The sequence below is a fragment of the Lepidochelys olivacea genome (assembly GCF_965140295.1).
Source record: "Lepidochelys olivacea isolate rLepOli2 genome assembly, chromosome: 1".
NCBI classification, from domain to species: Eukaryota; Metazoa; Chordata; order Testudines; family Cheloniidae; genus Lepidochelys; species Lepidochelys olivacea.
The window spans coordinates 43,435,647-43,679,439 of record NC_140411.1 but is presented as its reverse complement, the minus strand read 5'-3'; the positions used below and the strand labels follow the sequence as shown (position 1 = coordinate 43,679,439).

Below are 243,793 nucleotides of genomic sequence, written 5' to 3'. Positions count from 1 at the left end.
TAGGTTTCCCCTTCCCAGGTGAGTGCTCGAACTGCTGGGCTAACAGTTATAAGGCACTGGGACATGTGGGGGCCTGACCTGGTAGGCATGCACCAAGTGCACCTAACAGGTCTGTTCCCATTCAAAATCTATCGTCCTCTGTTTCATGAATCACTCCGGGGTGTAGGCAGGAGATAGGTGTCCAGACACTTAGATGGAGGCAGCAGTGCTCATGCCCAGATGCAGAAACATAGGCACCTAGGGAACTTTCACTCTGGAAAACTTAGGTGCTGTGAGAGTTTAGATGCCTACAGGGTTTGGTGGGGGTTGCGTGGCTCCCAGTGGACCCAAAATTTAGGTGCCTAAAACAGTGACTCAGTGCTTGAGTATTTTCGTGAAATCCCTTCCCTAATTCCTGTTGACATCAATGGGAGTTAGCCTCAAAGGTATTTAGGTGCCTCTGTGCCTAAGACCCTATAAGGCCATTAAGTCCCAAATTTGCTAATCCAGATGGTTGCAAATGGTTCATTACTGACGGCTCTTCACAGAGTAAGGGGTCTGCGTTTAGGTGACTCGTGGGCTTCAGGAAGAGGAATTTTTTCTACCTATCAAATAGCATCATGTATTTGAGAAAGCTGGAACCATCTTTAAGATTTCTTTTCTTTTCATAGTCCAGCTGGCATATAGCCAAGAGTAGCACAAATTTCCCAGTTCCAATTACAATCACACTAAAAAAGGCTTTCAAGTGAGTATCCTGGTCTATGCAGTACAAGGAGCTATTGTTGGAGTGGGATATACGAACATATTTCACTTTTGTACAGTTAACAACTCTGATGACAAAGAATGTTATAAATCAGTAATCTTGGAGATTTCGCATTAATTATTGTGATTTCTTTCATGAATCCCAGTAATAAGCAAATCTACATACACTTTGCCAGTGTAGAAACAAAGGATTTTATCAGTTTAACACATTTTGCACAGGACTCATACAAAAAGCACAGCTTTCGTGGTTTGTGTTATTGCAAGAACAAAATTGCATAGACTCTTTGCTGGCACTACCTGAATTCACCAAACAATGCTTTTGTCTTATCAAATAGTTCAAGTAATTCCTTAAACTGAATTTCACAAACTAATGCAATTTGCACTGCTAGCAAATGTTTACATGTATTAAGAGAAAATCATAGAGCTAGGAAATATTAACAATTACATAATCAACTGACTGAATAACAGTTCAGTGGTGCAAACAAATCCTTTTGATTTTTTTTAACTCACTATATGGCTGACTTCCAAATGTCATTTCCAGAACATTTAGATTAGTTCAAACACTTCTGTTGAAGTTAAAATTTTAATTGTGCTCTTTTGCTTTTTTCCTTACAATCTAGAATTCTGGATGCAAACTTGTTTCCCAGTTTACAGTGATTGTTTTTAAAATCTTGGAAACTGCTACAAAACAATATAAAATTCAGTGAGACTAGCCAGAGAAAATGTGGCATAGTTAGGTACTTTATTGACAGACATGACTGTATTCCTGGCAAGTTGAATACCGACCAGCTGCTGAAAAGTAAAGCTTTCCATCTGGACAAACACAGATCTCGTAGAGTTCCTGAGACCTATCAGACCCACCTCTTGTCCCTTCAGGCAATTTGGGCAGCCGCACAGTTTCAGCATCAAGCAAAAGCTGTATGGGAGAAAACAGGACAAATGGTTTTGTTAGAGGTAGCAGTAACAGAGTTTAAGGGGTTAAGTTTTCAGAAGCATCTAAATGACTTAGGCTATTAAGAATCATTTTCAAAACTGACTTAGGCACTTAGACCCAGATCCTCAAAGATATTTAGGTATCTAAATCCTCTTGACAGTGGGAGATAGGCACTGAGGCCCAGATGCACAAAGGTACTTAGGCACCTAAATCTGGGGTTAGGGGCCTAAGTCCCAGTTTTAGGCTCCCCTGCAATTCACTGAACCCTGTGTACACCTAACCTCACTCGGTACCTATATTCTTGTAATCAGAGTTCCCTCAGCATCTATGTTCCTGTCTCTGGGCATATGTACTGCTGCCTCAGTCTAAGCATCCAGGCACCTGCTTGCTGACCAATTCCTAGAGAGCAATTCACAAACCAGGGAAGATAGACATTTGCTCACCTAACTCACATGTGGGGCCCAATCTGATAGGCATACTCAGAGGCTGTCTACCAGATCGGGTCTCTCAGGTAAATTCACACAAAACAGCTGGCTCGGGGCATGGGGAAAGGAAGAAGGAAAAGGACTCCTAGCAACTTTTAGCCCAGTGGTTAGGTTTCTCACCTGGGATGTGGGAGAGCCTCAATCCAACTCCCCTTTCTACCTGATGAAAAGAAAGGATTTGAACAGGGATCAACCAATTTTTAGGTGAATGCTCTCATCACTGGGCTATGGGATATTCTGATGAGGTGTTTTCTCAATCTCTCCTGTTTAAATTTCACTGTGGATAACTAGTTAAAGGGTTATTGGGGGAGGAGAACAGAGTGAGAGAGAAAATGTAAGTGTGAGAGTGACTCTATAGCCTGATGGTTAGGGCACTCACACCCAATGTGGGAGTCCCAGAATCCAGTCCCCCTGCTCCAAAAGAGAAGATTACTCACCCTGTGCAGGAACGTCGAGGTGGTGTCCCTATGGGTACTCCGCTCCAGGTGTGCTTGTGCTCCATGCATCTCAGATTGGGAAATTTTAGGAAGCAGCATCTATCTTGCCTGCACATGCACCCCCTGCAGTCTTGTGCCCTGCACCCAGGCTATATAGAGCTGTGTCGGCAAACCATCCTCAGTTTCTTTTCTACCACAGAGCCTGTTGTAAAGAACTCCAAAGTAGAGGAGAGGAGGGCGCATGGTGCAGCACCAATAGGGACACACATCTCACAGAACCACAGTTACTGCACAGGATGAGTAACCTCTTCTTCTTCGAGTAGTGTCCCTATGGGTGCTCCACACTAAGTGACTTTTGAGCAGTACTGTCTACAGAGGGGTGGGGTTTCGGCGTTGAGTCTAAGACCAAAGACAGATCAGGAGAGCCAAATATGGCAACAGAAGCTTAGGCATGAGTAACTGCATAGTTCAGCAAATGTATGAATGGAGGTCCAAGTCACGGCTCTACGTATTTCCATGGTGGGAACATTCTTAAGACAGGCTACTGAAGTAGAGCAGGATCTTGTGGAGTAAGTTAATACTCTAGAGGCAGGTTGAAGATCCTGAGACTGATAGCAGTAGGTAATTCAGCCAGATACCCATTTAGGGAGTCTTTGCTTGGAAATCGGCGATCCCTTAGTTCTCTCCACAATGGAGAGAAATAGTCTGGGAGATTTCCTAAATGGCTTGGTCCTGTTTAGTTAAAAGGCTAATGCCCTCCCGACATCAATGTAATGTCACATCTCCTTTATCCAGGGGTGGCTTAGGGTGGAAAACTTGAAGGTGGATAGGTTGATTTATGTGGAAGTCCGAAATCCTTATTCTTAAAGGAGACTGTGAAGGGGGGGGGGTATGCCATCAGAGCCCCTCTCTTACCCACTCTTTGAGCAGAAGTAATGGTTACTAGAAATGCAGGTTTTATAGACAGGTGTAGAAGGGAGCAGGTGGCCACAGGTTCAAAGGGAGGCCTCATAAGACATCTGAGTACCAAGTTGAGGTCCCGTGCCAGTTTAGGGCACCTGATTTGTGGGAAGAAGTTGTCCAATCCCTTGAGAAACCTCCTTATAGGATGAGTGAAGACCTAAAATCCCTCTACTGTATGATAGAAGACCGTAATAGCTGCCAAACACATTTTTATGGAGTTTAAAGTTAATCCTGTCATTTTTAGCTCTAAAATGTAATCTAGTACAAATGATAATAGGGAGGATGGAAGTGAAAAATATTTTAGGTCACACCATTGTTTTAATTTAATCTACGTTTAGGTATATGTGTCACAAGTAGATTGTTTCCTGCTATGTAACAGCACTCTCTTCACATCCTCAGAACAGGTTGTTTCTAACCCCATGAATTGTGCCTTGAGTCAAAGAACCCCAAGGGTTGAGGTGATGGATCTGACTGCCATCATGAGCAAGGAGATGGGAGACAGTCCAGAAAGTGATCAGTTGACAAATAGTGACCTGAGCAAACTAAGGAAACCATGTTTGTCTTGGCCACGTTGGAACTACAAGAATAACTTTGTCTTTGTCTTTCCTTATCTTAAACAGCACCTTGGATATCAAGGAGTTTGGGAAAATGCAAACAGAAGAACTAGACTACAATGAAGCAGAAAGGCATCTTCCAGGAAGTGGTGACCCAGACTGCCTTTCAAGCAGAACTGGGAGGAATTCTTTTACTTGGCTGTGGCGAACAGGTCTATCTATGGGATGCCCCAAAACTGAAATATGTGGTGGAGTACAGTGGGATCTGTCTCCCATTCATGACATTGAGGGACACGCCTGATGACGGCATCCACTGTGTTTTGTACACCTGGAGGGTAAGCTGCTGACATGCTGATCTGGTTTCATATGCACCAGTTCCAAAGCCTCTCTACTTTGATGCAGAGGGAAGGCAATCTCACTCCCCCTTGACAGCTTATATAAACCTCACTGATCAGAAGGAGGAAATGGATTCAGGCATTTCTGATTGCCCTGAGTTCCAGCAAGTTAATGTGTAGGGTGCACTCAAGAGGAGACCACCTGCCTTGAATAGTATGAGGGTCTAAGCGAGCTCCCCATCCCAGTACAGATTTATCTGTTGTTATTACTGATGTTGGGGATGGCTGAGTGAAGGGGAACCCTGCGCAAACATTGTGAGGGTTCTTCCACCTAGTCAAAGGATATTTTTTACTACCCAAGGCATGGAGAGTAGTTTGTTTAAACTCTGTTTGCTTGGCAAATAAACAGTTCTGTTCCACCCTTGGAGGCAGCACATGTGAAGTCTCACACGATTTATTTCAATAGTGCCAACCTCCATATATCCCAATAGCTGAAGATAGTTTCTGGCAGATGTTTGAGGGCTGACTTGTACTGTAGTGACTAAATTGATTAGAGTTATGAACGAGTGCGAAGGGAGGAATGCTTTGGCTGTTACTGCATTGAGATAAACTGCTATGAACTCCAGAATCTGCACCAGGGTTAAGGTGGACTTTCAGGTGTTTAATTGTAGTCCCAGCCTGAGAAATAGGTCTACAGCCCTCTGAGTGGCCACTGAAACTTCACTGAGGGACCACTTTTTGGCAAGCAATCATCATATTATGGGAAAATCAGTGATCCTTGTCTGCAAACATGAGCCGCTACCAGGGAAAGAACTTTTGAGGACACTGAGGGTGCAGACAAGAGACTGAACTGGAGCACCGTGTATTGAAAGTGCTCTTGACCCAGAGTGAATTGTAGGAATCTTCTCTTATATGGAAGTAAGAATCTTGAAGGTTGAGGGCCAAAACCCAATCCCCTTGGTCCAATGATGCAATTATTGCTGCAAGAGTTATCATATTAAATACCTGAATCTTTATGAATCTTTTGAATAATCTAAGATCTAGAATAAGTCTCCCACTACCATTCTTTTTTGTAACCAGGAAGTACTTGGAATAAAATCCCTTCCCTCTGTGTTGTGTGGGAACAGGTTATATAGCACCCAGATTCAGGAGAGAGTTGATTTCCTGCCGCAAAATGTGTTCATCAGAGAGGTCCCTGAGGAGGGATGGGGAAGCAGGGGGTAGGCTCAGGGGAGGGAGGTAAAGTGGATGGAATATCTTGTAGAAATGATCTCCAACACCCATTTGTCCATAGTGATATGTTGCCAATTCTGCCAGAAATGAGAAAGGTGGTCACCAAAGCAAGGAACACATGGAGATTATTGCAGCAGGTAAGAGTGGGGATGGCAACTCAGCACCTTAACCAGCCCATCAAAATTGGTTGTGGGTAGTGAGGTTGATACCTAAGAAATAGCTGATCTCTTCTTCTGGGACTGTTGTCTCTTATGCTGGGGTACATAATGTCTCTGGGAGGCAGGAAACTGGGTTGGATGAGATCTCCGTGCTATCTGGGCCTTACTGAACTTTCTTTTTTGTGCAGGGGTGTAAATTCCCAGAGAGTGCAAAGTGGCTCTATAGTCTTTTAAGTTATGAAGAGATTCATCAGTTTTTTCCACAAACAACTTCAATCCATCAAAAGGAAGGTCCTCAATTGTATTTTGGACTTCCCTCAGAAAACCTAGGTGCTGAAGCCAGGAGGCCCTCCTTGTGACTACTGCCATGGAGACAGAAAGAACGGCTGTGTCAGTGGCATCCAGAGATGCCTGCAGAGATGTTCTTGCAAGCAGGTGGCCCTCTGCAAAGATCACCTGGAATTGGTCCCTCTGGTCTGTTGAAAGATGCTAAATAAAAGCATTCAACTTGGAATAGTTAGTTTGGATGTATTTCGCCATGATAACTTGATAATTGGCAATCCTAAATTGTAAGGTAGCCAATGAGTATGACTTATGGCCAAATAAATCAAGATATTTTAGGTCTCTATCATATGGAGCTGATTTAGTGTGGTGCTATCTCCCATGTTCATTCACAGCATCAGCCACGAGAGAGTTGGGGGATGGATGCAAAATAAAAATGCAGATCCCTTTGAGGGAATGTACTGTTTTTTGTCCACTCTCTTACAGGTAGGTGGTGTTGTGACTGTGGTATGCCAAATTATTTTTGCAGGGTCTAACAAGGTCTCATTAATAGATAGCATGATTCAGGCAGATAAAGAAGTGCACAGAATGTCAAGTAATTTATTCTAGGACTCCTTACCTCTTCCAGTGGAATTTGCAAGGAGTCAGCTATCCTTTTAATGAGGTCCTGGAACTGTTTAAAATCATTAGCCAAGGACAGTGGAGGAGGCAAGACAATTTCATCTGGGGAGGAGGAAGAGATATTACTTGTAGGGGTAGAGAGTTGCAGGTTGTAGAGATTTCTTGGTCCAATCTCACTGCCTGCTCCTCAAAGGTCTCTTGTGGATCAGGAAGATTCTCATTCTTACAATGCCTACAGAGAAAGGCTGGTGGGGATTGTCTGTTCTTCTCCCGGCAAGAAGCATTAGAGGACATGGAGAATTGTTAGCGGTAAGTCATCCAAGGATCCCGATACAGCCACTGAGGTGGTACATAAGACATGGGAGGAGGCAACCAAGGGTATCCATACCAGCGGGTGGAGTGTGTCTCTCACAAAGATAGTCTGACTTTTTAGAGGTCTCGGGATAGAACATTCCTTGATAATGGAAGGGAGAGCCTTGGACAGTAATGTGGGCATCGTCCGCCTTCTTGTCACTTGGTAGAGGTGGAGCACTCATAGAGATAAGGCTGAGAGGTGCTCAGTACCGAGAATGGGTCAGTGCCGAACGGGGGAGATTCAGGTGTTTCTGTTATTGCCAAGTCTGAGGAAATCAAAACTCTTGCAGTACTGTAACAGTGGATGGTACTGATGAGGTAAGTTGGGCAGAGGTAACTGTGGCAGAAGGCACCGATGGTGCTGAAAATCTCATGCGCTCTGATGCATGGCCAGTAAGTGTTGGTCTGGTCCTTTGCGAAGCTGAAGTGCTGGGTACCGAGGTCCTAGTGTCTGTCCGTACCAATTTAGTAGAGCTGGTCTTCTTCTTTCTGCTGCTCCAATCACTCGATGATACTGATCTTCCAGAGCTAGAACCCTGGTCACAGTACCTGAAGAATCTACAGCCTGGTGGGTACCAAGCTGGAAATTGGTAGGTGCTGAACCAGTTGTCTGAATTGGAGACTGTCTCTTTGCGGTAGATTCTCTACCCAGAGGACTTAAAGACCACTTTCTAAGTCTTTTTAACAGGAGTCCAGAGATTTCCTCTTCAGTGCTGTAGGGCAGTGCTGTGCTGAGGAGGTTGAAGTGGTTGACCTGTTCAGAGACCATTGTATGGGGGAGGAGGTCCTCCTGGCTGGGGCCAGAAGCTGGTCAGAGTGAGCTCTCCATTATGAGGAGACATAGTTTAAGTTCCTAGTTCTTTCTGGCCCTTGATTTTAACTGCAGACACAAATTACACTTTTGGAGAACATGTGACTCTCCAAGGCAGCAGACACACCAGGAGTGTCTGTCTCTGACTGGGATAGCCTCTCGACATGAAAAGCTGCATTTAAACCTAGGAGAACCAGGCATACCCTCCCAAGGTTGAAGTCCCCTGAGGGGAAAAACAAAAAAACAAAAAGCAAAAAATAGGTGAAAGGACAACAGTCCTTATCCTAAAAGTATAAGTAAAATCTTTTAAAAGTTTTTTTTTAAAGCTATAAAAAATATTACAGCTAACTAACATGAAGGAAATTTTAAGAACTAACACTAACTAGTAAGAATGAGATAAAAATACAGTTGAGGTAAGTTCAACTTGGACGCTGTTGAGGTTCCATCTCAGGCCAAGGCAGTTGAGAAGGAATGGTACAAGGCATAAGGCTGCAGTGGGCATATGTGTGGGCTGAACAGACACTGCTACCTAAATCTCTGATCTGAGGTGCATGGGGTGCAAGCACATCTAAAGTGGAACACCCATAGGGATGCTACTAGAAAAAGAACTCTTTAGTTCTCCACAGTGCAGCAGCTTCAACAGGAGAGACTGAGGGAGACCCATGGTCGGATTATCCCATAGCTCAGTGGTTTGAGTTCTCATGTGGAAGTTGGCAGATGTGCATTGAAATCCCTTCTCCTTCTCATGTGGAGGGGGACTTGAACTGGGAGTCTCTTGCATCTCACGTGAGTACCCTAACAACTGGGCTGAAAGTCATGAGGCAGCACCTTCTCCTTGTCAGCACAAAAATGCCTTAGGTGCCTATCTTGAAGAGAGGGTTCACAGCTGAGAATCACTAACAGAGCTAGGTGCCTAAGTCCAAGCTACAGTGAGGTGTTTCTCTCCAGGAGTGGCAGGGCTTAGCACACACCCCTCTTGTTAGCATCTCCCATTGGCTAGTTTAGGCAACTTCCCACTTAGGCCATGTATACATTACCACTTATGTTGGTAAAACTTTTGTCACTCAGGGGTGTGAAGAAAGCACAACCCCCCTCCCCCCGCCCCCCGAGTGACATAAATTTCACCAGCATAGGTGGTAGCGTGCAGAGCTGTGTCAGTGGGAGAGCATCTCCTGCCAACACAGCTACTGCTGCTCACTGGGGGTGGTTTAATTATTTCGATGGGTGAGCTCTCTCCTGTCAGCATAGAGCAGCTGCACGAGAGATCTTACAGTGGTGCAACTGCATTGGTACAGCTGTGCCGCTGTAAGCTCTCTAGTGTAGACATAGGATTAGGATACTGGCTTTTGTGAGTTACAGTCTAAGATACCTGTCTCTCCTCATTCATGGTAGATGGAGCCTAAGCACCTAACACAGACTTTGTGGATCACAGTGCTGTTCCTGTGATTTTCTAAATGCCTAAAAGTTAGGTGGAGTGACGCTCAACATCACAACACTTAAATACCTTAGTGAATCCAAGCCTAAGTGCTTTGGAAAATCTCACAAAGGTGCCTATCTGTAGGCACCTAAATACCTTCAAAAATCTATCCCTTAGATCTCATTGAAAGTCAGTAGGATTTAGGCTTCTAGGGGGCAAGATCCACAAAGGGACTTAGGTATCTACCTGCCACTTTAGGCACCTAAATCTAATATTTAGAAAACACTGAGATCCTCTAAACACCCACTCAGCTGCCTCTGAAGCCTGTTCCCCAGGTGCCTAAGTTTTTCCCAGTGGGTATGCGCAAAACCACCTAAGCCCTAACACCACCTGCTCAGTGCCCTAGCTCCTGCTTTTAAGCCCCAGCAGGATACTCAAACTAGGCATTCCCTGGCCTGTCTTGCCTACTATTGGATAGCACACCTACTAGATCAGGCCTGCATAAAATTCACTGGGGATACCAAGATAAGGAACTTTTCAGGCTAAGGCATATGTGTGTTCCTGAATACCCGACAGCCAGGTAGTCACCTGAGATGTGGAGATTGTTTTCAAATCCTTGCTCTGCCTCATTTGAAGCAGGGACTGGAACATAGGTCTCCCGTATCATAAATGAGGTCCCTAATCACCAGACTGTAGGATATTCTGTGCTGTAGAAACTGTTCCACTATGTACAAATACTTTAATACTCATTGGGCCAGAGAGAGGAAGCATGAGGATGAATGTTTAGGGCTCTCACCTAGGAGACTGGTGTTCCAGTCCCTGCTCCAATGAATATATATTTTATCAGTGCTTAATTTGTGGCTGGAGCACCTCTAGGGTTGGCAGTTCATCACCCCAGCACCTATGGGCTTGCTGCATCAGTTATTAAAGTAAAAAAAATTGCTTGAGCCCTGGCACCTAATTCCTTGATCCCTGGCACCTCTTTCATTACAAATTAAGCACTGTAATTTATACATAGAGGATCTGGTTAAACAAGAGAGATTGCAAAAACCCCACCCCTGACAGTCTGGTGGTTAAGGCATTCACCTAAGAGATAGGAGACCTGGGTTTAAGTTGCAAATCAGGAAATCACACCTATGTTTTTCCACGTCCCAGGTGAGTGCCCCCACCAGTGGTCTACTGAGTATGAAGGCGGACATGACCACCCCTTTAGTCTTTCACTAGAAAGGACTGACCTGGCTTAGGCACTTATCTCCTTTAAGATTTTTCTCCTAGAGTCTTTTCTTGCTTCCACTGAAATCAATGGCTAAAGTCCACTAACTTCAATGGGAGCTGGAGCTGGACATCTGTCCTCTCTTGCATTTCATTATGTATAAGGTTATCACACTACCTCTCATGTTCCTGAATTACAGAAACTGAATGGACCAAAGCAGAGCACTCACTTCATTTAAAAAAACGTGATGTGCTAGGATAGAAGTGACTTCTTAGCATTTTTAAAACTCTTTCAACACCATGTCATTTTATATTATTATTTAATCCTTGCCCTGTAAACAGATGTATTATTATGGCACCATTATCTGGAACTATCAGCATATTTGCTAAACCCTGAACAATTATAATACTTTAAAATGACAATGACATTGATGGCAATATCAAACAGCATCAATATAAACCACAATAATAACAACATGATTTATCATATTCACCACTCCATCACTGCTATGCAATTTGATATCCATCTGAGAGAGAGCTTCAATATTGCCAGCTTGTGCTTTAATATTAATCCCTTTTGGTGCATCCATGCTCAAAGACCGAGTTGGTGATTCCAATCTGAAAGCAAGTAGAGGAAATCTGGCTGTAGCATATTCTTAAAAAGTTATTTTGTAAAATAATTAAAAAAACTTTTGAACTTATAAAACATTCTGAGACAGTGATGTGAGGAATTCTATAAAAGATGATAGGTTCCTATTTCTTTATGCAGACTTGAAACAGTGGGTAGTTGTTTCAAAACCAACAGAGTATCCCATATGACAGTGCAGAAAGAATTCTAGATCATACTATATGGTGCTTTAGGTACAAACACTGCAGTTTACGTTTCTAAGTTATAGTTTTCAGTGAGACCATAATTGTTCTGATACAAATATTCATATTTGAAAATGCATTTTTATAATCTTTATTTTCACTTGAAATAAACCAAAACATTCTAAACACAGTTGGTGAAATGCTAATCCATTTAAGTTTTGACATTGTCTTAAATGGGGCCAGGATTTCAGGATTTCACTCAGTACATTTATATGCATGCTATAAGTAGCCTAACATTTGAGAGCTATGATCACTAGCCTTGCCTGGAAAATACTTGAAATTAATCTGCAGAAAATACTCAGAAATAGCTAAAAGTAATAAAGTTAAAGTCTAACATACACCGAACATATTATATTAACAGTACCTTTGCAAACACAGTTGTGCCACAAGGTGGCAGAAAGGGACCATGTTAGCTGAATGATTGCTTCATTGTCTCAGCTACATGGAATTAATGGGGTTCTGTTTGTAAAAGAGATCAGGATATTTCCCACTTTGGATATTTGGCATTATTTACAAAATTAAACAAGAAGATCAGAAACAATAATTAGGTTTGGTTTCAAGCAATGAGTTCCACATACTCATTAAAAATCCAAATCAAAACCCACTGCAATAAGATATGTATGAATTTTGCTTCTCTCTGTGATTGCCTAGTTAGGACCAGGTCATGTGAGAGCATTAGTACCTTTCAAGATCACACCCTTGTGTACCTTTTACACCTGCACTATTAGCTAGTTCTGCTTGATGATAACAGACCCAATGTTAGGCCCTCAGCCGTAGTTACACTGCATGATACTGAACACAACTCTTCCTGCCTGTGTCCTTTAAAAAATAGTCAGTTTTAAAGAAAATAAATAATATAATGGCTCTGATATTTTCTTAACTAATTTATTCCCTTAAGTTTGTAAACAGGAAAAAGAATTGAAATCTTGTTCTTATTTGCACTGTACCTTTTTTTCCCCCCAAACAAATTATTTTAATAATAAAGGCCTCTCACCTTCCTGATGGGGAGCAAAGTGTTCACCCTCCACCTAATATGCTTGTTGTGGCAGCAATGGTCCAAAGATCTAAGGCAGATCTCTTACACCTCCTACTCCTGCTTCCAAAATGGGTTGGGGAACATATCTCAACAAATTTTTCATTCATAGTCTTTTGGAACCACCAAAATGTGTTAGAACTGAGAGGTATTCATCTGGCTCTCAAATCCTTCCTCCTACAAGTGCAAGTCAGTAGTTCAAGTACCCACAGACACTATGTCAGTGATGCATTATGTAAACAAACAGGAAGGAGCTTATTTGTCTCAGCTCTGCAAGGAGGTGTGGGACTGATATAGCCTACACAACATTTATCCAGTTGGTTCACATGTAGTGTGAAACCACAGCGAAATTGCAGATCTCCTGAGTGGAGATTCCTCACCGATGCATGAATGGTCTCTAAAAGATTTTGTGATTCAGGACATTTTCAATCTTTGGGGCTTCCTGGACTGTTTGCCACCAGATTCAATACCAAGTGTTCCTGTTTTTGTTTAAGAGCATGCTCAGACAGTCAATGACAGATACGTTCCTCCTTGATTCGGGAAGGGGTATAATTTATGCATTTCCTTATTCCTCATTTATGCATTTCCACTAAAGTTAAAGAAAGTAAAAAAAATAAGACAGGACTCGGCCAATATGATCCTAATTGCTCCAGTGTGGCCAAGACATCAATGGTTCACCAATTTACTCCTATCCCAAGGGAATAAAGATGCTTCTGGTGACAATGTACCTACTGTCCAGCAGGGAGGGAAAGTCTTTCAACCAGATCCACACTCATTGCATCTAACAGCTGGGGAAATAGGACTTTGATAGATTTAGAAAAGTCTTGTTCTATTACTGAGGTAAAACATATTTTAATTTACTCCGGGAAGCAGACCACTAGAAAATGTACTTGAAGTTAAATTGATTTGCTATATGGGTGTCTAATAAAAGCATTACCCAGTCTCTGCTCCTACTCAGTATACCTTGGACTATTTATTCCCCTTAAAGCTATGGATTTGTCTAGCTCTTTGCTTAAAGTCCATTTAGCAGCAATAGCAGCTTTTCATATATTTATTATAGTAAATCTATTTTCTCACACAGCTGCGTTAAAAGATTTTTAAAGGGTTTATTGAATTTGTATCCACCAATACGAAATCCAGTTCCTATGGGATTTAAACTTAGTGTTAACACAGTTTATGTCTGTTCCATCTGAACCTTTCTCAGAATGTTCTTTATTTTATTTTTCTATAAAGACAGCTTCCATAATAGCAATCACATCTGTTAGAAGAACTAGTGAACTACATGCTCTAATGGCTGACCTTCCTTATACCTCTTTTTATAAGTCCAAGGTGATTCTTAGACCTCACCCCAGATTCCTTCCTCAAGTCATTTCAGACTTTCATGTTAGTCAGTATCTTAATTTACCAGTATTCTTTCACAAACCCCACACACATAATGGTGAATCCAGACTGCATTCTTTAGATGCAAAAGGAGCACTATCTTATCACCTGCACAGAACTGAACACCCTCTCCTGAGTTGTTTATATTGTATGCTGGTCACTGTAAAGGACAAGCTATTTCTGCCCAGTCTTTGTCTAGATGGATCAGACAGTATATAGAAGAAAATTATAAGAATTCTTCCCTCTCTACTCCTGACAGTCTTAGAGCTCAATGTACTAGGGCAGTTACTGTGTTTGTACCATGTGCTAGACATATTCTTCTTATTGAAATATGTAAAGCTGGCCCTTTGGAGTTCAATTCAAACTTTCAGTAAATATTATGCATTAGATTTGGCAGCCAGCTCTGACACACAGTTTGGCTGAGTGGTGCTTTAGTCATTATTTAATGAGGACTCTGCGTCCCTCCATCCATCCTTGGAATAGCGCTTGCCAAATTATCCCAAGACTGGGAATATGCAGAGGACGCTTGAAGAAGAAATGAAGGTTATTTACTTGTAACCAGAGTTCTTTGAGATGGACTCCACATTTTCACACTTCCTTCCCACTTTCCCCTCTTCTGCAGGTTCCTAATTGAAAAATACCCCTGGAGTCTTCATTAGTGGTGGAAGGAACTGAGGTGACAAGTAGCACCTTGCTCCCTTTTATAGTCATGTCCTCAGAACATGTTCAAAGGTTGAGAGTTATGGCAGGAAGTGCACGTGTGCACTCTAGTAGGCATTACTATGAGAAGGATCTGTTAGGATATAGATATTCAGGCCTGTCTGCAAAGGCCTGTACTCTAAGAATTTAGGTGTATTCTTATCACTTGGCTAGTGATAGAGGTATAAAAGAAAGAATCAAGATCACTGTCTGCTGGTGTAAGGGCCTTCTCTTACTGTGACAGTCTGAGGCCCTGTTCTTAGGCTAAGGCCTTTGGCTAAGCAGCAGAGGCAGCCATAAGCTGGGAAGCGAACGGTCACATCCTCACATTCCAAACTAGTCACATTGAAATAAGGTGCTATTGGGCTGTTAGGCACTATCAGGACAGGATTGTATTCCTATCACCTCCAGAGAAAGGGAAGTGCCTAGAAAATGTAAAAGGAAACTTAGTTTGATAGCATCCTGTCTGGCAAGAACTCACTTATCAATAGCTGGGATGTGAAATCCTCACTTCTGTATTGTTTTGTCATTATAGTTCCCACTTGGCTGTTGTTTGTCTGTATAATCTCTGTCTGGTTCTGTGATTGTTCCTGTCTGCTGTATAATTAATTTTGCTGGGTGTAAACTAATTGAGGTGGTGGGATATAATTGGTTACATAATCATGTTACAATATGTTAGGATTGGTTAGTTAAATTTCAGGAAAATGATTGGTTAAGGTATAGCTAAGCAGAACTCAAGTTTTACTATATAATCTGTAGTCAATGAGGAAGTGACAGGGTGTGGGTGGGGGTGGGCATGTGGGTGTGTGAGATGGGAACAGGGAATGGGGGTAAGAAAATTGGAATCATGTTTTGCTAAAGGGGGAAATGGGAACAGGGAATGGGAGTAAGGAAGTTGGAATCATGTTTGGCTAAGGGTAGGAATGGGAACAGGGACACAGGTGTAAGGCTCTGTGGTGTCAGAGCTGGGAAGGAGGATACTAAGGAAGGAAACTGGAATCATGCTTGCTGGAAGTTCACCCCAATAAACATCGAATTGTTTGCACCTTTGGACTTCGGGTATTGTTGCTCTCTGTTCATGCGAGAAGGACCAGGGAAGTAAGTGGGTGAAGGAATAAGCCCCCATAACAGGATCCACCTTCCAAGCTGCACCAGTTGGAGCATCCCAAGAGTGTGAATGTGCCGAGTATATCTAGTAGAACTCCAATTACAAGTAAGTAACCTTCATTTCTTGCATTTAATATTTATACATTCCTCTTTACTCATTCATGACAGAGTGCATAAGTGGCAGACCTCCCAAACAGGTGGGTCCCACTTCTAACTTATCTGCTTTGTAATTACGGTGCAGGGAGAAGATAAGCAGGGTTCACACCCACACTGTGGTGGGATAAGGGAATTAAAACATTTAGCTCCCTTCTCACTGAAAGAGCATCTGGCTTGGAAGAGGCAACAGGTGATGAGAAGAGGCTGCTCAACAGGATACCAGGTGATTGGCTACCTATCTGAGCCAGTAAGTGCCACTTGTAAAAAACCTAGGAGGTGAATTTAAATTTTACGTTTGACTGAAGGAAAGATTCTGAATGGAGATGATGAAAGAGAATAGAAGGAAACTATACAAGGGACACTATGCTATATGCCTCCAGCACTGGTGCTGGTATTCCCTAGCCAATCAGGACCAGGACTAGTACAAGAGATCCTGTTGTCTTCTTTTCTGAGGACATCTAGATCCACAAAATAAAAACACCAGGATGAATAGTTTTTCTGCCCCCTCCTGTGTCTCAGGCTATAATAGCCACACAAGACAACAGACTAATGGTTGCACCTATTCCCCAGATTGGTGTCGCAGCTTGAAGTCACAATAGCATGGGGACATGTGTCTCCACCCTGAGGAGCTTGCAGGAGTCCAGAGTGACCTAGACAAATTGGAGGATTGGGCCAAAAGAAATCTGACTAGGTTCAACAAGGACAAGTGCAGAGTCCTGCACTTAGGAAAGAAGAATCCCATGCACCGCTACAGGCTGGGGACTGACTGGCTAAGCAGCAGTTCTGCAGAAAAGGACCTGGGGATTACAGTGGATGAGAAGCTGGATATGAGTCAGCAGTGCACCCTCGTTGCCAAGAAAGCCAATGGCATATTGGGCTATATTAGTAGGAGCATTGCCAGCAGATTGAGAGAAGTGATTATTCCCTTCTATTCAGCACTGGTGAGGCCACACTTAGAGTATTGCATACAGTTTTGGTCCCCCCTCTACAGAAGGGATGTGAACAAATTGGAAAGAGTCCAGCAGAGGGCAACAAAAATGATTAGGGGGCTGGGGCACATGACTTATGAGGAGAGGCTGAGGGAACTGGGCTAATTTAGTCTGTAGAAGAGAAGAGTGAAGGGGGATTTGATAGCAGCCTTCAATGACTTGAAGGGGGGGTTCCAAAGAGGATGGAGCTGGGCTGTTCTCAGTGGTGGCAGATGACAGAACAAGAAGCAATGGTCTCAAGTCGCAGTGGGGGAGGTCTAGGTTGGCTATTAGGAAATGCTATTTCACTAGGTGGGTGTTGAAGCACTGGAATGGGTTAGGGATATGGTGGAATCTCCATACTTAGAGGTTTTTAAGGGCCGGCTTGACAAAACCTTGGCAGGCCCCAGTGGCCTAATGGATGAGGCATTGGCTTCCTAAGCCAGAGATTGTGGGTTCAAGTCCTATCTGGGGTGAAAAACTCCTTGACAAAACCTTGGCTAGGTTGATTTAGTTGGTCACTACATGCATCCAACAAAGTGGGTATTCACCCACAAAAGCTTATGCTCCAATACATCTGTTAGTCTATAAGGTGCCACAGGAATCTTTGCCGCTTTTACAGATCCAGACTAACACGGCTACCCCTCTGATGCTTAGTTGGTGTTGGTGTCCTGCTTTGAGCAGGGGATTGGACTAGATGACCTCCTGAGGTCTCTTCCAACCCTAATATTCTATGATAGACAGACAACACACATGAAACACATAACACACTGGGAAATTCAAGACAAAGGTTCTCTTTTTTATGGAGTTTTTGTCGTAGTTTATAAGGAGAGGGGGAGATAATAGCATTTTTACTGATACAGATTAGCATTTGCTGTCTTTTAGGAGGAAGTGATTTATGAGAAGGGATTTGAAAGTAGAAATGATTGGTATTTGGAACATTGGAATTATAGAGAAGATCCCTGACTTAGACAGCAGAATGGAAGAAGACACAAAGCCACAGAAAGAAAGTAATGCACAACTCACTGGTGGAGTCAAAAGAACAACTGTGGGAAATAAAAAATGTTAGCAGAAACGTAAGCAGGGTAGAGTTGGGCACAGTCAAGAATGTGAGGATTGAAAAGAAGCCTGCATTTGATGCAGAAGGTAAGAAGAAGCAAATGGAGGATTTTGAAGAAGGAAATAATTTAAAGAGTGGCTGGACTGACAGAGGGAATCAGGACCATTTTCTGAATACAGTCTGAAAGTCCATAATGAATACAGGGCCACTTCAGTTATTGCTCAGAAGGAGACCTTATCTGGATGAAAAGTCCTACTGAACGAGTTCTCATCTCAGGTAGGCACTGTGCATACTGCAACCACAGTAGATAGCATTTTGAAGCCCATTCCTCATGGGAGTTTAGCTCTGAACTACCATCAAACCAGAGAAGCTTGGAGGCTGTATGCTTACCCTGATGCAATATGCGAGACTCTTATGTGCTTCCACCTGAGGGCCAGAAAGGATTCTCATCCGCCATACTGACAAGAAATGGTGGTGGGATGGGATTAAATTATAGAATGAAGTACCAGTGCACTAACTGGTGCCTGGATCTGACAAACGCAGGTACCGATTAAATTAAGTTCTGCCAATACAGTAAAGCATCTGTGAGCTAAATGGAGTGCAGCTAAGATATAGTCTCAGCAGGGTGTCAGTAAATTAAAGGAGTTTGATGCTGACAGCTACAGGAGCCAGTGTGCTTACCAGGGGTCTAGGGGACCAGCACCATCAACTCTGGGCTCTAATGTGCCAACCCAGCAGTGCACTGATTCACCGTAGAAGTTTGGCACCAATAGTTCCAAGTGCTATTGCACTGATTCAGCAGGACACTCGTGCACTGTAGGGTTCCATGCTTACAAGCCTCTAAAGGCAGTCAAATGCACAGATACAACACAGTGGTAATCCTGTCAGTTTGATAACAGTGGTGCTATTGGCTGGTTCTTTAAGTATGTGGAGGCTTGACTTCTCATAGCACTCATGGATGTTAGCCTTGGAATCAATAATTCAACCACAGGGTTATGGGATAGGGTTGTTTTCTGTATGACTTGTACTCAAAGCTGGAGATCCAGAAGTGGAAATTCTGCACTGATATTACTTTTAGAGAAGTGTTCAGAGGAGAATTACATGACTTATTGGACAAAATACTAATATATAAGAAAGGAAAAACAAACAAGGGTAACCAAAGACACATGACCTTTATCTATTCTAATGTTGTCTTATATTCTTTGACTAAAGAGTGGAACTGATGAAACTTCAGATTTATACAAGTTTTAAAGCTCATGGCATAACATCTTTAGAAAGTTTCATTGTGGGGATTTTATCAAAATTATTACTTTAAAAAGAAATCTAAATAGTTGTGAGGGGATGGGGGAATTGTTATTGTTGTTTGTTTGTATTATCGTAGCACCTAGGAGCCATAGTCATGGCTACAGCACAGCAGAGCCAATAAAGTGTTTTTTCCACTAGTCTTTTCCACTATTTTTCATTGTGTCAGCTTGAATATTGCAGAATGCCATGTGACTATCTGGAAGATATTGTTTTCATGGGAATTATTACTTGAATACCTATATATTAAGATATTTACACAGTTTCCCAGTTGAATGGGATTTGGACAGACAAACTGCTAGTTTGTTGCAATCTGTGTATATTGATTAGAATTTAATTGCAATGATTTGTTACCTAAAAATAAAAATGATTTTGCAAGATGCCAAATAACTGCTGCAAAACATTATTAAAGAAAATGCCAAAAGCAGTCTTCTCACTTCTGTATCAAATTAAAACTCCCAAATTTGTAATCTGCTAAAATTAAAGGTCTATATGTGAACTGTGGAGTGATTAGGAGAAACCACAGCAAATATTATCACTAGTGATTTGTAATTTTGGGCACCTGAATTTTGTGGTGCTCAACTGGAGACAGCTTAAAAGGCTCTCATTTTCAGAAAATGTTAAGTACGCGCCATTTGAAAATCAAGTCCCTTGATAGTGTCTCTGATTAGGCACTCAAAAACAGAGGCATCCAAAATCACTAGTCACGTTTGAAAATATTTGCCTTTTTGTATACTTTACATTCAAGAACTTCAATGTAAAAAAGTGCAATTATAGGACCTGATTATATTCTTGAATATACCAGAAGATCTACTGTAAAGGAATATTATACTATTGCAATGGAGTAAGAAATAATACAAACTCATAATATCCGATAAATTCCTTAACACTGTTTGATTAGATCATGATGCTGCTAGTAAATGACAAGATCTTAATGTAATCAGTGAAGATTTTAAGATTTAGAGTCTATTTCTCTCTTTGCTACATGTGGGATATGTTTGTAAACCTCTATTGAGAAAAGTTAGAAATTTGTTTCAAGAATTTTAGTTAATATATTGCATGATGATGTCAGAATTCAGGTCCTACTTGAATTATTGTCAAATAATTGCAGCTGAGTTGTGACAAGATATGGAAAATGGTGGAAAAGTAATAATGGACTTTTATTATTTGCAGTAATTTGGAAAAGCTGATAGTGGGAGTCCCGCCATGAATGGTGCTGACAGCAGGAGCTCCTGCTGCCTGGGGGAGCCATGGGCTGACAGCTGGGGCTTTTGCTGTTTGCCGCTTGGGGCTGACAGCAGGGGCTCCTGTTGCCGGCTGCCCAGGTCTCCCACTGTCAGCCCGTGCACGGCACGACTCTCGCTGTCAAAACTGCAATGGAAGCCCAATATTGGGAGCTGCAATTTCTGCAATATCGTGAATTGTGTAGGACCTTAGCCATAATGTAACAAGTCTCTATTATGTGGCTCCATCACATGATGAAACACAGATAGAGACACAACACAGAATAAATCAGAAGAAAGTTTAAACCAGCAAGGCTTTTTCTTTGGATTTTTCCAAAAATAATTTATGACAATAAGACACTAAACTGTATGAACATTATTAAGCCAGTGCAGCCCCTTAGATCCTCTAATGCCACTGCTAGGTCAGTGCTGAATCAGGAAGCCATAACTAACTCCCATCCTGTCTCTATACCATTCCTATGCTGAGGGGAGCTCAGGTTGCAGGGGAGAATGGAGCCTCATACATGTATGCATCGGTTCTCAATTTGACTATCATTTTGTGTACAATCAATCTGGAGAATATATAAAAAGCCAGTTATTTGTTTGGCATATGGAACAAGGGACCTTTAATCTTCTAAATATAGAACCATATAGAGGTCTATTTGTTAGACTGACCATATTTCTCAGCAACATAGATCTTGAGATGTCTCCCCCACAACACAATTGTATAGGGAGGTCCACCTTGCTAGTATACAAGAAATAAGATTAATTTATATTACCTAACTCATAGACAAACACAGTCCTCAGACGTCTTAGCAAATCATCAATCACTGGCATATAGATCTAAATATTCTAATATATTTTACTGTTTATAAATTCTTTTTAATAGGGTTGCTCCAGTGTATGTAAATAAGGGCTAAAAGCATTCCAATATTTAAAATATTTATGATGTAAATTACATTTATCTTATATCTTAGAAACTTAGTAAACAAAAAATATAACCAGGTTATTTCAGCTTGCAAATAATGAAAATCAAATATATATTTTTGATGAATGGGACCATTACAATTATATTTTAGTATAATTACATATACATTTTAAGTAGATTATTCAATTTATAACTCAGATGTATGATGCATATTCTTAAGAATAAAATTATTTGTCCACTTGCTAAGGTTGCTAGAAGTACATCAACAAATATTTTCTACTTTGCATCACTATCACTCTGTAATAGAGTGAAAATTCAAATGTGAAATATTAATAAAATTGCCACACAAGGTTCACTTATAGTTTTGAAATGATGAATTTTATAATTAGGACGAATCTCAGAAAATTTTTCAGAATGAGAGGGCTCCAGCCTCCACTTAGATTTATTTTCTTTACCCCATTCTGGAGAAGGACAATGGTGGTGTGGTCTGACCTTAGATTGTTCCTCGGATCTACCTTGTCTGGTAAGCTTCAGTCCTGGGTGCCACACAGATGATGTCCTGAGGATCTTGAGGCCTGTTCTCAAGAGCTGGAACTGAGTGAGTGGAATCTCTACTTACTGTAGCACTGAGGGAATTAAATTTCTGGCTCAGGGGATTGTTTTGAATCAAGGGAAGGCCTGTCAGGATCTGAGGTACACCTCATTTATTGCTCTAACAGGAACAATTTTAGGTGAGATTCCATTGACTTTCTGGTTGTAGTATAAAAGGAGCTGCAGACTGAAGAATGATCAGGGATATGAGATTCCCCTGAGCAGAAAAGGCACCTGCTGTGGCCGTCAGTTAAAGGAAGGGCCTGTTGCAGGAAGGGCAGAACTTAAACCCAGAGGACATAGTGGCTATCATACTCATGATAAGGCACAAACACCTAAGGAGATTCTCTGGGATAAAAGGAGGAATGGAAAGCTGCCAATGGGCAGAAAAGCTATTAATTAACTAATTATAAACTAATAATCTAAATCTATATAAAATATTTATAAAAAACTAACTAGTTACTAATGAGACGCAGGGATGACATCACAGTTCCAAATCACTACCATGGGTAGTAAGAGGAAACTGAGGGTCAGTGGGGTTTGTGTGCCCTTTATGGCCTTGGCAGTAAGGGGAGCAAGGACAGGCAGGGTGTAGGCATGGCCCCAAACCCGTGTGTGCTTGCTAGAAAGTTCCAAATTCAAGCACAGGGTGCATATGCACCGAAAGTGAGATTGATGTAAAAAATTACTTGAAAAAATTATTTTGCTAAAGCTAAAAAATAATTTTTGAGATCTTGTCTCACAGTAAAGAACTCCCCTCCTGGCCTAATCTACTATGCCACCACCACCTTCAAGTTTTTAGAACAGGCCTCTTTGATGAAGTCTATAAGCCCTAGACCTTGTAGACCTCGCTGGAATCTTAGGCATGAATAAAAGTATGAACCAAAGAAGGTGAACCAAAGTTGGCATGGCCTTGGCAGAATAGTAACACTACAGGCATTAGCTGAACAAGTAAGCACATTCCTGATGAGAGAATGGTACAGAAACACATCAAGTAACTACATAAACACATACCTAAGAGATGGTACAAGAACTCACTGACCCTTTGTAAAGATAAAGAGGAGATGACAGGATAATGGATGAGATTGTTTTGTTCAAATTAGCACGTATAAAGCACAGGATAATGACAAAAAGCATATAGAATGTAATATGTAATGTGTTTGTACCAATGTTTAAAAGGAGACATCATAGGAGGGTCATCTTTGTATTGGCCTGTTATGTTGACTGAGCTTTTACCTTGTCATGGGCATACATATGTTAGTGTCCCTGTGACCTGTTGGACAGGGCTTTGCTGAAAATAAACCTCACCGAGTGCCTTCGCCACTGAACCAAGCATGCTGTGGTCTTTTTTTTATGACTAACATTGAGGTCTGCTGAATCAGCAAGCTGCACTGTCTGCTGGTGCCAAGTACAGGGGAGCTCCCAAAACCAGCAACACTCTGCAATACTAACAGATCTCACTACAATGAGTTACACGCTGAGTTTGATAATGAATATACTCTTAGCACACTCATTTTTATTCGATAGAAAAATCTTGAATTATAAGAGAGCTATTCTCAAATTTCTTTTTATTGAAAAAGCTGTTAGAGTCAATGATTATTGTTTCATACGATAAACACTATTGATTTGTACTCAACTATGGCAATATTTTAGGTGACTTTAAAACAAAACAAAACAAATAAAAAACCTAAAAGCAACAAACTAACAAAAAACGCCAAACAAAACTATGAATGCTTTACTAAGGGCAATTCTTTTCACTTGTGCTCAGTGTTTCAGATGACCCATGCCACTTTCAGTTATAGCATTTTATCTCCATGACGTAATTCCATTGAAATGTAATTGTTCACATATAAAACTGAGGCTGTTCTCCATATCATAGCTATTCTTTGACCTTTTCACTGTTGTACTTTCAAATCCTCCACATTCATGATTCAGTTCTCTGTTTACTAAAGGTAAATTGTCATAACAAGAAACACTTCCAGTTGAACTGATTATACTATGATTAACTAGCAAGGTATTTGAATAAGTCAATATTATTTGCATACTCTTATGTTTAGCACTAACTATTTATTTCTCTTTCACATCCTACTCTATTCAGATTTGAACCCTGCAACATGTATTTGCATGATGAATTACCCAATAATTTCTTATTGTCTTCTATTTTAATTTGCCATAAAACAACTCCATCAACTTCAGAAGCCAAATTCACTGCTGATGTAAGCAGTAAGGATGTAAGAGGCCATATTTTTAAAGTTAAGTACACACAATTGTATATGTACTTTTGCATGTGCCTAACATATATGCAAAAACTAGATATGCACAGGCAAACACAGCTATTTGTGTGCCTAATTGATTAATAGGTTTACAGACTTTAAGGCCAGAAAAGACTATTATGATTATCTAGTCTGACGTCCTGAACAAAAATTTCACTCAGTAATTCTTTCATCAAGCCCTTAACTTCTGTTTGAGCAATGCATATTTTTAGAAAGATAGTGTGTCACCTGAATGCACAAATGCTTGATTTGTGCCTTCAATAATATAAAATTGGACATGCTTAACTTTAAAATTCTGACTCTAAATTTCAAAAATATTTTTATTTTAGAAAATATGGTCTACTTAGATGTCATTTTGTGTTGACTTCAATTATACTTGAAAACCATTTTACACAGGGTTTACTCATCCCTCTCAGTGCTATAGTGTGCTATTTGCCCCTGTGCACCCACACATATTTCTGAATGGGATATTTGTCTTGAAGACCCACAAAATTCTATACTCATATCAGTCTACACATTCTCTTCTCTTCCTTTTAATCTGTGGGCATACTTCCTTCCTTTTGTCTTTTTGTATATTGCTTGATACTGGAATGATGTATGAACCAGTATGGATAAAATAACGTCACCCATCAGAAGAATGGGTCGGTCTTAAGAGTGTCCCTTAAAATACGTAAGTATGGCAAGAACTATCTTAAGTCTGTGTGCTTAAGAGAAGAATGACACAATAAAGGGTTTTCTGAGTAATGAACCTGCAGCTTGTGCATTCTTTTATTTGAGAGTCCATTTGAGTTCTAAATAAAAGTAACAAAAAGGGTTTCAGATAGTTCAGATAGAGCTTATCTGTGGTGCTCAGGGGTCAGAGGGAATGGTGCAGCACAGTCAGCTGATTCCCCCATGGTACTGATGAATAGGAAAGAGTTGATCCACAGGCAGACAGGTCTGGGGAATGCACATTTTCCAAGTGAGGTTTGTATGGCAGAACATTGACATGATTGAGCTTCAAGGATTATGGTTAACTGAATTATACTTTATGTAAGTAATGCAACTAAAACATTCAGAGTCCTGGGGCAACTACATTTACAAGATCTTCTCGATTCTAAAACAGCATTGAGTTCTAATGACACCTTCAAAGGCTGTAAAGCAATTTTAAACAACGTTAATCAGCTAGTCAAAAGGTACCAGTTATGATCATAATAGCCTGGTGATTGGTTTGCTACTTTTCCACCCATCTTAAATACAGAGGTATTTTCCATCTATTTCGCCACTGTCACTCAATGTAGTAGTGTTACAAAGGGTGAGGAATAAAGATCAGGACCCAGATACGATTAAAATGAAACCTTCAGCTTCTCTTAAGCAGACAGTTGTGGTAAAGAGTGATAAGCAAAGCTATTTCAAAAGAGGTTTCTGTGATGACCTCAATTTTCCAATGTGCTGACTCTCAAAGTAATTAAAAAAGACAGAGGCCCCAGTGAATGTGATTGAATCTGGCATTTCACAGATGCTTCCAGCATAGCTTTTGAATGACTTTAATTGTACTATAATGCAACATATTCTGTCATAAAGGTTTACTCTCTATTAAAGGTACTATTTGCACTACTATAGTTAAAAGTTCTATTAGTATTTCCATTCTGAACCTTTATTTTCAGAAGTTTATAATTCTGTTGTAAATATTCACTCCCAGTTTAAATTTTTCATGCATTTTTTTACTATGTAAGCACATTTTTCTTTACTGAATAGAAGACATTTAAATTTTGAACATTATAAGTTATACAAACTTACTTATAAAACCTCTGAAAGTTAGTTGTTTGTGCACTGTGTGTGTGTGTGTGTATGTGTGTGAGAGAGAGACAGAGAGAGTGAGAAGTGCTAGCTAAAAGGCATAGGATCATAGAGTCCTAAAAATGTTTCTATATTATGATTACAAATGTATACTTATGTCATAACCTGTAAATCAACCAAGACTAACCAAAACTTCATACAAAGTAACAAAAACAAAAATAAAGACATTTACTCTCAGGCATGAAAGAAAAACTTGACCTATGTTAGCCAATACATATATGTTAGGCGTAATATACACCACATTAATGGGCATTATGCAAAAAGTTACATTATGCATGAATGGTATGTCCTAGCACAGACTGGGATATACCTCTACATCCAGCTGGTTTGGAATGTGGTATCCAAAGCAGAGATAAGGAAAGTATAGAACTGGTGGGTTAGATTTTAGTGTTGAGTAAAGAGTTTTGTAGCTTGTAAAATCATACTATAAATACTACTAGCTGAAATGCATATCTTTGAAACATACCTTCTATGGACAGTAAACATGCTGTGTGATAAGATTCGCTTCCTGGAACGAGAGTATGTATGTCTCCTTTTTGTATTTTACTGCTTTGTCTTTAGACAATAAATTTGGCTAAGTCCAGTTATTTGGTCTCAAACATTTTTAAGAATGAACTCTGAATGTAATCAAACAATTGACTCTACCTTTTAGTCAATAACTACTATATTTGTTAATTTATATTTAAGATGATACAGACTGCAATTCTTAATAAAGAGCCTATTAGACAGAGCTATGCAGGTAGTTTATAGTTGTCAAAAATAGGCATAAGTAGCTCAAAGTGACTGCCCCCCCAACACATAAGATAATTTGAAAACTAAAAAAAAATTAATAAAGGTCTCTAAAATAAGAGAGAAATAAGATTTAATTCCTCACTGGAAAGGGAGTCTGAGATTGGATCACAGATTCCATGGCAGCAGAATTTCAGGACATATATCAAGGGGACAGTGCTTTGAGACATTTGTCCCTGGGATTGGCAGCTCTAGACTAACTCCATGTCTCTACTGGATCAAACACAACTCTGCAGTAAGATATGCTACTCAAGGAAAATCAGTGAATATGCCTGTTTTGTCCTATGTTGTTCTCCTTCTATCATGACAATGATGGACCACAAAAAAATCTTACCTATATGAAATGAATGTTTAATATTCACCCACTTTACCAAATGCTCTGAATACCTCTCAAGAAATAAAAATAAACAGCATTAAAATAGGACCTAGTCAAGCATGTGTGAGACAGTGTTTAAAAATATATTCCAAGAGACTCTGAAAAGGTGTTGGGAATATAAAAGCTTCCTGATGAGACGAAATATTAGAAATGAGATGAAGAATAGGAATGAAACTAGAAAACTCAACCCCACTTAATAAGTCAGTGTTTTACTATTATAATTACATTAGTCTAAAAAAAAAAGCTGCATAACTTGTAGGCCATAACAGAACAAAAGTAGTATACCTGGAAAAATTCCTTTCACATTAGAACTCAAAATATTTTCAAATATAATCAACGTGCAGAAGTATGTAAATTGGTACCCAGCTTCTAACAGAGACAAATTGAGGTATTTCTTAATTACATGGCCAGAAATGGTGTCCCTGGAAAGATAGAAGATACTAACTATTTTTAAAAAAAAAAAAAAAAAAAAAAAAAAAAGGAGTACTTGTGGCACCTTAGAGACTAACCAATTTATTTGAGCATGAGCTTTCGTGAGCTACAGCTCACTTCATCGGATGCATGCCGTGGAAACTGCAGCAGACTTTATTTATACACAGAGAATATGAAAAAATACCTCCTCCCACCCCACTGTCCTGCTGGTAATAGCTTATCTAAAGTGATCATCAGGTGGGCCATTTCCAGCCTAGATTTGTGCTGGAAATGGCCCACCTGATGATCACTTTAGATAAGCTATTACCAGCAGGACAGTGGGGTGGGAGGAGGTATTTTTTCATATTCTCTGTGTATAAATAAAGTCTGCTGCAGTTTCCACGGCATGCATCCGATGAAGTGAGCTGTAGCTCACGAAAGCTCATGCTCAAATAAATTGGTTAGTCTCTAAGGTGCCACAAATACTCCTTTTCTTTTTGCGAATACAGACTAACACGGCTGTTACTCTGAAACCTAACTATTTTAACTAGCTCTTTTCATGGATTTTATTAGTGCACTAACTGAAGAGAACAGAATAATTCAAACTGCAATAATGAAGTACTTCATGTTTTTTTTAACCAACCTGAGAATGAAAGAGTACATAAGCATGAATATACACCAAGCAAATTAATGCCAGTGTTTATAAAAATTATACTTCAATGGAATTGTCTCACAATTAGAGAACAGAAATGCTATACAGCTACTGAGACACAACTGTAGAATTACTTTTCAGTTATGTAATTCATTCCACTGTGATTGGCTGGTGTTTCTAATTTGCATTATGACAGCAAATACTAATCCCTGCACTTTGATTAGTTGAGAGCCATTATTAGGCAGTTAGCAGGTAGGCATTTGTATTACTGCAATAATCAAACAATGATTTTACAAATCACTCTCTCTGGTTAGCCACTATACAGCTCTCTATGTGTTTCCGTCAGAATTCTTATCTATATGTCCATAAGAAACATGACTACTTCAGTTTCTGACCCTATCCCCACCCTATTACCCATTTAACTCATACAAGCATATAATTGGATTACAAAACAAAGTCATTTTACTGGGTGGGAAAGGGGCTAAGCCTTCATCATTGGGAAGGAAATACTAAGAAGAGTCCTGTGGGAGCCATATTTGTTGTGAACATTTACATGGAGAGTTCTGATAGCAGCAGCCAATCACAGCAGATAGATTTACAGTAACTAAATACAATGGGAGGGGTGATAAAATACTTCAGCATAATCATATCCTCAAGTTACTATAAAGTGTACAATTACTACATCTTAGGCTAATAAACATCTATTCCCTTGGTGCCTTTTAGCTTTAGATACAGACATTTTCTCAAAACAGGGAGCATCCTCAAGTTGTCATTTAAAGATTCAGAGGAATGTCCAACACAATATCTCTTGTTAAAAACAGGGCTAGAATTTGTCTGGGGAAATATTGAAACCTCTTCAGAATATCCTGAAGGCCATTAAGAATTCATAATCTGGAAAAATAACTCAATGGTTAATTTTATAGGAATTTCTCAGATAACTTGATAACATTTTATGTGTTCAATATACGTATAATAACACTTTGACAAAGGTTCAACTCTCTGGAATATTGAGAACATTATTATTACAGTTAATAATTATGGTGATATTAAAATCTAAGAAAAGCGTGGAGCTGTGTAGGTCATATGTTCTCAGCTCACTTGTGAGCGTCGATATAAAAGTCTTGGACAAAGTACTGGCAGAATGCCCAGAACTGATTGCACTAAAAGTGATTCACTCTGACCAATAGGATTTATGCTCAGAAGGTCTACTTGTATGGCTCTAAGACATCTATTTAAAGGCCAATATCAGATGAAAATTAGTTCTGACCTTAGATGTTAGGTAACTATCTTATTGCTGCCCAGAAGGTTGGATAAGCAGACACACAGATAAACTATACAGCAGGGAGAACATACAGAGTAGACAACCGTTATCCTAAAAACTGAAGCATCTCACACTCTAAAAATGCAAATGCCTAGTTCCGACGAATTATGTTGAGGTTTATAAAGGATTTGTATATCTAAATGTAAAAGGTGAAAAACTGTCTAAATATTACTTTAGTAGTAGAAAACTAAAAATAATTTATATCATAGGAAGTGAACAATATGCCTTACAATGACAACCTCTAAACATGAGCTGTATGTTATTTAGGGATATAACGTATAAAAGAAGTAGAACACCAAAGTATTATAAATTATAAAAGAAAAAAAGTATTGGCATCACAATGGAGAGAATGTTTGAATTCTGACTCTAACTTTAGGAAAACTAGGGCATCTGTTTCCATCTCAAGGTAGAATTTCTCTCTCTCAGCATTTGAAAGGCTAGAACTAACTACTTAAATGAAGAAGATTTTTGGTCTGTGTTATTGCAGCTTTTATCAGCTTTTGTCTAATTTGAAAGGTGGGATTAAAAACAGGTGATGTGCACTGTAACTCTCTACCACTTGTCCTTCTTACTAGGGGTATAAAAAAAGTGAACCCACACCTCTTTTTCCTTCTGAGTGAGACTTATGAATGCAGCTACTTAATCTGGAAAGGACTCCATTTGTATTGCTTCACATTCTAAAGCAAATGGGATAATGAAAAGACAGACACCAAGGCAAGAGTAATGGCACTGCCCTGTCTCCATTATTTATCAACAAGAAGATATGGTCTAACAAACTTGTCACTTCTTATCGAATAAATCAGTCTCTTTTGAAATTCAACACTAGGGTTACAAATCCAGGAGACTATGTAATTGAGAAAGACATTTGTGTCAATATTGTTTGCTTTGATGCACTAAACCCTAATGACATACACAGAGAACAATGAAGGAGGTCTCAATGCATATGCTATAAATTGAAGGGTATGAACATTAAGTGCTTTGCAGTTAAAACACCCTTGACACACAGGGCCCAAAATACATTTGAGGCTGATGGTTTTTATTCAAGTCTCAGTACCTCTAGTACTACTTGCTACACCCTTAACCATTTAATATCACATTAGCCTGTGAGACAGCCTGCAGAATATAATCATTTGACCAGAAGAACCACCAGGGGGTTGAAGAGCAGAATATTAAATTAGACTCTAAAAAGGCATTGTGATATTTGAGGTGAGGGAGTAAGTGATATAGCTTGGTCCCTATGAAGCTAATCTGATCAGGAGGTACAGATTTAAATTTGGAATAACTTGATGCCAAAACAATGAACAACAGAATTTATAAACTCAATCTATTATTATATAATTATAAAATTAATTATTTTAAATAAATAGACTTTGGAACAGTTTCTGATCCCACTAACTCAATATATTGAACATGGACAACTAGTTGGGATTTTAGTCATTCCACTTGAGCACTGGCAACTCAAGAGCTGAACCTGTGCTTTTAGTTGGCATGGCCAACTCACTAAACAGATACTGCGAAGGGTATGCTTATCCACGAAGGTCAGCTTTTCAGTACACTTCAAGTATCCTGAAGGCTTTTCTTCAAATGTAACTATCCAGTTTGGAAGTTCAGCCAGTGACATGAAGAAAGGCCCATGAACCTTAAACATTTTCTCTTTTTTCCCCCACACCCAAAATAGTGATCAGGGTAAAGAAGGAGCCCAGGGAATAAAACCACAGAAGAGGGAGTCCCTCCTAAAGCAGCAGACTGGAAGTGAGTGAATGAGAGAGCTAGTGTGGGTTGGGGAGTTGTCTCTTTCCCTCTTACCCTGATCTTTGACATAGCTATTTAAAAATTAAATATAAGACTATCTATCACATGCTGAATGTAGAGTGAATTTATCTCTTCACCACAATCCAAACACGATTTACTTTGGCTAAAATACCCTAAAATTCAGAGCACTGTGTGTGAAAGAACAATATCCCAGGATTAGGGAGATCTGGAACATGACAGGTGCAGAATACATTTAAAGTAATTTTCTCGCCAGAAAATACTCCTTAATGCTACAGAGCTGGACTTTTTTATGTTTAAGTGGCTAGTCATCCTTTCCTTGGGTTGTGTGGCTTGACTGAGAACCACCACATACATCCTTCAAAGTCTGCATTTCTGCAGAGGTTTTCTATTGGCTTGTGCCAGATACCACTGTGGAGGCCATTTTTCCCCTAGTACAAGATTTGTCCAAAAAAAATCTTAACTACATACCTATTAGTCAGTGATGAAGTATTTTTTTAACTTAATGCAGATAAACGACTTCTACTATACCGTAATAAAGAAAAATGTAAATGTTACTTTAAGTGTTCCAAATAAAGTCAAGTATAAGTTTAGATGAGGGAAATTAAAAGCTTTAAAGCACTATAGTACATTACTTTAATGATCATGAATATACTCATCATGAATATATACCAATGATCAATCTCAAAAATTCATCTCTATGTGAATCCTCAAAATAGAACATAAATAAGTCACAAAATAGGACGAAAAGGGAATAATATTACCAGCAATTACTGTAAATATTGTTGGGATGCCCTAATGGTCACATTTATGTTTACCTAAAAGAAAATGTGAATATCTGTAGATAATTATATTTTACATAAAAGACATATATATTTTTTATGCAGAAGTTCTTACCTAAGTGGTTTAAAAGCCTCTGCTCTGACAAGTGGTGTCTCTACAGAATGTTCAAAGAGGGCCCCTTCTGGCCCTGAAAGACAGGAAAATATATAATGGAAAATGTAAGAAAATTGTACACTGATTTGCGCGCCATTGCAGTATCATAAATTAGATTTCTATACATTAACATCAAGGCAGATATATTAACAATATGTTTAAAGTTCTGAGGCCAATACCAGAAGAAGAAGAAAAAGGCAAAGTGAAGAGTGCAAATACAAATCACCAAAATGAATACAAAATCCTCTTGAAATGTACAAATAAATTGTTGAGATAGTTACTACAGTGACCCCTTCATATTCAAACAGTTGGGTAAATGTGAGATTTGCATTAAAATTAATAGCAGCTGCATAACTGAAACCCCACAAGTCTTTTGAAAATATTTAAGTCTTGAACAATACCACAAATACAAAGATATTCAGAGTTTGGACTGAAATTTCTTCTCAGGTATTGCATCATACTGTATGGTAACATCACCAATTATTTAGACTTCCCTGTCTTTAGAGTAAATTGGTGAGTAAAGCACACACTTTCAAGTTGCAGTGGGGGAGGCTTAGATTGGATATTAGGAAAAACTTTTTCACTAAGAGGGTGGTGAAACACTGGATTGCGTTACCTAGGGAGGTGGTAGAATCTCCTTCCTTAGAGGTTTTTAAGGTCAGGCTTGACAAAGCCCTGGCTGGGATGATTTAACTGGGAATTGGTCCTGCTTCGAGCAGGGGGTTGGACTAGATGACCTTCTGGGGTCCCTTCCAACCCTGATATTCTATGATTCTATGACTTTCAGCATTAAGAAAAAAAAGACAGGGAAACACCAATTTTGACCACAAAATGAACAATTTAAACCTTAGTGACAGACATTTATTATAACTTGTGAATGATAATCATAAAAGAATCATAACATGAGTTCAAGACAGTAATCCCTGAATATTAATCTCATATTTCTGCATTGCTCTAACAAAAACAATCTGGTAGCAGAGACAAAAAGGAAAGGTTACTCACCTTGTGTAGTAATTGGAGTTCTTAGAGATGTGTGTCCTTGTGGGTCACACTTTAGGTGGCAGTGGGTCCCGGTGCCGTTGATCGGAGATTTATGGAAGCAGTGTCCGCGCGGGTCGCATGTGTGCAGTAGGCATCTCATGGTGTCGTTGGTGCCATGTGTAGCACACGCAGAACCCGAGCCCTCCAGTTCCTTTTCTAGTCCGCAGAATCCTCACTGCGAACTCTGAAGTAGAAGGGAGGAGGGCGGATAGTGGAGCACCCACAGGGACACACATCTCAAAGAACTCCAGTTACTGCACAAGGACATGCCTTATCTATGCGAGAGATAATGGAGAGAGCATGCTTAAAGGTTAAGACAAAACTGGCTTAATAATGCTCTTTGGCTACAATTTGGTATAGCGCTGTATTATACTATTCTACAAATTCAGGTCAAAAATATATCCACAGTACTGCCACAGTCCACCTGAGATCAACAGATGCAGATGTCTGAACTGAAGGCCAAAGGCCATGCTGTGAAGAGATTACGTGATGCCAACAGACCCCAGTTGTCAGCTGGTGGAATTGAACCTGGGGCCTCTAGAGCTAAATGCATGAGCCTCTACTGCAGGAGCTAAAAGCCATAAGCCCATAGAGCAGATACATTCATCTCTCTCTACTTAGTCTTGGTGCCACTAGACGGGATGGAACACCACACCCAGGAGGTGTGTGGGTTACATACTTCCCCTAGCTGAGGAAGTGCATCCCGCGCTTTAGAGACTTCCCTTTTTAAATGCTGGATGAGCCCCTACTTGTAACGCTAACACACCCCGGTTGTCAGCAGGTGGGATTGAACCTCGGGCTTCTGGAGCTTAGTGCATGAGCCTCTACTGCAGGAGCTAAAAGCCATATGGCTGTTAGCTAAGGCTGTAGAGCAGACTCATCAATCTCTCTCTCTAAGTGGTCTCGGCATCTCTAGCTGGGACAGAACCCCACACCAAGGAGATGTGTGGGTCCATAAAAGAAAAGTAACAGCCCTTAATGCTTAATAGACTACAAAAGTTATGACATCACACTCCAAGCGGGTAACTATGAGGAAGGGGATTACTTTCCAAACAACTGGTATAGGGTTATAACGATGTAAAAGGTCATTTTGTTTCCATGTAAATGTAACTAACTGTTTTAATAGGTAAGTGAGTGTATGTTACTAATCATTGAACCTTTGAGCAGTGAAAAGATGTGTTGGGATGGCTGCAATGTGGTTTAAATCGCCAACCATGTGGTGTGTCAGCCAGCCTTAACGCTATAATGCTTCCTGTCAGGAGCACAGTAAGTACATAACAATATTCAAATGCGCCATGGCAGAAAGAGGAAAAAGAAAACCCTCAGGAGCTGAGTATCATAAACAAAAGGCTGAGAAGGAAAAGGACCAGCAAAACAGCAGGTATCCTTTCTGAAATATCTTCTCTTTAATCCAAATAAAAATGGAAGCAGTTCACAGCATCCAGATGAAGGAATTTTACTTGGAGAGGAGGTTAGCTCACATCTGCATGGAAGCAGTTTGGAACATCAAGATGAAGGTATATTACTTTGAGATGAGGTTAGCTCACATCCACAAAAAAGCAGTTTGGAAACTCAAGATGATGGAAACCTATTTCTAGATGAAGGCAGCTCACAGCATCAGACTGATATGGAAGTGGAGAAAATGTATTCACCTTCAGAGACACATGCAGAAATTGAAGTAAATGAAGTAGAAGAAAGAAATGATGAGGAAATTACAAACAAGTTACAGTATAACCCATCCTCATGGCCCAGATGTGATGACAGTGTGCGGGAAAATTCTCATGGAACGTGGACACGAACAAGTTCATGAATTTCCCTTCCCTAAGGATGGAAAATTCTCTGCTCATCATTACAAGAGGAAACTCATTAATGGGGAAGAAATTCATCAAAACTGGTTACAATATTCAGTGTCGAAGGACTCTGTGTTTTGCTTTTGCTGCAAGTTGTTTCGAAATTAAGCAATTGGTACATCACTTACTGAAAATGGTTCCAAGGACTGGAAACACATATCTTTAATTCTCTCTTCACATGAAAGAAGTAGAACATTTGGAATGTTTTCAAAATTGGAAAGAACTTGAATTACAATTGAAAAAAGGAAAAACTATTGATGAAGAAAATTTATGTGTGATGAAGGAAAAAGAAGACTATTGGCAACAAATATTAGAGCATCTGATTGCTTTAGTGAGAGTTCTCGGTGGGCAAAATTTAGCATTCCACGGCCACGGTAGAAATGAAAAATTATATGCTTCAGGTAATAGAAACTTTTTAAAATTTGTTGAATACCTAGCTTTGTTTGATCCAGTCATGAAGGAGTATCTACATAAAATAACTGATCATGAAACACAGGTTCATTACATAGGAAAAATATGCAGAATGAACTAATTCAAATCCTTGCAAATGCCATTAAAAAGAAAGTTGTAGAAGCTGCCCATGCTGCAAAATACTTTTCGATAATACTGGACTGTACGCCAGATATAAGTCATGTTGAATAAATGACGATGATCTGTTTTGTGGATATGGAAAAGTCTGCATATGAAGATAATGCTGAAGTGCTCATAAAGGAACATTTTTTGGGTTTCGTACCACTGAAGGAGGCAACTGGAGCATTTATGATTGAAATTATTCTACAAGAGCTTGAAACAATGTCATTATCTGTTGAAAACTTACATGGCCAAGGCTATGATAATGGGAGTAATAGGAAGGGTAAAGACAATGGTGTGCAAAGGAGAATGATGGAAATCAGTCCTAGGGCGTTCTCTGAATTTGATTGTCAATGATGCTGCTAGATGCTGTTTGGAGGCAAGCAATTTCTTTGACCTGGTACAACATGTTTGTGTGTTTTTCCTCAGGCTCAACATGCTGTTGGGAGATTCTGACTCGTCATGTAAATTCTCTAACTGTGAAACCACTTAGTCAGATAAGATGGGAGAGTCGCATTGATGCTTTGAAGCCTCTTCGCTATGAACTTGGAAACATTTATGATGCCCTAATTGAAATTTCTGATACTACCTTTACGAGATCATCTGGCAATACAGCACGTTCAGATGCAGAAGCTCTTGCAAATGGCCTTTCCAAGTTCAAATTTGTGACTTCATTCATTTTGTGGTATAATTCCTTTTCAAGATTAACCTTACTAGTAAGCAGCTTCAGGAAAAGAACTTGAACATACATTCTGCTATTCAAAAACTGCAGCAAACTAAAAATATTCTGGAGGAATTCAGAAGCGATGAAGGGTTTGAAAGAACACCGGTAGATTCTCTCGAGCTTGCTGAAGAAATAGCCTTTCTAACAGAATTTGAACTGGAGCCAGTTTGCATTCGGCAAAAGAAACAGCAATTTTCGTATGAAGGATGAAACACCCATTCAGAACCCAAAAGAAAGGTCAAATTTCTACTTTGCAGTCCTTGATACTGCTATTCATTCGCTTGACGAAAGATTTCAACAGATGCAGCAGCTAGAGTCAGTATTTGGCTTTCTATGTGATATCCACAGCTTGCAAAAGAAAACAGCAAAACAGATAAGAGAATTTTGTATAAAACTGGAGTCGGCATTGACTCATGAAAATTCAAAAGACATTGATGCCTCAGATTTGTGTAGTGAGCTTCAGGCTTTTTCAAGATGACTTAAGAAACATTCCACTCCTGAAGAAGTACTAAAGTTTGTTTGTGAAAATAAACAGACAGTTTTCCAAACATTTTTATTTCGCTACACATTCTCTTAACTTTGCCAGTTTCCATAGCTAGTGGGGAATGTAGCTTCTCAAAGTTAAAATTGATAAAAGCATATCTGCATTCAACAATGGTGCAAGAGCAACGTGTTGGTCTTGCCACAATGTCAATAGAGCATGAAATAGCTGGTAAACTGGATCTAAAAGAAATAGTGACTGAATTTTCAAAACTTAAAACAAAAGAAGTCATGTTTTAAGAACACAGAGTGTTTTTTATTTGGAGTGTTTTGTAAATACAGGTTAAAGTTAAAGAGCTTTCTTATTTCTTTCTATATTGGATGTAGTGGTAAAGGCAGTTAAAGCAGGTTAGTGTAATAGATGATTTTGGATTTGTAATAAAAATTAACATTTTTAATGCATTTTTCTTTGAAATTGGACTGAAATATCATCTAACTGTCATGCACAAATCTATTCTGAAAATTTTGTGTCTCTATTTTATTTGATCTCAGAAACATTGGCTGGACAGACGGACGGACAAACCGAATAATTAAGCCTCTGTTTAAAAAAAAACACTTAAAAAATTAAAAGGAAAAAAGGGACAAAATGTTTCCCAGTTTACCAAAAACCTCAGCCTAGATCTGTCCTTGGGACTTGGGGATGGGGGGCACCGATTGCGTGGTTCGCCTAGGGTGCCAGTTGCTGGCAGCTAGTCTTGGGCCACCCCTGCTTAGCTGCATTCCTTATCCACTATCATATCCCAATATCCATATTTGGAATCAAGTACTGAGACTATTTTTGCTGTTGCCAGGTCAGGACATTTCTGCGCTTACAGGTTGATAGCAGTGAGCCTTTTTTAGTGCTTTGTTTAGGTTGCCAGCGTCTATGCAAATGCATCACTTTCCTGACTTCTCAACAGCTACTACACTGATTATCCAACTTGTTGACCCTCTGACTTTAGCGAAGTCTTTTTTTCCATATGTTTTCTATTTTTAGCCTTCTTTTTCCATTTGTTTTATTACTCCCATTATTTGTTTCTCTTAATGCAATGGCAGAGGAAGTGAGGCAGAAACATCATGGCAATCTTTTAACAGCTTTGCTCTTGGGTTGTCACAGAGGATTATCTGCTCTGGACATGTTTTTTGTTTTGCTTGTGTGTCTATTGTATGAATCACAGAGTCATAGAGTTTAGAGCCAGAAGGCATCATCAAATAATCTAATCTGACTTCCTGTATGTCACAGGCCACCAACACCTCCCAGCATCTACACACTAAACCCAATAACTGAAATTAGACCAAAGTATTAGAGCCCATAGGAAACTAGACTATTATGTGTCACATGGAGAAATTAGGATGGACTAAGGTGCACCAACATCTGAGGTCCCTGCAATGGCAGGGAAATTATTAAGTAAAATTATACTCCAATAATCCTGCCAAGTGACCCCCAGCCACCGACTGCAAAAAAAAAAAATATCCAAGGTCACTGCCAATCTGACCTGAGGGAAAATTCTTTTCCAATCCCATATACAGTGATCAGTTAGACTCTGAGCACACAAGCAAGAACAGCTAGCCAATCACCTAAAATAAAAGATCCTCAGTACCACCTCAGAGCACTAGTCCACCCTGTCCAGTCTCCCATTTCCATCCATGGCAATCTCTGATGCTTCAGAGGAAGGAGACCAAACCACACCCACCAGAATACACGGGGGGATACCTTCTTGACCCCTTCAGGTGGCTGACTGAATTCCTGTAGCATGAATAAATAATTTATCCTAGAGTTAGTGTCACTAGGTTCATGCATGAATTCACTTGTTTTAGCTGTAAGTAGTGACTTCTGTGTTATCTGTACTACCTTAAATTTAGCTTATATACTTTGTCTTGGTATTCTGCTTGCAATTTACATTATCCTGGTGGGATTATGATCATGACATCGTATAATTATAATGTAGTTTTAGTTGGTTGCAATTTTGCTTCCTTCTCTTGCATAATAATGAGGAAGTCTTTGTTACCCAGCACATTCACTGATGCCCCACTATCTATTTGGCATTCAATTTCCTGTTTGTTTATGTGCTCCTACCTTGTCTTTGCATCTGGTGAGAGTTTGAGCATTACAAACCATTTACTTCTGCTATTTTGCATTACATTAATGTCATATACATGCAAAGGTTCATCCTGTAAGCCACTGCTTGCTTCCTCAATATGGTGCATTCTTCTTTTCTTTTCTGTTTGCAAGCAAGAACATGTTTCCTCTTGCCACAATTATTGCCATATGGAGGGCATTTTCCATTATTATATTTTTCTCCATAGTATCTACAGGTCTTCCTTTGCATTTTTTCTGTCTTCCCTGCTTTGTATTGGTGCATTTGTTTCTGCATTAATGTTGGTGTGTTTTTCCTTGCATTTTCATGCTTTCCCTGTGCTACTTGGTAACTTATCTCTGTGTCTGCTCCACTTATACTCTGCATTTGGATGTAAGCTTGTTCACTCTGAAAAATAGCTCTTTTTGGTGATGCTAAATGTTGTCTGATTATCAGCTAGAACCACAGCCAACATTAGACAAAACTTTTAAGAGGTATTGCTGACTATCACCTTTCAGCATGGATATTGGCACTCTTTTCAAACCAAAAAACCCCAAACTGAGCAAAGCTGAAATGAAGGTTTTAGTATGTATCATTAATTTAAGAGGAAAATATGTAACTGAGAACTATGGTTTAACACACACACACACACACCCATCTGAAAGCCAGGAAATTAAAATGTAAGGTTACATTTCAAATACAAAAAACAAACTATTAACAGAAAACTATTCACCTCTCCATGCACTATCTATAACACTTATGCATTATTGCCTTGGAAACTCTATTGTGACATTGCATATTTATATGAGATTACAAGTATGTTTCATAAAGGGAAAAATGTTGGTGTAATATTCTTAGACGCCTGGAAGGCATTTGCTTGGTATTGCATGGTATTTTGATTAAGAAACTAGTACCATACAGTCAACATGACACACATTAAATGGATTAAAAACTGGCAAACTGATAAGTCTCAAAATGTGATTGTAAACAGGGAATAATCATTGAGTGGGGCTACTTCTAGTGGGGTCCCACGAGGATTGATTCTTGGCCCTATGTTATTTAACATTTTTAGTAAGAACCTGGAAAAAACAAAATCATTAATGATAAAGTTTGCCAGTGATACAAAGATCAGAAGAGTGGTATGAGGAATCATGGGCCTTGAACATGGGGTCACAGATCTCCAGGTAGTGCTCAGACTCTGGCCGCCACTCCATGGCTCACTCTAAACTACTATGGCAGGTATTTCTCCTTCTGTACATTGCTCCCTAAACTGCAGCACTGGGATGTAAGGGTGCAGCATGATCAAGAGAGGTCAGAAAGCACACTTTCTATAGTCCTGCATCCCAACCAGATTTTAGAGGGACTCCTAGGGATTCCACTGCAACCTCACCCCTCGAGTCATGGCAGCTCAAAAGCATTATTAGCAATACAACCACTGGTTTACTGCCCCAAGGTATGCACTATTGTTCCAGAGAGGGGAGTCTCCTGTGCCGATTCTTCAAGGCTCATTTACACCAATGCAAAGGTGAGCACAAAGTGAGTGTAAAACCTATTTACACTTACTTTGCACTGGTATAAATGATTACACAAAGTGCAGGATAACAGAAGATCAGACCCAGAGAGCAAACTATTTGGATTCAGTATTGTCTCAGGCCAATTATCTGTCAAGCTCTGGAGTGGAGGTGAAACCTTCTGCATAGCTATATTTCTACCTGCACAGGGATCCACCTGTTTTTTTTCTCTGCATATTTGCTCCCCTCTGTAGCACAGAAGTGGGGGTCATTTGGACCTTAGTTTTGTTTTTTTGATCACCATGAGAATTGTCTGGCACTGTAACTCTGACAGTACTAGGTCAAACATCTCAAGCTTGATGAGAAAAAGGTGATTTCAGGAGTTAGGCTGCTCAGTGAACTCTCAGAATAAGCATGTGGTTTTCTGAAATATAATTTTACTATAATTTACAAATGATTTTTTATCCTCTGCTATGCTGTATTTTAGTTGCAAGACAGTCAGCTTTCCTAATGAGTGATTAATGAGTTGTGGGTCTGGGGACAGAATAGGCCCACTGCTCCTCCTGCATGTCATAAGAGGCAACTAAAAGGGGGCTGCCTGGACAGGGATGGGCTTGGTCAGGTTAGAAATTTGCACAAGACACACCATATGATGAGCAAGTCAACGATGTCCGTACCAGTTTGATTGCAGCCCGGGTTAATAATGACCGTGCCATCTGTCTCCCACCAGGGCAGACGCGACAAGTATACTACTGGTGTAACTCCAACAAAGAGGATCCTGGGAAGAGATATCACCACCATAGCCACATGGAATGTAAGGACATTGAGACAAACAGGGAGGTTGAAAGAACTCACGTAAAAAATGGAACAATACACCTGACACCTCCTAGGAATCTGTGATGCTAGATGGAAGAACTTTGAAGAAGTATAACAGAAGAAGGCCATGTACTCTATTACAGTGGAGAGGACAAACATGTCAATGGCATAGGATTTCTTGTGCATAAAGATATCAAGAATTCAGTATTAGGATGCCACCCAGGGACCAGCAGGCTTATTTCTATCCGTCTAAAGGCAGTACCATTTAATATCACAGTGGTACAAGTCTACTCCCCTACAACAGACTATGACAATGAGCAAATTGAAGATTTTTACAATCAGCTCCATGACATCATCAATAAGGTACACAAGAAAGATATCCTGATTGTACAAGGATATTGGAATGCTAAAGTGGGTACTGATGCACAGGCAGATTGGTGAGATTATTGTGGTCCTTTCTGTAATGCGGTAACCAATGAGATGGGATTGAGACTTTTGGAGTTTGCCAGCTATAACAATCTGGTTCTTGCAAACACATTAGGAGCGCATAAAGCATTCAGATGATCAATCTGGCTGTGATGTAGACCATTAGGTGTCTGCCATGTTGATCACATCATGGTGCAAAACCGATTTTGTTCTGGGATTAACCAACCTAAAACAAGGAGCATCCCTGGTGCTGATACTGGAAGTAATCACAACCTTGTGATACTAAATTTTTGGCTATGGCTAAGAAAAATTGTCAGGCCAAAGTTCACCAGAACCAAGTTTGACTTAGAAAGACTCAGAGACTAAAACATTGCAGTCATTCAAAGCAATGATTGGCAGAAAATTTGGCTCGCTGCTTGCTCTAGAGAAAGATGTAGAAACAATGACCAACAATTTCAACGCTGTAAGGAATGAGGCAGCAATGGACATCCTTGGGAAACATCGTAAGAAGACAAAACCATAGGTCAGAAACTAAATACTATAAATGTGTGCCATCAGAAGAGAATTTAAAGAGAGACAAGAACAGCACTGAGGGAGCTGATAAATACAAAGTGAAGGGCAGAAAGATCAAGAAAGGAATGAAGGTGGCCAAGGAGATATGGACTGAAAAACAATGCTCAAAAATTGAAGAGTGTATCAATAATAAAAATAGCAAACGAGCCTTCCAGGTTGTAAAAGATCTAACAAAGGAAAGATGGACTAAAGCTAATGCAATTCAAGACAAAGAAGGGAACAATCTTACAGAAGAAAGGGACATCATCAATAGGTGGACAAACTACTGCTCTGATCTATACAACCACCAGACAAATGGAGATCCTAGTGTCTTAGACAGCCCAGATTCAACAGAGGAGGATAACTTTCCAACACTACATGAAGTGGAGACACCTGTGAAATCACTCAAGAATGGAAAGGCTACAGATATTGACAACATCCCAGATGAATTGATGAAATTCAGAGGAGAAATAGTAATAGATGTACTCACCAAGATCTACAACAAGATCTGGTAGACTGATGAGTGGCCCTCCACGTGGACTGTCACTAATCATCACTCTGCCAAAGAAAGACAACCTACAATTGTGTCCAAAATTAACGGACCATAAGCTTAATTAGCTATTCCAGCAAAGTGATGTTGAAAGTGTTATTGAACAGATTGAAGCCAAACAGACAATATCATCGCTGAAGAACAGGCTGGCTTTTGTGCTGGAAGAAGTACCACAGAACAGATTTTCAACCTTTGTGTTCTATGTGAGAAGTACTTACAACACCAGCAGGACATCTACCACTTCTTTGTTGACTTCAAGAAGGCGTTTCACAGAGTATGGCAAGAAGTTCTCTGGGAAACCGTGAAGAAGTACAATGTTGGTCATAAGCTTATTCTTACCATTAAACAACTGTATGCCAAGGCCAGCAGTGCAGTTCTTGACAATGGCACAATAGGAGAGTGGTTTTGCACCACTGTTGGAGTCCACAAGGCTGCCTTCTTTCACCCACACTGTTCAACATCTGCTTGGAGTGCATAATGACTGATGCTCTAGAAGATCACATATGCACAGTCAGCACTGGGGGACGGGAGGGTGGAGTGCGAACAATCTCAAATCTTCGCTTCGCTGAAGACATTGATGGCCTGGCAGTCAGCAAAGATGAATTGCCAACCTTGTGAAATGACTGGATGAAACCTCCATAAAAAATGGCACGGAAATCAGTGCAGAGAAAACCAAGCTGATGACAAACAAAGGTGATGGGATCAGCTCACATACCACTGTCAGTGGACAAGAGCTGGAGACAGTGAAACAGTTCAAGTATTTGGGGGCAATAATCACTGATGAAGGATCCAAGGCAGAAATTCCGGCAAGAACTAAGCAAAGCTAAAGCCAATTTGGAGGAATAAGAACATCTCCCTGGAATCTACACTGAAACTGCTGCACACATTGGTCATCTCCATTTTTCTGTATGTGTGCAAGACACGGACCCTTACAGCAGAACTTGAACAGAAAATACAGGTAATAGAGATGAGATGCTTCCGTAAAATCCTGGGCATCTCCTACTTTGACCATGTCACTAATGAAGAGGTCTGCAACATCACCCAATGCGCTGGGTCATATGAAGACCTCCTGATGACCGTAAAGAAGCGCAAGCTGAAGTGATATAGCCATGTAACAAGATCATCTGGCCTATCCAAGATCATCCTCCAAGGGACAATACAGGGGAAGAGAAGAAGAGGTAGACAAAAGAAGAGATGGATTGACAACATAAAAGAGTGGACAGGAATGGACTTCACAGAGACACAGTTGTCAGGGGTGGAGACAATTGGCTGATTGCTCAACAACGATAGTGCCCCAACGACCAATGTGGTTATGGGAGTGATGATGATGATGATGAATAAGGTATATAAGAGATGAAAAGAGAAGTGAAGATGCGTCACTATATTGTATATAAAGATAAAGAATTGCAAAATATTCTTGATGTGTTTTTGAAGCCTGCATATATCATGTGTCCACAGCTTACTCAACATTTTATACAAAACTAATAACATTGTCTTTAATGAACAAGTAATACTTTAAAAGAGCTTATTTTAAAAATTGTTATAGTGGGCTTGATTGTCCTCTCACTTATAAAGCTTTTATACTGGAACAATTTAATTGACTTTAATGGATTTGCTCCTGATTTTCAGTGATGTGAAAGGGAATCAAGCCTTATACTGTATGTCTACATACTAGCTATGAAACTGCATAGTTATCTTTGCCAACTAGAAGATTAAAAGAGGAGTAGAATACATATTTTAACATCACTATTTCAATGAATGTATGATTTTGACTTTGTGCACAGATAGTCCTTTTCAAAATCAACTAACAATTGTCCAGTCTTTCATATCTTTGCTAAACATGCTAACCATGCTTTTTTGTTAAAATTTGGTGTCCCGTGGGCATATAATAATCATTTGAGGTGGTTTCCTGGTTAAATAAAGTTGTAATTTCAATTAAGTTAAAAAGCAAAAAATCTTAAGATATAACCCTGAGGAATAAACATAATTTATGAACACATATATTTTAACTTAAATTTGTTTTAGAAGTGCTAATTGTACACTAACTACTACTGTTATATTTTTATACAGTGAAATAACTTGCCTTGATCTATTAAAATTAAGACCTCAAGTTTTTAGAGTACTAATAATGAAAGCAAGTTAAATATGGCAGTTGTAATTAGGTTCTAAAATATGGAAACTGAAATTGAACGTAAGTTATGTGGCAATGTCAGTATTTTCTTTGATGAATTATTCCAATTTAAATCCAGAGCAACTGAACTTTAATATGTACATTTTAAAGCAATTTAGACCTGGAAAATGTTGTTAGTGGCTACAGGTCATGTAAGTACTAGTTTACAATGGAGCAGAGTAAAATGTCTTTATGTATGCTATCAAATGAAAGCATAGTAACTACTGTTCTGAATTAATGTTAATGTGCAGAACTATTCAGACATGATCTGATAACGTCCAAGGCAAATTTGTCTTTTGGTAAGTGACATTTTAAATGCACTATACTTAATAAAGTGCTATGGTGTAAATATCAAAGGCAAGGGGAAATAAGAGCATGTTGTCACTTTAAAAGAAGGTATAAAAAAAAATCACTGTTTTACAGCAGAACTGGGCAAAAGTTCCATGTAGAATTCTCAATCCAAATGGTTACACAAATAAGACCATGCAGGATTCCCTCAGTCTTAGTTTATCAGTTACCATGTGTACTTAAAATAAGAAATGGATGAGAAAAACAGCTCAGGCACAACGTCTGCTACCCACAAGAGTTAGTTTAGGGTGAAGTTTATGCAAACCCCATTATAATGCTAATGACATTCCTAACCCAGCAATTAAATTTATTGATAAAGGTCAGAACATTTTCAAATTTTCCCTTTCCTAATGAGGTAAAGATAGAACTTGTGTTTACAGGCACATGGTTTAATGTAAATGTTATTTTAGATGAACTGTGTGTGGTTTTGCTTTAGTTATATGTGGAAACGCATTTTTCAGGCATTTCTTAAATGTCTGTTACGAACCTGTGATTCGAAGTTTATCTGTACCAACTAAAACTTCATTTTCATCCACTGTAAAAAGTGGCTTGCCATCTACGGAGTTGATCTGAAACTGTTGACCATGGACTTCTACCATTTTAGGACCTGAAAAGCATATTTGACAAGATAAATGATTATTAAGTGACCTTTCATAATGATTCCTTTCTTGCATTCTATACATAAATAATCAGCCATGTAACACCAGGTTATTCAAAATCCACTCTTATCAACTTTGTGAGTCATCTAAAGGCATTTAGGAATTGTGAAGATACTATGGTAATGGCAGACATATGAAGGATCTTTGATCATTATAAATGTAATATCGCTTCCTTAATTAACAAAAATACTGACGACATTGATATGTTTGCAACATCCTCATTATTAGGGAGAATAAGCTCTTCATAAAACAATCCCTTAGCTGTTTACACATCAAGTGCAGTTCTGGCTCCACATTTTACAAATGCTGCCTATCATGTTCTTCTTAAACCACATAAAATTAATTGAAAAATATTTTCAGACTTCGAATGCCAAAAAAATCATCCAGTGGACTGGCCATCCTATCAACACATTAAAATGAGTCAAAGCAGAGGGTTTGTCTGGCACTGTCTGGTCTGAAATGTAGATTGCCAGTTGTGAATCTATTTGGAGTTGGCTGATTGTTGAAGAGAATGACTCCTGTCAAGATCAAAGGGGGGTTGTGTTTTTCTTCTTCAAAATGGCAACTACCCTTCTTAACAGACTCACAGATTCCTAAATCACTAAAACATATTTTATTTTGGTCTCCAAGAGTTGCTTTGTGGGCAAGCCTGTAACAGCCTAGACAATTTCCATCCCTATCCCCATTCAGGCCAATTCTTTATCATTCCCATTTCATAGACTCATAGAAATGTAAGGCTGGAAGGGACCTAGAGAGGTCATCTAGTCCACCACCTACATGGGACCAAGTATATCAAGACTATACTTAACAGATGTTTGTCTAACCTGTTCTTAAAAGCCTCCACTGATGGAGAGTCCACAACTTCCATTGATAACTTCTTTTAGTACTGTGACAAAGCTCTGTCCTTCTCTCCATGGGTTCCAGCTTTCCTGGCGGATTTCACTAGCCTCAGAGGCTCACTGTGACCCTCCATGTACCCCTTCTCTCTCTAGAGACAAGGGTCACAGTCTACTGAGCCATTTTCATCATAAGCCAGTGAGAGAGGTGAGGAGAAGCTATCCTCCCTTGCACAGTCTCTGTTGTCTCCCAGTCTTAGTGATTAATCGGGGGGCGGGGGTGGGGGGGCAAAGGGGGAAGCCCAGGCCCGCCCTCTACTTCCGGCTCCAGCCCAGGGACCCTAATAGTATCAGCTATGGTAGCTGACCTTTTAGAAACATGACATGTACAATTCCCTGGGCTACTTTCCCACAGCAGCCCCCACTTCCTCAAGCTGCTCTTCACCCTTAACTCAGGGCCTCCTTCCTTGTGCCTGTTATGGTGTATTCTGCTCAGACTCTCCAACAGCACAACTTCCTCCCACAGCTCCTGACATCCACACCCACCTGACTAACTGGGAGGCTTTTAACTAGTTTCAGCCAGTCCCTGATTGGCTTCAGATGTCCCAATCAACCTAGCGTTCTCCCTGCCTTCTGGAAAGTTCTTAATTGGCCCCAGGTGTCTTAATTGACCTGGAGCAGCTGCCATTTAACTTGTCCTGGTACTAGGGATTTGTTTAGCCTGGAGCTAATATATCTATCTCCCACTACTTTTCTATAGCCATCTGGCCTTGCCCCATCACAGTACTTAATTATCCTTACATTTGGAAAGCTTTTCCCAACATCTAGCATAAATCTCCCTTGCTGCAGATTAAGCTTATTACTTCTTGTCCTAAACTCGATAGCCATGAAGAAGAATTGATTACCATCCTTTTGATAATAGTGTTATCAGTCTTTTCTCAAGATTAAACATGCCCATTTCTTTCAACTTTTTCTTGGCCCATGTTTTTTAAATCTTTTATCATTTTTGTTGCTTTACTCTGGACTTTCTCCAATTTCTCTTTCTTAAAGTGTGGTGCCCCAAACTGGACACACTACTCGAGCTGAGACCTCACCAGTGCTGAGTAGAGTGGAACAATTACCTCATGTGTCTTACATATGACACTCTGTTAATACATTTCACAATGATATTAGCCTTTTATGCAACTGCATCACATGTTGGCTCTTATTCAACTTGTGATCCACTGTAACCTCCAGATCCTTTTCAGATGTACCACTGCTTAGCCAATTATTCCCCATTTTGTAGTTGTGCACTGATTTTTAACTTCCTAAGTGTAGTACTTTGCACTTGTCTTTACATAATTTCATCTGGTGATTACAGACCAATTCTCAATTTATCAAGGTCAATTTGAATTCTAATTTTGTCCTCCAAAGTGCTTGCAACCCCTCCCAATCTGATGTCATCCACAAAATTTATAAGCATAATCTCCAATCAATTAACCAAGTCATTACTGAAAATACTGAAAAGCACTCGTCCCAGGACAGACTTGTGCAGCACTCCACTAGATACTTCCTCCCAGTTTCACAGTGATAACTACTCTTTGAGTGCGTTTTTTTAAGCAGTTGTGCACCAACCTCATTGTAATTTCATCTAGACCACATTTCTTATGTGGAGCTGTGTCAAAAGCCTTACTAAAATCAAGATTTATCACATCTACCGCTTCTCCCACTCCCTCCATTCACTAGGCCAGTGGTTCTCAAACTTTAGCAACCCATTTCGGGCAGGGCCGCTCAGTCCCAGGCCCTGTCCCAAATCCACCTCTTCCCCCAGGCCCCACCCCACCTCTTCCCACCCCCTGCTCACTCCATCCTCCCTCCCTCCATTGCTTGCTCTCCCCCACCCTCACTCACTTTCACCAGGCTAGGGCAGTGGGTTGGGGTGCAGGAGGGGGTGCAGGATGCGGACTCTGGGAGGCAGTTTAGGTGCAGGAGAGAGTTTGTGTGCAGGCTCTGGGCTGGGGGTTGGGGTGTGGGCTCTGACCAGGTGGCGCTTACCTCGGGTGGCTCCCAAAAGCAACTGGCACATCTCTCTGACAGCGGCTCCTAGGTGGGGGGGCGGGGGGAAAGGGCAGTCTCTATGCGCTGCCCCTGCGCACAGGCAGAGCACCTGTAACTCCCATTGCCTGCGCCCCCACCCCCCTAGGTTGCAAGGATGTGCCGGCCGCTTCCAGGAGTGGTGAGGAGACAGGGCAGGTAGGGAGCCTGCCTTAGCCCCGCTACACCACCAGACTTTTAGCACCTAAAATCTCCTGGTTTGGCTTCAGTAGCCTCCAGGAGATAGAGGGAGGGGGAGGAGTCGATCAGTGGGGCCCACAGGCCCCCTGAAATACCATCCGGGACCCCCACGGGTTCATGGACCCCAGTTTGAGAAAATATGCTAATGAGTGTGAATATAATGTAATTGGAATATGCTTCATGCAAAAAGTCTCTTGTAAGGTATCATTACAAAGCTTATAATCTACTGAGTGTGGTCATCCTATTTGTATAAATGTATCATTCTTGTATTTGAAATTAGAAATATGAAATATAACTCTCAGGTTCTATTGTAATTATGCAAAGTGTGGGCCATTAATAGCGGTTTGGAATCTTGATAACTCCCATTAACCTGGACAATTGACTGTAGATGGCTCTGTTTACTTGCAAGCCTTCCCGTGAGTCAGGCCAGGAAGAATGAAGGCTTGGGGTCTCACAGAACATATGACCATGTCACCTGGTACTGGAATCCATCTTAAACCTGGGGCTTTTCCATTTAGAAGGAGGGGTGGGACAAAAGAGAGACAAAAGATTCCCACCTTGTGCCAAAGCTATATAAGGAGGTGGAACAGAACAAAGGAGGTTCCAGTGATGAGAAATCCCCTAGTTACCACCTGAGCTGGAGCCAACAAGAACTGTAGCAGGGGAAAGGATTGGGCCCAGACTAGGAAGGAGTCCAGTCTGTGAAAGAAGCTTATTGGAACATCTCTGAGGGTGAGATTTTATCTGTAATCAGTTTCCTACTGTATTAGGCTTAGACTTGCACGTTTTATTTTATTTTGCTTGGTAACTTACTTTGTTCTGTCTGCTATTACTTGAAACCACTTAAATCCTACTTTTTATATTTAATAAAATCACTTTTGGCTTATACACTAACCCAGAGTAAGTAATTAATTCCTGGGGGAGCAAACAGATATGCATATCTCTCTATCAATGTTATAGAGAGTGGACAATTTATGAGTTTACCCCATATAAGCTTTATACAGAGTAAAACAGATTTATTTGGGGTTTGGACCCCATTTGGAACTGGGTATCTGGGTGCTAGAGACAGGAGCACTTTCTAAGCCGTTTTCAGTTAGGTCTGCAGCTTCTGGGGGACATGATTCATACCTGGGTCTGTGTTTGCAGCAGGCTAGCATGTCTATCTCAGCAAGACAGGGTACTGAAGTCCCAAGCTGGCAGGGAAAATGGGCTCAGAGGTAGTCTTAGCACATCAGGTGGAAGTCCCATGGAGGTCTCTGTGATCCAACTGTCACACCTTCAATCTATGAAAATGACAGTCAACTGTCATTCTGCACCTGCTGAGCCTGTAGTTGAATCTTTCCTTGGTGCTGTTGAGGTGGCTGGTGTACAGCTTCATTAGTCAGGAGCAAGGGGTAGGCTGGGTCTACCTGGGTCACTACTGGCATTTTAACATTGATTTATGTTTTGAAACCCCATAGTTTCATTGCCACTAATCATTTCAACATTGCCAGTAATCAAGCACATAAATCACATTTTGGACGCAGATCAAAATATGCAATTAGTACAGAGATACTTATGGTCACACATTGTCACAAATTCCTTACCTTCCTCTCTTCCCAGCCTGTGAGAGAAATAACTGATTTTCTTGGGGGTGGGGAAGTTGAGAAAGTGTGTGTAATGTCTGTATGTGGGAATGTTTGCAGTATTGTTTTAGCCATGTTGGTCCCAGGATATGAGAGAGACAAAATGAGTAACTTTTATAGGACCAACTTCTGCGAGTAAAAGTGAAAGGGACAAGCTTTCAAGCTTCACAGAGCTCTTCTTCAGGTCTGTAGAAGGAAACTAGAGTGTTCATGCTAAATACAAGGTGGGACAGATTGTTAAGCATAAGGAGTTCACACATGTTGTACGAGACCATTTAAAATTAATTAATTAACACCTCTGAAGTTGTAAGACAATGTGGTTTAGTAGGCAGATGGGTGTGTTACAAGTTGTTGTAATGGTCTCTAAGGTGCCACAAGTACTCCTTTTCCTTTTACGAATACAGACTAACACAGCTGCTACTCTGAAACCTGTGGTTGGAGAGTATCTACCATCGTAGCAGTGGAGATATGTCTTCAGATTTTGCATTTGTTGTTTTGACAGTGTCTGCTGCTGCTTTGAATTGGTGTGACCTACCCTGTGGGGAACTTGCTTGTGATGATGACCTTGTTGAAGCTGAGGGGTTGTTTGAAGGCCAGTGTTTTTTTTCCCCGTATTGAAGACGGTTTCCCTGTGGTATGTGGGTGCCTCTTTCCATGATGAGATCTACTTCCTTCGTAGAGTATCCTTGTTCGGTGAAGTCAGTTTTAAGTGTTTTAAGACATGTATTCTGGACTTTCTTTTCAGAGCATTTTCTGTGGTATCTGAGATCCTGGATGTAGATAACAGATTTCTTGGTGTGTCTTGGGTGGTTACTGGATCTGTGAAGGTAGGTGTGGTGATCTGTGGGTTTCTTGTATATAGTTGTCTGTAGGGTTCCATTGTTGAAGCTGATAGTGGTGTCCAAGAAGTTGAAGTGGGAGGGTCCCAGAGCTCAGGCTGCAGCCAAGTCCGAGCCTCTTTATCACAGTTAAACAGACCCTTAGACTGAACAAGCTGGCAAGAGACAGCCGCATGTGTCCAGAGCTGGATTAACCTTAGGCTCTCCTAGTTTTAGGACCTACTGGTCAGGCAGGGGGCACGGCTGGGTCTGGGTGAGAGGGAGCGAGCTTGTTCACACAGCCCTGTTGGAGCACTTCTGTCAGCAGGAAAGGCAAAGCAGCCCCCTGTGGCTTGGAAGAAGATCAGCCGGCAGCCTGTTGCTTTTCCTCCCTCTCGTCTCCCTGTGCTGTAGGAACACACTGCTAGGTATCCGGTTAACACTGGTAACTGGACTCTAAAAATCTGCTTACCACAGGAACCTGTGCCAGCTGTGGGTGTAGTTTGAGCAGGCAATATCCCACCCCCAATTCCTCCAGAGGTCTGCTTAGCTGTCAGGGAGGGAAGAAGCTCCCTCCGTCCCTCTCCTCAGCTGAGGCTAGCAGACAGCTCCAGGACGCTGACTCCTGGGTCCTAGTGCCCATCACTGTCATCTTCTATGTGTGCTGGGTCCCATTTCTGGACAACTGGTGAGTGCCTGGGGGGAGGGGAGGTCGGGGTCAGGGCCAGGGGGTGGTGCAGGAAAGAGGCAGTACCAGAGCAGTAGGGAAGCTTGCACAGAACCTGCACACACTCTATCCAGATCCAGCCAGAACTAATGCCGCTCCCATGTATAAGGAACAAATTCCCACACATTTGTAGGAAAAACAAAACAAAACATCCCATTTGGTATACCAGTACTTTAACTTTTATAGGACCTTCCATTGAGGGGCTTCAGATTTATGGTGCACTGTATTCAATACTGTATTGAACTATACGAAAAATCAAAGAAATCCAATTTTTTTCCTTGATGTATTTTTCTGTACTGGGATGCTCAGGCAACCAAGTTCTTTCCTTATGCTCAGCGTAGTTCCACAGGCCAACACATTGTTGTGCTTTTAAGGGGTTGCAAAAGCACTGGAGGAAGCTCAACCCACAATGTTGCAAGTTTCTCCATCCCCTCTCCCTCGAGGATTTTAAATCCACTTCTTAGCAGGCTATGATAAAAAGACTGGCTGAATAGGCTAAAGGCAGGTTCTGTCCATTTGCTGATTCTCCAGCAGTTCAATCCATCATAAAAGTACCACACATTTCATTTCTTTTGAGTTTCATTCAAAAACTGTAAAGCTAAATAAACCTTAAGCTACTCCTCATTTTTCTGCCCCAATTCAAACTAACTTCTTTCCCAAGTGGAAAATATTGGGTAAGAATGGAATGTGTGTGATTCGAGAAGGGAATGAGAACACAGGCCAATTCCTGCTGACAGTTACACCTGTGTAACCTTATTGACTTCAGAGAGAACAGATTTTTTCACAAGAATAGATTTTGGTCCTTCTGCTTTTCCACACCTGGTATAACCAGAATCTCATTCACTTTCCTCCCCTAAACTCTGAGCACTTTAAAGGAAAAAATAAGCAAGGTCTGCTTGATTTACACATGCAAACGAAACAGGAAGCTCTCCCTTCATTCTACACCAGCCTTAAACAAACACCAGACCTGATGTAACAAGGCTGTCACTACAGCAGCCTTGGTTGGACTGTTCTTTTGAAAGATCCTTAATGGTTCTTTTAAGATGCAGATTTTCAGTGAAATCTTTTTGTTTGGGGGCGGGGCAGAGAACACAACAGGGAATAGTTCTGTTTTGCTAGCTCCTCGTCATTCAAAAGCTGAAAGTTTGTTTAATGTTTGTACAGTGATTTTGAAGAGCTAACATAGTACAGAAGTGGTAAGCATTAGCACTGTGCAACCATCTGAAGATCTGTGTCACTTCTAGCTGTTATCTTTTTCTTTTAGAAAGCTTAAAACAAACAAATGCAAACCATATGGCGATGGTGCACATAGAACCTCATGTCAGAGCTACTGATCACACATTCTAGAATAGATAATACTTAGTCCTGCCATGAGTGCAGGGGACTGAACTAGATGACCTCTCAAGGTCCCTTCCAGTCCTGTGATTCTATTCTATGATTCTAATTGTGGAAGAGCTTAGTGACAGAATGGCTTGATGTGGTGAATCACTGTAGATTAACTACACAAACTGGGTGTCATCCCATAAATAATATTTGGGTTCAATGTGGAAACAGTAATTATCTTCAGCCAGTACAACACTGGGAGGCAGCTTTCAGAGCAAGACAGCCTAAAATATAATGCCACCCAATGTAATTTTCCCACTACTACTTCCTCCACTTCAGTGGATTTTACACCTGAGTGGTTTTCTTTTACATAATAAAAGCTGGCTGCCTCCCAGACTGCAGTCAGAGTGAGATAGAGTAAGTGGTGTAGAGCCCATAGCTTGGGGAAAACACCTGCAGGGCTTGGCTTTGCACTGTGTCATGTGGAGAGCTGAGGATAGAAGCACAAGGTTGAAAGATTTCAGAGTAACAGCCATGTTAGTCTGTATTCGCAAAAAGAAAAGGAGTACTTGTGGCACCTTAGAGACTAACCAATTTATTTGAGCATGAGCTTTCGTGAGCTACAGCTCACTTCATTGGATGCATACCGTGGAAACTGCAGCAGACTTTATATATACACAGAGAATATGAAACAATACCTCCTCCCACCCCACTGTCCTGCTGGTAATAGCTTATCTAAAGTGATCATCAGGTTGGGCCATTTCCAGCACAAATCCAGGTTTTCTCACCCTCCACCCCCCCACACAAATTCACTCTCCTGCTGGTGATAGCCCATCCAAAGTGACAACTCTTTACACAATGTGCATGATAATCAAGTTGGGCCATTTCCTGCACAAATCCAGGTTCTCTCACCCCCTCACCCCCCTCCCAAAAACCACACACACAAACTCACTATCCTGTTGGTAATAGCTCATCCAAAGTGACCATTCTCCCTACAATGTGCATGATAATTAAGGTGGGCCATTTCCAGCACAAATCCAGGTTTTCTCACATCCCCCCCACCCCCATACACACACAAACTCACTCTCCTGCTGGTAATAGCTCATCCAAACTGACCACTCTCAAAGTTTAAATCCAAGTTAAACCAGAACATCTGGGGGGGGGGGTAGGAAAAAACAAGAGGAAATAGGCTACCTTGCATAATGCCTTAGCCACTCCCAGTCTCTATTTAAGCCTAAATTAATAGTATCCAATTTGCAAATGAATTCCAATTCAGCAGTTTCTCGCTGGAGTCTGGATTTGAAGTTTTTTTGTTTTAAGATAGCGACCTTCATGTCTGTGATTGCGTGACCACAGAGATTGAAGTGTTCTCCGACTGGTTTATGAATGTTATAATTCTTGACATCTGATTTGTGTCCATTTATTCTTTTACGTAGAGACTGTCCAGTTTGACCAATGTACATGGCAGAGGGGCATTGCTGGCACATGATGGCATATATCACATTGGTGGATGTGCAGGTGAACGAGCCTCTGATAGTGTGGCTGATGTTATTAGGTCCTGTGATGGTGTCCCCTGAATAGATATGTGGACACAATTGGTAACGGGCTTTGTTGCAAGGATAAGTTCCTGGGTTAGTGGTTCTGTTGTGTGGTATGTGGTTGTTGGTGAGTATTTGCTTCAGGTTGCGGGGCTGTCTGTAGGCAAGGACTGGCCTGTCTCCCAAGATTTGTGAGAGTGTTGGGTCATCCTTCAGGATAGGTTGTAGATCCTTAATAATGCGTTGGAGGGGTTTTAGTTGGGGGCTGAAGGTGACGGCTAGTGGCGTTCTGTTATTTTCTTTGTTGGGCCTGTCCTGTAATAGGTAACTTCTGGGAACTCTTCTGGCTCTATCAATCTGTTTCTTTACTTCTGCAGGTGGCTATTGTAGTTGTAAGAAAGCTTGACAGAGATCTTGTAGGTGTTTGTCTCTGTCTGAGGGGTTGGAGCAAATGCGGTTGTATCGCAGAGCTTGGCTGTAGACGATGGATCGTGTGGTGTGGTCAGGGTGAAAGCTGGAGGCATGCAGGTAGGAATAGCGGTCAGTAGGTTTCCGGTATAGGGTGGTGGTTATGTGACCATTGTTTATTAGCACTGTAGTGTCCAGGAAGTGGATCTCTTGTGTGGACTGGACCAGGCTGAGGTTGGTGGTGGGATGGAAATTGTTGAAATCATGGTGGAATTCCTCAAGGGCTTCTTTTCCAGGGGTCCAGATGATGAAGATGTCATCAATATAGCGCAAGTAGAGTAGGGGCTTTAGGGGACGAGAGCTGAGGAAGCGTTGTTCTAAATCAGCCATAAAAATGTTGGCATACTGTGGGGCCATGCGGGTACCCATAGCAGTGCCGCTGATCTGAAGGTATACATTGTCCCCAAATGTGAAATAGTTATGGGTAAGGACAAAGTCACAAAGTTCAGCCACCAGGTTAGCCGTGACATTATCGGGGATAGTGTTCCTGACGGTTTGTAGTCCATCTTTGTGTGGAATGTTGGTGTAGAGGGCTTCTACATCCATAGTGGCCAGGATGGTGTTATCAGGAAGATCACCGATGAATTGAAGTTTCCTCAGGAAGTCAGTGGTGTCTCGAAGGTAGCTGGGAGTGCTGGTAGCGTAGGGCCTGAGGAGGGAGTCTACATAGCCAGACAATCCTGCTGTCAGGGTGCCAATGCCTGAGATGATGGGGCGCCCAGGATTTCCAGGTTTATGGATCTTGGGTAGTAGATAGAATATCCCAGGTCGGGGTTCCAGGGGTGTGTCTGTGCGGATTTGATCTTGTGCTTTTTCAGGAAGTTTCTTGAGCAAATGCTGTAGTTGCTTTTGGTAACTCTCAGTGGGATCATAGGGTAATGGCTTGTAGAAACTCGTTTTGGAGAGCTGCCGAGCAGCCTCTTGTTCATATTCCGACCTATTCATGATGACAACAGCACCTCCTAAGAGGTGAGCAGGATGGGGAATGTTGCAGTCTTCTTCCTCATAGAGATGAGCACTCCACCACCTAGAAGGAAGGAGGCCTAAAAGAAGGACAGCGTAGCATCCCTTGTGCTACCTCTTACTCAGAACTATCTGTTTGAAGAATTGAGTGTAGCGAAAGGGTTAGATAGTAGTGAGAGAGTAAAATAAACTTGTTAATTTGTAAGTAGATAAATGTTTGATGACTTCATAATTTTTGTAATATGTAATTCATACTTAGCCCTTCCCTCCTATTAGCCTTAGGCCACTCATAACCTTAATTCAGCCCTGCACATGTCTAATTGTAGTGTAGACATATGCTAAGAAAGAGGATTCTCTGTGCAACTGCAGAGTATTGGTATCCATGCCCAGCTGGTGTCCCATCTCCAGCTGTGGCTAATCCCTGATTTTTCAGAGAAAGGAGACAAAAACAAGCAAACAAATATACTTCTGGCCAATTGTGCATTGAGGGTGGGGGAAAAGAGAGGAGGAGGAGGATCGCTTCCTAACTGTTGCAAGCAACTGGCTGAAGCCCTGAAGCATGCGATTTTATTATAATAATTTTCATACTGCAGAATTGCAAGTGTTATGAGCAGGTTGAGAGCAATGCAAAGCTTCCTGTTTTCTCCATGGCACATGAAAGAAGGGAATGAACAGGTGGCTTCACAAATTTATAGACTCCTAGCCCCGAGCGCACCATCATGCCTTTCCAGACCAAACCAGTGCACAAAAAGGTCACAGAATTTGAAGTCAATATGCTTCAGTGCTTTCCTGAAATTGGACAATGTAAAATATTTCTTGTGTACTGAGAAAGATCAATATGAAAATGATATACAGTGACAGTCCAAAACTCTTCCATTGAGTGATACCTTAATTTGCAAGTGTTCCACTGATGTCAGTAGGACTTTCTTGCACAGTAAGATGCTTACTACTCAATGGGAGTCTGGATATCAGAATCTTGCCCATAATGACTAGTTTAATTTTTTCGGAGTTAATTTGCATTTGATTATGTTTAATTAACTTTAATCTCAAATGCATTGCTACTGACATTATTTTTCTTTATTTTCTCCTGTATTTCAATTTTTATTGTTTATATCTTAAAAAGGTTTCACTATTCTGTACATCCAAGTACACTATGGTATCACAGAAGACTAATAGTTACACAAGTTTAATACACACCTGCCATGCATCAAAACAAGAGGAAACAGGGAAAGAAGGATCAATTAAAAAGTCTGCACAGTGCTTTATTGGCAGCCTCCTGTCGTTCTCTAAATGGTGGCTAATCTGAGTAAACTGAAGCTTACTGTTAAATAAAACAAGAAGTTATGCCTTGAAATTATGAAATCTATCGAGTCACTAAAATTTAAATACCCCTTTTACTTTACTGGGATCAAAACTCTACTTTTCCTCCTGGAATGGACAGTGTAAGTTCTCCTTTTTAGGAACAAAAAGAAAAGGAGTACTTGTGGCACCTTAGAGACTAACCAATTTATTTCTTTTTGCGAATACAGACTAACACGGCTGTTACTCTGAAACCTTTTTAGGAACACTGATTCACCTCTAAAATTCTTCAATGAGGTTTGTAATTTTTCTTTCTATTAATTACTCTTGTATCATATCTTTGCTTCTCACAATCCAGCTGGACATTGATTAAAGTCATGCAAGTAATAATTTTTCTGCAGTATAGAGATCTTGATGAAATACATTTTGGCTCCTATCTTAAAAATAAGAAAGAAAGAAAAAATGAAGTTTTTAATGAAAGCCTTCTGGGAAAAGTAAAGAAGGGAAAACTAATGATTTTATGATGTTATTAATTAAGTCAAGTTTATAAAACTGGCTTCAGGGTTTTCCCTGTAAAAACATTATCAAACTCTTATGTACAACATGCTTCATTAACACTGTTCTCTGCCTATTATGTCTTTAATGAAAAAATATCATTACTTGAAAATGAAATGTCACAACACCGATAAGAAAAATAAAAATGATCTGACACTCTAGTGCAGCAATTTATAGAAGACAATTAATACTAATGAAGTAATATATTAAGTATTGACACTGTTTTATCTGTATTGTTATAACTTTGTTCCCATTTGTTACAAAAAAATTCATAGCACAAACATTGTTCTTACTTTAGCAGCTACCTCAAACTACAGTGATGGACACAGGAGATAGTCAACACTATGCCTAGAAACTATAATATTGCTTTCAAACTGCATAAATCATTTTGATTGTTACCATATTTCCATGCTTTATTGGTTGGTGTAGAGAATTTCACAGATTTTGCATTTCAAAGCATCCCGATTTTATAGTTATCGAAGTGGATTGTCACTAACTTTAGAATACTTAAAATGAACATCCAAACAAAGACCACAGTGATGTTATAGCTAATGTAAATATAATGTAATATAACGTAAATGACAAGGAGGAAGGCAAAGGTGAATTGAGCCCAAGGAGCTCACTGTGCTCGGATCTGTTAGCACAGACACTGCATGGCTTTGAGGCCTGTTCTGCTAGTGTGTTTTCCTCCACAGAATGACTTGATACATGTGGAACCTAGGATTCTCATGCTGTTGGTCCCTTGCATGATGTTGCAAAAGCAGATTGTAGTGGGGCAGTTACCCCGCTCCTGTGAAAGACTAGGCTGATTGGGGAAGCAGCCACAGCTGGGGCCATGCCCCAATCAGGCCACAGCTGGCCCTATAAAAGGGCTGTGAGCCAGGAGCTGAGTCAGTCTCTCTCTAGCTGTAGAGAGAGAAGGACTGGACTGCCTGGGAGATCAGGGTACCAGGAGTACAGTAGGGTTGGGGAAAGGAAAGAGGAGCTGGGGAGCTCCAGCCTGGCAAATCCCCAGGCTGTGCGCCTTGATAAAAGCCAAAACAGGTACCAGGGTTGCAGAGGCGCAGCCTAGGGTTAGGCAGAGGCAAAGTCTGATCCCCTTGCCAGTGATGAGTGGTTTACAGACTGCAGTCTGCCTCAGTGAGTGGGGGGGCTAGATGATGACTGGCAATAGCCACTGAGGCAAGGTGGGGATAGAGGGCTGGGAGTTCCCCTGGGAGGGGAGACCCAGAGTGGGGGTACTGCTGGGGGCAGAACCCTGAGGTGCAGGGGCACTGGGGTCTGGGAGGGACATGGGGGGTGAGGGGGGCAGCGGCAGGTGAGACCCTGGCTAGCAGAGGGCGCTCTGTATGCTGGAGAGCTAATTCCTGAGACAACCAGCAGGAGGCACCATGCCAGCAAGTCATCGCATTGCTACACAGATGGATTCAAGATGTGATTCTGGTCTTCTAAAGACAAAAGGCAATAGTCTCTTCATGAAGATTCTCCAGAAACTGTGGTACAATCCTAACTATTACAGATCACCAACTGAAGATTCATTGGGGGCACACACTTATTATGCTAGAACACCCCTGGGAGGAGGGATAATTTAAAAAAAAACCAATGAGAATTCATATAATTACAAAAGTTTGATAAATGTTGACAATTAAACTAATTATTTTATTACAACTCAGATTATAAAGACACAAACCAAAGGTCATAACCATTTCTTTGATTTTTAAAACTGAAGTTGCAGTTTAAGACTGAAGTTTGATTTTAAGACTGAACACTAATTTAAAGACTTCCTCTTTGACCTGAGGGAGAAAAGACTCAGGAAAGAAAGACTTTCCTTTCCATTTATCCAGGTCTTGGAGGCTTCAGTTAATAAATCAAAGTGGGTTTCATTTGTTGCACTCCTTGATCAGCTTATCAAAGAAAGTTCCAGCCTTTTCAAATGTTAAGGCCGAAGAGCAAGATGCAGCTACTGGGTACTGAATGATATCTTTTGAAACTGGATCCAGGAATTTTTAAAAAGGGATTATATTACTGAAATTAATCAAACGCTGCTCACATTTTTCCTATGGTTCCCCTCACTCTCTATTCTCCTTACAATCCTCTCTCCTTACTACATTCTAAATCCCCACTCACTCTTAGCACTGCATCTTCACTCATGGTGTGTCCATGCTTAGATCCATTTCCTGGTGGTCAAGCTTCCTGTCTTGCTTTCAATTTCCTTTCAACCACAGTTCTTCCAGGAATCCTCCCTATTCAATAATCTCCACTTTCCCTTACCTGAACTGTTGTCTCATGTCTAGTCTTGTCTGAGTTAGATTTTATGGCCATCTCATTGAGTTAGGGGATGCATTTTAGTCTATGAGGCTAAGTGATTTGTAATAACAAGTAATGCCTGGGTTCAGTGTCAAATCAATGTTTGTCAGTCGGAGGGATATTAGGGACAAAGAAAGGTAAAGGCAAAGTTGCTTGTTCTTCAGTTATACCACTCATTTCTTGACATTAATTCCCCTGCGCCCCTCTCCCCCAAAACATATAACTCTACTTGACTCTACTTGGCAGCACAATTACAGGAAGTAGTCCAAAATATAACTATATGTACAACTACAGTACACATTGTCTTACCATGACCACATAACTGTATCATACAAATGTTCACATAGTGGTCCACCTCAGTTAACCTGACAGGCATCTAACCAGTTTCCAGTGGTTTTAAAATGTTATGTAGGAGCTACTGTCCTGGAAGGAGAAAGGGTCTGTGGCCAGGGAAGAAGGCTGAGGTGCCTCCTAATTGGGAACCACTTCCTCCTTCACTTGGCAGCATCTGAGCCTTGCCACATCTCCTCATACTGCTGGTGCTACCCTGTCATCATGGGAAGAAATAGAAAACAGCTAGCCAATGATGTAGAAGTTGGCAGGGTTGAGGCAAGAAGAGGAACTTTGTAATGCACATGCGGATGAGTAGGAGGCTCGGACAACTTGGTGGGAGGGAGGGAGCCAGGCAAGGCTACAACAAAAGGGAGCAGGGTAAAAAGAGATCTTAGTTCTTGTCTCTCCTTAAATAAGGACAAATAAGGATATCAGGGTTAAATTTTTGGACCTATTTTCAACAGGAGGGTCAAGCACATGTACCTATGTCTTAAGCACACAAATAAAATGAATTTAAGAAAACACAGAAAGGTTATCCCTTTCTGACCCAAGTGGTTAGCCAAAATTAGGTGTTCTGAGTGCAGTTTAAGACATATTTTACAGTGTACAGTGAGAGCTCCCAACATCAAGAATATTAACATTTCTGATACAGACAATGCAGGAGTATACCTACTCGACTGTCATTTGCTGTAATAATCACAGTCCTTTGCATTTATACTTCAGAGTCATTCATACCAAGATTTCAAAATCTTTAGAAACATTAAATGACACACCACTTCTTTGAGGTTCTGTCAGCAAATATTTTACACACAGGTAGACTAAGGCACATAATTTTAGTGTCACAGTCAAGATCATGTGCAGAATCAGGAACATAATCAGAAGTCCTGATTCAATCCCCTACTCTCATCACATGATATGAACAGACGTATTTTTATGTAAGCAGTGTCAGGATGAGCTCCACCCTGACATCTGGTGGTGAGGTGTGGCAAGTTGTGGAAAAGAACTTCAGGGGCCGATCTCATTTGCATAGGCACACCCACCACGCCTAGAATGAGACCATAGCTGCCCAAATGGTCACTTTGGCTGCTGTGGGATCCCCAGTGTCTCTGTTATTGGGGCAGGAAGAATAAATTGTTATTACCCTGATTATGGGAACTGTGCTTGGAACTGTACGTGGCCTTTTGTTACGATGGAGGGATTCACCATCATCTAAGTAGCACTCGCTAGGCAAGGGTCATGGGTTCCAAAACTGTGTGAATGGAGAGAGGCTGGGGACAAGTATTAATACTTGGTGGCATGGGCCCCTTGGTGAGGGCCTTACATGCTAATTGCACTTCCTCCTCTCTCCACTGTGGAATATCAGAGCTAATTTTGATTTCATTAGAAGTCTAGTTATAGGCTGCTGAGCTCACTTTGGGCTGACAGTGCACCAGCACTGGGGCTCCCCTATTATAAGCTGAATTCACCTAAGCGCTGAAATCACTGAGTGTTGTGTTAAGTAGTGGGGGAGCCTGAAGATATATTGTGGAGCAGTTTGCGGGACGGCTGGCGAAGCAGTTCGACACGGAGCAGTGTGTGGATGGCAGGAGTTGCTTGTGGGCCGTGGAGCTGAGCGAAGGAGTTCGTGGGGCGGCTGGCGGAGCGGAGCGCAGCTGAGCGAAGGAGTTCGTGGGGCGGCTGGCGGAGCGGAGCGCAGCTGAGCGAAGGAGTTCGTGGGGCGGCTGGCGGAGCGGAGCGCAGCTGAGCGAAGGAGTTCGTGGGGCGGCTGGTGGAGCGGAGTGCAGCTGCGCGAAGGAGTTTTGTGGGGCGGCTGGCGGAGCGGAGCGGAGCGCCGCTATGGAGCTATGGGGCGGTCAGCTTCAGATCACGTAAGGTGCCTCTTACCCCCGTCCCATTTCCACCCAGGTTGGGAGGTAAAGCTCCGCCGATAAACTTTCGAACTCTGGGGCTGCCCTGACCAGGGACAGAGACTTTTGGGGCATTGGACTTTTGGGGTTGCTGGACTCAAGAACCAAAGGGAAAAGGGCATGCCCCAATTTGCCTGGGGTGGGGTTGTTTTTGCTCATGGGTTGTGTTATGAATCCGGTTGGTGGTGTTTCCCCAACATAATGCCACATTGTTTCTCTCTGTTATTAAAAGACTTTTGCTACACTCAGACTATGTGCTTGCGAGAGGGGAAGTATTGCCTCTTGGAGGCGCCCAGCGGGGGTGGTATATATTTGTCCCAGATCACTGGGTGGGGGCTCGAGCCGGTTTGCATTGTGTTATTGGAATGGAACCCCTAGATATTGAACCCGGCCCTTGTTGCTGCCAACTCTGACGGGCAGAAGGGTTACATTTATAAATAAACAATTGAGAACGTCTGACTTGTATCTCTACCAGTTAACCTCAATTAGCTCTATAAACTACTTTCAGGCCAATCTTTCAAAACAAAGCTTTAAAGTAGTTAAGGCTTTCCTGCTTCACTCTGCTTCTGCAAGTGAAGAGGCACTTACGCTCAGGTATCTCTGTGTGCATGATCAGAAATAAGTAGTGCCACTTTTACAGTATGTTCTGGGTTTTCCCCTGCCAGCCAACAACAAATATGTCTCATCAAAAGAAGGGGCCACAGGCTGAATGGAAGTACGATGGCACAGAACAGGGGGCTGATATACTCCACTAAAATCTCTCCCTCAATCACACCTGTGGGTAACCTTTCTTTAGATGAAATCTGCAGTAAACAACACTGTCCCCTACATCAGTGGTTCTCAAAGTCGGTCTGCCACTTGTTCAGGAAAAGCCCCTGGCGCACCAGACCGGTTTGTTTACATGCAGCGTCCACAGATTCGGCCGATCGCGGCTCCCACTGGCTGCAGTTCGCCGCTCCAGGCCAATGGAGGCTGTGGGAAGAGGCAAGGGCCAAGGGACGTGCTGGCAGCCCTTCCTGCAGCCCCCATTGGCCTGGAGCGGTGAACCGCGGCCAGTGGGAGCTGCGATCGGCCGAACCTGCGGACGCCGCAGGTAAACAAACTGGTCCGGCACACCAGGGGCTTTCCCTGAACAAGCGGCAGACCGGCTTTGAGAACCACTGCCCTACATCACACAACTGTTGTGCCCCACCCATGATAGTGTGTTCCTGGAACAACCAACTGGATGCCAGGCTATAATCATGTAGATATGGCTCCTACAAGAGTTAGGTTATTGAGGGGCTGCAATGAACTGGTGAGTTGGGAAATGTGCAGTAGCATTAATGACAAGGAACCTTATGGTGGAAGTGCTTCGCCTTTAGTGAACTCGGGGAGGATCTATGGTTTATGGGGGGAGCTCTAGTTCATTTATGAGAAGTGGATAGCTGCTGCTCCCAACTGGAAAATTCCACAGAAACTCAGCCAGTAAGACACAGTTTCCATTCCCCTACGTGGATAATTCTTAAGGTAAAATAGATATCTAAATCAGTCTTAAACACTTATTCTAAGATTCTAACATTTGATTTTGAATCACTTTCTACTGTAGGCACAACTGATTATAATTCTTTTGTTGAAATATAATTTAATAACCTGACAAGACCATATCCCTGGACTGATCCCAAACTTATTCTCATAAATGTTCCACAACTGCAATTACTTATGTTTATAAACTGGATGGAATGCTGAGAAATGGTTCAAGCACTCTGGCTAATGTACAAGGCATTAATTCTTCAGCAAGGCCCTGTTCATACCAACTGAAACTGGACCACTCATTAAAAAAATCCACATGACTATGTTTTTCAAACTTATAATAGCAACACTGTGACAAATCAGGGTCAAGACACCCCCAAGAGGAGAACAGGGAGTTTGACCCCAAAAGAATAAAAGTATACAATGTTATTCTGCTATAAAAATATGTTAAGGTCTTTTATGAAACTTTGTAATGTTCTGAACTTCATGGTCATTATGAGCTAGGTATACAGACCGTGGTTATGAATATATGTATTTGTGTATATATAAAAGCTTGCTCATAATTTGTGCTGTAACATTCAGCTCCACTTCACAGCAGGATGGTGAGGAATCAGAGGGAAGGGCTGCCGCCCCAACAACAGGAGACTAGCTCCAAGCACCTAGCATTGTACAAACCAGGAAAAGACAAATGATGGGCCATTTGTTTAATGGAAAAACAATGAGACATCCAGGCTATCACCTCAGGAGGGACTTTTCCCAACTCTGAATAACTATGGGTTACCATGCCGGGGGAGGGGGGGCAGAAGGGGTGGGGAAGAGAGAGAGAGAGAGAGAGAGAGAGATTGGGGGGTGGGGGTGAGATGCAGGGAGCCTTTTAAAAAGGAGGTTTGAAACTGAAGTTTTCATCCAGAAACTGAGGGACAGTCACTTGGCGGGTGCTGTCCACGAGATGCAGGATCCCCTCTACGGCAGGGGTTACATTGGGAAACTGTTCAGGTAATTTGAATCAGAAAAAGGAGTTTATTTAATTTGGAAGTGTAAAGCCTGAAGTTTCATCTTACTCCAAGCAGGTCTTTGGTGTGTAAACTGTCTGGAGTGTGAGTGCAAAAGTAAACTGGTGACTGGGGAACTGGTTTCATATCTTTTGGGGGTGATGAACTAGAGGAGAAAAGTCTGAGTGTCTGGTACTTAACAACTTGGGATGGATGGATTTGGAGAGACTCAGGACTGGAAGGGCTGTTGGTGTCACCCTGCAAGGACTAAATAGGCTGGCGGAAGGGAGGGATAGCTCAGTGGTTTGAGCATTGGCCTGCTAAACCCATAGTTATAAGTTCAATCCTTGAGGGGGCCATTTAGGGATCTGGGGCAAAAATTGGAGATTGGTCCTGTTTTGAGCAGGGGGTTGGACTAGATGACCTTCTGAGGTCCCTTCCAACCCTATGTTCTTAGAAGTCAGGATGAGACCTTGTGCTTTTGGGTTGGCTACAGGTGTCAGGGCTCTGAACCAAAGCTGCACAGCATAAAGGCACCAAGGTTATGAGGCAGGAGGTAAGAGAACTCCTTACTGGTATGGGTGATCACCAAAATATCATAACAGCAACATCATTCCCAGGATGTAATGACTGAGGATAATAGGTCTTAGCAGTAAACCTTTTCTAACTGCTTATTTAATCCCTCAGTCATTATTGTTTAAGCATGTCTCATGATTATCAGTCATGGAAGTATCATGCAAATAGTTAATATTTGTTTATGGTAATTCTTACTATGGCACAGATACTGTAATTTAACAGAACACTAGTTAGAACAGAAGACCAATATGCTATGAATAGAATAAATAATATTGGCATTCAAAAAGAGCAAATAGGAATCACTTAATAAGCAACTAAATTTTGTACTTCTTTTTGCTAACCCTAATCTTAAAACAAATTCATGCCTAACTCCCATTGAAATCAAGTGAAGTTAGACACCGAATCTGCTTAGGCACTAATGAAAAGCCCATTAGGCACCCATCTGAATTTTTAGGTGCCTAAATAACTTTGAAAATCTGGCCCCATGTTTTTCTAGATTTTATAATTGGTAGATCTCATCTTTTGCCACTTGGCTTTTATTCACAGACTGGCAGAGGAAAATGAGCTTCCCTGATTTTTCAGCTTCCACGTGGTTTCTCAACTTTGAATGAACTAACCCAAATGAAGAAAATATTCTCTTTGAACCAGCTAGTTAAACTGAAACAAAAAGTAATTAAGTCAAAAGCTTTTCTGCACAATACAGACTGAAAGTACTTAGCTTTGGAAAAATGCAAACATCAGCATTCGATCCACTGTAAAGTTTGAAAATAATATGGCTACTTACTTCATGTATTACATGACATTGTGAGACATTTATAATGCTTAAGTTAACCTCAGGTGTTAAAGATTTTTTCCATCTTATTCTGCATATAATTTAAAAAAGGAGCATCCTTTAATACATCAAAATTTGAGGAGGTCTCATAGATGCAGCATTATTAAAATTAATTGAAATAGATTATAATAAGTTTTGGTCTTAACATAGGTTTTCATAATTTCAAATTTAATTTTAAACAAGTTTATTTTTTAAAAGAAAAATGCATTTAATTTAAATTTTTTAAATGTGATTTTATTATTTAAAAATTTGATTTTTATTCACAGTAGACTATAAAATGTTTAGTCAAATATAAAAGCAGCTGCTGTTAGAAGGCTGAGTTTGATTTGATTCTAAGAGGCAAAGCATGCCAAAATAAAGATTTAGGAGCCTAAAATTAGGCAAGCTGGTTTGGGTATTGCCAAAATGGGGTAGCAGAACAGGTTTTACAATGTGGGTCATAAAATACATACATTTCCCAATCTTTTCCAACAAACAAGCCCATACAAGTTTCAGAGTAACAGCCGTGTTAGTCTGTATTCGCAAAAAGAAAAGGAGTACTTGTGGCACCTTAGAGACTAACCAATTTATTTGAGCATAAGCTTTCATGAGCTACAGCTCACTTCATTGGATGCATACCGATATACAAGGATATGAAATAATTTAAATCAAATTGTGGTATTTTTTATAGACTACTTTTTATTTATCGTCTTAAAAAAAATTAGATTCAAAGATGATGTTTTACCACTTCAGAAGATCAGGTTTTGGGGCATTATCTGTTTTTCAAATCTAGACAACTTGTTCTAACTTAAGTATTAGATGTATAATATTTTTTTTACCTGTGGTTGTTTGGAAATGCCAGATTATTGTTACTTGTAGTCAGTTATTTAGTGGAAATACCAATCATTTAATAGATAATTTTTAAAAAATCTCTTCCCTTTTCTAGTTGATGTTTATTTAGTGGACATGCCTATATTTTTATGCATTTTGGAACTTCCAGGAATATTATGTAAATTTTGGTTTCTATTATGTAATCTAATTGATGTTATTGTTAAAGGCTATTAATAAGAAAACATACTATAAAATATTTATTAGGTAATATAATAAATTTTAAACTAGGCAAAGAAACAAAATGCATTGTGCTATCTTATCATTGCTTTTTTCATTGTGGTCATTTTCTTACTTTGCTAATTCACAAAATGCAGCCATTCTTAGTCACTCTCAGTCAGTAGTAAACATTTGTTATGTTTTGCAGTACTAATTATTTATTTCTTCAAATGTATAAAAATCTCTATAGATGTCCATCTGATAAATTAAAACACACAATCTAACATAGCATAAATGTCTGCCCATACATAAATATCGATTACGCTCCTTTACTGCAACCCCAAAAGTCTGTTTTATATTGTGATGATGAAGATTTGGTCTTAAGCAGTAGATTTCCTTTTTAATCAAGAAATAAGTTGATATAGATGTGTTTAATACAATAATTTGACTTTATTTTTAATCAGGTTTGCATTTCTGTTGTTAACATTTTGAATAGAAATGGTGAGTTAGACAACACAAGCAGAATTCCTTCACTCCTTAAAGCTTCACACCCTATAAGTTGTTTTAGGGAATGATTTAAATCTGCTTTCCGTAATTTTGTATTGTCATAAATATAAAGGGAAGGGTAAACCCCTTTAAAATCCCTCCTGGCCAGAGAAAAAAATCCTCTCACCTGTAAAGGGTTAAGAAGCTAAAGGTAACCTCACTGGCACCTGACCAAAATGACCAATGAGGAGTCAAGATACTTTCAAAAGCTGGGAGGAGAGAGAGAAACAAAGGGTCTGGTCTGTCTGTCTATATGCTGCTTTGCCGGGGATAGACCAGGAATGGAGTCTTAGAACTTTTAGTAAGTAATCTAGCTAGGTATGCGTTAGATTATGATTTCTTTAAATGGCTGAGAAAAGAATTGTGCTGAATAGAATAACTATTTCTGTCTGTGTATCTTTTTATAACTTAAGGTTTTGCCTAGAGGGGTTCTCTATGTTTTGAATCTAATTACCTTGTAAGGTATCTACCATCCTGATGTTACAGGGGGGATTTCTTTACTTCTATTTACTTCTATCTCTATTAAAAGTCTTCTTGTAAGAAAACTGAATGCTTTTTCATTGTTCTCAGATCCAAGGGTTTGGGTCTGTGGTCACCTATGCAAATTGGTGAGGCTTTTTATCCAACATTCCCAAGGAAAGGGGGGGGTGCAAGTGTTGGGAGGATTATTCATTGTTCTTAAGATCCAAGGGTCTGGGTCTGTAGTCACCTAGGCAAATTGGTGAGGCTTTTTACCAAACCTTGTCCAGGAAGTGGGATGCAAGATTTTGGGAAGTATTTTGGGGGGAAAGACATTTCCAAACAGCTCTTCCCCAGTAACCAGTATTTGTTTGGTGGTGGTAGCGGCCAATCCAAGGACAAAGGGTGGAATATTTTGTACCTTGGGGAAGTTTTGACCTAAGCTGGTAAAGATAAGCTTAGGAGGTTTTTCATGCAGGTCCCCACATCTGTACCCTAGCGTTCAGAGTGGGGAAGGAACCTTGACATGTATCAAATCTATTTATTTTCTAATTTTTCCCTGAGTGTTTATGGTTGATAATCATACTCCTAATTATTGCCTTATATGTTTAGCATTCCATTCATTTCTTATTTTGAAACTACAACCTACAAGGTGTATGTATTGATGTTTTAAAGACAATGAGTGTACATCTACACAGCTCACAGAAACAAACATTCCAGCCCAGTCAACAGACTTGGGCTAGCAAGGCTCATGCTAGTGCTGGAAACCTAGCTGGGCAGTCAGCACTTTCAAGTTGTGGCTCAGGCTGGAGCTCGATCAGAGCCCGAGCTCAAAGCACTTTACAAACACTTTCACAATAGCTTGCAAGATTAGGTGAACATTATCTCCATTTACAAACAATCTTGTATCATGTTGCAGAAATGAATATCAGCCTCCAGAATATCTGCATGGAAAATGACAAATAATGACTAGGTGACATTGTGCAAATTGTGGTGTTGAATTTGTGCTGAAGCAGATAGGCCTTTGCTGTGGTGGAGTTTAGCACTGTCCACATAAATTCTACCTTTTGGATAGGTAGTAATACCAACTTTTTTATTTCGGATTCAAAGTCCTAGAAAGGAAAAAAATTGGAGTATTTGGTGAATAGATTCGGTCACCTGTTGTGGAGATGTCCCTTGAATGAGCCGGTCATCCCAGTAGGAGTAAATTTGGACTCTCTGTTTTCCCAGGTAAGCTTCCACTACCAGTAGTTATTTGATAAATACCATCAGTGCTGTTGATAGCCCTAAGGGCAGAACTCTATTGATAATAGGAATTGCCCACCTGAACCTTAGGTATTTTCTGTGAGCAGGATCAATTGCTATATGAAAACAGGGCTTCGGGAGGTCAGAGCTGTGTACCAGTCCTGTGGATCTAAGGATGGAATTATAGAAGCCACAGTTACCACCCTGAATTGAATCTGCAGATGAAGGTGTTTCAAATCCATAATAGGGTGCCAGTCTCACTTTTGCTTTGGAATTAGAAAGTAACCTTCCCCTGCATTCTTGAGGCACTTCTTCCACTATTCTGAGACTTGGAGATGATTGCACTTCTTGATGTAACAAACTCTTATGGTAGGGGCCCATGAAAAGGGACAGAGAGATCTGCAATTGTATGGAATACCCCATCTCTATGATCTCTAGAAACTCTGTAGCACTGATACTCAGACCTCAGTGGTTCAGGAGACAAATTAGTAACCAGCATTACCCCAAAAAAGCCACAGTAGTGTAAATTCATTGTTACATTTACTATAGTACAATATATATTCATATTTAAACAGTATGACGGGGAGATTACATATAATTCTCACAGCAAAATGACTGACCAAGCATTATTATTTTATCAACTACAATTGGTTAGTAACATAGTAAAAGCATCCTGATTGGTTAATAACTTAGATTGGTTAATATTTAAATCATAGTGTTTTAATATCATGTGCTGCAAAGAGCTGCAGGAGACACATTAAAGAGCCACTTGCTCGCAAGCCTCAGTCTGAATATCACTGATCTATAGTGATAAGGTTCCAGGCCCCACAAAAATAAAACTAATGGTTCCCAAAGAGGGGATGAGGGGTGGGTAGGTAGGTAATGGAAGAATAATGGAGAAGATGTACAATAAAAGTCAAATAAGAGTACCAATAAGAATCAAATTCATTTCCTTGATGTCAATGCAGCAGGATGAACGGACAGCAAAGTGGAGGCTGATGGCCTCCTCCTCTAAGTCCTCTGTCTTTTCTTAGGAATTTCTAATGGTCTCTGTTGTGAGTAATAGGTTTGTCTCAAATATGGTTGTGGCCTGACTTGCTTACTTCTCAATGTTGGTGTGTAAACATCTAAAGAGCTCAGTATTGCTTGAGAATCTTTTAATGAACGTAAGGCTTCATCAGTCTTTATATTAAGCAAATCATATCACAAAAGTGGTGATTCCAAGAGAGTCAGATCACCCAGTATCGAGTAAGCTGTTGGTACCAAGAATGTCACTACCAAAGAAGGGGTGGACAGAAGCTATCAGTACCCTAGTGATGGGTACCAATGTTGCCAGAGCCAAGAGCCTTGGTGCAGAAGGATCTGAAGGGAGGTGCATAGACCTCCCCAGTAAAAATAGCCTGAGGTGAGCCTCTCTTACCTTTGTGTTCTCTTAGAGAATGACCTTCATATGACACACTTGTCAGGAATGTATCCTTTACTCAGGCACAATAGGTCCACGATTAAGCAGCATTACCATACCACAAGATGGGCAGTTTTTAAGCCTAGGAGACTTTTTTTCATCCATAAGGGCGGGACCTGGTACTGGGAAAGTCTCGTTAGGAAAACTAATGGAAAACAATATGGACTTTTTTTAAAAGGGAGAATAAAAGACTAAAACTATTACTAACTGTTAACTAACGATCTAAAACTACAACTATCATGAACTATTTACACTAGAAAGTATAAATCACACAGTGAATGAAAGGGTTGGATACTGCCAAAGTTTTTATTCATAGCAATAGGCGGTAAGAAAGAACTGGGGGAGAGTTGGGGTCATGCCACCCTTTATGCTCTTGGGTAGGGGAGTACTAGGCCATGTAGGGTGCAGGTACAGCCCCAACAGCCATTGCTGGCCAAAAGAATCCAAACTTGAATGCATGGGATGAATGTGCACAAAAAGTGAAATACATATGGACAAGCACTCAAAGAAGAATGCTTGTCTTTTTAAAGAGTTCTGGATTCCTCAACGTAAGGTGATAATTCTTTTTTAAAAATATATTCAAAAAGAGTAAAAAAAATTATTGAACCAACACTTCAAAGAGGAAGACAATATTAGAGTTTTTTGTAGTGTAGATAATCCAGCAGTCACCAGAATTTGAAGAAATAGACATAATTCAGGCACTTTACCTAATTTGCTCTAGAACACTTTGAAGGAGGAGGTTTACTTTAGACATCTCTGTTAGTTGCCTCAGGCATGATACACCATTGTAGTGAATGTAAAGGCAAGCACTCAAGACCATATCAAATTTGAATTTACCACACTCAGATTCCAGCTGATACCCCCCTCTGGACAGAGAGAGAAAATGAAAGCACAAATACGCTATGGTTTCAATGAACTGCAACAGCATATATATTACTTCCTCCAGTCGGTTGTACCCCTAAAGTGCCTAATTTAAACAAGTACAACCATATATATCAAAGAGTGTGAAAGAAAAACAGAAAGTAGAACCATTTAAACAATTTTGAAAAAAGCTAATGACAGTGAGACAAAAACAGACCAAACCTTTGGTTTTCCTGTCAAAACCTGCAGGAAACAAATGTTTTATATATTTATGGAGTTACCAATTAATTGGTGAATGAGAAATATAATCTTAGTACATATTGTGTGGCAGGTGGGCTATTCAAATGGGGTTATCATAATGAACAATTAGCATGTATACAGACCTTTATATATTCAAAGCTCTTTACAAATATTCATTATAATCCATACAAAATGCTAAACAAAGGAAAATAATTTAGACTTACCCACGTTTAATCTGCCTGTGACTTCACCATCTGAATTGCGAGCATTCACAGTCACATTATGAGTAGACTGTAAAAGTAGTGATGAGTCCTACAGTATCAAGAAAGATTTGCAGTTTTAGCAGAACAATTTATACAATTTATCATTGCCATATATATTATTAATAAAGTCATTAAAAGAGCCTTTGCAATAGAAAACCAGCCAAAGTGTGAAGTCTCTGAATTAATATTTTGGGTTTAGAGCTCTCATTTAGTTGACAGATGTAACAAAAACCAGAAAACCTAATTATTTTAATAGGCCCACAACACATTGATGTACAGCAGAGATGGACCCAAACTGCAATCCTTGATTCAAATACCCTTTGAACTTTGGAGACATTCAGATCAGGAGCTGGTCCCCACCTCTATAATCAGCCTAACCAAAATCCCCAATCCAGCTCCCTTTCCCCCTAAATTCGTGGCTTGGATTACCTCCAACTGGCAGTTATTATCCATAAATAACTACTCCAAGTTTTCCTTCCAGATCTACCTTTTTCTGATGGTGTAGGTAGATGAGGAAGTCAATATTGTATTTTTATGACCCCACATACTTTTTTCCCTAGACTATTCCCCACTTTTTATCACTCTAAAACAGAATATATGGTAGATATATTTGGAAATGGCAGCATGTGGTACAAAACGATTATCAATTCCCCAAAACATTACAATGTAAAATCTCAGAGAACCACATTGAGAATAATATAGTATCTTATGGGAATCAATTCATATAAGAAATATGGATTTTCCCTTCTTCCTCTAAGAGAGGAAGAAACTATTAAAACCTGATAGTTGGAATGACTTGGTAAAATTTTGAAAAAGTCTCCTGTTGAAATGCTATAACACTAGAGGTTTGAACCATTTATTGTCTTCTTGCCAGAATATTTTTTAAATTAAAACACAAACAAAAAACACCTTATTCAAAATACACAAAAATAATTTAAAAGTGTAGTTCTAAAATGATCAAAATCTACAACATTAGCCCAACAGCTACAATTACTGGCAATTTATCTTTTGATAAAAGTTTAGCACTTGAGTCCCAGACTTCCTGCACTCCCACAGAAAACTGGTCCTGTGAAAAACAATGAATGATGATGAAAGCTGTGTAACACTAATGTTATGATCCAAGGCTCCCACCTTGAAAACACTTACACACATACTTAACTTTAAGTGTGAGTAGTCCCACTGGGTCCAGTGTCAGGACAGAATTGTATTTAATGTAGAAATATAACTTTGTTGTAAATAAAACAAATCCACTAAGTCAAGTTAGCCATTTTGTCAAGGTGTCATGTAATCAAGCAGGTAACAAATAATGGAGCAACAGTTATTTCACACTCCAGTGCATTAGACAATAAAACCTGAAACCAACTAACCAATAAATAAAAGATTTTTAAAAAATCAGACCTGAAACTAAAAAACAATGGTAACTTACCTACAATAACTGTTGTTCTTCAAGATGTTTTATGCACATATACATTCCACTTTAGGTGTTTGTGTGCCCAACGTTCTTGAGTCAGAGACTTTTGCCAGAAGTACCGTGAGGGAACACATGTGCCCCTGCTCTCCTCATGCACCCAGACAAAAGCATAAAAGGGGCATGTGTGTCACCTTCCTGTCTGTTCTGTTTGTGAAAATATTAACCAAAGTCACAGGCAAGGTGGAAGGATTGTGGAATTTATATGTGCACAACACATCTCCAAAAAACAATTACTGTGGGTAAGTAACTGCTGGGTTTTTTTCCTTCAAGTAATTGGCATGTATACATTGCATGCATCCGATGCAGTGAGCCGTAGCTCACGAAAGCTTATGCTCAGATAAATTTGTTAGTCTCTAAGGTGCCACAAGTACTCCTTTTCTTTTTCGGATCAAGACTAACATGGCTGCTACTCTGAAACCATTCCATTTTAGGTGACTCTGTAGCAATTCCCTTACAGGTGGTGAGGTTTTGGATCGTCTGAAAAGAGACTGCAACATGGATTTACTAAAGTTAGCATAGTCTCATGAGGCTTGAGTGATGGCATAATGTCTGAAAGAGGTATGTACAGATGACCACATTGCCACTTTACATATATTTGTTATGGGAACACTGATCAGAAAGGCTGCTGAAGTGGACTGCGCCCTGATGGAGTGAGCTATTACTCTCACTGGAGGAAAGACTTTCACAAGATCATAGCATTGCTTGACACAGTCAGAGATCCAGTGTGATATACATTGAGTTGATGCTGGTTGGCATTTGATTCTCAGACTATGCTATGAAAAGCCTATTACAGGTTCTGAATGCATTACTGTGGTCAAGGTAGAATGCCAAAGTTCTACGAAGCATGAAGTGTTTCCTCAGAGGTGGATGAATGAGGTGTGGGGGATAATACAGAAATTTTATCCTTATAACAAACCATATAGCAGGGGTGACTAACAGTTTGCAGTTTGTAAACTTTTCTTACTGACATAATTGCCACATTTTAGTTGAGAGAGCATACCCTGAAGGCCTAAATGACATATGCATACACACTTGACACCTAGAGTGCGTGGCCGGATCAGGTGAAACGTGGAGATCCCCAGGGACCCCAAAGATTGCAACTATAGTAATCACACATTATCAATAAAACCTACATATACTAGTCCTCAGGAAGCACCATCTAATAAAACAATGACTATATATATATAATTGCTAATCAAATGATGGATTTTACATTACTGGTCCTTTCCCATGAGTTAGGGCAGTAGGGAGTAAATTGATAATAACCCTTTAGTCCTTCAACCCCAATGAAAGAAAGAGAGAAAAAGGAACTAATATCAATAACAACTAGTGCCCATCAGCTTATTTAGAACAACCATATCACACCTGATAGAGCAATACATAAATTCCATATGGTCAGATCATTTCATAGATGTCTCCTCTTGCAAGGCAGGAGTTTGAAGATTTTTTAGTTATTTTTCTGTCTCTTAACAGGAACTGAATGGTACTATCTTCTTACCATTTTTAATATGGAGCGTTGCCAGGTAGTTAATAAAATACTTCAAGTTCATGTTCCTAGCCAATTGTTTCACTTGGTTACGAGCTGCCCTCATTGCAATCACATCACGGGCACAATTGTATTTTACAGTATTTTAATTGCTGGTTCTCCCCATAACATAATCCTTTTTTCTCTGGACTTGATAAGGTCCTTAGTTGCAAACTTCAGGAACTTCACAATCAATGCTCTAGTCTCATCTCCTGGAGCTGGCTTGAGGGCAAAGGCCCGTTGTACCCATTCTATATTAAAACAAAAATCTACCAGCAGTTGTATACATCAACTTAGTTAGCAGTTTAGGGACAAATTCAGAGGGTTTACCCTTTTCTATGCACTCAGGAACCCCCACAATCCTGATATTACATCATCTTGAGTGGCTTTCTAGATCTATTAGCTTGGTCTTAATAAATCTGATATCATTACAGTTCTTCATAACCTGTAATTTGTTCTCTTTGAAATAATCTTCCACTTCAGAAATTCTGTGTTCTGCTTCACTCATTCATCTGGATAGAACCTGTAGTGCACTCTGTCTCAGTCATGGTAGTCTGAAGGGTGGAAACTGTAGATTTAATTTCATAAGTATCTGTGGCAACCTATTGTACAGACATCAGCTGCATTCCATCCTGCTGAGGCACCATTTTGCTTGTAGAAGTAGGGGAGACAGATCTCCTCTGTTTTTGGTGTTTTGGGATTAAGAGAACTAGAAGACATCTTGAGGGTTTCAACAGTAGCATGCAATATTTCTTGGAATTGGATAGTGAATTCTAGGGGGCAACATTAGAAGATTCCCCTGGAGCCACTTCAGAGCTCAAGCAACCTGCATCCACCTCAGTCTCAGTGCCCTCTGCTGTCCAGATTTATTTAAAAATAAAACCAAAAATCTTGTAAATATGAAAACCAGAAAGAAAGGATATCTCAAAACAAGTTGCCAAATGAGGAAAAGGAATTATTTCAGATTAATAAATTATCTTAAAAAAATTACAGAGCATAGAAACAGAAACAGAACCAATAATTCTTATGAAAAGACAGGAAGGGTAAAAAAAGATGAGTGTGTCAGCCTCTGAGCCTTAGGAAGAACAGTAAGCAATGGTTTAGCCTGAATATCCAAGGACAAGGAGTTATATTTAGGGTGGGGAACAAAGATCAAGAGAGACTGTGAGCTAAATCTATTATGTTTATATATTGATAACAAATCAGACACAAATCTGGGCATCTCAAATGCACTTTTCTGATTGCTGCTGCTTGATTTAATAAAATAAGCAAGTGATCAATCTGGTAATACAATGTGGTCCAATGTGATAAACTATATTCTGGATCTTTAGTTACCATTCACATATTGGTGACTACTTAAAAGTTAGTAACATATTTCTAAGGACTCATCCTGTGTGGCTGTCCCATGTATATGTACTAGCTAAGAGGCAAAGATTTCATCTAGGTCTCTGCACTGAACTCAAAATTAAGGCATAAATTAATAATTGTCTCCAGAGGATATGCATAGGAAATGCATTTTCTGCTATGTATTTCCTTAGCACTTTGTAGACCTCATTAGAGGAGAAAAGCTGAGATTCCAAGAAAAAAGACTATTTAGGCAAGTGAGAAAGCTGCTGTCATGGCTATGGATGGCCCAGTTCCGTAAGAGGCAAAGTTAGGAACTGAAATCATAACAAATAAACAATTTTATGAGAATACCTACTGAAATGATACCCAAAGAGATGAAGCCATGGGCAATTTTTTCTCAAAAGTGTTAAAAAATAATTTTAAAAACCCCCCAAATGCTGAATGACTGTCAGTTCAGAAGGGCAGAAAGAAACAGTGACTCATATCCAGCAATCTAAGGCCTCTAATTTATGCCATCAACCAATGACGACAATAGAATCCTCAACAACTGTGCATAAATTAGCCACAGCCACACCTCTCTCTTCAGCCCCGTAGACGGTTAAGAGATGTATGGTGGAGGAGCTCCAATGGTGGCTCAACATTGAATAAGGATTCCCCTAGTCTGAGGGACTCCTTCAGCATCCAACTATGCTGATTTCAAAGCAGCTATGTGTTATATTAGTTAATAATCCTCAAAGAAGAAGAAGTTACTCATCTTGCGTAGTAATGATGGTTCTTTGGGATGTGTGTCCCTATGGGTGCGCCACTGTAGGTGTGCTTGTGTCCCTGTGCTGCTGATTGGAGAACTTTGGTAGCAGTGTCTGTTAGGTACGCACATGCGCTTTCTCTCCTGGTGCTGCGCCACCAGGCTAGTCAGTGTGTGCAGGCTAATGCCCCTCAGTTCCTTCTGTACTAGACAGTCATTGACAAGAACTCCAAAGTAGAGGGAAGGAGGGTGGATTGTGGAGCACCCACAGGGAGACACATCTCAAAGAACCATTGTTACTACACAAGGTGAGTAACTTCCTCTTCAGGTAGTGTCCCTATGGGTGCTCCACTATAGGTAACTCTCAAGCAGTATCCTTTCTGGTGGGTTGTTAGGTCAGTTTCAGATGACAGTACTGGGGAGCCAAAGATGGCATTGGAGGTGGAGTCCCCTGTGATCACATAGTGTTCTAAGAAAGTGTAGACTGACATCCATGTTGCCGCTCTACAGACCTCTGAGATAGGGACATTCTTGAAGAAGACGATAGGTGAGGAGATCGACCTTGTGGAATGTGTATGAATAGGACCTGGAAGGGTCATGTTGTGAATTTGGTAACACTGTCTGATGCAATTTGAGACCCACTGAGGATATGTCTACACTACAAACCTAAGTGGACTTAATATAGGTCAACTTACAGCTACTGCAGTAATTACTGTGGTAGTGCATACCTACACTACCCATCTTGGGTCAGTGGTAACATCCTTACCAAGAATGCTTCCACTGACCTAAGAGGGGCAGTGTGGGGACCTGAGAGCCCAGTCTCTCAGCTCTGCTAGCAGCTCCTTCAGTGGGCTGCCCCTCCACCTCTGCTCCCACTTCCCTGCAGGGAGCGGAGGAAAGCCACCCAGGGCTTCTAGGCCCCAGACCCCCACCAGGATCACTGGGAAGCCACCCATAACTCCTCGCCTCCAGGGAGTGGGGTCCAGATGCCCCAGCTTTTCACCCCTCCAACCCCCACCCAATCCCTGCTGGGTGCCATGCCATGAAATTGACAAGGCTGCCTGGCTCCTGGCAGGGAGGAAGGGGCGGGCTGCTCATCTGGGAGAGGGGTCCGAAGCTGGCTAGGCTTCAGCTCCTGCCTGGGACTGGGGGAAAGTCCTCTGGGCTTCTCACCCCTGCTCCCACGTAGGAGCAGGGTCCAGCTCTCCAGGGGAGCATAGGGGCAGCTGGGCTCTAGTTGCCCGGCTTTCTTGACAATTTCATGGGTCCTGTTGTGAAATTGACAAGACAGCCAATGTAAGGGACACTGCACCTCCCTAACTACGCTGACATAAGCCTTATGCCTCAGAGATGGAGTTATTATGTCAGTTTAGTAGAGAACTTACATCAGTGGGAGGAAGGCTGTAGTGTAGACACTGACATAATTACTGACATAACTGCCTTATGTTGAGCTAACTATGTAGGGTAGACCAGCTCTTAAAGAGCCTTTGGGCTGATATTACTAAACCCTTGGATCTTTCCGCAATGGAGAGGAAAAGTCTAGGGGAGTTCCTAAAGGCCCTTGTCCTGTTAAGGTAGAATGCCAGGGCTCTCCTGACATCTAAGATATGGCCATTGGGGTGGCATAGAGCACAGTGTTGGCGTCCGTAGGTAGCCATACTAAGACGATGGTGGTGGTCGTGGGGCCATCTGTGGGTACATCCTTCATAGTGAGCATCAAAAGGGATTTGGGAGGAGTATTGTGACACTACGTCCTCTGGCTCACTGTCTGAACCCTTGCTAGAGAGTGAAGGGGCATGGCATGGCAGTGGGGATACTTCTCGTGCTTGGTAGAAGATTGGAGCAGAGGTCTTGGTACTGAGAGGTGAGGATTCGGATGCATCCAGCATGCAGAGGTCTCTGGAATGGTGGGATTCTGCCAGTACTCATCATCCCGGCATTGACGGCAGTGCTGGGGAGTGGGGAATGGAGACCTTGTCCACCCTTGTCTCTTAGGTGCCGGGCGAGCTGTCTCCGGCAGTACCAAAGTGGACTCGCATACTGGAAGTGTCTTTTTAGAGTGTTTGCTCTTGTCATTAAGTACCAATGATTCAGTGCCTGTGCCCATTGGGTCTGTGAGCCTGTCAGTGGTACCAGTAGCTGCTGGTCTTTGTGAGGCATGAGTGCCAGATTGAGATGGCCTTGGTCCCGGCGATGCTGAAGATATCAGGAGAGATGGTGATTGCTTACAGCTATATCGGAGCTCACTAAGGGACTTCCCACTGTCTTCTTAGATGATGTGTGAGAAGGGTCCACAGCCTGTTTCTTTAACCCACATCCCTTAAATGTAGACGGTTGTGGAGAAGACTCATGTCTACCAGGTGACTGGGGCCAGAGAGCTGCCTTCATGAAGATGATCTTCTGTTGGAACGCTGTCTTTGCGAGATCTTGGCCGGAGTTGTTGGCAAAGACCACACTTCTGTTGTACGTGGCCTTTCCCGATGCAGTGAATGCACTGAGAGTGCTTATCCGTAACCGGGATCACCTCTTTACAGGTGCAGCACTTTTTGAAGCCCTGCAAACTGGGCATACCCTGTTGAGGGGAAGGGTCCCCAAAGGGGGGAAAAGGGTGGGAAGAAAATAAAGTCTCTTTTTCTTCTTTTTTTTAAGGGTAAAATAAGAAAGGAGGAGAAAGAAAAAGCTACAACTATAACGAGGAGGCTAACTAACTATAAGTATGTAAACCAAGAGAACAATAGTCTTAATGTATTGCTAATGGCTCCATCTCTAGCCACAGGTGGTTGAGAAGGAACTGAGGGGGGTTAGCCCATGTGAACTGACTAGCCTCGTGGTGCAGCATGAGGAGAGACAGCACATGTGTGGGCCTAACCGACACTGCTACCAAAGTTTTCCAATCAGCAGTGCAGGGACACAAGCACAGCTACAGTGCAGCACCCATAGGGACACTACTCAAAGAAGGTTTCAGAGTAACAGCCGTGTTAGTCTGTCTTTGCAAAAAGAAAAGGAGTACTTGTGGCACCTTAGAGACTAACCAATTTATTTGAGCATGAGCTTTTATGAGCTACAGCTGACTTCATCGGATGCATACTGTGGAAACTGCAGTAGACATTATATACACACAGAGACCATGAAACAATACCCCCTTCCCACCCCACTGTCCTGCTGATAATAGCTTATCTAAAGTGATCATCAAGTTGGGCCATTTCCAGCACAAATCCAGGTTTTCTCACCCTCCGCCCCCCCACACACAAACTCACTCTCCTGCTGGTAATAGCCCATCAAAAGTGACCACTCTCTTCACAATGTGTATGATAATCAAGGTGGGCCATTTCCTGCACAAATCCAGGTTCTCTCACCCCCTCACCCCCCTCCAAAAACCACACACACAAACTCACTTTCCTGCTGGTAATAGCTCATCCAAAGTGACCACTCTCCCTACAATGTGCATGGTAATCAAGGTGGGTCATTTCCAGCACAGATCCAGGCTTTCTCACCCCCCCCCCCCGGGGGAACACAAACACACACATAAACTCACTCTCCTGCTGGCAATAGCTCATCCAAACTGACCACTCTCCAAGTTTAAATCCAAGTTTAACCAGAACATCTGGGGGGGGGGGGTTAGGAAAAAGCAAGGGGAAATAGGCTACCTTGCATAATGACTTAGCCACTCCCAGTCTCTATTTAAGCCTAAATTAATAGTATCCAATTTGCAAATGAATTCCAATTCAGCAGTTTCTCGCTGGAGTCTGGATTTGAAGTTTTTTTGTTTTAAGATAGCGACCTTCATGTCTGTGATTGCGTGACCAGAGAGATTGAAGTGTTCTCCGACTGGTTTATGAATGTTATAATTCTTGACATCTGATTTGTGTCCATTTATTCTTTTACGTAGAGACTGTCCAGTTTGACCAATGTACATGGCAGAGGGGCATTGCTGGCACATGATGGCATATATCACATTGGTGGATGTGCAGGTGAACGAGCCTCTGATAGTGTGGCTGATGTTATTAGGCCCTGTGATGGTGTCCCCTGAATAGATATGTGGGCACAGTTGGCAACGGGCTTTGTTGCAAGGATAGGTTCCTGGGCTAGTGGTTCTGTTGTGTGGTATGTGGTTGTTGGTGAGTATTTGCTTCAGGTTGCGGGGCTGTCTGTAGGCAAGGACTGGCCTGTCTCCCAAGATTTGTGAGAGTGTTGGGTCATCCTTCAGGATAGGTTGTAGATCCTTAATAATGCGTTGGAGGGGTTTTAGTTGGGGGCTGAAGGTGACGGCTAGTGGCGTTCTGTTATTTTCTTTATTAGGCCTGTCCTGTAGTAGGTGACTTCTGGGAACTCTTCTGGCTCTATCAATCTGTTTCTTCACTTCCGCAGGTGGGTATTGTAGTTGGAAGAAAGCTTGATAGAGAGAGTGAGTTTGTGTGTGTAGTTTTTGGAGGGGGGTGTGGGGGTGAGAGAACCTGGATTTGTGCAGGAAATGGCCCACCTTGATTATCATACACATTGTGAAGAGAGTGGTCACTTTTGATGGGCTATTACCAGCAGGAGAGTGAGTTTGTTTGGGGGGGGGGGGGCGGAGGGTGAGAAAACCTGGATTCGTGCTGGAAATGGCCCAACTTGATGATCACTTTAGATAAGCAATTATCAGCAGGACAGTAGGGTGGGAGGGGGTATTGTTTCATGGTCTCTGTGTGTATATAATGTCTACTGCAGTTTCCACGGTATGCATTCGATGAAGTGAGCTGTAGCTCACGAAAGCTCATGCTCAAATAAATTGGTTAGTCTCTAAGGTGCCACAAATACTCCTTTTCTTTTTACTCAAAGAAGAATATCTCTGAGAGGATTCACATTTAAACACATACATCATGTTCTTTTAACTGCAAGGCAGAAAACAGAGCATATGAAACAAAGAGGGAATACAAATTTAGTAGTGCAGTTTCACTATCTAATAAGATGCTGTTCATGCTATTGGAAAGATTTGTTGCACAGAAAGATAAAATAAAGCTTAAACGAACATTCTTGGAGATGTTTGGGCTTTCTCTCAGCAACTCAAACTTGCTGGAATCTGTATGTGACTCAAAATGAAAGATGGCTTAGAGCTACTCAGTGGCAGAATCTGGCCCTGAAGAAGATTTTATTTAGTTTGCAGGTAAACACTGCTCTGCAACAAATTAATGCATGGATAATTTAAGACCTACTCAGAACCGCTCTTTCTTCATTCAAACTACTGGAAAGATGTTAATAAGACCCTTTAACACACCTCCAGATGTTGGAGCAGTTTCAAACACCAGCTTCTCTCTCTCTCTCTTTTTAAAATCAAATTGTTTGAGAAATGTTTCCTGTCTCTTTTCCAAGTATGTAATTTCCCCTCCTTCCCCACCAGCTATAAATAAATAAATTAAATAAATCATACCTGTCTGAAGCTCAGGTAGGCAAAATATAGTCCTACAGAGTTACAGCTTTTTTATGCATAAATATTTCACAGATTTAAAATCTGTTATCTTGTGTCTTACAGGTATTGAAATGGGAGCTTTGTATCATTGGAAAGGGAGATTTCTAGCTCCTCAATCAGATCCAGCACTTACATTCACCCTGGGACATTCCCAAGAATGGAACTTTAAACAAAACCTGTTTCTGGTAATTTTTAGAGATATTTAAGACTCCTTGTAAACCCTTAACAGTTGAACTCATGGTTACCAAGATACCTTGCTTTACAGGGAAAGAGATACAAAAGTAGACTCACTAAAAACATCTTAAAACTCTAAAATATTCCTAAAGTTTTAACACCATTCAGCTGGAATGACCTACATAACTCACTCATGGCTTTATCACTCAAGAGCAATATGCCTCAGTATTTCATGTTGGTGAATGTCACCACAGTATCTTAGTGCTGCCATAACATCTGAGCACCAATCTCAAACTCACGCTGATAAAATCTTTATGCCATGTTACATCATACTATATTTATATATATCTAAACATACCATCATATTCTATACATGCACACATTTTATATATATTATTGATTTTCTTAATGGATTTCTGTACACTAATTCTCCTTTAGCATGGCTTATCGATATCTACTTACCACTCTAGAGTGAATTTCTTTGGCATACAAAGGGAATAAGAATTCTGACTCTCCTTCCAGTCGAAGTCCTTCTTTTGTAACACGTAAATGTCCCATCCCAGTCTGTGGAGAAATTGAAAGAGTAATGTGTGCTTTATTCTTACTGTAATTTTTATTTCCTTTTCATTTGTTAAGTTGGATCATTATAGAATTATATATTTTTTCTGCCTATGCTATTAATGAAGATAACTGCACTATAGGACTTAACAGTTTGGTTAGCACTGACTTCCAGACAATTCTTCTTAGGACATGAGGTATTTTTATAACCAGACATCCCAATACCTTTTATTAATAATGTGTTTTGAGAAAAAAGAAAAAATGTGATGCAAGAAATAAAGTTGTAATTGATTTTTGGATCTTGAGATACTTCATCAGCAAGAACAGGAAGATGTCTGGGTAGGAAGAAAAAAATCAACTAAATTCAGAAGTGAATATGTATTGACCATGTTCACACATCTTTTGTGCTTATTTTCCAAGAATGTGTGAACAATTTATTTTTGCATATACGAATATTCCCATAAAACAAAACTTTAAGATCCCATGCTTGAGTATTTGCTCTGTTGTTGGTATATTTTATTTGGAATGCAACACTGCTTGACACACAACAGAGGGAGAGGCTTAGTGATTTTCTTTTCCATTTTTAATTCTTAATTTTAACTTCCAGGTCTTCTCTTCTCTTCTGTCTCTCTGTGAACACTCCAGCTCTCAGCATCTCTCAGAATTCACCTTTCCTTCTCTCTTTGCCAACTCCCTCAGTCATTTCCCCCCTGCCCCTCTCTTTTAGGTCCTTCCTCATTCTCTGTCATTCCTTTCATCCCAGTTCTCTCTCCCTTCTCACTCACCATCTTGTTTCATTCTTCTTTTCCTCTTTCCCTCTCCCCTGGTATATAGTTGGTAACATGAAAAATATGGCTATGGCTTATTCCAATAAGCAGAGGATCTGAAGGCTGCCAGGTCTTCAGGACCTGGGCCTAAAAAACTTGCCTATGATCACTCAGGAATTCTGAAGGAGCAAAGAACTGAACCTGGCTCTAAGTCACAGGCTGGTGCCATAACCACTGAACCATCAGAGAGTATTTAATTTGTATATTTCATTCAAAATTATTCTATAAAAATGATGTGACACTGGACACCATAATTTGGTTCTGTAAATTATGTAGTATGCTTACGAGGAGAAGCAAATATCTTGCTGCAAATGTTGATATGGAATACCTACTGTGTAAGAAACTAACAGTGAGAGGAAAAAACTTTTTCAGTACAAAGTAAAGCACCCAGCCACTTTTCTTGCATTCTATTTACGATACCAGTAAGTGATACTGTAACCCACATGCTTATCCTGCAGCACTGGATTGACTTAATATCCAAGGAAAGGAAGAGAAGCGGTGGGGAGGACTTATTAGTTCTATTTCTATTCAATATAGGCTCTTATATCACACTCATCCCCGTAGTATCTGAGCTGAATCTACTGTATTGTACATATGCAGAGAGCAGGGCAGGGCAGCTTAGTCAGTAGGGCCCAAAGACATCTGGAGAAGGGTTGTAGTAATTGCTAGATATGCTCCGTAACTGTTTCTGAAGCTGTATAGTGTTGCCTGATCCTTTTTAAGGGTAATAATACTTGTATTGCTTGCCAAGGAATCAGAAGATAATAAGGTTCTTTTCCCACAATCAGTTTACAGAAAGACTAAAACCAATGAGTTCAATATCTTGTAGGGACTCTTGGAGTGTATGGCAAAGACACTTACACTGATGGCAAAGTAAAGCCTTAGAGATTTTTATCAGGATCACTTATAAAGCCAGAAAAGCTCCAAGCCACATAAACAGATAGGAATAATACAGTACTGGGGATATCTGTGCTATTATTCTTTGCATAAGCTCTTTGATTTGCATACTTACACCCTTCCTTCAGGACTTGGTGATAAAAGACAAAGGACCAGCTCTGCCTCTGGCAAGCTAAATGAGTCCATTGGTCCAGGTTCCTCAGTACCCAAGATTGATGGTAGATAACAATACAACTGAAGGGTCAAATGGTGGAAAGCTAAAAGTGATGGAAATAGCTCTCTCTCCCTACATGATGGTTTACCCTATTATAGGGCCTGAACACCATCATGAATATTCATGTTAATGCCCAGCATTCCATGCCCAAATCTATTTCCTCAGCCACATAATAATGGAGTATACTTATCCTATAGATTAACATATTAATACATATTAATAGCATTTAACTTATTATCATACCCATCACTTCTTGCTTAAGCAGATCTGCAGTTATTGCTTCCATGTTCCTGCGGTTGCAATTTACCATTAGTTTTCAACTCCTGTCATTGAGTAAGCTATTCCTAGTTCCCAAAATCTGAGGGTAACCATTAGGCCATTTATCTGTTCCAAAGGCTGCAGGCCTACTATACTTACGCTAACTTGCTTAAGCTAATGTCTTACAGGATATAGGCCTGTAGGTTCCTTGCATTACAGCTGAATATAATAAAGACTAAGCTAGTCATATTGGCTACAACAGAAAGTAGACATTAATGGCAAGCAGTCTAGCAGATTCCACAAGTTCACCATTTGACAGCTCTAAGCCAATCAGAGATCTGGAGGACAAGGTTATAAATACAGGAACTGGAGACTCTGGACAAAAATGTGTGTACTCTGTGGACGGGGACACAATACCCGTATCACGTTGGATATGGGCTACAGATTCTCTGTCTTGCTAGAAACAAAGGAGACAATCAACTATTAGTTCAGGCACTGGAATTTGCTACTGGCTTCAAGGATCTTCTGAGGGAATATTTATATTGCAGTTACAGGGAGACTGCAGCTCATATAGACATACCCGACCTATTTTTAATCTAGCTAGCTCAAGTACCAGAGCAATAAAGCCATGGGAGCACAGGCTTTAGCACAGGCTAGCTCCCCAAGTAATTACCCAGGGTTCTGGGCAGGCTTGCACAACCCACGCTGAAGTCCGTGTTGTGGAGTCTTCACTACTACCAGTACCTGAGCTAGATAGATTAGAGCTAGCTCAGGTATGTGTACACAAACTGCAATCAGACCCTCTCACTGCAGTGTAGACAAACCCTCATGGTTTTGCTGAGGAGATTCTGAAGTGCTTGGAGGAGAACTGAGAGGCTGCCATCCTCCTCAGTTTCTGGAGAATCCAGGTGACAAGACTTATTTTGAGGCCACATTACAGAGCCTGAGAAACCATCTCTGTGACAATATTAGAGGGGAATGTGTATGTGTGCACTAAGCTAAAAATACGTATATATTCTGTTGAAACCTTGCACTGAAAAATATGTAAGAGCAACAAAGTTGAGAAGTCTGTACAAAGATACACTGTAAGCCTGTGATCCACACTCACTGGCCAGTATGACAATAAAATCCTCACTAGTGGCAGTATTTCAGTCCTTTTCTTTAGCAGAGGTTTATTGTCTCTCAAATCAAAACAGGTCACCTAATATACAAATCAGGTCTGTTCCCTTTTCCCATAGCCATCTGCAGGTCTCTATACCTCCTATACCAACACTTAGGCTCTACTACAGGAGAATCTCACTACAGGCCTCTCCTTTTTCAGGCTCTCTCCTGACTGAACTGAGAGCATTCAATTTTACACTTCCCAGCAGCCAGTCATATGATTTGGTCTCCTGGCCCATTCCTACTTGGGTCTGATGATCATCTCCCCAAACATCTGTTCCTAAAGGGGCCACACCTCAGAAAACAAATAAGTTTACTGCCTAATAGTTTTGTTTAGGAAGTTATTGAAAAGTATTCCAAATAATGTTTGCAAATGTTTGTGTATGTATTAAATTTTTGTTCACTAATTAATTGTACGGTATGCTCTCTCTGAGGATGATTTGCAGCTGTTATCAACACCTATATTCAGGGTTTGATGAGCCATATCTCTGAGGTTTATGCTATGTAATATTTCTTTTTCCCCCCCAAAATGACTCAGACAGACAGAACTCTGGCCTGTGCTTCAGCAAAGAGATAAGCTATAGGTCCAGGAAAAAGGGGAGTGTAATTAGTCGAACATAATAGTTCCTCATAAACCCTCCTTGTCTGTTACATTGCAAGAGATCGGGGTTACAGTACAAATGTGCTTATGGAAGAAGAATCAGTGCAATAAATAATTGTTCATTAATTGCTGTCACTGTCTTCTGTGCTGCTCAAAAATAACCGGAAAGACATGATCAACATCCTAGGGGCTTTAGTTTCAAAGGCGTGATTCTGATCCGACTAAAATCAATCATAAAAGTCTTGCCCTTGACTTAAGTGGAAATAGGATCTGGTTATAAATTAGATAATGCAGTTCCATACAAACACATAATACACTAGAAGACTAGAAAAATCCCTAGATATTGCAGATGTCAGGGTTTTCTTGTAATGTTACACACTTATTTCATTAGGGTATATTTACAGGTTTCCCAGAAGAATAAATTGGAATGCTGTTTTGGGTAAAGATAGTAACAAATTAAAACCAAAATGAGATATGGCAAAGAAGATTTAAGGTATCAATATAGTGCATTGAAAGAAAATCAGACAAGTTGAAAGCAAGAAAATATTTAAAAGAAATAAATTTGGGACTATAAATGAAGATATGTAGAAAGAAATAACATGGGAATTAGCTAACAGTAAGACTGCAAAAGAATGAGAGAAAGAAGGAAAATTCCAATATCATTAAATATTGAACAGCAAAGTATCAGTTCATGTTGTTCTCAGATTGTGACTATTACTGCAGCAAGAAATCAGAGAGATGATTAGAAAGCTCACTGAGTTATCAAGAGATATCTTCAGGCAGATAAAGAAAACAAACACTGATGGCAAGTCTGAAATTGTTGTTGCAATACTTCAACATGAGGGACTAGAGGCAATGAACTAACTTTGCTACAACAGTAATACAATGAGGACATACAATAAAATTATAAACTGTTCCTGAAAATCCTACTGCACAAGAAATTGACATAATAACGCAAGAATTCATGAAGCATTATTAATTGAACCTGGACTTAGCAATTATTCACTAAAATGTTCCTCATATGTGAAAACAAATTGATAAAATCTGCAGGTTTTCTAGAATAAGCCAGAACTATCTCATAACATTTTATATACTATAAAGTCTGTAGATGCAGAAAATACACGAAGCATTTATATGGAAAAACTAATTAAAATACAATTTTACTTCTTCCTCATTTTCAAGTTTCATTTGAAATTAACACTTCATAATTTTAGGGAATATACAATTTCTATTTATGTGTTTGGGGCAAGATTTTCAAAAGTGACTGACCTACCCTAATTTGTGGCTGTGCAACTTGAGATACATTAAAACAACCTGATTTTCAAAATGTGGACACTCAGCCCTTTCTGTAGTATTTTTTCACACAACACACAGTCAACCTATGGAATTTCTTGCCAGAGGATGTTGTGAAGGCCAACACTATAACAGCGTTCAAAAAAGAACTAGATACATTCATGGAGGATAGGTCCATCAATGGCTCTTAGCCAGGATGGGCAGGGATGGTGTCTCTAGCCTCTGTTTGCCAGAAGCTGGGAACGGGCGAAAGGGAATGGATCACTTGATGATTACCTTTTCTGTTCATTCCCTCTGGGGCACCTGCATTGGCCACTGTCAGAAGACAGGATACTGGGGTAGATGGACCTTTGGTCTACCCAATATGGCCGTTCTTACATAATCAGACCCCATTAAGGCTTCCAGGGTTGAGACCTAAAAATTAAAACACTCCAAATCATTTGTCAGTTTTCAATATCTTGGCATTGGTATATGCCTGGTTTAGAATCAGGGCACCTAGTATCCACCCCAGTCTTCATAGAATCATAGAATATCAGGGTTGGAAGGGACCCCAGAAGGTCATCTAGTCCAACCCCCTGCTCGAAGCAGGACCAATTCCCAGTTAAATCATCCCAGCCAAGGCTTTGTCAAGCCTGACCTTAAAAACCTCTAAGGAAGGAGATTCTACCACCTCCCTAGGTAACGCATTCCAGTGTTTCACCACCCTCTTAGTGAAAAAGTTTTTCCTAATATCCAATCTAAACCTCCCCCACTGCAACTTGAGACCATTACTCCTCGTTCTGTCATCTGCTACCATTGAGAACAGTTTAGAGCCATCCTCTTTGGAACCCCCTTTCAGGTAGTTGAAAGCAGCTATCAAATCCCCCCTCATTCTTCTCTTCTGCAGGCTAAACAATCCCAGCTCCCTCAGCCTCTCCTCATAAGTCATGTGTTCCAGACCCCTAATCATTTTTGTTGCCCTTCGCTGGACTCTCTCCAATTTATCCACATCCTTCTTGAAGTGTGGGGCCCAAAACTGGACACAGTACTCCAGATGAGGCCTCACCAATGTCGAATAGAGGGGAACGATCACGTCCCTCGATCTGCTCGCTATGCCCCTACTTATACATCCCAAAATGCCATTGGCCTTCTTGGCAACAAGGGCACACTGCTGACTCATATCCAGCTTCTCGTCCACTGTCACCCCTAGGTCCTTTTCCGCAGAACTGCTGCCTAGCCATTCGGTCCCTAGTCTGTAGCTGTGCATTGGGTTCTTCCGTCCTAAGTGCAGGACCCTGCACTTATCCTTACTGAACCTCATCAGATTTCTTTTGGCCCAATCCTCCAATTTGTCTAGGTCCTTCTGTATCCTATCCCTCCCCTCCAGCATATCTACCACTCCTCCCAGTTTAGTATCATCCGCAAATTTGCTGAGAGTGCAATCCACACCATCCTCCAGATCATTTATGAAGATATTGAACAAAACCGGCCCCAGGACCGACCCTTGGGGCACTCCACTTGATACCGGCTGCCAGCTAGACATGGAGCCATTGATCACTACCCGTTGAGCCCGACAATCTAGCCAGCTTTCTACCCACCTTATATGCATTCATCCAGCCCATACTTCCTTAACTTACTGACAAGAATACTGTGGGAGACCGTGTCAAAAGCTTTGCTAAAGTCACGAAACAATACATCCACTGCTTTCCCTTCATCCACAGAACCAGTAATCTCATCATAAAAGGCAATTAGATTAGTCAGGCATGACCTTCCCTGGGTGAATCCATGCTGGCTGTTCCTGATCACTTTCCTCTCATGCAAGTGCTTCAGGATTAATTCTTTGAGGACCTGCTCCATGATTTTTCCAGGGACTGTGTTCCTTGTGTTTCTCTCCTAACTTATCTTTCATTATTGTAAGTATATGTCGCACACTGTAGAGCTCTTATGGCTTGTTTCTTGTTTCCCTGGTGATTTTCTAGTTTTAGTGAGTCCCCATGATTTTTCAGAGTACAGATCATTGCACAACTTCTAATGAGACACGTTCTTTTGCGAAGATGTTTTCATTTCACCCCTTTATTATCTGTTTATTTTAGAATTTGTTTTTAATAGAGTTGTGTGAAATATTCATAACCAACTTTGAAATGCTTGAAATTTGAACATTTATTTGTTGCCAGTTGAAAACTATGTATTCTCTCTAAATATGAGTACTAAAATGGGATCATTTTAGTGAAAGTGATCCCACTTTCAGCGAAATTATTTTTATTGTGAAAAGATGAAATGTCACAGTTTTGAATAATTTCTCAGCCAAACTGTAATTTTAGAAATATTTTAGGGGATGAAAAAATCTGTGAAACAGAATTATGAAAAATGTCTCACCATTTTTTCTGCAATTGCACACAGCTGTAGTTTCTAATTTCAAACCACAGCCCAGATCCTTCAAACAATATACAATACTCACATTAGAAAAGTTATGCACTTGGGTAATCATTTGCAAGATTGGGTCCCGAGTCCCTCTAAAAGTTCACTACTTTCAGCTCGTGGTTTCATCACTAACTGGTGTTTTGCATAGTATAATATATATATACTTCATCAACATGTATTCAAAATTTGCTACATAGAGTATCACTCCTTCGTTTGTACACCTTTTAATCTGTTTTACTACCTGACCACTTCAAATAGCTCCAGGAGTTGATGATCCATTTGGCACAGGTTCTGGACCTGAAAACTTGTGGCACCTTAGAGACTAACAAATTTATTTGAACATAAGCTTTTGTGAGCTACAGCTCACTTCATTGGATGCATTCAGTGGAAAATACAGTGGGGAGATTTATATACATAGAGAACATGAAACAATGGGAGTTACCATACATACTGTAATGATCACATACTGTGATCACTTAAGGTGAGCTATTACCAGCAGGAGAGCGGGGGGGGGGGGGAAAGCCTTTTGTAGTGATAATCAAGGTGGGCCATTTCCAGCAGTTGACAAGAACGTCTGAGGAACAGTGGGGGGTGGGAGGAATAAACATGGAGAAACAGTTTTACTTTGTGTAATGACCCATCCACTCCCAGTCTTTATTCAAGCCTAAGTTAATTGTATCCAGTTTGCAAATTAATTCCAATTCAGCAGTCTCTGGTTGGACTCTGGTTTTGAAGTTTTGTTGTTGAAGAATTGCCACTTTTAAGTCTGTAATCGAGTGACCAGAGAGATTGAAGTGTTCTCTGACTGGTTTTTGAATGTTATAATTCTTGATGTCTGATTTGTGTCCATTTATTCTTTTACATAGAGACTGACCAGTTTGACCAATGTACATGGCAGAGGGGCATTGCTGGCACATGATGGCATATATCACATTGGTAGATGTGCAGGTAAACGAGCCTCTGATAGTGTGGCTGATGTGATTAGGCCCTATGATGGTGTCCCCTGAATAGATATGAGGACACAGTTGGCAACGGGCTTTGTTGCAAGGATAGGTTCCTGGGTTAGTGGTTCTGTTGTGTGGTATGTGGTTGCTGGTGAGTATTTGCTTCAGGTTGGGGGGCTGTCTGTAAGCAAGGACTGGCCTGTCTCCCAAGATCTGTGAGAGGGATGGGTCGTCCTTCAGGATAGGTTGTAGATCCTTGATGATGCGTTGGAGAGGTTTTAGTTGGGGGCTGAAGGTGATGGCTAGTGGCGTTCTATTATTTTCTTTGTTGGGCCTGTCCTGTAGTAGGTAACTTCTGGGTACTCTTCTGGCTCTGTCAATCTGTTTCTTCACTTCCGCAGGTGGGTACTGTAGTTGTAAGAATGCTTGATAGAGATTTTGTAGGTGTTTGTCTCTGTCTGAGGGATTGGAGCAAATGCGGTTGTATCATAGAGCTTGGCTGTAGACAATGGATCGTGTGGTGTGGTCTGGATGAAAGCTGGAGGCATGCAGGTAGGAATAGCGGCAGTAGGTTTCCGGTATAGAGTGGTGTTTATGTGACCATCGCTTATTAGCAGCGTAGTGTCCAGGAAGTGGATCTCTAGTGTGGACTGGTCCAGGCTGAGGTTGATGGTGGGATGGAAATTGTTGAAATCATGGTGGAATTCCTCAAGGGCTTCTTTTCCATGGGTCCAGATGATGAAGATGTCATCAATGTAGCGCAAGTAGAGTAGGGGCATTAGGGGACGAGAGCTGAGGAAGCGTTGTTCTAAATCAGCCATAAAAATGTTGGCATACTGTGGGGCCATGCGGGTACCCATGGTAGTGCCACTGATTTGAAGGTATACATTGTCCCCAAATGTGAAATAGTTATGGGTGAGGATAAAGTCACAAAGTTCAGCCACCAAGTTTGCCGTGACATTATCGGGGATACTGTTCCTGATGGCTTGTAGTCCATCTTTGTGTGGAATGTTGGTGTAGAGGGCTTCTACATCCATAGTGGCCAGGATGGCGTTTTCAGGAAGATCACTGATGGATTTTAGTTTCCTCAGGAAGTCAGTGGTGTCTCGAAGATAGCTGGGAGTGCTGGTAGCATAGAGCCTGAGGAGGAAGTCGACATAGCCAGACAATCCTGCTGTCTGGGTGCCAATGCCTGAGATGATGGAGCGTCCAGGATTTCCAGGTTTATGGATCTTGGGTAGCAGACAGAAAACCCCAGGTGTACCTTTATTTCTTCTGCTGAAGAGCAGTTTTGTAAGTTCTTAGAATAATGCCCATGTTGAATAAAAACTAATATCCTTATGTCTCAAACAGCAACTGTACAATAGGATTTTCTCTAGCATTGTAAGAAGACCTTGTAAAAACTATGCTAAATCAGGGCAAAGGGCTTTTTCTACAATGGTAACAGTAGGTTCTATACCGAAAAAATAAACCTAAAAAAAAGGTTTTAAAACAGGGGTTCTCAAACTGGGGGTCGGGACCCCTCAGGGAGTCACAAGGTTTTTACACCGGCGGTCGTGAGCTGTCAGCCTCCACCCATACCCCGCTTTGCCTCCAGCATTTACAATGGTGTTAAATTAAAAACACTTTTTATATATTTATAAGGGGGGGGGGGTCACACTCAGAGGCTTGCTACGTGAAAGGGGTCACCAGTACAAAAGTTTGAGAACCACTGTTTTAAAAAGTATAGATAAGAAAACCAGTAAGATAATTCACGCAATAGCAGTGACAGGCAATCAACTCAAATTAAACTGGTTCCTCTTCAGCAGCTATAACAAAATTAGGAAAATGAGCGGCAAGGCATTTATCATTAGGAAGCCAGGAAAAAAGGTTTTGTGTGTGCTACCCTATCCCTGAATAGTTCAAAATATCCAAATATTGACAGTCTGCACATAATATAATTACTGAAAAAATTGACAATGAAACTAACTACAGTGTAGTCAAGATGTAGCAGAATGACCATCAAGGGAGCCCCTTTTCTGATACATTTATATCTTGCTTTTAAGTCAAATCTATGGAAAGGCTAAAGCAAGTTCAAACTGAGACATCTATTGTTGTGTCCCAAAGGTACCTTAGTTAAGACTTTAAAGATCCAGTTCTTTGTGCAGTATTTCTTGTTGCGATTTATTTAAGAAACTTGCTTGGCGAACAAAAGTGTACTGTTTTATTGAGATAATAGGACTGTGGGTAGAGTTCGTTAATAAGCAATCAGCAAAAACAGGATTGGCAATGAATCTGGTGAAAGCTTGTGTTTGACTTACAATATCTATTGTAGAGCTAAGTATGTGAATGGTGTATTAACATTGCTGATGCCTCATCTTATTTTCTGTTGCAAGTATTCTATCTTTTGGCCTCAGACAGACAAGTTTATCTGATTCTCGTTCTTAAGAGACAACAGAATCTTGTCAGTTGAAGATATTGGCCATGTTAGAGTACTCAGCAGCACCAAGTACTCCTAAAGGAGAGAGATTTATTTGATATCTACTGGTTTGGAAACTAATCTTACCCTAGCCATAAAATGGTTACACACAAAATAAATTACACTCACCAGGGCTTGGTTCGAATGAATATACTTAATATTCCATGCTCTAGAAAACTAAAAGGCTAGTTTGATTTCCACAGTTCTGTAAGTCAGTGGCTACAGAAAGCTTGTCCGGGCATGGAGACTCAGTACGAGATTCACTTTTGTCAGATTTTTCAACCTGCTGAGGTTTGCTTATCTTAAATGAGAATAATATTTAAGAAGAAGATGTACAAGGTATATTCAGGTCCTGTCATATTCAATTCTTAAACAGGAGGGAGGGATTTATTAAAGAAAACAGCTACAACTATAGTTAAAAAACTTGGCTTCCAACACAGCTTGAGTTCCAGCTTTGTCTTCCTTGTTCAAAAAAGACCACATATTTTCTGGAGCTCTATACACCATGTAGGATACATCTACACTTGAGCTAGATGTTATTTTCAGCTTGGGTAGATGTATGTGCACTAGCTTTGATCAAGCTAGCATGCCAAAAATATAACTGTAACAAGGGCGGCAGAGGCTGTATGATGGGCTAGCCACCTGAGTGCGTATGTCGGGTCACAGGCAGAACTTGTACCTGGGGCAGCTAGCCCATCCCATTACTTCTGCCACTGCAGCTACACTTCTATTTTTACCATGCTAGCTCCATGAAAGGTAGCGTGCATACATCTATCCAAGCTAGAAATTACACCTCCATCTGGAGTTTACATGTACCCAGAGACACATCTAATGGCTGGATAATACAATGCAAGTAAAAATATCATTATACCTGACAGATTTTACTTGGTTGATCTAATTAACTAATACAGCATACAGTTCACTTGTTCAGGAGCTGGATTTTTTAAAGGGCTGGATAATTGTATTTCCATTAACATTTGCAAATATGCAAACTAAAATAAAAACAAAGGTAATTAAATCTCATGCTTTAGGGTATAAGATAATTGCTTGCAAGAGTTATTGTCAAAAAGGATTTTCCTGTGAACAATACTACACAGTGGGCTTTTTGATTATCCCCTTTTAGGAAAAAAACAGTTACCTACCTTTTCATAACTGTTGTTCTTTGAGATGTGTTGCTCATGTCCATTCCACGTAGGTGGTGTACACCATGTGCACAGTTTATGGAAGGTTTTCCCCCTAGCAATATCCATCGGGTTGTTCCAGGTGCCCCCTGGAGTAGGGCCATCATGCCACTGCATATATAGCCCCGCTGACCTGCCACCTCTTCAGGTCCTTCTTGCTGGCTGGCTCCAACAGAGGGGTAGGTGGGTGAGTCTTGGAATGGACATGAGCAACACATTTCAAAGAACAACTGTTATAAAAAGATAGGTAGTCATTTTTTCTTCTTTGAGTGCTTACTCATGTTGATTCCAAATAGGTGACTCCTACACGTTTCCTAGGAGGGGGTGGGAATTCATTTGTGGATTGTAGTACCACTCTGCCAAATGCAGCATCATCCCTGGCCTGCTGTGTGATAGCATAGTGTGAGGTGAAAGTGTGGACTAATGACCATGTTGTAGTCCTGCAGATCTCCTGTATTGGAACCTGTGCCAGGAATACTGCTGAGGATGCTTGCGCCCTTGTGGAGTACACTGTCAGTGCAGGGACTGGCAACTTTGCCAAGTGATCGCATGTTTGAATGCAGGAGGTGATCCACAAATAAATTCTTTGAGAAGACACCAGGAGGCCCTTCATCCTATCTGCTACTGCAACAAACATCTGGTTCAATTTCCAAAATGGCTTCATCCATTTGATATAAAAAGCCAATGCTCACCGAACGTCCATTCGTTACCATGGCCCTTTTGTGGTTAGGTATCACATTTGTTTTTTCTGTCCTAACTGGCTATTTTGGTTATTTCCAAGTTCCAAGTTGTGGTATATCTGTTAAGTTTAAAAGGGTATGAACTTAGGAAAGCCCCTATGCCAACCTGCTTTAATGCATCCTCTACGTTAAAGGCTGCAGCCATACATGGACCTTATGCTTTAGCTCATCACCATCTATTTTAGGGTTGCCAACTTTCTAATCCCACAAAACCGAACACCCTAGCTCTGCCCCTTCCCCAAGGTCACACCCCCTGCCCCGCCCCTTCCCTGAGGTCCTGCCCGCCGCTCACTACATTCCCCCTTCCTCGGTGGCTTGCTCTCCCCCACTCTCACTCACTTTCACTGGGCTGGGGCAGGGGGTTTGGGGTGTAGGAGGGGGTGAGGGCTCTGTCTGGGGGTGCAAGCTCTGGGATGGGGCCAGAAATGAAGGGTTCAGGGTGCAGGAGGGGCTCCAGGCTGGGGCACGGGGTTGGGGTGCAGGGGAGGATGAGGGCTCTGTCTGGGGGTGTGGGCTCTAGCATGGGGCCGGGGATGTGGGGTTTGGTGTGCAGGAAGAGGCTCTAGGCTGGGACAGAGGGGTTCAGGGTTTGTGGGGGCTCAGACTGGGGCAGGGGGTTGGGGCTTGGGGTTGGGGCATGGGCTTACCTCTGGCGGCTCCTGGTCAGCAGCGCAGCGGAGTGTTAAGGCAAGCTTCCTGCTTGTACTGGCACCGCGGACTGTGCTGCACCCCAGTAGTGGCCAGCAGATTCGGCTCCTAGATGGAGGTGCTGCTCTTGCCCACAGGAACTGCCCCCACAGATCCCATTGGCCGCGGAGCCGGTGCTCGGGGTGGGCGCAGCACGTGAAGTCCCGTGGCCCCCCCACCTAAGAGCCTGACCTGCTGGCTGCTTCCGGGGGTGCAGCACGGAGCCAGGACAGGTAGGGACTAGCCTGCCTTAGCTCCACAGCACTGCCAACTGGACTTTTAACAGCCCGGTTGGCAGTCCTGACCAGAGCCACCAGGGTCCCTTTTTGACTGGGTGTTCTGGTCAAAAAACGGACACCTGATCATCCTAATGTATCTAGATGAAAGGTCCCAAACATATGTATGCTAACTTTCCTTAGCTCACCATACAGGATGTGTCCCTTGTATTACAGCCAAAATATACTCTAATATAGTCCTATAAACCTATTATAATAAAACAAATAATCAAACCCATAAAAAAATAAGAAACTTATAAGAAAAGATATGTAGGCAAGCAAGGAGGCTAGCCTTAAATGTATCTCATGTACCTGTTATGTACGTTAGTTCACTGCCAGGACACTTCTGTGGTTGAATTATTTACCTGGGGTCAGAACTTCCCCTTAATCTCTATTTTCAGCCCCCCAAATACTTGAGGTTTAGCGCTGGCAGTTTATCTGTGCAAAGTTTATCTGTTCAAAGTTCATAGGCCTCAAACCTTATGCTAACTTGCTGAAGCTAATGTCTTACAGGATACAGGGCTGTAGGTTTCTTGCATTACTGCTGAATATAATGCAAAGCAGTAAATATAATAAAGACACACTAGCCCACTAGGCTACAGTAGGAGAGTAGCAGTGAATATAACAAAAGCAAACTAGCCCACTGGGTTACACAGGAATCACGGGGGAGGGTACAAGTAAAGGTATTCACACCCACTTACTGGGAGATAGTATTTCTTCTCTGCCCTCTTTGAGATGGGGGGCAGAGAAGAAGGGGCCTGCCACAATGTGTTAACTGGCCCCAGCATTGCTTTGTTTATTGGCAAGGCTACTCTGGAGGAAGCAGCTGCAGCTAGGATGTCAATCAGGATGTGCACCGACTCCTTAAGCTCCTCCATCTCCAGGCCCAAATTTGCCATAACCCTTTTCAGGAGGTCTGGTGGGCTCTGAAGTCGTCTTGAGGGAGCATGGTACTAGGACCTGCAACTGCCTCATCCACCATGTCCATTGTGACCACCTCCTGGATGTCAGCACCAAAGTTGGTGCCAGAGTTGCGGTCTGATGCCGGATGGGAAGAGGCGGTAGGCCGCCTTTCTGAGACTACTGAGTATGAGCAGTGGGAAGGGGGTCCCAATACTGGGGGAAACCCCCAATGGTTCCAATACTGCCACTGCATCAGCCAGGGGTCTGGTGGCCAGGGAGGGCCAGCACCAAAGTCTGGAGGTGCATAGACTAGGTACCGGTAGGTCTTGAATGGAGCAAAGGATTCCCCTTTGGACCCTGAAGAGGATTCTTCATCTGGAGACCATGGCAATGCAGTACCTGCTTCAGCCACTGGGCAGTGCCGAGAGACTGAGGACTAGTGTCAGGACAGAGACCGGTGCATCAGTACCATGGGTGGAGTGCCATGGTGGTCAGTACCAGGAAGGAGCTTGCCGGACCTTGTTCCCTTCTGTCTCCAGTCACCTTGGCTGGGGTGTGTCCTTGAGGGATCAGCGGGATCGAGAGGGACAGCAGTTCTTTCACAACCTGAAAGGCCTCCAGGATCAAAGGGGTGAGCAAATGCCTGGCTGCTCCTGGCAGTTGGTGGCGGGTCCCGTTCTGGACTTGGCACTCTGGGTGGAGTCTCTGGCGCCATCAGTGGCTCAGGGGAAGATGGGTGGCCCAATGTGTGTCTCACTATACTAGTCCGTCTCCGCCTTTCTCTCTTCGGCACCTGAGAATGACCTCTCTCAGTGCACTGTTTCTTATGTTTCTTCCTTGGCACTGGGGATGGAGAACGGTGCTGGGAAGAATGAGGTGCCAGGGGAGCGCTCCACATGGGGGCCGAAATACTCAGCCCTGATTCAGAGTGGTTCAGCTCCTAGACTGGTCAGAGGGCTGCCTCCATGAGAATGGCCTTCAGCCGACTGTCCCTGTCCTTTTTGGTACGAGATTTGAAGTCCCAGCAGATCTGGCACTTCTCTTTGATGTGAGACTTCCCCAGACACTTTGGACAGCTAGCGTGTGTGTCACTTACTGGCATCAGCTTACCACAAGAGGTAAGCTTAAAGCCCAGGGACTGGGGCATGCCCAGCGCCGGGGCGAAAAAATCCCTCGACGACAGGAACAACTATTAACACTACTATATACACTAACTCTAACTAAGAACTATATACATTAACTATGATAACTATACAGAATATGAACAGAGGAAGTTCAACCACTGGTGAAGGACCCTTGCCACAGCAAGAGGGGTTGTTACAGCAACCTTCAAGGGCAGTAAGAAGGAATTGAGAGGGTATGGGGCTGGTGAGGTTCCTTGTACTGGCACGTACATGTGCTGTGCCAGAGAGCACTAGAGCCGGCTCTATGGATACCACTGAGGGAAAAATCTCCGGCAACTGTGCATGCGGTGCGCACACTCCTAGCATGGAATGGGCATGAGCAAGCATTCGAAGAAGAACTTGTAGTTTATCTTGCTCATTTTTGGGGAAGATGAGACTGCATATGAAGCAGCACACCCCAATCCTTTAGCAGTGAATTGCAGAAAGATCTCCAGAGTTTAATAAGGAGGGTCTGAAAAAAGGAATGCAAAAGGAGCAGCAGAAGCACCCTAAAAGTGAGGGGGCCACAGGAGCCCATGGCCCTGCCCTCGCACCACCCCTTCTCCCCAAGTCCCCACCCTTGTGCCACACATTCTACCTGAGGTTCTGCCCTTGCACCACCCCTTCTCCCTGCCCCCCCACCCTCACACTGCCCCTTCTCTCAAGATCCCACCCCTGCACCACCTCTTCCCTCCAAGACCCCTCCCCCCACTCGCTCCTCTCCGCCCCCTACTCTGTTGCTCACCCTTAGAGCCTGTAAAAAGTGTGGCGGGGAGCCACGGCCTCCTGTCCCCCCCATTCTGGTGTCCCTGGAATGCAATAATAGGCAGATGGCTAGGCAGGGACATAGCTAGGCCACTGCTTAGCTGGACATTTCAGGTACACAGGTCCTGCAATACAGAACTGGAGAGAACCCTTACAGTCAGTGCATTTCTACCCTCTCCTGACCAGAGGATGTGAGCCTGCTTTGCCTGTGCTGTTGTCCATGGCTCTTGTTGAGGCCTAAAGATAGTGTGCCCCATCTTGAGGCACTTGCTGCTTTCCTTGTGGATAAACAGGAAGAGACATAGGTTCCTGCAGAGAGAATTCCTGAAAGGGGAGGGAGTTTTTGACAATTTTTTTGCTCCATGACTCCTAAGAGAGGAGCCACCCATTGGCCACACAGGGGAGCCAAGACATGGGAAAATAAGTGGAGAAGTGGTGACCTTTACTGTTAACTTGAGCCACACACATAAAATGTTAGCCACTTACATTCACTGTTATTCATGATGTGCAATCACCAAAGTGCACATCTTCCAAATGCATTGCATAACAGTTTAAAAAATGAAACATGATCTAAGACCTTCTGTACCTGTAGTACACATGAAAAAAAAGGTGCTGAAAAGAATTTATGTGGGGGAAGAAGCTTGACAGGAATCCAATCATAATAACTATGCTTAGTAAGAGGCACTTAAAATTCACCTGCTTATAGTAAAAGAAAGAAGAGTATAGAGACAGCTCCATGAAGATAAAATGCCCCTTCATTTAGTGACTGTGGCATAATAAAGATAGACGATAGAAATGTTAACATAATTCCCTTTACTGAATGGCAGGGACAGAACAGTAGGAATTTACTGTTATTGTTTTCCTTGTAATAAGTCTATTCAAATCAACTGTGCATCGCAGACTGCATGGTAGGATCAAATTAACTTAGCTTTGATATTCACTGAGGCATTTTACTGTATTCTGACTCAAGTTTCATCTTGCGGACTTAACCTAAGTTACACTTTAAACTACTATTTAAAAATTACTTGATAATAATATACATATTGTAGTGAAAAGTTATTACATTTCTTCTTGAGCAATGTAGTTGCTTAACCTAAAGCATAAAGTAGTTTCAAATACTTTGAGCTTTAATTTATTAATTTGCTAAATCAATTTCTAAATCTTAAACAGTGGGGAAATAGACGATTAAAAAATCAGAGTTTGAGTGCAGATAGGAAAAGAAGCTGAACTAGTGAGAACAACATTTGAACACTAAAGAATTCTGGGGGTATAAACGAAACTAGAGCAATCACACTTTGAAAATGGCAGAAAAAACACACTGTGAGGCAAGAGCAAATAAAATCTCTGACAGAACTGTTTGAATTAACTGCAAATGTAAGGTCATCAACATAAACATCATTTTAAAATTATGATTTAAAAATTATAGAAGGATGAATGTTGTAAAAGATGACTATTGTGTATGTATTTCCAACAGAATGAGAAATTCTAATTAATGAGGTAAGAAAAAGACATGGTTATTACATAAGAAGAAACTGGCATACATATGAAATAGGTGAGGTCATAAGGCAAACAAAGGAGGAGAATATGATTAATAAAGACTAGAAAGAGAATGGAAAATTAAAGAGGACACTTACTGGAGAAAACCACATCACTTTAAGAATCCAAATTGTCAAAGCAAAATTCACAACTAGGATGATAAGCAGGAGGAGGACAAACAGGTAGAGGCAACGCTTTCTCCAGCCATAAATGCCAATGTTGTAGACATATTGGTTCTCCGGCCTCTCTAGGCTGGTGCCTTGTGTTGTTGTGGTGTATTGTTCACGTACCATCTGCTACAGAAGTGGGGGGGGGGGAGAATTTTGTTAACTATGTACATTAATTTCTTTTTAAAAATTTTAAAGAGGTACTGTATATTCTTTTCTGTTTTAAATACCAATTCTATCACAACATACATTCCAATAGTTATATATGCAGTAACTATTACAACTAGCTTGTTGCAGTACTAAACTGTGTATCACTGGAATGACAAAGTTTGTTAGGTTTCCTGTATATGAAGAAGGAAAAGAGGTTTTAAAACTGCAAAGGAAAAATATGCTTGCTCAACCCTTTATCACAATAAATATTTAAAGATGTTCTACGAAAAGAAACATACAATAGTAACCAGGGTTAAACATCTTCAGTCACACTACATTATAGTTTTCAAAGAAGCACTTACTAAAACTTAAAGGCAATTAGTTACTTACCAAAATACTTTCCCTTAAAATATGAAGACTGTCACTACTTTACACCTTGGAAGTATGGAAGTTTACATTTGAGCCAAGAGAATAAAAACTCAACAGCTGAAGCTGCTTATCAAAAACCAACAATGGGTAACATGTGTCTCAGCTCCACTGATATAAAGGGGGGTGGGAGGAACCCCAAACCCTAATGTCCAGAAGTAAACAGATTTTGTAAATTCAGGTATTTCCCATAAATCAGGTAAGCCCTCTGGGCTCTTACATAAGAAAACATGTCCATTTTCTCACAGTATTATATTCCCAAATGAGAGTTGCTTCAGATAGGATTCACATGAAGTTTCTTATCAATTTTGAATTTACTCCTGGGAATTAGATCACTATGGTCAGCACAAAGAATTTTAAAAATGTGATTAAATTACATCCTTGCCCAGCTGCTGAATTACTCTAACTTATTAGGGAAGCTCTTTCCAAGTCTCCTGCAGAGTGATGCTCTGTCTGTAACAAGTAAGTGGTTCACAGTTCTGATCCCCAGCTTTAGGAATATCTGTCTTTTGTGATCTGTAGCTTTCTACCAAACCACAAGTCAAAGAAAATAGTCTAGGTTTACAATTAAACAGAATTTTATGTATTATTGTACGCCTACCTTCCTTGCATAATTATAATATTCATCACATTTCTATATCTCTTCTTTCATAGATAAAAAAACCTATAATTCATAAAACATTGCAAAGGCTATGTTTTATTCCATACTCAAATAAAAACTGGTGTAACAACTTGTGTGTTTGACCACTTCCAACATTTTCTTGCTACGGCAGTGATGCAATAATATTGTCACTGATTTGTTATCAGTTGAGCTAACCTCACAATGCTGGCAGACAAATCTTTTTACTTCCTGAAAATGCTCATGCTGGTATAAAGAAGCTGATAAAGTATAGGTAGGAGCTGAAGAAAATGAAAAAAAGAGTCCCATTCATTTACACCGCATGAAGGCAGGCAACTAAATACAGCAACACCCTTGCTATAACACCCTTCATAATAACGAACCTTCGGCTACGATGAACCCAGTGCCTGGATCCTGCCTTGAGCCCCGCCGCTGTGGCGTGAGCAGACAGCTCTTCTGGCCCCACAGCTGCTTTGGGGGCCAACAGCTTCTCCAGCCCCACAGCTGCTTCAGGGGCTGACAGCTCCTCCAGCTTCATGGCTGCGATGGGGGCTGACACCTCCTCCTGACAGCTCCTACAGCGCCGCTGCTGTGGTGGGTACTTTACTGATAAATTTTATAAGTTATTGTATAAAAATGCTAGACGTCTAAATACTAAGATGGGTGAATTTGAGTGCCTGGTATGAAATGAGGATATTAATATAATAGGCATCACAGAAATGTGGTGGAACGATGATAATCAATGGTACATGGTAATACCAAGGTACAAAATATATAGGAATGACAAGAGCAGGTCATGCTGGTGGAGGAGTGACACTATATGTCAAAGAAAGCATAGAGTCAAATATAGGAAAAATCTTTAATGAATCAAATTGTGCAGCAGTTTGAAATTCCATGCTTGGAATAATAAGAATACAGCAGTAGGAATACACTACCAACCACCTGACCAGGATGAAGATGGTGATCATGATTATGAAATTCTCAGGGAGATTAGAGAAGCTGTAAAAATAGAAAATTCAATCATAACGGAGATTTCAACTATCCCCATATTGACTGAGTACGTCATGTCAGGACAGGATGCAGAAATGAAATTTCTAGACAGTATTAATGACTGCTTCTTGGAGCGGCTAGTTCTGCAACCCACAAGGAGAGAGGCAAATCTTGATTTAGTCCTAATTGGAACACAGGATCTGGTCCCAGGGGGGAATAAAACTGAACAATTTAAAATGAATATCTTTACTGAACATAATCCTCATCAAAACTGTGTTTACAGAGTGCAGGATGTCTGACTTGTAGCAGTCACTATGTAATGCCAGTATGCAGAAGTAGATTAGGACTCTGACTTCCCAGTCTGATGGAACTCAGGCACATGACAAGGTGAGATGCTTGGACTTCGGAGAGAATATCAGCAATTTGTCAAAACACTACTTATCTACCCACTAAGTAAAGATAACAAGCTGAAATAAATAGTAAATAGTAATTTTCTGCTAGAGGGAGAATGATTCAGGGGAAGTAATGATTCCAGTAAAAAGGGAGGAGAGAAACCTCAGGACCCCATTTGGAGATGCGTTCAGGTTAAAATCAAGTAGGGAGGGAAAACCCAAACTTGTATGACTAGAAGGATTTTTTCCCTTTTTTCAACCCCAGCAAACAATATCAAATATATACTATTGTCCCTAAAGTATATGTCACAATAACGTACTTGGAATTTGCATATTTTATGCATATTATAATTTGCACCGTAAACTAGTCTCATTAACTAAAAAGCGAGGGCTCCTTCAACTGCAATCTGTGGGAACAAGCACTGAGAAAGTAATACATCATACTGAAGTGTTTGCATACCCATTAATACAAATATGCATAATAACTATGAATTCATCACAGCTAACCGCATTGTACATCATAACTGTTACTGCAATAGCTGGAAAGGTAGTCACTCTCAGCACAAACTTAACTGCTGCATCAGAATCAACTGTACTTAATGGTTGTATATTTGTGAAAAAGTACTGCTAAAAATACTATTTAAAACTTAGATCAAGGCTTCGCTTTTTATCTTTCATGCATAATTATTTTTTTCCATTTAAAATATCCTTTCTGATAGAAAAAAAATCTTTGTCATCTAATCAGAAACCTGCCTCAGAGTCAAAAGAGAGAGCAAAATACTTTTTACGTGATTTTATTAATGTTACTTTAGGTTCCTGCATGGTCTTAAAGCCTAACCAAGATTTTCAAAATTGGCTATATTTTGGATACCTTTCAAGTCTTACATCCCCAACTTGAGATGCCTTAAAGGTGCTTGATTTATAGAAAGCATTAAGCAGCCTTCTCCCTTACATTCAAGCCCCTTTAAAGGCATCTCAAACCTGCCACCCCAAAAGTAGGGCACACAAAATCACCAGTCACTTTGGTAAATCTTGGCCTAGGTTTTCAAGTAATACACAGAGAGAAAGCAGAAGGAGAAAACTAGAGATTGTCTTCTCTGTTCACTTATTGCTATAATGGTATGACAGATGAAAGACCAATGAATAATGATATATCCATCTTACATCATTAGCCTGTTCACAGGTCAGCAAGACGCAATCCTTGATCCATCAAGTAAGAGTTGTCTCAGAAGCACTTTTCTCTTTAAAGGGACTCATTACATTAAAATACCATTTCTTGACTGGAGCCTTAAAGCCAACAAATCATGCTTCATGTTAATAAAATGTTGGCAATACAAGATAAAGAGAATGTTTAACCCTAGAGAAAGTGCAGTCTTCTTTTCTGAAAACACTCAAGGTTAAGGCAAACCATAGATATGTTGATATGAAATCTAGTGTTCACATTAGGGATAAACTCAAGCATCCCCATCTCCTAGTGGAAGTCACTACAAAACACTACCTTGAGGGATAGCAGCTTAAAGGAAATTGCTTCTAGAGTTTCAAAAAAGATGAACTGTTATTACTGTCCAAACCAAAGTCAAATCCAACTGAGGGTTAACAGAATCATAGAAGGGTGTCTAACAAATACACTGGTATAGGGTGTGAGTCATTTTCCCTTATACTGCAAGAAAACTACCAATAGCTAAAATCACTAGGAAATGAATGTTAAGTACACTGAGTCTGTTTGTTGCATCTAACCAATACATACCGGAGGAAACAAGAGAAGACATTAATATTGCACTCAGTATGCCATCTCTTAAATGCCTTCCAAACATGTGAATTTGTACAGTGGCTGAGGTGAAAGATTTCCTTCTGGTGACTAGATAGTCGGGCAAAAAGAAAAAAAGACTAGGTGTACTGGGTGTACTTTGATAGAGCTTATGGATAAACCCAATTCTTTGAGTTCCAGTATGTAGTCCAGTATGACTGGTAGAAGTGACATGACTGCAGTTAACTGTTTTTGTTGGCACCATAGTGAGAATCGCTTCCATTTGCAGAGATTTCCTGGAAGATTTGGAAGACGGAGCACTTCCATTAGCAGAGATTTTGCTCAGGGAACCATCTGCTGATGTTGATTTTGGTCCCTGAGGAATAGACTGAAGGGACTTTTCCATTAAAATCATCTTGAGGTGGAGATCTCTGTCACAAAGATCCCAAAGGGGAAGCGTGGGAGATAACAATTAAAAATTTTGTGGGGTGGAAGAAATGGTGTCTAACTAACTAAGTAAATGAGACATTCTAAGCTAAAACTCATCAAATTATTTCTATAGAAAAAAAGAAGAGGCAGCACTGCCACTGAGCTCCATCTGCAGCTGAGGACGGTTGGGAAGGAATTGAATGGGTCTGGTTGTGCATGCGCTACATGAAGTGCCAACAGCACCATGAGACAACTACTGCACTAAGCACTGCTACCAAAAATCTCCGATCTGCTGCGCAGGAATGCACCAGCGCCTGAAGTGGAGCATCCACAAGGACACTACTCGAAGAAGAAGCATGTTGATAAATTGGTGAGGATTCAGAAAAGAGTCATGAGCATGATTAAGAGATAGGTAAACATGCCTTATAGTGATAGAGTCAAGGAGCTCAAATTACTTAGCTTACCAAAGAGAGGGTTATGGGAATGACTCTATTAGAGTCTATAAGCACCTACACTGGGAACAGAAATATGATAATAGAGGACTTGCAATCTAGCAGACAAAGATATAAAAAGATCCAATGGTTGGAAGTTAAAGCTAGACAAATTTAGACTAGAAATCAAAAGCAAATGTTTAAGAGGGAAGGCAATTAACCACTGGAACTACGTATCAAGGATTGTGGATGAATCTCCATTACAGATAATTTTTAAATCAAGACTAGATATTTTCCTAAAAGACATGCTATAATTAATGCACAGTGATTGTACTCAAAGCAAGAATAAATACAGGGAAGTCCTACAGCCTGTGTTATGAAGGAGGTCAGATTAAACAATCACAATGGTCTTTCTGGCCTCGAAACCTGTGAATCTATACATTGCATGGATTTTAAGGCCTGAAGGGACCATTAGACCATCTAGTCTGACTTCTTGTGTAACACAAGCAGTCGACTTTCACGCAGTTACTCCTGCATGGAGTCCAGTAACTTGTGTCTAATTTAAGTGTATCTTCCAGAAAGGCATCCAGTCTTGATTTGATTCAGTTTCTCTTTTCTTTGACAAATAGCTGCAATCACCATTCTGGATTTCAACATGGTTTTGTATTAAAAACATATGGGGTGTGAAATATCCTTCTTTCAAAATTGTTACACTAAAACTGAATAACTGGTTACATTCAAATACCATTTACTTCACTTTTTTTCATCATAATAAACAAAAAACATTTGTGGATTTCATATACATTATCTATATGCCTATGAAGAATGACTACAACCCAAGAAACAGAAAATAATTCCATTCAAACACACAAGACCTTTGTTGCAATTTGTAAGATTTCTGAAAAGCTCTGTCAGCCAACAAAGTCATCCTTATTGAAGAGTACATATAATATATTTTCACACAATTACACTAACATTTCCTTTTGCAACACATTGCAATAAGAGATGATCATAAAAAGCAGACTTTTAATTAAGAGTTAATTAATTTTAAATAGCACTAATTCAGCCAGTGCTTCTAAAGAGATAAACCAAAAGAAATTTTGTAAAGAAGATCTCATCTCTGTTGTTGTAATCAGTAAAAAATATTTCTCTAAAGAAAAAAAAATATGCTTTTATTGAAATCCAGATTCTTTCTGTTCAGATCTGCTTAATAACATTCTAAAATTGAACAGCAGCATAAAGAGTTAAATCAGGACCATCAAATCTTTTTCAACTATGTTTCAGACATTGCGCATCTGTAAGTTTTCTCCGCTACTGGTGGTATTTCCCCTTTGCATATCCACCTTGTGCTATGAACAAAACCGATTAATTTTATGATGGTAGGCTGTGATTATAGAGTGCAACCAGTATTATAGCATTTTGTTCCAATTTTCATACCTGTCACTCAGATCTCCTCCCTTCTGCTATTCACTAACATCAAAAAATTACATTAAGACCTAATTAATCTTCTTGAATTATGAGTTCTCATCAGCATTACCATGTATCAAACCAGTTTCTCTTGATAAGCATATGATATATCATGAAAAAATAAATACATTTTTGGGCCTGTATATGTCATTATGCTTCATAACAATAGAACATTTCAGAGTAGAGAACTTTCTTGGCTTTAGAATGACATATTACACGTGAAAGTTTAAGTAAATATATCTAATTATCTATACATTTTAATGCTGGTCAGTATAGGATTGTAAATTACTTGAAAAAAATTATTGCTATGTGTTTTCTTATTTCGATCTTCCTAGGCTAAGAGGCTGGAAGGCTTTTCTCTACATGGAGGTGAAAGATTTCCCTTTGGGTTATTGTAATCTGCAGGTAGATTAGTTGTACAGTGTGATCCAAGCACTAGCTAACAGTTCAAGAAGAGAAAATGACTGAGTTGGGCTCAAGGGGGCTTACAGGAAGTTTGTCCTAGAGTCTCTCAGAAGTAGTTATTGTGTGCTAAGGTATGGGCTAGTTGTATTATTCAGAAACAGCTGAATGATTCCCTTAAAAAACAAGAAAAATGCATTATATATAACAAGTACAAGAGGGAATTTAATATCATCCTTTAAGATTATATTAATATGGCAAACCTTAAATAGGTAATGCTAATACTCACTGATTTTTTAAAATAATTTGCAAATTCAATTAAATACTGAAAATTTAAAATAGAATAGCAAGCTATATAACTCTGGATATCCTCTGGAAATTTAAAATAGGACAATATTTTTGGTCAGCCGCCACTTCTGTATAAAAATGTATTAATTTATTTTCAGTCTGTGACAGATACATTTCACATCTACAACATGTAACTTTATATTCTCACACCATGCAATTTAACACAGACATTCATTTTAAAATCATGAACTCTTATTTATTATATTCAAACCCATGTGAACTAAATTAGGGAAGTAACATTGTCTTAGTTTCAAATCAGAAGGTAAAACAATTGATAAATTAAAATCAGATTTCTAGATACCAAGAAGCAGGCCAATGTTTAGCAACGTGCTTCTGTATCTTTAACTACCCACTGGGAAAGAACTCAATCAACACTGCTGGTTAATAATAGTAGGACCAGCTGTTACACAGCTTGAAATTGACAACAGTAAACTAATTTCAGCACTTACTTCCATCTTTCAAAGGGGAGTATATTTTGATTATTAGTATTAGGATTCAACATAACAGGATTTTCTTTATTTTTACTAGTTAATATTCTAAGGAGTAAAGACAAACAAAGGAGAAGAATAATCCAGTTTGATCCAAGGTTCAAAGCACTACTGGGCAGTGCAGAAAAACAACTCATAAATACGTTGTTACAATGTACTGTAGATTGTCTATATAAAAAGGATTCACCTTTGCTTTATCCATTCATTTCCCTTCTCCTAATGACAATTGCCACAAATTTCTAAGATCAACTTTTATATCATAATGCTACTGATCTCTGGGGTCTATTATAATTGCTATTTCCAATGTACCTGATAAAAAATAAATTTAGTACCTAAACCTCACACATCACTACAATTTTCTACAAACAAAAGATCATGTCCCTTTTTCGTATGCTTGATATTTCTAGTTTAATAGTATTTATTCAAATGTACTTCTAATAATTTCTACTAGAAATAAAAAAAACATTATTACTGTAGCCTAATCTATAAATTATGTATTAATTATATTAATTGCTTAATAATTCCCAGTTATCACTTTGAGGGTTGTTAGGTTCTTGTCCCAAGATCAGGCCCAGTATTATTAAAATTACTATATAGTTGGGAACCCTAATGTGCATGGTTGCAAAACACACACTACAGGAACTCTTCTATATTTACACTAATTTATCAATACATTTAACAAAGCTACAAACACTCCAATTCAGTAAGGTAAAGATAATACAGAAAGTACATCTGAACATCCATACTCACACCATCCCTTGCAGAACAACCTGAAATTTTAGCAATTCTCTTCCTCATCACCATCATCTACCTCCTCATCACCAGTGGCCATCATTCTGGCAACTCTCAAGGGCCATATCTCTCTCTCCCGAAGCCCACAGGCTGGAATACAACTTTTATAATATGTTACACTGATGCCACTATGTCTAATGCATATTCAGTAGTGGTTTCTTGCCTCTTACTTATTTGTATTTCCTCACCCTACTATTGTTGAGCAAGCTCTCACAAGACTTGAAGCAGGGTTGTGCCTCTTTTGTTCATGCAATGTCTGAATAGGTAATATGTGAACCTCAGACATAGCTGAAATCTGGCAAGCAACATCATACACATGAGTATGTGGCCTAAGAATCCCAGACATGTATGCATATAGTAATTGGATTTGACTTCAGGCAATTAGCCATCAACTGGAGAGAATGGAATCTGTCCTCTGGGAGGTATGCTCTTGTCAATCAGGTGTCAATCATAGCTCCAATAAACTCTATCATCCGTGATGGTAGGAGGGATGATTTCTTGTAGTTCTCAGGAAGTCCTAGTTGGGAGAATAGGAAAAGGACATATTGAAAGGCTGTCTCCTTAAATGTGCTGCCACTACTAGAAGGAATTTCTGAATAATCTCACAATGCTAGGGAAAGTCAAAAGTGCAGTATGCTGCATTGAGAATGGTTGGGTTCACTATAATTTCTGAGGGCTCGATGGCTTGCCATGGAAGTATGGAAGTACACATCCTCAAAGTCGAGAGCTTGGAGAGAGAATGATGGAGGCAAGCATTACCATTCTGAACCTGAGATGGAATATGTATTTGTTGAGTCTTCTCAGGTCTAGGACAAGACAAAGACCTGCTTTCTTCCTCAGAATGAGGATATGCTTGAAGAAGAAGCCTTTCCTCCTGAAAACTGGTGGAACCTTATCTATGGCTGCTAGGTAAAGCAATGAGGACACTTCTATTTGTAACAGGCTCTCCTGAGAAGCGTCTCTGAAGAGAGACAAATAAGGTGAGTAACTGGATGTGGGTAACCACAAGCGATGATCTCTAGAACACATCTGTCTGATGTCACGACAGACCACACCCAGTGAGGTGAGGTGGCTTCTGAACAGGATCTGATGTAGCTCCACATATTCCAGTCAAATGTGCTGATGTGTTGTAGGAGGGGGTTACATTGCTAAGCTGGAAGAAGATTGGTACCCTTTGATATACCTCACTCTTTTCTTGGTGTAGTACTCAGGTTGCCTGAGATGGTAGGATGGCGTCTGTTATCTTAACCGGGGTTGAGGATGATACAGTTTGCAATATGAGGCTGAGCTGTAAATCCACAGAGAGCACAGGGGGGCTTTTGAGTCATTTAACAAGCAGAGAACACTGTCTGAACACTTCCTAAATAGTTCTGCACCCTCAAAAGGCAAGTGCTCAAATGTGTGGTTTGTACTTCTCTCAGGATACCCAGTACCTGGACTCATGATGCTCTCTAAGGCTGTCTTGGCCACCAGCTGGCCTTCTTTATTTTGTCTTTGAGCAACTTCATGTTGTCATACAGGGGCTTTAAGAGGAAGGGGTCATCCTGTCCCAAATTAGTAAGTCATACTTGGCCAGTAAGGCCTGGCAATTAGCCACACGCACTTGCAGGAAGGAAGAGTACAACTGTCAGGAAACTGGGTCATAAGCAGTCAGACCTAGTGGTCAAAGCAGGAGTCAGGATGAGGAATCAGAACCAAAGGTCAGAACTGGAGTCAGCAACCTACTGCTGCTACTAGGCTTAAGAACTAGCCCACTAGCTTTCTCATCCAATCAGGCATGGCAGTCTGTCACGCAGCCTAGTGTTCTTGTTAGGTAGTCAGGAGACTAAGCAGGCACATCTACAGGGCCTTATTCCTGACAACAATGTTCTGCAAAATAGGTCAAGCCTTTTGGGATTCTTGTCCTTAGGGGAACTCTGACTCAGCTTGGATTTTTCTTGTATTGCTAACATGACTCAATATCTTGGAGTTGGGGTGAATACAGAAGTACTGAATCCCCATTGGAGGCACCCAGTACTGCTTTCCTACCTGTTTTGCAGTGGATGTTATTGCGGCCGGCATCTGTGCAATCCAGACCAGTAAGGGGTTGTGTCACAATCTGCCCTGTAACTATGGGTGCTGTAAATGCGTTGCTGCTGTGGCTCACATCCCAGACACTAACAGCCAACAGACAAGCATGCAGTCCCTTGAGTGTCTGTGTGCTTTGCAGCTACAGTTCAGCACTCTGATCCCAACTGCCTGCCTACAACTCCAAAAGCCCCACTCTAGCTTCGATCACCCAATTACCTTATGTAGGGCCCAGTCCTCTCCCAGTCCCAAATTTCTCCCAAATTGTCTGCCCTGAAGTGCCCAGGCCTCTCCTAGTACACAGAGAGAAGTAAGTTTGCCACTCCCTTTAAACAAATAGTACATCTGCATTTTACCACTTTATTGGAGTTAAACACTCTTTTAATCAAAGCACTGGATTGGTTTATAGTAAAAAGTAAAACACATTTATTTAACAATATTAATAGGTTAAGTGATACCAAGTAGAAGGAATAAACATTAGAAAGGGTTACAAACAAAAAATGGTATTCTAAGACTAAAACTTAATTTTAGCCAGTTACAATCTTTGCCTAAGCAGGTTTCTCACCTTAAATCAATTTCCAGAGACTTCAGCCCCCTTGGTTGCCTTCAACTTGTAGTACCTCAAGTGATGAATAACTTAGGGGTTCTCTGCCCATCCCTTTATAGTCTGGTAAACCTTTGAAAACCATCTCTCTCAAAGTTCATTGACACTGCTTCAATAGGCAGGCAGGCTTCTTGGCAGTGCTGTCTCCATCACCTAGCAAGACTATTAAGAGGTTATTTTTCCCCATTTGCTCTCAGGATGGCTTTGTTTACTTTACATGTAAAGAGGACCAAGCTGGTCAGACAAGCAAATACATAGTCCTTTGTGATCTGGACAAGCTACCTCCCCAACTATCTTGTGAGCTTTGATAATTTTGTTTACCGCATATGTAAATTGCAATCTCATTGTCACTGCTAAGCCCTGCTTCATTTGTCCTGAAGACTTGGGCAGACTTGTTCTCTACTTCGTTCAAATACAGACTTTAAAACATAATATCAGAGAATGTAGATAACTCAACATATATTAATACACACATTCCACAGTAATATTAATCGCTAGTGTGTCATTAGTTTTCCAATGATATATTGCATAATACCTTTTAGATACAGATCATGATACCAATGTGTTGGGGTACACTGATCAAGCCATCTGAAACTCATTACTACATCCCAGGGAGCCCCTTGCCCTTTGGCCTTGAGATGCTCTTAGGGTCACAGTGTTATTGTGGCTGACATCTGTGACACGGCCTTAGCCAGTTCAAGCAGTCCCTCATTTATGGGGAGGGTGAAGCTTCCTGGAACAGAAGCTTGCAAGGTGTCAAACACTTGGGAGATTTCTCCAATGTGACCAAAGTCTCTATTGCCAGAATTTTGGCAATCCTCACAAGGAGCTCCTAGAATGACTTAATCATTTGGTACTAGTACTGGTTCCAAAGATACTACTTCATCAGGTGAGGAACATGAGGGTCCTCTGGTGATGATACAAGGAAATGTTGTGGCTCTACCTCTGGTTCTTCCTGGTACTCTGGTGTAGGTGGTCTGTCCAAAAACACAGATGGGGAGAATTACCACTTTTTCTTTCATGAGTGCAGTGGACACTGGCTTCTTGATTCATGAAACAGTGGACCCCAGTATCCGAACAGAGCCAGGGTGTTATACCATAGGAATATGTATCACTTGTTTGGTACTGGCCAGTCCAGTGCCATTGCTGATGAGACAATGGATACTGAGGGAAAGCTGATAGGGTCTTTCCATTGTGCTGGTGACTGACCTCAGAAGATGCTCTAAGATGGGAAGAAGTGAGGAGAAATAGACCTCTTCTAAGAGTGGTGCCGAAGTATATGGTGCTCTTGGTACAGTGGTCTATACCAGTGCTCTTTCAGCATTGAAGATGGTCCTGGTCCTGGTTCACTCAGGGTTGCATCATCTGCAGCAGGCATTGAAGGCTAGCCAATTATTACCCGCAGTTTGTATTTGTGCACTTGATTTTTCCTTCCTAAATGTAGTACTTTGCACTTGTCTTTACTGAATTTCATCTTGTTGATTTCAAACCAATTCTCCAATTTATCAAGGTTCTTTTGAATTCTAATCCTGTCCTTGCAATCCCTCTCAGCTTGGTGTCATTCAGAAATTTTAAAGCATACTTTCCACTCATTTATCCAAGTCATTTATTAAAATATTGAATAGTACCAGACCCAGGACAAACTCCTGTGAGATTCCAGTTTGACAGTGAACCACTGATAATTACTCTTTAATAATATTATAGAATGAGTCAAAATATTTTGACTATATCATGTCATAAGTTGTCATGTCATGAAATGATGATGTAATATTTGAAACATTTAAACTTTTATATTATAAAACATAATTGCTGAAATCTTTCAAATACTACATATTTTAATTACATATTATTTTACATTATTTTATATATTTTTATATTATTTATTTTTTAGACTGTATACATTGGTAATTGATTTTGAAATTGGTATTTTAATTGGTGTTATTCTAATTTACAAAAAATATTTAAAAAATAAAATAATAATTAAAAATCGCAAACCCAAACAAGCAGCTTTCCTGCTTCCCAGGTAAGCAGCCCCGGGGTTAAGGACTCAGGCAGCTGGCTGGGCAGCTGACCCAGATTAACAATTTGAGAAGATATCTGTTCACCATTACAGTTAATTGCAACTGAAGGAAATGGACACCCTGCTGATGGGCAAAAACTGGCTATGCAAGCTTAAATTGGACTGGAGTGTGGTACACCACATACCATGTGGGGAGTGGGAGAGCTGAAATTAAAATAAAAAGCTCTATTTACTATAGACATGGGTTTGGTAAAAAGAATAACACGAAGGCTGGTTGTTTCCGACAAGGCCATTACTAAATTTCCGAAGATTAGGCCTGTGCCATACATTCTGCAACAGCCTGTGGAAAAGCATCTGGATCATAGAATCATAGAATATGAGGGTTGGAAGAGACCTCAAGAGGTCATCTAGTCCAATCCCCTGCTCAAAGCAGAGCCAACACCAACTAACTCATCCCAGCCAGGGCTTTGTCAAGCCAGGCTTTAAAACCTCTAAGGATGGAGATTCTACCATCTCCCTAGGTAACCCATTCCAGTGCTTCACCACCCTCCTAGTGAAATAGTGTTTCCTAATATCCAACCTAGACCTCCCGCACTGTAACTTGAGACCATTGATCGTTGTTCTGTCATCTGTCACCACTGAGAACAGCCAAGCTCCGTACTCTTTGGAACCCCCCTTCAGGTAGTTGAAGGCTGCTTTCAAATCCCGCCTCACCCTTCTCTTCTGCAGACTAAATAACCCCAGTTCCCTCAGCCTCTCTTCGTAAGTCATTTGCCCCAACCCCCTAATCATTTTTGTTGCCCTCCGCTGGACTCTCTCCAATTTGTCCACATCCCTTCTGTAGTGGGGGGGATCAAAACTGGACACAATACTCCAGGTGTGGCCTCACCAGTGCCGAATAGAAGGGAATAATCACTTTCCTCGATCGGCTGGCAATGCTCCTACTAAAACAGCCCAATATTCGTTGGGCCTTCTTGGCAACGAGGGCACACTGCTGACTCATATCCAGGTTGTCGTCCACTGTAATCCCCAGGTCCTTTTCTGCAGAACTGCTGCTTAGGCACTCAGTCCCCAGCCTGTAGCGGTATATGCAGTTCTTACTTCCTAAGTGCAGGACTCTTCACTTGCCCTTGTTGAACCTCATCAGATTTCTTTTGGCCCAATCCTCCAATTTGTCTAGGTCACTCTGGACCCTATGCCTACCCTGCAGTGTATCTACCTCTCCCGCCAGTATAGTGTCATCTGCGAACTTCCTGAGGGTGCAATTAATCCCATAATCCAGATCATTGATAAAGATGTTGAACAAAACCGGCCCCAGGACCGACCCTTGGGGCACTTCACTTGATACCGGTTGCCAATTAGACATCGAGCCGTTGATCACTACCCATTGAACCCGACAATCTAGCCAGCTTTCTATCCACCTTATAGTCCATTCATCCAATCCATACTTTTTTAACTTGCTTGCAAGAATACTGTGGGAGACTGTATCAAAAGCTTTGCTAAAGTCAAGATATATCACATCCACCGCTTTCCCCATATCCACAGAGCCAGTTATCTCATCATGGAAGGCAATCAGGTTGGTCAGGCATGACTTGCTTTTGGTGAATCCATGTTGACTGTTCCTGATCACCTTCAAAAGGATGAACTACAAATGCAGGGCATAATTTTACCTTTGGAGTTCAAGGGATGGGCTGCATCAATTTTATGTATCCCAGAGAGTACTGGCAGCAAAAGAATTTACAGGGACTATAAAATCACCATAAACTCCTGGTTGGAAGTGGACCAATATTCAATTCCTAAAATATAAGATTTATTTGCAATACTGGAAGAGGGACTGAAGTTTACCAAATGAGACTTGTCCCAAGCCTACCAGATATGGTACTGCAGTCAGGTTCAAAACAATTGCTGAAGTGAATGCATATAATGGGCTATTTAGGTCTGAAAGATTACATTACTGGGAAACCAGTGCACCTGCTGTATTTCAAAATTGGTAGATCAATCAATTTTACTTACTATAAGTTTTGTCATAGAAATTAGAGATGTTAAAAAATTATCATCTCTCTAATATTTGCAGGGTATGTCACTGCCAGATTTCTTACAATAAATTACCTACATTTTTTTGCTGTGGTAAAAGTTTTCTAAATATATAGCCTAAATTTTCCTTTTCATTCCATTTTTCTTAGTTATTCCCTCCTTGTACAATGTTAAATTATAATATATTTGTATCATGCCTCTTCTTAGCCATAACTAGTAGAACAGTTACTACAATTACTACAACAGTAATGGTTGATCTTTAAGATGCGCTTGTCAGTGTGGATTCCACTGTAGGTGCTAATGCACCTTATACATGCAAGATCAGATTCTTTTGCATAGCTGTGCCTGTTGGGTCTGTGCATGCATCTTATGCCTCCTTGTTGTTACACGTAAGGGCACAAAGGGCAAAGCAGCCAAAACCCTCCCTCATTTTCCTCACAATTGGAAGCACATGTTAGCTGAGGATTCTAAAAGCGGGGATGGAGGGCAAGCTGCAGCAGGATCCATATGCATAACATTTTGAAGAACCAGAGTTACTTTAGGGTAATTAACCGTTCTTTCCTCTTTGAGTATGTGTCAGAGTGGATCCTACTGTAGGTAACTGCAAGCAGTACTCCTTCTGGATGGTGAGATGAGGAGTATCAGCTGCATTAGCTGAACAGAGATTGTAGTACTGCTCTCTCAAACTTGGCATCTGCCCTGGCAGCTAATTTCAATGACTAATGTTTGACAAAAGTCAGTGGGTTATTCTACATCATCTTATGTGTCTCAGAAATTGGCAAGTTCCAGAATCGGGGAGATGTTGCTTGAGCTCTGATGGAATGAACATTGACGTTTGGAACTATCCTTGAGATGCACTGTGTTACCCATTTGGAAATTCACTATGATAGCCCGGCCTTAGAAAACAGTCTGAACAGCTTGGTCCTGTCAATGTAGTAAACTAGCATAGTGGAAATGTCCAGTGTATGTATCTTCTTCTGTCATAAATTAGCCTGGAGCTCTGGGAAGATGACAGGCAAGTTGATTGATTCAGACAGAACTTCTAAGACCACCTTGGGGTTGAATGTGAAGTGAGGTTTTGGCACCATCATGTTGTGTTTCTGAAATGGCATGCAGGGAGGGCCAGCCATGAGTGCTTGGTGCTCACTCTCTCTCCTGGCTGAACTGATAGCAAGTAAGAAAATGATCTTCAGAATGAGATGATGTAAGGAGCATTCTGAAAGGGGCTCAAAGGGAGGCCCTATTAGTCTCTAGAGCACAATGTTGAGGTCCCTGGCAAGAGTAGGTTCTCTCACCAGTGGCTAAGTACATAACAAATCTTTGAGGAACTTAAACACCACTGGATGGGAGAAGACCAAGCATGACTGCACAGGCAAATGGCACATCAAAATAAATACAAGGTGAACCTTAATGTAGCTGAACAAAAGGCTCGAATGTTTCAGATGCAGCAAGTAGTCAAGGAGCTATGGTTCTGAAGCGTGCATTGGGTCCAGGTCATATTCAGCTGCCCATATCAAGAACCTCTTCCATTTTAACAAATAAGCCTTTCTGATAGATGTCTTGCTGCTCTGTATCAGGATCTCCTGGATTTATTTAGAGCAAAATCTGTCCATGGTACTTAACCAGCCAACATCCAGGCTGTTAGATGTAGGGACTTTGGATCTGGAGTACCTAACTGTGGTGTTATGAAATCAAGCCTGGGCAGTTTGGGAGTTGAACCACCACTAGTCATTTTGTGAAGATTCTCAGTGCTGTGGAGAATCCAAATAGCAGCATCTTGTACTGGTAGTGATTTAGTCCTACTATGAATCTCAGGTACTTCCTGTGAGCTGAGTGGATGGTTGTGTTGAAGTATGTGTCTTGCAAGCTGAAAACCATGAACAAGTCTTGAGCCTGCTGAGGTGGAATGATGGAGGCAAGCATTTCCATCCTGAATCTGAGGTGGCATATGTATTTGTTCAGTTTCCTCTGGTATAGGATAGAGTGAACACCCCCTTTTCTTCTCTGGGATAAGGAAATTTAGGAAGTAGAAGTCTCTTCCCTGGAATCTCCTCCATGGTTTGCAGATGAAGCAATGAAATCACTTCTTTTTGTAATAGGGTTTCATGAGAAGTTCACTGATTTTAGAGAGAGAGAGAGAGAGAGAGCGACACACACACACACACTTTTTTAACATCCAAATTGAAGAAGAAAAAACGGAAGGGTGAAGGCTATATTTCTTCACTAATTTAGTAGAAAAGAACAAGTTTGAAGCTCTAAGAAGTAAAGACATGGACACTTGCTGGGTTCCGTCTTCTGGAGTAAGAGGGAACTAAGTGAGTGTCATGGCCAGTCTGTCCTTTATGCCCTTTCCGTGGAAGCATGAGGTGGCACTGGGTGCATGTGTGGCCCTAAAATACACTGATATTCAAAAGGATCTGATCTTACACACCTAAGGCACATTGTCACTTGCAGGGGCATCCAAACTGGTACATACTTGAAGAACAAAGATATACTATACATACTTACTTCTTAATTTTTCCTCATAAATAAATCCTTCTAACCCTGGATAATTTTGTTGCTCTTTTAGTATTACCCTCCATTTTTTTAAATTTATGTGATATTGAGGTGGCCAAAACATAGTGTCAAATATTCTAGATTCATTCTCAGAAACTTATAGGGTAAGTCTACGCTGAATCTGGGAGAGAGTCTCCCAGTCCAGATCCACAGACTCGCATTAGCAGGGCTTGTGCTAGTGCACAAAAAATAGGGGTGTAGACACTGGAAAGCCTTGGAGTCAGGGGGCGGCCTTGACAGCCTTAGCTCCAGCCTTAGCCATAACATCAAAGCAATGGGTACACAGCTATTTTCAGTACGCTAGCACAAGCTCAGCTAACACAAGTCTGCGGACCTGGGCTGGGAGGCTCACTCCCAGATGCAGTGTAGACAAACCCTAATAAGTGCTTATCACCTCCCTACTGTGCAACATGATGCCTCTGTCTATACAGCAAGACGTTACATTAGTTTTTCTTTCTACCAACCCAGACTACGAGCTCAGATCAAATCTGCTCTCCTTTATGACTTTTGTATCTTTTAATATTAGTACATTCTATGTGTTACTTTCCCATTAGTGATATGTGTTTCAGATACCTTCCTCCAATTGTATTGTTTCCATTTTTCCTTGCTTAATACCATTTTAATTTATGCCCACATTTCTAACCTTTCTAGGCCCATTTCTATTATTTCTCTGTGATCACTGATATTCACAACACCTTCCATCACTGAAATTCACAGATAACCTGTAGTTTACCTTCACTTCCAGTTTGTTAATGAAAATGTTAAATAAGAAGGACTAATTCCTGCAGTATCCAAATATAAATGTCCTCTCACCTGGATTGCATTTAATTAGTACTCTTTGTTTGAGTTTTCTGCCACTTTTCACTCCACAGTGCTCAGATCCAAGCCAATCTGAGTTACATTTTGTAATAGTTAACTAAATAGACTATTGTACCATACACGTCAACAAACCTACTGTAATAACTGCACAGATATGCAAGGCAGGAAATACAATATTGATTCTAATAATTATTGAAGTGGACAAGCATCCTGCTAGAGCAATCAGCACACATTCAACTAAACACAAATAATATATTGTTTAAAAATTATGGGCTACATTGAACAACTTGCAGTCACATAGGCAAGCACTTCAGCAGGAATACATGTGTACATGCTTGATCAGAAGAGTTACACTTGTAGAATTTTGATCTAAATAAATCAAACATTTAAGTAATTTTCTTTCTGATGCTCTATTAATAAATGGAAGCCACAGATGTTGTTGTTCTTAAATATTATTTATGTTTCCCCAATATATTCTTTACTTCAGATATAATCAACAGTCCAAACAAGAAGAAAACTAGTAAGGAAAACAAAAGGACAAACAAAGAAATCCTTTTTTGCCCAATGACAGAAATGTAAATGCTGTCCCCTAATATACTGTCAGAAGTAGTATAATATATTTTGTACATATTATAGGCAGCACAAATACTAAAGCCTGTAGTGAAAGTTGCTTGACATGTCTCAAGATCCTGTTTTCAGCTGTTTATAACTTTGTCAAATGGTAATCATTTGGGCTGAAATTTTCCATGCCAAGTGTCTGCCTCATACTGAATTGTCTTGGAAAGTTTCAGCAAAAATGGTTGAGCCATTTTTAAGAATGAAGATAAGGAAAAACTTTGTTTTACCCATGCTAAATGGGTAAATGGAAGCCAATGGGGCGGGGAAAGCAGTGGCTGACAGGAGCCACTGGTGGGGACAGCAGAGTGTTTTGAGAAGTAAACTGCAAAGTATAATCTACTTTCCCCGATCCAACTTTCTTCTGTGAAATATTACTCATATTTATTTGCAGAGTTACTGAATCTTTGCAAAAGAGATTTCTTAAGGGTTTGAAGAAGTCAACAGAGGCCAAAATCACATATTTATTACAAATCTACTTGTCTTTTAATACATTTATTAAAATGGCACTCATTAATACCAGATTTAAGTAATTACAGAATTTAGAGCAGTGGTCTCCAACCTTTTTAAGCACAAGATCACTTTCTGAATTTAAGTGCAATCCAGGATTTACCTCAAAGAAAATGCAGAAATAACAGTAATCACACAAACCCAAACATCCTTGCCCTACCCCCTGCTCTGCCTCTTCCGCAAGGCTATGCCCCTGCCCTGCCCCTTCTCTGAGGCCCCACCCCACTCACTCCATCCCCCCTCCCTCCGTCACTCACTCTCCCCCACCCTCACTCACTTTCACCAGGCTGGGGCAGGGGGTTGGGGTGCAGGAGGGGGTGCAGGGCATGGGGTGCATGAGGGGGCTCAGGGCTGGGGGTTGGGGTGCAGGGTACAGGCTCTGGGAGGGAGTTTCAGTGTGGGGGGTCAGGGCTGGGGTAGGCAGTTGGGGTCAGCAGGGGGTTCAGGGCTTGGCCAGGGGGTTGGGGTGCAGGCTCCGGCAGTGTGCCGCTTACCTCAGGTAGCCATGCAGCGGGGCTAAAGGAGGCTCCCAGCCTGCCCTGGCCCCGTGCTGCTTCCAGAAGTGGCCGGCATGTCCAGCAGTGGCTCCTGGGGGGGAGGGGCAGGTGGCTTCACATACTGCCCCCGTCCACAGACACCGCCCCCGCAGCTCCCATTGTCCACAGTTTCCCGTTCCCAGCCAATGGGAGCTGTGGGGGTGGTGCCCGAGGGTGAGGGCAGCGTGCGGAGGAGACCCTCTGCCCCTTCCTCCCCACCAGGAGCCGCTGCTGGACATGCTGGAAACTCCTGGGAGCAGCGCAGGGCCAGGGCAGGCAGGGAGCCTGCCTTAGCCCTGCTGCGCCACCGGACTGTTAGCGGCCTATCTCCCGGTTTGGCTGCAGGAGGGTTGGCAACCCTACTCTGTGACCGAGATTGACTGTCAGAGGCTCCACAGTCGACCAGTCGATCACAATCTACCGGTTGGTGACCACTGATTTAGAGCCTTTTACTTCTAATGTAGGTCACAAGTTGCAATTTAACTCAAGGTGGCTGTCCTGGTGGTGTCCAAGAACCATCTCTGATTTCTTCCTTATGTGATCAGAAGTTGTTCATGGCAGCTCCTTCTGCCTCCCTCCCTTTGATCCCCATACCCTATGAGTAGGGGGAGAGAGAGGGAAAAATGGGAGTAAAGACCCCATTCTGGACTGGATTAAGCCTTGGGTCTGTGCTAGATGTACAGAGAATAGATTCACTCTGTATACTACAGATTCTCTCACAGCTGAGATTAAAAAAATGTACTGAAAAATCTGTGTATGTATTTGTTACATTATATAAACTCAAAAAGTGTTACAAAATTATCTTCTTTAGTATTACATAAAAAAAGCATATATAATGCAATACACTACTGAATTTAACTATTTCCACAAACAGTCATATTGTAGTCTATAAAGTTAAATTTTTCAATATTTTTATAATTATATATTAAAAATCAACACTTTAACTTTGGTTCCTAAAGTAAACACATAGAAACGTGATCTTAAAATAGGACACCAACAGCTCAGAATGTCATAGAAAGGAACAGATGGAAGATAATCTGAACAGATCCAAAAACTGTCAGTACAAAAAACTCTCTCTTTTTATTATAATACCAATATCAAAACAAACCAATAGCACTTTTCATAACTTACCTTAGAGATCTGAAACAACACAGACTGCTGAATTAAGTATAATCAGTCTCCTCCCAAGATACAACATGTAACTTTTCCACCACTTTCAAATCTGCAGTGGAAGGTATTTTAGGCCTGGCTAAATATCACTGAAAAAAAATTCGTTCACATGTTTGGCCATGTCTTACATTCCATCTCCTTCCACTGGCAACATAGACACAGCTAATTTTAATCTGTGACATAAACAGCTAGCATGACAGTTAAAATTGTTTAGGCACTGACTCCAACACACTGCACTAACTGTACCAGCATAAGAAATTTCTGATGTACAATAAAAGGGCCCAACCCTATTAGGTCCAGGGCACCAAAAATTCAGAGTTACTCAGCGCCTTGCAAGATTAAAATCAGAGGATTACTAAACTCTTTAGCTTCCTATAACACCCATTGCTAATTTAAAGAAAATATATATTCAGACTGCATACATAATTTCCAATGGAAATCTAATAATCTGTTCAATAAAATCCTTATTAATGTTAACAATACTCTAATTATAATACATCTTTTATAATTATTAGTAATTAATATAATTAAAACAGCACAACAGTGGCTAATAAATTTTCTTACCCCTTACATATGAAATATGAAAATGTATACCATAATCTTTGTTTAAAACAATGTAAGGGATGCAGGTGCAGGCCTTAAAACTATATATTTAGTGATCAAATTATGCTAACATTATGTTACATTCATAAGTGTAATTTTATGTTCAAGTTTTAAATGTAAAAACAAGAATTCTGGCTTTGCACTGCTTATATTAGCCTGATTATGCAAATACTAACCCTCAAACTCTGTTTTCGTTCATGATACTTTGGTTAAAATCAGTGCTGGTAGCTGTTTACATTTTAAAATACATTAAGATATACATTTGAAAGATTTATAGAAGATTAAAAGCTGTGGAAACATTTGCTATGTGAAGCACTGTAATCATTATCCATATGTTTTATATGCTTGCACCATTTTATTTCTCAAAGTACCATGTATTTCCTTTTTTCTAACTATGCATTCACATTGTAGCCTGCTTTAAAATTGAAGGTCTAATCAGACATCCAAAAGCTTCAGATAATAAATTTAGGACTGACACAGTCCCAGTTAATGACAGAGTTACAAAATACTCCTTTCATTTTATGAATTCTCTGCCCATTAATCCTTCATCAACTTCTGTTTAGAATATACAACACCAGAGTTCATTTACACACAGAAAACTAAATCATGAATGTATGACAAATACTGCTAAATATATTTTTCAAAATCAAAGATTTCTAAATAAAATAGGTTTCAGAGTGGTAGCACACAGCTTTCAGTCAAAGAGCCTCTATGATTAACCCACTGGATTTATGAAAAATTAAAATGTGATGTAGACATTTCCTTAATATTAAGACACTAAAGCTTTTGCTTAATTGAAATTCCCACTGAGTCTTAGATGAAGAATAAGCCTCTAGATAATGCGGTTTTGAAGGACTTGATACACTCATGGATAAGCTTATAGATACTTTAAGATTTGGGGGCCGAAATTTCTTTAAAATTTGGCTACTTGTTCTGGAGGGATAAAAAGAGCTACCACAAAATCTATTCAGAATGCAAAAGATTACAAAGTTATTACTTCATTTTGATAAAATTCTTCTGTTTCCTTTATATAAAGTTTGTTTGGAGTTCAGTTTCTCCTGTTTTATTTCCCACTTGAGAGAAGAGAAATATTGCTCTGATTCTAGATTGGCATGACATTTGTTGTCAGCTTTGCCACCTATCTAATGTATGAAACATTAAACATAAAAAAAAAATCAAAGAATAAATAAATATCTCAATTAATGTCATCAGAAGTGTTCAGAAACTGGGACTGGAGCAATAACTTATTTTTAATGAGTTCTGGAAGAGAATATGCAGAATAAATTATTAAACTTTGCTGAACAGCAGCAAATTAGTGTTTATATTCTTACTTTTTATTTCATCCTGTTGTACTACTATTTATTTTCTTCTAGTGTCCTGCACATTATATTTTTCCTCCTTAAATAATTATCAGTCTTTTAGAACACTAAATCTAGTATGAGCTATGCATTCTCAAGTAGCTATGTTTCATATTGCATCTTCTGTGTTACTTATCATGTATGTGTATGTTAATTCTTCTACAGCTTACCAAACATATAAGAAAGAACATCAATACACATTTGAACTTAAACCATGGCTGTAGGCCAAACAAAATAAGTGTAATTAACAGAATGTTTAGAATGTATGTTTGGTTACTTTGATAAAAAATAAAAGTAACATATTATTAGTAGGTTTCAGAGTAACAGCCGTGTTAGTCTGTATTCGCAAAAAGAAAAGGAGTACTTGTGGCACCTTAGAGACTAACCAATTTATTTGAGCATGAGCTTTCGTGAGCTACAGCTCACTTCATCAGAGCTGTAGCTCACGAAAGCTCATGCTCAAATAAATATATTATTAGTAAATACGATATGAGCAAACAGACGCATACGGATCTATAATTACTGCCACTTCCACGTCTAATAAATTTTTATAAAAAGCTTTTATTAAAAAAAAATCCTTAGCTGATTTAAGGTTACTTTCCCAGTTCCACTAACTGGTTGTGCTGCTCTCCTCTCTGGGTCTTTGCATGAATTGAATCATCTATTTACTCTGTCCTGACCAGGGGATGGAGGGCAGTGTCTTTTGGCTTCTCTTCTCCCTCTCAAGGGAGTGCCAATGATCCAATTACCAAGTTGAACTGAAAAGCACCATGTGACAGGGCGGAGCAGCCCCGCACTGGTACCGCAGGGGTTAACCCTTCCTTCCTAGTAGAGGAAGCCATGCCCCTGAGGCTCTGCTGGGCATGCTTCAACTGGAGAACAGGTATAAAAGCCCACAGAGCTGCCCAGTCTGGGCAGACTGCTGGAGGGGAAGGAGGCACACTGCCAACTCCTGAAGAGGGATAGCCTGCACTCTAAGACCAGGAAGCCAGACAGACTGGGACGCAACCCTATGCCCAGATGGAATACATCACAGAAGGGGAACTGACTGGAGGACCCCCAGACACAGAGGACCCGGAGGTTACAGTAGGAAGTGACCCAGGGGAACTTTAGAAGAAAATGGCATTAGAGCTGCGCTGAGGCTCGGCGTGTTTCAGGCGGATCCCCGCCGAGCCGGTGGCAAGGGGAACTTGCCACTACCAGGGCCCTGGGTGACCCAGTGGAGAGCACGGGGGAATGGGGTGTGGTCCAGCATGTGAATCATATGGACTCTGGCCACTAGGCCACTCTAACCCTCCTGTGAGGGGTGATTCTATGGACTCCAGCCACTGGCCCACACTGTCCTGACGCTGGGGTGACTTCCATGGACTTTGGCCATTGGGCTGCACTGCCCTGACACTGAGGCGACTTCTATGGACTTTGGCCATTGGGCCACACTGCCCTGATGCGGGGGCGACATCTATGGAATCTGGCCATTTGGCTGCACTGCCCTGATACTGGGAGTGACTTATATGGACTCCAGCTGCTAGGGCACACTACCCGCCTGCAAGGGCAATTATATACACTTTGGCCACTGGGCCGCACTGCCCTGGCACTGGGGCAAGTTGTGGGGACTCTGGCTATTAGGCCGCACTACCCTAAGAAGGGTGATTGCATGGAGAGAGGCCATTAGGCTGCACCGTGCCACTCAGAGAGGCGAGCACGCAAACTTGGAAGTGGAGAGGTTCTGACACACCACCACCCTTTGCCCCAAAGGGACGGTAAGGTGCCAGACCCACCACACATCATTACACAGAGCACCAGATATGCTTCACTTGTGCAACAGTGCCTGGTTTGCATCCTGGGAGCAGGAAGCAGCCATTAGCAAAGTTGTACACTCATGAATTTGGTGAAAAACATTATGGAAGACTGTTCCTTGCACTAATATCTCTGATGATGAAGCTTCATTTTCTGTTAGTAAGATTAAGACTCTAAATGTATTTATATTAGTCTGGTGTCCTCTTTTAATTAATGAGATATATATATATATATATAAGGATTATTTTGCTTTTAATTTTGTAAATGTGTTGCTTTTTAAATAATTTTCGCATCTTTTTCATATCTATTCTTTTATTAATTTTATATAGAAATCATAATGAAACTACTGAAAATTTAAGCTAAAATCTCCCCCCACTCCAAAAAATGAAATGATATAAAATAATGTTAATGTTTATAATGCTTTTCAAATATCATAGATTTCAAATCACTTCATAAATATGGGTAGCACCCAGACCCTTAACTCCACCTGATACAGTCATGGTTGTACTCTGTGGGGACACTGGGACTATCTTCTCTTTTATGGAAAGGCATTTTCTGTTAAGGACCCTCAACTTAAGAATTCATTTTCCTCCACTGGATTCCAGTTAACTCAGTTTTGTTGATACTCAGGACACACTGTAAAGCTCATTTGGGTTTTTTTTGAGATTTAAAGAAAATTTGAGAGGCATGATGTGACTGAGGTGAATAGGGAAGGTGGGATATTTCTTTCAAATTTGATTGCCCAGTTGGTTGTTATCTTTATCATAGGCAGGGCTGGTAAAACCAGCTATTATGGTTGCCTGATACTTCCCATTTTAAGACACCAGCAAAGCTGTAATCAATGGAAAACAAACTCTAATCAGTTGGGCTTCAATTTTTCATGCTGGGTGTGTGCCTCAGGCTGAATTGTTCTGGAAAATTTCTCATCTCTCCAAGAACAAGTTTAGAGTAAAATACATTTGATTAACCATGTTAGAAAATTCTGGTGACCTTTTCTTTAAGCACAAAAGCCTCCTGGCTTTAGATCCAGGACCTGAAATTTGGCAAGGGGTGACCTTTGTGTCAGAATGTGGTTTTCCCATCACTGTGAAAATTCACCCAAATCTGGCTAAGTTATAACCCTTTCAAGAAATTTATTTAGCAGACACTCAGTAGAGACTTGCTACATCTTTGCAACTAACTTCTATGAAGATTCCATCCACACTTGAGCATGCTCAGACCAGGGCTGCAAGGGATTGTGATGAGGTTTCCAAGCCCCGCACTGGTAAGGTAATAGTTAAGGAGCAGCTCTGGGCCCACAAAGCCATGCCCAGCTGCCCCTTCTGGGCATGCTCACAGTGGAAACTGAGCTCAAAAGGAACAGCTTAGCTCAGTCTGGGTGGACAGAGTAGGAGAGCAGTTATGTGTTGCAGGGTCCTGCTGAGAAGTCACCGAGGCCCCATGCAGCTGAGAGAGGTCGCACTGCCAGGCTACTGCAAGCCCTTCAACCATGGAGGTGGACAATGACAAGCCGCGACTAAGAGAGGAAGACTCTCTAGAGCACAACAAGAGAGGACTCCAGGGAGAATGCAGAAACAAACCAGTGGCACTAGAGGAACTGAAGCCAGGGTAGGAAGTGTCCCAGGGAACAGGCATGGGGACACCCACCTCCAAGGCTGCATATTTTGAACTACTATTTACTGGATGATTGGTAGGAATCTGGTGGCGTATGGGAGGGCCCAGGTATCCCTATCTCCAGTCACAGACTCTCACCACATGGTGACACAGCCACGAACTCTCGCCACTGCACGACACAGCCCAGAGTACTGATACTACATGATACTGCCAGGCTCGGACACCAACCCCCCCAACACGTGGTGGAGAATGTGGGCAACACCTGAGCCCTGTTAAGAGGACCATTGGAATACCGACTGGACTGACCCAAAAGAGGCTATGAAAACTGAAAAACTGCTGAAATGGATGCTGGAGACAAATTCAAGGACATATGGCCTAATAGTGGTAGATTAATCTACAATAGTGGTAGATTAATACAATACAAGTGTTCGATGTAGCCAGTGCCTGTTGCCTTCGTAGTTGTTTTGCCTTTGTGGCAAACCTTGAAATATACTTCTGAAATTCATGTGACACTCCTGGGAAATTCTGCACCAAAAAATTAAAAATTCTGCACCAAAAATTTCAAAATTCTGTGCACATTTTAAAATTCTGCAAAATTCTGCATATTTTATTTGTCAAAATAACTAGTGCTGTCAAGTGAGACAGAGTAAGAGGATAAGCATCTTGAGATCCTCTGTGAGAGACAAATATAGAATTGTGTACAAAAAAAACTGCATAAAAAAAAAACAATGTAAAACTTTAGAGCCTACAAGTCCATTCAGTCCAACTTCTTGTTCAGCCAATAGCTCAGACAAACAAGTTTGTTTACATTTGCAGGAGATAATGCTGCCCACTTCTTATTTACAATGTCACCTGAAAGTGAGAACAGGCGTTCGCATGGCATTTTTGTAGCCAGCACTGCAAGGTATTTACTTGCCAGATATGCTAAACAGTCATATACCCCTTCATGCTTTGACCATCATTCCAGAGGACATGCTTTTATGCTGATAATGCTCGTTAAAAAAATAATACGGTACTTAAATTTGTGACTGAACTCTTTGGGGGAGTATTGTATGTCCCCTGCTCTGTTTTACCTGCATTCTGCCATATATTTTATGTTACAGTTGTCTTGGATGATGACCCAACACATGTTGTTTGTTTTAAGAACACTTTCACTGCAAATTTAACAAAATGCAAAGAAGATCCCGATGTGAAATTTCTAAAGATAGCTACAGCACTTGACCCAAGGTTTAAGAAGCTGAAGTGCCTTCCAAAATCTGAGAGGGATGAGGTATGGAGCAAGCTTTCAGAAGTCTTAGAAGAGCAACATTCTAATGTGGAAACTACAGAACCCAAACCACCAAAAAAGAAAATCAACCCTTCCGCTGGTGGCATCTGACTCAAATGATGAAAATGAACATGTGTCAGTCCACACTGCTTTGGATCATTATCCAGCAGAACCTGTCATCAGCATGGACGCATGTCCTCTGGAATAGTGGCTGAAGCATCAAGGGACATAATAATCTTCAGCGTATCTGGCATGTAAATATCTTACGACTCCAGCTACAAGTGCCATGCAAACGCCCGTTCTCACTTTCAGGTGACACTGTAAAGAAGACGAGGTTAGCTTTATCTCCTGCAAATATAAACAGACTTGTTTGTGTGAGTGATTGGCACTACAGTACTTGTATGAGGTGAACTGAAAAATACTATTTCTTTTGTTTTGTACAATGCAAATATTTGTAATAAAAAATAAATATAAAGTGAGCACTGAACACTTTGTATTCTGTGTTGTAATTGAAATCAATATATTTTAAAATGTAGAAAACATCCAAAAATATTTAAATAAATGGTGGTCTATTATTGTTTAACAATTAAGTTTTTTAATTGCGCTATTAATCACAATTTTTTAACAGCTTGACAGCCCTACTTCACATTATTTTAATTAAAAAGAAAAGGAGTACTTGTGGCACCTTAGAGACTAACCAATTTATTAGAGCATAAGCTTTCGTGAGCTACAGCTCACTTCATCAGATGCATATCGTGGAAACTGCAGCAGACTTTATATATACACAGAGAATATGAACCAATACCTCCTCCCACCCCACTGTCCTGCTGGTAATAGCTTATCTAAAGTGATCATCAGGTGGGCCATTTCCAGCACAAATCCAGGTTTTCTCACCCTCCACCCCCCCACACAAATTCACTCTCCTGCTGGATTTGTGCTGGAAATGGCCCACCTGATGATCACTTTAGATAAGCTATTACCAGCAGGACAGTGGGGTGGGAGGAGGTATTGGTTCATATTCTCTGTGTATATATAAAGTCTGCTGCAGTTTCCACGATATGCATCTGATGAAGTGAGCTGTAGCTCACGAAAGCTTATGCTCTAATAAATTGGTTAGTCTCTAAGGTGCCATAAGTACTCCTTTTCTTTTTGCGAATACAGACTAACACGGCTGTTACTCTGAAACCTGTCATTATTTTAATTAATATCTTCCTGTTTTCCTCTTTCCTCTAAGAATACTGAAAATTTAGCATAGCAGCCATGTTGGTCTCTAAGGTGCCACAAGTACTCCTTTTCTTTTTGAAAATTTAGCGTGTCACCAGCATTCTTTGTGGACTTTTGAAAAATAGCAACAGCTTTGTGGTGACACAAGGAAGCTTGGTGCCTCTCAAATTTGTCTTAAGTCTTTTTCTAAATAAAGAATCCAGACTCTATGAGAGCTTCATTTGTGTACTTAGTCAAAAGTAGCTTGTGCCTAAAAGCTGTACAACAGTAGAAACAAAGTACACTGTCACTAGCTTCAGAATAATGGAGCCACTGAAAATCATCAAACCTGGGTGAGCAGAAAGAATGGCTCCTTTGCCAAGGTTACACATAGCAAAAGATTTAAGTTGTAGCTGATGAGGTATCTCAGAAATGCTAATGACATCAGCCAACTGACATTAGATTCCTGTTGCATGTGATGGCCAAGACAGCTCAGTAGTACAACCAGCAGAAGCTGTTCCACTTGCTGTTGGAATTGTAGTTTCCTCCTTTTTAAGCAGCCGTGTTTTAAGCGATTTCATTTTAGCGCTCTGAAAATATAAACTTTGTTTCTGTAATTCACTCAGTCTCTCCTCACTTAGTAAGAGTGGTGTATGGCTGCAGAATTAAGAACAAACACAGTACTCTTTGGCAAACAAATATTTAGTTAACCTCTTAGTTTTATATAGTCACGATCTTTGTAGAACTATTATGTGGCAGAATGAAGAAAGGAAACAGCCTACATCTGATCCATTGATTGCACTGGAAAACAACTGTTTGTATGTTCTGCTTATATAACAGGGATGGTCAAACTGTGGCTCGCGAGACGCATGTGGCTCTTTTACAGTTAAAGTATGGCTTACGGAACAACCCCCCCCCCCGCCCTTTCCGCAGCTACCATACTGGAAGGGGAGTGGGGAGCTTGAGACCTCTGCCTTGCAGTGGGTGGTGAAGTAGGACCTTCTGTCCAGTGGGGAGGGTGATCTCGGGGCTTCAGCCTCACAGGGCACGCCTGCTGAGGCTCGGGGCTTCAGCAGGAGTGGGGCTGAAGCATCAAGCCCCTTAAGGCACCTCCCACAGGGCTGAAGCCCCGAGACCTGGCAGATGTGCCCTGTCTCTTGAACTTCTGAAGATTCTTAGATGCGGCTCAGAGGGTCAGTAAGTTTGGCCACCCCTGTTATATAATCTCCTGGGTTCCTTGCTCACCAGAGTCTGAGAAGAAAAATACTCCAAGTAAGATAGCAGCTGGAGGCCCTTTGACAGCTGCCTCCCCAGGCATGATAGGCTGAGGTCAGAGGCTGTAGAAAGCAGCCAAAGAGCTACAGGCTCCATGATATCTGCCCTACCCCTTACCTTTATGAAAAGAACAAATGGAAGAAATGAGGAGGGAGCGAGGGAAACGAAAGAAGAATAGAGCCTATCAGGAGGCTCTAGAAGTCAGCTGCAGATGAGTAAAAGCTAGCTGGACCTATTCCAGGTCTTCCTAGAGAGAGACAGAGTAAGAGGATAAACATCTTGAGATCCTCTGTGAGAGACAAAGGGAAAAAGCCAATCAGAAGCACACACAGATGAGACTCACACAGGAACTGAGAATCCCCCCTCAAAAGACAAGACCCTACTTGCTGAGCCATTTCCCTGCCAGGGAAGAAAGGAGAAAGAGCCTGCTGCAGGAGAGACCTTCAACCTGGCCCAGGCTACAAAAGAGCTGGTTGAACCCCAGGAGAAAGAGAGGGACTTCAAGCAGCTGAGACAATCAGAGGACTATACCCTTTCTGTGCTGAAAAGAATAAACTGAATAATTAGGGAACTGCCCCGCTACAAAAAATAGCTAGTGTGAACATGATATTCAATAGCTATTTTATTTTTTAATGCAAGCCCTTATCCTCCAAATAAAGTTGTCTATGCCCCTAGGAAATGAAATTATTTTAAGGACTTAGAGGAGGAAGCAGATGAAGCTCTCAGAAAAGGATGGAAGATCAAGAAAAACCCATTTGATGGGAAAACAAAGTAGAGGAAATCACTAGGGAACAAATTGTCTGAAACTGAAAAAAATAAATGCTGCAGCCAACACTATGCTGAAAGTACACATGAGCATCCTCTGGTGGATTGCAAAGAAAAATGAAGCCAAATTCAACACAAAATTAGCAAGAAAAGTTATTGGCAGGGGACGTTTGCAAAGCCAGCTCCCTCTGAATTCTATAGCAACTCACATACTGTTTGAAATAGACTGGAGGAGGAGGGAAGAAGCAGCAGGAGCAGCCTCTGAAGAAGACAACTTTAAAAGCTGTGGGATAGAGGCAGCAGGGGCAGAGGACTGCAAGGGAGGGAACTCCCTCAGTAGCACTAGACAGAATCTGTTCCTGGAAGAAGATATTAGCCAGAGGGATGAAATCCCTGTGGGAAAGGATAATAAAGGGTCTAGAACAACAGAGTAAGTGGAGTCTGCACAATTGGTGATGGATCCACTGGGGTTTCTTAGGTTTGTTTTTCGTATCACTGGCAAGTTGCACAACTCATAGAATCTTCAGAGAAGCGTGTCTGGCTATTTTTTCTTGACCTGTTCCTTTCTATTTTCATCCTTCCTCTTCTCGCCCATTTTTGGAGTCATGTTGTATCATTGGAGAAAAGAGCAAGAGTAAAGAAAAGCCTGGAGTAAGAAGACTCAGAGCTGTGCTCTATTCTTCCAAAAAGAGAAAGCAAAGAATACTGGAGCAGTGGAAGGTGGAATCAGTTTATATACTCCCTTTGGATTTCACTATTTGCCCTCTTGCTTTTTGGTAAATGATGCTATAAAACTAACTGTTCTGTATTTCCAGTAGGATGGGGGAAATACACTCAATGAGCAGGACATTACCAACTGGGACCAAAATGGCTTAAACTAAAATGTGAACTAATTAAATACTGAAACTGAAGTCCTTTTGGTCTGATGATAATTTGGGATAAGAAAAAGTGATCACTCTTGAACATAGGATAATTTCCAAAATTTGGATTAACTCATTCCAAATATCATTAGTTATGTATTTGTATTTGATCTTTTGAAAGGCAATATTTAAAATAATGGAGCAATGAAAGCATTACCATAAAATACTTTTACCAGATTCCTTTGCCTATTTGTTTAGAAGTTTTCTTAAACTTTAAAATCCTCTCTTTATCAAGAATGAGCTTGAATTCAGGTCTCTTGGCCTAAATGTTTTCCAGAGAAGTAGATATCCTCTTGTAGGAGGCATAAGAAATACGGGAGAACTTCCACTTGTCCTACTAAGAAGGACTTGCTAAAAATTTTCTCTTTACTCCCATCCAAGCTCACCTAATTTTAAGTATAACATTACGTTTGTAACAATTGATCTTTTCTTGTGGATCAGTGATATATATTTAACAAATGGTAATACAGGTGAGGCATATTGATTTCTCTTAAATTATTTTATGTGAGATATGTTGCTAAAATAAAGAAATGCTTTTATTTCATGGAACACATTCATATAGTGTTAAATCCAGTAATCTGTTGCTTCTGAAAAATATGATAGAACAAAAGTATTAGACTTCATTAATTCATATGTATCATTATCTTTAAGATACATACTTTTTTGTGTGTGTGAAACATAGCTGAGAGAGGAAAAAACAATATAAAAGGAGCTAGGAATTGAATAAAGTAGACAGCCTGTTAGAGGTTGTTTCATTAATCCTTTATATGATCAAGGGACTGATACTTCTGAAGAACAGCATCAATATGCTTCTGGTTTTCAATAGACATCTAAGGAGTTAGACATCTAACCAATTTATATATTGGTTAAAATCTGAAAATATATTTATTTTACAGTCTGGATTGAAAGCATAGTTATCACTAAATCTTCAGTGTAGAGCGTGTTGATTAATCTTATTGACATGATCAAAAAGAGAGTACAATAATGTATGGACTTATTTTCTTTTGCAGCAGATAATGAGGTCATGGTTATATGTTAAAAAAGGTTCTTAATTTCTCATTTTGTAGGGGTTATATCACATTATTAATAATGTAGAGCCAGCTTTAGGGCCAGGCAAACTGGGCCCACGCCCAGGGTGCCTTAGCCAGGCGTGCGCCCCAAGGTTCCCCTTGCTGGCTGCGGTGGGACTTCACTTGGCCGCAGAGCAGACTCCTCCTCTCCGGCCCCTCCCCAGCACTGGGCCGGCAGGCTTCTCCCTGTTCCCGCTCCCCTGGCCTACTCACTCCTCAGCCAGCTGGCTATTATGTGCTATCTACTGTACTTGGAAAACTCCTTATAGTCTTTAACTCGGTTGGCAGTAGTTGTCTCCTTGTGCCCCTTTCCTTCTCACTGACTTTTTCTAAGGATTCTTACTTTCCAATTTACATTCATTGCTATCAATTTCCCTTTTTTCCATTAGTTATATATTTATCTTTTATTTATTTATGTTTTGTAGTTTCTTTCTCTCCCCCTGGCTCCGCCCAGGCCCCACCCCGACTCTACCCTTCCCCCAAGGTCCCACCCGACCTCTTCCCACCCCACCCAGTGCTGCCCCCTCCCCCAAGCATGCAGCACCCTCGCTCCTCCCTCCAGCGCCTCCTGATGCCACGAAACAGCTGATCCATGGCAGGCAGTAGGCGCTGAGAGGGAGGAGGAGGCGCTGATCTGTGGGGCCCACCAGCAGGCAGGAGGCACTGGTGGGATGGGGAGGTTCTGCGAGGGGGTCTGCTGGTGGGTGCTCAGCACCCACCATTTTTTCCCCAGGGGTGCTCAAGCACGGAGCACTCACAAAGTCGGCACCTATGCTTCCCCTTTAAGCCAGGTTAGATTTTTCTTTTTTTTAAACTGGAACTGCCTTCTACCTCAGTTGAGGCTTTTTGGGGGGCAACTAGTAAAGTGTTCTTATACAGTTCAAAATTATCATTTACATTTTTCAGTTTAAATTATCTCTCCCAGCTGATGTGACTTAATTTTTTTAGCTTTGTGAAACTGGTCCTTTTTAAACCACTAAAATACATATATATTGTGGATTTATGTAGAAAAGGCAGACTATAGATTTTTCAAAGCCTCAGAAAATCTTATGTCTTGGAATCAATCCAGGGTAACAATACGTATGATTATCCCAGTGTTGTTTTTTTAAAAAAAAATCCATTTTTATATAGCATTCTTCAGAGATTTGCAAAATTTATTTTAAATCCTTCATTGGCAGGGTGACTTCAATTTGGAACAAAGACCAGATATTTATTTAAAAAACTTCCCATCTTAGAAAACATGCAGAACACTGGGCTCTTCCTAAGTTGCTATCGCCAAATATTTGTAATTACCTAGTAATTTTGCACAGATTTTACATTTTCATCATATTGAGGAAGAAGAGAAATTTATGTTCTTTTAAAAAAAACAGAAATGTAATTTTATGGTATATACTTTTTCATGGTAATAAAGTAGTTATTTTACTTTAACAATGAGAAAACACAAACGCCATACATCACACTAAGCAAATAAACAAAACAAACTATTCTTCTACAGTCTATTGCAGGTCAATATATTTTAAAAGTTTTAGAAACATTGTTATAAATGTTGTGCACCAAAGGCAGAATATACATTTAGAACACCAGAATTTTTAGTCAATGATAAGCTCACAGATAAGCCACAGATAAATAATTCATCACAGTATTTTTGTATAATTTGCATACATTGCAGTTTGTGAAACTAAAACTAATTCTTTGTTTTCTTAGACTGACATTTTGTAATTGATTTAAATCCACACAAAAATTGGCATTTCCAACTGATTAAACCTATCAATGTGGCTCTATTATCTTTAAGTGAAAAACTGTAATTAACCCTACAAACTTAATACTCCAAACACTAGCAGAAAGCAATTAAACTTGAATATTATTCTCAAATTTAGCAAGAATGACAATTTGATAAGGTACAGTTACATAACATAAGAACATAAAAGTTAAAACTTATGCTCCCAAAAGAGAATGAAAGGTAAATGTAATTTTATATTTTGTGTAAATGTTTGCAGCTCCAAACAACATCAAAAATTATAATCTACAGATATAACAGTTAATACAGCAGCTCAGTGAAAATAGTGCATTATTTGGGGAGTGGTATCTACATTGTTTATTTTGTACGTATGTATGTAGTCAAACATAAGAACAGATGAGCTAATTCTTGTATTCTTATAAAGTTGATTATTGATTATTTTCATGATATTCCTGGACAATTGTTTGTAAATAAGTTTCATATGGAAAATAGATTATGTAGGATATACAGGATATGGGGGATGATTAAACACAAGTGGCAAGGTATACTACTCAGAAGTATTATGAAACAGCATTTAGCAAGATATCCCACTGGTCACTGCAAAGCATTCTTACAACTAGCAGCCCTGGGGATAAATATATTTTCTGCTCTGTAGAACAAGTTATATTTTTTAAAAAGCTGTTTTATAACAACAAAATCTAACACAGGGTAAAAATACACAATTACACTGCCTCTGGTTTTGAGCATTACAACAGAAGGTCTAATTTTCAAATTTGGGTGCCCAAAATTCAGCATAAGATCCATATTTAGGCTCCTTTATCATCCATGTATCAAATCCCAATCCCACTGAAATCACAGGGAGCTCTGCAATTGACTTTAATAGAATCAGGATTGATCCCAAGTGCTTATTTAAGTGTCCAGTCCTTTATATATTCACACATGTAACTTTGCTTAAGAAAATATTTCCATTTACATCAATTGAAAGACAGCAGTAAAGTTACTCACATCATCTTCGTTTGCTGAACTGAGCACTAAAATCAGCATTTAGGCACCTAAATTTGAAAACTGCAACCACAATCTTAAATCACCACTCCTCATATCACTACATCCTCTTATATTTTATTACTTAGTTATATCCTCAGAGACATTTAATTTTACAAGCTTTGCAATATATTCATTTCTGTAAAACTATCTTAAAGACAGTCTTATTACCTGTATGGATGGCTCCATCTTCTAATGCACTAGTACTTCCTCCATGAAATCCAGGATTCATTTATCATGTTTTTGAGAGCACCACCAAGTCTCTAATAATTTTTCCCCCTTTAAGTAGTCAGAACTGTGAAAGGACAACATATTTTACAATGAAAACATTGTATGCATAATGCCGTATTTATTTACTATGTTCCACCAGTTGCATGAAAACTTTGAAATTCGTCAATTTGAAATCTAGTCAACTTTAAAAAAAAAGAGTTGGAAACAGTTCCTAGTTCTATATTTACCCCTACCCCAACCATATATTTTTTAATTCTCTCCCTCTCTCTCTTTTGATGCTGTGTGAAAGATCCACATAAATAAGGGAAATTGACTAGAGTGAAAATTGAATATACACAAAATGCTGTCAAAACTCATAGGGCCATTTACTCTGATAGGTATGTATAACTGCTCATTAATGTATAAAGGGTTCCCTGTCTAAAAAAATTGATTAGTATTGTCTTTGCTAATTTCCTTGTTATAGTAATCATTGGTGTTACTTGTAAGGACAGAAGTGTGATTTTTACTTCAACAGTGTCATTTTTTAGAGGGACACACTAAATTTGGCTCAAAAGTACATTTTTTGTTCAAAAAACCCACAAAAGCCTTTTTCAAAAATCTAAGGTTAACAGAACTTTAATTCCTTTAAAAAAAAATCCCTTTGGTGTTTGCACCACACATTGCAGCACTGTAATGGAGCTTGAGAATTTGAAAATGAAACAACCACACTTGCAATCCGTGGAGCAGCTCAAGATGGGTCCCTCTCGATTTAGAAGAAATAGGGCTAGCAGCAGAGTATTCTCTGTGAGGGGACATTCTCTGTGTGGAACAGCCATCACCTGTCTGAAACAGTTCAAGTCTACTGATCTTCAGGACACATTGAGAGGTACATCTATTTATGTGGGCTGCTATGGAGGTGGATTTTGAGGACAATCTGATTTGTGGTAGACGAGTTTGGTTGCTGGCAGGTGGTTCAGTTTTGGTTTTGTAATTCATGGCATAGGCACTTAAAGCCTTAGTTAGGAGCCCCTTTTTATTAGTTATGTGTTTAATATAGCTAAATAAACAAACCTACATAAACAAACATGAAACTGACTAGTTTATTTTCACTGGCCTACCTGAAAGCAATGAAAACAAAATACCACAGTGAAAAATAAATGAGATTTGAAATTTCTTCAGTTTTAATCTGAAATATTACTAGAAACATTGTTTTTTTGAAATCTTACTTTGAATATAAAAGTGTTCCTTAAAGGTGTACAGCAAAATACACATTTCCAAAAAAATATACCACTCTTGTGGTGTATTAACTATTGTATCATATAGTGCAACAAATAATATATCTCATACACATACATAGAGATGAAGGCCAATTCTTTAAGAGGAGTCTTTGTTTCATTTTATTTTTACAGAAATCTAAGTTGATACACAAGTTATGCAAATTTCAATACAAAATTAAAATGTATTTGCTAAAGATGCTAAAATTATATATCCACATAAATAAATTGTATAAATGACAGAAAAGTCTAAATATTTAACATACTGAAACAAGTTAAACTTGATGAAATTAACTGCTGACTACAATATCCTCCTTCAAAAGAACTTAAAATCACAGTATCAGCCACTCAAATGTTGCAACTATTTATGTCTCAGAAGAAAAGGCTGTATCTCCCCCCCAGCAAACACTTGTGAATCGCCTTCAAAGTGAGTTTTTTCACTGGTTTGCTCTTTTGTGTAGCAGTCACATGCGCATGGAAATTTCTGTTTAATCTTACCCTCAGAAACAATATTTACATTACACTCAACCTGAATAGGTGGGGTAAATAAAAAGCTTCCAGCAAAATCATCACCATATCTCACGTAACAGCTACATGCTCACTTCAAACCCCACTCCCTTGGAGAAACCAGTTCAACTGAACCGATCAGTTCCACTTCTGGGGGAAAAAACACAAAGTGTGTAGTATTTATAAAATCCACAACAAATACCATTTATCACCCATCACCCCCGCCCCAATTCCCACCTAGAACAAATGCCATTCTCTTTGCCCAAACAATCGGTGGAAGAATTACTGTCCTCCCACTGCCCTCATCCCAGTATCTAGCCAATGGGGTACAGCGCAGCGTGGGCCAGGGTGGCCATATGGGGTGGGAGCAAGGCAGGGGGCTGCATGAGATGAGGGCGGTGGCCACACGGGATGAAAGTGAGGCAGGGGGCTGTGTGGGACAGAAAGGACTAGCCCCAGTGTATGGGAGTGGGGCGGGAGGGGGGGGGCGCAGAGACATGGGGCGAAGCAGGAGGCTCCATGGGGTGAGGCAGGAGGTTGCATGGGATGGGGGGGGCGTACAGGGCAGGTCGAGGCAGGGGGCTGTATGGGATGGGGCGAGGCAGGAGGCTGCGCGGGGGCTGGAGGGTGGGGGGGGGTGTCCGGACGGGAGAGGGGCCGGGCTGGGGGGGGGAAGAGGGTGCATGGGGAGGGGGGAGTTGATGAGGGTTTACCTGCTGCTGCCGCTCGGCTCCGCGGGGGCTGCACGCGGCAGAGTCCCCCTGCGTCCCTTCATGCCGCGGGGGCTGCCGAACCCGCCCTGAGGCACGAACCGTCATCCAGTCTCCTCCCCGCTCTCCCAACTCGGCGGCTGCCCCACTTGCTGCGCGGGCAGCGGACGCCGCCGGGGTGGGGAAGGGGGTCGCCGCCGCCACTCGGGGGACCCGAGAAGAAGGGATGGAAACTCCCGGCTACCTCCTCCCCCGCGGCCCGCCGCGTCCGTCCTCCGACTGCGGGGCCCCAGGCGCAGCGCCGCTGGACAGACTCCTCCAGCTGCCCCCGCGTCGCTCCAACCGCCGCCAGCCCCATCGCCACACAGCGCGCGCCCGGCGGGCTGGCACGTGCCGCTGCTCATCGGCAGGAGAGCTTCTCCCGCCAACATAGCTTATGCTGCGTGCAGAGAGCGCTCTCCCACCAGCCCAGAGCGTCTTCGCCAGATGTGCTGCAACCCTGTCACTGCCACGCTGTCAGCGTAGACATGGCCTTATTCAAAGTTCAGGGGTTGGTATACAGAGACCTCAACCTGCTTAGTACCATGGCAAGCACATGGTTAAAATCGTGTTAACCTTTTATTAAAGATACAGAAAAGAGGAGAAACTGTTAAAGGATCAGAAATGTAAAGTATTAAGTAAGGCTTTCAGTTTAACAGCATATCTTGTTCTCTTTCTCTTTAGCTGGAGAGAGTTTTCAAAGGAAAAGCCGCTTGTTTGACAGGCTCTTGGAAGTTAAGAGAAAAAGTTAGCTGAGAGAGGTTGAAGCTGTTATTGCTGCTGTTGTTAAAGTCCAATTCCATTTCATCCCAAACAGTGTTTGGGATTGAGCTGGAGCAAGTAGGGGTGGTGATGTCATCTGGATCCCTCTTTGTGGCCTGGTCAGGGCATCCCTCAGGATTAGGGCAAAGGTTTGGGGTCACAGGAGATGGTGGGGGAGGCAACTAGGGTGGTGAAGCTTGCTTCAGTAGCTTCCATCTGTTCTTTCTCACTGTTCTTCTTTCTCTCCATCTATTCTTTCTGTATGATCATCATTCCCCCCAATGTCTCTTTCTTTAAGGACCCAAAAAGGGATTGATGGGTGGAATAGCCCATCTCATTATTTTGTCCACCAATTAGGCCTAATATTTGACACACAAATTTTGGTTCATTAATTTCCAGTTCCACATCTTCTGTTTTTACCAAGAATGATTTCAGCATAGTCCTTGAATTATATCAACGTGGCTTTAGGTCTTTGTTTGAACTAGTTTAGTCTGTCTGGTTCTCTAGCATCTGTTTAATAACATTTTGATTGAAAATAACTTGATCTACTTGCCATGGTAAATTCCATGGTAGTTTTCCATGGTAAATTGCCACTGTAAATTCCTAAGCAGGCAAAAGTTATAGACCTGTTTTCACAATTATTATCAATTGCCCTTGGAGGGCTAAATAGAAAGGTGATATCTGGGAAAAGAGGAAAGACTGTGGCAATTTTGAGGTGGTAGTGGGGGAGTAAGAGCTTAATATGAACAAAGGAAAGATCAGTTTTGAGAGATGAATGGAGGCAAGACGTTTTAGGGGGAAGACAGAACGAAGAAATGTAGAGGAAGGAAACAGGAGGGGGCTAAAAAGGATGAGAGCATTAGGGGACATCTACACTTAAAAAACACACCATGTGACAGCAAGTCTCAGAACCCAGGTCAACTGATTTGGGTTGCAGGGCTCACAATATGGGGCTAAATATAGTAGTGTAGATGTTCCCAGTCAGCCTGGAGCCCAGGCTCTAAAACCCAGAGAGGGGAGAGGATCTCGGAGCCTGTGCTCCAGCCTAAGGAGGAACCTCAACAGTGCTATTTTTAGCCCCTAGCATGAACCCCATGTGTCCAAGTCAGTTGACCAGGGCTCTGAGACTAGCTGCCATGGATCTTTTTTTTCAGTGTACACTAAGAGGCTTGGGCGGAAAGATGCATGAGATTGTGAGATTGTTGGTAGGAAGGGGAGAACATGGTAGGGAAGATTGCAGGAGAGGCTTTTGATCAGGAGAGAGCGATGGGAAGAATTGGAGGGATTTATCGGAGTAGATTTGGAAACAAAAAGTGCCAGCAAAAGGGTTACTGCTGGGAAAGTCTAGTGGAACACAAGAGGGGATCTGGCCTAAGAGTAAGATAGGGGGAGTGCAGGAGTGATATGGGGATTATACTGTACTTATTTGGGTGTGGCACTGTGCTACTATACAGGAGACCTTTGCATCCGCATAATTATTCCATGTCACCTACCTCACAGGGTTGAACCCTACAAAAACTGACTCCTTCCCCTTCCTCTGCAACCTGTGTAGCTGTGTAGCAGCTAAAGGCCTAAATCCTGCTTAAAGACTGAGGACTTGTCTAGCCTAGGGAAATATTACTTAAGACTTAGTGCAGATGTGATGTCCACTGTCTTGGCTGCCACTGGTGATTGCACTAAGGACCTCCAGAACTGTGAGTCTCTACAGTTTGAGCTAAAGACCCAGGCTTTGTAGCTGGGACTGTAACAGAATCACATCCTCTGTGTATCAAGTAAAGAGGGGGACATATAATACACACTGACTAGAGGTTTACCTAGATAGTTTAACTTTAAAAATGGATTGGCTGGTCAGGATTGACCCTAGACTTCCCCCTACAAATACTTCTCCATTGTGACAGAAGCTGTTTATGGATCACCTGGAAGTGCTCTGCAAACCACCAGTGGTTCGCAAATGATTGTTGGAGAATCGGTATGTTATGAGATGGGACATCCATAGGAAACAGTAGCATCAAATATGAAGTTAGGGTACCAGTTTTTTACTATAGAGTATCAACAAATATCTATAGAAATGACAGGAAAAAATGCTGGACAGCAGAGCACACTTACATGTTCTTCAATGTTGACTCTTATGTGTGGAATAAATGTCCGAATCAATTCACACAGCCATTTGGGCTGATCCAAAGTTCACTGAAGTCAATTAAAATAAACCCATTTATTTCTGTGCACTTTCAATTACACCTATTATCTTGTCCTCTGCCAAGTCCTTTCTCAAGATCCACCTCGACCGTGACACTCATAGCAAACTACCTAATGACAATTGCTAGGCTTATGATGTGTTAGTGATTCGTTACAGTTAATTCATTACACTCACACACATCTTGTCTGGAGAGAAAGATGAAGAAGGAAGTAGTATATGTCTTTGTACCTTCATCCTTGTTTCCCTACTCCTCCCCTACCTTTTGTTATACAGGAGGACTTCCCTGCTTGTCATGTTTTGTCCTTATTTAGATTGTAAACTCTTTAGGGCACAGACTATCTTATGTTTGTATAGCACCAAGCACAGTGGGGTCCTGATCCTGACTGGGCTTCTAGATGCTATAATAAGTAATAATAATTAATAATTAAACATCAATATTTGATGGGCTGTTCATTAGTGTTGGACATGTCACTCTATGGGAATTACTAATGGATCTACATTTGTCACTCATGAATACTGGTAAATATGAAAGTGTTAAACACAAAGCCCAACATTTTCAAAAGTTTTTTTTTTAGTTGTCTTCAGTTTTTGGTGACCAAACTGAAACACTCAAAATCAGTAGCTACTTTTGAAAATTTGTGCCTAAGTCCCCACTCATACAGCAGTTTGGTGCACAAAACTTCTCTCAATTCGTAATGTGCACAACAGAACTCTCTTTCGCTCATCTGAATCCCCATTTATCTGAATTTCAAACGTCCCCAAAATGTTTCAGATAAATAGGATTCTACTACACATTAGTTTCCCACATCATAATAGCAGCGATATCACAGCTCACTGAGAAAATTTCCCATTCCTAATAACTTGTTTTTGAAGAGAAAATTGATTTTTGCAATGTGTGAGGTATTATAAATTATTTATTTTTAAAGACCTGGTATTGTAATGAAGAGGCTAGAGCAGTGGTGGGCAACCTGCGGCCCATCAGGCTAATCCACTGGCGTGCCGCAGGACATTTTGCTGACGGTGACCATCCATAGGCACGGCTGCCCGCAGCTCCCAGTGGCCGTGGTTTGCCATTCCTGGCCAATGGGAGCTGCGGGAAGCGGCGGCCAGAACGTCCCTGTGGCCCACGCCGCTTACCGCAGCTCTCATTGGCCAGGAATGGGGAACCGTGGCCACTGGGAGCTACGGGCGGCCATGCATGTGGACAGTCAATGTAAACAAACTGTCTTGCGGCCCACCAGCAGATTACCCTGATGAGCCACGTGCAGCCCATGGGCCACAGGTTGCCCACCACTGGGCTAGAGCATACATGTAGAAAGCAATGATATTAGTTAGAATCAGTATTGCTTAATGACATGTCACAGACTAGAGTTTTCCTTCCCTCTTCTCCCTCTCCTGCCTAATCGTGTCCTTAAAGTTCCATAGTATTTGCTCAGGCCACGTCTACACAACAAGCTTCTGCTGGCATAACTAGGTCAGTCAGGGGTGTGATCCCTGGCCAACATAGCTGTGTCATCACAAGCCCCTAGTGGTGTCTGGGATTTAATATTGGGAAAAGAGACGAATAAGGTGGTGGGGGAGATGACAGAGGTCTATAAAATCATGAATGGTTTGGAGAAAGTGAATACTGGAGTGTTATTTACGCATTCACATAGCACAAGAACTAAGGGTCACTCAATGAAATTAATAGGTTTTAAACAAACAAAAGGAAGTACTTTTTCACACAAGCACCCAGTCAAACTGTTGACCTCATTGGCAGGGGATGTTCTGAAGGCCAAAACTATAACAGGGTTCAAAAAAGAATTAGATAAGTTCATGGGGCATAGGTTTATCAATGGCTATTAGCCAAGATGGTCAGGGATGCATTGCAATCCCATGTTTTGGATATCCCCAGCCGCTGACTGGCAGAAGCTGGGAGTGGACAAGAGAGGATGGATCACTTGATGATTGCCTGTTTTGTTCATTCCCTCTGAAGCAGCTGGCATTGGCCACTGTCAGAAGACAGGTTTCAGAGTAACAGCCGTGTTAGTCTGTATTCGCAAAAAGAAAAGGAGTACTTGTGGCACCTTAGAGACTAACCAATTTATTTGAGCATAAGCTTTCATGAGCTACAGCTCACTTCATCGGATGCATATTGTGGAAAATACATAAGATGTTTTTATACACACAGACCATGAAAAAAATGGGTGTTTATCACCACAAAAGATTTTCTCTCTGCCCACCTCACTCTCCTGCTGGTAACAGCTTATCTAAAGTGATCACTCTCCTTACAATGTGTATGATAATCAAGGTGGGCCATTTCGTTGTGCTGGAATAAACAATAATAATACAATAATAAATAAATAAATAAATAAAATGAAAAACAATAATAAACAATGGTCACATAAACACCACCCTATACCGGAAACCTACTGACCGCTATTCCTACCTACACGCCTCCAGCATTCACCCTGACCACACCACACGATCCATCGTCTACAACCAAGCTCTGCGATACAACCGCATTTGCTCCAACCCCTCAGACAGAGACAAACACCTACAAGATCTCTATCAAGCATTCTTACAACTACAATACCCACCTGCGGAAGTGAAGAAACAGATTGATAGAGCCAGAAGAGTTCCCAGAAGTTACCTACTACAGGACAGGCCTAACAAAGAAAATAACAGAACGCCACTAGCCGTCACCTTCAGCCCTGAACTAAAACCCCTCCAACGCATTATTAAGGATCTACAACCTATCCTGAAGGATGACTCAACACTCTCACAAATCTTGGGAGACAGGCCAGTCCTTGCTTACAGACAGCCCCCCAACCTGAAGCAAATACTCACCAACAACCACATACCACACAACAGAACCACTAACCCAGGAACCTATCCTTGCAACAAAGCCCATTGCCAACTGTGCCCACATATCTATTCAGGGGACACCATCACAGGGCCTAATAACATCAGCCACACTATCAGAGGCTCGTTCACCTGCACATCCACCAATGTTATATATGCCATCATGTGCCAGCAGTGCCCCTCTGCCATGTACATTGGTCAAACTGGACAGTCTCTACGTAAAAGAATAAATGGACACAAATCAGATGTCAAGAATTATAACATTCATAAACCAGTCGGAGAACACTTCAATCTCTCTGGTCACTCAATTACAGACATGAAGGTCGCTATCTTAAAACAAAAAAACTTCAAATCCAGACTCTAGCAAGAAACTGCTGAATTGGAATTCATTTGCAAATTGGATACTATTAATTTAGGCTTAAATAGAGACTGGGAGTGGCTAAGTCATTATGCAAGGTAGCCTATTTCCCCTTGTTTTTTCCTACCCCCCCTCCCCACAGACGTTCTGGTTAAACTTGGATTTATGCTGGAAATGGCCCACCTTGATTATCATACACATTGTAAGGAGAGTGGTCAGTTTGGATGAGCTATTACCAGCAGGAGAGTGAGTTTGTGTGTGTGTGGGGGGGGGGGGGTTGTGAGAAAACCTGGATTTGTGCTGGAAATGGCCCACCTTGATTATCATGCACATTGTAGGGAGAGTGATCACTTTGGATGAACTATTACCAGCAGGAGAGTGAGTTTGTGTGTGTATGGGGGTGGGGAGGGGAGAAAACCTGGATTTGTGCTGGAAATGGCCCACCTTGATTTTCATACACATTGTAAGGAGAGTGGTCACTTTGGATAAGCTATTACCAGCAGGAGAGTGAGTTTGTGTGTGTGGTTTTTGGAAAAAAAAAAAAGGCGGGGTTGGGGGGGTGAGAAAACCTGGATTTGTGCTGGAAATGGCCCAACTTGATTATCATATTGTAAGGAGAGTGATCACTTTAGATAAGCTATTACCAGCAGGAGAGTGGGGTGGGAGGAGGTATTGTTTCATGGTCTCTGTGTATATAATGTCTTCTGCAGTTTCCACAGTATGCATCCGATGAAGTGAGCTGTAGCTCACGAAAGCTCATGCTCAAATAAATTGGTTAGTCTCTAAGGTGCCACAAGTACTCCTTTTCTTTTTGTCAGAAGACAGGATACTGGATTAAATGGATCACTTGTCTGATCCACTATGTTTTTACGTAGATGAGGTAATACTAGCAAAACTACACTTTTGCTGTTATAGATTATTTTGCTTTGCAGAGGCTGGAATAAGTTATACTGGCAGATTTTACCAGTATAAGCTGCCTCCACACTAGTAGTGCTTTGCTGTTATTATTATATACCTGTATCAGCAAAGTGCTCCAGTCCTAGTGTAGACATGGCCTTACTCTCTCACTCTCTGGGTTCTCCCTCATGGATCCCTATTTCCTTGTGCAGCTTCAATTCTGTAGTGCTTGGTGGGTTTTTAACAAATATGTAATGGGGTCTCTGAGTATGCTTTATCTGTGAATGCCAATGAGTAACTGTGAAAGGAGCATGTTAGCTTTTGTTTCAAGTATGACTAGAATAGCAAAAGCCATTTGGACACATGAAGGGCCTGTGATAATTTTTGAAAATGCTATATGAGAGTCCACATTCTTAACCCAGCCCCTTTCCTATCCCTTTGTTCTCTGCAGCCACCTTTGTAACCACTTATAACCTCTTTTTTAAAAAAAAATTTATGCACACCTATGAGTCATGATAAAAAAGCCCATTTCTGCTCTTTAAATTACCAATTTCTGCTGAGCATGTGTTTTGGAATTCTACTGATGTACACAATCTTAATAATTGAAGGGGTGAGGTCTTGAATCTCTAACAAAGGCATCCCTTCTTCCAAGTGTCAATAACCCATTGCAGTTCAATAGTTGTTAACAAAAACAAACAAAAGACAAAGAGTTTTAAAAAGTCTTAAAATGACATCCCCCAGCTTTCAGTTTTGTGTGATGTCTTGACTTCATGAGTCTACCAGTCACCATAGACTCTCACAGGGTGGACAAGTTTTGAATTTGCAATGTAAAAAACAATCTCTCCACACTTCTCTCACACATTTTTTTACAATAGGCTTACTTTCTTCCCACTCTCTGATGCTAGATCCATCTTAAAGTTTTATTTGCATTTTTGATGTGCATCTTTATTTTACTACGACTTTATAGTTAAAAATGTAGATCTCATGTGTGTGGAAAGAGCAGAAGGAAAGCTCATTACAAAAATTAATTGATTAGTTACCAGAATATATTTTATAATGAATAAAAGTTTGGAAAAATAAGCACGTAGTAGCAGTAACATTTCCAGAATTATGCCAGATTTTTAGGCAAACAGTTAAGCATATATGCAACTCACTTGAGTATTTCCACTGAAATATGTAAAGTTATGCACATGCTTAATGTGTTTGCAGGACTGAGACCTTAGTTAATAAACCATACTGTAAGGTGTATGCAGTGTAGTTGTAGCTGAGTCAGTCCCAGGATATTAGAGAGACAAGATAGGTGAAATAATATCGTTTATTAGATAACTTTTGTTTTTGAGAGAGTCAAGCTTTCGAGCCACAGAGTTGTCTCTCTCATCAACAGAAGTTGGTCCAGTAACAGATATTATCTCATCCATACTGTAAGGTGAAGTTCTTTGCTTAGTATCTAAAAAGTGAAGCCACTGAGAATTATTAATGAGATAAAATGAAAAGTCTAAGATTCGTCATGAAGGCATTCATATCTGTGCCACTGTCTCATGTGTAGCACATTTATGTACCATCATTTAACTTTTTTATCTTCTTCCCTTCCTAGAATTAGAAGAAAATAATATGCCGCTGAATATTCTTACTCTTTCAAGTGTGCTTATATCATATTTAAAACAATTTCTCACCCTACCTTTTTGAGGCATATTCATTTTAGCATAGTATCCACTGTGCTCTATTCTTCAGGAGTATCAGCTCATTAAATTGTTCTACACCTATTTTGGGGGAGTTCTATGGCTTGCGTTATACAGGAGGTTAGACTACATGATCACAATGGTCTCTTCTGGCTGTGGGATCTATGAAAAGATATATATGCGTAAAGGGGACTTCTTTGCAACGACAGTTGGGAGCGCCATCTGTCGTACACTATTCTTCCCTTTCACGCCTTCGTATCCTGATAGAAGCATTTCCACGTCAGATTTTGGCAGAAGAGTTTTGGGAGGATTTTAAGAATGGATCCTTGGGTGCAGGTCACTGATGAGCTGAAGGAATGCATGCAAGTCTGTGGCAATTCTTAGGAATAAAAAGGGAAAACATACAGGAGCTAAAATATTTGCTATCTGAAATAGAGGGAGATGTAATAAGTTGCTGCCAGGTACAAAATGGTAACTTTAGGGTTACTGCTGCTTGGCCAAATTTAAAGGGTCAGCTCCAGAAAGACATCCTATAAGAGAGCAACCCTGCACTGGAGCAATTTTAGTAGAGAACAAGCAGTCATAAAGGAAGCAGCTACCATATCACTAGGGCCCTACCAAATTCACTGTCCATTTTGGCCAATTTCACGGTCATAGGATTTAAAAAATCATAAATTTCATGATTCCAGCTATTTAAATCTCAAATTTATTGGTGTTATAATTGTAGGGGTCCTGACCCAGAAAGGATTTGGGTCGGGGTGGGGGGGAGGTTACAAGGTTATTGTAGGGGGAGGGTGCAGTACTGCTACCCCTATTTCTGCGCTGCTGCCTGCAGAGCTGGTCCCTCAGTCAGCAGCTGCCACTCTCCCACCACCAAGCTCTGAAGGCAGCAGCACAAAAGTAAGAGTGGTATAGTATGGAATTGCCACCCTTACTTCTGCACTGTTCTGTGGAGTGCTGCCTTCAGACCTGGGCACCTGGCCAGCAGCCTCTGCTCTCCAACCACTCAACTCTGAAGGCAGCACAGAAGTAAGGGTGGCAATACCACAACCCCCCTAAAATAATCTTGTGACCCCTCTGCAACTCGTGATGATGAAATGCTAAGGGAGATTAGAGAGGCTATCAAAAAAACTCAATAATAGTGGGGGATTTCAATTATCCCCATATTGACTGGGTACATGTCACCTCAGGACAAAATGCAGAGACAAAATTTCTTGATACTTTAAATGACTGCTTCTTGGAGCAGCTGGTACAGGAACCCACAAGGGGAGAGGCAACTCTCAATCTAGTCCTGAGTGGAGCACAGGATCTGGTCCAAGAGATAACTATAACAGGGCCACTTGGAAATAGTGACCATAATATAATAACATTTAACATTCCTGTGGTGGGAAGAACACCTCAACAACCCAACACTGTGGCATTTAATTTCAGAAAGGGGAACTATGCAAAAATGAGGAGGTTAGTTAAACAGAAATTAAAAGGTACAGTGACTAGAGTGAAATCCCTGCAAACTGCATGGACACTTTTCAAATACACCATAATAGAGGCTCAACTTAAATGTCTACCCCAAATTAAAAAACACAGTAAAAGAACTAAAAAAGAGCCATCATGGCTTAACAACCATGTAAAAGAAGCAGTGAGAGATAAAAAGGCATCTTTTAAAAGAAGAAGTCAAATCCTAGTGAGGTAAATAGAAAGGAGCATGAACACTGCCAAATTAAATGTAAATGTAAAAATGTAATCATAGAATCATAGAATATCAGGGTTGGAAGGGACCTCAGGAGGTCATCTAGTCCAACCCCCTGCTCAAAAGCAGGACCCATACCCAATTAAATCATCCCAGCCAGGGCTTTATCAAGCCTGACCTTAAAAACTTCTAAGGAAGGAGATTCCACCACCACCCTAGGCAACGCATTCCAGTGTTTCACCACCCTCCTACTGAAATTTTTTTTCCTAATATCCAACCTAAACCTCCCCCACTGCAACTTGAGACCATTACTCCTTGTCCTGTCCTCTTCCACCACTAACAATAGTCTAGAACCATCCTCTCTGGAACTACCTCTCAGGTAGTTGAAAGCAGCTATCAAATCCCCCCTCATTCTTCTCTTCTGCAGACTAAACAATCCCAGTTCCCTCAGCCTCTCCTCATAAGTCATGTGTTAGAATCATAGAATCATAGAATCATAGAATATCAGGGTTGGAAGGGACCCCAGAAGGTCATCTAGTCCAACCCCCTGCTCAAAGCAGGACCAATTCCCAGTTAAATCATCCCAGCCAGGGCCTTGTCAAGCCTGACCTTAAAAACCTCTAAGGAAGGAGATTCTACCACCTCCCTAGGTAACGCATTCCAGTGTTTCACCACCCTCTTAGTGAAAAAGTTTTTCCTAATATCCAATCTAAACCTCCCCCACTGCAACTTGAAACCATTACTCCTCGTTCTGTCATCTGCTACCATTGAGAACAGTCTAGAGCCATCCTCTTTGGAACCCCCTTTCAGGTAGTTGAAAGCAGCTATCAAATCCCCCCTCATTCTTCTCTTCTGCAGGCTAAACAATCCCAGCTCCCTCAGCCTCTCCTCATAAGTCATGTGTTCCAGACCCCTAATCATTTTTGTTGCCCTTCGCTGGACTCTCTCCAATGTATCCACATCCTTCTTGTAGTGTGGGGCCCAAAACTGGACACAGTACTCCAGATGAGGCCTCACCATTGTCGAATAGAGGGGGACGATCACGTCCCTTGATCTGCTCGCTATACCCCTACTTATACATCCCAAAATGCCATTGGCCTTCTTGGCAACAAGGGCACACTGCTGGCTCATATCCAGCTTCTCGTCCACTGTCACCCCTAGGTCCTTTTCCGCAGAACTGCTGCCTAGCCATTCGGTCCCTAGTCTGTAGCTGTGCATTGGGTTCTTCCGTCCTAAGTGCAGGACCCTGCACTTATCCTTACTGAACCTCATCAGATTTCTTTTGGCCCAATCCTCCAATTTGTCTAGTCCCTCTGTATCCTATCCCTGCCCTCCAGCGTATCTACCACTCCTCCCAGTTTAGTATCATCCGCAAATTTGCTGAGAGTGCAATCCACACCAACCTCCAGATCATTTATGAAGATATTGAACAAAACCGGCCCTAGGACCGACCCCTGGGGCATTCCACTTGACACCGGCTGCCAACTAGACATGGAGCCATTGATCACTACCCGTTGAGCCCGACAATCTAGCCAACTTTCTACCCACCTTATGGTGCATTCATCCAGCCCATACTTCCTTAACTTGCTGACAACAATACTGTGGGAGACTGTGTCAAAAGCTTTGCTAAAGTCAAGATACAATACATCCACTGCTTTCCCTTCATCCACAGAACCAGTAATCTCATCATAGAAGGCGATTAGATTAGTCAGGCATGACCTTCCCTTGGTGAATCCATGCTGACTGTTCCTGATCACTTTTCTCTCATGTAAGTGCTTCAGGATTGATTCTTTGAGGACCTGCTCCATGATTTTTCCAGGGAGTGAAGTGAGGCTTACTGGCCTGTAGTTCCCAGGATCCTCCTTCTTCCTTTTTTTAAAGATTGGCACTACGTTAGCCAATAAGTAATAAGAAGTAATAAGAAAAGCCAAAAAGGAGTCTGAAGAACAGCTAGCCAAAAACTCAAAAGGTAATAACAAAAATGTTTTTTTAAGTATATCAGAGGCAGGAAGCCTGCTAAACAACCGGTGGGGCCCCTGGACGATTGAGATACAAAAGGGGTACTTAAAGATGATAAAGTCATCGCAGAGAAACTAAATGAATTCTTTGCTTCAGTCTTCACGGCTGAGGATGTTAGGGAGATTCCCAAACCTGAGCCATCTTTTGTAGGTGACAAATCTGAGGAATTGTCACAGATTGAAGTATCACTGGAGGAGGTTTTGGAATTAATTGAGAAACTTAACAGTAACAAGTCACTGGGACCAGATAGCATTCACCCAAAAGTTCTAAAAGAACTCAAATGTGAAATTGCGGAACTATTAACTATTTGGTTTGTAACCTGTCCTTTAAATCAGCTACTGTACCCAATGACTGGAAGATAGCTAATGTAACACCAATATTTAAGAAGGGCTCTAGAAGTGATCCTGGCAATTACAGACTGGTAAGTCTAACGTCAGTACTGGGCAAATTAGTTGAAACAGTAGTAAAGAATAAAATTGTCAGACACACAGAAGAACATAAATTGTTGCGCAAAAGTCAACACAGTTTCTGTAAAGGGAGATCATGTCTTACTTATCTATTAGAGTTCTTTGAGGGGGGTCAACAAACATGTGGACAAGGGGGATCCAGTGGACATAGTGTACTTAGATTTCCAGAAAGCCTTTGACAAGGTCCCTCACCAAAGGCTCTTATGTAAATTAAGTTGTCATGGGATAAGAGGGAAGATCCTTTCATGGATTGAGAACTGGTTAAACGACAGGGAACAAAGGGTAGGAATAAATGGTAAATTTTCAGAATGGAGAGGGGTAACTAGTGGTGTTCCCCAAGGGTCGGTCCTAGAACCAATCCTATTCAACTTATTCATAAATGATCTGGAGAAAGGGGTAAACAGTGAGGTAGCAAAGTTTGCAGAAGATACTAAATTGCTCAAGATAGTTAAGACCAAAGCAGACTTTGAAGAACTTCAAAAAGATCTCACAAAACTAAGTGATTGGGCAACAAAATGGCAAATGAAATTTAATGTGGATAAATGTAAAGTAATGCACATTGAAAAAAATAACCCTAACTATATACACAATATGATGGGGGCTAATTTAGCTACAACTAATCAGGAGAAAGATCCCTTGGAGTCATTGTGGATAGTTCTCTGAAGACATCCATGCAGTGTGCAGCGGCAGCCAAAAAAGCAAACGGGATGTTAGGAATCATTAAAAAAGGGATAGAGAATAAGATGAAGAATATCTTATTGCCCTTATATAAATCCATGGTATGTGCACATCTTGAATACTGCGTACAGATGTGGTCCCCTCATCTCAAAAAAGTTATACTGGCATTTGAAAAGATTCAGAAAAGGGCAACTAAAATGATTAGGGGTTTGGAATTGGTCCCATATGCAGAGAGATTAAAGAGGCTAGTACTTTTCAGCTTGGAAAAGAGGAGACTAAGGGGGGATATGATAGAGGTATATAAAATCATGAGTGGTGTGGAGAAAGTGAATAAGGAAAAGTTATTTACTTGTTCCCATGATACAAGAACTAGGGGCCATTAAATGAAATTAATGGGTAGCAGTGTTAGAAGGCTTATTTCTTCCCCTGCTTACTTCCCTGGTCCTTCTTGCATGAACAGAGAGCAACAATACCCAAAGTCCAAAGGTACAAACAATTCGATGTTTATTGGGGTGACCTTCCAGCAAGCATGATTCCAGTTTCCTTCCTTAGTGTCCCCCTTCCCAGCTCTGACACCACAGAGCCTTACACCTGTGTCCATATTCCCATTCCCCCCCTTAGCAAAACATGATTCCAATTTCCCCACCCCCATTCCCTGTTCCCCTTCCCCTCCTTATTTCCTGATTGACTGCAGACTATATAGTAAAACTTGAGTTCTGCTTAGCTATACCTTAACCAATTATTTTACTGAAATTTAACTAACCAATCCTAACATATTGTAACATGATTATTTAACCAATTATATCCCACCACCTTAATTAGTTTACACCCAGCAAAATTAATTATACAGCAGACAGAAACAATCACAGAACCAGACAGAGATTATACAGACAAACAATAGGGAAATGGGGACTACAGTGATAGAACAACACAGAAATGAGGATTTCACATCCCAGCTATTGATAAGTGAGTTCTTGCCAGACAGGATGCTATCAAACTAAGTTTCCTTTTACATCTTCTAGGCACTTCCCTTTCTCTGGAGGTGATAGGCATTATCAGGACAGGATTGTATTCCTAACAGCCCAATAGCACCTGATTTCAGTGTGACTAGTTTGGAATGTGAGGATGTGACCGTTCGCTTCCCAGCTTATGGCTGCCTCTGCTGCTTAGCCAAAGGCCTTAGCCTAAGAACAGGGCCTCAGACTGTTACAGTAAGAGAAGGTCCTTACACCGGCGGACAGTGATTTTGATTCTTTCTTTTATACCACTATAACTAGCTAAGTGATAAGAATACACCTACACTCTTAGAATATAGGCCTTTAAAGACAGGCCTGAATATCTATATCCTAACAAGCAGGTTTAAAACAAATAAAATAAAGTTCTTCTTCACTCAGCGCACAGTCAACCTGTGGAACTCCTTGCCTGAGGAGGTTGTGAAGGACTATAACAGGGTTTAAAAGAGAACTGGATAAATTAATGGAGGTTAAGTTCATTAATGGCTATTAGCCAGGATGGGTAAGGAATGGTGTCCCTAGCCTGTGTTTGTCAGAGAGTGGAGATGGATGGCAGGAGAGAGATCACTAGATCATTACCTGTTAGGTTTACTCCCTCTGGGGCACCTGGCATTGGCCACTGTTAATAGATAGGATACTGGGCTGGACGGACCTTTGGTCTGACCCCGTATGGCCATTCTTACGTTCTTAACTCCTTTTTGGGTCAGGACTCCCAATTTGAGAAATGCTGGTCTCACCTGTGAAATCTGGTCTTTTCTGTGCTTTTACTCAATACTATACAGATTTCACAGGGGGAGACCAGATGTCGTGATCCGTGACACGTTTTTCATGGCCGTGAATTTGGTAGGGCCCTACATATCACTAAAAAATTACAGAATCCGTTGTTAACTTGTTTAATCAGGTCTGAATTATCTCTCCCCTGACATCTAGTGATGAACCTCAGGAAAAGACTTCAGGAGCAGATCATATTTGCATGGACCCACCTACTCTGTCTAAGTGTTCAGCAGACAGAGCTGCTTTGCCAAAGTGATACATTTTGACTGATTTTGGATTACAAGTTACTTTAGTATTGAATGCAGGGGAACAGAAATGTTTTTATTCTTATTGTATGAGTAAAGGACAACTGAACTGTACTTAGCCTGCCCTGATTGAGGGGGTCACTCTAAAATTAACTTCACTTGCTAAGCAAAGGATAGGGATGTCAAAAGCCTAGTGAAAATGAGAGGGAGTGGGGATAGATGTTTTTATAAAATGGTGTGGATGCTGTCTAAAGAGTTTTGGACTCTGTGTAACGCCCCCCACCTCTGCCCCATTTCAGGCTAGAGCTTGTGGCTGACTGGACTCAAGTGAAAGTGCTGGTTTCTGTTTGATGATTACTAGAACTCACATTATGGAGAAGCAGGTTTATGGGGTAGGCTTTAGACCTGGTGTGGGAACAGTACTGTAATGAAAGACAATGAGGAGGCAGCAGCAGAGAGGTTACCTGCTACCCACTGAAATCACTGAGAGCTGGGCTAAGGGTGGAACTTCAGAATGTGACATTGCAAAAGTGGTAGTGAATGGCAAGCAGGAGTTGCTGAGTACTGGCAGGGATAGCAGCAGTAGTGAGCCAGCAGCAGAGGTAGTGGAAGCATTGTTCAATGCCCCCTGCTCCTTCAGGGATGTGAGGTGAACCCATGTGAATGTGATTCTGATCTCAGGGTCTTCACTGATCAAGGACAATCAACTGTGACTAGGATGCAACAGAGAGAAAGGGGAATGGCATGTTAGCGGGACACATTTGTTCATCAGACTTTCACAGCACAATGCAGGAAACTAAGGCAGAGGACACTGCCCAACATACTATGGGGTGGTTGTTTGCTTATGGTTATATGTTTTTGTATTGTGGTTGTGATATATTCCCAAATTAATGTTGGGTTCCCTTTCCCTTTAATAAAAGTTTCCTTTGGTATACACAGACTCCATGCTTGCTAGGGGGAAAGTATTGCCATTTAGAGGCATCCAGGGCCGGTGTTTAGTTATCCCAGATTACTGGATGGGGGCTAAAGTCTGTTCTTTTTGTATTGCTAAGAGGAACCCCTAACTATTGAACCTGGACCTTGTTGCTGCCGACTTCACTTGTCAGAATGGTTACTCATGGCTGGCCTTTCCTCCCATGAAGTATCTTGGCCTTCAGTTTATATATAAATATCTAGCACTTTTCCTTGTGTAACCCACACACCTCCTGAGTGTGGTGCTCTGTCCCACGGAGTGGCACCGAGACCACTTAGAGATTAATGAGTCTGCTACAGCCTTACTTAAGAGCCATGTGGCTTTTTGCTCATGCTATAGAGGCTCATGCACTAAGCTTCAGAGGTCCTAAGTTTGATCCTGCTTGCTGACAACTGGTGTCTGTTAGTGTTACACTTGCAAAGACAATCTTGAAACCATAAACCAGTGGTGAAGTGTGAAAAGAATAAGTAGCTGGGGTCTACTTCCATGGCAGGAACAGAAGGAGAACCTAAAGATCTTTTCCAAAACACCAACTTTTTATGTAAAATTATGTTTGCTGTGTTGTTGTAGCCGTGTTGGGCCCAGGATATTAGAGAGGCAAGGTGGGTGAGGAGTTTGTGTCTTTCACCAACAGAATTTGGTCCTATAAAAGATATTACCTCACCCACCCTGTGTATGTAAAATGAGTCAGTCAAGGAATCATCTCACTTGCTTTCCTCTAAAATCATTAGGCTGGTCTTCTGAGTAATGATGTGATTGTGGGAAACAGCAATTGGTTATGTGGTATGTAAGTGATAATTGTTTCACAGGACCTCCTAAAAAACTGCTAAGGTGGGTTTTGCTTATTAACATTTTCATCCCCTGCCCTTGTCAGGTTACGACTAAAGCAGCTACTGATTAGTCCACTATTGCAATTACCTGTATTCCTACTAAGGCTGCTACCAGCACATAACAGAAATTATAGAGGATTGGTCAATTATGAAAAGCAGAAAGGACTTGAATCAATGATTGTTTGTGTGCGTGGTGCTGGGGAAGACTATGGTATGGATGAACTTTTATTGAAGGGAAGGAAGAGTATGGAATTGATCCTGAGTCATATATATTGCTGACTGAAACAGAATTTTTAATTAATTTTAAGCAGGAACCCGTTGGTGGTTTTTTTTGTTTTGTTTTTTTTTGTGCAGAACCTCACTGAATGAATAGTTTAAGGGACGACCACTCTTCATAGTACTGTTCCCTGCAGACCCATGAAATTTCCACCGAGACTTGCAAGAACAGCCTCTAGGTTATCTCTGTAGTTGCTAATGAGCAGCCAACCGCAGGAAATCCAGGTTGCTGGAGCTGAGCTGCCAGAAGGCTCAGATCAGTAAAATGGTATAAAGGGGTAGCTTTTTTTGAGAATTTTACTATTTTTTGTACTTGATAGCTGATGAATATTTCCATGTGGGAGTTATGAGTTTATTATATATTTCCATGAAATAAACAAATATTACATTTCAACAACAATAGTAGTATCATGATAAGTCCTCTGGATATAATTGGAATTACATGATGTCACATTATTGCTACTGGGTAAAATTTTCAAAGCACTTAAATGACTTAGGAGCCATTAGGTAGGTGTCTGGTTCCTAAGTTGTTTAGGTCATTTGAAATTTTTACCCATAATGCTATCTGAGATTTGCTTATGTCATGTTAGTAACTAAGTACATCTCTACATGCCATTCTTTAGCACAAGTGTACAAATCCTCATGTGCCTAAGTTGCACTATAATGGAGTTATTTAGTTTTAAGAAATGTTGGACAACAGTCAGTGTCTAGAAATTCCCATTTGATGGATCTTTATTTAGTCATTAAACATTAAAATTAAAACATTAAAAACAATTAATTAGAAATTTAATTTAATTAGTGGATGAGTGATTCAGTCCTTAAAAGCTAATTGAACTAATGATAAAATATCAACCAGCCATACCCAGATTAAAATGCTTTGCTAAAATAAAATCTTTAAGAGAAGTGAACTTTCACCAGTTACTAACATTAAAATACTTTATCAAATCACTGCAAAAAAGTTGTCTTCATGATACTCTTAAGTCTCCAGGCAGTCTCTTTTTGAAAACAGCCTTTACTTGATTTCCTTTTAATTTCCTTTATTCATGCCAAAACTTGATTCCATCTTTCTGGTGAATGTGAAAATCCTTATACACGAATCTACACTAAATACTGACGTATAGTTCTGTACTGAAGAACCCCAAAGATCCCACTTGAATTTTCTGAACAGATCTCAACTTTTATTAAGTACTGAGACAAAGGTTTTCTGGAGCTCCATAGAGGAAACAGCAGTCCTAGTTACCATCATCCAGCCAGCTCAAAAAGTATCAAGTACCCGGTCAAATGTCCCTTTCCCAGACCTGACAAAGAGCTCTGTGTAGCTCAATAGCTTGTCTCTCTCATCAACAGAAGTTGGCCCAATAAAAGATATTACCTTACCCACCTTGTCTGTCTAATATCGTGGTACCGATATAGTTACAACAACACTCCGTACAAATGTTTCCAAAGGCTTTTTCTAGTAAGATGTTGAGATTAGATGGTGGTTAGCTAACACATTTTAGCTCACCCTAACCTAACTATAACTTTTACCCAGTTTAGCATGTTACCTTATTTTAACCTGTTAAGTGAACCCTACCATCCATGCCCCCCAGGGAAATGATCCTTCTCTAATTGGCAGAAGTTGACTTAATAATGTCTAACAGGATTGGAGCAGCATATACCATGTGTTAGATTTGGTGTTTAAATTAAAGAATAGAGACATCTGTTTTTGATACAGACATGATTTTTAGTGAAAGTCATAATAGTAAAACTACAGGTAATTAAAAATGTCACAGTTAAATTTCTTAAGGCAGTCTGTGCCTTATGCGCTGAAAGAACCTGTAGGTATTCAAATAGCCTATCTTTCATATTCCCGATTCAAGATGCTTCTGTTTACAGAAGCATCTTGTGAAATACCTATTGAACAGTGTGCATATGACAAATATTTAGAACTGAAAGGATGCTGGAATACTTTTTACACTGCTGTGCTGCAGTATATTTGTTGGTCCCTTTGTGTACTTATTTTGCTTCATCCTTCACCACATACATAGCTATTTCCTCCACTCATTCCCTTTTCAGCTTTTTTCACTTTTGCTTATAATTTTTTCTTTCCTTGTTTACAGAATTCCACCTGACCTGTCATACTAATCATGAAATATTCTGTTGCCACTTGAATACTGTTTAACTTTCTCTACAGACATTTTGTCAAGGCCCACTTTTCATGATGAAAATATGTTTACCACTGGCAGGGCATATCAGTTAAATTCAAACAGGTTGCTCTGATTGAACACTTTCCAGGTCAGTCCTAACAAGTTTGTTTATTTTCACCTCAGGATAAAATTTAAAAGTCTCTTTGCCATTCGGATTCTTCTGTGAAGTTCTGCAGCAGCATAGTATCTTGATTCTAAATTATTTGTTTTATTAAAATAAATTAAAGTATAAAATGCAGTTTATTGACGTACTTTTTTATTACGTTCAACTTTATTTGCAGTGATGACAGGTTTATTCCTTCCTCTACTGACACTTGTGCTATCTGCCTATTTAAAATAATTAAATAAAATATTTCCTTCACCATTTCATTAAAACATACAAAATTTATATGCCCCGGTTTACACCCAGTTTCTATAGTATGTGAAATTTGTTGTGCTGCCTTTTTTCTTCAGTTTTATATTAGTAGGTGTCAGTTCATCTGTCTGCCTAATAGAATACATACATTTCTTCCTAACTTCTTTCCTATCGCCAATGTGTCACAGATTGAATTTAACTACAGGATGTATACATATTAGAAAATGATCATACTAGGTAACATGGGGGGGTACATAATGGGTGTCTTTGGGATATAGATTTATTGTACATGTGAGCTGAAGTCCTCATAACTATCTCTGAAAGTCTTTCTACATTAGTGGGATTAAGTATATACCTCACTTCCGCTTTGTTTACACTATGGGGAAATAAAATAGGATCGTTAATTTTCTTGTATTCTGTTAAAATGTCAAGGTTTAATTAAACTTCTTCAGCTTAAGTATGACACAGCTATGTTCATCTGTCATGAAAAATACTAGAAATTGATTTGTCGTTGCCTGCATGCCCAAGCAGACATTCAGTGTGCACTGTATTTTTAGCAAAGATTTTTTAATAATTGAAACGGCTTTCTGATTCTAATATTGATATGAGTCAGTCTATATTAAAATAAGTATTATCCATATGCTTCTGAAGTAAAAACAAGGCAGGTGAGAAATATATGACATTTACATTAAATTATGCATTAACAACCACATATGTGCTTTTTCTACAATTAATTATTACTGCCTTCAAATTTCATTCATTTCATGTACATTATTGCTTCAGTGGTAAAATGATTAATCACTAGGCAATGTCAGGAATTAACAAGAAAATTGCACGTCAGTAAAGTAAAGCCATGATTTGTGACAATTTTGAGGGTTAAAACACTTCAGTTAAACTGATGGAAAAAGTAAATGAAATGCAAAAACATGACTGAAAAATTTCAGTACAACTGAAGCAATATACATAGTAAGTATTTGACTTAATATATAACAGCATTAATATTGTATTCATAAAAATTAGGGCTGTCAGCGATAAAAAATAATCACAATTAATCATGCTATTAATAATAGAATACCATTTATTTAAATATTTTGGATGTTTTCTACATTTTCAAATATATTGATTTCAATTACAACACAGAATACAAAGTGTACAGTGCTCACTTTATTTTTTTTATTACAAATATTTGCAGTGTAAAAAACCAAAATAAATAGTACTTTTCAATTCACCTAATGCAAGTACTGTAGTGCAATCTCTTTATTATGAAAGTTGAACTTACATATGTAGACTTATGTACCAAAAAAACCTGCAGTCAAAAATAAAAACAATGTACAACTTTAGAGTCCACAAGTCCAATCACACCTACTTCTTGTTCAGCCAATCACTCCGGCAAACAAGTTTGTTTACATTTGCAGGAGATAATGCTGCCCACTTCTTGTTTACAATGTCACCTGAAAGTGAGAAGAGGCGTTCGCATGGCACTGTTGTAGCCAGCGTTGCAAGATATTTACGTGCCAAATGTGGCAAAGATCCATATGTCCCTTCATGCGTCGCCCACCATTCCAGAGGACATGTCCATGCTGATGATGGGTTCTGCTTGCTAACAATCCAAAGCAGTGTGGACTGACGCATGTCAACAGTGTCAACAGTGTGCCCTTGTTGCCAAGAAGGCTAATGGCATTTTGGGCTGTATAAGTAGGGGCATTGCCAGCAGATCGAAGGACATGATCATTCCCCTCTATTTGACATTGGTGAGGCCTCATCTGGAGTACTGTGTCCCGTTTTGGGCCCCACACTACAAGTAGGATGTGGAAAAATTGGAAAACGTCCAGCGGAGGGCAACAAAAATGACTAGGGGGCTAGAGCACATGACTTATGAGGAGAGTGAGCACTGTACACTTTGTACTCTGTGTTGTAATTGAAATAGTTATATTTGAAAATGTAGAAAAACATCCAAAATATTTATTAAATTTCAATTGGTATTCTATTGTTTAACAGTGCGATTAATCGCGATTAATTTTTTAAATCACAATTAATTTGTTTGAGTTAATCGTGAATTAACTGTGATTAATTGACAGTCCTAATAAAAAGGTTATTAAATTGCATTGAAAGTTGCTAATTTCAATGATTCCACCAATTCATGCCATTTAACATATCACGGAAACACAACTGCCATTAAAAATTGTGGAAATTACTAGCTAATGTTAAGTATACATTTCTGACACTCAACTTTCATTACCATTCACTGAAAAACAAATAGAGACTGAAAATGACATACAAACAACTTTAACTGTACCCACCGAAGCAAAAATAAAGATAACCTTATCCATCTATAAAAAACAAAACTGCTGGCCTGCGTCAGTTGACTTGGGCTTGTGGGGCTAAAAATTGCTGTGTACATATTGAAGCTCAGGCTACAGCCTGAGCCCTGGGTCCTCCACCTTTGCAGGGGAATGACTGCACACAAACACTGGAATGTCTTACTCTTAACTGAAGAGTAGTCGAACAAAATCAGGGCTTCTGTACAGCTACACAAAAAAGTCTTCTTGACAGTTCCCAAACAATACATACTTTAGAAAAACTTAGATAAAGAGCATTCTGATGGCAGTCATTCCCAAATCCTTCACTAGCATGCTTAGGGTACATCAACATAGGGATAAAATACCTATGGTACAGCTGCAGCTGACCTGGATCAGTTGACTTGGGCACACGGGGCTAAAAATTTCTGTGTACATGCTCAGACTCAGGGCTACATATAGCCTGAACCCTGGGCCCTCCACCTTTGCAGAGGTCCCTGAACTCGGGCCTGAGCCTGAATATCTACACAGCAATTTTTCAGCTCTGGAATCTAAGCCCTGAAAGCCTGAGTCAGCAGACCTTTGGACAGCCATGGGTTTTTTATCCCTGTGAAGATATACCTATAGAATTTTCTCATGTGTTTATCACTGTGGCATCTAAATACTAATATAATTGATGCCCACTGGTTAACCATCTTTGTTATCATTCCTCAAAAGGAGGTGTTTCCTGGGTATGTGCAGAGAGTGGGTATTCTATAGAGCATGGAGGAGGCAGGGTTTTGTAAGAACTAAGTCCATGTCTACACTACGAAAGTACTCCGATTTTAAGTACTCCGATTTTAAGTACTTAAGAAAGTACTCCGATTTTACTGTGGATTTTACTGTGGATGCGGTGTGCATCCACAGTACCGTAGCAAGCATTGACATTCCAAGTGGTGCACTGTGGGTAGCTATCACACAGTTCCTGCATTCCCCGCTGCCCATTGGAATTCTGGGCTGAGCTCCCAATGCCTGATCGGGCCAAAACTTTGTCGCGGGTGGTTATGGGTAAATGTTGTCAGTCAACCCTCCCTCCCTCTGTGAAAGCAACAGTAGACAATCATGTCACACCCTTTTCCCTGGATTGCCTGAGCAGAGGCCATAGCACAGCAAGCATGGAGCCCATTCAGCTCACCGCAGCAGTTATGACCATTGTAAACACCTCGCGCATTATCGTGCAGTTTATGCAGAACCAGCACCTGAAAAACCAGGTGAGGAGGCGACGGAAGTGTGTTGATGAGGACATGAACACAGATTTCTCTAAAACTGAGGTCCCCAGCAATTTGGAGATCATGGTGTTATTGGGGAGGCTCATGCCGTGGAACGCCGATTCTGGGCATGGGAAACAAGCACAGAGTGGTGGGACCGCATAGTGTTGCAAGTTTGGGATGATTCCCAGTGGCTCCAAAACTTTTGCATGCGTAAGGGCACTTTCATGGAACTTCGTGACTTGCTTTCCCCTGCCCTGAAGCGCAAGAATACCAAGATGAGAGCAGCCTGCACAGTTCACAAGTGAGTGGCAATAGCCATGTGGAAGCTTGCAACGCCAGACAGCTACTGGTCAGTCGGTAATCAATTTGGAGTGGGCAAATCTACTGTGGGGGTTGCTGTGATGCAAGTAGCCAATGCAACCATTGAGCTGCTGCTATCAAAGGTAGTGACTCTTGGAAATGTGCAGGTCATATTAGATGGCTTTGCTGCAATAGGATTCCCTAACTGTGGTAGGGCTATAGATGGAACACATATCCCTATCTTGGGACCGGACCACCAGGGCAGCCAGTACATAAACCACAAGGAGTACTTTTCAATGGTGCTACAAGCACTGGTGGATCACAAGGGATGTTTCACCAACATCAGCGTGGGATGGCCGGGAAAGGTTCATGACGCTCTCATCTTCAGGAACTCTGGTCTGTTTAAACGGCTGCAGGAAGGAATTTACTTCCCAGACCAGAAAATAACTGTGGGGATGTTGAAATGCCTATAGTTATCCTTGGGGACCCAGTCTACGCCTTAATGCCCTGGGTCATGAAGCCGTACACAGGCACCCTGGACAGTAGTAAGGAGCTGTTCAACTATAGGCTGAGCAAGTGCTGAATGGTGGTAGAGTGTGCATTTGGATGTTTAAAGGGTCGCTGGCGCAGTTTACTGACTCGCTCAGACCTCAGTGAAACCAATATCCCCATTGTTATTGCTGCTTGCTGTGTGCTCCACAATCTCTGTGAGAGTAAGGGGGAGAGGTTTATGGTGGAGTGGAAGGTTGATGTAAATTGCCTGGCCGCTGAATATGTGCAGCCAGACACCAGGGCGGTTAGAAGAGCACAGCAGGAAGTGGTGCGCATAAGAGAAGCTTTGAAAACCAGTTTCATGACTGGCCAGGGAACTGTGTGACACTTCTGTTTGTTTCTCCTTGATGAAAACCCTCCCCCTTGGTTGCCTCTAAATTCCGTTTAAGCCACCCGCCCTCCCCCCTTCAATGACAACTTGCTTGCAAAGGAAATAAAGTCACTATCATTTAAAAAACATGTATTCTTTATTAATTGATTATAAAAATAGGGAGATAATTCACAAGGTAGCCCAGGTGGGGTGTGGGAGGTGGGTAGGAGGGAAGGAAAAGGCCACTTTAAAACTTGTTGAATGACAGCCTTCTGTTGCTTGGGCTGTCCACTGGGGTGGAGTGGTTGGGTGCCCGGAGCCTCCCACCCCGCATTCTTGGGCGTCTGGGTGAGGAGGCTATGGAACTTGAAGAGGAGAGAGCATGGTTAAACAGGGGCGGCAGCGGCAGTCTGTGATCCTGCTGCCGTTCATGAACCTCCACCAGACACCGGAGCATGTCTGTTTGATCCCGCAATAGCCCCAGCTTTGCCTCATGCCTCCTCTGATCTTCCTGCCACCACCTCTCCTCATGTTCATCGGCCACTTTCCTGTACTCTGCTATTGTGTCCCTCTACACATTCTGCTGAGCTCTGTCAGTGCCGGATGACTAAATGAGCTCAGAGAACAATTCATCGCTTGTGCACCTTATCTGAGATAGCCTTTGGAACGGAGGAGAGAGGCTTGAAACATTTGCAGCTGCTGGAGGAAAAAAAGGAGTGAAGTATTTAAAAAGATACATTTTACAGAACAATGGCTATACTCTTTCATGGTGAACAACACTATTCACATTACACAGCACACGTGATTTGGGTACAAGGTCGCATTTTGCATCTTATATTGAGTGCCTGTGGCTTTTGTGTTAGAGATCACACATGCAGTGCCGGGCAACAGAATTTGGCTTGTAGGCGGCCATGGTAAGCCATAGTCTTTCGGCTTCTGCAACCTTCATAACAGCATCACCCTCCTCTCCCATACCAAGCAAAGCGTGTTGAGTTGGCCATTTAGTGCTGTGGTTTTCCTGTTAACGTGCAGCAGCAGAAACCAAACTAACTAACTAACCCCCTGCCCATCCAATTCTGTGGGATGATTTTTTACCCCTCACCCCACCACATGGCTGGTATCAGGGAAGATCCCTGCTAGCCAAATGTGAACAGCTAAGTGTCAATGGCCCACCCTCTTCCACCGCATGGCTAACTGAGGGGAGGATTTCTTTTCAGCCACAGGCAAACAGCCCAATAGGAACGGCCACCTCTGAACGTCCTCTTAATTAAATTCCCCTATTTCAACAAGGTTACCATAAACGATATTACTCTCCTGAGGATAACACAGAGAGATAAAGAACAGATGTTGCTTGAATGCCAGCAAACACCGGGACCATACGCTGCCAGGCTTTGTCATGCAATCATACCAGATTACTGGCTACTAGCATGGCCTGGTAAAGTGTTCTACCATGGAGGACAGAATAAGGCTGATCTCCCCAGAAACCTTCTGCAAAGGCTTTTAGAGTACCTCCAGGAGAGCTTCATGGAGATGTCCCTGGAGGATTTCCGTTCCATCCCCAGACACGTGAACAGACTTTTCCAGTAGCTGTACTGGCCACGAATGCATCCCAAATCATTAGGGCAACTTAATCATTAAAAAACGCTTGCTTTTATAACATGTATTATATTTAAAAAGGTACACTCACCAGAGGTCCCTTCTCCGGCTTCGTTGGGTTGGGAGGGTATTTCAGTCAGGGTGATAAAAAGATCCTGGCTGTTGGGGAGAACGGTGTGCTGTGTGCTCTCCTCAAGCTCGTCCTCCTCCTCCTCATATTCCCCATCCACAAAATCCTCAGACATGGCGGAGAGTACCCCATCATCGGAGTCCACGGACAGGGGTGGGGTAGTGGTGGTGGCTCCCCCTGGAATTGTATGCAGCTCAGTGTAGAAGCGGCATGTCTGGGGCTCTGTCCTGGAGTGTCCGTTTAATTCTTTTTTTTTCTGGTACGCTTGTCTGAGCTCCTTAAGTTTCACGCAGCACTGTGTTGCATCCCTGCTGTAGCCTCATGGCCTTGGAGATTTTTTAAAATGTTTTGGCATTTCTTCTTTTGGAATGTAGTTCTGATAGCGTGGATTCCTCTCCCCATACAGTGATCAGATCCAGTACCTCCCGTTTGGTCCATGCTGGAGCTCTTTTTCGATTCTGGGACTGCATGGTCACCTGTGCTGATGAGCTCGCCTGGCCAAACAGGAAATGAGATTCAAAAGTTCCTAGGGCTTTTCCTAGGGCCAGTGCATCCGAGTTCAGAGTGCTATCCAGAGCGGTCATAATGGTGCACTGTGGGATAGCTCCCGGAGGCCAATACCTTCGAATTGCATCCACAGGAACCCTAATTTGAAACGGCGATGTCGATTTCAGCACTAATCCCCTCACTGGGGAGGAGTATAGAAATCAGTTTTAAGAGCCCTTTATGTCGAAAAGAATGGCTTCGTTGTGTGGACGGGTGCAGAGTTAATTCGATTTAACGCTGCTAAATCCGACAAACTTGTAATGTAGACCAGGCCTAAGTCTCCACAGTGATTCAACCTCCCTTACTGAATCCAGCTCTTCACCAGCCTGGCCTTCCTCCCTAGATCTACTCAGACCTAAGTCAGGGAGAGGCTTTACTTGGCTTGTGGGTTAGAGAACTAGCTTAGAGTTGAGATACTGAAATGCTTATGCATTTAAGCCCCAATTCAGCACATTTTTATTACATACACACGCACTCCTTTGACAAAATATGTGCTTTAGCATGTGCTTAAGTGCTAGCTGAATAGGGATGGACTAAATACCTCCTTAAGTGCTTTGCTGAATCAGGACTTTAAACACTTAAGTGTTTCTGTATCTTAGTTTGCTTCCTAGGTTAGCTAGCCATATGTATAAAAGCTATACATAGGTAAGGCATTGGTAGTATAACGCTGTTAAGTAGGACATATAGGCCTCAGGCCTGTATGACAGTTAGCTTGACATATCCAAGGCCTAGTTTGACATGAGCCACTGGGAATAAGGAAATAAATGATAAAAAAGACTCTAAGTCAAAAGATTAGTATGACAGTAAATGAAAGTTTTATGTGCTGGGAAAGGCTAAGTATGGAATTACAAGAATATACTTTTGGAATTTTAGGGAAAGTTTAAAGGAATTTTATATGCACGAATCAGATCTACCATGGCAACTAATTGACCTAAATGCTAATAAGTATCACATAAATGGTGAATCGACTAATTGAAGTTAGGGACCCCAATATTATTGAGGAAGTACATATAAGGAAAGGAGTCTGAAACCACCACTGAATATGTATAAGGTATGTTGGGTGTTAGTGTAATCCCTTATAAAAGGGTGATACACAGCTTTGGGGTAGTGGGATATATTGGAACACGCTGACCTGATGACCACACATGGATCACCTCACCTACTTCAGGGTTCCACACAAGGAATGATGTGAGTAATGCAAGTGCAGGACATTGTGTACTGGGTCTATCTCCTTGGTAAATTACAGTTAGGGCTCCATGTCTGTCATGGAGGTGGTGGAAGTCACGGATTCTGTGACTTTCCATGATCTCTGTGACTTCTGCAGTGGCTGGTGTGGCTGACCCCACAGGATAGGTCCCAGAGGATAGGTTGCTACCCCTTTACTCTGGGGGTTCAGAGCAACTGAAATTAATGTTTGGGGTCCCATCTGGGTCACCAAAATGTTGGAATTATGAATAATATCTGAAATTATTAATATGGGAAATCACCAAACATCAATTTAATCATAAATTACTTTATTATATCCAAAGGGCAAATGGTTCTTTATATAGATGCTCTAAACATGCCCCAAAAGACTAACTAATAAGCAATTTACTACATCCAAACAGTAACCAAACATTTATAAGCATTTGATCAAAATACTTTTAAATGGGCTAAACAAAGGAGTGCTTGGACTCATATTGGTTGGCTCCATCGTGGTCAGGCAGGTATTAGCAATGAACCCTTTAAAAGCCGATTTTTTTCATACCCTTTAACAAATAAGTGATGTCATTGCCAATTATTGACTGCAGCTAAAAACGACTTTGAGACAGTTCACCCTTGTTACAGTTAAGATTTACAACCTCCTTCCTTCCCAAGGCCATTCCTCCTTATCTCTTCCCATCCTTTCTGAGGACCAATAGCTATTTCATTGAACCTGGGTTCACATAGGAGACATTGTGAGTATGTGGGGTGTGAAAGGGCCATGTTAGCTCATTTTAAGATAGATTCTCTTTGTTTGATTTCAGACCATCTGCAGTCATGGGCGGCAGGTATCAAAGGCAGAGGAAGGCTGAGCCTTCCCAAGCTTCCTCTGTGGCCCTGCCGACACTCCACTCCCAAATCCTCTCCTGCTTCCTGCCATGCTTTGCTCTGGCTTCCCATGCAGCCAGATGCCCGGGCCAGTGGCGCTGGAACCAGGGGGACCAGAGAGCCATTGCCCTCCCACTTTTTGAAAGTGGATGGGCCTGACCCATCCACTTTTCGCTGGGGTGGACCCAGCCCCCTTCCGCCCAAGGCCGCACCCCGAGCCAGGCCAGCTTGGAGCCCGGGCAGCTCTGGGGAGCTGCGGTGGACCCTCCACCTGCCCAGGCTGTAGAGGGGCTGAGAACAGGCCCCGGCCTGTGTCCCCGCCCCCCGGGTCCCCAGCCGCCTAGAGCAGGAGGAGGGCCTGTGACTCCACGCTGGCTCCCCACAGCTACCCACGCGGCTCTCCCTGACCTGGCTCTGGCCAGGGGGGTGGGCCTCAGAGCTGCAGCCCAGCCATGGTAAGAGCCACATGGGAAGCTGTGAGGAGCCACAGAGTCGCAGACCCTCCTCCTGCCCCACGTGGTCAGGATCCTGGGGGGTGGGGACATGGGCCGGGGACTGCTTGGGCCCCCAAAACCACAGGCAGGTAGAGGATCTGCCGTGGCTCCTCACAGCTGCCCGCCCACCTCTTATCATGGCCGGGCTGCAGCTCTGAGGCCCGCCCCAGTTGGAGCCGGGTCAAGGAGAGCTTAATGGGCAGCTGTGGGGAGCCTGGCTCCCTCCACCTGCCCTGGGCAGGGGGCCTGGGACAAGGACAGGGGGCTGCTTTTGCATCCACTTTGGGTTTGGGTCCCCAGCCCCTGCCAACTTTTGGGAGGGGTCTGGCCCGCTTTCCCCAGGCTGGGGCTAGTGGGGGCCAGCCTGCAGCCAGGGACTCTGGGCAGCTGGAGTCAGTGATTATGCCACCCACCCACCTAGGGCTGGGGTGCTCACCCGATGCTCTGGGACTCGGGCTGGGGGCTGTGCCTCTGCTCCGGGGTTGGGGTAGAGTGGCGGCCCCTCGGGCAGTCCGGGGTGGGGCCTCTGGGCTCCGGCAGGGGAAAGGGGGTGGGAGGGGTGAGACCCTGGGCAGAAGGGGCAGGCTGGCCTGGGGCTAGACTCCTCAACCCCATGGTTCACCTACCGCCCATGTCTGCAGTTACCCCTATCATCAGAGGCCTTCTTTTTAGAAACTTTCCTTTATTTTATGAGTTATTCTGTGACCCAGACATCCTCCCTACTTCATTCCTTTTGGCCCTACTACTTAGTATTTTCAAGGCTTTCCTTCTACTTGCTAGTCAGGGCCTCTCTTGACAACACATATATATTTCATTAACAAATAAACTAACTTAATTCTTTAATTTTATGCTTATCCTACACAATCCAGTCCATTGTTTTAGGTTAGTACACCCAACGTGACCTCTTCTCTCTTTGCTGGCTGGTTAATGACCAAGATAGCCAGTGCCTTCTTTGGTGAAGGGAAATTCCCTCATTCCTTAAAACATGCAATGCCAAGCCGAAGAAAGCCTTCCATTGTGCATCGCAGCTCTCTATTTACTACCTTGTATAAATGTTTTCATTCCTCAGTAAATTCATAAGAGAAGCTATCCAAAAGCTATCTTCTGACCTGTCTAACCTAAGCTCATATCCTAAATCCTGCACAATCAGGATTCAGGCCAAGCTACAGAATGGAAACAGCATTAGTGGTGCAGAGGGCTGAACTTTTTGTGTCAGTGGATGAAGGGCAGAAATCCAGTCTGATGATCCTGGACCTCTCTGCAGATTTGACCCACTCAGTAATGAAAAACTATTATCTTGCCTCAGGGAGATGGCAGGAATTTGTAAGGATGCTCTGAAATGGTTTGAAGTCTTCCTGGAAGGAGGCACCTAAAGGATAGCAGTGAAAAACTGCACCTATGCCCTCAGAAAGTTCAATTATGGAATCCCACAAGAATCAGCTTCCCAGTTTTATTCAGCATTTACATGCAGATGGTAGGAAGTCAGGTCAAAAGACATGCTGCAATGCCAATGATATGCAGATTATAAACAGCTCTATTTATTCAGCTCCCCACTGCTTCCTGTCCCATGAAAATGTAAATTTGTACATTGTAGTTAGGAGCCCAAATGTTTCTGTTCAGAAAATATGCTTTCTTGGGAAATAGATGTAGATGGTATATTATTTTTATTAATCATGATTGTTCATCTTGCATGATTAGCAGTCATCACTTCTTTGACATCTATAAAATCTCTCCAAGTCACTAGAGTCCCAATTTCTTGGGATTTTTGACAGAGTTATGTACCATATCTGGACTTTGGATAAGTCCAGGCCTTCAGAATCTAGTATTTTATGATCATATCACAACCTATTAAAAAAGTACATTAAAAGAATCACTATTATACCTAGGTGATTATTTGATGAGAAGGTGTTCTATCATAAAATAATGTAGAAAATCAAATACATTTCAGTTCTGGCCTATGACAATTTCTCAGCAAAGATTTAGAAGTAATTAAACAATAACTTCATAGACAATTTTTCACAATTCTCCTAGTTTCTTTATTTGAAAACTAAATGGAATAAGTGGTTCTAGATACTAAATATAATAGTAGGGCTAGATCCTCAACTAATGTAAATTGGCATAGCTCCATTGCAATCTATGGAGCTGTGCTATTTACAAGAGTTGAGGATCTGGCCCATAGACTTGAGCTCCAGTTTACCAAACAAAAGGTCAGAAAAATCTTACTTGCAGTCATACCCATCAAATATCTTTTGCTGTTTCACCTAAGTATAAAAACTCTACCTGACATTACACACCTTAAAATCTCCAAGTAAAATCCTCATGATAGTTCTGTTGTTTCTGGAACAGTGAAAATTCTTGCATTTTAATTGTCTAAGTTTTGTCTACCACAACAGGTTTACTCTAAAAGCATTCACTGTGAAGTTGAAAATACTTTTCTGGGGAATTATCTTCACTTTCCCCCCTTGTCTCAAGCTTCATCGGCATCCCGTAGAGTGGGTGACATTATATCATACTCATTCATGCAGGAATTCACTTAATAGATTCACAGAGAAAGTGATCATTAGTTGATTGCCTGTAGTTTGATTGCCTGGGGATAAGACTCAAAGGTGCACTCCTCCATTTCAGCAGGGGAAAAAAGCTGCCACACTTCAGGGTGCAGATTTATAAGTAAAACTTTTACTGACATGAGGAAACACCCATGGTATCATAGACTGGTCAGTACAGTATCAGAAAAATACAAATATTCATAAATCATTCCATTGTTAAAGGAAATAGAAAATGGTGCTCAGGGGGACAAAACATCATTTGCTGCCAGTTAGCAGCCCAGTCATGTGATAAAGCTGGAGGTAACGCCAAAGCTGTAAGCATAATACCTCCAAGAATCTCTGGGTTTAAATGCCATTGAGGGAATAGATTTTTCATGATTTGACATCTGTGCCTTGATGTTTGAGGGGCAGGGAAAGGAAAAGTGATATAGTGCTGTGAAGTAAATGGCACTCTTCCATTCCCCTTGTTTCCTTGTACTGCTAAGTAAAAAATGCTAAGAAAAATCCTTTTATATAAAACAAAACCAAAAATAAAAATGCAAAATACTACATTAATATTTTGCTATGGTAATTATAAATAGTTATAGACTTAAAAATAATGTGGTGTGTAAAGTTTATATTTATATTACCCTAACTACTAGAAACATAATAGTAAATATTTTGCTAATATATTTGATTTTGTATAGATTACTGATTGGGACAAATGCCCATGGCATAGGTGCAGTTATTTTGTTTAATACAATAAGGTACTTTCAGCATTAATTGTTTGAATTCTTTTCCTACAGTTAGGAAAAAACTGCCACACGATTTGTATTGTACAAAAGATAATCCTTCCCTACATTAAATGCCACAACAACATCTGATTTTGGACCATTGCAGGGACAAAAACTATTTTCCTATTTGCTCTCTGTAATTAGTAGCTCAGGAGTATAATATAGTATGGTGGTTTTCAAACTTTTTTCTGGTGAACCAGCTGAAGAAAATTGTTGATGTCCACAACCCAACGAAGCTGGGGATAAGGGGTTTGGGGTGTGGGAGGGGCTCAGGACCAGGACAGAGGGTTGGGGTGCAGGGGTGAGGGCTGTGGGGTGGGGCCAGGAATGAGGGGTTCAGGGTGTGGGAGGGAGCTCTGGGCTGGGGCAGGGTGTTGGGGTGCAGTAGGGGGTCAGGACTCTGGGCTGGGGGTGCGCTGGGGATGCGCTGGGGATGAGGGGTTTGGGGTGCAGGAGCTTGGGGTTTGGGGGAAGGCTCAGGGCTGGGGCATAGGGTTGGGATGTGGGAGGGGCTCTGGGCTGAGAGTGTAGGCTCTGGGGTGGGGCTGAGGATGAGGGATTTGGGGTACAGGAGGGGCTCCAGGTTTGGTGGGGGCTCAGGGCTGAGGCAGGGGATTGGGGCACGGGCTTACCTCCGGCAGCCCCTGGTCAGCAGCGGAGCCGGGGTACAGAGGCAGGTTTCCTGCCTGTCCTGGCACCGCAGACTGCGCTGCACCCTGGAAGCGGCCAGCAGCAGGTCTGACTCCTAGGCAGAGGCACGCAAGCAGCTATGCATACCTCTCACCAACAGGCACTGCCCCCCCAGCTCTTATTGGCTGGCAACCGGCCAATGGGAGTGTGGCACTGGTGCTTGGGGCAGGGGCAGTGTGTGGAACCCGTGGCCCCCCGCCCACCTAGGAGCAGGACCTGCTGCTGGCCCCTTCCAGGGCGCAGCATCGTGTTGGAACAGGTATAGGCTATTCTGCCTTAGCTGGGCAGCACTGCCAACGGCACTTTTAATGGCCTGGTTGGTGGTGCTGACCAGAGCCACCGCGACCCAATGCCTTACATTCCAGTCGTGACCCACAGTTTGAAAACCGAAAAGGAGGACTTGTGGCACCTTAGAGACTAACCAATTTATTAGAGCATAAGCTTTCGTGAGCTACAGCTCACTTCATCAGATGCAGTGATCAGATGCATCTGATGAAGTGAGCTGTAGCTCACGAAAGCTTATGCTCTAATAAATTGGTTAGTCTCTAAGGTGCCACAAGTACTCCTTTTCTTTTTGCGAATACAGACTAACACGGCTGTTACTCTGAAACCAGTTTGAAAACCACTGATCCAGGACGACATATATCACTTTACCTTAAAAAGGGTTAGAGGAGCTGTCCCGAATGCCTGGTTTGGCAGAAGGAGGAAAGCATACAAATAAGTGGTTTTTTTCAAAGGTAATCAGAAGGATTTAGAAATAATTTTTTTACTGGCCCAATATATCAATAATTTTGTGAGAGCTGTTTGTAGACAATTTTCTCAGGTGAGTATAATCAGTGCTGTCAGCTTCTCCAGAATCAAAACTTTCATTGAATGGGCTACAGAAGTTTTTAGCTCATGTAGTTGTAAAGGAAACTTTAGAAACATGGTGAAATAACTAAGCTCCATGTAACTGATCCTGCAGTGGCAGGGCAGTGAGAACATCTGCCGTTATTACAGTGTGCCTGTGGAGGAATTCCACTTACCTTCCTTTCAGCAGCTGCAGGAGAAGAGACCTATTTCATATACATGGTCTGTTATGAATCAATCTGTCTGCCTCTCTATTTATCTAGGCATTTATGATGCTTATCTATATCAACAGGATTGGTGAGTGAGTGTGTAGATAACAGCAAATACCTTAGGCCTGTCTGACTTCAGTATGCTTTGCCTTAGGCCCTTCATTAGGACCTAAATATAATTTTTACTTTACAGGTCAGTCCTGATGATTACCTTACAAGCTTCTCACTTTATTTTTGTATTTTTTACTGTGCGTTTAATATTGTTTCATTCTTTGTATAAATCTTTTCTTAGAGTTCAATTGGTTTAAGTTTAGCAATACAAAGAATAACATGTTATATTGCAAGTAAAGTACATTGATCACCGAGATAAGGCTTGTGTTGTCTCTGTGACTTAGACTGAAATGAAACAGCTACAGAAAGGGACAGCAATGGGAGAATTTTGAGTTCAAACTCAAAATTACAAGTTTTAGTATAGTATCTTGTGACCCAGTCAGCCAGTGGCAGAGTTCCAAGAGTAGGAGCAGACATCTTGCAGAATATATAGATTGCAATTTTTGACTGCATATTTAACTTATAATTTTGTCCTTACTTAGTACAATGAACACTGGAGAAATTAATAAAAAGTGACCCAGCTTTTGCCCAAAAATTGAAGCAAACCATTTCTGAGGTTCAAAAAAGTTAAGATACCATTTCCCTCCATTATTTTTATTTTTTTATATGCCTCTATGTGCATTGTTCTGGAGGGACCGAATGTCAAATATTTTCATAGATTCCAAGGCCAGAATGTCCATTGTGATCACCTCTCTGATATCCTGTATAAAATACACCATAGAACTTTCCCAAAATAATTCCTAGAATTTATCTTTTAAAAATGTATCCAATCTCGATTTTCAAATAGTCAGGCATGGAGAATGCACCATGACCCTTGGTAAATGGTTCCAATGGTTACTTATCCAAACTATCTAAAATTTACACCTTATTTCCAGCCTGAATTTGTCTAGCTTCAACTTCCAACCATTATATTATATTACGCCTTTCTCTGCTGGACTAAAGAGCTAATTTTTAAAAAAAATATTTGTTCCCCCTGTAGAAATTTATAGACTAATCAAGTCACCCCTTAACCTTTTCTTTGTTAAGCTAAATAGACCGAGCTCTTTGAATCTATCAGTATAAGACATGTTTTCTAATCCTTTTAGGATTCTCATGGCTCTTCTCTGAACCCTCTCCACTTTATCAACATCCTTCTTTCATTGAAGGCACCAGAGCGGGACGCACTATTCCAGCAGCAGTCACACCCATGCCAAATATAGAGATAAAATAACCTCTCTAGTCCTACTCCAGGTTCCCCTGTTTGTCCACCCCAGGATCACATTAGCTCTTTTGGCCACAGTGCCACTCCTTTATTTAAGAAACCTTCAAAAGGAGTAAAAAGCTTATGTTCATTTAAAAATTCTTTATGGACATTTCAAGAAGTACTGACACCATGTTGGTGACAATGGTAAAGAATACTACTTTTCTAATGGTGAACAAGGAACTTTAATAGAATAAATAAAGAAGTATGCCGGCTGTTTTTTGCTTTGTTTCTCAGCAGAGCTTCTAGAATTTTCCTCCAGCCTGTCTCGCCTGGCTTTCTACAATGGATATGAAGAAACGGTACATACACATCCTGACAGTCTCTTAGCTATGTATCTTGGGATACCTCTTCATGAGGTAACTATTTAAACTGACCAAATATATATTTTCATAAATGGGAGCCTGTTATGTGTGACTTAAAGATCATCTCCAGAAGCTGTTTGTTTTGGCAAAGCCCATGCTCTGTAATTGTGGGGACAAGAGTGAACAAAATAAAATTTTCTGCTGGATCAGCCTAATTGTAGATCAATAGTAGAGTTATTAATGTGTTGCCAGGCAGCTCCCCATTGGCTAAGATTCAAGATATATACAAATATGTGTTCAACGCCTGGAACAGACAATCTAAATTAGGGAGATTCTTTTGGGCCAGGAATTCGTAACAGGCTTCAGCTGGTTGGCTAACTCTATGGAGCTCTCTCCACATCAACAACAATTTTGGAGTTTCTGGTGCTCCTAGCGCGTCAGGACCAAATATGTCCTTCAACAGATGCTTAAGCTGCAGGTAATGCCATGCAGCTGGACCAGGTAGGTTGTATTGTCATGGGAGTGTTTGGAATGGCAGAAACTGATCCTCTGAGATCAACTGAGAAACCCATATTATCCCCTTATTCATCCACTCTCTCTACAGTAATGGTTTCTTGCCAGTTTTAAAAAATGTGTTGCCCAAAAGTACAAGTTCTTTCTCAGCCCTGGTATGGGGCCATAGCTTTAAGGCTTCTTCCCAGAGGCACAGCCTTCTTCAGACACCCAGCCGGGGCCCATCTCAGTACCCTCAGCTGGTGTCCTTTTCAGCAGCAGTCCCTGGGTTCAGTTTGCAACCAGACCAGCAGCACCCAACTCAGTACCCTCTCCTGATCTGGCCAGGTCCTGAGCTCAGTCCCCCTGGGCTCAGCCTGCCCATGCTGACCTTTTTATGGTCCTGCTGCTACTCTATCCAGCCAGCCAGGCACCTGGTCTTTAGCAGCCTTCCCTGGGCTCAGTTCTGCCTAGTGAGCTTTCTGCAGTGAGCTGCCCATAGTCTGCTGCTCATCTAGCCAGCCAGGTACCTAGTCCTCCCTCCTCAAGCTCCACACAGCAACTAAAGGCTCTACTCTGCTGCTTGCCTTTTATCCGGTCCTTCTGGCCCCTTATTGTTTGCTTCATCAGCCCCTCTGATTGGCTGCTCTTTTGCAGCCACTCTAGGCTGCCTTGAGGACTTCTCACTGCTCTATTCTGGGGTAGAGGGTTGCAGGGCCTCTGGACCTAGTCCACCCTGACACAGTGATCAAAAGCAATGGAAGCCCAATTTACATATGAATCAGCAGGGGGATGGGAAATCTACAAGAAGGGAAGAACAGCATGAGGTCATCCTGAGTTTGGGGACAAAACAGTGGGTTTGGGAAGATAATATAAAGAGAGAGAAGCCATCCATCACTAGACAGACATGAAGCACCAGAGCTCTTAAAAGCTAGGAAAGATGGGTCCTTCAAATAATGGGGCTGAAGTCTCTGGGAATGGAAGACTAGCAAGGAAGTTATCCTGAACAAAGACTGTAGTTATGTTAAGTGTTAGCCATTAGAAAGCGTATTTTTACTTATGTTGGCTTTTAACCTTTTCTAACTTTATTTCTTCTACGTGGTATCACTTAACCTATGCCCTTTGTTTAATAAACTTGTTTTATTTTTACAATAACTTAACTCAGTTTTGTGCTTGAAGGGAAGCATGCTGAAGGGAAGCATATTTACCCCAGTTAAGTTAATAAGCTGTAATGTGCTTTTTTCTCTTCAAAAGAGCTGAACAAATCTTATTATTCCTCTGAATGGTTGAGGAGAGGGCTGGACATTGCAGAGCACATAGTCCAGGAGAATTTGGGTCTGGGAGGGTGTTTGGGGTCACCCCTGCATAAGGTAACTGAGTGATAGAGACTAGAGTGGGGCTATTGTGTTGTTTGCAGGTTGCTGGGTCATAGAGCTGAACCAGGGCTGCATAGCACACAGACACTCAGGATACTGCAGGCTTATTTGGTGGCTGTTGGTGTCTGGGCTGTGAGCTACACTAGAGCAATTAAGGCATCCATGATTATAGGGCAGGTGATGACACAACCCCTCACTGGTCTGGACTGAACCCCAGAACATGACAGAAGCCCTCTCAGGATAGAATATTCTGGGAAGCCCATTCATTTTGATAATAATTTTGTCCAAAAGGATAAGGATTCTTCATCTGCCCAAATTTCTAAAATGGGTTCTAGAGTAATTTTGACCAGATTCTCCATCTCATTGGGGATGACTATCCCTGAATATTTCATAAGGTAGGGTTGCCACCAAAAATTTAAATCAAAGATTCCTCTATGAGCATGTTGCTTATGCTTAGATTTTCTGACTTTTACCAATTGATTTTATATCCCAACAGATGTCCAAATTCATTAATTAGTTTTAATAGATTAGGAACAGAATCTTCAGATTTAGATACAAGAATAAGAGCATCATCAGCATAAAATATGATCTTGTGTTCGGTTTGGCCTATTCTGATGCCATGTATGTGTTGATTTGCATGAATAGCAAATCTAGGGCTAGGACAAATGGCAGAGGTGAGGGAGGCAATCTGTCTCATACCCTGTGAAGTGGGAATTTATAATGCCATTGGTAACCATCCTGGGAGGGGGATTCATATAAAGAAGTTTAATCCAGGAGATAAATTGATTACCAAATCTGAAGGTAGCAAGCATGCAAAAGAGGTAATCACAGGATGCACTGTCTCAGGCCTTCTTTATGCCAAGGAAGGGGCAGCAAGAGGCTCCTTTGACTCCCTCGAAGCTGCAATGATGTCAGTCATTTGGCACATATGGTCAGACCTATGTCTGTGATGGATAAACCGCACTCGATTGATATGAATAATTTGTGACAGGATTTTATCAATCCTTTTCAGAAGGGATTTAGCCAACATTTTCTCATCACAATTGATAAATAAAATTGGCCTATAACTATCACACAGCCTGGGTTCCTTACTGGGTTTGAGGATGACTGAGTTGACATCTCCCTTAAAGTGTGAGGGAGTATATTCTTACTCCTGGCTTCATTGTATATATCCAATAACTTGGGAATTAGGATCTCAGAAATTTTTATACAAAATTCAATGGCAAACTCAGCTGTGTTTGGTGCTTTACCAATTTTCATTTATCTGACTGCCAGTTTCGACTCTTTTAATTCCAGGGGGGCTTCCAAGGCCCCTTTCTGAGAGTCAGAGAGCTGCAGCAATATTGAATTTTGATGAATACTTCCAATGCATCTGCACTGAATCAGCCAAATGTAACTTAGAATAAAATTGTTTTAATTGTTCATTAATTGGCAGTTGTATTGTGTGTATTTTGTTATTCCTATCCAAAAATAGCAGTGATTTTAATTTTGATTCACTTTTTGTTTGTCTGTAAGCAGTGTCAGGATGAGCTCCACCCTGACATCTGGTGGTGAGGTGTGGCAAGTTGTGGAAAAGAACTTCAGGGGCTGATCTCATTTGCATAGGCACACCCACCACGCCTAGAATGAGACCATAGCTGCCCAAATGGTCACTTTGGCTGCTGTGGGATCCCCAGTGTCTCTGTTATTGGGGCAGGAAGAATAAATTGTCATTACCCTGATTATGGGAACTGTGCTTGGAACTGTACGTGGCCTTTTGTTATGATGGAGGGATTCACCATCAACTAAGTAGCACTCGCTAGGCAAGGGTCATGGGTTCCAAAACTGTGTGAATAGAGAGAGGCTGGGGACAAGTATTAATACTTGGTGGCATGGGCCCCTTGGTGAGGGCCTTACATGCTAATTGCACTTCCTCCTCTCTCCACTGTGGAATATCAGAGCTAATTTTGATTTCATTAGAAGTCTAGTTATAGGCTGCTGAGCTCACTTTGGGCTGACAGTGCACCAGCACTGGGGCTCCCCTACTATAAGCTGAATTCACCTAAGAGCTGAAATCACTGAGTGTTGTGTTAAGTAGTGGGGGAGCCTGAAGATATATTGTGGAGCAGTTTGCGGGACGGCTGGTGAAGCAGTTCGACGCGGCGCAGTGTGTGGATGGCAGGAGCTGCTTGTGGGCCGTGGAGCTGAGCGAAGGAGTTCGTGGGGCGGCTGGCGGAGCGGGGCGCAGCTGAGCGAAGGAGTTTGTGGGGCGGCTGGCGGAGCGGGGCGCAGCTGAGCGAAGGAGTTCGTGGGGCGGCTGGTGGAGTGGAGCGCCGCTATGGAGCTATGGGGCGGTCAGCTTCAGATCACGTAAGGTGCCTCTTACCCCCGTCCCATTTCCACCCAGGTTGGGAGGTAAAGCTCCGCAGATAAACTTTTGAACTCTGGGGCTGCCCTGACCAGGGACAGAGACTTTTGGGGCATTGGACTTTTGGGACTTTGGGTGATTTGGGGTTGCTGGACTCAAGAACCAAAGGGAAAAGGGCATGCCCCAATTTGCCTGGGGTGGGTTTTTTTTTTGCTCATGGGTTGTGTTATGAATCCTGTTGGTGGTGTTTCCCCAACATAATGCCACATTGTTTCTCTCTGTTATTAAAAGGCTTTTGCTACACTCAGACTATGTGCTTGCGAGAGGGGAAGTATTGCCTCTTGGAGGCACCCAGCGGGGGTGGTATATATTTGTCCCAGGTCACTGAGTGGGGGCTCGAGCTGGTTTGCATTGTGTTATTGGAATGGAACCCCTAGATATTGAACCCGGCCCTTGTTGCCACCAACTCTGACGGGCAGAAGGATTACATGTCTATAAGCCAACAGTTTGCTGCATCTTTTACCAGATTCCCAGTAATTCTGCTTTAAATAAAATGGCAAATTCTGCCCTCTGCATGTGAAGTTTGTTGATCTTATAACTTAAGTTAGTAAAGGTTTGTAGCTTCTCCAGAGAGTGGGCTACAACACACTCCTCAGCAACAGCTTTAATTTCTACGGTTAGGGAGTCTAATTTAGGACTGTGCCACTTCTTTTTAAAAGATGCATAGGTAACAATACACCCACGAATAAATGCTTTGGTGATTTCCCAGAGAACTAATGAAGAGTGAGCTGTCAGAGCATTAGTCTCATAAAAACTTTAAAGCTCTTGGTATATATATGGTAAAAATGCTGGAGAAGAGAGTAAGGGTGTATTAAATTGCTGTCAGGGCCCATACAGAGCAGTCTGACCTAGTGGTCAGAGCCAGGGATGAAGCTGGGGTCATGGTCAGCAGCCACACTCAGGGTCAAGGTGGAGTCAAAGTCAGATGCCAAGCCGAGGGTCAGAGCCAGAGTCAGAGTTGGAAGCCATACCAAGGATCAAGCCTGAGTCAGATGTTATTCCAAGGGTCAAAGATGGAGTCAGCAACACAGGTCAGGGCAAGGAAGCAGGAACCAGGAACAAGGTCTGGTAACAGGTGTGAGGATGAGGTATGGTAGCAGGAACTGGGAGCAAGCAGCAGGGACCAGGGACAAGGAGTTAGAAGGTGAGGAGGCAGGGACTTGGTCTCAGGGGTCTGGGCAGCAAGAGGCCTAGCAACTAGTTGCTCAGACAAGTATCAGGAAGCTTAATACCTGGTGGTGTCCAATCAGCAGTTTGCTTCTAGTCACCTTAATCCACTGAGTCAGCAGGTATAGGTAGCCTCTGTTCGTGGGGCATTAGCTGTAGTTCCCTCATCTCACCCACTAGTGTAGTAGCACAGAGGGTAAGGTTAATGCTCAGCAATCTCATAGGCCTGGGTTTGCGACACCTGACAAAGTACAAGTATGTCTAATAAAGGCTAAACACACCAGTACACATCAATGATCTGATGCAGGAATTGTTCCAGTATGACAATCCACTATGTTGTTGATTAAATCTAGTTTTACTAAAAAGTAATCTAGATGAGAGCAGGTGAAGTGCTCTGTAGAAAAGAAAGTATAATCCCCAGACTCAAATCTGCCATATGATATTGGATCACCTAATATATGTTGGAATTCCTAGGAGAGTGGGACACTGACTTATCCAAAACAGGATTGAGTACTTCATTGAAGTCACCAGCACTAATAAGGGAGCAATGTCCCATAGCACTCAGGTCAGCAAAAAAGACATGAAACAAATCAGTATGGTCACAATTAGGAGTGTAGATATTAGAAAAAACAATTGTTGATGTCCCAGCTTTAGTCTTGATTATAATGTATCTACCATCCCTATCTGTCCTAGTATCCAGAATCCTTAGACTGTGTCTTTTATGCAGTAGGATCACCATGACCCTTGCTATGCCTTTAAAACAGCAATGCGTTACAGCCCCAACCTTTACACTTTTGCAGCCTCAGTCGCCATTAGGTGTGTCTCCTGGAGCATGGCAACTTCAGTCTTCTTCCTAGATAATATTTAGTCCTGCCATGAGTGCAGGGGACTGGACTAGATGACCTCTCAAAGTCCCTTCCAATCTTATGATTCTTTCTTTTAAACATTGAATAAATATGTTTTAATTGGATTGTTTAATCCCTTTACATTCCAGAAGGCACACCTAATTGTCAGGACCACTGATTACTAGAAAAAGAGCAGACTGTACACAAGGGTGTTTAATACAGTCAACTAGCAGTGAACAAAGAATATAGTGTAACATTTGTTTAGATATCCTTTGCCAGCCCTCCCTACATAACACCCCTAAGGGGAGGGGACTGTGGATTAAGGTGAGTTAACACTCCAGAACTTCCTTGGTGCCCCTTCCAGTACACCCACCCACCCAGCAGTCCCCAAATACCCCCGCCTCTTCCAGCTCCTCCCCTAGTTCCCCCACTCCTCTGGCAGTGCCCTCTTTTGGGGAACCTGAAATATAGTAACCCTAGGAAAACAGAAAGATACAAAAAAAAAAAAAAACCTACTGTGGTGCCAGCTCTTGCCAACACTGACAAATTTATTGCAGGAAACCAGTCTGTTTCAACTGTGTGTTAGTATGGTTAAGATGGGTACTGAATTTATAACAATGTGTTCAGTGTTTAGACTTTATCAAATGCTTGCAAATTGCTGCATGCATTAATCTCACTTATAATAACTTTATCACACATGATAAAGTACTATTTAAGTTTTTGCTTTATAACTGTAAAAATGTTTTCTCTGAAACTCTGAACCCAGTCAGCAGGGATTATCTCCTGCCCATCAAGAAGGCCTTTGAAAACTAGATGGGCCATTGTGGGACATTATAATACAAAGATCTTGTTAATTAACCGCTCACACCCATCAAGAGGCTACATGCAAAAGGGCTAAACCTATCACCTTGGGTTCTGGAAGAAGAAAATAAAAATAGCTGACAAGAAAATTTCTTATCCTTTGCTGTTTGGACTCTGACAGGGCTGGAGCTATGAAGCAGAAGCAGAGATCTACAGGATCATATGGGTTAGCCCTAAAAGATCTTCAGAGCTGACAGATTATTATAGCTCTGTCATCTGTTGAAATCATAGACTGTAACTCATTTGTGTAGATATGCTTGCCTGCTTTAACCTTGTAATAACTCCCCCATTTCTTTTCATAGTTCATAAATCCTTACTTTACTATAGGATTGGCTACAAGTGTTGTCTTTGGTGACAGATCTAAGGTACAAATTGACTGGGGGTAAGTGACTGTCTCTTGGGATTGGGAGCAACCTGAATATTTTGTGAACTTTGGTGCATAGCATCCAATTAGCATAAAGTCCAGCTTTCCCTGATGGCAAGATAGACCAGAGTGCCCAAAGGGACTGTCTTTGACTCCATGGTAAGACTGTTACGGTGATTTAGGATTTCATACTTGTTACTGGGTTGATGAAATCTAATTATAGAACATACAAGCAGTATGGGGTCTCTGCCCTGCTTCTTTACAATCTGCCTTGTGACAGGGCAAGGCCAGATGGCTATAGAAAAGTGGTAGGAGACAGATATATTAGCTCCAGGCTAAACAAATCCCTGGTACCAGGATAAGTTAAATGGCAGCTGCTCCAGGTCAATTAAGACACCTGGGGCCAATTAAGAACTTTCCAGAAGGCAGGGAGAATGCTAGGTTGATTGAGACACCTGAAGCCAATCAGGGACTGGCTGAAACTAGTTAAAAGCCTCCCAGTTAGTCAGGTGGGTGTGGATGTCAGGAGCTGTGGAAGGAAGTTGTGCTGTTGGAGAGGTTGGGCAGTACACACCATATCAGGCACAAGGAAGGAGGCCCTGAGGTAAGGGTGAAATGGAGCTTGAGGAAATGGGGGCTGCTGTGGGAAAGTAGCCAAGGGAATTATACATGTCATGTTTCTAAAAGGTCCGCTACCATAGCTGGTACTATTAGGGTCCCTGGGCTGGAGCCTGGAGTAGAGGGTGGGCCTAGGCTCCCCCCTTTGCCCCCCCCCCAATTAATCACTGAGACTGGGAGACAACAGAGACTGTGTAAGGGAGGATAGCTTCTCCTCACCTCCCTTGCTGGCTTATGATGAAAATGGCTCAGTAGACTGTGACCCTTCTCTCTAGAGAGAGAAGGGTTATGCGGAGGGTCACAGTGAGCCTCTGAAGCTAGCAAAATCTGCCAGGAAACGTGGGACCCATGGAGAGAAGGACAGAGCTTTGTCACAGCCTGTAGGTTTGCATTCACAGATGTGAGCCACTCCAGACATCGTGACAACTACTAAGTGGGAAAAAGGTTGAACATACAGTAAACATCATACAAATTTTGGAAAAGAATAGTGATAGTCAACAAACTAAACAGTAACAACAACTTATAACACATACAATACTTCAGGAGGGGTGGAGAGGCTGAGCTTAACCTTCAGTCTGAGTACCCTATCCAAACTCTGACTCAGATCATCCTCTTAACATGGCTGACGTAAAAATGGAAATAATCTCCTGCCCCACAGAAGTACCACAGGGAAATATTATGCCTGGCATATGCCATACCCTGTAGGGCATCTTGGTCAGGAGAAGACACTTGACACAGTGACACTTGGTTTTTATTGGTTAGGCATCCAACAGGAAGTACGAGAGTACTGCACCTCTTGCCCAGAATACCAGTAGGCAAGTCAAGGAAAGGTACCTGCTGATACCCCTCCCCATGGCAGGGACCCCATTTCAGAGTATCACCATGGACATGGTGGGCCCCTTTGAGAAAAATGCAGCAGGGTTCCAGCAAATACTAGTCATATTAGACTATGCTACAAGGTACCCTGAAGCAATTCTGCTCCCCTCCACGAAGGTAACAGCCCTTGCCCCAGAGATTATGAAAGTGTTTGCCTGGGAGGACATCCCTTGGGAAATAATCACAGATTAGGGCAACAAATTCATGTCCCAACTTATGAGGGAAATGTGTAGCCTGTCAAAGATAAAAGCCTTAAGAACATCAGTGTACCACCCCTGAATCCAACTGCTCGTAGAAAGATTTAATAAGATCTTGAAAAGTAGGTTGCAGAAGTTCATAACCTTGGAACCTCGCCGCTGGGACCAATTACTTATGCCACTCCTGTTCACTGTTCACAAAGTCCCTCAGGCATTGATGGGGTTCTCCCCATTTGAATTACTATATGAGAAACAGCCAAGGGGAGTACTAGACCACCTTTGGGAGATGTGGGAGGACCAGCATTCCAAGACCACAACCTTGGTACACTACATTCTACAGTGGAGAGAGAACTTAAAAACTTGAGGTGAGTTTGCAACAGAATCCAGTTAAGGAACAACAGGGCCAGCACAAGCATGTAACAAGGGAACCTGTGCCCTGGAGTTCCAACCAAGGGAAAAGGTGTTACTCCTGCTTCCCACCTTGGAATCCAAATTGTTGGCCAGATGGCAAGGCCCTTTTGAAGTAATGAAACAAATTAAAGCAGTAAACTGAGATTCAAACAGGGAAGAGGAAAGACACTACGAAGTACTCTGTCAACCTGCTAAATGCCTGGAAAGATTAGGAAGGGCTCCTGGTAACACTGTTTCCCCTCAGAACCAGAACTCAGGCCCCTGGAGCCCACAGGTCTGATCAAGTCCTGGTGGGAGAAGACCTGCAGGCGGAACAAATGCGACAGATCCAAAAACGGCCCAGTCCTTCTTGGCAGTCTTTTCCACAGTTCCAGGAAAGACTCGCCTAATATTCCATCATATAGAGACTGAATCAGAGAAAAAGGTGAGAGAGAACTTCCGGTCATTGCCAAGACATATGGGAAATGGTACAGAATGAACTGCAAACTACGTTAGACCTTGGGGTAGTTGAAGTGGCACATAGCAAGTGGTGAAGTCCTGTAGTGTTGGTACCTAAACAGGATGGGCCTACCAGATTCTGCATAGATTTCTGGAAAGTCAATGTGGTGTCCAAATTTGACACCTGCCTGATGCCAAGGGTTGATGATTTATTAGAGAGGTCAGGGTCCTCCAGGTGTATCACTACCCTCGACCTGACCAGGAGTTACTGGCAGAACCCCTTGACTCCAGGGTCCCAAGATAAGGCTTCTGCATGCCATTTGGCTTGCATCAATTTAAGACTATGCTGTTTAGACTCCATGGCTTGGCAGCAACCTTCGAAAGTCTGATGGACAAAGTGCTTCAGCCTCACAACCAATATGCAGCCATGTACATTGATTACATCATCATTTATAACAAGTCCTGGAATGAGCACTTAAAATATGTTGCAGTGGTCTTGTGGGCCCTCAGAAGTGCAGGACTTACAGCTAACTCTGCCAAGTGCTACCTAACTAATCAAGGGGTGATGTACATGATGGGAGTGGAATGCCTATGCCCATTGGTGAGCTAGGTCCACCACAAAGAGGCAGATACAATGCTTCCCAGGATTGTTGGACTATTATAGGTTGTTTACTCTAGATTTTGCTACAGTTGTGGCCCTGATGAAGGACTTAGTCCCCAGGAAAGTCTAGTGGTCTAGGGACTCCACCATGGTCTTCAAGAAATAGAAAGATCAGCTGACTCAGGAGCCTGTCTTGTTCTACTCTGATTCTTCAAGACCTTTTGTCCTGCAGACGGATGCCTTCAAAGTTGGCCTGGGATGGAGAAGAACATCCAGTCCTTCAGATCAGCTGGAAATTGTTCTCCTGTGAAGGAGCGTACTCAGTAATAGAGAAGGAGGCCTTTGTAGTAAAATGGGACATTGAAGCACTCTGTTACTTATGGGGAAAGCTATTCCATCTCATGACAGATCATGCACCCCTTGAGTATGAAAGACCATAATCTGCAGATTATGAGCTGGTATCTTTCACTATAGCTGTACAAGTTTGAGGTAGCATATTGAGCAGTATGTGACCACAAGAACTCAGATTTCTTTTTACGGAATGAAAGACACACATCCATACAGACTGACCCCGTGGCACCCAGACTGAGAGGGAAGGTGTGTGATGGGGTTTACAAGACCCACATTAAGATTAGAGAAGTGGTGGAGCCATATTGGGCCCTATCCCTTCACAGCTGCTTCCCATGCTCCCTACGTAGGACCTGCTTCAAAGGAACTCTGTCAGTCAAATGTGGGGGACAGTGAAAGAGAGACTGGTGGCAAGACACAGATAGGTTGTACACAGAGTGATCTAGAGGGGAAGGACCAGGACTGTGAATAAGACTTGGCTGGGAGGGGAGGCCAAGGGCCTTTCCATCCCGCACTCTTCCTCTCAGCTCAGAGTGAGATGGGAACCACCACCCCTCAGCTGAGGCTTTGACTTGCTGAGACTGGATAAGCAGAGGGTTGGGGCTATGCCCCAAACAGAAGGGAGAACAGGGAAGGTAGGAAGCAGCCAGTGGGAGGCTGGTCTGGAGAAGCAGCCAGAAGGGACTGAACCCCCCCCCCCACCTCTCTCCCTTTGGGCCCTGGCCTGGAAACTGGTGGAGAGGGAGGTCCTGGGTACCTCTTCCCTTTCCCCCTCCCTTGGCTGCCTGAGACACCCTGGAGAGCTTTGTGTGGGGGTGACAATCTGTGACTTGGCTGCTGGACCTCCCCGGGCTGCCTGGAAGGGCCATCCCAAAACTCAGACACTCTTTGGCCATGGCTTGACCACTGGACCTGCTAGCCCCAAGTGAAGCCCACTACAGCATCATTTTTCATTAACTTCCAACATCCCATCAACAATAGGCTGTGAGCCGCTACTTCTTCCTTAAAGGGAAAAAAGAGGGAGGGGGAGGGAAACCACCAAATCCTTGCTTACACTACATGTGTAAACCACATGTTTTTGATCACACTACTATGTGGTCCCCATAACATGCGTATAACACAACTCATGTGTGCCCACAGGCAAAAGTGCTCCCAATCATGCACTGATGCTACAACCACCATTTGGGTTCAACATGCTGAAAGCAAGACTAAATCACTGTGTTGTCCTCCCTTGTGCCAGACTCCATAGATGCAGTGCCAGAGGGGACAGAAATTGCTGGTGTAATAGCCCCAGTGCTTCAACAGTGTTCCAACACTATTGACCATTTCTTTCCCCTAGCTGTGAGTGAATGCAAAGGCTCTGGAGGAGAACTAAAAAAAAATCTTAAGTATGCTTTTTATTGTTGGTTGATTAAGAGTTCAAGATGGTTACAGGAATAGATTATTTTAAGGTTGTGTATATGATTTGTCAAGGAGCACCCTAGGCAAGGGACAGGTTCACCTTTTCAATAGATGTGGGTAATATAAGTCTAAATAAATAAATTAAATAACACACAGTTCCACAGTCAAATGGTCACCACTTAGGTGGCCTGTGTAGTCTATTATCTGTACTCCACTGAGATCATGTTGGCTGGAAATTACTCATGGCACGTGTGCAAATAATGTTGCTATGCAGCTCAGTTGCACCCTATTTTCACAGAGAACAGCCTTTTCTATAACTGTGTCTTAATCCACTCCTAGCACTGGCATGGTTCAGAGGAGGACATCATAGGCTCATACTGCCAGCTGGCTTCTGGTGTGGGAACGGATATTTATCTAGGAAGATGAGAAGATCAAAGATCAGCTGAACTTGGTCATTTGCAATATTTCAGAGTATGATCATGTGTCAAAGTGACTAGACGAGTTAATCACCACCGAGAGTAGCAATTATTTCCAAGAAAGGGTAAAAGGATGTAGGAAATGAGTAATAAGGCCTAGAACAATAATAACTGGTCAGTCCTGGGATGGGGAGTTTGACCCTTACTGGGCAGGACTTGCCCACCCACCCAGACCTGCGGTGTTGCTGCTGGTCAGCAAACAGGTGCCATGCAGTACTTTAGTGAGGAATGAGGAGGAGAACACAACCTCTGTGAACTAGGTAGACCAGCAGGACAAGAAGGTGGACCAGGAGGTGCCAGATACATTGCACAGATCTCATGAGCTCTTTGTGGGGACTCAGAATAGAAAGAGATCTGAATTGGCATCTGGTCAGAAATTGTCCTCTGGACCCCTCCTGATTAAATTTATCTTTTAATTTCCTGTTCACAAGTGTTAATAACAATTGATAAAATTTTGTGTGTGGCCCAATAAACTATTACATCATGAGCGAAAGAAAATAAGATAATTACTTGTAAGTCATCTATCAAGTGCCTTTTTTCTCAGATTAACAACAAGAAGTTATTTCATTATTCCTTATCCAGAAAAATCTGCTTATCAGGGTTTTGTCTGAGAGTTGGACTTTTTAAAGCTATGCATCATGTACTGGCCCCCATATTTCTGACGAGGCTTAAGTAATGTCCTGAAAATACATTGGGATCATGATTCATAGTTTTAAAATGGAATTCATTAATATAACCAATTAATCCCGTATTTTGTAAATTTGTCCCCCACTTTGAGTACAGTAGAACCTCGAAGTTATGAACACCAGAGTTACGAACTGACCAGTCAACCACACCTCTCATTTGGAACCAGAAGTACATAATTAGGCAGTAGCAGATACACACACTCAAAAAAGCAAATACAGGACAATACTGTGTTAAATGTAAAACTACTAAAAAAATAAATGAAGGGAAAGCAGCAATTTTTTCCTGCATAGTAAAGTTTTAAAGCTCTATTAAGTCAATGTTCAGCTGTAAACTTTTGAAAGGACAACTACAACATTTTGTTCAGATTTATGAACATTTCAGTTATGGACAACCTCCATTCCTGACGAGTTTGTTACTCTGAGGTGCTACTGTAATTTGAATCCTATTGTTCTCCTTACTTAACTTTCATAAAAAAGTACTTTGATTAAAATTTCCTTTGGGATAGTCTTTTAATCATGATATTTTGAGAATTAGTAGCTTTCTTGAAATACAGCAAAACCCAGTGGTTACCATTTTAATACAATAACTCTGTAAATGACAAAAAGTTTGTCGCATTTTAAATGCCTTTTCAAAAATGTTACGATGTGCATCAGTACTGACATCTTAATTTCATTTCAGTGTTTGGCTGATGCATTTTTTGTAATTATGTACTGTCAAAGGTCCCTTCACAACAACAACAGATTTTATTTGCTTCAGCGAACTTAATGAAACTCTTGTGCATGGGTGTGTTTCACAAATATATTGAAATTCATCATCATCTGAAGCTCGTACAAACTAATGGTGCATAATACGCTAGTACACACAGACTTACGGATCATAAGACACTGTTTGGAGATCATCTATTCCTCTGACTTACATTAGATGTAACTTTAAAAAATATGTAAAAGTGTATTGAGGGATGACATATAGTATAGGAATGGGTAAAAAAATGCAAAGGGAGATTCAGGTGACAACTCCTGGTTTGAACCCTAGTTTTTAATGTCCAGGTGTTATGGAGGAGAACAAATTCTTCATGTTACAGGAAGGTAACTACAAAATAAATATGTTGGCTTCAACAAATTGTATTAATGTATGTGGAAGCAATAGAAGAACTCTATTTTATCTGTCAAATGGTACATTAACTAGTCTCTTATGATCCACAAATCTGTATGCCTCTGGATTTATATAGGTGTAAGAGAGAACAGAATTAAACGGTAGAGTGAAGCCCTAAGATGGAAACTTTGCGAGTTGGCTGTAGTTTATGGCTTCCAGATGACACATACAACAATTAGGTAAAAATTGCAGCATGTAGCTTCTAGAAATGGTGACAAATATAAATTATGCAAAGAGCAACTGATTAATGTATATACTCTTGTAAGTAAATGATCAACTTACTGTATTAGTCCTCTTTACTAATCAGTCATGTTTTCTTGGTAGCAAACATGGTTGGCTTAAATTTTAAATCTGTGTGTAATTACAGTGATGGCACATGCACATCAGAGAATAGCACATACAAATAGTCACTTAAAGGCATAACTGACCATTTACATATAGACACCATCTGTGCATATAATTACATTACAGCCTCATTAACTACGCAACCTTGAATCATTTTATGAGCACTGTCCATCCTGCGCACTGAATGAGGTGGTATCCTGTAGGAAAAAATTGCATATGATTGAATCATAATACATACAGACAAGGAGGCCAAAATAAGGTTGAGCAGGCCACCACAATTCTGCCATTTTCTAATTTTTAAGTGCAAGATACAGGTCAATTTTCCACCAGACGCCTATGAGAGTTAGGAACCTAAGCTGCTCAGGGACTTTTGAAAATCCTACTAAGCAGCTGTCTGAATATTTTGTTGCCTAAATACCTTTGAAAATCTGGTCCTAATATCACTTTTGAAAATGGGATTCAGTATTAACTTTCAGATTTTAAAAGTTTTAGTCAGCCAACTTGAGGTCCCTTGTGAATCAAGTCCCTGAGCTCTAGTTGTTTTGATTTTAATAACTAAAGATTTGCCACTTTCTAACATTTTCAAGTGCATTTTAAATTCTTGAAGAAAAGTGTTCTCTGGTTTCTTAAAGAACTCATAGAAATGATACTGTGTATGCCCTGTATGCAAATTATTTTTGTTAGTCAGACTACTTTGACAAACATCTGGTGACTTCTCTTGACTGTCACTAGATTTTTTTTCCATAGTATTTTAAAACATTTAAAATTTACATCATGGGTCGGCAACCTTTCAGTAGTGGTGAGCCGAGTCTTCATTTATTCACTCTAATTTAAGGTTTCGTGTGCCAGTAATACATTTTAACATTTTTAGAAGGTCTCTTTCTATAAGTCTATAATATAGAACTAAACTAATTTTAAAAAACCTTATTAGCTTTACATACAACAATAGTTTAAGAAGCTTCATTTAAAATTAAATTAAAATGCAGAGCCTCCCGGACCGGTGGCCAGGACCCGGGCAGTGAGAGTGCCACTGAAAATCAGCTTATGTGCCACCTTTGGCACGTTTGGCATGTTGTATCAATTTTAGTGTCATCAATTTTAGTGTCATGGCAATTTGTCAAGTATTGGCTATTCTGCTACAATTAGCAGGCAGAAGGTGCTTCTGGAACCATTGTCTTTCAGGGTTCCCAACTGACTATCCTTGTGATAGAAAATATCTAAACTCAGTGAACCTCAAGGCCCTTACCAGCTGTTGCTCTTGAATAGCTTTCAAGAGTATCACCACATTTTCATACTGAAAAGACAGTTTAAAAGCTTAATAACCTTTTAATGATGGAATTCAATTGAGATGAGTAAAGCTAATAGTTTACATCTGTCCTCTAAAGACCTTTGCGCTGGTTTTCACATGTAAATGAAAAAATATCACATTATAGTCCATCACCATATGATTATGAAGTAGGAGACTGGAAAATTTATTTTGACTCCATTTCAAACCCACTGTTTTCATTAGAGGTCCTGTGTTGTGTAAATACGTTTTTTTAAAAATATTTGAATTATATGGAACCTGTAGCTGAACTTACTTCAGTCATTTATGAGTAATGGTGGAACCTAATAATAATTATAGTGGTTTATTGAGCATAGTACTGTTTCAGACAGACAAAAATATATTGGATTTTTAGCATGGGAATGGGATAGTAGCTTGGTTGTGTTTTGGTATTTGGAAGATGAGCAATGAAAGCATATAGCAGGAATGTTGAAAGGAGAAAGAAAACAAGTGCGGGTGGGATGTTATGCTAGAAAGATGCATTACAGTAGAGCAGTGACTTTTAAACTTGTAGTGTCCACAGGACAGAAAAAACAACATGAACAAAATGTGAAATAAGTGAGGCTTTTAAAGGCACTGGAGAAGGCTATATTGTCTCTTCTAGGGACAATTCCTTCATAGGAGAAAGCAAAAGTACTTGGGACAAATATCCCTATTTAAAGGGTATTTTGTTTTTGTTTTTTGTTTTGCAGTGGATGGAATTAAGCATGCATTGTAAGATGCAATACTTATTCTCATCTAAGCTTTTCAATGCAGGGACTATCTATCTCCATGTTTACAGAGCACTTAACATATTTCTAGGCAAATAAATGACAAAACAGACCTGTGCACCTACATCACTAATACAACAGGAATTCAAGGACTGTATTGTTGAAAATTACAGGGTAATAATCTTACACACAGAGAGAGCACCTATCTGTATACAGAAAATACGTCTCATGCTGAGCCCAGTGATATATGAAACCCATTTGTGTTTTGTTTTATGTGTACATCATGCTGTCCCTTGCATCTATTTGATGGTGCTTTTTATTTAACAGCATTCATTGTATAATAAAAAAACTAATTTGTATTAATATAATGAGGCATTTAGCCTCAGTTACAGCTAAACTTTCATAGCTAGTGACTGTAGCTATGAACATTATTTTGGAGGATTTATTTTCCACTTGTGACTTTCATTCTTTACGAGGATTACATTCTCAAAAGGAGAACAAATAATTGATAAAAGTAATATTTTGCCTTCCAATAATATTTTCAGCCCCATTATTTTAGTACGGATCAAGAAGTTAACTCTGTACAATTTAGGCCAATGAAATAATAACTACCTAAATCCTGACAAAAGGACAAAGGTTTCAGTTGCCTGTTACCTGCATTATTAAGCTTTCCAGACTTCATCGTTCAAGATCCCAGAACTTCCTCCTCTGTTCATTTGTGTGGAAGCAATTTTCACTTAGTTACATTAAATAGTGAAAACAAGCCTCTGCATTTGCCAAATATTTTTGGCTTTATTAAGAATGTACTAAAATATTTCCAGCCCAGTGACTATTTAGGTTAAAGAGACAAACTGGATGCAAACATGAAAGTCACTGCTCGTTATACAGCGTGACAATTTGAAATTTCTTCATTGATGTCCCTCAGGGAAGAGTTTAGAGAACATTTCATTCATGTCCTTTTCAGTTGGCCAGTAAGATTGCATTGGGTATATCATATGCCTGAGGAATGTAGGAGGCAACAGGAACACATGGAGAAGTGGCTTGACACAAGAATCAATAGGAAGAACTATAGTCTACTGCTGTCTAGGGGTAGCCTGCGGGTAGTATATTCAATGCCCTTTATATTCTATAGCACAATGGGACCAAATTTCAGGGCAATGTTCATTTATTTTATTGCCTTGGAGTACTATTAATTTCTACTCTGCTTTCACACAAATAGGCACAGCTGTGTTGTACAGCTGGAAATAGTCAGTGATACAAAATTAATTGAGGATTATTTTGAACAGTGATTATTTCTGATGACTGCTTTTGTGATCATGCTCTTCAGATGACCCACCTCCTTCTTTCAGGCTCCAACAATATTCACATGGGCACCCATGTGTGCCAGAAAAGGGTGGAACTTGTAGTTGGTTGCACTGACTCATACCCCCAGCTCCTTGAGCCTTGACTGTTGCCTTGTTCAGCTCACCAGCCTACACTGTAGGTCGCTCTCACTCCACAACTGCAAGACAATCTCCATATCTGGCTCCTGTACCAGTGCAGAGATCATGCCTTGATTTATTATGTAGTCCTTCCTTGAGTGCAGGGGATTGGACTAGGTGACCTATTGAAGTCCCTTCCAGTCTTACACTTCTGTGATTCTATGCATTATAATCTGGTTAACTCCCCATGTGGAGAAAGTTTAAGAACAAGAGGCCATAGCAGGTAGGTCCCAGGAAAGCAGAGAAATAGGGTACTGACGGAGCTCAGTGGGGCAGATTGTGGTAGAACGTTGAAAGCATTTTGATACCAGTTTTCTATCTTTAACGGTAAACTGTAAGGTTCTCTTTCTTTTTAAAAAAACAAACCCCTAAAGATCATTTGCTTTAAGTTAACTTTCATAATAAAGGCCTCTACTGAGTGTGGCTTAGTGGTATAGTATTGGGGTAAGTTCCAATTAAGCGTAGTGATTAGAGAGGTTATCTATTTCAGGTCATGCCTCCTAAAATAAAGAAGTTAATTAAGAAACAAGTTTCTTTGTCCTACATTTTGTTGCCTTACTGTCTGAGACATCACAGCTATTTTTCCATTAACTGTCTTATGGTTAGAGAAAATAAATACCATTTCCTTTTTTGAAATGATAAAAATAATTATTTCATGTTGCTATGTTTTGTTAAATAGTTACTACACTCCAATCTTGAATGCCTTTCAGTGGTGGATGAAGCAAGTATTTTGGCTATTCTAAATTCATTCTGAAAAAGTCTTCATAACTACACTGTCAGGACTGACTATTGACAGCCCTGGATCTCAGGCAATGTTAGTTTTGGGGTGAAAGTCCGTATATGGGAGATTTAAAAACAAACAAAACCACAATTGTTTGATACTCCTGGGGGATTGGATTATAAAAATAAGTGTTAGAAGAGACAGACTAATGGAACAGGTGAAGTGGTCAAAGGTGCATGGTACCTTTATTTATCACATCTCCACAGGTGTAGTACTATACTAATATAGAATGGTAGATAAAATCAAGAAAAGCCAATGTAACATAATTCTTGAGTGCAACTGGTTGAAAATTAGATTAATTTTTTTCTGTAAAATTATTTACCAAAATGTTTGCAAAGTTTTCATATTGTGAACAGTTTAAAAAAGTCAAACTTTTCAGTTTATCAATTTTCCATTTACAAATCAGAAGAATATAGCAAAATACTGATCATTTTGGCAGAATAGTTACCATTTTTTCAGCCATGTGTATTTTATGTGAACTCATTCACTTAGGATGAGAGAGGCTAATCAATTGTACTAGGAAGTTTGTAAGTGATCTTTTATGATCCTAGTCTTGATTTTCTGTAACCCAAAATGTTTCCATATTAGACCAAATGTCAGAATGTCTCTATCTATGTGGGAATCAGCAAAGCAGCCACTTTACTGGGTAAAAAAAGGCAGCTTCTCAATCAACAGGTACCACTATTTAGCAGATATTGGGTAGTTCTAAAGTATGAAAGGTTGAGACTAGACCAGGGGTCTCAAACACGTGGCTCATGGGGTTATTTTCTGCAGCCCGCCAGCTCCCCTTGCCCCCACAGCACTTAACTAGAGCTGCTCCGGCCCGGTGCCCCAGGAGCAGGGCAGGCTCCCTGCCTGCCTGCCCTACCCCCACACTGCTCCAGGAAGCATCTGGAACCCAGGGGATGGGGGGGCACAAGGGTCTGTGTGTTGCCCTTGCTTCCAGGCACCACCCCCTGCAGCTCCCATTGACCGGGATCGGGGAACCGCGGCCAATGGGAGCTTCGGGGGAGGTACCTGGAGGAGCAGCTAGGGCAACACACGGAGCCCTCTGCCCCACTTCCCCCAGGTTCTGGCCACTTCCCGGAGTGGTGTGGGGGCAGGACAGGCAGGCAGGGAGCCAGCCCTGCTCCCGGTGCGCACCGGGCTGGAACCCGCCCCCCCGAACCCCTCCTGCAGCTGAACCCCCTGCCCTGAGCACCCTGCTGCACCCTGCACTTCTCCTGCACCCCAACCCCCTGCCCTGAGCCTGCTGCCACACCCCTCACCCCTCCTTCACCCCACACCCCAACTCCCTGCTCTGAGCCCCCGCCACACCCTGCACCCCTCCTGCATCCCCTGGGGGCAGGGAGGGGGTGGAGTTGGAGTGGGGATTTTGGGGAAGAGGCAGGGCAGGGGTGGGGCCTCATGGAAGGGGTGGAGTGGGGGCAGGGCCAGGGGCAGCAGGGAGGGGGATGTCAGTGGTGCAGCCCTCGGGCCAATGTACTAGTCCTTATGTGGCTTTCATGGTCATTTGAGTTTGAGACCCCTGATTTACAGTGACATCACTTGTGGAAGTCCAGTAACACCATGAAAGCAGTATAGTGCTGCCACGAGTAATGTTGCCAAATAGGATACACTGACAGCTATATAATTTGTTTAAACTCTATATTAAATTAGTTGGGGCTAGTCTGAGGTGAATGGTGTTTTGTTCCAATAAGGCTAGTTTTTTTTAATTATAGCTTTTTTTGCCATATTGGAAAATGAAGTTAGTAAAACTTAATCAAGGAAAAGATTTCTTTTTTAGTGATGTACATTAAGTAATGTAGTACTAGTCGGAAAAAATTGATGGAGCCTCGGCCCATCAAAATAGAATTGTTTTGCAATAATTTTGGATAATTTTTGCTCAAATTTAATTTCTGAAGAAAACAAACTATGTTCAATTCCCACATCTGTACAGTATAAACTTTTTTGAAACATTATTTTATATTGTAATACAATTTCAAAAAAGTGAAGTCTTACTGTTTTGTCAAAACAAAGTGGTTTGAACTAGCAGAAGCTTCTGGAATTTCCTTTTGGGAAATTTAGAAATTTTGGGGTTTTCTTCAAATTTAGAGCAAAGCCAAACTTCAAAATCTGTCTTTTGGTGGAACAGAATTTCCATCCTCCACACTGCTCTAGTATCTAACTCCCCTAGCATATTGGGGCACTTTTATGGAGTATATTTCAGAAATGGGAATCACTGATTGACCTCTACCTTCTTATAACTTTCTTCTATGAAGAATGCCAGATTTTGGCTGGCAATTTCTTCTGTAAGAAGTATGAATAGAAGCCATCCACAAGCACAAAATGGGTAATGGGAGAAGTCGATTGTGCTATTTACAATATGAGTGCGTATCTGAAAAAATCCATTTTTTCCATTGTCAAATACAATTTTCTGTTTTGTGAGTGATTCTTTGACTGAGCAGATGTGCTCACAGAAGTTACTGTTGAACCATTCTGCAAAAAAGTGAACAGAAAAGATGCAGCATTATGCTGCATGTATCAGTGTCAGCATTATCTTGACAGGTAAGGAATTGCTTAATATACACAGGCTGCTAGTCTTACAAAATCTGAGTCTAAGAATCAGAGATGCATAGATATTTTTTTTTAAAAGCCCTCCCTGAATGTTGTAAAGCTGAAGTTACTTTTTTGTTTGTTTATTTAAGTCCAGACTGCCATCTGAGCATGACAAATTCTCCTTTTACTTAGGCTGGATGCCTTTTTTCTACATTTACCTCACTATTGCTCTAAATACAAACTTAGTCACTTTTAAAGATTTCTTGGTGACAAGGGAGGGAGGGATAGCTCAGTGGTTTGAGCATTGGCCTGCTAAACCCAGGGTTGTGAGTTCAATCCTTGAGGGGGCCATTTAGGGATCTGGGGCAAAAATTGGGGATTGGTCCTGCTTTGAGTAGGGGGTTGGACTAGATGACCTCTTGAGGTCCCTTCCAACCCTGATATTCTATAATTCTATGTATAACCTTGTTCAGAATGTCTGCCTGTCTTGAGGATGTAAGGTGCATAGGCCTTTAAGTGGCCTACTGCTCAATGACTTTCAGCCTGTGTGAATGTCCTTGCCAGTGAACCATTTTAAAATCAAGAACGCACCGTTTAAACCAGGGGTCTCAAACTCAAATGACTATGAGGGCCAGAGGAGGACTAGTACATTGGCCCGAGGGCCGCATCACTAACACCCCCCCTGCGCTGCCCCTGGGCCTGCCCCCACTCCACCCCTTCCATGAGGCCCTGCCTCTTCCCACCCTTTCCGTGCCCCCATTCCAACCCCTTCCCCAAAATCCCCACCCCAACTCCATCCCCTCCCTGCCCCCGGGGGAGCAGGAGGTGTGCAGGGTGTGGCAGGGAGCTCAGGGCAGGAAGTTGGGGTGTGGGGTGCAGGAAGGGTGCAGGAGGGGGCTCAAGGCAGGGGGTTGGGGTGCAGGAGGGGTGCGGCAGGGGGCTCAGGGCAGGGGGGGCGGGCTCCAGCCTGGCATGCACCAGAAGCAGGGTTGGCTCCCTGCCTGCCTGCCCTGCCCCCATGCTGCTCCAGGACGCCGCCAGAACCTGGGGGAGGGGGGGCAGAGGGCTCTGTGTGTTGCTCTGGCCATTCCTCCAGGTACCTCCCCCGAAGCTCCCATTGGCTGCAGTTCCCCATTCCCGGCCAATGGGAGCTGCGGGTGGTGGTGCCTGGAAGCAAGGGCAACACACAGATCCCTGTGCTCCCTGTCCCCCAGTTTTCAGCCACTTTCTGGTGCGCGCCAGGCCGGAGCCACTCTAGGTAAGCGCTGGGGGGGATGCGGGGAGCTGGCGGGCCACAGAAAATAACCCCGCGGGCCATGTGTTTGAGACCCCTGGTTTAAACAGAGATGAAGTACTAAAATTCTAGTTCCATTAGAAGATCATACAACAGGCTTTGATCATATAAACCTGTAGCAGGACACAATGATCATACTGCCTGGTAATGAATTCCAAACACCACAAGATTGTTTGGGATAAAAATGCTGTGTACAATTTTCAAATTACCTAATAGGATTTTATACAAATGTAGTACAGGAAGGGACATCAGTAAGTTTTCTAGTCCTGTCCCCTGCATTAAGGCAAGACTAAATATTATCTAGATCCCCTCTGTCAGGTGTTTGACTAAACTGTTCTTAAAACCTTCAGTGATGGTGTCATAAATATAAAGGGAAGAGTAAACACCTTTAAATCCCTCCTGGCCAGAGGAAAAACCCTTTTACCTGTAAAGGGTTAAGAAGCTAGGATAACCTTGCTGGCACCTGACCAAAATGACCAATGAGGAGACAAGATACTTTAAAAGCTGGAGGGGGGGAAAAACAAAGGGTTCTCTCTGTCTGATTTTTTTTTTTTTTTTTTTTTTTGCCGGGACCAGAGCAGGAATGCAGGTTAGAACTCCTGCAAAGGGCTAATAAGCAATCTAGTTAGATATGCGTTAGTCTGTTTTTGTTTAAGTGGCTGATAAAATAAGTTTTGCTGAATGGAATGTAGATTCCTGTTTTTGTGTCTTTTTGTAACTTAAGGTTTTGCCAGAGGGATTCTCTATGTTTTGAATCTGATTACCCTGTAAGGTATTTACCATCCTGATTTTACAGAGGTGATTCTTTTACTTTTTCTTCAATTAAAATTCTTCTTTTAAGAACCTGATTGCTTTTTCATTGTTCTTAAGATCCAAGGGTTTGGGTCTGTGCTCACCTGTACAAATTGGTGAGGATTTTTATCAAGCCTTCCCCAGGAAAGGGGGTGTAGGGTTTGAGAGGATTTTGGGGGGAAAGATGTTTCCAAGCGGGCTCTTTCCCTGTTATATATTTGTTAGACACTTGGTGGCAGCAATAAAGTCCAAGGGCAAAAGGTAAAATAGTTTGTACCTTGGGGAAGTTTAACCTAAGCTGGTAAAAATAAGCTTAGGGGGTTTTTCATGCAGGTCCCCACATCTGCATGAACACGGTGTGTTCTTGATTTTAAAATGGTTCACTGATACTAAAATGATACTAACAAACTTCAACAGGACTTTATTTTTAAAGTGGAAACCTCTTTACCAAGTTGCTGCTGCACCCTCAGTAACTCTCACACAGCCTCCTCAACTCTCCCCCCCACTTCCTGTTTTCTGTCCTTTCAGACTCCCAACAGCCAGTGCTCCCAGTTCTAATAATTACAAGCAGCATCTAAACACCACCATGATCCTCCTTATCCACTGAGGACAGGAAAAGTAGTAATGACTTAAACTGCAGCAAGAGAGACTTAGGTTAGACACTAGAAAAAACTTCCTAATTGTAGTTAATCACAAACAAGTTACCTAGGAAGGCTGTAGAATCTCCATCTGTCAAGGTTCCTTCCCCACTTTTAAGTCCCGAGCTAGCTTAATCTCATTTTGTACATTGGCCTTTCTAATTTTGTCCCTGCATACTTTTGGTGTGTTTTAATATTCATCCTTTAGCTTAACCTAATTTCCATTTTTGGGATGACATTTGAGTTTCAGCTCATTGAAGATCTTCTGGCTAAGCCAGAGTGGCATTGGGATAATTTGCTCTTGTTCCTTTAATATCTTTCATTTAAAAATAAAAAACAAAAAACAAAAAAAAACTGGCAACTCTCCTGAACTTTTTTCCCCCTTAGACTTTTGTTTCCCATCAGAACTTACCATCCAATTCTCTGAGTTTGCTAAAGTCTGACTTCTTGAAGTCCATTGTGTTTGTTCTGCTACTTTCCCTCCATCATTCCTTGGAATCCCCCTCCCCCTCATTACCACCAAGTCCTGTGCTTTGGATGATTGTTAGCTGTTTATAAAAAGCCTCAGCCACCAAATGAAAATTATTTGTTAAGAAGTGTTGCTTCTTCCAAGTGTAGAGACTATCTAATCTGTACTCTACTGTGTGGACTCAGTCCTAAGACTTCATCCTTTTCCTGCTTCTGGAAACCTGCTGTTCTCTATTTTCCACGTCTTCTTTACTTGAGTCAAAGTTCTTCTTCATCGTGGGCCTGATCCAAAGCTCAGCTAAATCCACTTTTGTTCATCAAAAATAAAATTTTAAAACAAAAGTCAGAAAATGTTGACCAGCTAAACATGCTTCGGGTGGGTTTTTTCAATGAAAATCAAATTTGACCAAACCTCCCCCACCCCCTGAAACTTGGAAAACGTCAACAAGCTCCGTGTGTGACATCAAAGTTGTTTTAACATTAGAATTTCACTCTTGTTCATTTCATTGTGTATCTCCAGTTGGTAGGGGAAGAAGCAGCCAAAGCAGGGACATTTGGAGAAATTTTCAGTTTTTGACTGGACTTTCTCTGCCCTTTGCTATTGGCTGGGTGTTCCAAACATCCCACTCCCCTTCCTCACAGTGTCTTCACTCCACACGTGTCCCTCTTACCTTTTTTCTTCTTCCCTACCCCCTTCACCCTCTTCCCTTCCCCTTTCTTTCCATTTTAGTTGATCCGTTCTGAATCAAACCGAGCCAAACTTCAAAAATAATTTGCAAAGCTAACATGACATTTGCTGCCATCACATTGTTCATTCTACTTGTGCATTATATCTCTTCCCCCACCCTGGGTCTCTTTTGTCTATTTAGACTGTAAGGTCTCCAGCCAGGGGCTATCTACTACACTGTTCAGTGCCTGGCACAATGGTGCTGCACTCTTGGTTGGCCCTTAAACAATACTGCAATAAAAATGTTAAATACTATAAATCCTCTATATGGCACGTAGTGCTATATAAGAGAAACAGTTATATAACATTTCTGTATATTTAGTAGTAAAAACAAGGAGAATAATTCCACCTTCTCTAAGGAGTGGTTTTTTAAGTCCTTTTTTACATTTACTTCGAAGCTCCATAGAAAGCTCCCTGTTGGTTAGGACAGATACTAAAAACATGGTGAAGGAGAATAAAGCACGATCTTAAATATTGCAACTAAAAGAGCAATTCTTACAACATTTAATATTCCTGAATAGACCTCCCCAACTAATATTACTTTTTGAGTTGGTTGGGATTTTTAAATGAAATTTTTTTGTCAGAAAATGCCATTTTGTCAAAACAAACAGTTTGTAGGAAAGGGTCTGCTTTCGATGAATTTCTCTGTTTTGAAATATAGTTTGGAAAAAAGTTTTGAAATAGTCAATGTCTTGTTCTAACACTTTTGAAACAATTTTCCATTTTCAGTCAGAAATGATTCATTTCAAAATATGACCCCTTATAGTTAAAAAAATTAAAGGTCAAAATGAAACATTTTGATTGACCAAAACTACAATTTTTTTTCCAGACTGTTGGTTCAAGCAATTTTTCAAGATTTTTGACTTTTTTTTATTCCTAGTTGAGAAGAGGAAACCATTTCCTATCCAGCTCTAATTGCATTTGTATATTGATCCCATTTATCAAGATAGCAAAAAGAAGCCTTGGGGTCCTCTTCAACTCTTCATTAAGATCCTGATCCTGCAATTGGTAGTACAAAGGCAGACTGCTGAACTTGTATAGAGCCCCAGTGATTTCAGTGGAGTTCTGTATGGGTGCAGCAATCTGAAGATGAGGCTTTGGGACTCATTTAGGTGCTAAGGCGATGGGTGCTATAGAAAACTGACAGATAATTATAACCTAAGTAAGATGAAAAACTGCATATACTTTAACAATGACAGGCACTAAAAGCTGTATTTAGGTTGAGACAATATTTAATTCTGCAGTGAATGAAATGCTTTATCGTGAACTCATTTTTGGCAGCAATGCCAATATGTAAGTCCTATGCCAGCAGAAAGGGAAAACACTCAAACTTAATGAATTTGTGTCCAGCTAGAATTCCAAACGACAGCTGTTTGACATTAGTGCTGTTATTCAGTCCTGTGATGTTTGGAAAATCAAAGTGAATCCATAGCAGTGTATTTTAGTCCCAGGTTACACGGTGCCCTCCTGGGCTCTTGGTGAGGTCCTGAAATAAGGCAGAATGGATTTTCTTTATAGAAGGTAAAAGAAAAAGTGCAAGCACAAGTCTAAAGACCAACTAAAGAGCCTAGAATGAAGCAAAAGAGCTTATTGAACTTGTAGGGCCTGCTGGGAGTTTGGGCTGAAAATACTTAACCTGATTACCTGTCTCTTTCTAGCAATGAAACAAACCACTATATTACCTCTCTGCAGAGAAGGATAAAAGAGGGGGAAAAAACACATTGATTCTGCCTGTGTAGAAGGAGGTGGCAGAGAGTGGGTTTAATACTACAAAGTTTTCTGCCTCACAGTTCTTTCCCTTTGCTTTTTATAGTTCTCACTGAGATGAAAGGAGCTATAGTAAACCAACTGCCATTTTTCTTGAGGTATTGGAATGCTCTGTGTGTGTGTGTGAGACTTCTCTTCCATGTGCTTCAGCTTCACCTCCTTTCAGTACTCCTTTTATTACACAGCCTGAAACTTTTAATAGGTGCTCAAGATTGAGCCACAGTACAAAGGGCAATGTTGTTTCCATAAACAAACCAGAGAAGAGTGTGCCTACATAGAATCATAGAATATCAGGGTTGGAAGGGACCTCAGAAGGTCATCTAGTCCAACCCCCTGCTCAAAGCAGGACTAATCCACAACTAAATCATTCCAGCCAGGGCTTTGTCAAGCCTGACCTTAAAAACCTCAGAGAAAGGATATTCCACCACCTACCTAGGTAACGCATTCCAGTGTTTCACCACCCACCTAGTGAAAAAGTTTTTCTAATATCCAACCTAAGCCTCCCCCACTGCAACTTGACACCATTACTCCTCGTTCTGTCATCTGCTACCACTGAGAACAGTCTAGATCCATCCTCTTTGGAACCCCCTTTCAGGTAGTTGAAAGCAGCTATCAAATCCCCTCTCATTCTTCTGTTCCGCAGACTAAACAATCCTAGTTCCCTCAGCCTCTCCTCATAAGTCATGTGTTCCAGTCCCCTAATCATTTTTGTTGCCCTCTGCTGGACGTTTTCCAATTTTTCTACATCTTTCTTGTAGAGTGGGGCCCAAAACTGGACACAGTACTCCACATGAGGCCTCACCAATGTCAAATAGAGGTGAACGATCACATCCCTCAATCTGCTGGCAATGCCCCTACTTACACATCCCAAAATGCCATTAGCCTTCTTGGCAACAAGGGCACACTGTTGACTCATATCCAGCTTCTCGTCCACTGTAACCCCTAGGTCCTTTTCTGCAAAACTGCTGCCTAGCCATTCAGTCCCTAGACTGTAGCGGTGCATGGGATTCTTGCGTCCTAAGTGCAGGACTCTGCACTTGTCCTTGCTGAACCACATCAGATTTCTTTTGGTCCAATCCTCTAATTTGTCTAGGGCCCTCTGTATCCTATCCCTACACTCCAGCGTATCTACCTCTCCTCCCAGTTTAGTGTCATCTGCAAACTTGCTGAGGGTGCAATCCACACCATCCTCCAGATAATTAATAAAGATATTGAACAAAATCGGCTCCAGGACCAACCCCTTGGGCACTCCACTTGATACCGGCTGCCAACTAGACATAGAGCCATTGATTACATTGAGCCCGACAATCTAGCTGGCTTTCTATCCACCTTATAGTCCATTCTTCCAGCCCATACTACTTTAACTTGCTGGCAAGAATACTGTGGGAGACCATGTCAAAAGCTTTGCTAAACTCAAGGAACAACACGTCCACTGCTCTCCCCTCATCCACAGAGCCAGTTATCTCGTCATAGAAGGCAATTAGATTAGTCAGACATGACTTGCCCTTGGTGAATCCATACTGACTGTTCCTGATCACTTTCCTCTCCTCTAAGTGCTTCAGGATTAATTCCTTGAGGACCAGCTCCATGATTTTCCAGGGACTGAGATGAGGCTGACTGGCCTGTAGTTCCCAGGATCCTCCTTCTTCCCTTTTGAAAAGATGGGCACCACATTAGCTTTTTCCCAGTCGTCCGGGACTTCCCCCGATCGCCATGAGTTTTCAAAGATAATGGCCAATGGCTCCGCGATCACTCCGCCAACTCCTTTAGCACTCTCGGATGCAGCGCATCCGGCCCCATGGACTTGTGCACGTCCAGCTTTTCTAAATAGTCCCAAACCACTTCTTTCTCCACAGTGGGCTGGTCACCTCCTCCCCATGCTGTGCTGCCCAGTGCAGTAGTCTGGGAGCTGACCTTGTTCGTGAAGACAAAGGCAAAAAAAGAATTGAGTATATTGGCTTTTTCCACATCCTCTGTCATTAGGTTGCCTCCCTCATTCAGTAAGGGGCCCACACTTTCTTTGACTTTCTTCTTGTTGCTAACATACCTGAAGAAACCCTTCCTGTTACTTTTAACATCTCTAGCTAGCTGCAACTCCTGGTGTGAATTGGCCTTCCTGATTTCACTCCTGCATGCCCGAGCAATATTTTTGTACTCTTTCCTGGTCATTTGTCTAATCTTCCACTTCTTGTAAGCTTTTTTTTTGTGTTTAAGATCAGCAAGGATTTCACTGTTAAACCAAGCTGGTCGCCTGCCATATTTACTATTCTTTCTACACATCAGGATAGTTTGTCCCTGTAACCTCAATAAGGATTCTTTAAAATACAGCCAGCGCTCCTGGACTCCTTTCCCCCTCATGTTATTCTCCCATGGGATCCTGCCCATCAGTTCCCTGAGGTTGTCAAAGTCTGCTTTTCTGAAGTCCAGAAAGTCCATGAAGTCCATGCTGAGCTGATGCTGGATAATTTTAATCTCATGCTTTGGGGAGAAAAATCACTTGTAAAACAGGACAGATCCAAGAAAGCATACACATTGTTTTCCCATTATAATCTATGCAAATGATGCTACAGTGTGGGGCAGTGCCTTGAAAGAAATGGTAGCTTTTAGCTGTAGTTACACTAAGTAGGGAGTAGAGTAGTCCTACGACTGGCTCTAGAGTTTGCTACCATCTGAGGTAAAGAGGATGATATTTTCTGTCTTATGATCTACTTGGTAGTCAAGACTTCATTTTGAAGGCGGTGTTGTGGTTTTTTTGTCTTGTTACTTTTTCATGAGCATTATGGCCAAGATTTAAAAATAAAAATGTGCGGAGTTAGGTTCCTAAGTCTACACTCACTTTTCTAAATAAGTGATCTGATTTTCAAAAGCATTGAGCAGCTTGTTACCCAGAGTTGGGTATTATATCACTGTCAGTTCAATTACTCAACTTTTCTCAAAGTCCTCAGTGTAAATTGCTGCTTTTGCAATCATGTGTAATGTATCTCTCCGAAAAACCAGAAATTAAAATCAACTTACAGCTTCAAAGAATGAGGAAAATGGGTTTAAAAAAATATCCTCTTGAACTAACTATTCAGTTGCTGGACCAACTTCTACCTGTGAAGGAAAGATAAAAGAAAAGAACTATTTAATTTATATATCAGTGCAATGTACATATGAGAGATTTAAGCAAACACTTTTCACCGTTCTAGTAGCATTTACTCAATGCATTGTGGGGTAGAATGTAAGCTTATAATATGCTCCAAGTAAGGATCTAAACATAGCTGCTCAGGAGCAGACCTAAACTGAGATCTGAGTTACAATTTGTTCCCTGGTTCCTCTCCCTTGCTTAACATCTATACCAGCAGCTGCTCTGTAGCATCAGCAAATTACTTTATTCTTCACAATGGATCAGCTCTGCCAGCTGGTGCTTTTGAGGCAGGGCCAAAGCTTTGCCCATTCCCTGCTTGTCCGCACCTGTGTGGGAGGGGAGAGTAGTGGTACTGTCAAGAGTAATCCATGCAGAGGGTTAGGGGTTATCCTATGCCCCCTTGCCCCTCCCCTTTCTAAGCCCAGGGTCCTGTAATGGTTCAGTATCTTCCTTTGATCCTAGGTGTAGCCTTGGGAAGAGTAACCCATTCTAGCCTAGATGAAGCCAGGTAGGTGTATTCCCCAATTAAAGCTTCAGGACTGTTTCTGGAGGACTCTTATCTGTGTCACTGATTTGCTTTTCCTACCCAGTCCCTCTGACGCACACTTCTGATCTAACTCCATAGTAAGTCACATGTCATATCACAGAGCTATGTGCAGTATTAATAGAAAATAGATATTTCCCAGTCTGTCACACACAGCAAAAGAGACAACCTTGCTCTGTATTAACAGATGCATTTGCTGTCTTGAAGTGAGTAGTTTGAAGTGTATGGTATTCTATGTATTTTATATACCAACTATTCTATTGTATATAGCACATTCTGCTTCTCTGTCTCTTGCCAGTTATATTTCCTTCATATTATGCAATATTTTGGTTCTAGGAAAGTTACCATTTACTGTATCTATCCCATTTGATCATTCTGGGCAAGTGCAACCACTGGGATGTGATAAATTCTATTCAAGGGCATTAGGGACAGTTTGCAGTATATGTTATAATTATTTCAAAATTCTTAATTTTTAAATGAGAATTTAATGCAGATTCATGACTCTGTTTTGTCACTGTTTTATATTTACTAAACCATTACAAGTAGCTTTTGTAAAATATTTTTACTCAGTAAAATGTCTTTTTGGTATTACAGTCTGCAGTGCACTAGCCATCAGCTACTTATAATTCTATGGCAATTTACCTTATACCACAGTTCCTGAAGATAAATCTGGCAGGACTGAATGATCACTGATAATTAGGAAAAGCTTTCTAGTGTATGTGTGGGTTAATAAGCAGAGAGCTCTCCTTTTATATGTCCACCTAAATAATATAAGGAAAACAATCTCATTTTATTTTGAGAATTTTGTTGGCATTGCTGTTGCTCAAACACCGCTTATGTACTATTGCTCTCTCAGGGCTATATATATGAATTCCTGCCATAAATATAAAGGGAAGGGTAACCACCTTTCTGCATACAGTGCTATAAAATCCCTCCTGGCCAGAGGCAAAGTCCTTTTACCTGTAAAGGGTTAAGAAGCTAAGATAACTTTGCTGGCACCTGACCAAAATGACCAATGAGGAGACAAGATCTTTAAAATCTGGAGAGGGGGGAAACAAAGGGTCTGTCTGTGTGGTGCTTTTGCTGGGAACAGATTAGGCATGCTCTTCAGAACTCCTGTAAAAAGTTAGTAAGCAATCTAGCTAGATATCTGTTAGATTTCTGTTTTGTTTAAATGGCTGGTAAATAAGTTGTGCTGGATGGAATGTATATTCCTGTTTTTGTGCCTTTTTGTAACGTAAGGTTTTGCCTAGAGGGAATCTCTATGTTTTGAATCTAATTACCGTGTAAGGTATTCACCATCCTGATTACAGAGGTGATTCTTTTACCTTTTCTTTAATTAAAATTCTTCTGTTAAGAACCTGATTGCTTTTTCATTGTTCTTAAGATCCAAGGGTTTGGGTCTGTGTTCACCTGTACAAATTGGTGAGGATTTTTATCAAGCCTTCCCCAGGAAAGGGGGTGTAGGGTTTGGGGGATATTTTGGGGGGAAAGACGTCTCCAAGTGGGCTCTTTCCCTGTTCTTCGTGTAACACTTTGGTGGTGGCAGCATATGGTCCAAGAACAAAAGGTAAAAGTTTGTACTTTGGGGAAGTTTTAACCTAAGCTGGTAAAAATAAGCTTAGGGGGTCTTTCATGCAGGTCCCCACATCTGTATCCTAGAGTTCAGAGTGGGGAAGGAACCTGGACAATTCCATTTAAAAAAAGTGTTAGGAGAACATGATGGTTATATGGAGGAGTGCTCCAAAGGCAGGAAGTGCCAAACTTAAGGTTGCACATGCAATATAAGGCCTAGGTAGAGAGTCTACTCTCTGCTTTGTGTGAGGAATTGTGCTCAGTGATACTTTCCTGAATCACAGCTCCTGTTTTGTGCAGAGGGGCAGTGTGCCCTGTTGGCCCATTCATTCCCAGTTATAGTGTACTCCCCACTTTGCCTCCAGCTAGCTCTGATTTTCTCTTCATGCTTTCCAAGAGACATTTTGCTGGCAAAACATTTACATTTGTAAAATTACAGCTTAAGGCAAGGTTATTTTGTCATCAGCCTGTTCTAAAGCCCAGTGAAGATAATGGAAATGTTCCCACTGAAGTCAACTGCCTTTGGATCAGGCTTTACATCATTGTGGGGAAAAATATCTGTTTCTCCCTACACGGGAGATGCATACCAAACAGGAACCTTAGGGACATTCCTCTGTGCACAGAGTGCACTTGTAAGTAGTGGACTGTCCTTCCTTTCTTCCAGTGGAGCTATCTGCTAAGATGACTATTTGGAATTATTTCTGATTACTAATAGTAAGATGTGTCTTGATGGTGCACTGAGACCACTGCATTTTATGCTGACCAATATTGTCTTTTTGTCTCATTGTCTTTCCCTGTCTGTCTGTCTCCACCTGTTGTCTCTTGTTTTACACGATAAGCTTTTTGGGGCAGGCGAAGTGCTTTTGTTCTGTGTATGTATATCACCTAGCACAATGGGGTCCTGGTCCATGACAGGCTCCTGGGTGACACCTCAATATAAATAAACCAAAAGTGAATATATCTTCTTGTTGATATTTTCTGCTAAACACTTTCTTCCAGTTACTAAAATATATGGGCATTATTCCCTAGAAGTATCAATTTCACTGAACATGCACAAACTTCCTTTTTATTTTCCTCTGGAATATGGTTCATATTAACAGATCACTCATTTCCAACAGACCCTTTCAGAAACAGATTTCTCTACAACGTGTGTTGTCTTACCATGAACGTTTTACCTGCCTGTCCAGTATCCCTCTCCTTTGTAAGACTAATGGTTATTAGCAATACCTTCAGTAGTACTCCATTGTGATGGACATAGAGGTAAGTCATTTACATTTTATACAGCATATAATCACTTCAGACAGGCCAGACACACAGCAATACAACAAGGCATGTGTCTATTCTTATTTTATATGTATCTATTTGTCCATCCTTTAAAGAAAATAGGAAATAAGTTAATTGGAAATGTTCTTTCCAGGATACTAACTTTAGTATAGTAAACAGCTACTACTGGCTTTCATTTATTTCCTATTACTCAGTGTACCATCTTACTTCATTAGGCAGTATATAAATCTTTCTCAGACTAAAATAAATTATACACTTACTCACATGAGCAGTCCCATTCCCACGTGTAAGTGATTTGACACTTGCTCACATTCTATGCCTTAGAGACTCTAATAAGGAAGAAAAAGCCCTGCAGCCAATAGAAACAGTTACAATCTGCAGAGCTATGCGTGGCAACTTCTGCATCAAATATGAGGGTTATGAATTCATATTTGTCTTTTTTTGCCAAATTGCGGGTGAGATGGGATTTCCCTTCAGGATTTATTAGTAAGGACTCAGATTTCCTGCCCCACCTTCCTGTGGGGCATACACTGTTCATCATCTTCTAGTATCGTGTAGGTTATCCCACACAATAGAGTTCCTGTGATAGAAGGGAAAGATAGAAACTGGTGACCTTAACCTTTTCCGTCTTGCTGGTGCCATAGTCGCCATCACCTGCAACTGCTTCATCTTCTAATCCATTCTCCCAGGGAGCAGACACTAAATCTCCCTTTAGCGTGTTGCTAAAGTCCGTGGTGTTCCTCTCTCTTAGCAGACTTAAAGTTTTTGATTTATGGTTCTTTTAACTTTCCTTGTCTTTGATAAAACTCTCACAAGTGACCGCAATTAGTGTAAAAATGCAGCTGCTCAAGCGTTAACCTGCACAAGGTCCTTGCTATGCTTTTTCATGCTATACCCTATAGTTGTTTGCTCAAGTTTGCAAGGGTAATTTAGCAGCATGGCTATTTTATAAATTTGATCAAAGGCATAGGTCTTCAGTCAGGATTTTTTTTTTAAAGTTAAAGATGTTTTTTGGCCAAAGAAATACCTACATTTAATTACCTAAATTGAATTATTAATGTAACTCTCCTTGAAGGTCTGGTTTAAGCCTTCTCCATGAAGCTTGCTAGTTGGAGAGTCTTCTCTCCTCTTCTAGCATGGGTTTGGTCCTCAATTTTTTTCTGTGGAACTCCTGGTGGCTCCACCCAATGTGACTCCTTGCTGTGCCTAGGAGACAAGGAGTGTTGACCCTTGGGAAAATGACTCCTGCTACCACTGCTGGCGAGAAGTATAAAACCCAGTACACAAACAATGACAAAAATAACAATCTGAGAAAGGGGGCATTATCAGGAGCAGGGAGATAGGATCTGGGGAAGGAAAGGGTTAGGGTGAACTAATAGGTACTAAAATGTCAACACATTTCCACCTCGCAACTCTTCCCAATTCCAAGCTTCCTCCTTGAGTCAGGACATGAGTGCTGCAGCAATGTGAATGTTGGCTTGCTTAAAAATAAAGGTGTGTGGGGGGGTAAGGGTGTCCCTTATAAAGCATCTCCCCCCCTGCATGGGGCAGGGTTCTCTCCTATTTCCTTGGGCTGGAGTCCTGTGGAGGTCTTGGCTGGCTTGTAGTAGCCATCATCTGGTAGGATCTCTGTCTCTAGGACATTGGTCTCTCTAGGGCTGGAATTACCTGATCAGTGGTAGATTACCATATAGGCCCATAGCAATTTGGAGACCCCCACAAGAGTGCTGTAGTCCCACACCCTGGTTCTCCTCTTTCCCCTCAGACCCTGCCACCCTGCTCCTCTTTTCTGTGAGGCCTTGACCAAGCCAGATGCTGGAGCCCATAGGGTGAGCATCCTCTCTTCCCCTGAACATGCCTGTCTAGATCAAATGCTTGTCTAGATCACCCCATGCAGAAGCCCCCTAGTTTCTACTCCATTCTGTCCCCACCCTTGACTCCAAGCATGTTTGGACAGTGTCGGAGGGCTCTGGTAGTCCCTTGCATAGGACCTCCTAGAGGTTCAGTTGATAGCTCCAGAAGCTGGCAAACCCCAACTGGGGGTTACATTAAGTTGTGGTAATTAGGAACTATTGGGCTTGATTCTGCACAGTGCCTGAGCTCTGCTTAGGTGTAGTGGAAAGGCAGGTCTGTTGGGCAGCCAGTTATGGGTTCCTGATTCTTAGCCTAGTGCAACTTGGAGCTGCAGGGACAGCAACTTTAATTTATGACATCAGTGAGCCTTTCTTTCCCTTCCCATGCCTCTGACATGCCCCCCAATGTGTCTTTTACATCCTCTAGCACACACTAAAACACACTTGTGTGCTGGATCACAGAGCCTTGACAGATCTGTGCTGCCTGCATTCTGCTCCTCTGCATATAGGAAGCTGCACTGTCGGTACTGCATTCTGCACTTTCTTCATTTCCTCCCTCCCCCCACCCCCCGACCCAGTGCCAAAGTATAAGCTGGGAACCTTATGACCCTTTGTGAACCTCAAAGGCTTCAGATTCTGTATGAGAAAAAGGGGAAGGTTTGGTCCAGGTCTTACTTTGCATATAGTGGTTAACCTAAGACAGACTAGCTGGAGGAGGGAGAACGTCCTACAATGTACATGCCTATCAAGACAGTGGGAGCTTATATAAGAGTCCATGCATTTTGTTAGCATTAGCTCACTGATGGAAGACATTTCCTCTGCTACCTTTTAAAATTGTTTTGGGACCCTTTTGCAATTCCATTCTTAAACCTAACAGGATTGGAGAAAATTACAGAAGGGATTGGCCTGCCTGATATTGTTCATGGGGCAACAGAAAATAGATCAATCTCAACAGGATCTTCACAGCAGTTCAGTGGTTCTGCTTCATAGGAGCACAACAATCCGAAAGAATAACTGTTCCACTGAGGAGCAAATCAAGCATTTTTTTTGCTTTTTACCCTTGTTGATGTTGCAATTCTAGTTGCTAATTGCTAAATAACACAACTTACTTGTCAGATGTCTTTATTGGGCTGCCATTGTCTTTGCTGACACCAGAAGACCAGCTTAGCACTTCAGTTACAGAAGTTAGTAAAGAATGACATGATACAGAAGGGGATCTCAACGTACATAATGAAAAGTTGTCTCCCAAGCTCACCTGGGTACAGGTACTTTCGTTTTGTGCTCTTAAAGCAAACTAAAATAAAACTATAGATAGGTGATGAGCAATGCTGGAGCATTAGCTACAAAATGGTCACTGTCAAGCTGTCCTAAGATGGCTCAAGAGCCCAGGTACCAATTTCAGGGCAGACTGTTAAGATTTCACCAACCGATTATCAAGTGTAAACTCCACAGGCACTATAACAGCCTTAGCATGGAGTCATAGACTGTGCCCTGGGTACGCCGATCTATCTTGCCACCCAAGTAAGCTTGCCTCTGTGATAGATGGTTCCTTACACCAAAAATCACAAGAATATTCAGGTTACTCTTGGTTCCAAATGACCAATCACTTACCCCAGGTCAATTACACCTTAGATTTCACACCAAAGGCAATGCTTGTAGCTAATCATATAATAAACCATCAAAATATTTATTAACTAGGAAAAGGACATGAATTATTTACAAGGTTAAAGCAGGGAAACCTATACACACAAATGAATTTCAATCTTAAGTTTCAAAAAGTAATTGAAGCTTCTCTAATAAGTAAACTCTATATGTCCTTTAGGATTTATCCAGGCCTAGCACTGGGGATCATTTGCTTATGCTTAGGTTACGTCTACACTAGAGAGCTGTACCGATGCAGCTGCACCTCTGTAAGATCTCTCATGCAGCTGCTGTATGCCGATGGGAGAGAGCTCTCCCGTCAGCATAATTAAACTACTCCCAATGAGTGGCAGTACCTGTGTCGGTCGGAGAAGCTCTCCCGCCAACATAGTGGTGTGAACACTATCATGTATGCCAGCATAACTTATGTTGCTCAGGGGTGTGGGGTTTTTTCACACCTCTGAGCTATGTAAGTGTAAGCAGAGTCAGGATGAGCTCTACCCTGACATCTGGTGGCGAGTCATGGTGGGTTGTGGAAAAGAACTTCAGGGGCTGATCTCATTTGAATAGGCACACCCACCCCACCTAGATGGTCACTTTGGCTGCTGTAGGAGCCCCAGTTTCTCTGTTATTGGGGCAGGAATAAACTGTTATTATCCTGATTATGTGAATCAAGAATAGTGGAACTGTACTTGGCCTTTTGTTATGATGGAGGGACTCACCATCAACTAAGCAGCACTCGTAGGCAAGGGTCATGGGTTCCAAAACCCAGTGAATAGAGAGGCTGGGGACAGGTATTAATACTTGGTGGTATGGGCCTCCTGGTGAACGCTTTGCATGCTAATTGCACTTCCTCTCTCCACTGTGGAATATCAGAGCTAATTTTGTATTCCATTAGGAGGTTAGTTAGAGGCTGCTGAGCTGAATTCACTTTGGGCCCGTGGTGTACTAGCACTGAGGCTCCCCTACTACAAGCTGAAATCACAAAAGAGCTAAACTTACTAAGAGCTGAAATCACTGAGTGTTGTGTTAAGTAGTGGGGGAGCCTGAAGATATATTGCGGAGCCGTTTGCGGGACGGCTGGCAGAGCAGGGTGGCTGGTGGAGCAGAGCTGTTTGCGGGACAGCTGGCAGAGCAGTGCGGCTGGTGGAGTAGAGCAGTTTGTTGGATGCCTGAAGCAGCTCATGGGGGCAGCTGGCAGAGCGGAGTGATTCGTGGGACAGCTGGTGAAGCAGAGCGGAGCCCCATGGAGAGGTGGGGCAATCAGCTTTGGACCATGTAAGGTGCCCCTCCCCCTTTCCCCCCCCAATCTCCACCCAGATTGGGAGGTAAAACTCTGCAGATAAACTTTTGAACTCTGGGGCTGCCCTGACCAAGGGCAGAGACTTTTGGGTTGTTGGACTTTTGGAACTTTGGGTGATTTTGGGTTGCTGGACTCAAGAACCAAAGGGAAAGGACATGCCCCAATTTGCTTGGGGTGGGGTTTTTGCTCATGGGTTGTGTTATGAATCCTGTTGGTGGTGTTTCCCCAACATAATGCCACATTGTTTCTCTCTGTTATTAAAAGGCTTTTGCTACACTCAGGCTCTGTGCTTGTGAGAGGCGAAGTTATTGCCTCTTGAAGGCGCCCAGCGGGGCTGGTATTTTTTTGTCCCAGGTCACTGGGTGGGGGCTTGAGCCGGTTTTGCATTGTGTTATTGGAATGGAACCCCTAGATACTGAACCAGCCCTTGTTGCTGCCAACTCTGACGGGCAGAAGGGTTACATAAGTTTGGCTGACATAAGCGGTAGTGTAGACATGGTCTAAGTAAACCTTGCCCCTCCGATTCCAAGCAGCAAAATAGAGAGTTCCTCATTTCTTTCCCTCTTCTGCTTGGCATTTAAAATTCAGCTATTGGGAGGAATTCAGTTGCAGGGCAGGAGGGTAGGGGGAGCAATCCATTAAGCCTTTTGTCTTCTGATACTCCACCATGGTTTGTCTGGTGTTGGTGGGCCTTCTTTTGTTGGGCAAGAGATAACAACACCTCCTGGTGGAAACTAGTATTTCACACTTGCTAATGATTCTCTCCTTTCTGGTGATTTTACATTACAGAGCAATCATTTAAGTTTTTTACCTTATAACATGGGATAGAGGTATTATAAGTGAGATTAATGCATGCAGCAGTTTACAAGCATTTCATAAAGTTTAAACACATTTTTATAACTCTAATACCTATTCTCACAGACGAGCCAGACTGGTTCCAGCGATGTATCTGTCAGTGTTCAGTTGAGACTTAGGGGTCTTAGCATTAGCTGGCACCTCGTCTTCCAATGTTACTCATACTTCTGAAGTATAAAGTTCTAGCCTCCTTGTATTTCAAATTGATTTGGATGGGTATTATTTTCCTGAAAGCGCTTATCCATGACAATAAGAAATCTTCCACTGTCTAATAGTAACTGGCTGGAATTTGAAAATAGTTCATCTGTATTACAGGACTTGGGAGGCTAAATTTGTTGTCAGTCTTAAAGAATTTAGTACTATATTGGAAGCAGTATATATTGCAGATATATTATAAATATTACTGCAAGGGGGTTCTTTCCTTTTACTCTTCCACCATCTTTGATTTAATAGAGTATTGCAGTCTGTGTTACTGGGGTGGCAAATATCCAGTTTATCATTAGCATTTCTATTGGGGTAGCATCCATAGCCCCCAGTCTGAACCAGGGTCTTATTGTGGCCCTATACAATCATACAGGAAGACACAGTCCCTGCCCTGAAGTTCTTACAATCTAAAGTGACAAAGGGGATGGAAAAGGGTTACAACATATTAATAAAGTGATGGAACTGATGGCTGGCAAATATCTTTTTGATGAACCTGTCCCCAATGTCCCCCTAACTAGTCACTATTAGTTCCTAATTTTTTAGTATATATAAATAGGCTTGGAAGGCTTAGGTTTTTATCCGTCAATGTCAATAAAGGCCTATTTCACTGTGCACCCACACAAAACTGGTGAAAAAATATTTCCATTCATAATAGAAATTTACAGACAGGAAAAGTGAGAAAAATGCGACTTGATAATTTATTAGAAATTAATTTAAGGCTAAAATGTTGACATTTGTTGTTTTGAAGTTTGTGTTTTTTACAGTTATAAAGCTTTAACTTTTTGAATCTGTGTTGCCTGTACCTTATTATTGTCTGGCCCCTCCTTTGCTTGATCCCTCATAGTTTCTTGAAACTGAAAATGTAAATTGATAAAAATAAAAAATGCTTAAAAATAAACATCAATATTATTCATTGAAATTATAAAAAAAAAAATCTATTCTGCCAAGTTGAAATATAAAGTATCTCTGTTCACTGTATCCCCATCTATCCCTGCACCTTCCTGTTCATCCTGCTAACCTGGGCATATTCTCCACCACTTGTCTCTTGCCTTCCAACTCCTCAGATGACCATCTTCTCTCCCTAAATCTCTGGGTTGAAATGGGATATGCTGCAGCCAATCAGGGGGAAAAAACAAAACAAAACTCAGCAGCTGTCCAGATCTAAACTTTGAAGGCTAAGTTTCTCCTGGAAGTTGGAAGGAATCTCTCTCAGGACTCATGTTGTGGCCAGATTTTCAAAATATTTCAGCACCCAGCAGCTCCCGTTGTGACACTTATTGCCAGATTTTCAGAAGGGCTCAGCACCCAAGGCGCTGAACTCTTGAAACTTTGCCAGCTTACTCTGGTGCCTAAATGGATGTTGAGCTGTTTTGAAAATATAGCCCCAGATGTGGATGCTGAGCTCTTAAAAATTCTGCCCTAGATATTTAAATATATAGGGCATTTTCCAAAATGCCTAAGTGATTTAGGAGCTTAAGTCCCCTTGACTTTCACTTAAGTGTTTTTGAAATTTTTACTCAGTGCCTAAAGAAAGTTAGTTACTCATCTGAATCTTTTGGACTTCAGCTCATTGTGTATACACTGGAGTAATTCTGGTGGGCAAATGCTGTATTTTCCAAGTGCAGAAAGAATCTAATTTTTCAGAAATAATTTTCCACGTGTGCTCTTAGATCATTTTCTTTATCCTGCATCTACTTCTTATTTACTATTTTGCACTTCTATTTTAAATTCATATGGAAAACAATTGCTCTTCAATTCTTAAAATTCACTCTGGCTGGTTTATCTAAAAGTCATCATATTTTTTGGATAACCACTTAGTAATGTTATTTTATCTTGTACTGAGAACCTGAAAATATCATGATCCCCACAAGATCCTTTCAGGCTTGCCCTAATGATTACAATACATTTTCTTTACACCACTTGGAGACATTTTTAAATGAGATCATATACAAGGCTTTTACACACCAGATTATTACAGAGAGTACAAATTGCAAATACATTGTCACTTTTCATAAAGTTGTATTTTTTACATATGATTCATATATAAACACTGGCATTGTAGTGGAAATTTAAAATATTTTTTAAAATGAGGGGTCCTGGTGATTCTCTTTTAATATATATGCCATGACAGTTCTGACAACTGAATAAACATCAGCTGAGCTCTTACCAAGAACACAATAACTTCATACAAATAATGAAAAATAGAGAATTTTGCATACTCTCAAGGTTATATAAAAATAATGCAAAACTTAAATATCCAGATACTGCACATAAAGAAAAGACTACCAACCATTATATTTTTAGATCTGATCCTATATCAGACTGAACACAACAGAATGGAGAACCTAGGGGATTAGTGTGCCACAGCAGATGTGCAAGCAGACATAACAGATGTGAAAGTTTTGTTCTACCTGGATAACTTACTACAGTTCTTCATGCTGACCCACCTTTCCTTTAGGCAATCAGAGTTTGTTCCATGGAGTGAGAGTGCTACAGTATGGCAAAAGAGTAGTTAGACACCTTATACCCAGTGTGGGACACTGAATTGAGGAGGGGAGCAGCCACTTTTTAAATATAAATAGTAATTTCTGCACATGTATGGAAGTAATTGTGGAGACATATATGAGGCAGGAGCCGGGGGTGCACAAGATGGGGGGGGATCAGAGCTGCCACAGAGGCAGATTTTCCCTGTAGTCTTACATGCATCTTCCTTCCAGTAATGGCCAGAAGAGATCAGGCACTCTGAGTAACTGAACATGGTCCCTAAGTATTGGGGAAATGCTCTGTACAGCACTCCTTTGTCAAAAGTGTGGCTGTAATAAACCTCACACAATCCACTAAGTAGTCTGGAACAGGAAAGAGAGGAATGGCCAAGGATGTGTCACTCAGTGTGGTGTTCATAGAATATCAGGATTGGAAGGGACCTCAGGAGTTCATCTAGTCCAACCCGCTGCTCAAAGCAGGACCAATCCCCAACTAAATCATCCCAGCCAGGGCTTTGTCAAGCTGGGCCTTAAAAACCTCTAAGAATGGAGATTCCACCATTTCCCTAGGTAACTCATTCCAGTGCTTCACCACCCTCCTAGTGAAATCATTTTTCCTAATATCCAACCAAGACCTTCCCCCCTCCGCGCTGCTCCTGATCACGTGGCTCTGGCTGCCTTGGGCTGACAGCTCCAGCATCTTGCTTTAAGTGACTCTCCTGTGTGTGGGTGTGGGACTGAGGGAGGCGTGGGGACAGGCAGCCCAAATGTGACTACCTTTTAAGATGCAAAACATGTACAGTATTTGCTTTTTTTGTGTGTGTGTGTGTCTCTGTCTCTGTCTCTGTCTCTGCTGCTGCCTGATTGGTTACTTCCAGTTTCACATGGTGTCCATTTGACCAGTCAGTCTGTAACTCTAGTGTTCGTATCTTTGAGGTTCTACTGTATGATTCCTCACAAGGCAACTACGGGGTGTGATGACTAGAAGTGCAGTGTAAAAAGTAAAAAGCAGGAGTAGGCTCTCAAAAGAACCTGATTCAACATTGCTGCTATACGGCTGCCAAGTTACTGCTGTCTAATAGCAAAGAGTAAGGTCCAAGAGGGGAATGTGTAGATGAGAACCTCAAGCCTGCACTGAAGACAGTGTCCCCTTAGACATACCCTTCAACACCTGCATCTCAGCCCTTTATTACTCTGCACTCTTAGGAATGAAGGAATGGGCGTGCAAGGAGCTTGATATTTTTACACCTCGGGCCAAAATCTGTAGTGGGGAAAACCAGCATTGACTTCACTGAAGTCAGTGGAGCGCTGTTGATTTGTATTGCCTGAGACTCTAGCTCCATTGCCTAAAAGAATCTTTACCTATAGGTCCACTCCCACTTGCACTGGAGTTCAACTGCCTTATGCGATGCATGTATTAGTGTTTGAAGGATCAGTGTCACTTTCTCTTTATAACATTTAAGTAATCTTCTTGGTAATTTTTTGTAAACATGAATGATAGTTTTCAAAATAATTGGCTGTTGATATGTAAAACAGCTGCTGGGTTTATTCTTTACTTTACAATCTGAAGTTTAAAATTCTGGACACACATTTAATTCAAATTCAATGCCTTTGTCCTGTGGTATGATGATGTTATCTTGAGATATTATCATGTTGTTATTTCAGAACTTTTTAGGGACTGCATTGAAGCTTACAATTTTATTCTCTTTACACTTCTTGAGGAAACTGCCTATTTATTTCTCTTCTTTGAAGGAAGTATGAGGAGATGAAACAGTAGTATGAGAAAAAAAATGTTTCTTTCAGGTCTTCTGTCCAGAAAAGAGGATACCAACCATCAGTCCTAACACTATAGGGCAGATGGTGGATTTTAAAGCCATGGCCAAAGAAGAGTAGTGCAGATTCAGAAAACTCATTCCCATTCTCAGAACTCTTCTCCTTCCTACCTGACATTCACCACCACCTGGCTCAAAAGTCCTTACTCTTATGTTCCTGGGTCTAGAAAATTGAAGGAGAGGCAATAGGAAGCACATGTATGTGATCTGAAATAGCCTCATAGATCCTTCTGTGTCTCCTTCCTCTGCTGCCTGCACTCTGTGTATCTGCAGGGCCAGGAGTCCCTTAATAGGAGTCAGATGTACTGCATCCTCCAATGGCCAGAGCAGATACAGCCATACCAGGAGTCCCCCAGTGGCAGCAGGTGATACTGCTACAATACCTGCAATACATTGCTATACAACTGAAATGTTATCAATGAAGACATCTCTTGTCTCTAGTAATGCTTCTCCCTCAGGAGTCGTGGTATATTGAACAAATGGTAACTCCGAACACTGGACATTACATGCTGTGTTCTACAACTCAGATATAAATAAAAATAATTTCCAACTTGTTCTGGTAAGGATGCCAGAGATGATACTAGCAATCCAGTGAGGGAAAGATTGGTCATTTCCAGTAAACCATCTGGCTCTCAAATAATCAAATGGATATAATGTGTAAAAATGAATGCATCACAGGTTTTTACTTTAATTGATGCAATTGCCCATAGAAGTGGTTTTGCTAGGTCTGTAAAATCACTAACTGGAGCTAATTCATAACAAAACCAAAATAATCTGGGTTCAATTTGAATGTAGGATTTGTATTCTTGTTTCTTTTTATCTGAACACTTATCAACATACGAGTATTTACAATACTCTGGTTTACCTTTCCTATCTTGTTCTAGTGATGACAGGTCTGAACCAATTGCATTTTGTACACTAAGTTAATACACTGATTGTTTTCTTTGTATCCTTAGCGTATTGCTTCCTAAAATCATGTTACCGAAAACCACTATAATGGTTTCTCAAATTACACTGAATAATTCTACTATTGCTCTTGCAGCCTGAGTCAGCAAACTGTCAGTCGTCGTTCCAGAAGGATGGTGCTTTGATTGCAGATTGTGTATCTTCATGTGTTCATGACTAGCTCACTTTATGTGGAATCACCCAAATGGATTATGTTAGTTTTTTAATGTGTGTGTGATAGCCGGAGGGGATGTTTTAGTAATCTTATCATCTGGTTTGAAAAACTCCCTGGGGTGGCAGGGGTGACAGAGGTTTTCTTCCTGCTAGGGTAGATTAAATTGAATTCCATCCCCTTTACTGTCTGGTCTTTCAAATGAGACCTTAAAAATGAGATCCTGGCTTCTCTTTCCGGACATTAAAGAGCTTGTGGTGCTTTTTGTACGAGCAAGTATTTATCCTTTTGTCCTTGGCCAAAATTTTACCCTCCTCCTGTACTACTGTTTCTTTTCTGGATCTCTACCTGGATCTCTACCTTCCTGTTCCAGAAGCAGCTGCATGGATCCGGTATGAGTCTGTCTAATGTTTTGGAATCCTTTGGTGTGGAAAAGACTAGATAAATTAAAAACACTATTACAATTCATTAAAATATGTTAGGATACCTTTAAGGGCCTCTAGTCAAACTCTCAGAATGGAAAGTGAAAATAAATGGAGTAAGATCCTATAGTATGTTTTAATTTTGTATTTTTTACTGCCGGAAATAGTTCCCCCCCATCTTAAAAAGAGAGCTTCATTCAAACAACGAAGCCTAAGTTCAAGAAAGTAGGAGTTTAAAATCTTTAATTAAATATTCATATAATTTTTAGGTATTGTTGCTACAAAAGATTTTAAAAATAATTTTGATTTCTTTACTCTTTTAAATGATTTAAGGCAATGTTTTCAAACCTGCGTGTGCAAGTACATAGTAAATCTTCTATTTATATGCCCCAAATATGAATGTAGGAGCCTAATTTTAGGGTAAAAAGAAAAGGAGTACTTGTGGCACCTTAGAGACTAACCAATTTATTTGAGCATGAGCTTTCGTGAGCTACAGCTCACTTCATCGGATGCATACTGTGGAAAATACAGAAGATGTTTTCATACACACAGACCATGGAAAAAATGGGTGTTTATCACTACAAAAGGTTTTCTCTCCCCCCACCCCACTCTCCTGCTGGTAATAGCTTATCTAAAGTGATCACTCTCCTTACAATGTGTATGATAATCAAGGTGGGCCATTTCCAGCACAAATCCAGGGTTTAACAAGAACATCTGAGGAACAGTGGGGGGGGGGGAATAAACAAGGGGAAATAGGTTACTTTTTATAATGAATCAACCATTCCCAGTCTCTATTCAAGCCTAAGTTAATTGTATCCAATTTGCAAATTAATTCCAATTCAGCAGTCTCTCGTTGGAGTCTGTTTTCGAAGATTTTGGTTGAAGGATAGTCAGTTTGAGATCAGAAATCGAGTGATCAGAGAGACTGAAGTGTTCTCCGACTGGTTTATGAATGTTATAATTCTTGACATCTGATTTGTGTCTGATTTGTGTCCTGGGTTAGTGGTTTTATTGTGTGGTATGTGGTTGCTGGTGAGTATTCGCTTCAGATTGGGGGGCTGTCTGTAGGCAAGGACTGGCCTGTCTCCCAAGATTTGTGAGAGTGTTGGGTCGTCCTTCAGGATAGGTTGTAGATCCTTGATAATGCGTTGGAGGGGTTTTAGTTGGGGGCTGAAGGTGATGGCTAGTGGCGTTATGTTGTTTTCTTTGTTAGGCCTGTCCTGTAGTAGGTTTCTTCTGGGAACTCTTCTGGCTCTATCAATCTGTTTCTTCACTTCCGCAGGTGGGTATCCCACAATCAACCTCAGCCTGGTCCAGTCCACACAAGAGATCCACTTCCTGGACACTACAGTGCTAATAAACGATGGTCACATAAACACCACCCTATACCGGAAACTTACTGACCGCTATTCCTACCCACATGCCTCCAGCTTTCACCATGACCACACCACACGATCCATTGTCTACAGCCAAGCTCTGCAATACAACCACATTTGCTCCAACCCCTCAGACAGAGACAAACACCTACAAGAACTCTATCAAGCATTCTTACAACTACAATACCCACCTGCACATACCACACAACAGAACCACTAACCCAGGAACCTATCCTTGCAACAAAGCCCGTTGCCAACTGTGCCCACATATCTATTCAGGGGACACCATCACAGGGCCTAATAACATCAGCCACACTATCAGAGGCTCGTTCACCTGCACATCTACCAATGTGATATATGCCATCATGTGCCAGCAATGCCCTTCTGCCATGTACATTGGGCAAACTGGACAGTCTCTACGTAAAAGAATAAATGGACACAAATCAGATGTCAAGAATTATAACATTCATAAACCAGTCGGAGAACACTTCAGTCTCTCTGATCACTCGATTTCTGATCTCAAACTGACTATCCTTCAACCAAAATCTTCGAAAACAGACTCCAACGAGAGACTGCTGAATTGGAATTAATTTGCAAATTGGATACAATTAACTTAGGCTTGAATAGAGACTGGGAATGGTTGATTCATTATAAAAAGTAACCTATTTCCCCTTGTTTATTCCCCCCCCCCCACTGTTCCTCAGATGTTCTTGTTAAACCCTGGATTTGTGCGGGAAATGGCCCACCTTGATTATCATACACATTGTAAGGAGAGTGATCACTTTAGATAAGCTATTACCAGCAGGAGAGTGGGGTGAGGGGAGAGAAAACCTTTTGTAGTGATAAACACCCATTTTTTTTATGGTCTATGTGTATAAAAACATCTTCTGTATTTTCCACAGTATGCATCCGATGAAGTGAGCTGTAGCTCACGAAAGCTTATGCTCAAATAAATTGGTTAGTCTCTAAGGTGCCACAAGTACTCCTTTTCTTTTTGCGAATACAGACTAACACGGCTCTTACTCTGGAACCTAATTTTAGGGTGGAGATGGATGGCAGAAGAGAGATCACTTGATCATTACCTGTTAGGTTCACTCTCTCTGGGGCACCTGGCATTGGCCACTGTCGGTAGACAGGATACTGGGCTGGATGGACCTTTGGTCTGTCCCAGTATGGCCATTCTTATGTTCTTATGCCCCTAGTTCTGAAAATTTGTATTGCAATTTGTCTGTCTGGTATTCTTATCACCTAAAGGATTCACTATGTGACACATCATGTTAGACATAAATGGGAACCTCTGTCTGATAAACAAGAGAGAATATTTACTACTTTTAAACATTTATTTTCCCCTTATGTTCCATAATTTAAAGCCAAGTCACAAATTATTGTTTTCAATAACAGGTTTCAGAGTAAATCGCCACCTCTTTATTTGAGTGACATGCACTCACCAGCACATTCATACCACTGCTCAGATCAGAGAGCTCTTGAGTATCTGAGCTCATTTGCCATGTCACTGTAGAGCTGGTGACAGAAGGTAGATTTAAGTGTCATTCTAAATCGGTTAGGGACTATTTAGAAAAGCTGGACGTGCACAAGTCCATGGGGCCGGACGAGTTGCATCCGAGAGTGCTGAAGGAATTGGCGGCTGTGATTGCAGAGCCACTGGCCATTATCTTTGAAAACTCGTGGCGAACCGGGGAAGTCCCGGATGACTGGAAAAAGGCTAATGTAGTGCCAATCTTTAAAAAAGGGAAGAAGGAAGATCCTGGGAACTACAGGCCAGTCAGCCTCACCTCAGTCCCTGGAAAAATCATGGAGCAGGTCCTCAAAGAATCAATCCTGAAGCACTTGCATGAGAGGAAAGTGATCAGGAACAGCCAACATGGATTCACCAAGGGAAGGTCATGCCTGACTAATCTAATCGCCTTTTATGATGAGATTACTGGTTCTGTGGATGAAGGGAAAGCAGTGGATGTATTGTTTCTTGACTTTAGCAAAGCTTTTGACACGGTCTCCCATAGTATTCTTGTCAGCAAGTTAAGGAAGTATGGGCTGGATGAATGCACTATAAGGTGGGTAGAAAGCTGGCTAAATTGTCGGGCTCAACGGGTAGTGATCAATGGCTCCATGTCTAGTTGGCAGCCGGTATCAAGTGGAGTGCCCCAAGGGTCGGTCCTGGGGCCGGTTTTATTCAATATCTTCATAAATGATCTGGAGGATGGTGTGGATTGCACTCTCAGCAAATTTGCGGATGATACTAAACTGGGAGGAGTGGTAGATACGCTGGAGGGGAGGGATAGGATACAGAAGGACCTAGACCAATTGGAAGATTGGGCCAAAAGGAATCTGATGAGGTTCAATAAGGATAAGTGCAGGGTCCTGCACTTAGGACGGAAGAACCCAATGCACAGCTACAGACTTGGGACCGAATGGCTAGGCAGCAGTTCTGCGGAAAAGGACCTAGGGGTGACAGTGGACGAGAAGCTGGATATGAGTCAGCAGTGTGCCCTTGTTGCCAAGAAGGCCAATGGCATTTTGGGATGTATAAGTAGGGGCATAGCGAGCAGATCGAGGGACGTGATCGTTCCCCTCTATTCGACATTGGTGAGGCCTCATCTGGAGTACTGTGTCCAGTTTTGGGCCCCATACTTCAAGAAGGATGTGGATAAATTGGAGAGAGTCCAGCGAAGGGCAACAAAAATGATTAGGGGACTGGAACACATGAGTTATGAGGAGAGGCTGAGGGAGCTGGGATTGTTTAGCCTGCAGAAGAGAAGAATGAGGGGGGATTTGATAGCTGCTTTCAACTACCTGAAAGGGGGTTCCAAAGAGGATGGCTCTAGACTGTTCTCAATGGTAGCAGATGACAGAACGAGGAGTAATGGTCTCAAGTTGCAGTGGGGGAGGTTTAGATTGGATATTAGGAAAAACTTTTTCACTAAGAGGGTGGTGAAACACTGGAATGCGTTACCTAGGGAGGTGGTAGAATCTCCTTCCTTAGAGGTTTTTAAGGTCAGGCTTGACAAAGCCCTGGCTGGGATGATTTAACTGGGAATTGGTCCTGCTTTGAGCAGGGGGTTGGACTAGATGACCTTCTGGGGTCCCTTCCAACCCTGATATTCTATGATTCTATGATTCTATTCCACAAGCAAAAGTGGGGAGGCCAAAGACCTTTAGAGGCTGCCTCAGCATAAGCTTATCAGCCACTATACCTTAAGCAGTAATTCTGTATAGAGGGTTATGTTGTTCAGTGGACAATATGACTTGAAAGCAAAAATATCTGAACTGATGGTGAGAGATTCTGTGGTCTTTGTGAGAGCCTCTGTCTTCTCAGGAACTACATTCATGGGACACTCAACTTGCAGCCAGTGTCTTGAAACTGAACCTGCCAAGGAACTGCTGGCAATATCCTCAGTCATGTGGCTAAATAAACAAGAAGTCATCATATAATGGGCCACTAATGAGAACCCCATTTCCTTAGTAATACTTCAGGAGACAAGTAAAGATCTCAGAGGCCACACATGAAAGGCAGCATCCCATGGACAGAGCCATCTCATAACAAGATATACCCCCATATGAATCCAACCGCATTGAATTCACCAACAAGAAGAAAAAGCAGACTTTAGAGTTACTGTGTCCAGTAATGCACTAGGGCTACAGGTCCAGACTATTCACAGAGCATGGCTAACAAACTGGTAGCATTCCAAACCCAACTCAGAGTCAATTAAGTCATTTATTAAAGATCCAATTATTAAGCCATAATGCACCATTTGATACCCGAGTTACATTGTGCCACTTTTGTTTTTTAAAGACAGTCTGTTGGAATGTGAGGTAGGCATGCTTAAGAGTATGCTATTGCTAATGTAGCTGGTAGAAAATTAAGAAATTAAATGAAGCAAACTTTTGTTTGAAAAAATAATTATTCAGACTCTCAAATCTTTTCAGGACTTTGTTCATTTGAAGACAAGGGTTTGCAGGCTGTCTGAAAAATTAGTGAGTGTGGTTAAGAGAGAAGCAATAGATCTGCCACATCTTCTACAAGGAAGTACATCTCCTGTGTCTCATTTTTCAGTTCTGGCTGATAATTTAAAAATTCTCCTGAAAGGAGTACACAAAAACATAATGACAAATTAAATGACATTGCTATGTAAGATAAAAGCTGTGTGAACCCCTACATTTTCAAAGCATTGCAAAGGCTTTTAGCTGTGTGACAACTCATTAAAATCAACAGTCACATGCCTAAAGGCATCCACACTGCTTTGAAAATGTAGATGAATGGGTCTTAGACTTTGTTAATCTGTTCTTTAGAAATACTAAATGTGTTTTGAACATCAGCAGTTTAAAAAATAATGGTGAGTATTTTCTAAAACTTTACACAACAGCTCTGAACAAAAAAAATTATACAGAAGAGGCTGAGATGGAAGTAGTATAGATTTCTGTTAAAAGAAACAGGTAAAAGATAAACTCATTAGTAGCTGTGAAAAAATGGAGATGTAAATTCATTTCAATACCTGATTTATACAACTTAATGTATTGAAAGGCTTTGAAGATGAAAAGTGATATATGGGTGCTAAATGATATTATCATCATCGGTAAATCATCTGCTTTAGATAAGTTTCAAGTTAATTTCCAGCTCTCAGTACACAGTAGTTCATTTAGGGATTGATCCAAAGGCCATTGAAGTAATTGGGAATCTTCCCTATAATTTAGTGAACTTTGCATCAGGCTTTTAAGCTCTCAGGTTGCATAAGTACATATTGGATTTATTCCACATGGTCTGTGAACATAAGCACTGGACGTTTTTAGTTCTACAGTATCAGTAAGTGGTGTTCACATGAGGAAAACAGTATTGAATGTTAATATATGTCTGTTCCCCAAAATGTGGATGTGTTTATGCAGGATGAATCTATATAGGTAACTTGAGAGCATCCTCCCTAACAAGAACAGAATATTTTTATGAGTGGAAAATTAACATTGGTCATATGGAATTAAAAGTTGTTGTTCCTCCTTATTTGGAGGAGCTGACCAATCTCCTGAAGCAGCTGACCAGTGGACTGCAAGTCTCTGTGCTGAACAATGTATTGCAGTGTCAGAAATACACAGGGAAATATAACTACAGTACTGTGCTAGTACTCGCAAAAAGAAAAGGAGTACTTGTGGCGCCTTAGAGACCAACCAATTTATTTGAGCATGAGCTTTGCAGTTTCCACGATATGCATCTGATGAAGTGAGCTGTAGCTCATGAAAGCTTATGCTCTAATAAATTGGTTAGTCTCTAAGATGCCACAAGTACTCCTTTTCTTTTTGCGAATACAGACTAACACGGCTGTTACTCTGAAACCTGTCATTATGCAGAGGATACAAAGTTACTCAAGATAGTTAAGTTCAAAGCTTACTGTGAAGAGTTACAAAGCATCCACACAAAACTGGGGGAGTGGGCAACAAAATGGCAGATGAAATTCAATATTAAGTGCAAAGTAATGCACACTGGAAAACATAATCTCAACTTTAAATAAAAAATGATGGGGTCTAAATTAGATGTTACCACTTAAGAACAAGTTGGAATCATTATGAATAGTTCTCTGAATCCATCTGCAGTGGCAGTCAAAAAAGCTAAATCATAAGTGGGTTAAAAAAAGTTAGATGGACCTATTCTCCATGAACTTATCTAACTTTTTTTAACCCACTTATGATTTTGGCCTTTACAACATCCCCTGGCACCAAGTTCCACAGCTTGACTGTTCACTGTGAGAAGATGTATTTCCTTATGTTAGTCTGAAACCTGCTGCCTATTAATTTCATTGGGTGACTCCTGGTTGACTACAAGATGGTCAGGGATGCAACCCCATGCCTGGGGTGTTCCTAAAACTCTGACTGCCTGAAGCTGGGACTGGACAACAGATGGATCACTTGATAATTGTTCTGTTCTGTTCTTTTCCTCTGAATCATCTGGCAGTCATCACTGTCAGAAATAGAATACTGAGCTGGATGGAGTATTGGTCTGACACAGTATGTCCTTTCTTATGTTCTTATTTATAAATTAGTTCAATGGCATAGTCAAATGTCAAAGACTGATCTCATCTAAACACATTTCAAAAGTTTTGAAATGTGAGATACCTTTAATGTGCAACCCAGTAAAACGAATGATATGTGCCATGGAGTTAAAAAACTGCATGCTAGGAGATTAAACAAATAACTATATTTTAGTGAATTTACAGCAATATATTCATTCTAAACTAATCTTGTGATTTTTGAAAACTACACTAGAGATAAGAATGAAAGTCATATAAAGATTTCCCAGTCTATAAATGTCCTTCCACAGAGAGATGACATTTGTTGATTGAATGAAAAAGACTAAATCAATATAATTAATATACAACCCAAAAGAGGAACAAGTCAAGACCCAAACCTTGAGATGGTGCTTAAAGAATTCAAGCAACTCTTTACAAAATAGTTACTATACTTCAGTGTGAAAATAACACTTCAGTCAGGTTAAGGCCAACTCTCATATGCTCATATTTTAACACTAATATAAAATCTGTCTTGGTAAAACCTTTACTTAAATATAAAACAAATAGATAAAAAGCTCTATAGAAGTGTGTTTTGAAAGAACAAAATGTTACTAGTCACACTAACAGTAGCTGTGTCGCACAGTGTAGCGGTATGAAAGCAGGAATATTCTAACATTCAGATTGTATACAACAAACTGATTAAATTTAATTTACTAATCAGATCAGCTGCTAGTAGAACAGATACGAGGTGATAATGACTAATATCTTAATACTATTAGCTTTAGTGAGGACCTTGAGGCAGCATATCCATCAGCCATGACTAGTTAAATAAACAAGACAGATGGTGAAGGGAATTTAGCAACCATGCCAGAAGCTTCCTTTTGAGATCTGGGTATATGGAGAAAATGGTTCATGTGGGCTTGGGTGGGATTTTTTTAAACACTACATTTTCAGCTAGAGGAAAAGGAAAATTCACTGTTGGCTCTGTGTTAGGCAGAAGAAACAACCTGACATGAATTGTTGGAACCAGTATAATAAGTAATGAAAAGTATGCACTAGAAGCACAAACAAAGTGATCATTAAAAGTAGTGTATTAAGAAAGCATCAGAGCAGTCAACACGAACAATCTGACTCAGATGTTTGAATGATAGAGACTAATGAAACCGTTCACTACAACCAACAATGTTTTACAACTGAAAATGTTATCAGAAGCTGCTAAAAATGAAGATTTACAGAGCATGTAAACAATTCCCGAAACTAATTAAATATAGATCTCATTCTGCTTTTAAAATGTGTGTCGCTTTTCTGCTTGGCTCTGAGCATAAGGTTTAGGGAAGAATAAGGCAAAACTGCATTAATTGTGCATGCTTGTTCCAAAGATTCAAGTTTTTTATTTTTAAAAGTGCTCTGCAGCCTCAATAGAAAGAATAGCCTCCATACTAGACCAAGAGAGCTAAGATAAAACTTACCAAAAAGGTTGAGAGTTAAAATATGTTAAATTCCCAACCTTCCTAATGCTCACAGGTAGATGCTAATTTGGTCACCTGTGATTATCAGAATTAGTTCCATTCCACGTCCTATTTTACAGAACATTTTGCAAAAATATTGGGGACAAATTCAGCTCTGTTACACCAGTGTAGAACCAAAGTAACTTCATTGACACACTGGCTTACCAGATAAGTGAGAACAGAAATCAGCTCCTTGTGTAAAAAGTTGCTGGAGAGAGGTTATGCAGGGAAAATTCCAGGAAAAAAGGATGGGACTTGGTACAGTGGAGTCTATTCTTCCAGCACTGCTTGGGTTGGGCTGGAGGAGGAAGGAAATGATTAATATGCAGAACTCCAACATCTGCTATTGGGAGCTCAAGATGTAATTTCTCCATGCACTGCTAACAGGGTAACAGATTTTTGTTACCAATCTGCCTGAGGCATCAGGTGGTCAGGCCACAGGATCGTTTGGGGAGGAGATGACAGAGCACACCAAGTAACTTTAGTTTTAAAAGTTTTATTGATAAAATAATAAAATAACAGCAGAGTGTGCTGGGGTGGGGGTGGGGGGTTCCCAACTCACTCAAAGGAAGGAAGAAAGTGGTAGTGCCCCAAGCCTTAACCCACTTTCATACTCACACACACACTACCTGAGGCTGGCCAGGCCTGGGTGTAACGTAAGAAGAAGAGGGGAAGGGGTAGATGGGAGTTCTGTCCTGTGCACGGGTCATTCAGGGTCCGCTGTTGATCTCCGACTTGCTTCAGCTCTCGGGGAGGTTTTAAGTTCTGGGTTCTTTTGTGGGAGTTTTGTCCAGGGACTTTTATCCCCCGTGCTTTTTGTACCAGTCCAAACCGGCCTTCTGAAGCCTTCCTTGGCTTCCCCAAAACACATCGGCTTCAGGGTCACAAGACTTATGTTCCCATTCACTGACCTTTGCATTTTTACTAGTTTTGCACCCCCCTTTCAGGTTTGTCTGGTTCAGTTCTCCTTTCCCACAGGCTTTTGTCTGTTTAGCAGCAGGGAGCTTGTTTGTGTGTGCGTTGGCCTTGAGCGGCAGTTTTGCCCCTTATTTTCGAGCCTAGCTGAATTGTTGAGTTAACCCGTTCCTTTCTTTTTCCCTCCCTCTTTGGCCTTTTGCAACCTGCAAAGGAATCTTCTACTCCACACTCACACTTTTAACCCTTCCCAAAATGCTTTGTGATGCCTGCAACAGCATTAGGAACATACAATGCTGATTTGCCTCCCCAGGGGACCCCCTGAGAGAGGGGGCCATTGGGTTGGGTTGTGACAAAAGAACGACAACAGCGTCACTTTCAAGGAATGGCAGGCCAATAATCTAATAATTTGTAGTCTGCATTGCTAGATGGAAGGTACCTAGGACTGGTCTCATTCTCTCTGGGTCAGTTGGATAAAGGGAAGCAAGTTTGACCTGCAGGATCAAGCAGAGGTCTGGAAATCAGGAGGCTTGGTCTCCATTCCTGATGTTGCCACTGGCTTTCTGTGAACTTGAGCAAGTAATTTAACTTCTGCCTATTCAGATGAAAGAATACTATTATTAATTGAATGTATTCATGCTATTCAAGCACCTTGCACTGTATTCTTTTAAATCATAATGTATTTTGGGACTGGAATCATGAGAGTTCTCAAATATGGTTGATATCTCTTTAGCTAAGGCTACTATAGACAATGCCTAGTTGCATGACATAGAAACATTTCTGTAAGTGTAATATAAAAAGTGTAGCAAGTCACATGTTCCAGATTATATTGATGCTCTGAAAGAAATGCTAAGTAGCCTATTAGGACTAAATTCTACCTCACTTATACCCATGTAACCCTACTATAGTTATATAATGAAGGGTAGAACTAGACCTAGGGGGTCCGCAGACTATGTCTAAGATTTCCAAAGGGGTCCTCACTGTCATTTAAAAATTTTTAGGGGAAATGAAAATGAAAAAGATTGAAAACCACTGAATTGCACAGTTTAGACTAGAAGAGTAGTTTTGCCAAAATACTGCAAACTACTGATCTTCTTTCTCTCTCTGTGCATGATAACTTCTGATCCCCTCCCACTAGGGAGATCTGGGATGGTTCCAGCCAGCTGCTTCTCCTCTTGAGCCGACTTCCAGAGCCTGATTGGCTTTTCTCTTCTTGCTTTCTCCCTGTCCTCCATCCCCCAATAAGTTCCCTCTGCTATTTTCACAAAGGGAAGGGGCATCCCAGGCATTGTGGAGCCCATGATTCATAGGCTGTCCTTTTGCAGCCTGTGACCCCAGTACCACCATGCCTGTGGGGCTCAAAAGACTTCCAGCTGCCATCTGAGTCCAGTGGATGCTGTTAAGTACAGTATCTACACACAATACAAGCTGCATCAACTGCAGACTTGGCAGGGGAGTTTATAGAGGGAGTATGTATCTCATTAATTAAACATGAAGATTATACTCAGTTCAGAGATGATGTGAACACCAGTGAATAGAGAGATATAATAGAAAAGGATGTAGAGAAGTTAGAAATATGTACAGCAATAAATTAAATTTCTCTTTGGACAAAAGCAAGCTCCTAGCTCCGAAGAAAAATAATTCATAACAGAGATTCACTGTGAGATACCTGAAAAGCAGAGGATATAATGGATATCAAACAAGATATGAATTTGCCAATATGATACATCAACAAAACATCACTGCTGTTCCAAGCTGGCCATGAAAAGGTATCATGCCATGGAACAGGGAAGTGACAGTCCCATTTTACACAGCTTTGTTGGGATTGTATTTGAAATATTGTCATTATTTCAGAGGTGTTCATCAACTGAAAGGAGCTCAGTGAAAGCAACACAAATGATTAAGGGGCAGGTGGGATTGCTTTATGAGGAAAGATTAAAAGATATAAATAAATGTAACGTAGCTAAGTGACAGCTAAAGCAGGGGTATGATGGCCACCTGTAAGAGTTTGAAGGGTGCACACATCAAGAAAGCAGAAGAACTGTAGTACACAGTAGTACACAGGACAAGGATGTATAACTAGGAGTAAAAGGATGAAAAGGAAATTGTATGTTGATTACATGAGAATGAGATCTAATAGCTTGTGAAAGTGATTGAAACTCCATTATCTGAGTCATGTATAACTAGAGAGGTGAATGCACTAGAAAATGTACTACAAGGAACGATCCTTTACTGATGGACAGATGGACAAGATGATCTCCAAGACTACATTTAGTCTATGAATCTGACATTAATAAAATTACCACACTGCATCATCACCTTCTTCCTTTATTTTTCTAGATTTTAAATTTCAACTCAGCACAACATTTAAGACGATACATAACTTTAAGCACATTTAAGTCCATCCCTATTCATCAAAGCAGTTAAGCACTTGGTTGAATTAGGCCCTTAATGCTATTTGTAAAATTGAGCTCAGAAGTTTCGGCAGCAACAGGCCTAGCAACTAATTGCTCAGATCAGGGATGGGAAAGGAATAGGAAGCTTTATACTCAGTGGTGTCCAATCAGCAGTCCACTTTTAGTGATCTGACCACACACAAGTGGGTGTAGTGCCTGGTGGTTGGGTATTAGCCTCAGTTTCCTCATCAGCCATTACAGCTTGGTTAGGCTCCCTCTTGGTAGCCTTGCAGGCCTGTGTTCAAGACCCACAGCACCTGACATTCCCTTAAATGATTAATCCCACACATTTGGAAGTCAGAACCCTGGGCCTGATGTTTAATGATCCCTGAAAGCAAAGTTTCAATCTCTAGTATTGCCGACCTAGTAGCTTTTATTAGCAGTAAAGTCACTCTGAAATATATAGTGGCAAAGTTCTATCAGTTTATTTGAAGTACTAGTGTTGTAACCTTGGGAACAGAAGTAAGGCATAATTGTATTTTCTAAAAACCTATGTAATAGGTAAGGGAAGTATTTGAGTTTCCTGTCTGTGCGAATAGAAAAAGTCCCAGCCTATGCTGTACGTGAAAAAACGAAGCTATGACTAAATGCTCTCTCCTTTAGGCTAGAAAGCCACACTGTGAATTGTCTCTGTGACTCTGTTCAATCTTTGTGCAGCACCGAGTGACCTTTCTATCTTCGTATGTTCATTCAATGAATGAGCTAATCAAAGTGTTGCTCCTTATTTCAGCCTCTCATTCTCCATAAGCTAAAACTACACTGTAGAGAAAAAAAAAAAAAGATATTGCGCACTCCCCTCTTCATTTGGACCAAATACAGCCCTAGATCTCACACTGGACCAAATCTGCTCTGCTTTCTCAGGCTATGGAAAGCCAAACCTAGAAAAAACTGGTGTGGTTCTGCAATGGAAAGCAGGAGACAGGACTGGAGAGTCCAGTTCAGGAGAGCTGCAAACTCTGAGCACTGAATATCTCTGCTCCTCATGGCTCCATTTATCCCAGTGCATGGGGTGCTGAAGGGTGAGACAGGGCAGGCTGTATAACTTCAGCTACATGGATCTACTGGACATTCTCCCCCATGAAGGAAGAACTTGACAGTCAAAAGAGCTTCATATAGAAAGCAGATCTGGATCATAGCAGACACTAAGTTTAAGGCACCAAAAAGAGCAGTGACTGCTTTTGGTGGCAGCTACTTGAATGTAATTAACTTTTATCTTGGGAAATGATCACCCAAAAATATCTTCCACAAATCTACCATTGATTTTAATAGGATTCAAGCATGTGCTTAGAGTTTGCTGAATAGAGGTGGGATCACTCATATACTGAGGCTTGGAAGGATTACATTTTATTGGTAATGTCAATAAACATTATTTTCATTTTATGCATGCACACCAGTGGAAAAATATTTCCATTGAAAATAAACAAAATGTACAGATAGGCAAAGTAAGAAAAATACTGATTGACAACTTCTTAAAGTTTTGATTTAGGGCTAAAATTTTGACATATATTGACACCTTGTGTTTTAAGGTTTATAAAGCTTGAACATTTTGAATCTGAATGTCTACTCTCATTAAATAATTGTCTGACCCCCTATAATTTTGTGTAATTGTGAAAATGTCAATTGAAAAACATTGAAAAAATATTTAAAAATAAACATCAATATTATCTTCTGAAATTATTTTAAAAAATCAAATTCTACCAAGCCTACATATATTTAATATTAAGCATGTGCTCAAGTGCATTCACTGGGCTATTGTGCAAAAATAAATTACATTAGACCCACTATTCAGTTTTGTTTTCCTTTAAAGGAAGCAGAGATATAATATGTTTCTAAAGATAAAATTCTCAAAAACACCAAAGTGACTTAGGAGCCTAAGTCACATTTTTCAAAATGCATTTTATAGCACTTAGCAGCCTAAGTCTCACTTAAAGAAAACGGGACCTCAGCTCCTAAATCTGTTTTGAAAATGGGGCTTAGTTTTGAAAAATTGTACCCTAAATCTAGAATCCTGGTTGTTCATAACTCAGCAGCCATGCTATGTTCTATGGCTTCTTTTTTAGATAAAATAATGCATAAATGACATATGAGGTCTATTCTCAACAGGAAACGTTTTAAAAACTCGGTCGATGGAAAAATGATTTAAAGTATGATTTTTTTAAGACTTCTTTTAAAAAATAACAAATAGTGGTAGTCTCCCTAGTTTTAAAACAAGTTACATAATACTAATAAATAAGCATTCAAATAGAGGTGATAGGCTTATTAATAGAGGCTGGTATATTCTTAATGAAAAAGATGTAAAGTTGCCACAGGTTTTTTGCTTGGGAATTGGTAACAGTTTTCATATATGTAATAGATCTGGCTATTCATTTAAAATCTTTGCCCTGTCATATAATTTTATTGTCTTTGAGTTGATCGTTTTTGTATGAATTAGTAACTAAACAGTCAAATAAATTGTTTACCCCAGAGGAAAGTCCTATTATGACCCAAGGTGTGTTAATTTCCCAAGAGCATGTTAAAATTGCAAGCAAGAAGGATCTAAAAGACACCTGTTGGTAGTAGAGGATGCAGAGTGTCTTTCTAAAAGACTATTCTTGGTAACCATGGATACTGCCGGTTCTGTTTAGCGTAAAACCCCCCCACTATATTGTAGTGAACTTATTTTTTTGAGATCCGTGATATTCAGGCTTCAGTGGTTCAGGAGCCAAATTTGTGATCAACATTACCCAAAAGAGCTACAGTAGTGTGAATTCATTGTTTATTTTACATTATTCTCACAGCAAATAAATTATCAACTTGCACTAAATTATTAATTTGTTAATAATATAGTAAAAGCATCCTGATTGGTTCAAAACTTAGATTGGTTAAAATTAAATCACATGGTGTTTTAATGTCATGTGTGGCAAAGACCCGCAGGAGACACATTGAAGAGCCACTTGCGGCTCATGAGCTGCAGTCTGAATATCAATAGTTTAGATCCAGCCTTCTAGGGAAACAACAGGGAAACAGCAGGGAAAACAACATAACATCTTATTGGGTTCTATGTCTCAAGGCTTCAGTAGTCCCTGTGACTGGCCTACTCTTCCTTCAGGTTCTGGAATGTCTGGGGAACCCATGTAATTGTTGCCTCACAAGCCACAGTTCGGAGCCCCTGTGCACTGAGGCGAGCAAATAACAAATCATTGCTGATCAGTGGTCCCAGTGATAAAGTCCTTCAGGTAAAACAGGAAGTTGATGACACCACCTTGTCACTGCTCCTCCTTTGGAGCTATGTGAACCCCTGGATGTGCAGTAAACTCAAAGGCTACAGTTATGAAAGGTCTTCCTTACACAGGTGCACAAGAAGGCGGAGACTTCTTATGTTCAGCCCTTATTCATGCATAAGGGTCAGTCACAATCAGGCATAATTAAATAATAATGATAGCTCTGATTCTCCATTACCTTGCATATGGTGAAATGATGAAGTCACTTCTATAAAGTGGGTGCAAGTGATATTGAAAAATTCTGATTCGGTAGTATTTGCATTCATTTTGCTGTCTCTTTGTACAGGTGTAGATAACTACACAAGGTACAAGACAGGGGAGAATCAGTTTAATTATATAGCTGAATGTTAAAGGGTTCGCTTGTAGTGAAACATGGAAGAAAAGTTTAAGAGTTAAATATATGTAATGCAGAATTGTTTGGTGCCTGAGGAACACATTTTAAAATTCATGAGAATATCCCACTTAGTGATAAATAGATTACACAGACATTTCCCCCTACAAGTAACTTAAAAGTAAGAGGGGATGTTATTTTAATTGTTGAGCTTGATCCATTTCATTTGGAAAAGATACTTAAAGAGAAAATGGGTGATACATTTTAATCAGAGGCTCCATTAGGAATACTGAAATAACTATCGTTTATACATACACAGACTACAATCAATGTATTCTCCAATGAACTCTTCCCTAAAATAGAAGACTGTATTAAGGGCTAGCTTTACACTAAAATTGAAGTTTATAGTGTGGTCTGTTTTGGACCTGCATGCTGAGCCAAGCAGCCTGCTAGGTTAGGCCTAGAATTTACAAATGAGGCTCTTTCCTGCTATTCTTTTATCTCTAATCCCTTGACAAGATGATGGGGCTCACTGAGGGGTTTAAAAAGCCAGCTCCTAAGGGTATGTCTACACTGCCCACATTGCAGCGTGGCCGTGGGACAGATGCGGAAGAGCACATGGTTCAGACAGTCATCCCTCGGGGAGAATTTGTTAAAGGGGATATTCTCTCCCAATGGTTCTCAAACTTATTTGATCATGCCCCCCCCCCATCTTTGTGTCTATAGTTGTTTATGGCCCCCCTCACTCCTGCCACACAAGTACATATACCACCAACCAGCTCTGAAGGCAGAGCGAAGAGCAGCGGCTGCTGGCCTGGCGCCAAGCTCTGAAGGCAGCACAGCTGTCAGCAGCAGCAGAGAAGTAAGGATGGCCTTGCCATACCATGAGTTATGGGGGGATACAATAGAGGTCTAAAAAATCATACATATTGTGGAGTAAGTGAACAATGAAATGTTATTTACCCCTTCACATAACATAAGAACCAGGGGTCACCCAATGAAATTAATAGGCAGCAGGTTTCAAACAAAAAGAAGTACTTCTTTCACAGTCAACCTGTGGAACTTGTTGCCAGGGGATGTTGTGAAGGCCAAAAGTATAATTTGATTAAAGAAAGAATTAGATAAATTCCTGGAGGATAGGTCGACCAATAGCTATTAAGCAAGATGGTCATGGACGGAATCCCATGCCCTGGGTGTCCCTAAGCCTCTGACTGCCAGAAGCTGGGTTGTTGCCCTGTTCTGTTCATTCCATTTGAAGTATCTGGCACCAGCCCTGTGAGAAGAAAGGATGCCGGGTTAAGTGGAGCATTGGTATGACCCAATATGGCTGTTCTTATGTTCTAAAATTTTAATTTTCTGTTTAATTTAACTAAAAATAATTCTCAGATTTACTCCAGAAGGAATTAGATTTGCTCCATAATGCCCAATTCTTCACTGCTATGCAGCTTGTGAAGTTGTACACATATCCTGTATGGTCAGATCCTCAGTTCATGTAAACTGGAGAAACTCCACTGACTTAAATGGAACTTGTGCAGAGGATCTGGCCAAGTGAGTACCAACTGAGTTTCAAAACATTACCACATCAGAATGATTACACAATGCATAGAATAGCAGAGAGTCAGGGCCAGGAAATGTATTCAGCTCCATAATGATTGGGGATGGACTTTCCTGGGAAAATATTTTCCCTTTTAGTCCCATTCTTCTAATTAGAGCCAATCAAAATGTTTTGAATTTTGAAATTTCAAGTTTTGTAATTAAAAAAAAATTTAAAATGTTAACAAAATGTTTGTGAAAATTTCCCCTCCACATGTTTGATCAACTTGCCAATTTTGTATGAATTCTGAAATACTGAATTTAGAAAATCTGAAATTACAGGATTTTAAATTTAAAAAAAAATACAAGAAAACAATCTTAACATTTTTTTTGTGTTCCCTTCATCTTTTTCAATCATTAGGACTTACAATATGTATTCCAGAATTAATTATTATTTCTTAGTGTAGAGCTGATGTAGGTTATTTGAAATTAAGCTAATGGGAAACATAATATTTTACATGACAGACAAAGTGAGTGAGGTTATATCTTTTATTGGACCACTTCTGTTGGTGAAAGAGACAAGCTTTTGTGCTTACACAGCGCTCTTCTTCAGGTCTGGGAAAGGTTCTCAGAGTATTACGGCTAAATCCAAGTTGGTACAGATCGTTTAGCATGAGGAGTTAACATTTAAGATACCATTCAAGGTGAAGTGGACAATTAACACCTCTGAAGTCATAGGACAAAGGAGGGTTAGTGGATTATATATTGTTGTAATTAGCCATAAATCCAGTGTCTTTTTAAAGTCAATGATTTTTAGTGTCTACAAAAGTCATGAATTTAAGCTTTCAGGCTTTTGAAGGTATTGAGTGGGTTTCCTTTGTGGATGAGGACTGAGAGGTCAGATATGGAGTGATTGTTTTGTGAAAAGTGTTCACCCAAGACTCCTACAGTTCTGCTCTTCCTTTCCTTTGGAACAGTGCGACTCTGTCCCAAACACCAAGTGCTAGCCAAGAAACAGTTAATATATGGAACTGACTACTCAAGGCAGCACCAGGAGCAAATAATACAATAGACAGTATTTGAAGGAAACACTATTGAAAGATATGCAGATGAAAAGCATACATGCAGGTGCACAAGGGGTAAATGAGTTGACAGCATTCCCAAAATTTAGAATGGAGCATGCATTAAATCAACTTGCAATTTGCCAAAGTATATGTAGCAGTATGCTGTTTGACTGCAAAATAGCAAAAATGAACTAATAAATACAATGGATAAATTATGCTTTTCTCCCACTAACATGCTCAGGGCATTGTAAAACTTGAAAAACATAAAATAAAACATAATAAATAAGCCCCATCTTAAACTTTCTGATCCAATCAGGTCCAGTGTTAAAAAATAAATGACCCTGATTCTGGCTCCAACTCAGCCACTATACACTGTTCCAACAGCATATAGGGACTGTAAAGAAGGGGCCTCAACGGTCCAAGAAAAAATTTCCTTAGCACAGAAGCTGCACCCCACCCCCAGCATACACACAACCTTTGCTTCAGGGAACATGCTGGGCAGGAAAGGACTAGAGGGGATGCAGAGTGATCTGGGATGCAGAGTCGTTGTTAGGCTGCTACACAGCCATGGGGAGGCTATGATAGGTAAGTTATTGGGGTGACAATGACCCTGGCTCAGGCAGAATTCAAGTGATGCGTGTTAGGGGGCTTATTCCTTCACCCACTTACTTCCCTGGTCCTTCTCGCATGAAGAGAGAAACAATACCTGAAGTCCAAAGGTGCAACAATTCGATGTTTATTGGGGTGAACTTCCAGCAAGCATGATTCCAGTTTCCTTCCTTAGTGTCCCCCCCCCTTCGCAGCTCTGATACCACAGAGCCTTACATCTGTGTCCCGGTTCCCATTCTGCCCTCAGCCAAACATGATTCCAATTTCCTTACCCACATTCCCTGTTCCCATTTCCCCCTTTAGCAAAATATGATTCCAATTTCCCCACTCCCATTCCCTGTTCCCATTTCCCCCCCACACACACCCACCCACTTCCTGATTGGCTGGAGACTATATAGTAAAACTTGAGTTCTGCTTAGCTATACCTTAATCAATCATTTTACTGAAATTTAACTAACCAATCCTAACATATTGTAACATGATTATTTAACCAATTATATCCCACCACCTTAATTAGTTTACACCCAGCAAAATTAATTATACAGCAGACAGGAACAATCACAGAACAAGACAGAGATTATGCAGACAAACAATAGGGAAATGGGGACTACAGTGATAGAACAAACACAGAAATGAGGATTT

The 243,793-nt window shown here is 41.2% G+C and overlaps 1 protein-coding gene across 4 annotated transcripts; it reads right to left on the bottom strand.

Moving 5' to 3' along the window:
• Positions 1 to 1,464: 1,464 nt before the first annotated feature.
• On the bottom strand, positions 1,465 to 141,996 carry SGCG (sarcoglycan gamma). 4 transcript variants are annotated; one of them, XM_084633683.1, is made up of 10 exons: positions 141,723 to 141,996; positions 141,001 to 141,159; positions 139,190 to 139,313; positions 102,687 to 102,884; positions 84,190 to 84,291; positions 72,981 to 73,068; positions 45,864 to 45,983; positions 32,183 to 32,255; positions 11,032 to 11,155; positions 1,465 to 1,657 (listed from the first exon to the last, which is right to left on the bottom strand). In XM_084633683.1, exons 3-10 carry the CDS (start codon positions 139,205 to 139,207, stop codon positions 1,484 to 1,486), a joined length of 897 nt encoding a protein of 298 aa, XP_084489809.1. In that variant the 5' UTR covers positions 139,208 to 139,313; positions 141,001 to 141,159; positions 141,723 to 141,996; the 3' UTR covers positions 1,465 to 1,483. The 4 variants fall into 4 exon arrangements, with proteins under 4 accessions (XP_084489809.1, XP_084489810.1, XP_084489811.1 ...); XM_084633684.1 differs by having other exon boundaries at positions 141,076 to 141,159; XM_084633685.1 differs by lacking the exon at positions 141,001 to 141,159.
• Positions 141,997 to 243,793: the final 101,797 nt, after the last annotated feature.

Excerpts from the sequence above, each read along its gene's own strand:
- SGCG (XM_084633683.1), bottom strand. Across the intron at positions 73,069-84,189 it reads AAGAAATTCACTCTAGAGTG|GACTCATCACTACTTTTACA; the intron begins GTAAGTAGATAT and ends TTGATACTGTAG. Across the intron at positions 1,658-11,031 it reads TGCATAGCAGTGATGGAGTG|CTTTTGCTTGATGCTGAAAC; the intron begins GTGAATATGATA and ends TCTCCCATACAG.